This window comes from Theropithecus gelada, chromosome 18 (genome assembly GCF_003255815.1).
Source record: "Theropithecus gelada isolate Dixy chromosome 18, Tgel_1.0, whole genome shotgun sequence".
NCBI lineage: Eukaryota > Metazoa > Chordata > Mammalia > Primates > Cercopithecidae > Theropithecus > Theropithecus gelada.
The window spans coordinates 4,511,051-4,756,975 of record NC_037686.1 but is presented as its reverse complement, the minus strand read 5'-3'; the positions used below and the strand labels follow the sequence as shown (position 1 = coordinate 4,756,975).

The following is a 245,925-nucleotide window of genomic DNA, read 5'->3' as shown; positions in this document are numbered from 1 at the left end:
TTTTTTTTTTTTTTTTTTTTTTTTTTTTTTTTTTGAGATGGAGTCTAGCTCTGTCGCCCAGGCTGGAGTGCAGTGGCTGGATCTCAGCTCACTGCAAGCTCCGCCTCCCGGGTTTACGCCATTCTCCTGCCTCAGCCTCCCGAGTAGCTGGGACTACAGGCGCCCGCCACCTCGCCCGGCTAGTTTTTTGTATTTTTTAGTAGAGACAGGGTTTCACCGTGTTAGCCAGGATGGTCTCGATCTCTTGACCTCGTGATCCGCCCGTCTCGGCCTCCCAAAGTGCTGGGATTACAGGCTTGAGCCACCGCGCCCGGCCTCCTTCCCAGTTTTTTGAGACAGGGTTTCACTCCCATCACACAGGCTGTAGTGCAGTGGCGTGATCATGGCTCACTGCAACCTCCCCTCCTGGGCTTGAGGGAGCCTCCCACCTCAGCCTCCCAAGTAGCTGGGAGTACAGGTGTACGCCACCATGCCCAGCTTATTTTTGCTTTTTTTTTTTTTTGGTAGAGACAGGATTTTGCCATGTTGCCCAGGCTTATCTCAAACTCCTGAGCTCAAGTTCTCTGCCCACCTTGGCCTCCCAAGATGCTGGGATTACAGGCGTGAGCCACCACACCTGGGCTACTTTTTCTTTCTTTCTTTTTTCTTTTGAGTGACTTTAAAAACATCTATTATGCAAGCAGGTGTCTCTTTATACCTGTAACTCACTGAATACTGGAAAACAAAGAAAGCATTATTGGCTGGGCTGGGTGGTGCATGCCTGTAGTCCCAGCTACTTGGGAGGCTGAGGTGGGAGGATGGCTTAAGCCCAGGAAGTTTGACTTCAGTCTGGGCAACATAGCAAGACCTCATCTCTTAAAAAAAAAGGAAGAGAGAGAAAAAAAAGGGAAAGCATTGATTGAATACTTCCTTACAAAGGGCTAGTAGTCCCATTTGCCGGGCAAATAATAAGTAATACGGAGGATGAATTTTATCTGACTTATTACCTGAAAGAAAGAGAAGCTGGCTGCAAATCCTAGGGTCATCAAGCTACTGTCTTTGGAAGACTAACGTATTGAAACATTCTTGGGGGGCCCTTTCCTTGAGTGTATTTGGTATGAGAAGCTGGCAAGCTTGTGCTGAGAGTCCCAGCCATAATTCTTCGGAAATGTGAGGGTGTGGGAGGCTTCAGGGTCTCTGGAGGAAGTTCTAGGCAGAGGTCGGTTGTGCTCTGGCCGGACCGCGAGCCCCCTCCCGCGGAAGGGGAGCGCCAGAGCGCCCTCTGGGGACAGCCGGCCCGGCGCGCGCGGCGGCCGACACCTCTCAAGCCTTTCGGGCTGTGCGGTCATCCACGCCCACCGCGGAGCCCACAGTGTCCTTCTCCTAGCGCTGGAGAAACGGCTAGGGCATTGGCCTCAAAGGAGATTAAGGAATTGGATTTCGTAGAGATTGGGTTTCGTGCGTGCCGTCTCACATTCAGAGGCATTCCCAGAAAAACGACTCACAAAGACCACAACAGCAGCGGAGCAGGCGAGGTCTCAGTGTCCCCAGAGCTCAGCCAGGGCCAGGCAGGACGACTTCGGGGCAGGGCTTTCCTGACTTACAGGATTACAAAAAAAGGGTTCATCCTGCATTTTTTTGAACGAGATGGCTAAGTAGGATAAATCTGTGGTTAAGATCACAGACTTTGGAGTCGATTTTTTCCTCTTTATTTTTGTGAGTCGCCCCCCGCCCTTTTCTGTCCCTGCTCCCTCGGCCCCCTCACGGCGCATACTGCCACAGCCACTCGCAGCTCCCATGGCCCACCTCCCTCTCCTCCAGGCTGGTGCCCCCGGGGTCTTTCTGAGCACATCAGATCATCTTGCTCAGAATTGCCCTGGCTACCGCCTCTAGTTTAATGCCCAACGGCCTTGGTAGGATATTCGGTGCCACACACCCTCCAGTCTCCCCTCTAATCCCTAACCCACCTGCCTCCCCGCCTAGGGGCCCTGCTCTCTGCAGGCTCTACTGTGTCCTGGGCCCTCAGCTGCGAGACCAACCCGTCCTTCCAGGAAAATGCAAGCCTCCCCAGGCGGGGTTACGCTCCCGCCCTCCACCTTGTAATTATTACCTGACCCTCTGTCTCCTGCAACGCCAGGGCTAGAGGACAGGCTGGCCCTTATTCCTATGGACACTGGCCAACATCCAACGCCTGGGACATAAACTGCACCCAATGGGATGTGAACTGCACTTTACAGTTTGCACGGTGTGTTCTGGTATTTGCTCAATCTTCACACACACTCAGGTGGCAGTACGTTTTAATGATGCAGGCGAGGGAACTGGGGCTCTGAAAGGTCTAGTGCCTTCAAGAGGTAGAACCGGTGCCCGGGCTCCGGGCTGTCTAAGCGGAGAGCCTGCAGGACTCGGAATCCTGAGGACCTGGGTTTAAGCCCGCTCAGCCAGGGACTGGGTGAGGCATCGCAGGCAAGTGACTTCACCTCCCTGCGCCGGTGCCCTAGTCTTTACCGAAGACAGCAATTCCAATCCGGGACTGTGGTGAGGTTTAAATAAAACAATGCCCAGTAAGCGGCCAGCAGGCCTGGCTCGCAGCCGGAACTATAAATGCGAGTTCCCTTTCTGACCCCAGCTTGGCAAAGGCTTCTCCTGTTTGGGCAGCAGCTCCTCCTCTTCTGAACTCCCGAGGCCACAGGGGTGCCAACTGTGGAGCGCCCGCCGTGCCATTTTGACGCGAGAGCTGTGTCTGGTACCAGCGATCCTTAAAGGAGCTCGGGGACCAGGGACACAGCTTAGACAGGACGCGGGGGAGGGGACGGGCCTCGGGGAGGCGGGCGGCGGATGGAGGGGCACGAGGGGGGCGTTGTCAGCCGCGGCACATGCCTTCCCCAAGTGGCCGGTGCCGCCCCTTGCCCCCACTTCGCCTCCGCCTCTTCCCTTCCTCCCTAGCTCCTGGCAGCGCCTCTAGGGCCTCAAAAAGCAAGGAGGTCCCCGAGCGGCGAGGGCGCGTGGACCCAGCCTGCGCCTGCTCCCAAGGGCTCGCAGGCCCCGCCCCGTCCCTGCCGGGCGCCCCCCCCCCGGGAAGCGCAAGCCCCGCCCCTTCCCTCGCCCCTCCCCCGCGCGGCGCCGGCTGGCTGGAGGCGGGGCATGCGCACGGGCAGCGGGCGAGGGCGCGGGGTGGCGGGGCGCGCGCGTGCGGCTTCTCTCTGCCGGGAGCGGCGGGGGCGGGCGCGGGCCGTAGCGGGCCGGCGGTGGGCGGGGAGCGGGACGCGGGAGCCGGGCGCGCGCCGCCAGCGCCGCCGCGGCACCGGTGACCGCGAGCCCGGAGCGCGGGGTCCGGGGATGCGAGCGGCCAGGAGCCGCCGCGCTGCTGAGCCGGGAGAACTCGATCCACGGTGACCCCAGCGAGGGGCGAGCGCGGCGGCGGCGAACCCCGCGGGAATCCTTGGGGCCGGGGTGCGGGGGGCGGGGAACGGCGGGCGCGCGGGGCGCAGCCCGGGCGGGGCTGGGACAGTGATGAGCGAGTGCGCGGGGAGGCTGCACGCCGCCGCCGCCGTCGCCGCTCGGAGCGTCTGCCGCCTGAGCTGCTGCCCGCGGACCCCGCCATGGAGACGCTGAACGGCCCCGCGGGCGGAGGCGCCCCGGACGCGAAGCTGCAGCCGCCCGGCCAGCACCACCGCCACCACCACCTCCACCCGGTGGCCGAGAGGCGGCGGCTGCACCGAGCGCCCTCGCCCGCCAGACCCTTCCTTAAGGACCTGCACGCCCGGCCCGCCGCGCCCGGCCCGGCCGTCCCCTCCTCGGGCCGAGCCCCGGCGTCCGCCGCCCCGCGCTCGCCCAACCTCGCGGGCAAGGCGCCGCCCTCGCCGGGGTCCCTGGCCGCGCCCGGCCGCCTCTCCCGGCGCGGCGGCGGCGTCCCGGGCGCGAAGGACAAGCCCCCGCCGGGCGCCGGGGCCAGAGCGGCGGGCGGTGCCAAGGCTGCCCTGGGAAGCAGGAGGGCGGCGCGCGTGGCGCCCGCGGAGCCGCTGTCCCGGGCTGGGAAGCCTCCCGGAGCCGAGCCGCCGCCCGCCGCTGCCAAGGGCCGCAAAGCCAAGCGCGGCTCCCGGGCGCCACCCGCCCGCACCATCGTCCCCCCGACCCCCGCCGCTCGGATCCCTGCCGTGACCCTCGCGGTGACCTCGGTGGCCGGGTCTCCGGTCCGCTGCTCGCGCATCAGCCACACGGACAGCAGCTCCGACCTCTCCGACTGCCCCTCCGAACCCCTGTCCGACGAGCAGCGCCTGCTCCCTGCCGCCAGCAGCGACGCCGAATCTGGCACGGGCTCCAGCGACCGAGAACCCCCCCGAGGAGCGCCGACGCCGAGCCCCGCAGCCCGAGGAGCGCCGCCGGGCAGCCCCGAGCCCCCAGCGCTCCTCGCCGCGCCCCTCTGTCCCGGGGGCCGGAGCATCCCGGGCGGGGTTTCCGGGGGTTTCGCGGGGCCCGGCGCGGCGGAGGATGCCCGGGGTCGCGCGCCGCCGGAGCGACCAGTCCCCGGGACCCCCAAGGAGCCCAGCCTGGGCGAGCAGCCTCGGCTCGTGCCGGCGGCGGAGGAAGAGGAGCTGCTGCGGGAGATGGAGGAGCTGCGCTCGGAGAACGACTATCTCAAGGTGAGCCGCGCCTCGGCCGCAGGAGTCCCGGGGCGCCCCCAGAGGGCCTGGCTGCGGCCGGGACCCGCCAACCCCGCCTTCCTGGGCCTGTCCAGCGCCTTCTCCCTCCTGCCCTCCACGGTCCTGCCCCCGCATTGTCAGGCATTGGGAACTTAAGCCTAAACTTCTGGAAGGAGCAGCAAGACCTGGGGGTCTCCGCCAGTTCGCAACCCACTTCGCTGTTCTCGCGTCTAGAACTCTTGCCTCTCTTCGCTGACACTTTTACTTTTGTTGACCTGTTGGGGCCTAGGAGGCTGTAATCGTTTTGGGGACATCAGCCGACACCCCCGTCCCCGCTCAGAACGTGCCAGCCTCACTTGTGGGAACAGGTGATCCTTCGCCAGGGAGCTCTAGCCGGGCCACGTGCAGGCGTGGCGGTTCAGGACAATGCCACTGGGGGGCCCCGGCTGCGGACCCGCCCGCCCCTTCTGCAATAACAGAAAGAGCTGGGGGCCCTCGGGGTCTCCTGGGCTCCGACATCCCGGGTAGAGGGGGCCGCGCCGTTTTCGGTGACCAAGCTGAAGCTCAGTAGTGGTCCCTGGAGTGTGGCCCGGGTTGAGGAGCAACAGTGTTGCGCGGGCCAGTCCTTTGTAAGCATCCAGGAGCCGGCTTTCTGTGTCAGGAGAGGCCACGCCAGCACTTTCTAAGGAATCGCGGCGCCTGCTGCACTCTCTGAGTATTTTCCGGCAGGGCCTGCGGGCGGTGGCCTCTTAGTCGCCTTAGCACTGGGTGCTTAATCCGGCTCCATCTTTTCTCCACGGAGGGGGGCTGACGCTGCAGACGGGGTTCCCGGGGTCAGGACGATCCAGGTGACTTGAGAGAAAATAAGGGGAGTTGTACTGATAGCAACTGTTTTATTTATTGTAATCTTCAGGTTCGTAAACAACTCCAGTGGTATAAATCTGTGTATCTGTTAAGTCTTAGTGAGCAGCCTTCAAACCCAGGGGTGTGGCCCTGCGTCTTCAGGGGGTTATGTGATTTGAGCTGTTTTCTCAGCAAATGATGAGCCTAACCAATACGGGCCAGTTTTTGGCTAATGGGATTGAGGACTGGGTTTTAAGGTGAACGGTGGTGAAGTCTGCAGTTCACAATCAGAGCACGTTAACACTGCTGAGTGGTCCCAAGCCTAAATTTCTTATGGAGCTGCTCCAACCAGCTGAGCCTTGTAGTTATTTTACTTTGTGCAAGAAGTAACAGTGAGGCAGAGAAAGAGAGGTGACAAAATAAAGATTGGGACTTACAGCAAGATGTCTCAGATAGTATGTTTGCTTTTGTCACTTACTCTTAGGTAATAGACAACGGAGTGAAGTTCAAAGGCAACTATGTTGCGGGTGACTCCATCATGAAAGCAGCTGTTTTGTAAATCTCCAACAAATGTAAGCTCCCTGAGGGTGACAAAGATAATCTTGTTTCTGTATCCTGGGCTCTTAGCATAACCCCTGACTTACTTTCTGATTGAATGGTGTTTATCCAAGTGACTGGTATGCAAGGGAAAATTGTATTTCTTTAAAGAAGTGTCTCATTATACCTTTGATCTTAAGGTAGGCTATCCATCATTTTGAAGTTCATTCTTGGTTCAACTGGTTATTTGCTTTATTTTTTCGCAATGAATGAAATGTGTCTGAGCCTGGAGTCTCATATAGTATATTTGGTATTTCAGTGGATCTTCCCAATAACATAGTGTGGTGGTGGTGGTATCATGGTCATAACTACTATTTCACAGACGGAGATGCTGAGAACCTAAAACAGAAATGACGTGGCCAAGGTCATGCAACGAGTAAGTGGTGGCAGCTGTGTTTCCCCAGCGCCTCTGCCCATTTTACTGCACCGTGATGCAGCCCTATTTCCAGCGAGGCTGCTTTCCTCTGAGCACACTGCTTCTGAGTTGTTTTCATAGCTCAAAATGTTCCTTGTGGTGAGCTTTTCTAGGGGCCCTCTGTTTTCTTTTCAGGTGAGAGGGCCGTCATGCCCGTCTCTCCACTAGCCTGTGTACGAATGGTCACATAAATCCCACTGCCAGTGTTTCAGTTGTGAGGACTGTTCAGTTGCCATTTACTGGGGAGGAGGTGTCACTTGCATCCATTTACTCTGCCTGAGCCCACTTCCCCACCCTTCCTCTGGCAGCAGGGGAGAGAAGAGGGTTCTGAAGGAGGCTAGCAAACCAGATGATTACGTGTATGCATGTGAGGTGCTCACTTGGTCACTCAGAAGCTTAAATGACAATAGTTCAGTTCGGGAAAGAAACGCAAGGATCCGAATGGACTTTTTTTCTACAGGTCATGGAGCCTGCCCACATGTGCAAAATTGGATCCAGAGCTTCAGGGACCCCATGGGGCAGAGGCAGTAGTCATGCCTTTGCCTTTGCAGTGGTGGTTAGCGTGTGCCCCTTATAAATCAAAACTTCTCTTTTTGTTGTTTTCAGGGGTACTTTTTTCTGGTTTTTTTCTTTTCTTTTTTCTAAAGAGACAGAGTCTTGCTCTGTGGCCCAGGCTGGAGTGCAGTGGCATGATCATAGCTTATTGCAACCTTGAAACTATGGGCTCAAGTGATCCTCCTGCTTCATCCTGCTAAGTAGCTGGGACCACAGGTACACACCACCAAGCTGGGCTTTTTAAATTTTTTATAGAGACAGGGTCTGGCTATGTTGTCTAGGCTTGTCTTGAACTCCTGGCTTCAAGTGATCCTCCCTCCTTGCCGTCCTAAAGTGCTAGGATTACAAGTTTGAGCCTCTGTGCTCCGTAGGGGTACTTTTTAAAGAGGGTAGATAAAAGTACATCCTTGACCTGCTGCTTTGTTAGGGAGCTGCACAGAACTAACTCTCAGGATTAGATACAGCATCCATCTATTCCATTGTATCTGACAAGAGGCTTGGCCCACAGATTTTATGTTGCTGTATTCTGGAGGATTCCAAGTAAGTGCTGTCATCATTGTACAAGACTGTCGCAGTTTCTGAACTAGAATGACCAAAGCCCAATTCAGCAGAAAAATAAGTCCAGCAAAACCTTAGGAGGATGTCCTATGGATCAGGACATTTAAGTGGAATTATCTTGGCTTTTAGCCAGGCTGCTGTATTTTTTTATTTTATTTTATTTATTGTTTTTGAGACGGAGTCTTGCTGTGTCGCCCAGGCTGGAGTGCAATGGCGTGATCTCGGCTCACTGTACCCTCCGCCTCCGAGGTTTAAGCAGTTCTCCTGCCTCAGCCTCCTGACTAGCTAGGATTACAAGTGCCTGCCACCATGCTTGGCTAATTTTTGAATTTTTAGTAGAGACAGGGTTTCACCATGTTGGCCAGGCTGGTCTTGAACTCGTGACCTCAGGTGATCCGCCTGCTTTGGCTTCCCAAAGTGCTGGGATTGCAGGCATGAGCCACCGCGCCCGGCCTGGCCTGTATTTTTTAAAATAGCCAGTGTCAACAGAGAAGTGGACACCTTCTGTTGTGCTGTAACAGAGCACAATTTCATCATCTCTGACTCTGCTTTCTGTTCCTTCTCCACCTTCATCAAATGGTGCCTGGGTGACTAGGTGAAAAATGCAAAATCAATCCAGGTAGCTGGCTTTCTTGTGAAAACACAGACAGAAAAGCACTCTTGTTGTCCTTTGACCTCTGATAAACTCAAATACGTTTGGAAGTATTCTGAAATTCAAGTGAGCGCTTCAGTTGAGTTACCCAAAGGCCTGGGCTTCTCATAAAACCCAGGCACTTTCTTAATGTCGAGGACTTGGGTAGAGTGCTGGTGTGTTCCTTCCCTGCCAGGCTGCCAGGCCTCTGTTTTGCTCGAGTGCTCTGAGACAATCAGACAAGCCGGAATGCTCATTGTCAACATATTAATTATGTTCTCTGTTTCCGCAGGCTTTTCAGGAGGACTTAATCAGTTGGCATTTACTAGCCTATTTTGAAAATGCTTTTAGTGGCCATAACCTCACACCTCCCCCACCCCCAAAGAGTGTCCTCTTGCCATGCTAACCTCCACAGGGTGGGTGAGGATTGGGGTGGGAAGAGCTGTTTCTTTTTGCTTTGCTTTCTCAGTTATTTCATAGGAATTGTTTTTTGTTAAAAGAAAACAAGTTGGTGCTAGATATAAGGGCAGATAAAATTGGCTTCTTGGAGAGGAATGTGATTTCCTAAGGGAGAGGTTGAGCTTTAGTTTTATGGGTTGCAGTGTCTCACTGCTGATCCAAGCTTACCATCCTGCTTCTCATTGGAGTTAGCCTTTTGAGTTTCAAGCCCTGACCTGGTTAGTGACATTTGGCTGCCGGGCTGCCCAGGTGCCTGGGCTCAGTGTGGCCTGGGGATGGAGGGGCACTTGGAGAGGAGCGCAGGCGGTGCTCTGCTGCTGACGTGTCTCAGCGCCTCCTTGCTCCCTGCCTCCTACTCCTTTCTCTTTTGGAAGGGTTAACATGGACAGTATTCCCCATTCTTTCCCGATATTCGCTGTCCATACCCGCTGTGTATTCAGCCAGTGAAAGAGAGCGGCTGTGATCATTTTCAGTGGCAGCTAATGTAGGCGAGAGCTGTGGCCACCAGCTGCTGGCTGGACCATCACCTGGTAGACAGTGGGAGTGGCCCTGCACCTCCTTAGTTACAGCTGGAACTCTTGGAGGAGAACATTTCCCTTGTCCGGAGGGAAGTGAGGTGGATTATTCGTATGTTACAAAAGACAGTAGTTTCTGTCTGCCCAGAAGATAGAATTATTGCAGCGGTAGCCAGATGACTGCTTCTACCATCCAAACTGGGTCTATTTAAAGAGGAGGTGCTAAAATAGAGATAGTTACTGATTTTGGGTATTTAAAAGAGATTCAGATTTTCATATAGTTATTAACATGATTAAGAGTTTTCATCACTTTACTAAGAAACATGGATTTGGTTTTTATTATATATTTATGAATAACTATCCTGTTAGAGGTTTTCATCGAAACATGTAATTTTAATCTTGGTTTACTGTAGTGCACACGTGGTACCTCATTATTCCTCTAATTTGAGATACATGATAAGGCTTGATTTGTCAGCCACAGGCAAAGGGGAATAGTTGACCGGACTTCACAGTACTTCAAGATTTTGTTTTATATACAAAACTTAAAAAAGATACTTAATTAAAACTAGCTTTTCAATGAGATAATGATCTAACACTTAAGTATCCTCTAGACTTGGTGTTAATTCGGTAAAAAACTATTAAGGACAGTTTTTTTTTCTTATTTCCGTGTATAAAAAGACAATAGCAATTTTCCAATTTTATTTACTATCTTTTAAGTTACACCTGTCAGAAACATCATATGCTCTGCTAGATTTGGTGTACATAAACTTTTAGTAGGCAGATGTCGTTAAGGTTCTGCAATACAGTTTTCTACATTGGAGCATGCTGTAAGAAAATTAATGTAATGTTAGTTTGAAAATCGCTATCCATCATGACCCTAATTCCAATAATCATAGTTTTTGCTTTTCAGATGGCTGCTGCCAGCTTACATGGTTTATAATTTGCTTCTGTTTAACTGCTTTTCATTGAACCTGAAAATTACGTTTTTCTAGGCTCTCTGGGAAGAGTTGAAATACTGGCCCTGGTCCTATCTCTGCAACAGACCAGTTGCAGAAAGCCATTTATACTTATAGAATCTCAGTTTCCTCATTTTAAAGATGGGAGTATTAGCCAGGCATGGTGGCATGTGCTTGTAATCCCAGCTACTCAGGAGGCTGAGGCAGGAAGATCACTTGAGCCCAGGAGCTCAAGGTGGCTGGCAGTGAGCCATGGTTGCACCACTGTGCTCCAGGTTGGGTCACAGAGTAAGACCCTGTCTCTTTAAAAAAAGGAGGGAAGAGGCATGGATATCTTTGCCGCACATTGCAGTGTCTTCCTAAGAGCCAGTTGCTCTAATGGATATGCTTGTGTGTTATCACTTGTCGAGCTGTAAATGTTAGGCTGCTTTTATTGGTTTACACTGATGATTGGCTTTTAAAAGTACAATTGAAGGTCTGTTATTGTTTCATTCGTCCAGGTTGAAGCAAATAATTTATAGTATTTACTTGAAAGAGTGTGTGTTTGAAAACAGACAGGCCCGGGTTTGCAGTGTGGCTTCCGTTTACTAGATGTGAAGCTTTGGACACATGTAACTAGCCTCGGTTTTGTTTTTTTGTCTAGAAACTGTGTAATATGTTCCTGACAGGGTTGTTGTAGGGTTGGTAATGAGGGTGAGGTGCTTAATAAATGACGCCTGTTCTGTAAATTTAGGTAAAATATGAATTATAAGAGCAGTTATTTAAATACATGCAGTTATGGTGCATTAGTCCATTTTTATACTTCTGTGAAACACTAGACTGGGTAATTATTATAAAGATAAAAGGGTTTAATGGACTCACAGTTCCACATGGCTGGGGAGGCCTCACAATCATGGTGGAAGGCAAAGGAGGAGCATAGACACATATTACATGGAGGCCCGTAAGAACCGTGCAGGGGAACTGCCCTTTATAAAACCAGCAGATCTCTTTTGAGACTTACTCACTATCACGAGAACAGCACAGGAATAACCCGCCCCCATGGTTCAGTTACCCTCCCACTGGGCCCCTCCCATGACACGTGAGGATTATGGGAGCTGTAGCTCAAGATGAGATTTGAGTGGGGATCCATATGGTATGGGGAACCATATCATATGGTCTCTCCCTAATTTTCTTTTTTCTTTTCTTTATTTTTTTTGAGACAAAGTCTCACTCTGTCACCCAGGCTGGAGTGCAGTGGTGCCACCTCTGCTCACTGCAAGCTCTATCTCCTAGGTTCACGCAGTTCTCCTGCCTTAGCCTCCCGGGTAGCTGGGACTATAGGTGCCCCCCACCACGCCTGGCTAATTTTTTGTATTTTTAGTAGAGATGGGGTTTCACCGTGTTAGCCAGTATGGCCTCCATCTCCTGACCTCGTGATCCGCCTGCCTCGGCTTCCCAAAGTGCTGGGATTACAGGTGTGAGCCACCGCGCCCGGCCCCTAATTTTCTTTTCAGTACAACTAATGTTGGTGATATTTGTGCCAAAAAATATTGCTATTTACATCTGGCCTGCTCAATGATGTGGAGGCGTGGTTACATCTAGCCCTTGAACAGTTTTCATCACCTGTAACATATGTATGAAAATGTAGCATTTAACATTAGGGTGGATGTGGGTTCTCCTATTGCAAAGTCTGAAAGCTAGAGAGGTTTTATACCTGGAAGCTGTATCTTGCATCTTAGGGCTATATTGCATTTTAAAAACATTTGTCTGAGTTAAGATAATCCCAGGCATTAATGACTCTGGAAGGCTTTCTGGAAGGAAAAGCAACCACAAACCATTCTTCTCATGAACAGAATGGCCACAGTCACTGTATATTTGTATGTAGGGATATACATATACATATATTGACTTAGTGTTGAACATTTAGTGATTATTGCTTGTATTGAACTGATTTGTATTAATGATTCAGGAAAACAATTACCTCTTTACTCAGAAACAAGCATTGCTATTAGGTTCTTAAAGTCTGATCCATTAGTTTCATGGATGGGGTGTGAATCAAACTTGATGTTGATTTTTGAAGATTCAGAACTAACTTCCCACTCTATTGAAAGAGTGACAACCACAAGGCTCATTTTAAAGCGTTCAGTCTGCAGTTGACCTCCTCTAGGAGTGGGTAATGTAGGGGTACAGCTCCCGTAGGGCGTCATCAAAGCCTCAGTGATCAGGCGTCAGTAACAGCCTCCTCTTTGTGGAAGATTTCTGGAAGGTTGGCAAGCACTGTCCTGAAAGAGCTGTGTTCTCTGGTCCCCTGAAGAGCCCAGACCACCCATTCTGTTTATGTGTGTTCAGCTGATCAGCTCCTGTGCTCAGTTCAATAACTTCCAGTTCCAGCAGATCTTACCACAAGGACCAGGATTTACCAGGAGAGATTTCCACGGAGGAAAAAAGAAATTAAACTCGGTTAGAGTTCACAACATTTTCAGTGTTAAGATTGATCTTTCTTAAGACACATTAGGACATCTTATATTTTTAATATTTTCATCATTGGTATAGAAATTCTGTAGGAACATTTAGGAGCCAAGAAGAAGAACATTTTATGCATTTGACTACTGGGAAGTTGGTGAAGCTTTCTTCTTTAACATCTGTTCTCCTTGGTAGCCTATTGAAACAGGCTCCAGTTGAGTCCTGGTCAAGTGAGTAGCTCATTCTCTTGATGGGATAGTGTAGGCAGAGTGGAGAGAACCTACAGGCTGGATTGGGGGATGAGTTGCCATATCTGTGCCCTATCCAGTCGACCATTGTGTATAGCTAAGATTGACTGAAGCATCTTCGTCACCCCATTTTGTGCCGACTCTTATTTTTCCATAAGGATTCCCAATTTTATTTGTTGTGTTTCTTGTACTTAATCTTACCTAGGATAGACACATCTTCAGGAGATTTCTTTTTGTTCTTTTTTTTTTTTTTTGTCTGAGGCTCAGATGTTGGGCACGTTGTTTTATATTGTTAGTCAATTCCTGGTTTTAAGAATAAATACAGGATTAGCATGAGTGGTAAGAATCCAGGAACAAACTAAATAGCAGGGCAAGAATGGACAATTAGGGTGTCTAAGTGTAGGCGATACTTTTTTTTCTTGAACCTTAATATTAATTGAATAAAGTAAATGGGAATAACTGAGCGCATGCTATTCTGGAGGCATCTAAAACATCAATTATGAAACCAGTCAAGAAAACCCCTAGAGTGTTTTCTTAATCTTCCTCCTTCCAAAGTGTTCCTCCTTTAAATCTTGTGTAACACGTCAGTAGCGTGAGTATCTCATACCTGCAGCTACATCTGTAGGTTTGGGAAGAAGCTTTCATCATTGGGCTGCAAGACTGGAACAAAGCGAGCATGCAGTTGTGTCTGATGTTAGTTGGCTTTCTGACTTGGTGTTTGTAAGTGTTCACTGGCGCACCTGTGTGTTCATTCAGCAATATTTATTGAGGGCCTACCGTGTGCTCCATGCTGCTCTGGATGCAGAGAGAAGCAAGACAGACAAGCTTGCTCCCCTCTGAAGCTTACCTTGTTAGTGTAGGTGACAGACAGTAAGTAGGAAAAAATACCAATACTATTAGATGGCACTCAGAGGTGGGAAGGAAATAGAGCCAGCAAGAGACTAGAGACTTGGGGGCTGATGAGGGTGGTCAGGGGAGGCTTTGCATGACCTCAGGTTATATGATGGAATGAACTCTGCAGAGATCTGGAGTGGGGAGTGTTTTCAGAAGTGGGAATAGTAGGTAAGGTCTTGAGGCCTGAAGAAGCAAAGGTGCGAGCAGTCTCAGACCCTGCAAGGCTAGTCGTGGGCAGGGAGGGAGTGTGGCCAGGAGGCCCTAGGAGGCCTGGAAAGAAGGAAGCCCCTGGAGGGTTTGAGAAGGGAGTGAGGTGGTCTGATTTGCACTATAAAAGGATCACTCTGCTGGGTGGGGGACAGACTATAGGAGGATTAAAGGGCCAGCTGGGCAGTGGGCACCTGTGTGTCTCCACTTACATCTGTGTGTGGCTCCCCTCCCCCAGGGATGGAGGCCTGGACCAGGGTGATCCGTCCAGAAGGGGCACAGCTCTGGCTGAGGGCTTGGCTGCAAAATGGGAGGGAAGGGAGAGCCAGGAATGACTCCTTGGGTTCTCCTGTATTCACGGTACATTCCTGTGGACAGCAAAGAGTGGAGGTGTGGGAAATACAGGATGGGTGAATGGGAAAAAACATACCCAGTGTGTATTTAAAATAATGGAAAATGTCTCATTTGTGGATAGAGTCGCTTAGTCGATGCTGAGATGCGTCTTGTGGAACAGAATTTTTGGGACATTTGCAGGTATGTTACAGTTCCAGGGCAATTAGCAGTTGTTATCCTACTGAAGTGTATGTTCTTTGAAGGCAGGGTCCCTATGATTCATCTTAGTACCTAGATTATGCCTTAGAGATAAAGGCTTAGGTCAATGTTTGGTTTGAATCGAAAGGTTCGATTATCTGCAGAGTTGATTTGATTTGATTATGTAGGGAGATGTTGGGAGTGGGATAAGTTCTGAGAGGCCACAGTGAATAATCCAGTTTATTAGCTTCTGGTTACGTAAGATTTGAACAGATACTCAGTTCTATTATCTCGTGCAAATTTCCAGAGGTTCTGCTGCCTATCACACAGGCGTGGCCATGAGCTGATGGGTAAGCATGCAGGTTTTCGATATTTAGTATTGAGGAGCGGGGATGAAGGAAAGACACACCATCCTTTTTTGATGTACTTGGCTCATAAATCTTCTCTGTCTGGTTTGCATAGGATGAGTTAGATGAACTCCGTGCTGAGATGGAAGAGATGAGAGACAGTTATTTAGAGGAAGATGTTTACCAGCTGCAGGAACTTCGGCGAGAACTGGACCGTGCTAATAAAAACTGCCGAATCCTGCAGTACCGTCTTCGGAAAGCTGAGCAGAAAAGCCTGAAAGTGGCTGAGACAGGTCAGGTGGATGGCGAGCTTATTCGAAGCCTGGAGCAGGACTTGAAGGTGAGTGAGAGGGGTGGTGCGTGCACCCCCGAGGCTGCAGGACTGGCTGGCCACGTGCACATTGCCCTGGTGTTTTTTCCCTGCTTGTGTCTGTCTCTACAGATTGTAGCAGAAACAGTCTTGGTTTGCTTTATGGCTTATAGAGTGTGTGTAGTTGTGTGACTTTGACAGCCCAAGATTTAAATTTGTCATGATGTTAACTTTAAAAAAATGGGCCGGGCGCGGTGGCTCAAGCCTGTAATCCCAGCACTTTGGGAGGCCGAGACGGGTGGATCACGAGGTCAGGAGATCGAGACCATCCTGGCTAACACGGTGAAACCCCGTCTCCACTAAAAAATACAAAAAACTAGCTGGGCGAAGTGGCGGGCGCCTGTAGTCCCAGCTACTCGGGAGGCTGAGGCGGGAGAATGGCGTGAACCTGGGAGGCGGAGCTTGCAGTGAACTGAGATCCGGCCACTGCACTCTAGCCTGGGCAACAGAGCAAGACTCCGTCTCAAAAAAAAAAAAAAAAAAAAAAGAAAAAAAATGATAATAGTCTGTGATAACAAAGAATTAATACATGCCAATGGGTCTGACAATTGGATAGAAATTCTGCAGAAACTCTGAAAGATATGAAATTTAAAAAAAAAATCTATTTTAAAAAAACTCTATTATCAGTGTAGTCAAAGGCCACTCGTAAAAGTTGACCATATCACTTCACATTTTTTATTGTTATTTAGGTTTCTAGGATGCAGAAATCCTGACATTCCCATAACCCAAGCGAGACTTGTGTAGTGAGGATCTAACGCCAGGAGAAATCATCACAAATTGTCTAAGGTGTCTTTGAGAACCACTGGGAGAAGTGGGAATAATGGGAAGAAATCCCAGACTTTATGCCATTGTCTCCCCGTGGGCAGTGAGGCCCTCATGACCTGATTATCAAATCATTTATCTAGAGATGAATTATGCATACTGTTCTCTTTATTACCAGAGTACTTGTGAAATCTCATCTAGCCTTTCAGTGTGATAACAGGAAAAGAACCTCTGTAATTCTACCAAAGTTATAAACCACTAACAAAATGTCATTCAGTGTAATAAAGGGTGATTTATATTTCTCTTACAAGGCCTCTTTCCTCATTTGCTTTTAGAAAGTAAACATGTTTAACTGCTTTGCTCATTCAAATGGTTTACCATACCAGAGCCACAGTACAAAATTTAAAACTTGACTACATTGAACATCTTAAGCATGCAGCATTTTTTTTTATTATTTTAGACACAGGATCTTGCCCTGTCACTCAGGCTGGAGTGCAGAGGCACCATCATAGCTCACTGTTACCTCAAACTCCCTGGGCTCAAGCGACCCTCCCATCTTCACCTCCCGAGTAGCTGGGACTATAGGCACCACCATGCCTGGATTATTTTTTATTTTTATAATTTTTTTAGAGACAGGGTCTCACTGTGGTTCCCAGGCTGGGCTCAAACTCCTGACCTCAAGTGATCCTCCTTTCTTTGCCTCCCAAAGTGCTGGGATTACAGGCAACTTATTTGTTTTGTTAGCAGGTGGGTTCGGTATTACTTTAGTGAATAGAAATGTTTATTTGTTTACTATTATTTAAATTTCTCGCTTAAAGCCTGTGAGCCTGGGCAGAATTGGCATTCGTGGTGACCATCTATGGGGGAGGAGGGTTATCCAAAGTGGGCTTTAAAAACTATTTATTTTAAAGCCATTTAACTTTAGCAGTTGAGGGGGTTGTATACCAACTTTAGTGACAGTAATGTTAGCACGTTCTGATAATTCACCACTATCAGACCAGCCGGAGGGCCTTTTAGTCCAGATGTTGATTTCATTTTTAAACGAATCTCCTCCTCCTTTTAAAAATAGGTCGGTTATGTACTGCTAGGGTCTTTGCTATGTGGTGCAATATCATATTAATGATTTTGCCTCTGACGTTGTCTGATAGTACGCTTAGCACACACAAAGCCTCATATCCTGATAATGATCTCTGTGGGTCGATGCAGGTAGCCAAAGATGTATCTGTCCGATTGCACCACGAACTGAAGACGGTGGAGGAAAAGCGCGCTAAAGCTGAGGATGAAAACGAAACTCTCCGACAGCAGATGATTGAAGTGGAAATATCCAAACAGGCCCTCCAGAATGAGCTGGAGAGACTGAAAGAGGTAATCCAGAACCGTGGGGCTCCTGCCCCTTTGGATTTAATAAGGAGGAGCTTGGAACTCCACGTGCCCCCTTCTCGTTGTGGTCGAAAGCCGGGGTTGGCAAACTGTGGCCTGTTTGGCTCAGAAGTTAGGTTGTTTTTACATTTTTTTCCTAGCATGGTAAACAAACAAGCAAACAAGCAAAACTCGCAGGAAAGAAAGCCCCCAAAAGTAAAGAAGGCTATAGATTCAATACTGTGTGATGCTTGCAAAGCCTAAAGTATTTACTATCTGGCCCTTTATAGAAAAGGCTTATTGGGGCCTGGTCTAAAGCTAGTTTTTGTAATTACCACTCAGATGAGCTGACCATTAATTCCTTTGATGTGTCCAAGTGGAGGCTATTATTGCTAGAATACAGAATTAAGAAGGAGCTTTTTTCCCCAGAGTCTTCTCCAGTGAACTGGAAAGTATGTTATGGTTGTCTATGAAAGCTGTGTAAACAGACAATGTATGTATGCCACCTATGTAGCTAAAATGAGTTAAATATAGACATTTTTAAAGTTTAGGGAGTGATTTTTCTAGCAAAGTAGTCTGGAAAATGAATTTTTTTTTCTCATGTGCATACAGCAATGCGAATCCTGTTTTGTTATTGACTTCCATTATAAGATTAAAGCAGAGTGTTTTCTTGGAAAATGTCCTGCATGTGTTGAAATTAAAAGCCTTTGGCGAAGGCTTTAAGCTTACAGTGAATTCTGGCACGTTACCTGCACCTGCCAACAGCCTTGCTTAGTGGCTCATTTTTCCTTTGGAAAAGTTTCCTGATTCACACGGTTCTTCCCTATCCATGCTCCCTCCCATCCGCCGCACCTGGTTCTGGCCCGAAAGGCTCTGGGTGGAGGTGTGCGTGTGTGGTGCAAGTCCTGCTCTCAGGGCGCCTCCATTTCAATCAGGTGCATAGATAATAAACAAATCACAGCAAAGTAGCAGGCGTGCCCCTCTCTGCTTCTGCCCCCACCCCTCTGCTCACAGCTGCCTAGGCCTCCCTGCTCTTCGCACGCATATCCTCAGGGAAGGTTCTTTCTCCAGGCACTCACCTGTGGCTCATTCCCTTATCTCTTTCGGGTCCTGAGATTCACTCACCCCCTCCCCTCAACACTGGTGAAATTTGTCCCCATCTCCACCCTGGCCAGCCCTGTTCACCTTCCCATCTGACAGATGTATTCTGGGACATCATTTGTCTATTGTCACCGCTTATCTGACAATGCTGTGTTTTCTTTCTCTGTCTTTCATCCCTGCCCTCCTTTACTGGTGCCCCTTCGGATCACAAGCTCTGTGGGGCAGGGACAGGGGCTTTGTCTGTCTGGCTTACTGTGGGGCCCTCATGCCTGGAACATGCTGGGTGGAGGAATGAATGAGGGAGCAGAGCATAGAGCTGTGTGATCACAGCGTGCCTGGGAGATGAGGTGGCCTCCCAGAGGAAGAGGTTAGCTTCTGGGAGCTTGCTTTCATCACAGGTAACCCTCACCCCTTAACTTACACTTGTATCTGCCCCCAGGACTCCAGCAATTTGTCCTCTAACTGAGGAGCTCTGCCTCAATTAAAGTACCAGTTGCTGGTACTTTACTTCCCTCCCATTCCTTTGTTCTAAGTTTGCTGGAATAATTTCCTTTCTCAGTTTGAGCCTGACCTTAACAGTTAGAGGGTAGAGAAAATAGTTTACAGTTGACTCTGGAACAACGTGGGGTTGGGGGGCATGGGGGTCACCTCCTGTGCAGTTGAAAATCTGTGCATGTCTTGTAGTCCTAGAGACCAGGGAGGCAGAGGCGAGAGGATTGCTTGTGCCCAGGACTTTGAGGCCGGCTTGGGCAACACAGCAAGACCCTGTTTCTTAAAGAAAAAAAGAGAAAATAATGTATATAGCTTTTGACTGCCCCAAAACTTAACTAATAATAGCCTACTGTAGACTGGAAGCCTTACTGATATAAAATAGCCAATCAACACATACTGTGTATGTTGTATGTATTATGTACTGTATTCTTACAATAAAGCTAGAGAAAAGAAAACATTGTTAAAATCAGAAGGAAGAGAAAATATATTTATTGTTCATTAAGTGGAAATGGACCACCGTAGAAGTCTTCATGCTCATAGTCTTCACATTGAGTAGATAGAGGAGGAAGAGGAGGGTTTGGTCGTGCTGTCTCGCGTGGCATAGGTAGAAGATTTGAGTGTAAGTGGACCTTCACAGTTCAAACATACGTTGTTCAAGAGTCAACCATAGAAGTATATTTTATAAAATTTTATATGTGTATACATTTGTGTATAAATATATAAACATATAAATCTATATTTTAAGTAGATGAAGATTCTTTTGCATACATTTAAATGGATTTGTGTAGGACTTGGCATCTCTTTGGAGGAAGAAACGATTATTGTTGCTCTTGACATTCAAAAGCAAGGCCAGGGTGAGACAAAGATCTTCAGAGAGCCTGATGCTGGCTCAGGGTGGATGTGAGGAGAGAATGGAGAGGGATCATCCCTCCCTTTGTAGGTTAGAATTACTGAGAGGAATTGTTCAATTAGGATGAAATAAGTATTTTACTTCCAGAATTGCACTCAGCGTGGTGGGACCGTATATTTACACCAAACTTCTAAATGAATCATAAAACTGACAGGAGTCCCAGGAGGGTTAGATGCTGGTAGATTAAACTGGAAGCAGAGAACGATGGCATCTCGTGATACAAGGTTCAAAGGTGGTGGAGGAAATATTTATTGGAAAATGAGAATGGGTTCTTTTTGCAAAAGCCAGTACAAACAGGCTAAGCTTTGCTCTGGGGTGAGGGTAATATTTTTTCTATCCTGAGCCTCACTTTTTGTTGTTCACCCCTGGAGTTTTGTAAATGGATGTGTGACCTCCTGAAAACGGCAAGGACAGTTCATGGGTTGTGTGTCTGAGCAGCAGCAGTTGTCGCAGGTGTGTGTGTATCCCCTCGGCCTCAGGGGTCTGTGAGACAGCATCTCCGTGCTTTTTTTCCTCTGGAGCCACCACTCCCTTCTCTCTGAAGCTCTAGACTGTTTTCAGCTGCCTAGTGGACATCTCCAATATGAGTTTTTCCTAGCACTGTAGACTCTGTCCAGAAGAAACTCATCGCCCCTTGCGCCACCCTGCACCTTCTCTGTCTCCTATTTGTGTAACGGTCCCTGAGTCCTTTCAGTCCCCAAGGCTGACAATGGTGTTACCCTTAACCCTCTTCTCCCTTCTTCAGCTGCTTGCTCAGTGCTGTAGGTTCGGCTTTTGCAGGCTTTGGACATTTCTTTCTCACTGATACCTGATAGAACATGAATGAACCTTGAAAATCTGCTAAGTAACAGAAGTCAGACATACTGTTTGATTCCATTGATAAGAAATATCCAGAGTAGATGAATTCATATAGACGGAAAACAGATTCGTGGTTTCCAGGGGCTGGGCAGAGGGGAGAAGTGGAACCAACTGCGTAATGGGCAGGCGGTTTCCTTTTGGGGTGATGAAAATGTTTTAGAACGAGATAGATGTGGTGGCTGCACAACCCATGAATGTACTAAATGCCACTGAGTTGTGCCCTTGAAAATGGCTTGTTTTCTGTTACGTGAATTTTAACCTCAGCACTTTGGGAGGCTGAGGTGGGTGGATCACCTAAGGTCAGGAGTTCGAGACCAGCCTGGCTAACATGATGAAATCCTGTTTCTACTAAAAATACAAAAATTAACCAGGCGTGGTGGCACGCACCTGTAATCCCAGCTACTTGGGAGGCTGAGGCAGGAGAATCGCTTGAACCCAGCAGGCCGAGGTTGCAGTGAGCCGAGATCATGCCATTGCACTCCAACTTGGGCAACAAGAGCGAAACTCCATCTCAAAAAAAAAAAAAAAAAAAAGATTTTTCTTTCTCCAGCCTATCCATACTTTTACCAGTCCCCCACCTCAGACGAGTATTTGAGAGCTGACAGTGTGGGCTGACCACGCACGTTGAATGTATACACGATTTCTAGTCCTTTCCTTTTCTCGCTGCATGCCAAAATTCTGACCATCTCACTCTGCTTAGACAGACAGACCTGCCTTGGCTTGTCTAACTCTTCCGCATGACACAGCAGCCTATTACCCTTTGACCCATCCCTGGCGCGCTGTTGGGTTTGCCACTCCAGGGCTGTAGACGTTGGCCTGAAATGGAAGAGCGGTTTAGAAGGATGACGGGGACTGTGCACTCTGATTCTTTTTGAACTGCTAGAGGTGTGTCTTTGAAAAGTTACTTTCTCTATTGATGAAAAAGGGCTGATCTGGCTAGAATTGTCCCTTCCCACTAGCCAGCTTCTCGCTGGCATCCTGTGCCTGTTCACTCTTGGAGTCTGTGACCCCAGGCACCCACATGCCCTCAGCTTGTACCAAAGCTCAAACAATTTTCATCTTTTTTTTTTTTCCTGATATATTTCTTCTAGTATTCAACTCTACCTATAGCGGAGTCTCTCAAAAAGTAGAAAATGGTTAACCTTGGCTTAGTTTCCACTTCTTAGATTGCCCTAATTCTTTCACTGAACAATATTTCATTCTACCCCCAATTTTTAGAGTTCTATTACATGCTAGACACAAATAACAACTAGCCAGGTTAGCCAGCACTTATAGGGATGAGAGACATGTTCTAGATCATTCCGGTGAGCTCAGGTTATTGAAAAGAGTCCCAGGGAACCAACTAAGAGACGGCTTCTTGTGGCCGCCTTTTCTCAAGCTCAGAAAATGACATGGATTCCCTGGGTTTGGTTGAGACTTCTTTTGTGCATAGTAAATCATCAGATTTTGTAATAATTCCTGTGTACTTGAGAGGAACATGTTTTGGGGTGCAGACTTTGATTTAAATCTATTAGATTGAAGACTTTAATTGTAACCCACAGCAAAAAGGGCATCATCAGTCAATATACAACTATAAACAAAAGTTTAACAAAGTAATGCTTAACTTTGTCATTTGGGGTGCACTCCGTTATTTTCCATTCAGTTAAAAAATTTTTTAATGGTGGTTATAAGATTGATTTATAGTTCATTAGTGTATTGTTGCAATTTGGGAAAATGTGTTAACTCATTTGTTCACTGTATACAAATTTTCTATATCCTTTATAGCTTTTTGTCCCATTATAATTATGCATTTTAATTTTATTCTTGTAATTTGTCAAACTTTGCCTTATGTATTTTGATGCCAAATTTTTAAGTGAAAACAGATTTAGGACTCTTCCTCGTGATGAGTTATTCCCTTTATCAGTTGGTAATGACCTCTTTCTTCTAATGTATTGCTTTTTGCTCTAAAGTCTTTTTTATCTGCTTTCATCATCTATACCAAATTTCTTTTGGATAGTGTTGGCTTGGGATAGCTTTTGTTTCTGTTTGTTTTTTTTTTTTCCTTAAACAACAGACATTTATTTCTGCCAGTTCTAGAGGCTGGGAAGTCGAAAATCAAAATGCTAGTCAGTGTGGTTCTTGGTGAGAGCCCTATTCCTTGCTTACAGATAGCTGCCTTCGTGCTGTGTTTTCATATGGCAGAGAGCATAAGAGTGAGAATAAGAGAGGAGAGAGAGCGAGCGAGCGACAAGCACATGTTCTGGTGTTTCTTCCTCTTTTCATAAAGATATTAACCCCATCATGGGGCCAAGGCCCCACCTCTGTAGAACTGAGGGTCAGGGCTTCCACATATGAATTTGGGGGAGGGCATAAACATTCAGTCCATAAAAAGGGGAGACAAGAGGAGGCAAGTTAGGAGGCTTCTCCAGTAAATCCTTGAGAGAGATAGTGGTGATCTGAACCCCAGGGTTTTGGTAATTCTTTTAAAAATTCTTTTCAATTTTAGATTCGGAGGCATGTGTGCAGGTTTGCTACATGAGTATCTTGGACAATAGTGAGGTTTGGGCTTCTAGTGCACCCACCACCCAAACGGTGAACATTGTACTCGGTAGATAATTTGTTTAAACCCTCACCACCATCCCACCCATTCTCCCCGCCTAAGGACTACCCAGTGTCTGTTATTTACATCTTTGTATCTATGTTTACCCATTGTTTAGCCCTCACTTGTGAGAACATGCAGTATTTGATTTTCTGTGTCTGAGTTATTTGACTTAGGATAATGGCCTCCAGCTCCATCCGTGTTGCTGCGAAAGACAGGGTTTCATTCTTTTTTATTGCTGCATAGTAGTCCATAGTGTATGTATAACACACTTTCTTTATCTAATCGTCTATTGATGGATACTTAGGTTGATTCCATGATTTTGCTATTGTGAATATTGCTTTAATAAACATATGAGTGTAGGTGTCTTTTTTATATAATGATTTATTTTGGGTAGATGCACATTAGTGAGATTGCCGGGTCTATTTTTACTACTTTGAGAATTCCCCGTACTGTTTTCCATAGACTTGTACTAATCTGCATTCCCACTAACAGTGTATAAGAGTTCCTTTTCCTCCATATCCATGCCAACATCTGCTGTTTTTTGATGTTTTAATAACAGCCATTCTGACTGGTGTTTGATGATATCTTATGGTGGTTTTAATTTGCATTTCTCTGATGATTAGTGATGTGGAGCATTTCTTCATGTTTCTTGGCCACTTGTATGTCTTCAATTGAGAAATGTCTGTTCATGTCCTTTGCATAGCCTGGGATAGCTTTTCTATGGTTTCTTTAGTTTCTATTTTTCTATGTCATTATGTTTTCTGTGTATTTCTTGTGAACAGAATGTAGCTACATTTTTAAAAAATGCGATCCCAGACTCTTTTTTAAACTGATAAATTTAATCCATGTATATGCATTGTGGCTACTGATGGTTTGAGTTTATTTCTATCATTGTATTTTATTTCTTTATTTTCCCTGCTTGTTCTTTCTTTCTCTCTCTCTCTCTCTCCTTCCTTCCTTCCTTCCTTCCTTCCCTCCCTTCCTTCCTTCCCTCCCCTCCCTCCCTCCCTCTCCCCTTTCTTTCTTTCTTTGACTTCTGTTTGAGTTTTTAATTCTGTGTCTTAGTTGGGCAGTTATACATTCTATTTTTGTTATTTTAATGATTACTCACATATTTAATATGCATGTTTGAAGTTTAAAACTAATAATTAGCTGTATTCTCCTCCTGAAGAATACAACCATCTTAGAAAGCTTCAACTTTAATCAAATCTTGTCTTTCATATGTTTTATATCATTTTAGTTTCATCTTTTTAAAATGACCCTTTAAAAACTTATTTAATAGCTAATGCTTGTTTAGATTAATTTACAGTCAATTCAATTGCCAGTTTGTTTACTTATCATTGCTTCTTGAGTGTTACTCCTGAGTTCGGTTTCCTTCTTGCTGATCTTTTAATACATCCTTCAGGGGTTCTTTTCAGTAAGCAGTATTGCCTGAAATGCCTTCATTTCATAATGTCTTGAAATCTATTTAGTTGGGCATGGAATTCCAACACTTTGAAGATAATATTTTATTATCTTTTGGCTCATTTTGCTATAGAGAGGTCTGCTGTCAGCATAATTTTTATTTTTGTAGCTAATCTGTCTTTACTTCCTGATGACTCTTATGCTTTTCTTTTTGTGTTTGGTATTCTATAGTTTCTGTCCACTTTGTCTAGATTTATTCTTATTTTGCTCAGCATTCACCGTCAGTCTGATTAAATCTGTCATGAAATCTGGAGAGTTTTCACTCCAAATAGTGTTTGATAGTGAAATTTTGTCAAATCGTATTTCCTTTCATCACCTGTATTCTTTCTAAAACTTCTGCTAGTCTCATGTGGGGCCTTCTTATGTTGCCCATTCTTTTTTTTTTTTTTTTTTTTTTTTCCTCTGAGACAGGGTCTCGCTCTGTCGCCCAGGTTGGAGTGCAGTGGTGTGATCTCGGCTCACTGCAACCTCCACCTCCGGGGTTCAAGCGATTCTCCTGCCTCAGCCTCCCAAGTAGCTGGGCTTACAGGCACGTGCCACCATGCCCAGCTAATTTTTTTTTATTTTAGCAGAGACAAGGGTTTCACCATGTTGGACAGGCTGGTCTCAAACTCCTGACCTTAGGTGATCCACCCGCCTCGGCCTCCCAAAGTGCTGGGATTACAGGTGTGAGCCACCACACCCAGCTGGATGGCTTGCTTATTGTACTGTTTTTTGAGACAAGGTCTTGCTGTCGCCCAGGCTGGAGTCCAGTGATGTGATCACAGCTCACTGCAGCCTGGACCTCCTCGGGCTCAAGCAGTCCTCTCGCCTAAGCGCCTTTCACCCCCACCCCGGGCCCCGAGTAGCTGGGACTACAGGCTAGTGCCACCGTGCCCAGCTAATTTCCATATTTTTTGGAGAGACAGGGTTTTGCCATTTTGCTCAGTCTGGTCTCAAACTCCTGGCCTCAAAGGATCCTCCTGCCCTAGCCTCCCAAAGTGCTGGGATTACAGGCGTAAGGCCTGCCTGTTATATATTTTTTTCTCATTGTTGAGTTTTGAGAGTTCTTTGTACATTAAATTAATTAATTAAAAATTTTTTAGAGACAGGGTCTCCCTCTGTCACCCAGATTGGAGTACAGTGGTATAATCGTGGTGTACTGCCACCTTGAACTCCTGGGCTCAGGGGATCCTCTGCCTCAGCCGTCTGAGTAACTAGGACTACAGTTACACGCCACCGCACCCAGCTGACTGTAGAAAATCTTTTGTAGAGCTGGGGTCTCGCAGTGTTGCCCAGGCTGTCTCAAACTCCTGGACTCAAGTGATCCTCTTGCTTTGGCCTCCCCAAGTGTTGGGATTTTAGGTGTGAGCCACTGAGCTTGGTGTGTCTTAGATACAAGTCCTCCATTGGATATATGGTTTGCAAATATTTTCTCTTACTCTGTAGTTCGTCTTCTCATCCTCTTACAGGGTTTTCTCAGGGCAAAAGTTTTTAGTTTATGAAGCCCAATTTACGAATGATTCCTTTTATGGTATCAATTTTAAGAGCTCTGTGCCTAACCCTACGTCCTGAATATTTTCTCTTCTGTATTTTTCGGAAAGTTTTATTGTTTTACATTGCACATGTATGTCTGTGATCCATTTTGAATTAATTTTTGTATATGGTGTGAGACTTAGGTCAAGTTTCATTTTTTTGGCCTGTGAACGTCCGGTTACTCTGGCACCGTTTGTTGAAAAGACCACCTTTCCTCCATTGAATTACTTTTGCATTGTTGTCAAAAATCAGTTGGGCACATGTGTTTGGGTCTATTTCTGGGTTCTCTGCTGTGTTCCATTGATCTCTGCCAGAGCCACCCAGCCTTGATCTCTTAGCTATGTATGTCCTGAAAGTGCTTTCTTGGTACAGAGTCCATGCCAGTCTCATTTTGGTCCCTCAGTGGCATTTTGGCCTACTCACCTCTTTGCTTTCAGTATGTCTGTGTGTCTCTACACAGCCTCATCCTTATGAAACGCTGGATAAATATTTGTTCCATGGGTGAAGTTTTTATCATCTTTATTTTCCCTCGAGAAAGAGCCAAAACATCATTTAAAAATCTCTTGCTGAGGAATTTCTGATTCTTTATATCATTACCTCAGGATAGTTAATAAAAGCCAGTAATTCCACTGTAGGTCAAGCTTTTTGACAATGACTGTGAGTCATGAAATTGCCCTGTTTGGTTAGTGATAAGCGAAGCCGCTTCTGTTCATCAACTTCCTGAACGTCAGCCAGGCTCCTCGCTGGGCTTGGACAACACCGGCTTGTGCCCTGTGTGCCGTACAGCTGCCTTCTTTTTATTTCCTGTGCAGTCTCACCCACAGCACTGCAGGCTCGGGGGGACCTTTTAGGGCAGATTATGGTACCCTTGGGATGGCTGCATCGGACACAGCTATGCTATTTGAGCAACCTGTTACTGTGCAGACTTCCCAAGAGATTGAAGATCCATCTATTTCTGCCCTTCTCTAAGATAGCCTTTTTTGGAAAATGCGAATCTCTGATAATGTGCAGGGCGTTTCAACATTTTACCTTCATGTTAGAATGGAACCTCTGACTTGTTGTGAAACGGGCACTGTGCTTCAGTCGCTTTTCTTAAAAATAATTGGCCAGGCGCGGTGGCTCACGCCTGTAATCCCAGCACTTTGGGGAGGCCGAGGTGGGTGGATCATGAGGTCAGGAGATCAAAACCATCCTGGCTAACATGGTGAAACCCTGTCTGTACTAAAAATACAAAAAATTAGCCGGGCGTGGTGGCGGGTGCCTGTAGTCCCAGCTACAGGGAGGCTGAGGCAGGAGAATGGTGTTAACCCAGGAGGCGGAGCTTGCAGTGAGCCGAGATAGTGCTACTGCACTCCAGCCTGGGCGATAGAGTGATACTCCGTCTAAAAAAAAAATAAAAATAAATAATAATGATAATTAAAATAGGCTAGGTGCGATGGCTCACGCCTGTAATCCCAACACTTTAGGAGGCCGAGGCAGGCAGCTCACCTGAGGTCAGGAGTTTGAGACCAGCCTGGCCAACATGGTGAAACCCCGTCTCTACTAAAAATACAAAAATTAGCCGGGCATGGTAGCAGCTGTCTGTATTCCCAGCTACTCGGGAGGCTGAGGCAGGAGAATCACTTGAACCTGGGAGGCGGAGGTTGCAGTGAGCCAAGATTGCATTCTAGCACTCCAGCCTCGGGGGCAAGAGCGAGACTTCATCTCAAGAAAAAAAAAAAAATAAGAATTAAAATATAGACAGCACATATTTCTGAATAATTTAGACTTTCACTAGGCAGTCAACTACATCAAATTTGTAGCATTATCTGTTCTATGGGAAAAATAGAAACTACTGCTCTTCTCAAAAACACATTTTTTTTTTGAGACAGAGTCCCACCCTGTCACCCAGGCTGGCGTGCAGTGGTATGATCTCAACTCACTGCAACCTCTGCCACCCAGGTTCAAGTGATTCTCCTGCCTCAGTCTCCTGAGTAGCTGGGATTACAGGTGTGCACCACCACACCTGGCTAAATTTTTGTATTTTCAGTAGAGACGGGTTTTCATTATGTTGCCCAGGCTGGTCTTGAACTCCTGACCTCAAGTGATCTGCCTGCCTCAGCCACCCAAAGTGCTGGGATTACAGGCGTGAGCCAGTGTCCCGCCTCAAAATTTATATTTGGATCTCTTGGGGGTCTGTTGAATTTATATGCTACAAGTCATGTTATTGATGTAATATAATTTAGGTAACTTTATTCTTTTAATCTTCATTTTTTTGAGACAGGGTCTCGCTCTGTTGCCCAGGGATCATGGCTCACTGCAGTCTCGACCTCTTGGGCTCAAACAGTCTTCCTGCCTCACCCTCCCGAGTAGCTGAGACTACAGGCGTGTGCCACCACACCCGGCTGATTTTTTTGATTTTTTTTTTTTTTTTTTTTAGTAGAGACTGGGTCTCACCGTGTTGCCAGGCTAGTCTCAAACCCCTGAGCTCAAGCAATCCTCCCACCTCAGCTTCCCAAAGTTTTGGGATTACAGGTGTGAGCTACTGTGTTTGGCTAGTTTAGGTAACTTTTATCTTCAAGCGCAAAATCAAGAGTCAGAGAAATAGAAATGCTTAGAAAATACTCCGTAATATTCTCTGCGGCCTGAGTGCTCTTTCCTTTTTTTTTTTTTTTTTTTTTGTTGAGACGGAGTCTCGCTCTGTTGTCCAGGCTGGAGTGCAGTGGCCGGATCTCAGCTCACTGCAAGCTCCGCCTCCCGGATTTACGCCATTCTCCTGCCTCAGCCTCCCGAGTAGCTGGGACTACAGGCGCCCGCCACCTCGCCCAGCTAGTTTTTTGTATTTTTTTAGTAGAGATGGGGTTTCACCGTGTTAGCCAGGATAGTCTGGATCTCCTGACCTCGTGATCCGCCCGTCTTGGCCTCCCAAAGTGCTGGGATTACAGGCTTGAGCCACCGCGCCCGGCCAAGTGCTCTTTCTTGGTGTTGCTCAGACTCAGGTGAGCCGTCGTACACTGAAATGGTATGACTGTGAGCCAAATAAGCAGTTGTGTTGTTTTTTTCTCCCTAGTAATACAAAATCATTCAGCACTGAAAAGGCGCCGAGTTACCCGTACACAGTTACACAACCTAACTGAATGTCTGTCCCTGTTGGGCAGGTAATCAGGCGGCACTTGAATTCTGACCTGAGGATAAGCCCCAGAGAGAGGACGGACCCTAGGTGCTGGCAGGGCGCCGCTCCCCATGGCTGTTTGTACAGGGTGGTTATTCTCCCCTGAAAGAATGTTGGGGGTGGGAGCAGTTAGGTGCGTGTTTGTTCCTTGCGTCCTAGATATGCTTTCGTGTGACCTTCAGCAGTGTTCCTGGGACAAGGGAAGCAGGAAATGGGGAAGGCGTTCGTCAGGCAGTTGGCATTTGAATGTAGACACTGTTCATCTTTGGGTGCGGATGTGCTGTGGTCTCCCAGGCAAAGCCGTGTTCATTTAGCAGACATTTATCTGTGTACTGTTTAGCGCTGAACAGCTGCGGTAGACCTTTGCCAGTTGTTTTCCTATCACACGTGGCTCATCTCTCCTGGCAGGAGGGAGGAAGGTGAGAGCTGAGGACGCAGTGCCTGGGAGTCAGGGCATAGGGCAGCCCTCGGGAATGTCAGACCACCTGGTGGGCCGAGGTGAGATGAAGCTGGGGAGTGTTTGGTCCTCTGTGTTTATTCATAGGGATTAGTAAAGCTTTTTTTTCATAAATGAGAGAAACAAAATCACTGCTGAAAAATCTTCCATGTATTGTTTTTGTAAATTATAGGAAACATTAAAATTTAAAGATGATATAGTTTTTCACAACAAGTCCCTATTTCTGTTGGCCTCATTTTTTGTTTGTTTGTTTGTTTTTGAGACAGAGTCTCTCTGTCGCTCAGGCTGGAGTGAAGTGGCGTGATCTTGCCTCACTGCAACCTTTGCCTCCTAGGTTCAAACGATTCTCCTGCCTTGGCCTCCCCAGTAGCTGAGATTACAGATGCCCGCCACCACGCCTGGCTAATTTTTGTATTTTTAGTAGAGACAGGGTTTCACCACGTTAGCCAGGCTGGTCTCGCACTCCTGACTTCAAGTGATCCACCCACCTCGCCTCTCAAAGTGCTGGGATTAGAGGTGTGAGCCACTGTGCTTGGCCGTTAGCATCCTGTTAATAATTGAGAGCCTCAGCACTGGCACCGAGGAGGCTACAGGAGCGTCCTCGCGGGTGGGAGTGGGCCGGCCAGCCGGCTGGGTCAGAATGGCTGGGGCTTGGCCAGGCCCTTTTTACTTTTCAATTTTGAAGTAACACTCAGAGTTTCTTGTTTGTTTCCAAGGGTTCTCGTGTAGGAATCTTGGTTTGGGTTTGGATGTGTCATTTTTGTCTTCCCTTGAGAAAGAGCCATAAACATTATTTTGAACTTATTTGTAAACAAGGTTACTCACAGGGTCACCTAAGTAATAAGGCCCAGTTGTCATCTAACCCTCGTGGAAACATCACAGGTGAGGGTTGCTAGAGGAATCACTTGAGTAATCCGCTTGGAGCAGCGTTTCTCTGCTGCCGTTTTAGGCTGGGTCCTGCTTCGTTGTGGGGACTGTCCCATGGACTGCAGGATGCTTAACGGTGTTCCTAGCCTCTGCCCACTAGATGCTAGTAGCACCCCCCCCTCCCCAATTTGTGACAATCAAGAACTCTTTTCCCCTCCAACTCCCCTGAAGCTTTGGAGGGAAGAATCGTCGCTTGACCCTGAGTACTTGGTGTTGAAGAATTTCAGCTGTCTTGAAGGATGTGTTTGACAAGATTGTGGGTTGGCTGCACAAGGTTGGTTCTAGCACCTAGGAAAACTCTCTCGTCTCCCTTCTTACTGTCTCGGGTCACACCCTGCTCCAGAGCCATCGCCGTGAAGTCTCCAGCTTGGCTTGTTATGTATTTTCTGAAGGGTACCCTGCATTTTCTAGCTGATTGATGAGATGGGTAGAAGGTGACACCCATGTTCACCTTCGTTCTCAACCGCTTGCAAAACACCCTTTTAAGTGACTCCATAGATGTTTGGGCCCTTCTCTGTGGGAAGATTAGAGGGTGGCAGTGCCAGGGGCAGGTTTTGACAAGTGGTTTCTTGTGCCATTGCTTTTATTGAGGCAGTGAAAGATTGTAGAGTGCGTGCCCGGAATCAAGCCCTTCGGCCAGTGATGCCAGGCCCTGGCTGCACAGTAGCATCCCTGGGGAGCTTTTAAGAATCCTGCTGCCCAAGCTACACCCTGGCTCTTACATCAGACCCTGGGTTGGTGACCCCGGCATCTGTGATTGTTAGAACTTCCCCGGTGGTTTCAGGTCAGCAGCAGTGTGCCTACAGCATCTCCTTCACGGAAGCTAACAATTTTCCACCAGGAGAGGGGCTGGGAGTTGGTCAGATTAATGAAGGGTAAAAGTAGGAGTTTCCCAAACTGGCATTTTGTGAACATGAGGCTTCGGAGTCACTTGTTTGGACAAATGACCTCTTTCCATCAAAGCCAAGGCCCCAGACAATTTAGCTATTATATATAATTAATGAGTTAGTAAGTTCCCAATCATGAGTTTTATATTTCCAGGACTACAGAAGTTGTAAAGGACAATAACTATATGGTTTCCTGTTACAATTTTCCTAAAGCAAATCTGAGGTCAGATTCTAGCATATGCATGAAGGTGGCCTTTGTCTACGATGGATTTGAACCTGCCACTCATCAGTTCCACTCCACTCCTCCGCCACCTTCAGTTTCTTTTCTCCTCTGTCCTCTTCCCCTTTAGCTCAGCTGAAGAGCACACTGTTCTGGCTGTTGTGAAAGATGGCACTGAATCTGTGTGGCTCTGTTCTCTGGGTCAATGGCTGACGGAATCTAACAGGACGGGAACCCTTGCTGGAATGTGGGTGGTCTCTGACCTGTCCTTCCTGGCTGCCTTTTTCAAGTCATCCCCTTCAAAGGCCGGGTTTCGTTTGATCCCTGCTGCTCTAGGGGTGTTAGAACACATTTTCTGTAAAGGAGGAGGTTCAGGGGAGTTTGCCAGCCTGGGCAGGCTTACTCTGCATTACTTCTGGAAATTCCTCTAGTTGGGGGGTGGGCATGGAGGTAGGAGTGGGAGTTGAAGGAAAGTGGGAGATAAGAGCGTGTGAGCTGAATGAGTGAGGGCCCGCTCAGAGCCACGGGCTGAGTGTTTTCCAACGCTCAGAGCAACCCAGTGTCAGGGCACACTTCCCCTTGAGAAAAATCAAAGCTCAGGGAGAGTAAGTGGCATGCCCCAGGTCATACAGCTTGTGAATGGCAGACAGGACCTTGCGCCAGTAGGAGCCATGGACTGTAGGGGACAGAGCAAATACTTTATGTATTTATTTTTAACCAAAATCACTTTTCCTTTTCTGAAAAGAAATGGGGAAATGCAGCAGTATTTGTGTGAAATGTATAAATTTGTCTACTATCATATATTAAGGCTGTGTGTGTACAAAATAAAGAAGACAATTAAGTCCTTCTCCTCACTTTTTAATCCTGTGTCACATAAGCAGCCAGGGTATAGCTGCTTCCATGGACAAATCGTATTTCACCTGCTCTGCCATTGGTTGAAAGGTACGCCGTTAGGAGAAAGCAGAACATGCTGCCAGTTACATGATGGCGTGCCATAGATCATAACATGCAGCCTGATTTCAGAGATGTTAAAATGTGACACCGTGCGTCTTAAATTCAGTGAAATATGGTTTGTGTAGATGCTCCTTGACTTGTCATGGGGTTACATCCCGACAAGCCCATTCATTGTAAGTTGAAACTATAGTAAGTCAGAAATACATTTGATACACTTAGCCTACTGAATGTCATAGCTTAGCCTCACCTGCCTTAAACAAACTCAGCATACTTACATTAGCCTACAGTTGGGCAAAATCTTCTAACACAAAGCCTGTTTTATAATAAAGTGTTGAGTGTCTCATGTAATCGATTGCAATACTGTACTGAAAGTGAAAAACAGAATGACTGTACAATGATTTGTACAGTCAGGTTTCCACCAGTAACACTGAAAAGTTATACCTGGAACCATCATACACTGGGGGCTGTCTATATCCATGTATTTTTAAAGTTCCCTTGGATAAGCCCTGTTATGTCCTGTGCCCCAAATATTCCTACCTGAGTAGAAACCTCAGGAGGCATGAGGGGATTTGAAGAGCTGTTCGCCACTATGTCTGACTCCAGAGGACACCTTTCTGGAGGATTCCTGTGAGCTGCAATGGATATTGCCTGTAACTCTGCGTATTCCCTTGTGCAGTGAAGTTCTGGACGGGACATTCACACGCAGGATGCTGGCACCACCCTTCACTTTCATCTTCGCAGCAACGAACCAAACTAAGAGAGTCGCTGATGTTCATGATAAAGTTTTCTTGAGTTCTTGCACTAGGCTCTGTTTTGACATTTAGTAAATAGCTTAAACAGAGACAGGGAAGTTTAATGAGTTTTAAGGTTGGGTTTAGAGAAAGCATTAAGAAGCTTCCTGTAGTAATCTCACTTCGTACCTGTATTTAAAATTCACAGCTGGTTCCAACAGCTTCTTGTATCTTTAACAAACTCTGGGCTGGGCAGTGAGGGGCATGTCACGGCCGTGGGGTCTGGGCTGGCCATCAGGGTGCGTGTTGTTGAAACTCTTCTCAGAACGTGATTGACAGCAAGTGAAATGAGCAGAAACCATCTAAGATGCTAAGCAGGTGACCAACGTGAGGGCAGCCAGGTATCTGGGGTCTCCCTCAGTTTCCTCAGGGCTGAGACGATGATGGAGGGAATGCTGTATAAACAGTGCAGGCTGAGGATTGAGCAGTGGGTTCGAGTCCCATGATACACACACGGGGGAAGGTAGCCCCTCACTGCTTTCAGAACTGCTCAAGGACTGGGGTCGTGCAGGTCTCCGTTACCGACTGCAGGACAGAATCTGCTACTAAACCAAGGTCATGGCCCATCTGACCCATGACTCCAGTTGGCCGGTGGGCTGGCTTTCCTGTCTGTTGCTTTTTGGGGCCATGTCAGGAAGATGAGAAAAAGTGAGTTTGGTTTAGGCAGCCATCATGTCAGTCTTACTGGAGTGTGTTGGTCTCAAAGAATCAACAACATACTTTTTCATTTTTCTTATTTCTCCTTCAATAGTATTTAAGAAGCAACAGTTTAGTCAATAATTTCATAGCTAATATCATTTCCTTCCGAAAGTTTTGCCTGGTCTCGCATTTCCAAACCAGAAAGCCTCTCCTTTCTCTTGGGTGGCTACGCAGTGGGGTGGGCCTCCTCTCACCGCAAAGCTTAGGGGCCCGTTCCCACCTGGGCTCTGAGGTTGTTGGTGCAGTTTTTAAAAATAATTGTATGCATTAATCATTTGCTAGAAGACAATGTTTGTTGTTCTTGTTAAGTTACTCGATATACTAATATTCTTTGGATTTATGGATATGACACATGTGTTTACATAGAATTCCCAGTTTATGTGTGGTGGGAAACTCATGAGTAAGGAGGTGATTTCTGTCTTCTTTTGTAAAATCATTTTTATAGGTACTTTTAATGTGAAGCCCTGTGGATTTATAGCATGATTTTTTAGGTGGTGCTCTTTCATATTTTGAGACAGACATGTTGGCCAGTGGACACCAATAATTTAAAAACGACCTTGGGAGAGACTTGGAGGTCCAGTTGACCTCATATGATTAGCAGAGAACAATGGTGTGGCATTTCTTTTGCTTTCAGGATAGAAAATAGAGACACTTCTTTTGAGTTTCTCTTCCTTTTCCTCCGCACAACACAGTTTTGCTTTTTATAGGGAATAACTGCCTTTTAAAGTCAGGTTAGACCTACCTGGTGCATTGATAAGGAAGCGCTGCTTTGAGAATGGATAGGGAGGCTCACACAGTCCTTGGCTAACCTCCCCTCTGCAGCGTCTGTGACATCTGAAAACTAGGCTCAACAGAGTAAGAAACCCAAGTTAAAACCTTGGACAGCCAATACTATGTTGAAGTGAGAGTCCACTTAACTCATAGGTGACATCCCTGAAGTCTGGACTTAGTATATTTTGGTGCATGTCGCTTGTTCATCTAAAAAAAACATCCTGGCCAGGCGTGACGGAGCATGCCTGTAATCCCAGGCACTTGGGGAGGCCAAAGTGGGAGGGTTGCTTGAGGCCAGAAATTGAAGACAAGCCTGGGCAACACAGCAAGACCTTGCCTCTACAAAAATTAAAATGAAAACATTTAGCCAGGTGTGGTGGCATGTACCTACAGTCTCAGCTACTTGGGAGCCTGAGGCGGAAGGATCTCTTGAGCCCAGGAGTTCCAGGCTGCAGTGAGCTTTGATGATACTATTGCACTCCAGCCTGGGCAACAGAGTAAGGAAAAAAATTAAAAATTAAAGAACACCGTGAAATATGGGATGCTCAGGGGTGAGGATACTAGTCAGGAGCAGGCAGGGGACGCGGTGGAAGAGAAGCAACACAGAAAGGTTTTCTGCTAGAATATGAATGCGCTTCCCACAAAGAGTGCCTGTGCATATCTGTGGTGTTTATGAGATACCCTACACTGCCTAGGATTCTTTTTCTCATGTTAATAATGAGAATGCATCTTTCGGAGATCAACAACAACGTCTTTCATATTCAGGGAGGTCAGAGTAACTGAGAAACTGACAAGTTCAGGGAGAACACTGTGAAACAGCACTGTCTGGTCATACAGCCTTCTGCTCGGAGGGGAGGCCTGTGTGTGGGTTTAAGTGCTGATACCAGGAGGGCTGCCACAAGTATCTGATTAAGGAGATTGTTTTTGTATTTTTGTTTGTTTTGAGACGAAGGCTTGCTCTGTCGCCAGGCCAGAGTGCGGTGGCCTGATCTCGGCTCACTGCAGCCTCCACCTCCCAGGTTCAAGCAATCCTCCTGCCTCAGTCTCCCAAGTAACTGGGACTAAAGGCGCATGCCACCACGCCCGGCTAATTTTTTTGTATTTTTGGTAGAGATGGGATTTCACCATGTTGGATGCTCTCCATCTCTTGACCTCATGATCCGCCTGCCTCCGCCTCCCAAAGTGCTAGGATTACAGGCGTGAGCTACCGCGCCCGGCCAAGGAGATTGTAAAGAGGAAATGAGAGTAACATTTCTTTTCTGGCTGTAATTTATAACAATTGCTTTGTCCTTGTAAAAGATGTTAATGTCTCCTCCAGCCCATCCTGCTGAGTGAATTTGGAGGCAGGCATCATAGTAATTAGTTAGTCAAGAAACAGTTGTATATTGCTCTTTTTACTCACTTATCTTTAAGTTGTTTTTAAAGCAGGTTGTTTTCCCATTAATCAAAATCCGGTCTTTAGAGCTCTGTTACTCATATGTGTTTAGGGACGCAGGAACCAATCCTCTGAAGCATTTGGAAATCCATAAGAAGCAAGACAGTGGCCAAACTGTGTTACAGCCCTGTGAGGCAGGCGAATTATTTTGTCACCCTCATGGGACAAATACCATGAGGCCCAAGGAAATGAAATAACTCAATTTTTTATTTTAATTAATTAATTTTTTGAGACAGAGTCTCACTTTGTCACCCAGGCTGGAGTACAATGGCACAATCCCAGCTCACTGCAACCTCCACCTCCCAGGTTCAAGTGATTCTCCTGCCTCAGCCTCTCCAGTAGCTGGAATTAACAGGTGCCCGCCACCACACTTAGCTGATTTTTGTATTTTTAGTAGAGACAGGGTTTCACCATGTTGGCCAGACTGGTCTCTTAACTTCTAACTTCTGCCTGCCTCAGCCTCCCAAAGTGCTGGGATTACAGGGGTGAGCCACCGTGCCTGGCCGAAAGAACTCAATTTTAGATTACTCCTGTTATGAAGCTGTGGGACTCTAGGCTTCCCGAGGGCAGGGGTTGTGTGGTCTTGCTTGTTGAATCCACAGCCATAGCCTAAGGCAGCACCTGGGATGTCCTAGTTGCCCTTACATTTGTTGAGTTGAGTTGAAAAGTGAACACCAGACCAGATCTTTTGCCTGTTAGGTCTTCTCACCACAGACTCTGTTCTTTCCACAGAGCAACCCTAAATTGTCCCCTTCTACATAGGGCAGTACCAGAGCCCAGAATGGTTAAGGGACATGGCCAGGATTTTCTTGAGTCCCCATCGAATGTTCTTACTACAGACAGGTTCATGTATGTAGGTACTTGGGGATGGGGAGCACTTTGAAGGGGGATGGGTGGAAGGAGTTTGAAGGTTGTCTGCATGAAGTTAGATGTCTGGACTGCAGGACCCTGGTTCCCTGGTTGATTACAGTGACATTAATTACTCAGGAATAATTATGTCTGGCTGTCTGGCTGTCCTTTTCCCTGCCGTCCATGTGGAATTGATGAGAACACGCTTGTTTCCGTCATTCATCAGTGTTCTTTGTTCAGCTTCTGCTTTCCTAACTGCAAATAAATTGCTTTTAATAGCAAGTACCTTTTATTCTATTGTTAACACTTGAGAATGTTTAAAGGATGGGTTTCAATTGCATTCCTTAATAGAAGGAACTGGCTGCTTTTCCAGGGCAAAAATTACCTGAATGGCAAGAGCAAACTGTGCAGCTAAGTAAAAGATTATGGGATGGGAAACATAAAAGGGACATAACAGCTAAATGGAAAACTGCGACTGAGCACCAACTCATGCACACCCAACCCGGGAAGGACAGGAAGGAAAATAAGAAAACAAAAATGATTTACTTTTGTGCCAAGCAGCACAGACTCACAAATCAGTTAATGGGTACGGTAAATGATGATGTGCTTGCTGTTTGGGAGTTTTTTTCTCAGTGGACTTGGTGGCCATCCAGGAACTCATCAAATCAACTTAATGGAGAGTTAAATGGCTCTTGAAACAAGCTGGCTTGAGGCAGCTGGGAGCCAGGGCCTGTGTTCGCTTGGCTTAGCGTGGCTCAGCCCGCAGGGTGCGCATCCGCTGGTAGAAGAGCTTGTTTTTCGCAAAGAAGAGTGGGTCTGAGGGGAAGCTGCTGGAAAACAGTTGCCTGCGTCTCCAAGAAAACGCCTGCTTCCTTGATCCTATTCAGACCTGCCCTGGTGTCCTCAGGAGCTCTGATGCAGGGCAGAAAACAAAGCACTGTGCTGTGGAGCCAAGCCTAGTATCTTCAGACAGGCAGAAGCCAATTCTAGATAGGACAAGACAAATCCCAGTTTGGTGGGAGTATGTAGGCAGGTGGGACACATACCTGGTTAAGAACTTTTGTTTATTATGGAGAGTTTCAAACGTATACAGAGAATAATGTAAGGATGCGTGAGATACCTGTCTCCAACCTTTCCACAGACTGCTTTTATCTGTTCCCTCTCCTGCTCTCCCTCTCTCCCTCCGTCTTAGTGCGTCCTCATGCTGCTAATGAAGACGTACCTGAGACTGGGTAATTTATAAAGGAGAGAGGTTGAATTGACTCACAGTTCCACATGGCTGAGGAGGCCTCAGGAAACTTACAATCATGGCAGAAGGGGAGGCAAGTCCTTCTTCACATGGTGGCAGGAAGGAGAAGTGAGAGCCGAGCAAAGGGGGAAGCCCCTTATAAAACCATCAGCTCTCCTGAGAACTCACTCACTATCACAAGAACAGTATGGAGAAAACCACCCTGTGATTCTGTTGTCTCCACCTGGTCCCACCCTTGACACGTGGGGATTATTACAATTCAAGGTGAGGTTTGGATGAGGACACAGCCAAACCACATCGCCTTCCTTTCCTTTATGCTGACCATCTTTAAGCAAATCTCAAATACCTATACACACGTTATTTGGTACTTCTGAATTTCTTATTTTTCTATGGAAAATGTAAAGCGTATAACAAACGGAAGTCCATGGTTTATACAGTTTTCCCTTAACGAAGCTCACCTTTAGGGAGGAAGTGTGACACCAATAATATGACTACAGTAATACTGTGGACTTTGAAAACACGTGCACTACTCATGGACCTGTATGCCTTTGACTTTCACTTTGAGGTTGGCAATAGAAGTTATTACTGTTACTTTTCTACTCATCACAATTAAAACTGTATCACCTTATTAAAACTATTTAGAAAATTTGAATGAGTTACTTTAGGGAAAATTGAGTAAGTTACTTTAAACTGCTTTTGGTGGAGCCGTAGATGGAGAAGTCCCGTGTGGAGGAGCTAGAGAAGGTAGTCTAATTTTGATTCATTGATAGGTTCCAGTTCCTTAGTATAGAACATTGTTCTAGCAGGCTGGTAAGGCTAAACAGTTTTTAAATGACGTAAACACATGCAAATATATAACATACATAAATGAATTGATAAATGTAATCACATGTTACATATTGGCGTTTTATGTTTTCTTTTTTCTTTATTTTTCCTTTTACTTGCATGATTCTGTCTTTCCCAGCACGGTAGAGGTCCAGTCCTAAGCATAGAAGGTCTTAGTACTACAGATAAAGATATTAGTTTACTATTGATGCTGTAACAAATTACCACAAATGTAGTGGCTTAAAACAACACAAATTTATTGTCTCATACTACTGTCGTTCAGATGTCTGAAATCGGCATCACTGCACTGAAAGGAAGTTTTCTGCAAGACTGTGTTCCTTCTGGAGGCTCTAGGGAAGAACCCATTTTCTTGCTCATTCCAGCTTCCAGAGGCTATCCACATTTCTTGGCTCAGGCCCTCTTTCTTCATCTTCAAAGCCAGCAATGGCGGGCTGAGAGCTTTCCCTGCCATTTGTCTGATACTCTCTCCTGACTCCCTCTTTCATTTTTAAAAACCCTATGATGGCATTGGGTCCACCTACATAATCCAGGATAATCTCCCTATTTCAAGGTCAGCTGATTAGCAACCTCCACTCCCTTTGCCGTATAGCGTGATACAGTCACATATTCTGTGGATCAAGGACGTGGACATTTGAAGGGCATTATTCTGGCTACTGTAGTAGGAAAGCGAAACTTGAGAGCTGGTGAGGTTGGAGTTCATTTATTCTGTCTTATATTTGCATGGTGGGGAAACTGAGGCCCAGGGCATCACATTTATGGTGCATAACTGGATGCTGGCTGCTCCTAATCTTCATCTAATCTTAGGACAGCCCTTTGAAGTGGGCGTTTTTATATTCCATTTTTATATGTCTTGTAAGATAAGAAAACTGAGGCTTGGAGTAGCTAGCAAACCTGCCCTAGGTCCCATAGCTAGCAAGTGACAGAGAGCTGAGTCTCACAGCTGTGACTGGCAGCTGCCCGGGCCCACTGGCGCCCTTTCCGCTGCTTGCTAGGTGCATGCGGTTAGCTGCCAGGTCTCCGGTTTCCCATCTGGCATTCTTCTTCTGTTCTGCCATTCTGCTCGCTCACATTTTCCTCCAGTGACATGAGTAATAATACATTTTCCAGAACTTCTCTTTGAAAGATTGAAATATCATCGGTGTTATCAAACCTTTTAAATTGTTGTAGCTTCTGACTTCCTTCTTTAATGGACACTGTATTTTCTTCATCCTCTTGGAACATTAATTCTGTTGTAAGTTACTCAGTTCAAACACGTCAGATTTTTGTGGAAATTCTGAGATAAAAACTTCTCCTGGTTTTCGTTTCTCACCCTGCCTCCTGCTGCTTCTTGTGACTACGTCCCATATTTTTTTCTATTTTTATCTTCTTTCTGTTTTTAATTCTTTTCTTTTCACAGGTTTGGATACTTTTTTTTAGAGCGTATCAACCTGATTTGTAACTGTCCCATTTAAAGCATGGTATGTTTTTTTTTTTTGAGTAGCATCTGTTAGGTTTTTTGAGTAACCACCACCGCCCCCTTTGTTCAAGATGGGGGCGCTCACCTGGTGGTTTTCTTCTGTCCCTTCTGCTTGTTGCAAGGATGTGGGTTACACCAAACTTCTGTACAAGAGTCCTCCATCCCACCCGCCACCTCCCAGAAGTTCCCTGGCTCTGACGACTTGAGGCTTATGCAGGGAGTGTTTGGGAGGGGTGGCCCTGAGCAGGGCATCCAGCCCCCCTGAGCTGTCCAGCCGTGGCCTTCTGTGGTCTCCACAAATCCCGTGATCCGTAAAGACATTACAGCCGCCAATGGAGGGTCAGAGCGGTGAGTTCACCTCCCGCCTCCTGATTTTGAGAGGCTTTGGGAATTGGAGAGTCTCAGTTATAAGTAAAGTTCATGACCTAATTATTTTTATGATTAAAAAATAATCATTACATAGAAAAAGAATGTATATTTTGTGTAAACTATATAATTTAAAGAATCATAAAAAGAATACCCATCTTAGGAAATAAAGCATTATCAATTGGTTGCAAAATCCAGATACGTCTGTCCCCTATTAATGGTGTTAATTTTTTCCTTGCTCGCCTTTACGGTTTGCCAACATCGTGTGTATCCCTCGGATGCATATTGTTTAGTTTTCCTTATTTTTGAATAAGCCAAGAGACTGAGTCACACTGTAGCCGTCCGTCTGCGGCATCCTTCTATCACTTGGCAACATGTTTGTGACATTCTTACATGCTGATGCCTGCAGCTGGAGTTCATTCATTTTTACTGTTCTTTATCATTCCGTTGTCTGGATATACCACACATTATTAGTCTCTTCTCTTGTGTTTTGGGTTGTTCAGGAGCTTCCTGGTTTTTGTTATTACAAAACATGTGTCCGTGAACACGTGTCACTGTTCGTTTCCCGGTGCCCACGTGCAGTAAGTTCTCTAACGTGTGTTCCCAGGAGTAGATGTGCAGGGCCGTAGGGCGTGCACATGCTCAACTTTTATCTTTTTATTTTTAATTGTGGTAAAACATACACAACATAAAATGTATCCCTTTAACCAACTTTCAGTTGCAGTGCAGTGGCATTAAGTACACTCACGTTGGTGTGCAACCGCCATCCATCTCCAGAACTACTTTCATCTTGCAGAAGTAAAACTCTGTATCCATTAAACAACAATTCCCCATTCTTCCCCCCTCCCAGCCCCTGGCAACCCCCATTCTATTTTCTACCTCCATGAAATTGCTGTTCCGTGTTCCTCGTATAATGGGAACCAGACAGTATTTGTGTTTTTGTGTGTTTGGCTTATTTCACTTAGCATAAATGTCCTGAATCCATGCTCGATCTGCGTTGCAGCATGTGTCAGAATTTCCATCCCTTTTAAGGCTAAATAATATTCCATGGTACTCCACACTGATCTGTTTATCCATCAATAAACACTTAGGTTGCCTTTTGTCTGTTGTGAGTGACCCTGCTATGAACGTGAGCGTACACATGTCTGTTCACGTCTCCCAGTTCTTTTGGGTGTGTACTCGGAAGTGGGATTGCTGGATCAGATGATACCTCTACTTTGAATTTGTTAAGGAGCCGCCCCACTGTTTTCCACGTGGCAGCACCGTTTTGCACTCCCATCAGCATTGCACAAGGCTTCCAGTTTCTCCACATCCTTGCCAACTCTGGTTATTTTCTGGTTGGTCGTGAGGACTTGAGGTGAAATATCTAAAGTGCTGAGGCTACTTAAACAGGGGCTGTCACTCTTGTCAGCATTGTCATTCTTTGAAGTGTGGAGAGGGGGAATCCCATGGATTTGAATCTAGAAAACCCTGGATATGTTGAAGTGGGCACTTTCTTGTCCTATGTGGAGTAAAAATAAGATTGAGGATAAATTGGTTTTCCTTCTTGCACAGAAGCCTTCTCTCAAGCTGTATTGTGGGGTCTGCAGACCCTGCTAACAGGGGCCCCTGCGCTGCTCCCCATCTCCTGCCCACGTGGGCGCAGGAGACAGGGGAGTCCCCACAGTGTGCTGGATCCAGGCCTGGGCAGTGATGGATGTGGGTTATGGATGTGGGATTATTAAACAGATAATTATCTCATTATATCAAAGAGTCATGAATATATACCTGGGGAGCGTGTGTACCTACAATAAATACAAAAAGGGTGGCGGGAGAGGGGGCAGTTCTGTTCTCCGAGAAAGGAGACAAAAGTGGAATGGGCCAGGGAAGCCCATTTAAGATTTAGCTGGAGAACCTGGACTGCCAGTTCCGTTTCTCCACCCACGCTGAGCATTGTCACCTGGGCCGGGGTATCGCGACGATGCTCACCCTTCCGGTGTCCTGTGTTGGCCCGGCCCTTCCATGTGGACATCAGAGATGGTCAGCCTTTTGGAGAGACAGGTCCAGAGCCCACACCATGCCTCTTGTGGTCTGGACACCACTGGTCCTCACAGGCACTGACTCTGTCTTTCCTAGGATGGCTGCAACCAAGGGGCCCCCCACTGAACAGCTTCAGAACCTGAAGCTTATTCTTTCACAGCAGTGGGGACTGCGGTCCAAGATCAGGGTGCCTGCAGGGCACGCTATCTGGAAAGGCCCTAGGGGAGAGTCTGTTCCATGCCTTGTGCTTCGCTCCCTGGCTTGTGGCTGAGCCACCCAAATCTCTGCCTCTGCTTTTGTCATCACACAGCCACTTCCCTCTGTGTGTCTGAGTCTCAGCTGACTTCTCTCTGTGTGTCTCCCGTCCTCGGCTTATAAGGACACCAGTCATATTGGATCCGGCCCATGCAGTCTAGTGGGTCCTCCTCTTAATGTGCAAAGCCTCTATTTCTAAATAAGGCCATATTCCCCGGCACTGGGGGTAGCCGTTGAACATATCTTCTTGGGAAATAGTTCAGCCTACAACACAGAGGAAAGCACAGAAGCTGAGTGAGCCCTGAGGAAGTTTTGCAGGAATCTGACACTGCCCTGCCCTGCGAGGACAGGATCAATGGGCTCGCGTTTTCTATTTTTTGTTAGTATTATCTGCATTATGTTTTTTCTGAGTGGCTCCAGAGGATAGCCTCAGCAGCCCTGTGCAGGCTCCTGTCTTCACTGTGTCCTCCTTGTGTACCCCATGCTGGAGTTCACTGGCAGGTTGTGAGAAGAGCTGCCTGGATGTCACCTACACACCTAAGCTCTGTGTCCTCCTTCCAGGTCATGTTGGTGCCCCTGGTCTTCCGTCCCCAGACGATGCCCCTCAGAACTGCTTGTGGCCGCCTCTTTTGGGGCCCCACACCCCTGTCAGCTCTCTCCCTCACACAGTTTCCTGGTTCTGCCCTGTTGCTTTCCAGTCTCTCTGCCTCCCCTGAACCGAGGCGCCCAGACCTCACACCAAGCCGGACCCCTTCCTTCGTCTCTCCCCTGCAGTCAGTTTTGCACAAAGCTGCCAGGTAGGTTTTCTTGAAGAGGCCTCACAACACTAAATGTATTAATATATTAGTAGGTGCCAAGGCAGGAGGATTGCTTGAGCCCCTGGAAATTGGAGACCAGCCTGGACAACATAGTGAGACCCCATCTCTACAAAGTTTTAAAGATTAGCCAGGCATGGTGGCATACGCCTGTGGTCCCAGCTACTTGGGAGGCTGAGATGGGAGGATTGTTTGAGCCCAAGTGATCAAGGCTATAGTAAGTGATAATTGTGCCATTGCATTCTAGCCTGGGTGGGTGACAAAGCAAGACCCTGTCTCCAAAAAAATATACATACATACATAGATACACACACACACACACACACACACACACATATATTCTGAATGTGTATATTCTTGACTCCCCGAAATAAATTCAGCTTATATATATGTAAGTAAGTTCTGAAGACTCTACGTGTGTGTGTATATACATGTATATTTTTGTATTAACATTAATATTAATGTTAACATTAGTTCAGGATATCAGCCAGTCCTGTCTTTCGGGATGGAGTCACTGGATTGAGGCAAGACTTCAATGAAGGAAGCCACGTGGTTTGTAAAATGAAACTGCCAGGGGACCTTTGTATCTTACGGTCAGGTGGTCACAGCTCCTTCTTCAGGGTCATCACAATCACCTAAGAGATTGAGTTCCTTCAAAGCAGTTTCTTGTGCACAAGGACAGACGGGGTGTCCTCTGTTCACTCTGTTAGCACATGATGCTGCCGTCAAAATGGCACACATCATCTCTACTTTTAGTTCTGTTATAAATGGAGACCCTGGACTTGCCTCAGATGACCTTGCGAGATATTTTACTTGTTTGGCAGCATTAAAAGGTGGAGCCTTCGATCAGCCAGCAGCATTTTCCATTCCTGGGACATCCCTTCTTGTGCAGCATCTGCAAGCTCATTTCATAAAGGCATGGGAGAGCCAACTGGAGAATGACAGGTGTGCTGTGGCACCCCCGAATGCAGTTGCCGCTGCCTCAGGCCTTACCAGTAATGACACTGTATCAGGGTGGGGAGGACAGCCTGGGGCTGCAAGCCATGCTGTCACCATAGCAGAGGACAAAGTGTATGGAGAGGCCAGGCTGGCTGAGGAGGGACCACATGGATCTGGGGTCCTGGCTCAGGGTGTTTGATGCACTCTGAAGGCAGTGGGTGCCACAGGAGGTTTTTCAAGGAAGAATGACATGGGCAGTTGTATCTTTGGAAAGTAAGCGGAGGAAGAGTGAAGTGAGGAGACAGAGCCAATGAAGAGGCTGTTGCCGTGGCCTAAGTGAGAAGAAAGCAGAGCCTGAGCTTGGGCAGATGCAATCAATGGTGGGCCCGAGAGAGTGACAGGAGCACAGGGATGGGGTTTGGCCCCCTGTAAATACCTGTAAGCACAGCGCCTCCCACTGGCCCTGGCGCTGGACCCCAGCGAACAGGACTTGGGGCATGATCCTGGATTTTGCAGACCTGGGAGCCTGTTCTTTCCTTGGCAACTATGGGACTTTGGGCAGGTTGCGTAATGGCTTGAACTTCAGTGTCTGCACCTGTAAAATTGAGTTGTTGGGACCCGGCTGTAAGCTTGTTTCAATGTTTCAGTAAAACAAAGCTTTGCTCTAAGAGTAACTTTACTACTAAGACTAACATAAAACTGTATTTTCAGTTTGTTTCTGTTAACCCATAGGGAATATGAAAGTTGCTGTTAGCTGGACGGTAATGTCATTTTATTTTATTTATTTTTATGTTTATTTATATTATTTTGAGACAGAGTTTCATTCCATCACCCAGGCTGGAGTGCAATGGCCTGATCTCGGCTCACTGCAACCTTTACCTCCTGGGTTCAAGTGATCCTCCCACCTCAGCCTCCCGCTGAGTAGCTGGGATTACAGGCTCATGCCACCACACCAGCTAATTTTTGTATTTTTAGTAGAGACAGGGTTTTGCCATGTTGGCCAGGCTGGTCTCGAACTCCTGACCTCAAGTGATCTGCCTGCCTCAGCCTCCCAAAATGCTGGGATTACAGACGTGAGCCACTGAGCCCGGCCGGCAGTGTCATTTTATGACTTTCCCTGTTGTGACTGCCGAAGCCAAATACGCCTGGAGAGAGCCCAGTCCTGGAGGGTGTCCCTCCTCCCAGGTGGGGCCCCGCCTGCTGCTCTCTGTGCCCTGGGCACTGTGCAGGAAAGACTGGGCAGCTGGGGCCAGTGCAGCCTGCGCTTGTCTCCTGGCTGGCTGGAGGTGCGAAGGAAGGAAGGAAGTTTCTATCTTCTAATCAGATGGAGGGCAGGGAGGAGGTACTGAATGCTACCAGTTCTTCCTTGGGGTTACAAACCCGGACTCCAAATGCCTATATCCAGAGGACACTGCCCTGCAACCGTCTTGAGAACAGTTTTCTAGGCATGGGAAAAGTTGTAACAAGACTATGAACATGCTTTTTGAATGCATTGCAATTATAATCAGATTATGTGTCTGATTTAAGGGAGTCTTGGCTTTTAAGAGTGCTTTGTCTTCATTACAGGGAAATGACTTGCTGATAAAACTGAATTTATTTCCGGGAGTTCCAAGCTGGTCCCCCTTTGGCATGGCTGGGAATGAGACCTGTAGTTGCCTTCTGTGGATGCATTGATAAAGTTACTGGCAAGCCGGCCTGAGTGTTGGGTGGGGTGGACAGATGCACAGTGTGCACCGTGGCCAGGCCCTCTCGTGCTCCAAGGAGGAGGAGGATGGGGCGGACAGTGCCCTGGGCAGTGGGCCCCCAGAAGGACCAGTGGGTGTGGGCATCTGACTGCACGTGTGCATGACTCATGCACACATGTTACCCACACATGGACTGTCTGGATTCTGTTGAGAACAAAATATTTATGCAAAAAAGATCTGTAAGGCTCAGGCTGCTGATGACTTTGCACTTTCACTTGGATGTTTATGCAGAATTTTCGACATGTTTGGACATAGCTTGTGTGTGTTCTGTCAAAAGAAGGCTCCACAAGGATATTTCACCAGGCCCTCAGTTGTCTGTTTTAAGTTTTGCGTGTGCAGACATTAAACATGCCTCTTTTGGTGACCACCCAGGAGTGAAATGTGATGCTTGATCTATGCTTCTGAGGATGTAAGTGATGTTGCTGCTACTGTTACTGCTCAAAAGTGGGGACCTAAATCCTTCCAGAATAGCGTGGTGGTGTTTTGGGATGAGAAAACTGACATTTTGTGCCATAGTTTCTCCCTGGGTTGCTATTTTTGACACTCATGTCATCAACACTCTAAAAACAAATGCTTTTTGTTTTTGAGGGTTTTAGCTCCATTCCCTTTAACAGTCAAGGAAATCTGAGGTGGATTTTCTCATCGGTCTGAGTCACATGGGTCCAGTGCAGGACGGGGTACGTGCGAGGCAGATGTGAGGGGTGTAGTTGAAGGGAGGTTGGCTGCTGTTGCAGAAGAGGGAGACGTCACAATAAAAAAAAAAATCCTTTTTTGCTGTTATGAAGACTAGATGAGATTAGAAATGCTCTGAGTTGGGGCAGATGGAGCCCATGGGATTCACCTGTGAAAGCTGTTTCACTGACCTGTGCGTGAGGTGTTGAAGATTTAGGTTAGGGCAGCGGTGACGTGGAAAAGAGATTTGTAAGGCCAAGCTGCTGCAGACTGCACTTTCACTTGAATGTTTATTCAGAATTTTAGCATGTTTGGACATAGCTGGTGTGTGTTCTGTCAAAAGAAGGCCGCAGAAGGAGATTTGAAAGCAGGTTGTTGATAAATCTATAAGGCTGAAAGGTAAAGAAGGCATGGGATGGAAAGGACCCCTGAGCTTTGACTCTAGGACAGAAATAGAGAGGGCTGACGTGGGGAGAAGAGGACCAGGTCAGCACTGACTTGCTGAGTATGAGATAAAACTAAATATAATCCAGTGTTTTAAGTTAGAACATTAAAAAGTTTTATTCTGAGTAAGATGTGTAAATATTGTGACTGCTTATAAAAAGTCATCTGCCTATCCAAAGTACTGAGCAGTGGTTTTGAAAAATTTGTTAAAGTTTTATCTTTTACTATTTAAACCTCCATGTACTAGTTGAATAGGAACTGATAGTTATTAACATAACTTTTAAATAGATTTTTTTTTAAGTTTTATTGCTTTCTTTAGCGACTGTGCCTCTTTTTTTTCCATGTTTGATTTGAAGGAAAGTTTTACGAAGGCCTGGCCTGGCACTTGTCCCAGAGGAATGCTCGTGGCATAGCACGTTAAAGAGTGCAAATGTCTGCTGTCTTAGAGGGCTGAGTTTTTATGCCACAGACACACAGAGTATTTCCAAGGTTCTTGGGGGGTAACTGTTTAAAAATCTTACTTGTTACCATCCCAACTGTTAAACACAATAGAATGATATTGAAAAATACTGTCATAAAGACAGTCTAGAAGTGATGAAGAATCAATTCAGCCACGTATCAGATACTACTAGTTGCTCCTGGGGTTCAGGCACCCTATTGCTGGGTGCGTGGGCTATTTCTACAAACAGCATATCCCCTGCCTCCAAGAGGAATGACACAAGGTTGCTCTGGGCTTTGGACAGTGCACAGTGAGCCATAATGAGGCCTGAGTTCAGTGCCACAAAGAGCTGGACATGAGCAACCTCAGAAAATACGGTGGACAAACAGCCAAATGCATGAAGACGTCGCCCTATCGAACATGGCCATCCTGACCTGCTCCTGTATAAAGAGAGAGGATGGAACTGGCCAAAGCCAGGGATGATTTTTACTATAGACCCCTAGGCTGTAAGACCAGGTAGCCTCAAGCAGAGCCACAGCAGCCCACAGAAAGAGATGAGAGTAGAACAAATAAGCCCAAACTCCTGGTCAGGCAGTGGGGTTGCCGGCTGCATCTGTGCATGGCACAGACAGAAACCTTCATGCACATTCATACCTGGACCCAGGGAAGCCCAACATGGACAAGAATGTTTTCATAAAATGCTAAAATCATTGTTTAAAATAGCCAATGCTACATTCCATTGTTAGAGGCATGGCCTTCTAATCCAGTTGTTTACTTGTGAATCAACTATAATGTCAATTTTTTTAAAATGGGAGACATTTCTTATTTGAAATAAAGGTATTGACAGATCTGGGATTTGATTTTACTCTACTCACAAGCTAACAAGCTACCCTCCTACCATTCTGTGGATGCTGGCAGAAGACACGAGACTCCTGGGTCAGAGACAAAGGACTTCTACTCGGGGCACAGCAGGCAGCATCAGCACAGTTTTCCTTATCCCCACGTCCAGTGAGCATGACCCAATGGGCCAGATGGATGCTATGCAAACAGTCCAGCTCTGCCCTGACTCACTGGTCCTTTACCTGGTGGCGTCAGAGAGCCCCTGATGTGAGCTGTGGTGTCAAAGCTGAGGAACACAGCCTGGAGAACCCACCATGTTATAGCCATTTTATACCACGTTATAGTAAGCAAGCCTGCTCTTCATTGCAGAGGGAGACGTCACCTCAGCCGTAAGGTTTCTCACTGCAAACACAGTCCTGAGAAATGGTCCAGGTAGTGTATGATTCCAGCCTTACATTCACGACACACCCAGCAAGTTGTATAGGAGTGAAGAGCCCCATGAAGACTGTCTCCTAATGACATAAATCTATAAAAATAATGATACTGTAGGTAAAAATCTGAGGGGACTGTTACAGTTTGTGACTATTAATATGGGACCATTTCATACCATTTGGTGATGTACTTCAATTTTAAAATATATGTTAATTCTTATCACAAACTGAAAATTTTATTGCTTTTCATACAGACTTACATGACAAGCAACTGGTTGCAATTTTTCCCCTACTTCCTATTTATTTATTTTGAGACATAGTCTTCCTCTTTCGCCCAGGCTGGAGTGCAGTGGCACTGTCTTGGCTCACTGCAACCTTCACCTCCTGAGTTCAAGCAATTCTGGTGTCTCAGCCTCCTGCGTAACTGGGATCACAGGTGTGCACCACCACGCCTGGCTAATTTTTGTAATTTTAGTAGAGACAGGGTTTCACCGTGTTGCCCAGGCTGGTCTTGAACTCCTGGCCTCAAGCAATCTGCCCACCTTAGCCTCCCAAAGTGCTGGGATTACAGACGTGAGCCACCGCACCTGGCCTCTCCTTTATTTTTAAGCAAGCATCTATAAAATAACCCCATGTGTATAAGTGTATAATACTCTACCAGGAGCTTTTGGGAATATGGAAGAAGTAAATGGTTCAGTTCTTGCCCTTGGCTTTATAACATGTTAGAGTGATGAAACAGCATTACAGGAAACAAGCAAAGTAAATCCATCAAGTGCCTGGTAATGAGACACCAGTAATGTCAGAGGAAAAGGGAACCAAGTCATTTTGTAAGATTTTGATAGAATCTTATGATAGATGCAGAGTTTTGAATTTGTATTTTTGCAGCCATAGCCACCCAGGTTCCTAATAGCTTTAGTGTAGATGTGTGCAGTTCTGCAAAATGTCTGCTATCTAATGTTGCCTTTTTCTTCTCAATTCTGTTTTATATTCTCTATTGTTCTCCATTTCTTGGTCCCTGTCTCTCTGATGTGTAGAGTGTTAGCGGAAAGAGGACTTAGCTCTTCAAGCTTTTTGATGGGAAGAAAATAGCTTGCAGGTGGAGAACACCTGAGAGTCCTTTTTACCTAGCGGCATCAGAGAGCCCCTGATGTGAGCAGCCTGGTGTGTTTGGTCCTGCAGGGGTTATCTTGAATCACTGATAATGCTTTGGAGTCCCTCGGTCACTTTTTTGTGAAAATGGCTACATTGGCGACAGTGCATTTGAGTCACACCGCCTGTTGCACCAGATGCCCCCGCGCCACGGCTGCTGTCACTGCCACTCTGAGTTAGATGGTAACTTCTCAATGCATGGGACGACTGTGGCTCAGGGCCACCAAAGGACTTGCCCAAGGTCACACACGTGACAGGACAAGGTGCAAGACCCAGGCCTTCTCCTGCCGATGTCGCAGGTGCTATTGGGGGTGTCGTTTGTTACTTTTGTTGTTTTACCCTGGATTGGTTTGAGGTGAAAATGACCACATCAGCACCAAGCACCGTGTTTAGTCCTTGACTCTCTCCTCAGCAGGCTGGAGTTTAACAAGAGATTCGGTGGTGGCAAGGTCGTTCCTTGGCCCCAATCTTGCAGAGTGTGTGAGTGTCACTCTTTATGAAATGGTGATGAACCGAGCCAGCTGCCATTTCTCCCAGGAGCACTTCAGGGACATCTCACATGCTTCTCACTCTCTCTGGGACCGGGTCTGTCCCAGAAAACCTTCCTGAGGCCAGTGCAGCTTCTGAGTTCCAGGACATCTCTCAGGGGGGCCCCACGAGAACCTGACCTATTTTGTGGCAGATCATGACTATCTTTAGAGTCTAAGCCACCTTTAAAAGACAGACCATCATCCTCCTTCAGAGAATACAGTCCAATCAAGTCAACAGAATGTCTGTTCACAGGGAGTGGGGCAAGGAGGAGGATGTGGTTATGGAGGTTCTACAGTAAGTTATGAAGCATGACACACATGTGATTCTTTTCATTTATTTTGTTAGGTCTGTATTCAGAGTAGGAATTATTAGCCAGGCATGGTGGCTCACGCCTGTAATCCCTGCACTTTTGGAGGCCAAGGCAGGAAGATCACTTGAGCCCAGGAGTTCAAAACCAGCCTGGTCACCATAACGAGACCTTGTCTCTAGAAATAAAAAAGTAAGTCAGGTATGGTGATGCACACCTGTAATCCCAGCTACTCAGGAGGCTGAGGTGGGAGGATTTCTTGAGCCTAGGAGTTTGAGGCTACAGTGAGCCAAGATCACACCGCTGCACTCCAGCCTGGGAGACAGAGCAAGACCCTGTCTAAAAAATAAAATTAAAAAAAGAATAACCATGTAGAAGCTTTAGCACTTTCATACTGGGGTGTCTCTTGTAGGGTCAGGGCCTTTTTGGAGGTTGTCAGACCACCTGGTGACTTCTAACCCATGTCACATTTCCACTACAGAACAGTGTGAGATTTCAGCCTTAGCCATGAAAAAGAAGTGTGTATACATCAAAGGCAAGATATCCAAATTCTCACTTAGATGGAGTTTCAGGAATATTGAAGGGGAGAGGCAAACTTGTTGGAGAAAAGAAAAACTTAGAGCCTTTACAGGCGAGGAAGAAATAAAAAATAGGAGTGTTTGTATTTCTTTACGCAGTGATGTCCAGAGTCCAGGCATCATCAGTTCTGAGCATCTGGGATGTGGCCAAACCACAGGGTGCTTCAGAAAGCCTCTGAGTTCCCAAAGAAGTTGCAGGGAATCCCAAGCAATATATTTAGTGGGCAGGATCTCCTCTTAGAGCCCTTCCCTGTGAAGTTAGCTGGATTTCTATCATCTTCTAGTGGCTGTGGTTGTCTAAGGCCCCAGCCCCTAGTGGATTTGAAACTTGCAGAGCAAAGGGCACTGCTGACACCCCAGTGATGAGTGAGGGGAGCAGCATTAGCACCGTGGAATCGTCAGCCAGAGAGCTACAAGGTAGGGTCCCCAAAGACTGGTAAGGGGACCCCAGACACAAGGAAGATGTTGACCTGCATTCTGTGAAGTTCATATAAGAAGGCAGGAGATAGCCTGCGCCTTTTCGGAAAGAGTACCTGGGAATGAGAAATACTGGCTGTCCCACTGCTGAATGCCATGGGCAGCGGTGGTGTTTTCATCCCAGGTTCAGAATTTGGGAGTCTAGAACTTCACAGCCATCTATAATGCTTGACTCTGTGTGTTTAATTCTTGCTTTAAGTTTTAGCTTCTACAGGAGAAAGCTTCATTTCCCTGGAAACATAGGAAACCTGTTTTCCTGAGGTTGCCAGATCAGGAGCAGTCAATGTAGGGTAAAAGATGTGTGTCCCGGCAACCAAGGAGACCCACCAGACTTTGTAACAGGTGATTCAGTTCTTCCTTTAAGAAAGTTTCCATACAGTTTTTATAGAAAACAGGTTAAAAACAAAGATAGAAGGGGCTGGGGAGCAGGGAGACCTGTCGTACGTGTGAGCATATGCTGTCACTGGCAATCAGTCAGCAGTGACGAGACCAGGCAGGGATCTAGAACAGGAAGGGGGTGTGTGTGCAAAGGCCATGTCGCCTTGCAGAAGCACATCTGTGGCAAATGCCAGGGTTTGTTTGGAGATACATTTGCATTTTTTAGGGTTTTTTTCATGAATATTGTCTGAAAAAGGTGATCTGATCAAGTTTCACAGTTTTTTGAAAGCAATAGGTTCTTACTGTGAGTTAAATGCTCTCATTGTCTTTTATTGTTATTGCTATCAATAAAATGTATGGTTCTTATGACATAATTTTTCTTCCTTTGGTTTTAGAACCTTGGATTTGGCTGGAAAAGATTTTAAAGACTGACTTGTCAGCTTTTTTATCCAAGACAGATAAAAGGGAAAAGCACAATCTGCTCCTTTGTGAAGGGTTTTCATTAGTGACTCAAAGTTGATGGGTAGCACCCACTCTTTTTTTTTTTTTGAGACAGAGTTTCACTCTTGTTGCCCAGGCTGGAGTGCAATGGCGCGATCTTGGCTCACCGCAACTTCCGCCTCCCAGGTTCAAGCGATTCTTCTGCCTCAGCCTCTGAGTAGCTGGGATTACAGGCATGCACCACCACACCTGGCTAATTTTGTGTTTTTAGCAGAGACAGGGTTTCTCCATGTTGGTCAGGCTGGTCTCGAACTCCTGACCTTAGGTGATCTGCCTGCCTCAGCCTCCCAAAGTGCTGGGATTACAGGTGTGCGCCACCGTGCCCAGCTGCACCCACTCTTCTAATCCCACCGGAGTTATGCCAGATATACCACCAGGAGATCTTTCCACTCATCTAGTCATGGCTCACTCCTTGTTTCCTAGGTGGAAATAATTTCACACATTTTCTTCTATGGATTTCAGCAGTGTCCTTCACCTGGGGTTTCCTTCATCCATAGGATTTGGGGTAATTGAAGGCAAGGGATACATTTTTTCAGGCTGATTAATCTCGCCTGTGATTAGTGTCGTGCTTCTGCTTTAGGATTCTAGGTAGGCTCTAGGACTTGATAAATCTAACACAGCCTGGTCTTGCATAAGGTATATGACTGCGTTCCTTTGTGCTGAAGTTTTCCTGAGAAAAGTTTGTGTTTATCCCATATTCAGGCGCTTTCTCATCTCCCAAGGGCCTGGGGACTTCAGTCATTCTAACTCCTTGGTTATCACGAGTTTGCGATCACACAGTAATCAGTGGCACAAGGAAACAAAACTATTGTTGCAAATTCTGCTGATACCCAGGGAAACCAGATGACAAGAGTCCAAATAGAGATGAGAGGACCAAATACATCTATCTTGCAGATTTCTCTGAAAAATTCCTCCCTTTCCCCCTCCACTAATTGGAGCTAGTGAAATCCAGTTGAAACACCTCCTCCGAAGTTTCAGTCCAAGCTAGTGACAGCAGAGGGGCAGAAGGACAAGAGGACAGCAGGGGGTGTGGAGAGCATCCTGGAGGAAAACGGGGGTGTTGTTACTGTTTGTAATTCTGCATTTGTGATCACACTGTGAAGAAAATTGCCTGGGAGCAAAGTCTTCGTGTGGAAAGACTTAAGTAGCAGATCACATGCACGATGGTGCTGAATGCTTCCAAACTTACTGATGCCTTAATAGGCCACCGAGCATGTCCTCTGCAGAGATCATCTGTATGACTTCGGTCTGAAAGTAAATGCTGGTTCCTCTCAAAGCAGAAAAACATTGTGAAGTATTTTCAGCATCTTTCCTGGGGCTCAGTACTTTGTTCATTCTTGGTCACTAGCTGGTATCTGAGCTGAGTTCAGGAGGAATTTGGAAAGAATCCTGTTGATTTCAAAGACTGCTGGAACATTAACTGCTTGAGGGTGAAGAGTTGACTATGATTTCTTCCGTACAGCTAGGAATATGCAACCTGAATCCTTTCCCTGTGTGCTTAGTTCATTCTGAGGCTGCTTTTTCCCAAGGGCACTCCGAGACCCTTCTGGCAGGAGAGTTGGAGAGGTTCTCATTTGTCACAACCCAAAAACAATCTCGTGGGAAGAAACCTTTTCAAAGAGCAGGAGGCCACGACGAGGCTGTTATTACAAGGGAGTTGCCCTTCCAAGCCCAGGATTTTTAGAGAAGCACATAATTGGCATAAATTTCCAGAAAAAAGTGTGATGGCCACAAATGTCACCCTGTTATTATAATCGATTTTCTGTTTCTGCCAGTAATCTAGAAAATGCCAGGTCTGGGTCTGCGGGGGGTCCCAGAGCTTGAAGAGGGATAGAGGTGGCACCCGACAGGGAGAGGTGCACGTCCTGGCCGAGGGAGGGTGGCGTGGTTTGCGATTCCAGGTTTCTCCAAGGGGCCCCGGGGACTCATGCTCATGGGGCCTTGGTGTCCTGAGGGTGGGTCTGCTCCACCACGGCACGTCGGGCCGTGCTGTAAAGTAGGTCAGAAGCGACTCCAGCTGTATGAGAAGTGCTTGAACCCCTATTTGCCCCCTTTGGGAGTCACCAAAATCCACAAAGCCACAGCACCTTACTTGTCATATCTTCTTCTGAAACGTGGGCTCGCCTCATGTCCATCTGGAACGCGAGAGCGGTCAGCAGGAGGTGGACGGTCCTTCAGTGATTCCATCCTGCCTCCTTGTAAGTCCCTTCTCCGAGAGGCAGCGCCGGGCTGTGGAGGGTCGCAGGCTGTGGGGAAGGAGAACGGGTTCAAATCCTGGCCATGTGGTGGGCAAGTTACTTCCTCTGAGCCTGTTTCCTCATACAGGAAATGAGAACAAGAGTCCCCACCTCATACTGGTGGTATTAGGATTGGGGATCTCGAATATAAAGTGTTGGCCATCTAAAGTTAGACGCGATACAAGCGCCGTGTTTACTGACTCCCCTGGCGTTCTCTAGGACAGCTCTTTGGGGGATGCGTTGTCATCTCAGCAGGTGGCCCCACTGACCTGCTAGGAAGCAAATGTTAGGGTTTTGACTTCTCAGTCCATACAGAGGGTCAGCTACAGCTGTATCAGGAATAGAAAGTAATGCTTGCAATGTTTTCATTTTTTCTTTCCTTTTTTCCTTACCTCCGTTATTTCCAACCTTCTTTACTCCTTTCATTCTTTTTTCTTCCCGTGTTTCCATAAGAAACCGTGTGTGTGTGTGTGTCTGTGTGTATGTATATGTGCATTTACATAAAGCAAATATGGGCTTTTGTAGAAGGCATTCTTCCATTATTTCCGACCAATTTTAAGATTTTACAACTCTATTAGAAAATAAAATTTCTTCCTCTAGTATTTTCTGGTAAATTTTAGAAATATTTTTCCACAAATAAGGATTGAGAAATGGTGACTTCTTATGAAGAAACGATGCGTGTAATGGTTCATTAAAATATATTGCCTTGAAATGTCCAGAGAGAAGAAACTGCCTTTAGAGATGTAATAATATAAAAATTTTAAATGTGTGTCATCATTTTTTTAAAAAGTAAGGTCTTTGGAGAAAAAACTTGCTAAAGCTTTGGTCGCTGTTTAAAGGCTGCCCTCACAAAATTTATAAACAGTCTGGGTCTATCTGGATGTGTATTTTACAGATTAAAGGCAGTACTCGCCTGTCTTAGCTTCTTGGCCATAAAAGGAGAGAAAAGCGAACGTATAGGGCTGTTCACATGGAAGGTGCAATAAATCACAGATTGCACAGTGATGCCCAAAATGTAAGCCAGGTTGAGTCACATGTAGAGCTTTGTTTGGGGTGCTTCTGACTGAAAATAGACAATTTTTGGTGTAATTAGTATTTTTTATTGTGATAAATATACATAACATAAAAGTTACCATTTTAATCTTTTTTAAGCACCAATTTGGTGGCATTAAGTACATTCACAGTGTTGGACAACCATCACCATTATCTGTTTCAAGAACTTCTTCCTCATCTCAGACAGAAGCTTGTACCTATTAAACAATAATCCCTCACTCCCCTCCCTGCCCGTCATCCTGGTAACCTCTGTTCTTTCTCTCTCTATGAATGTGTCTATTCTGGGTATCTCATATGTATTAGTGTATTTTCGTGCTGCTGATAAAGACATACACAAGACTGGACAATTTACAAAAGAAACAGCTCTAATGGACCTACAGTTCCACATGGCCGGGGAGACCTTACAGTCATGGTGGAAGGTGAAAGGCACATCTTCTGTGGCGTCAGACAACAGAATAGAGCTTGTGCAGGGAAACTCCCCTTTATAAAACCATCACATCTCGTGAGACTTACTCATTATCACGAGAACAGCACAGGAAAGACCTGCCCCCATGATTCAATTACCTCCCTCCAGGTTCCTCCCACAACATGTGGGAATTCAAGATGAGATTTGGGTGGGGACACAGCCTAACCGTATTTTCATGTAAGTGGAGCCGTACAGTATTCGTTCATATTTTGTCTGGCTTATTTCACTTAGCATAACATTTTCAAGGTGTATTCATGTATCTGAATTTCATTCCTTTCTATGTCTGAATAGAATTCCATGGTACATACTGATTAGGTTTTGTTCATCCTTCCATGTGTTGATGAACACATGGGTAATTTCCACCTTTTGGTGATTGTGAATCGTGCTGCTGTGAGTATTGGTATAGGTTTGAATCCCTGATAATTAGTGCCTTAAAATATGTCTTTTTGTAAGTTTAGATTTTCCAAGAGAAGGTTCCAGGACACCTCGCTGAACGGCATCCTCTTGCCGTCATGAGGGCAGGTACCTGGCATGTTGCTGTGCAGTCTCCATGGTAAAGCTGCACCCCTGCCTGTGAATGCACAGTACAGAACCCATGCATCAGCCGAGAAGCAGCCACGCGGTGTGCGCTGGGACATTTCAACCAGGGTAGCTGCCACCACTGCTCCCAGCCCAACATTATTCAATGTTCAGGATTGATTAAGGAGAGCAACCCTGGGGGGATGCCCCCACTAAGGAAGCTCTCAAATGAATAGTCGGGATGACGGAGTCTTCCTTGGCCATGGAGAACAGAAGAACATAGAGAAAAGGTGCTGTCCCACAGGAGGCAGTTTCCTACATGGAGTGAGGAAGGACGGAAATCGATGATGACTTCCTGGCTTCCACCCTTGAGGACAGAGCCACTGCCAGAACCCCCACAGGGATGACAACAGGAGCGATCATGCTGACAGCTGAAAGGGAGGTACAAGAAGACAACAGCATGCGCAGCACGGGGTGTGCAGGAAGGAAGCAAGCGGGGAGCCCCTCTCGGTGAGGGGCAGGAAAAGCAGGAGGTCTGAGGCTCTGTGGGATAGGCGGGAAGGAGGAGATGAGCGTGAGAGCACAGGGAGAAGGGGGCTAGTGTGGTGCCCGCTCAGGCTTGGGAAGCAGCGTCTGCACCCATCTATTGTCACAGTGGCTGTTTCTGGGCTGAGTTACGTTTCCGTTTCCGTGTACTCTGTCTCCTCTTTGTTAATTTCATTCTTAATTATTGTTTGGTAGCTTCTATAAAGTCTTCTATGTAGTCTACAGGCTGAAATGACCTGCTAGCTGCACGAAGAAATTCTTCTCCCCCTGGAATGGTAGTTCACAACCAAGTCCGCTCAATACGTCCTCACTGATAACATGTCCCATGTCTGTCTGGAGGAAGGGGGCCTGTGACAAGATGTGCCGAGTTGTTCTGTCTGGCTTCAGTTATGTGCAAGAAAACAAAACTGAAACCAGGAATTACCAGGGGGTTAGAAATCAAGGAGGAGGAAAGCGATGTCCAAGAAAGGGACAGCTGTGAAGTGGCCATCCTGGGGTAGGAATGAGGCCGACAGACTGGGGCTTCCCTGACGGGCCCGCCCAGACCCCAGGGTCCAACCTGCTGTAAAGTCCCCACGGAACATAATCTAAGTCTGTCCTCATTTTTTCCAATTGGATGCCAGTTCACTTCCAGATGAGATGTCACGTGCCTGCGCATCTGGCTCACGTCGCCACCGAAGCAGAGAGTCTCCAGCCCAGCTCGTGCCACACTCTAAGCGTCTCACTTTCCATCTAAACCCAAAACTCTTGTATGGAAGAGGTTTCCTAACTTCTTTTCCTTTTATTTCCCTTTCCTTTGCTTCACACTTTCCTAACTTCTTTTCCTTTTATTTCCCTTTCATTTGCTTCATGCTTCTACATATCCTTTGGTTCAGTAGGTCTCTCTCAGCCTTATTGCTCATTTGATTTTAATATGTTGACAAAAAGTCTTGTCAGTTCCGAAGAGGAGTGTCTGTCCTTTGATAATGAGGCCCTAATAGCAGGGGAGAGAGCACACATCATCGGTTTTCTCCTGGTGGTTTGACTCATCCTATAAATTGTGTGTGAAATCACTTCTGCCATTGGCTCTTGGCATACTTAATTGCATTGTGGAAAATCTGACCCACTTATCTCCCTGAAATGATAGAAATAATGCCCTCTTACTGTGGGAGAGAATTTTGTTGTGAAAATTTTTCCTAGGAATTAACAGATTGGGATTTTTATTTCAGACTTTATATACTCGTGATGTGAAGTTAGGGTTCTAAATTAATTCTGTTCTATATGTAGAATAGATAGAAATCACACAGTTAAAAAAGTTCATACTTCAAACACACATTTTCCACGCAGAGTGAAAAAGCCTGTTTTCTAAACATTGATTTTTCTCCTAGAGAGAGAAGAAAGCCAAAGTGATTAATAGTGGGTCTTTTTCTCTACTTTGAAAAAAAGGAGGGGGTGATTAGCACTTGAAAAATATTAAGCAAGAAAAGAATCATAATTGGCAGGGTACTGTTGCTTTTTATGGTTATCACTTGTTAAGCATATTACTTCATTTGATCCTTAAAAGAATGCTTTATATAAGGAAGGTATTATTCTCACTTTTTTTTTTTTTTGAGACGGGGTTGCGTTCTTGTTGCCTAGGCTGAAGTGCAGTGGTGCGATTTCAGCTCACTGCAACCTCTGCCTCCAGGTTCAAGTGATTCTCCTGCCTCAGCCTCCCAAGTAGCTGGGATTACAGGTGCCTGCCACCATGCCCAGATAATTTTTTGTATTTTTAGTAGAGACAGGGTTTCACCGTGTTGGCCAGGCTGGTCTCGAACTCTTAACCTCAGGTGACCTGCCTGCCTCGGCCTCTCAAAGTGCTGGGATTACAGGCATGTAATTCCTGCTGGGATTACCAGGCCTGGCCCCCAACCCTGCACTTCTAAGTAAGGAAATTGAGACCACAGGCTGGCTCGATGTGCCTGAATTTGGACGTGAGCGTCCATGTCCTTAATTCATCTTTCCATTTTACCCGCGTAGCCTGGGCACTTTCACATGGTTGCTGGACAATTGAGACTTTGTAAGGATGTTGGGTCACCTTTGGAATAAAGTTCATTATCCAATGCAAAACAAACTATACTTTGAATTTTCAAAGTTTTTCTAAAGGCATTATCATGGAGGCTTTTAAAAACCAGTTAAAATTACACAGTCAGCACTGAGAGGCACTGACAGGTGCAATTACTCCCAATGATCAAAAGAGAGAAATAAAATGCCCAGAAGAGTCAAAACAAAATAGTGGCCTATGTGGCTATGTGACTAGGGCACCGTGGGGCTGCCTCAAAGCTTGAACTTGTGGCAAGAAGAACAAGGGAGTTGATACCCGGTGGGATGAAGGAAGGTTCTTCCCTTGGCCTTCACCTACCTGCAGGCCATTTGCTGCTTGATCTCCAAGAGGCTCCTTCTCTGAACACCGGTTAGTTTTTTGAAGCACATTTGCACCTCAGGATAGATGTCATGGTTGCAGGCCTGTGTGCCCTAGGAAGCTTGATGCAGCCGGTGAGCGGGGTGGAGGTAGAAGGAGGATGGAAAGTTGGGGCAACTGTGCCAGAGACACACCCACGCTCTTCCCCAGTGAACCCAAGGGGCAAGAAATGACTGGCTGAACAGACGACTGATTGAAAGAGCAGAAGTACCTCCACACCAAGTCTCTGCACTGTTGGTGGCCTGCTTGTGTGTGCGTCAGAGGCAGCTGTGATGTGGTCAAGCAGAGCACCCTCGAACGAGAGCCTCCTTCCCCCAACAAGTCCTTGGGCAAGTCACTTAACCTTCGCATGCCTCCATTTTCTTCTGGGGTAGTGATTCCCACTGCCCGTCCTCGGGAAGAAGTGGAACCAACCACACGAGGGATGGAAGTGCCAACAGGAGGGTGCTGTAGCTACTCGGGCAAGCCACTCCTCCCATGCTTCCTCAAGGAAGCTTCTCTCTTCTCTTTTGGGTGGGAGTGATTCTGTTGAATAATAAAATCAGAGAACCTAAGCATTAGAAGGACCCAGGACATGTACTTTCATCCTTGGAACAGTGATAGAAGAGAAGTAGTCATGCGGGCTCCTGGGAGATGTGAGGTCTGTCCCAGCAGGGAGCAGCCACATCAGAGAAGGAAGCAGGCAGAGCTTCCAGCAAACAGAGCTCCCTGACTGGGCCTCTTTCCTCCTGTCCACTCAGAAACCAGCCTGATTGCACAAATGGATCTAGACAGCCCCAGGAGGAGCCATCCTGACACAATGCTGCCACAAGTCTGAATAGTGCACGCACTCGCCCTTATGTACCCACAGGAGGTCTTCCGGATTTTTATAGCTTGCAAATAAAGATCCAACAACATCTGGATTTTCTCAGATGTGAGAAGCTGGTCATAGATTGGTGTCATTTAGAAGACAAAACATGAGATTCATGTGTTTTTAAAAGCATGCAGCAGATGCTGCACACAAGAAAGGCGTGGTTAATGAGCACTCCAGGCCTGCATTTCAGCAGGGGTGTGCCAAAGAATGATGCCTCCTGAGGCCTCCTCCCTCATCCTCCATGGAGCGTCTGTTCTGTGAGCTGATCCACCGAGCTCCCACCTAGGTGAAGCATGAGTTGTCCGAGCTCTGGGAGAAAGGAGCAGCTGCTCTCCTGTGGCTGCTGCAGAGACACTCTGTAGGCTCTGTGTCCTGGTCTGCATCAGAGGCTGGGGCCTGGAGGGTCCCAGTGGGGACTTGCAGACGATGGCTTTAGCTGTTGAAAGGCTGCAGTGAAAACACCAGCTCTGGCAACTGATCCTGCTTTTCAACACTGTCTGCAATGTTCTGTCTCATAAATATAATATACTAGCAGAGATATTCACAGTTGGGGGTGTTAACCTTCTTAGCCTGTGTGTTCATTCCAGACAGCACCAGAGATAATCAAACTGGCTTCTTTGGTTTTCATCACATGAAAGCATGGCTGTTTATTTTTCTGCCGAATGCCTGCTTCCAGCTGTAGCCCTGGCCCAGCCGCCTTCTTCGGAGAGGGCTCGGCAGGACAGAGCTGAGGGTGGGCAGGTGCAGCTGGGACATCCCTCCCTCTGTTCTGCTCTGTGCCCGTCCTGAGTCCCAGGGCTGGGTATTGTTCTTTGATGATTTTTTTCTGTTTCCAGGTTGCCTTTTAGGAGAAGCGTGTTCATTCCCAGCCCTCACTGGCTGACCCACCTCAAAGACCAGGGCTGGCCAGCCCCTACCGCAGCGTCAGAGCAGCTCTCTAGCCTCCAGGGGTTTGTCCTGTTGTAGGAGCAGGTTGCATCCTGTGCTTCTCCCTGCAGCTGTTACTGCTCTTGCCTAATTAAATCGTCTGTAGTTCCCAGGACAGTGGCAGAGGCTGATGGAGGAGGGAGGGTTTTTGCTCCTTAAGAATCATGAAATCATGGAGCAGAAAGTTACCCCCTCCTCTTAAATCACTTAAAGTATCGTGCCCTGGGGCTTAGAGCTAGGGATCCAAGCTGCCAGTGCTCGGAGATGAGAATTGCTGAGGATTTGCCCAAGGGGCATCCATAGCTTTTGTACAGTAATGCTAGCCAGTGATGCTTTTGATATTTCAGTACAGTTTAGTAGATGATTTATGGAACCAAGCAGTGGCTCCAGATAACAAGAATCCCAGGCAGATATGGGTCGGTAAGTTGGACAGGGTGTTATTAGGCCTCGCCTAGTGGGAGAGTCTCTTGGATACGAAGCCTTCAGCCTGGGAAGGCAATTAGGGTTTCAGAGTTTTATTTGCTGTCCTCAGATATACATTAAGCCCTTTGTCCTCTGTGCAAAGAGGTATTTGATGATCCACAATGGCACAGAGCTAATCCTGCCTGGGAGTTAATCCTGCAGTTTAATCTCCTGCTCATTTCTGTCTGGCTTGAGTACCCAGGGCCCATCAGTCTTGTCCATCATTTCCAGGTGAGACGGAGCAGAGGTTTAATGAAGGTATGGGATGTTTGCATTACACTAGGTCAATTCCGTTGTCCTTAAAAAATAAGAACCTTTCTGATTTGAAAAAAAAAATAATATTAATCTTGATTATTTGGGGGAATGAAAAAAAATCTATAAACAAAAACATAAAGTCATCCATAATTCTGTTCCCCATTGATAAGACCTGTTAGCATTTTAGTGTATTTGCTTCCAAACATTTCCAAGACAAAAATATTTAATCTTGTTGAGATTATATTAAGTATATATTTTTAATCCTATGTTTAAAAGGTGAATCTTTTATAAAAAATTTTGTCATTAAAATTTTTTAGTAATCACAATTTTTAATGGCTACACAATATTAACTGTTTTTAATGCAAATGAAAATTTATGTGCCTGATTTTGTTTTTCCCAATATTTTGTTGTGAAAATTTTCAAACAGATAGCAAAAATAATTTTGTAGTGAACACACCTGTTATCCCCACCATTCACACTGTGTGTTAACATTGTACTATACTCGGTTTATCACATGTCTGTCTACACATCTTTTTATTCATTCACCCATCTTATTTTTCGGTGCATTTGAAAATAAATTGTAGATGCCTATTCACTTTCTCCAAAATACACGTTGTTACCTAGAGCTAAATTTTTGTTTATATAGTTTTTGAGTAAACTCACGTGGACAGAAATGCACAGATCTTAGTTCACATTTACTGAGTTTTGACACCTGTATATACAAAGTTTTACTACTGTAATGGTGTACTCTATAATTAGAATGATACTTAAAGTCAAATCAGAGGGTCTGTAGGGACACTGGCAGATTAGTATAAAATAGTATCAGGAGTAGCTCAGAACTTTCTTATGTGCTCTTTGACAGTTAAATATTTTTTCACATTACATGCATCTGAAAAACTGATGATGGGTTTTCTCTGAAAAGAGGGCAACATTTTAATATGTCATTTATTTGTATGATTTTTCAGCTTTGTTTTGTTGTCAAAGTAGTTCTAACTCTCTTGCATTATTTCATCAAACTAGGAAATAATTTGCCTCTCTTGATGGACTGGTAGATTTCCTTCCACTAGACCAATGGCAGAGGTGGGAACAGATTATTTTCTTTTTTTTGAGATGGAGTCTCGCTCTGTCACCCAGGCTGGAGTGCAGTGGCACGATCTTGGCTCACTGCAACCTCCACATCCCAGGTTCAAGCAATTCTCCTGCTTCTGCCTCCCAGGTAGCTGGGATCACAGGTGTGCATTAGCACATGGGCCCGGCTAATTTTTGTATTTTAGTAGAGGTAGGGTTTCACCATGTTGGCCTGGTTGGTCTTGAGCTCCTGACCTCAGGTGATCCACCCGTCTTGGCCTCCCAAAGTGCGGGGAATACAGGCATAAGCCAGTACGCCAGGCCAGGAACAAATTATTTTCTAAAAGACACAGCCTTATATTCAGTCTGACAGGCAAATGTCATGTGTTTCTACAGACTTTCAACTTTTGTAAATGCCCAAGGGCTCATGTGTAGGGTTTTCTCAAATGTATGATTCTGCTTCCGTATTTCCTACCATGCTCCATGGTATTGCTGAGTGCCTGCATGGATGTGCACAGTTTGGATTCTTGCAATCTGGGGGAAGGATCCTTGTGTTTTGGGTGTAGTCATCATTATAGTTTTGTCATGGTCATCAGTTTCAATTTTACTTTGCACTGTAATTGTCATTTACAGTTTTACTTCATTAGCTTTGGTTTAGTTTATTTTGCAATGTTGGTTCAGAGTACTATGTGATAGTATGTTTTAGCCAAAACATACCTAGCTTTTTCCAAAAACTAGGCTTCAAGGTACATATCACAAAGGTTAAAATGAGCCAACCAACTCATACTGCAAAGCAAATGTATGTCGTGTTCCCGAGTTTGCATGTGCAGCGTTCTTCCTCCAGGAGAAAGTGGCATTTGCTGGGGGGTGTGCTGGGCACCTGTGTCCATCCCAGGTGGCCTGGTGACCCTGACCTTCCACTTGCTGGACAGGCTGTTGCCTTTGGGACCTTCCCAAACTCGTTGACTTGGCTGCTGGGAATCCTGAACCATGCTGTGGCTCATGGCTCCACTCTTCTTTAGCCAAAGCGTCTCAATGTAATTTTCCTCTTCTTTCTCTCATTTACTTACAACGTTTGTCCTCTAATAATAGTTTTGTGTCTTACTTTTCCAAATAAGGAATTCTGCTGTCTGCAGTCTCAGATCCTTTGAGAAGTCATCAGTGCCAACAATTATTATTTCATAGCCATCAGGCACCTGCGAATGTAGCAACTTGTAACCATTCCTAGAATAGTCCTTTGTGCTCTTTCGCTAAAGAAAGGCAAAGATTTTTTGGATGAGAAAAATTGGCAATTTGGGGCTAAGAAACCAGAAAACAGCCCAAATATGGGCGATTGGGCTATGAGAGCCCTGGAAGGTGGCTCTGAGGGTCTGAGGGCTGTGACCTTGAATGTAGGCTTAGGGTTGGGCCCAGGTTGGTAGCCCATCTCCAAGTTTAGGGGATCTTGAAACATTACCCCACTTTTGACTGTGTTTTAGTTTTCTCGTCTGTTACTCAGTGGTAATAACATAATGTGTCCCCAGGCTCTCGTCAGGATTGAATTAGATTAGATATTGTCTTAGTCAGCTTGGGCTGCTGTAACAAAATATCACAGGCTGGGGGCTTAAAGAACACATTTATTGCTCACAGTTTTGGAGGCCGCAGAGTCCAAGGTCGGGTTGGGTTCTGGTGAGGACCTTCTTTCTGGCTTGCAGAAAGCTGCCTTCTCGATGAATCCTCCCGTGGCAGAGAGAGGAAGCTCTGGTGCCTCTTCCTCGTCTTATAAGGACGCTAATCCCACTGTGGGGGTTCCACCTTCACGACCTCATTGGAACCTAGTTATCTCCCGAAGGCCTCACTTCCTAGTACCAGCACATTGAGAATTAGGGCATCCACATATGAATTTGGGGAGACACAAACATTTAGTCCATAACAGATGTGTAAAGAGAGTTTAGCATTGTGCCTGGCATGAGTGAGTGCCCAGCACATATGGTAGTTGTTAATATCATTATCATTACTGTGCTCTTAACGGGGCCAAGGAGAAAGGGTTTCCTTTGCATTATGGCTAAGGAGGGTTTCCACTGGGTCCGAGAAGGGGATTTGTGTTTATTGGGTCCTGCTGTGAAATTCCAGTGCGAGGTGAAGCAAGCAGCCCCATGGTGTGAAAGGAACCAGGCTCCCCGGAACTGTTAAAGGGATAGGTGAAAACATAAATAAATAATACCTCTTACGGCATAATATTTAGAATAGAAACAAATAAAGGCATGAGTGAAGAGGAGGAAGGGGGAGGGGGCGTCTTCCTGCTAGGATGTAGTGTTTCTGGCTGAACGCGAGGCCTATTAATTCACATCCTTCACATCCATCTTGTAGCACTTACATGACAACTTTAATATGGGTAAAATAATCTTTTTTATATCATAGAGATGGGGTCTTGCAATGTGGCTCAGGCAACATTGAACTCCTGGCCTCAAATGATCCCCCTACCTCAGCCTCCCAAAGTACTGGGATTACAGGTGTGAGCTCCCATGACCAATTTAATATGAGTAAAGGAATCTTGAAGACCTCTGTACCTTCATTTCGTTAATCTGATTTTATGCCTGTGTATGCTATAAACTACCCCCCAAAAACCTATAAACTTTCTAAATAATAAGAATCTGTAAGAATTCTGAAAATTATCAGTCTGCCTCTACATCCTCGTTCCCATACTGACTTATAATTTATAGCATCTTAATTTTTATTTGTCTCCTTTTATTACCAATCTAAATTTTTTAAAAAAATTAGACTTTCAAAGTCTGTCTCTGACACACTTTAGCCATTGAGAGCTTATGAATTTTTCTGAAATTATTTGGAAGAAATTGGCCAACTTAAAATAGGAAGCATTAAGAATTGACATGAAAGTCCAAATAATTGCCTAACTTTGTATTTTATTTAATCATTTTCAGTACTCAGCAAAGCATCCGCCTTAGATGGATTCAGTTTGGATTCACAAACTTAATTTTTTTTTCTTTTCAGTAGGAATATGCAATTGATTTGCTGGCAGTTGATCAGGCTAAAAGGAGGGAGTAGAATTAGTCACCAGGCAAAGCCCCCACTGGGGGGTTCATGTTATTTAATAGTCTGCATTTACCTCTTCCCTTCATTGTTCCTTGGAAGAGACTCTCCATTGGATCTCTGAGGCATCCAGAGGAATAAACTGGGCATGACTGATGTGCACACAAATTGTCCTACACCCGCGGTTACTTCACCCAGGGTCCGGTGGCATCTAGCACTCGACACTGGACAAGAGCCTGGCAGGTGGCCGTTGAGGAGCCTGCACGGCTCCGTGCTGGAGGCACAGTGCTTGTTCCTCATGACTGCTTGGCACTTGGCCAAGGGGACCATATGCCTGGAGATGTGTAATGCAGTGGGGTACCTGGCCAGTTTCCCCAACCCTCAGGGGGCTTCCTGGTCTTTTTAACCAACCACATATGCATAGGCTATACTCGAAGGACCAAGCTGATGAAAACAATATCAGCTTATGGGAAGAGACCCAAGAAACTGGTGAATAACTTCCATTGAATCGTTATTGCAATCCCACATAGGAAGATCTGTGATAGTCTCTTTTCTCTGACATCTTTAAAATACAAGTTTTATTTTCCTGACCTTTTTTTTTTTTCCATTTTAAAGGAAATAATACTTACTGTAGATCATTTATGAAAAGCCACCAAAAAAAAGCGAAAATCACTAGTAATTCTGTCATCTGAACATGATGACCATTAACATTTGGGGGTATCCTGCTCCAGGCCACTTTCCTAACATACATATATATATATATGATATATATATATATGTTATATATTAATATTTAATATATGATATATATAATACATGTTATATGTTAAATATAAATATATTTTAAGCATTTTGAGATCACTAAATATATGCTGTCTGTAACCTGTATTTTCTTTATAGTGTGTTGTAAGCATTTCCCGTGTCCTTAAATAGTCTTCAAAAGCATGACTGTATCTAGAAATCTAGTATACAACATGAGGACTATAGTGAGTCCTATTGTATTATGTACTAGTGATTTGTCAAGAGCATAGCTTTTAGGGATGCTAACCACAGAAAATAAGAAAGGAAGGTAACTGTATGAGATAATGGTTATGTTGATTTGCCTAACTGTAGCGATCATTTCACTGTGTGTATTCTGAGATGAGCATATCAAAACATCATGTTGTGTATCTTAAATATATACAATAAAATAAAAGGAAAAATTTTTAATACCTCCATAGTACTCATGATGGTAAAAGGTGCTGTGAAGAACATTCTCATTCATAAATCTTGGTGCGTGTCTCTTGTCCTTAGGGTATGTTCCCAGAGGTGGAATTACGCCTCTCAACCTATGCCTTTGTAAGGCCGAGCTGCACCACCATCCCCCACCCCAGATGCTGTGGGTTTCTCCCGCCCCTTCCTCTGCACAGAAGTGCACGTCTTCCTGGGTTCGTGCTAACACTGAGTGCCCTAATTTTTTGAATCTATAAATCTCTAAGTGAAAAAAAAACTTGTTTTAATTGTCAGTAATTGTGTTTATTGGCCGTCTGTTTATTTTATTAAGACGTGTTTTGTGTTGCTTGCAAGATACTACTCTTTTGTCTGTCATGTGTTAGAAACATCTTCTTTCCGGTTTGTCATTTGTCTTTTAATACTATAAGTGGTTTCTTTTGATGTATTTTTTTTTTAAAGTTAAAAATCTTACCAATCTATCAATCTTTTCTCCGGCTGTTTCTGCTTTTGTTTCTGTGTTTATAAAGGCCATACTCCAAGAACAAACATCAGTTCATCTTTTTTTTCTCATGCCTTTATGATTTTTTTTGCATCTAAAATGTTAATTCATCTAAGATTTATCTCGATATAGTATGTGTCTCATCTTTTTTGATCTCACGATGTGTATAGTTGTTTCACCAACACATACCAAGTAGTTCATCCTTTCCTCACTAGTTCAAAATATGACCTGTATCAATTGTTAAAATCTCATGTATTCTTTAATCTATTTGTGAGCCTTCTGTTTAGTTTCATTAATCTGTCTGTTCTTGTACCAGCACCGAACCATTGTATTTTTATATCTAATAGCACAAATACTGTCATTATTTTTCCTTTTCAAAGTGTTCTTGGCAATTTTTACCAATTTATTTTTCTAAATCGGGGTCAGTGAAGTAGTTTGAGGCTTTGCAGGCCCTAACAGTTTGTCGTTAGTGCTCTCCTCTGCCCTTGCAGTGCAGAGCAGGCATAGACAGTGAGAAATGAGGCTGTATTCTAATTAAACTTTGTTTACAAAACAGGCTGTGGGTTGATTTGTCCTGAGGGCTATGGTTTGCCAACTTCTGTTCTTGATGAGTTTTTGAATTATTTTGTCCATTCTTACCACCCTCACAAACACATAAAAAGTACGTATAAATACACATAAACACACACACTGTTTTCGAATGTGTGTGTGTGTGTGTGTTTTAAGGAATTTGGTTAAAATGACATACTTCCAAAATGGTTCAGAAGAAACATGGTCTCTTTATAACAAGGTCTTCCCATTAGGCAGCATTAAGCATTATTTTATGTTGATCTTCAGTGTTCTATGGTTTCCTTCATACAGGTTCTGCAAATTTCTGGTTAACTAAACTAACTAACTTACTTACTTTCTTTCTTTCTTTCTTTCCTTTCTTTCTTGTCTGTCTTCTCTTTCTTCTCTCTCTCTCTCTGTCTGTCTTTCTGTCTTTCTCTTTCTTTCTCTCTTTCTTGAGGGAGTCTCACTCTGTTGCCCAGGTTGGAGTGCAGTGGCACAATCTTGTCCCACTGCAACCTCCACCTCCTGGGCTCAAGCGATTCTCCTGCCTTTGTCTCCCGAGTAGCTGGGATTACAGGTGTAAGCCACGACGCCCAGCTAATTTTTGTATTTTTAGTAGAGACAGGGTTTCACCATGTTGGCCAGGCCAATCTCAAACTCCTGACCTCAAGTAATCTGCCCACTTCAGCCTCCCAAAGTGCTGCAATTGCAGGCATGAACCATCGCCCCTGGCCTCTGGTTAACTTTAAAACTTTAACCCTTGCAGTGTTTTTCATTCTAGTTGCCACTGTGAATGGAGGAGGAGCGTCCCATGACTCCCTGCCTGTTCTGTGAATTGCTAGAAGGATGGCAGGACTCAGAGCTACAGTTGACAGCCCATCAGCAAGGGAAGGGGAGACATGGGGTGGGTAGGGGTGGCTAAAAGAGTCCATCCAAGGGCTCCCACCCAGAATGTGCTCCAGCCTCCAGCCTGAAACGCAGCAGCCCATGATTCTGCATAGATTTTGTCTCCAGTTCTAGCTTTCATTTTACTTCTGTTTAGTTTTCTTTCAGTGTGTACATTGGGAGAATGTGATGAAAGCCAGGGACAGCAGGCTCTGCACTCACTGCGGGCCCTGATCGCTATTACAGCTCTGGAATTAAGTCCCTTAGGTTAAAGCTTGGGAGAGAGCCTGCTGAATCATCAGGATTTATCTCACTCAGCTCATTCAAATAAAGGAAACCTCTGGCCGCGGACGGTGGCTCATGCCTGTAATCCCAGCACTTTGGGAGGCCAAGGCAGGTGGATCACCTGAGATCAGGAGTTCGAGACCAGCCTGGCCAAAATGGTGAAACCTCATCTCTACTAAAAAAAATATATATATATATATGTATTAGGTGGGCATGGTGGTGTGCACCTGTAATCCCAGCTACTTGGGAGGCTGAGGCAGGAGAATCGCTTGAACCAGGGAGGTAGAGGTTGCAGTGAGCCGAGATCGTACCACTGCACCCCAGCCTGGGCGACAGAGTAAGATTCTGTCTCAAAACAAAACAAACAAAAGAAACCTCTTAACTGAAGCATGAAGGTGAAAATCTTGGCGAACTTCCTTATTAAGAGTGGAGAAATTCAAGCTGTCCTTAAGACAGGCTTACCTTTACCTGTTGGTGGAGACTGGTTCTCTTTGTAGTGTGACCCGCTTTACCAAAAAGGCTAAAGGAAATGAAGCCTTCTGCAGCTGGGGTTCCCTCCACCTTTGTTAGTCAGGGAGCCTGCCGCCCCTGCTTCACGGTGATTCGGTGATTCCGTGGCCCTCTTCAGCCCTCTGCCCTGAGGGCCTTCTCTCAATTATCTATTTTATATTTTCCGGGTCTCCAGCCTCCTAGAGGCCAAGGGTCAGCTAGAATTTTAACTGTTTCTTAACCTAGGATTCTTCCAATAAATGGCAAGGGCTGGCATTCTGAGAGTGAGACACTTGAAATGTGAACAGTACTGAGTTAATGAACTTAAGTTCTAACTGCGATGTAAGTGACTTGCATATAGCCTCCTTTGCAAACTCTTCTGATACAGGGTGGGCACCTGGGAGTAAAGCCGAGAGAGTCAGGGCTCTGAGCAGATCTCAGATGAGGTCCTGGACCCCGAGGTGGAGGTGCAGAGGGGAGGGAGGTGGGTGTCGGGGACAATCTCTTTCCTTTTGCAGACTTGCCATATAAGTCTGGGGCCAGCAGAGCTCTGCTTCCCCACCTGCTTCCTTCCAGCTTTCCTCAGGATTAACTTAATCTTTGCAGATTAAGAGGCTACAAATCCGTTCATATTCCTCTAGGAGGCTTCTCACTCCTCATTTCTTTCTGCCTTCACACTTTCCCTTTGCAGGAGCTGGCGTATCTCCCAGTTAGTCTGTTGCAGACACCCCTAGGCCCCTTTACTCATACTTCTGTTTGTATTTTCAGATGTATTTGCAATTTCTTGCCTGGAGTCTATAATGTAAAACTAGGCAGGGCTCCCAGGCACTGAAGGACATAGCCAAGGCCTTCATTTCACATAGGAATAAGTTATGAGCTTTGTAAGATCTTTAAGATGGAGGTTTAGCCATGAATTAGAGTGGGTTTTCTGAGAATTTCACAACCTAGTTAGGTTTTGTCTGTAAACAAGGGCCGCCCTTCTTCTTCCTTCACAGCACTTTTTATCTGGCCACTCAGGAAACACCAGTTATATGTTTGTTTGTTTGTTTGTTTATTTTTGAGGCAAGGTCTTGCTCTGTTGCCCAGGCTACAGTACAGGGGTATATAGGCCTGATCGTAGCTCATTGCAGCCTCGAACTCGTGAACTCAAAACAGTCTTCCCGCCTCAGTCGCCCTAGTAGCTGAGACTACAGGCACACGACTCCACACCCAGCTAAGTTTTTAAAAATTATTTTTTGTGTGGCCAGGTGCGGTGGCTCATGCCTGTAATCCTAGCACTTTGGGAGGCCAAGGTGGGCAGATCACGAGGTCCGGAGATCGAGACCATCCTGGCTAACACAGTGAAACCCTGTCTCTACTAAAAATACAAAAAATTAGCTGGACGTGGTGGTGGGCACCGGTAGTCCCAGCTACTTGGGAGTCTGAGGCAGGAGAATGGCGTGAACCCGGGAGGCGGAGCTTGCAATGAGCTGAGATCGCGCCGTTGCACTCCAGCCTGGGAGACAGAGCGACTCCATCTGAAAATAAAATAAAAAAATCTTTTTTGTGGCGACAAGGTCTTATTACTATGTTGTTCAGGCTGGTCTCAAACTCCTGGCCCCAAATGATCCTCCCACCTTGGCATCCCAAAGCATTGGGATTATAGGCATGAGCCACTGCACCTGGCCAGGAAACACCAATTAATTCTCATATTAGCCCAAACAAAACATGATTTGGAGAGTGAACCAGCTCCAGAAATATGAGTTATCTGTTCCCAAACTTCCTGCCTTTCTCCTCCTCTTCTTGCCTTCTCTGCACTGTTAAAATTATCCCAGCCACTCTCCTTTTTCATTAAACTGAATACTTAAGGAATACCCCAAATACAATAATCAGGATTTCAAGAATCTTAAGATTCAAAGACCTCCTGCAACTTCTCCAACTGCATTTACACATTGACTCTAAGTTGTTTCTTGATTTTGGTGGGAAACAGCCTCCATCCAGTGTGTGTCCCCACCTGTGGGGACGATGTTTGCTAATGCTGGCTGTCACATGTGAGCCCTTGGTCACAGAATGTCACTTGGATCTATTTCAGAGTTCCCTAAAAAGAAGAAGCACTCGGGAAATGTACAAGGAGAAGAAAACCTGTAACCAGGTAAGCAGAGGTTTTCATTCTAATGTTACATCTCCCGTAAGTGAAGTCACCTCATTTTGAATTTTTTTCAGTGTTAGTTTTGCCTTTAATACATTCAAAGAAACATTACCTGTCCAAACACGTGGACTCATTCCTAACCTCCACAGTGTGAACATTTTCTTTGCAAACCCACAGATCCTCCCTCTTGTTTCTCCCCGACGCTGACAAGCTGGTGATTTCTTCAGGAAAAAGAACTGGCTTTGTGTGAAACAGAATTAAGTGTAGTTTGGGGGCCTGAGGTACTTATAAATGGTAAAAAAGTGTTTTGACCTTCAAAGTCATCCACACAGTGAAATAAAACAGCCACTGTGGAGTCGAGTCATTCATATGACACTGTTTTGAATGTTGTTGTTGTTGTTGTTGTTTTTTAATGTGCGAGCTGAACAATATCTTAAATGGTCCTCATTGAAGGTAAACTATTCTCAGCCCTTTCTAGATGCACAGTATGCATTCTTTAAAACTTTCTTAGCTTTTCTGTAAAGCTGTTTTACTGGATTCTGTTTTTAAATTGCTGCTAGCATTAGGTGGTGGAGAGAACAAAGGTGTTATTGGGATATCAGCTCACTGCACTCTGAGAGCAAGTGGTAATTAGAGAGACACAATGAGTCGGGGTAACTAAGAGCTCAGCAACCTCCACCGACCTCCTGCCGCCCTGTCCCTGTGAACTCCCCTCTTAAGGATCCCCTGGGTTTCTCCATTCTCCAAACTCACTAATCCCCAGGGCATCATTCAAGGAGGGGCAGGCCCCTGCAGCAGCAGAACTCGGAAGCTCAACTGTTCGCTTCCACCCTCCCCAGCCTCCCAGCCTCACTTTGGAATCCATTAATAATAGGGAAATTAAAGTCTGCCGCCCACTGCTGGGTACTTACACTCTCCTGGGCTGAGAGTGTTTTCAATCGACTGGCTCTTGCCCAGGGAAGATCTTTTCCTTAAAAGGGGAAATTCTGCCCCATTGTGAAATGAACAGCATTCGCCCCATGGGTAAAACGGGCCAAGAACAGGAGCTGCTGCTCCTCGGGCGCGTGTCCGAAACCCTGGTACCTGGGATGCGTTGAACGCCCGCCCAGCCGGCGGGATGATTGAGGAAGGAGTTTCTGTTCAGCAGAATGGTGGAATGGAGCGCCCTGGGAACTGCAGGCCCGCAACCAAAACCCAAAGGAAGCTGGCGCCCCGGCGCAAGGTAGGCACGCGGGCAGTCACCCGCTCGGGGTGCTGGCTGGACGGCTGACTTGCAAGCCAAAGAATATATACAGAGAGCGATATATTTCTGTGGCTTGACAAGGCCTTTCCCGCTGGTGGTGATGGTGGTGGGCCCCTGGGTGTCTCCCTTCCTGGCCGTGCCTGCCTTCTGCCTGCAACAGGAATCGTGTGTCATATGGAAAGTTGGACTTGACCTGCTTTCATACCACATTCCTGGGGTTATCCAATGATCTCTTGAAACCAGAAATGATATCCTGCAGTTTAGACTGGGCCTTGCTCCCTGCCCCCCGCCCCGCGGGAGTCTTGGCAGAGTTTTAAGAAGTCTATGGTTACAACATAAGATGGACATCCAGCCTCCCACTGCCTGAGCTGAAGCTGTGATTCCCCATCTTATGAGGAGTGGCTTCCCCTGCTCAGAACAGGCCGAGCTCAGCTTCCCTCAGGCCGCCCCTCTCCTGCACACAACACCCCACAGGTGCAGCGGGCCCTGCCCTGGCTGCCTCGACCTCACCGAGGACGTGTGACTTCATTTCACACACACTCTCCCATGGCTTCCAGGACAGTCTTTCTCTCAACACGGCTTTAGTCTTGGTGGCAGGCCTCATAGTGCATGCATGGTTGTCAAGTCGAAATGACAGCATGCTGTCATACTGACAGCTTTTTTCTTTAAGGAACGAGAAGACGTTTTGGACATTTTATCAATCCTCAGGTAATCTACACACTGACACTCGTTAGAGTATGTCATAGGATCTTGCTGCTTTAACTGACCTGGGTTTAGGTTCAAGGAGACGGAAGAGAATTGTTCTATGATAGATTTGTAGTGGATGGTGGACAGAGGGGAATGGTGTGAAGTTGAAGGTTTCTGGAAATCAAGGTGATTTGAGGGCTCTATGGGGACATTCTGCCTGCATGAGGGGTGCAGATAAGCATGTATAACCTCCGGCGTGTTTCAGGACCCTTCTCAGAGATGATCCTCCTTCCTCAATGTTTCAGTTCAACTTGTTGGGGAAGACCCCAAGGAGCTGGTCGTAGCTATTTCCCTGAGCCTTTCTTGTCATATCATTTTTCCCCTTACACGGGGTTTGTGGTGAGCAAGGAGGGACCAGGCAGAGTGGGATTGCCTCAGTCCCTGGTCCACGCGCTTGTTTGAGCCAAAAGCTTCCCGTACCATGCAGGCAACAGTGCCCCTCGCCTGCCCCTCCTGGCCTGGCTCCACCACATCAAGGCCTCGCCAGCTGCAAGTTTCTGTGGACACTGGTCACAGCAGGCGGCCCTGCCCCCACCTTGTCCAGCCCAATCTTGAGTCCCAGGCTCAAGAAGGGTGGAGAGTGGGCCGAGTTTCCCTGTAGCTGGACAACGCTGCCCTCTGTGATCTCTGCTGCTGTGGATTTCTGTGCTTCAGAGGTGGAGATGGGATCATTTAGATGATTTTTGACAATGGACGGACACTGGCTCTCAAATTAACAATGGGGCTGAGGGCACTCCCCTGTTTTCTGGTCCCAAGCTTTTAAGTATTTACAATCCATCTCCGTTGATAGATATTTTAGCTTAAACTGCATTCCTTCATGGGAACAACAAAGACCTGTCTGTGTATTTGAATTTCTTACAAATCTGTGTTTAACAAAAATTGAAAAGGTGCTTTTTTGTTTGCTCTACTTTTGAAAGTTCTAAGAAGCTGGGGTTGTTTAAAAGTAACTTGCCAACTTCTCGTACGTAGTAGGTACTTAATAAATATTTCCTGAAAGAATGAATGAACAAGGCCAGGCTCGGTGGCCCACACCTGTAATCCCACACTTTGGGAGGCTGAGGTGCTGGATCACCTGAGGTCAGGAGTTCGAGACCAGCCTGGCCAACATAGCGAAACCTCATCTCTACTAAAAATACAAAAATTAGCTGGGCGCGGTGGCATGCTCCTGTAGTCCCAGCTACTCGGGAGGCAGAGGCAGGGGGCAGGAGAATTGCTTGAACCTGGGAGGCGGCAGTTACAGTGAGCCAGGACTGTGCCATTGCACTCCAGACTGGGTGACCAGAGCAAGATTCCATCTCAAAATAAAATAATAATAATAATAAAGAATGAATGAACAGATAAACAAGCATGCTTTTCCTCTAGTATTAGTATTAAACACAATGTATATCTTTTACAGCCCATGTATTCTGTGTAGGTTCTTTCAAAAAATATGTCATTACCCCAGTGGCGATGATAGCCCATTCGCCTCAGTAGTTGTGAGTAGGGCAGACAGCCTTACTTCAAGTTAGTCACAGGATTGATTTTTATGTCTGCCTAACCCAAACCCAACCAAATCCTTCATGTGATAAGTTCTCAGGACTCAAAGACCATGTGACATTTATATGTTATTCTCCTAATGTGCAAAGAAGGAAAAAACTCTTTACTGGCTCCTTTACCCAATACTAACTGTGTTTCAGACAAATAAGATATTAATTTCAGGGAGCTAGAGCATGGTGATTTATCATATACAAACCAGTTTATATATAAAAAATACACTTTTTAGGTTTATGATTTATCATATACAGACCATTATTTCATTTGACCCTCATCACAACCTTGCGGGTCTGTGATTAGCCCAGGCCCCTTGGACAATAGGAGGGGCAAAGCTAGGACTCCGGGCAGCGTGTTTGACCCCAAGTCCAGCAGGCCTGGTTTTGTCCTCAGCTAAGAGATGACAATGGGCATGTCATCCTCCCGAGGACGCACAGATAGCGCCAGGGCAAGCTTTCCCTGTGGCAGTGGCTGCACATTTGGTCGTAGGTGTGGGCCTGAGCCTTCCTGGTCATACCGTTTTCTCCCTTTCCATGGGGTTCGTGGTGAGCAAGGAGGGACCAGGCAGAGTGGAAGGAGGAAAGTTGGGAGGTGCCGAGGGAGGTTTTCTTTCTTCCAAATTGTGAGTGTGCGACCAGACTGCGGCAGAGAACGAGCCATGCTCTCTGAGTGTAGAAGCTGCATTGTGAGCACACGTGACGATCTGAAGGGGTTCATTCTCCCCCGGGGGCTGACTTGTTCCAGAGAAGGGCGACAGGCCTGGAGAGGAGTTTGATGCCTTTTCGTCTACGAGGGCTGTGGGATTTGACTCCCGTAGAGCCATTGTTGACAGTTTCTCTGTGTGATGGGGGAAACCTTTGCTGAAGCCTTTTGGAACTTTTGATGGCCGATCAAAGAGGAGTGATTTGTGAAATCGGTTATTTTTCCCATCTGCTGGATGTGAATAGTAAAACGTTTTTGCAAAACCAAAATGGGGAGTTCCTCTGGCTTCAAAACAAGGAGACCAGCCCTGCAAAGCAGAGTTGACTTCCCAGTGGATCCAAAAAGTGCCGTTCTGACCTCAGCCAAGCATCGCAGGCTGTGAACAGCAGAGTCAGCTTTGAGGATCCTCCAGAACCCTCTGGAAGGCCTATGAGGACACTTCTCAGGTTTTGATACACTTGACTATCCAACATTTAACTCCTTGCCTTGGGTCTCCGAGTTTAATTTCCTGCTGTGTCACAGCAACTAAAGGGAAAGGAACATAAGCAAAGGTTCTGAAGTTGCACTTGCACGGCGAGAGGCTGCAAGGAGCCCAGGTGACTGGGTGTGCAGTACCCAGTGTGTACCCAGAGCTCAGTACTGACTCAGTACGTGCCTGGACTTCCAAGCACCCTCATGCTCATGCCTCATTTTTTTTGTCATAACATTCTTGTGGGACCTTAGGGCTGGGGAGACCGGGATGGGGAGAAGCGAATTGCCCTGTCTCAGGTACCTTAGGAAACCAGGGGAAAGCTGAGCTCTTATTTGGGGTGGCCTGACTTCCCCATCCTGGTCAGACCTCGTGGATTGCCGGGCACTTTGAAAGAAGGAGGTCCGCACGTTGGAGGTGGGTGAGTGCAGCAGGGTGGAAGATGCTCTGAACCCTGTCTGCCTGCACCAGGCCTTGGTGAGGGGTCCTGCTGGCTCTCACTGGTGCCAGTGAGTAACCAGGTGGGATCCACAGAGCAATGAGGGGTTGCGCATTCCCGCTGGGTTTTGCGCCTCATTTCGTTTTCCCTACTTCGCTCATAACTGGTATGATGATTTCCATGTGCACTTTTTTTTCCAAACTAATTTTTTTTGTTTCTTTTGTTTCTGTGGCAAAGCAACAAACTGTAGGCCTTTCACAGGCCCCAGGCCCACCTCTGCTTTGTCTTGGCTCTTTCTCTGTGTAACTCAACGGCACCGAGGGGAAGATGGGTGTTTGATGTTTGTGTGCATTGGGGGCGAGGTGTGAGGGGAATCATGAAAAACACGAACATTTGGTATTTTCAAATAACCCTTCTCCCGGGCTGTTCTCTCCTGGCAGGATGACAGTGCCGATTTGAGGTGCCAGCTCCAGTTTGCCAAAGAGGAAGCCTTCCTGATGCGCAAAAAGATGGCCAAGCTAGGACGGGAGAAGGACGAGCTGGAGCAGGAGCTCCAGAAGTACAAGTCCCTGTATGGGGATGTGGACAGCCCCCTGCCCACGGGGGAAGCAGGCGGGCCCCCCAGCACCCGGGAGGCCGAGCTGAAGCTGCGGCTGAAGCTGGTGGAGGAGGAAGCCAACATCTTGGGCCGGAAGATCGTGGAGCTGGAGGTGGAGAACCGTGGCCTCAAGGCAGAGATGGAGGACATGCGGGGCCAGCAGGAGCGGGAGGGCCTGGGCCGGGACCACGCACCCAGCATTCCTACCTCACCCTTCGGCGACTCCCTGGAGTCCTCCACTGAGCTCCGCCGCCACCTGCAGTTCGTGGAAGAGGAAGCGGAGCTGCTCCGGAGATCCATCTCCGAGATCGAAGACCACAACCGGCAGCTGACCCACGAGCTCAGCAAGTTTAAGTTTGAGCCTCCCCGGGAGCCGGGCTGGCTCGGGGAGGGTGCGAGTCCTGGTGCCGGGGGTGGGGCCCCCCTGCAGGAGGAGCTGAAGTCAGCCAGGCTGCAGATCAGCGAGCTCAGCGGCAAGGTGCTCAAACTGCAGCACGAGAACCATGCGCTGCTGTCCAACATCCAGCGCTGCGACCTGGCAGCGCACCTGGGGCTGCGTGCCCCCAGTCCCCGGGACAGCGATGCCGAGAGCGATGCAGGCAAGAAGGAGAGTGAAGGGGAGGAGAGCCGCCTGCCCCAGCCCAAGCGGGAAGGCCCTGTTGGCGGGGAGAGTGACTCGGAGGAGATGTTCGAGAAGACGTCGGGCTTCGGGAGCGGGAAGCCATCGGAGGCCAGCGAGCCGTGCGCCACGGAGCTCCTGAAGGCCCGGGAGGACTCCGAGTGCCTAGTGACCCTAAAACACGAGGCCCAGCGGCTAGAGCGGACGGTGGAGCACCTCATCGCGGACACCGACAGCTTCCTCCGTGACGCGGGGCTGCAGGGTGGTGCACCCTCGCCGGGGCCTGGCCTCCAGGGTGAAGAGGAGCGGGGCGAGGGGGACCAGCAGGAGCCTCACCTGCTGGGGACCATCAACGCCAAGATGAAGTCTTTCAAGAAAGAGCTTCAGGCCTTCCTGGAGCAGGTGAACCGCATTGGGGATGGCCTATCCCCCTTGCCCCACCTCACAGAGTCCTCTAGCTTCCTCTCCACTGTGACTTCCGTGTCCCGGGACTCCCCCATCGGGAACCTGGGGAAGGAGCTGGGCCCAGACTTGCAGGTAAGGGGGCTCGTGGCTTCGCCTCCCTGCTCCGCCTTGCTCTTCCTCCTCCTCGCTGGCATTGCTGCACTCGGGCTCACGCTGCTCACGGCTGCTTGGTTATGATTTCAAACCTGCATTGTACTAAAGCCTCCGGGGCAACCGGATCCTCTCTCTTGGTTGGGCTCCGTTTTTTTTTTTTGTTTTTTGTTTTTTTTAAGTTTTCTTGTATTGCCTTGTTTCTTTTTCCTTTTTCCTGTCTTATTTTTAACTGCGCCACGGCTCATGGTTTAGAGGCCCTCCCAGACACGAGGCTAAGCCCAGTGGAAGCGATAGGGCTCGACGCAGGCCGGCCTTGCTCCTCTCTTGGTATCTCAACCAACCAGCCACACGCTGAAGAAGCCGTGAGGAGGCTAAGACAAACGCATGTCACAGTCAGGATAATTAGCAGACTCGCTACCAAGCACGTCCCTTCCTGGGTGTGTTTCAAGGGACACAGTGCAGTCCAAGGCCCTAGGCAGCCCAGGCCCCCATTCCCGCTGGAGGATCAGCCAAAGCGGGCGAGGAGCGCGGTGCTGAGAAGGATGGTTTTGGTGGAAAAGCGCTGCTGGCTCGTGCCGCCCTGCCGCCGCTGGGGAGGGCGCGGAGGGCCTCCGAGGACTGCTGTCCTAGCCTCGCCTGGGTGCATGGCCCAGCTGCCGCCCTGGACTGTGGCTTTGGCTGCTCGACCCACAAGTAAGGAAGGAAGAGCCTCGTTTTCCGTTTCCTTCACGGGTAGCGTGCTTGCGGTTGAGTTCTGGATTCACGCATCGCCATCGCATGTGCCCCGTAACCAGTGTTTCGCACCCCCACTTTCTCTTTTTGCTTTTCGGATGTGTCCACCCGCCCTTTTGCTCATTCTCATCTTGGGTCTGTTCTCTTCACTTTCGTCCACCGCTGTCTTTAAGCTGGTGTTTCTATTTGTGCTGTTCTTTGGTCGTTTTCTCAGTCGTCTCCCTTATCCATTTTTGTTTTCTTTATCCCCTCTCCCTGCCTCCACCTTCTTGTCCTTTGTTTTGTTTGTTTGTTTGTTTGTTTGTTTAAAATTTAAAAAAAAAACAAAAATCCCTCCCGTGCACCTAACAGTCCAGACTGAGAGAGCAGCTAGAGTGGCAGCTGGGGCCGGCCCGAGGGGACGAGCGGGAGAGCCTGCGCCTCCGAACTGCACGGGAGCTGCACCGCCGCGCAGACGGGGACGCCGGGAGCCATGGGCTGGGAGGCCAGACCTGCTTCAGTCTGGAGGTCAGCGTGGGCAAGCAATCCCCGCCCCCCTTCCTTTTTCTGTGTGGCTGGCTGCGTGACGTTTTCTGTCCCGGACAAGGCCCCGAGGGAACATGGCAGGAGGAGGTGGAACTAGGTGGAACTCACTTGGCAGCAAACCCATTGTGTGCACTGGGACAGGCAGGTGTGTGCAGGTGCATTCGGTGAACTGCTGTGCTTGTCAGACAGAGGGACAGCTCACCGCAGGCGCTGTCCACCTCCTGTTTCTTTAGACCGGGAGCCCCTGGAGGCAGGCCGATTGTTGAGCGCGCAGTGGCTTCTTGTGCAGTTGCAGAGAACAGGGATGAAAACTCAGCCCGGGCTTCCCTGCTCTGGAGGAAACTCCCCTTAGGGCTCCCCTTTTTCGGTTGTTGCCTGTGTCTCGTGTGACCATCCCACGGTCTCGAGTGATACTGCCAGCCGGTTGGTAGAATCAGGGAGGCTCACTCCTGACCTGTGGGCACCCTTAGCAGGCTCTTTCACCACAGTAACCCAGTGTACACAAGGCTGCAGCCACCACAGGGACCATGGTTGGAACTGTTGTCAGAAGCCTGGGAGAGTGAAAGCTCTTAGACACAGGCCACCCCACCCGGGAGAGAAAGAGGGGGTTCCCAAGGAGCTGTTGAATGAGGAAACACCTTTAAAAGTCCAGATGCTGTGTCAGTGTAAAGTATGATTAGTAACAGAGAGAGAATGCAATGTCCTGCCATTGGGGACTTACAAGGGGGAAGTGTGTCATAGCTCCCCTAGTCAGGGGCCAGTTTTCCCTTCCCACTGTAGCTCTTCCTTCTTTGCCATGGGCTGTTTCTGGAACCACAGCTCCGGCTACACAGGGCGGCCCCCTTCCCTTTGATGGTTGGTTTTACAGGAACTGCATCTCCCTTTCCAAGTGTTCTGCCCTTCAAGGTGTGTCACACATAGCTGTGTGCAGTTAGAGCCTGTGTCAGACAGCTCTCCTCCCGGATTCTTCCTAGGTCCTTATTGTGTAACCTGGAGCAGTGATAAGTGGTCACCGTCGTGAATGCGTAGCATAGCTGCAGAAACTGGGACTGATTGGGGAGAAGCATACTGAGTTGAAGCAAACCAAATACTGAGGGACAATAAAGCTTCACAAGAAGTAGATTAGCAGAGTGAGCTGGTGCCACGGGGCAGCACAGGATCTCCAAACGGTGCAGCTCGGAAGGGAACAGCAGGTCTACAGATGAAGGCTCTCATTCTGCAGATGAGAAAAAGGAAGCCCGAGAAGTGAAGCGGCTTGCCAGTAAACTCTCCTCCTGGTTGGTGGCAGAACTGGGTCTAGAACAGCCTTCAGCCAGCTGCAGCCCCCACTCCCCAGCACATCCCCGGAGGGGCCTGATCTGTAGCGGTGGGAGAGCCCTGCACTGACCCCTGGGTGCGTTTCTAAAGAGTCACTCTAACAACTAATTGTACGGCCGCAGTCTTGCCATGGAATGGCACCACATCCATCTAGCTTCCTTTAATTTTGTATATTTTAACAAGAAAGCTAAAAATCTCCATAGTGAAAGGCCAGATCTAGGGAGCGTCATTTCCTAGAAGGGGAAGCAGTATGAATCAGGAGTTCTAAACAAACATCCCTCGTTCTGATGTTTTTTATTCACAAAGACATTTCACACAGGAGAGAAAACTCAATTATGCTGCAAACACATCCTATTTTATTTTATTTTATTTTTTAATAAGGTATGTTCTGGAGCCACTTGGAATCTCCACAGTGTTTCCTTTTATTAGAGGAGCTGGATGTGGATCTGTCGCAGAGCCTGGGTCGGGAGAGGCAGCCCCGTCCCTGGTGTGAATGTCACTCTGACAGCCTTGTTAGTTTGGTCTTTGAATATGACATTGTGTTAAGGAATTGTACAATGGATAATTCTGGGGAGCAGAACTCTTAAAAGCCTTTTAATGAGAACATCCCTGAATTTGCTGCCAACAATTGCTTTCCCATGAGGCTCTAATGGAAACAGTACACAAAGCCCCCGTAAGTCAGCCCAGCCGCCCAGCCGGAGCTGGAGTAACTGAGGGAAACACAGCACCGACACCTTCACGCAGACTGAGGCAGGGCTGCAGCTGCAGGTCCCGCCGGTAGCTCTCTTTGCTCCCTTCTACGTTTCCCTTGAAATAACCACCAATTTTGCCCTCAGGCCAGCCACGACTGTACCTGTGTGGATCCCCTTTAGCTCTCTGTCCGTAGTTCCTCGGGGGTGTGGGAGGGGCCCAATAGCACACCTAGTATCAGGGCATCAAAGAAGAAACTTTCCATATTTGAGCAGAAGTTTTTAAAGAGGATTCATGTCTCAAGCTGCACTTCAAAACGCCTCTGTGTCTTTTGCCTTAAGGATTTTTGTATTTGGGGAAAGGGGAAAGAAGGTAAGTTATTATTTTGAAAGATTGAGGCATTTTGGCCAGACCAAAACTGTAACTGCTACTCATAGTTGTACCAGCCACAGCAGTTATAACATTAAAGAGGAGAAAGAGAAGTGCATTCTTACACATGACACATTTTAGCAGATTGCAAATCTGGGCAGTGGAGGAGCCCTGCTGCTCAAACGCCGTCATTCACTAAACCTGGGAAAGGGGCGGTTTCTCCAAGGCCAGCATTCTTACAGCCACAGCCAGAGCAAACTGAAGTCAGAACCCACGGACACCCACTAACACATCAATGCAACCACGCAAAAATGAACTGCTAAAAAAATAACAGACTTCAGGACAAGTGTTCCTGCTGCCTGCTCTTCTCAGGAGATATTAGCGAGATGCTCACACTGTGCACTGGACTCTTCCCTGACTTGGCTCCCTGGGGTTCCCATCAAACGTGAGACATTCGCATTTGTTAAGAGAGAGTGGTGTGTGGAATGGTTTGGAATGTGTGAGGCACCTTAAAAATAGTCCTGAATGAGAAGTAGCCATGCACGGACGCTGGTCGGATTTCAGATATAAAGGAGACCAGGCCTGTGACCAGAGGATTGAGTTTCTGGGTCAGAAATCTCAAAGAGCTCTTCTCCTCAGTGCCTGCTTTTATCCTTCAATCAAGGAAGCACACAAAGCACTCACGATCCCACGTGCCTCAGCTGTGAAATGCCAGCCACAAGGAAGTTACGTGGGGTTTTATGCCAAGTATTTGCACACATGTGTTGGCCTCATGTACTGCTTTTGAAATAAGTGGTTGCGAAACTGGCCAGGACAAAATGGAACCCTCCAGAAAATGACGCCGTGGTCTTGGTGATGGAATTGTCCTAATACAGGAGTAGTATTGCTAGGCACTCTAGTGACGGCCATGAGAAGCCTTGCTTTTCTGTTTGTGTTTGAGATTGTGAAGATAATCTTCGTAGGTGTGGGAAGTAATTTATAAGCTGCTTTCTCTGGAGTTGGGGAAGTTAGCCTTTGTCAGTCAGTGTGGGATGCAGCTCTACTGGGGATGACATGGGCGGGAGTTTCAGAACACTGATGTGGGGAGAATGGTTACGGTTGTCAAGACTAGTGTCTCAGCAGCCTCGGAAACAAGTGAGGGTGGTGTTGGTTTAGATGAGCTGCTTTAATAGGGAGATCAAAATGAATTTGATGTATAATCAGAATCCTAGGTAAGTGAACAAAGAACGGTTTTTTTTAGAATCAAACCTTTGGGGATTGGGTGGTAAAGGGAAATACTTATTTTTTTAGAAGATATTTATGTGTCATGTGAAACTTTTCTCCAGATGTATGTGGTCGTATGCAGTTGTGTGGCAGTAGAGTAATTCTAGGCTGAACCTGTTGCCATAGCATGTTTGTATGTTGTTTTTTGTAACATTGGAGTGACGCTGGCATCCCGGCTAGGAGCAGTTGTCCGTGGGAGTTTTAGTATTGCATTAGCAAAAATGGACAATAAAGGAAAATGAAACTTCTGATAGATCAGGAGGATCTAAGCGTGTCTGTTTGTGAGCAGGCAGCAGTCTACAGAGAACACTGGAGCCTTCGCAGGTGAATCCGACTTCCCCCGTGAACAGACTCGTAGGACCTCCTTTTCTGTAACTCTTCAAAGGTGTGGTTCAAACAGTCATGCAATCTATAGAAACTAAACTAATACATCTTTGCTTTTCTTAAACAATACACTTGATTAGGATGTCTGTTTTTACACCTCATAAAGCTTTTGGCTAGCACCTAATGCATTAAATAAGAAGGATTTTTACATTTTGAGTTTATAGAGTAATGTGTAGCTGGAAAGTAAAGCTGGCAGGAGAGCAGCCTAGGTGACCTGGAAACAGTCCTGCACAGAACACCTGAGACAGGAGGGAAGCCCCGAGGGCAGGTGTGGCCACCGTGTTAACGCTGTTATCTCCCCACGCTTTAGACGGTGCCTAGCACTGGAGGTGCTCAATAAATACTGAATAAAACACTGCATAAAATACGAAGTATCCTCTTAAATACATTGCTGAATTCCCAGGAAATTTAGGGGAATCTTCAAGAGTTGGAATTGATTTTAGAATTGGGACCCAGAAGGCCAGACACGGTGGCTCACGCCTGTAATCTCAGCACTTTGGGAGGCTGAGGCGGGCAGATCACTTGAGATCAGAAGTTCGAGACCAGCCTGACCAACATGGTGAAACCCTGCCTCTACCAAAAACACAAAAATTAGTCAGGTGTGGTGGCATGCACCTGTAATCCCAGCTGCTCGGGAGGCTGAGGCAGGAGAATCACTTGAGCCCGGGAGGTGGAGGTTGCAGTGAGCCCAGATCATGCCACTGCACTCTAGCCTGGGTGACAGAGCGAGACCCTGTCTCAAAACAAAAACAAACAAACAAACAATTGAGAACCAGAGCGGTCTCTGTGGCCCTTGGGTTTCAGCAGCTCCAAAGGAACAGAGGATGGGACCCGACATCACAGGGAAAGAAAGGAAATGAATGAACCAGAGAAGCATTTGCCTGCTGGCCCTGGGGCAAGGAGCGAGGAGGCAGTGCGGATACTTGTTTCCCCAGCAAGAGCTCTGCATCAGGAGTGGGAGCGTTAGAGCTGGCCTCACCCAGGGTCAGGCTTTGAATTGATGTTACCAGTTTGGTCCGGGAATCCCCAGAGAAAGGGATTTGTGTAATATTGCGAGCTCCAGCAAACAGGAAACCAATCTGGAGGCACATCCTCCACCCAGATCCATACCAGATCCATAGGTGAGTGCCCCTAGGAGATGAAGTCACACAAGCCAGTAACGTCCAGCAGGAACACGAGTTGGCAGACTCGGCAAATGGGATTCAGCCCTAAGACTGCAGATAATAGAATTTTCAGATGGACGCTATCAGATAAGTGCGTTCACAGTTATTAAAGGCAACCAAACAGGACAACAGTATGCCACCATCATAAAAGACCACATATATTTTTTAAGTAATAGAACTTTTAGAAATGAAAAATTAGTCATTGAGGTCAACACGTAGGGAAATGCATCTTTTCAGAGAACCCCAAACAATGCTTCATATGTATAAAAGACTATAATAGTCTCGAACAACTAGCAAATCAAAGAAGCATTTAATGCTCTCAGAAATTACTGAGTTTTCTGAAAATAGGATGTTTAAATCTCTAGTTTTCAAAATTTTATGCCAAACTTGGTGAATCCCCAGTGTCTGATTTTCTGTCTCCGTTCTTCTTTCCTTAATACCCCTTTCTCGTATCCCCAGTGCTAAGGAAAGTGCTCTGCTCTTTTATTTTTTGCATTTTCTGTTCTTAGGGTGTGATCTTCACTCTTGACTACCCAGGTACCATCAGATTAGGAGGAGCAAACAGTATCCTCAGGGAGAAGTAGTAGATGAGTTAAAGGGACTCAGAATGAACCAGTGAAACAGCACATATTTTATTGCAACAATATACTCGAATTCCCAGTTTTATAAATCACCTGTTTTCAAGTAGCATAATCCAGTGGGTAAACTATCATGCTTAAATTTTGATGATGCCTGAGATTTTTAGCATAACAGTGTTTCCATCTCTAAACACATTTTATTTCAAAAGTAGTGACACTGACTCCTCTATCATGGCATTAGAACATAAAAGGTATACTTTACCAATAAAAGTCATGATACGGATTCCACCACCTGTCTTTAAATGTAGTAAGTACATCTTTGTGCGATTCTCCTTAGGCAACATGTGCGATTGGGAGGCCTGAAGCCGTGCATCTCTGCTCATTGATGAACCCCCACCCTATTGCCCTGAGCATCGGGGTCAGATCACCTCGATAAAGACACCCTCGGCTGAGCAGGAAAAACTCTAATAAGAAAGCATATGAAAAACTTAATTATGCAACTCAGAAAGACCCATGACTTGGGGAGGGAATCCAAGAGGCTGATGTGTAATAGGTGGTCATGCTTGCCTCGGTCATAGTCAGCTCTGACCATCCCAGCGTCCAGAAGCCACTATGGGAGCAAGGTCACCTCTGGTGTACTTTGGCCTTCTTCTCTCAGTCTGGTTTGTGGTTATGGTGGCGGGTGAAGCTGCCCACCCCCCTCCTGGGTAAGAGATGCAGGGCAGGTGGAGCTGTCCCTCCCCAGGTAACTCAGGGAGCGGTGGGGTCTAGCGGGAAACCCCAGGGGAGCTGCCACAGTCACTCCACTGCTGCAGCGCCCACACATGCTGTGTCGCTCGGTGTGTGTCCCTGGCTTGTGCAGATGTCTGTCCTGCGTCATCACCTCAGGCAGAGTTCTCATTTCCACTAAACCCCTTCCTTTATCCCACCGATCAGCTCAGGGGCCCCTCTGTTTTACCTGAGCAGAGTGTATCCATAGAGGAGCTACAGGGTCAGCTCGTGCAGGCGGCCAGACTGCATCAAGAGGAGACAGAGACATTTACAAACAAGATCCATAAGGTAAATATTTAACACAGATTTTTCAGCACAACCGCTTCGTGAACTGCACAGCCCCAAAGGAGAAATGCCACGATGCATTTTCAAAGAAGGCTGTCTGTTGCGTACAGGCTGCTAGACTCCCGGGCACCTATGGGAAGGTCACCCAGTAGAGCTGTCCCCTCTCAGATGTCCCTAAAGATAACTCTGCTCTAGCACATGCTCTAGCACATGCTTTTCAGCATCTACACTGTGGTCTCAGCAAGGTCTTCCTCATACCTAATCTAAACTGTCCTGCAGCAGTACCAGCCTAACATCAAGTAAGAGCCTAAATGCAACTGGACAGAAAAGTGTGTCTGTCACCTCTGCTAATGTTGGGTGAATTTTCTGATAGAAAAATCAGCAACCTCACCCTAAGCCATTGCCTTCAGAAAACTGCCGCAACTTGAGCTGTGGCCTAATTAACCTCTGTTACTCTCGCTAATTACCTTTTATCTGCAAATCCTTCCCCAGAGTTCCCAGTAGAAGGGATTCACAGATGTAGGCACTCATCGCCCTGGACATCCATGAGAACGGCCCAATCCCTGCCACCCCAAACCTAATTAAGTTGTGGACAGAGATCTAGGTTCAGAATTGCTGCAGCTGCTCTTCCCCTCTGTATTTGTTCTTGAAAGATAGTTGTGTCTTTAAAACCAAACAAAGCAAAGCAGTTGATCTTGAATAGAGCACCTTGGTGTTTTAAAATAAATATCCTATGCAAATAAAGTCCTGGTGTATCTAAGAACTTACTTTGGCAAGGAATGTGTGCTACACATAAGCCCCCATGTTGACTGAGGCCATGTGATTTAAGTGGGTCACAAACTGATTAAAGGAGTGAGTGCCTTCTCTGTACCTTGCAGCTTAGGGAAGGCAGGGCCGAATGCCAAGATCTAAATACTTTCTGCCAACTTCTACCACTACATGCATGACTCAATTTTTAAGTGTTTCATTTAGGGGTCAAATTGCACATCTTATTATCAGAGGAAAATAATTCCATGTTACTTGAAAGATGGATTCCTAAGTAATTAAACAAAAAAAGTTTTGCATGGCACCAAAAATTGTTTGAAAAGTGAGTTTATCACTGAAGATGCTGCTAGCACAATGTCCGGGGCCCACGTGTTTCTAGTATGTGGGTTGATGATGGAGGAGTATTGCGGAAGAGCCTTCGAATGGTAGGAGATGTCCTTCAGGCTTGTTCAGAAGGGAAGGGAAAGTGTCCCCCAAGGTGCCCAGAGGGCAGAGGACTGAGCTCTGAGACTTGGGGAGTTCACAGAGTCGTGGAACAGAAGGAGCTGGAAAGGGCAGTGGAGACGTGAGGGAGAGAAAAGAAGCTCTCCAGGAGGGCCTGGGCGCAGTGCTGGAGGCCAGTCCGAGTGTCTCAGCGCCTCTCCACAGCCAGGCCCAGGGCCTCTCCACAGGCAGGCCCAGGGCCTCTCCACAGCCGGGCCCGGCGCCTCTCCACAGCCAGGCGGGGAAGGGGCTCACATTATCTTCACATGGCCCCTGAGGCCAGTGAAGCCTGCCTAGCAGCAGTCAGTTGGCTAAGACTTGTAAAAGAAAATAAAACTACAGGACTTTCTAAATGGATTATGTCAAGGGCAAAGTTAAGTCCTGGAGACTGAGTCATGAACATGTTTGCAGTTTTGTTTCTTAGATTATAGATGAACTCTCTTCCTCATTGTTCTTGTTCTGTGAATGACCAAGAGACCAGAGACCAGACCGCCCTTCTTTTTAATTACTGATCTTTGTTATAGATTAACTGCCTCTTCTATTGTCATGTACCTAACTCAAACCAGATGGTGCAAAAGATCCCATGACTGTTACATCTTCAGTGTGAAATGTTAAATACACTTCCCCCACCCAAAAAAATACCACGTTGACTTACCAGTAGGAAATTGCAGATGCTGGGTGTCTGGTGCACTAGGCTGCCCTTGTGTCCACAGGGGAGAACAGTGGTGGAATGCTGAGGGTTGCTGAGATGGTGAATAAAATCACCTATTTTCTGTTATTTCGGCCAAAACTACAATAAAGGTCAGGTATTAGGAGAACAGCCACCAGGTCGTTGTCTAGACCTGTGGACCTTTGCAGAGCTGCCTCTGACTCTTCACTGGCCTTCAGCGCGTTGGCCTCCGGCAGCTGTGGTTCTATTCCCATGGCCTCTGAGTACCTCCCATGGTACTTTAAAGAGAAAAATAAATCCCTTCCTTGGTTTTTGGCATAAGAAGGAGTGTTAAGAGAGGACAGCTGATAACCTTCAGGCTGGCATTCGAACCTTTTATTGGTCTATAGAACACAAAGCTTTGATCCCATAGTATCACTTTAGCTACTGTAAATATTATTTATAGATCCTATTCTTGTGCCCTTCTGTGCAAAGCGGTATTTTATTCACTCTTCTGCTTTTCAGTGTTGATACACAATTATCGTTTGTTGCTTAGAAGAGTGTCTATACCAGGGGTGTTTTAAAAACGGGAATTTAATGTGGAGATGCAAGATACTTTTTCAGTGACACTTTTCTTTTCCTAAGAGATATGCACATCTAATAGGAATGTCAAGTCTTTAAGCATGGAAATAGGCTGTCAGACCCACTTTTCTGTTTCCTCGCTGTTGTATGCAGTCGAGGCCTGTGTACTTGGAAGAATTCCTTCCACCCAGCCTGCTGTGCTCTCCACCAGCTGGGGTTCTCTTCTGTCAGGGCTGTGGGGAGTCAGGGGGCTCAGGAAGTAGAGGGGAAGGATTTCCACTTCTTTTCTTCTTTACAATTGAATGTGCGTTTGAGTGCCCAGCCCATGGACAGAGGGGAAATGGAATCTGCTTACATGGGATTTAAGTCAGTGGTAAGCCGCACTTCCGAGACATATAAAACACCATGAGAGACTTGGCAATGAAAAATTGTCACAATACCTTATTTTGAAATAGCACTTGTTTCTGAATCACAAGATTCATGGGGTTTTGTCAACAGGAAACGTCTGAAGCCCTTAATCAAACTAAACTTCTGGGGGCTCCTGTGTTTCATATCTTATATGCAGCATGACAGAGACTGAGTGGCAGTTTGCAAGGACTCTTGGTTTGGTTTGGGTGGCGGATTGGATTAGCCGCTTGTCACACTGTCTCTTGTTCTGTTCAAGATGGAGGAGGAGCACCTCTATGCCTTGAGGTGGAAAGAACTGGAAATGCACAGCCTGGCTTTGCAAAACAGCCTCCATGAGCGAACCTGGAGTGATGAGAAGAATCTGATGCAGCAGGAGCTCCGGTCCTTGAAGCAGAACATTTTCCTCTTCTATGTCAAACTCAGGTGGCTGCTGAAACACTGGCGGCAAGGGAAGCAGATGGAGGAGGAAGGAGAGGAGTTCACTGAGGTAACTCCACTGTCGAGTTCCTTTTATTTGCATCTGTTTTGTTCTTGACCCCAGACACTGCTATCTCCCCACGCACCCTACACACAGTCATGTTCTATTATTTTATTTCTCAATATTTGATTAACATCTAATATTGCTACAACAAACATTTAGAGCAATTCATACAGATGCTTAGATAAGAGAAAATTGAACACAGGTGACTGAAACATCCATCATTTTCCTATACACAAGCAAATATAACAGAAGTAACATTACAGTAGCAAGAACAGGTATGCAGTGCTAGGCATAAACTTACTGAGAATAGTGCAGGAACGACATGAAGAAAACCACAGACTTCCCTATGAAACCTGCGTGATGTTCGTGAGTGAGGGACTGGCAGAGGCAGGTGCTGTTGGTTGCCTGCTCAGTATCTACTCTCTCTTTTTTTATTTGTACATATTCATGGGATACAATTGCAGTTTTGCCACATGGATATTTTGCGTTGTGGTGAAGTCATTATTATTTTAAATTGTTTTGTCAATTTTGATCCAAGAAATGGAAATGCAGCAGCTTGTCCAGTTATATATGAAACTAAGAATTCTGTGCTATGCTCTGACCTAGTTTTAAGAGTGCCCTGGTCCATAACTCCACGCTGTAGCAAAGTTTCGCTCCTGTCTCCTTTGCTGCTCATTTATAAATTCATTGATGTTATCACCCTGAGGTCCTGCACCATCTCATTCAACCTGGCTGGTTTGTAAAAGCTAGTTTCTAAAACTTTTGCTCTTCTTTCTATTTGAGTTTTGTTCCTAGATGTGAAAAGCCGTCCTGCCCACACAGTTTTAAAAGGATCTTTTCTAAGCTTCAGATGACTCACTTTGCCACCTCTGGAATTTGTATATGTTCTTCCTGTTATGCCTCAATTCCTAGGTTTATAATAGAAACAGAACAGAGATCTTTGCCTTCTGATTGCTTTTGTATTGATTAAGTCAGAGTGACTGATTGCACTGCGGGCTCCTTCCTGGCCTTGCTTCCTGGTGCACCCGGGGCGGGAGCCACTGGTGTTCTGTGTATTCTGTACATCCACGACCCTGGCTTCTTGGCCAGCTGCTTCGAGGCATTGTGAATAGATGGTTTCTTTTTAGCTCCCAAAGACCTTTTGTCTGGTTTTCATTGTAGGGAACAGTGTATGTAACTCTAAGTTCTCATCCTAGGAATGGGAAAATACAGTGCTTCTCTTTCCTCAGGGTGAAGAAAGTCTTCAAAAACTAACTCCGCCAGCTTCCAACTGTCCGTGACATAGAAAACCATTATTAAGCAAAGCCTAGAAATCGTTTTAAAGTTTCCTGTTGATTAGTACTCTGGAGTTCCTCCTCCTTTAACTTACAAAACCATAGCTATTAGTAATACTAATTTAAAAAACAGTAGAATTAAAATTTCTCCTTAATGTCTTCTAATGTCTTCTCTTAATGTCTTCTAATAAGCTGAGCACCCACCCTGTGCTATTTAAATGCAGAAGGTGCCCATGAGTGAAATGGCCAAAATGAGCATTTTAGGGGTAAGGACTGAGAAGTATAGGCGTTGATAATCCATAACATGGATCATTATCCTCAAACAATGAAAATCAGGCTCTACAGCAAAAGGATTTGGCTGAAACTGTGATCGTCACCTCCTGCCTGTTTCAGGGTGAGCATCCAGAGACCCTCTCTGGGCTCGGGGAGCTTGGAGTCCAGGGGAGTCACCAGGCGGATGGCCCAGACCACGACGACAGTGACCGAGGCTGTGGCTTTCCAGTCGGGGAGCACTCCCCACACTCCCGGGTGCAGATAGGAGACCACAGCTTACGGCTGCAGACCACGGACAGGGGACAGTCCCACAAGCAGGTGGGTGCCTCAACCCGAGCCCGTCACCCTGCCCACACCAGGGAGAGGAGACTTCTAAGCCACATTTGTGTCATTTTGTTCCCAGTGTTGGTGTTCAGGTAGCAGAAAATTCCACTGCCTGACTGCGGTCACCTGTTGTCATTTGTGATGCTGGGTTTTTCCTAGAAATCACCTCATCAAGCCTTCATCTTAATGTCAGCCCACCCTTTCATTTGAGTTACCCATATAAATAAGGACTGTAGTAAGGCCAGATCAATGGTGGTGTCCCTGTTGGGGCCAGTGAATTTACCTCAGAGAGTCTGTCATTGGCAGCATCATTCATTTGGCAGCATAACATATAAGGAGCAAAGGACAAGTTTAAAAAAAAAAATCCCCCAATGTGGAAGAAATATTTCAAGTTCTCTTTGGCCCACTTGAAACATAATGCTCCCAGATAAAAGTATTTGATGACACCTTGAAAAAAAGTAAAGTATGTAGAATGAGAGGTGAGACTTCAGTGTTATTAAGTAGCTGTTATTGTTGCCAAACACCATAGAAATAGACTCTACTTAATAAACCAAAAGATACTACTCATAACATCCAAACTGCCTGCATTTTTCTACCAAAATGTCAGTGACGGAGGATTGGAGTAAGGAGCTCCTGAGTAGGACCCTGTGTTAACGCTCTGTCGCTCCCAGGCTTCTGAGTCCCCTCTAACCCAACTTTATTATGTATTAATTACAATAAAGCTGCTCAGGAGGCTCCTGGGGTGCAGCTGGACGCCCCTGCCCTAGGAGGCCTGCGTTCTGGGCTGAGTGCGCAGAGCCAGGTGGCCACGGGGGGCGGCAGTCATATGGGCGCGGCTCTAGCCTCTCAGCTGTAGACACTCTGGGGCACTCCCTCTGCACTGGACGCCGCAACTGCTGCTCCTCCCTGGCCCGGGCTCCCGGGGCCCAGAGCCGCTGCTTCTAATGGGAGCGGGCTGTCGCCAGAGCGCTGGCTCGGATCCAGATGACAGGCAGCGACCTTCTGAGTGTAGGCTGAGGGGAATTTGGGTTCCCCCTGCTCCCTCTCTATACAATCAGATTTTCACACCCAAACAGCTGTTTCCTATGTACACCCGTCCCCCCTTCATTCTCCCTGAATAACATGACTTAAGGAGATGATACTTTCAAAGGAACTTTTATTCACAGCCATCAGAAAGTATGCCGTTACGCCATTGTTCGTGGGAGAATTTAGGTCATGGAATGAGTTTTCCAGCAATAATCTAGTTAGAAATGAAAATGCTACTTTGCAAATAATGCTTTAAAATCTATTAATTTTACTTTTTTGAAAGAAATGTTGTCATTCAATCTCATAAAGCATGTGTGCTTGCCTCCCATAATATTGCCACTGATGGCCACTGTTCCCACCTCACCGCAAACCTGCTGCATCTAAGACAACGTGTTTCCCATGCACTCACGCAGACGCTCTGGACGAGGAGACACCTCGCACATCTGGTTTTCTAAACAACAGTCATGGAAAATGTTATTCTCAGGGTGGAAAATAATGTGAAGTCACTCAGCTGGAACCTTACATTCAGCATATTTTAATGTCGTTTCCCTTTGCTTCCTGCTTCTTCCAACACTAGTTTTTAGCAAGAGATGGACCCGTGAGCTTCCACTGCGGGCCGCGTGTTATAGAAGCACGTGGATAGGTGGCCGGGTGGGGTCCAGACACTGAGACCCAGGTCTGCCGAGTGGGCCAGTGTCCACAGTAGTGAGCAAGGAGCTCACTACTGCGTGCACAACACTCATCTGTCCAAGGACGGAAGATGGACGAGCTCTACTGTAACAACAGCTGGTTCTCTGGGAGGGAACATTCCCGGTTAGAGGATTTGCCTCTCTGTGACTGGCATGAGTATTAGCCAGGCAGCTGGGATGCAAGAGCCAGGGCACGTGTCTCGCAGAGCTGCACAGAGCCGGGCCGTTGCAGAAACGCGGAGCACCTCGCAAGGCGATTAGTAGCATGGGAAACCTAGCCAAGCCGTTTTCCCAAGGACAAGTTCTCAGTCACAGTGTTCCTCAGGCCTTGGTCTTTGCTTTGTGACATATGGAACATTCTCACAATTGAACTCAAGTAGATGGCAACATTTATCATGTCCACAGAGGTTTAAAAAACAACTGCATACACTGATCAACCTTGGGATGGCTCATAACAAATCATCAGGTTGGCAGACATTTGGCTCTGCAGACACTCCCTGTTTCCCAGTGTTCAGCTACATGAGTTCATGGTCATGACCTGGTAGCTCTAGAGCCACAGTGAATGCTTTTCAGAGGGAATCGTATAGTTCTCCTTGAGCTCCAAGACTCTTGCCACTGTGTTAAGCATTTGAGGTCAGCATTCCTAAGGCTGTTTATGCATTTCATACTGATTCGTAATTCCTGGAATCCAGCTTCTTCACACAAGGTGATGAATGGTGTGGGAATGATGGCCCTGGGGCGCCAGCATCTCGTTTTCCCTGCTTGGGTTAACTGATTTAAAAAGAAGTTACTTTCTCATTCAGGGATGTGACCTAATTCTCTTTATCATTTAATAAAACAACTAAGTAAAAAAAAGTGTGAAGAACCTAATATAAAATTCATAGCAAGAGCTGAAGGAATTGTATTTCATATTTCAGTCTTCTCCTGCTACAGGTCACTAACGAGCCTCACCCAGTCCAGCCTCGGAACTGAGTAGACTCCACTTCCCTGGACCTCTGCTCCTTGTCGGGGCTCCTGTGCTGCATTAGGGCCTTCAGGGGCTGCCTGAAAAGTCAGCCTTTCTCCTGCAGACAGAAAGCCCTTGGCTCCCTGGGCCTCCGGGGCTGTGGCTCTCCCAGGCCCCAGCAGTCTTCCTTTCTGGCCATGCAGGCTGCCCACCTTTGCTTGCCCAAGTTGCAGAAACTGCACGCTTGCCAGAGGAGGCCTCACATCAGAACTGTGATCTGCCTGACTTTTTTTTTTTTTAATAAGAAAGTTCTCTTGAGCCTAGATGGTGTTTACATTTCAATTTTGTACGTCATACTGTGGTTCATTCTTCAGTTTATCCTGCAGCTGGGAGGCCTCCCCTATAAGGCATGCTTCTCTTTCTGTAAAAGGAACCAGATCAGAGCTTGGGATCGTGAAGTGTTTTATCTTTGCCATGTACTTGTGGTGCCAGTTGTTCTGTCACTCCGAAAGTAGCCCCTGCGTGAGGTAAAAATTCACATGCACAGATGGGTCCTTGGTGGAAGGACTCTCCCCGCCCCGTCCTACTTCCCAGAGTCAAGCATGGCCAGCAGTTTGCCACAGGCCTTCCGAAGTGCCTAATTCAACCTGGGACCTCACAAATAAGTTTCTTCCCTAGTGACCACCTGATTTTCATCAGACTTGCCCTGGTTTCCTAAGCCTTTGGGTTGAAAACTGTGTTTACAGCTTATAAAATATGTGCCTCATCTATTCTTTCCCGGATCCACATTCGTTCTTGGGAAGCTCTCGGTGACATTTGTGGAGCGCGCAGCCCAGAGCCCTCCTGGACGGGATCACCGGGCAGACTCTTGGCCAGAGGGCAGAGGACTTCTATGTGTAAATGACTCTAATTCCCATGATATTAATCGATGATATTTTCAGGGTCTGTCTTCAGTGGCCCGTTCTCTGTAGGGGATAATGGTTTTTAGAAAAGAACTTTTCTGGATGTAACAGTGAAGGTTACATTGAGGAGAACAACAAATGGCTCATTTATAAAAATGTTGCCGGCTGTGTGAACGTATCAATTCTAGCTAATCTCACAGGAAAGAATTTCTCCAGGGACTCCTGCTGGTGGAGGAGTTGCCTGTGTTGAATGCTAAGCGAGGTCTCTAAAAGGAGCTATGCGTGCCTTGTGGGGGTCTGGGCAGCTACTGCATCATTCTGGAATTCCCCTGCCTCTGTCAAGGAGCCTAAATAAACGTGGATGCTGTCATCTCTATTTTGTGACTGTTGTTTTGTGGGTTAACCCATAGCAGCAAGTCAATGTGTGTTCCAGCTTCAGATTAAGCTTATAATCTGTTATAAAGTTAGTGGCTCTGATGCAAGCAACGTAGTTGGTGGTGGTTTAGCTCTTTTGTAGAGCTGTGATTTCACCTGATGAAATCCTAGAAATCTTAGGCAAGAACAATTTTGAAAAATAGCCAGCATTGCATCACAAATACCTTGATACATTACCTTATCTACAAACTTCCATTTCCCTTTCTATTAGTAATACTTATTAATAGACTTGGATATTAGACTTGGATAGATAGACTTGGATAGCAGTCTGATGGACCAAAGACCAATTCTGAACCCGTTAAAAAGTTTGACGTATTACAGCACATTGTAAGTCTCACTCAAGAGAGCTGAGCTAGGTGAGGCTGGAATGCCTATAGGCGGAGGAGAGGGAAATAGTTGGAAGCTGTTTATCCTGCTGCTTTGCTAGAAAATCAGCCAGCTGATATCTGAATGAAAAGCCCGATTTTTGAGCTGAAACTGACCTACACTCAACACATGTACAAGCTAAAAGGTTGCATCCTAGACCCCGACACAAAAGGTTCAGAAAGTCCCGCATCCAAGAAGACTTACATCATAAAGATGTCTTAATGGACCTGAGTCTTCATTTGATTCTTGACTTGATTTGGGTCATCTTTTTACCCAGAAGGTAGCCCAGCAAGGGGTGCCACCAGGGGAAAAAAAATAAGAGAAGTTAACTTTTAGGTATTCTCTCAGAATGACTCACTATCATTAATTTCCCTTGATATGGGAAATGGAATTAGCTTCATGGGGATTAGATGGCTTCTGCAAGGTGAAGTTAAAAAAAAAAAAAAAAGAAGAAGAAAAAGGCTTGGCAGGGTATAATGTCAGAATTCGAATATTCCTGGCTCCGTTTGTTGGCCTTGGAAGGGGACGACCTGGACTGCAGTCCAGGATCTCACTTCCTTGACAGTAGAACCTTGGCCCTCAGCCACTCCAAGCCGTAGTTCCTCCTCTGTAAAATGGGGAACATAGCATATGCACTCAAAATTGATGTGACATATAAATAAGGTCATGTTGGCGGTAATTTAGTACACCCCCTGGCCATAGGAAACACCTATAATATTAGTAATTATCGTTGCTTTTTTTTTTCATGTGTGTGAAAGTCATTAGAAAAATCATGCCCATCTACGGCTCATTCTGGGTCTTCAGAAATGTTGACATGGACGTCTACTTATGCTGTTGCGTGCTAATGGTAGGAGCTGGCCTGGCTTCCTGCTGTGCCACATGCTGCTCTTGGGGAATGATGATAACAGGTACCAACAGCATTGAGCTGGGCTCTTTTGCTCCCTTTGGCCACCTTCACCCCAAAGCAATTCTGGAACTCATTCCACGTTGATTAATGTTATCCTGGTTTAATAGAGCACTGTTTTGATTACTCTGATGCAAATGTGCATAAATCATTAAGGCTTAAATTTTATTGAATTCAGTATCTGTTAAAGCCAAAAAGTACTTGCTACCAGAGAAACCAGGTTTCCAATCTGCAAGAGGACTGTACAGTTCTGATTCTAATGTCGTGTAGTGTATGGGCCAAGAACAGCATAGTCTGATACCATATGTAACTTGGCATTCATAGGAAACTATTGATTACATATGACAATGTATTATATGGTTTTCTGCTTTCTTTTCAGTGAAAATTAAATGACTTCTCCAAAAACTGGATCAAAATTATTACCATTATTTTCTGCTTGAAATACTCTTGACTCAAAAAGCAGTGATTTTTAATTTAAAATCCAAAGATGAAACTCCCAAACAAATCTACCACAAAATATATGTGATTATTCAGCAAACAAATTCTATATGAAGATGTATATTTCTGAAAAGATTGTTGTGACACGTCTTATCACTCAACTGTACTTAGATAAGTTTTAGATTTTTTTTTTGAAACAGGGTTTTGCTCTGTCACCCACACTGGAGGGCAGTGGTGTGATCGTATCTCACTGTAACCTTGAACTCCTGGGCTCAAGCCATCCTCCCATCTCAGCCTCCTGAGTAGTTGGGACTACAGGCAAGAGCCATGACACCTGGCTAATTTTTAGGTACTTTTTGACGTGGAGTTTTAAGAACTGTTCTGTGTTTGTCACAGCTTCACATATTTGGCGAGCATGTCTTTGAGTATAGTGCTAATTTATTTCTATATATAAGACTCATAGATGGTTCCCTAGCTTCTGAGTTCTTCAAATGTTAACTGAACTGTACTCTTAATGCGTTTTGTCCCAGAGTTATTAAAGTAAAAATTGTTCCCTGTGAGAAAAAGAGCAATAAATATGAACAAACAGGCCTTTCTCCTCCATCAAAAGTCCATTGTAGCTGGGCACAGTGGCTCATGCCTACAATTCCAACATTTTCTGAGGCTGAGGCAGGTGGATCACTTGAGACCAGAGTTTGAGACTAGCCTGGGCAACATGATGAAACCTTGTTTCTACAAAAAATACAAAAATTAGCTGGGTGTGGCGGCACACGCCTATAGTCCCAGCTACTTGGGAGGCTGAGGTGGGAGGACTGCTTGAGCCCAGGAGGTTGAGGCTGCAGTGAGCCGTGATCCACTGCATTCTAGCCTGGGAGACAGAGCAAGACTTTGTCTCAAAAAAAAAAAAAAAAAAAAAAAAGTCTACTCGATTAAATACTGGCGACAACTATGGAGATCCCTATAATAAATCTGCTCATATTAAAGAATTTCTCTTTTTAATACAACTTTATTTTTGAATATATAAATTATATAAAATATATAATTATAAATGTATATAATATATATTTTAATATATATATAATTTTAGGTTCGGGGGTACATGTGCAGGTTTATTATATGGGTATATTGCATGATGCTGAGGTGTGGGCTTCTAATGACCCCGTCACCTAAGTAGTGAACGTAGTACCCGATAGGTAGTTTTTCAACCCTTGCCCCTCTCCTTGCATCCCCTTTTGGAATCCCCAGTGTCTGTTGTTCCCTTCTCTGTCCGAGTATACCCCGTGTTTGTCTCCCACATATAAGTGAGAACATGCGGTATTTGGTTTTCTGTTCCTGCGTTAACTTGCTTAGGATAATGGCCTCCAGCTGCATCCGTGTTGCTACAAAAGCCATGATTTCATTCTTTTTTGTGGCTGTACAATTTTATATAAATACAAACATCCATCCAAAGTATCTTAAATTCCTCCCATATATGTTTACCATTTTTGTGTATGTTTAGTGGATCAGCTAGATGGATTTAGAAGCATGACTGCGGAGTGAAGGCCGGTGTGTGTGCAGAACCGGAAGGGGGGGTCCCCAGTGTGCTTGCCGAACCAGGGAGGAGAGGTTTATCAAGTTTGGGGGATGAGGAATTCTGAGAGGGTGGGGCTCTGTTTTTCCATACTAGAGCTTGTCTATATCCAGTGGGACTTAGAGAGCTTTTATAACTCCTGCTTCATAAATGCACCAAAAAGAATGCCCTGAGACCGCCCAGAGAGCTTGTGATGTGCTTTCAGTGCTGATTGGAAGAGATGGGCTCACGAGGCTTTTATTGTCAAGGTACCATAATTGATTCAGCATGTTTCATTCATTTGGCCAAACCTTTCTGATATAATGCCCTTGCTGAAATGTACTAAGATAGAAATCATGGCTTTGAAATTTGACTTCAAAAGGCTGGGCAGGTTTTAGAACATATAAACCATTTTAAGTTAGATATAAGCACATTAGTAATAAAAATGCACTCTTCACTTACCAGACACATTTGCATGCTTAACATGAGCCAAGGATTGTGCCAAATACTGGAAATGTGAGGGTGGGTCTGGCTTGTCCCTTTCTGAGAGGCAGAAAAGTGAGGGCTAGTAGTTCCATCTCAAGGAACCACAATAAAGCCTTCATGAACAGGTTGCGCATTTCACCTTTGGCTTTAATTATTAAGCATCAAAATGTTTAATAATTAAACCCACCCACCAACAGTGGCCATGCGTGTCGTATCTGTATCCTTTTAGTAACCACAAGTCAGAGTCTGATCTGACTTGTGCATAGGAGTCCTTGGCCTTTGTTAATTTTCCTCTAGTACAACATCTGGCACTAGAATGGCAGCATATATATGAGTGGGTGTATCGGTCTTGTCATATCTGCACCCCCATGGTAGTCTTGTCAGCCCAACTCAGTGTTCTGGACACCTGAAGTCACACAGTGACTGGCAGCCCTGGCTTCGCGGTTCCCTGTGGCCTCCTAGAGTTTCCTTGCTCCTGCTCCTCAGGGCCCAGAGCACCTCTGTGGCAGGTTCCCACAGCGCCAGCCCAGGTTCCAGCCTCTGAACACAGCTGCCAGGCCACCAGGGCAGCCTTCCTTCTACCTTCCTGCTGATCAAACAGGTCCTCAGTCTCAGGCCCAGGAGACCGATGGCCAGCAACAGGGACCCCTTGCTCCCTGGCAAACTGCAGACTCCCCACCCGCCCTGCACCCACTGCCAACAGCACCTGGGAGACAACCCCCACCCTACCGTGATGGCCAGATCCTCTCCTCTTCTGACCTAAAAAGTACGCTTGCAGGAGGTGGTGGAGCCTGACTCAGTGTTCCCACAGGTGGTGGAAAACCAGCAGCTGTTCAGCGCCTTCAAGACCTTGCTGGAGGACTTCCGTGCGGAGCTGCGCGAGGACGAGCGTGCCCGACTGCGGCTGCAGCAGCAGTACGCCAGCGACAAGGCAGCCTGGGACGTGGAGTGGGCCGTGCTCAAGTGCCGTCTGGAACAGGTACCACCCTCCCAGGTCTCTCTTGATCCTGACTATGTGTCTCTGCTGTCCAGGATATGTGGAGGAGAGTGGGCACAGAGAGATTCAGAACCATGGGCTTCTTGTCCAGGAAAAAAGAGAGGAGTGACTGTGTCTCTTCTTAAAGTGCAGAGGCCTCATTTTCCCTGATGTCCCCTCTCCCACGTATGCAGTACGGCCTCCACCAAGCAGCATTTTCAGAGCAGCGTGTATTCTCCCATTCTGCATTAAACAAGCGTGTATTTAGCTCCATCAGAGGATGGCCAAGCTGAAGCTGTCATCACACTGAGCTGACATCGCTCTGGACAGCAGCAAAGCAAAAGCAGACTGTGGTTTAGTTGTCTTTGAAAAAGGTAAATGCATGCTTTCGTTGAGATTTTTCAAAATATCAGAAAGAACTTCGAGACCTCCCACTGCATGCCCAAGAATTCTAATCAATTTCAGTCTCCTTATTTATACCAAAGGAAACTGAGGCCCAGAAGAAACAGCTCAGCTCAGATAACAGAGCCATTTAGTGCTAGGGCAGGAAGATCGCCCAGGTTTCCTGCCTCCACCGCACACCAGAGGGAAGCCCCAGCATAGGAGTTAAGATCAGACATAGCAAGAAACATCCTTTCCTAAGTGTTTCTTCCTTGGAAACCATTGAATGTCATGTGACTTCCTACATGGCATCTGCTGCTGAGAGCAGCTCTCAAGGTTTCTTCCAGCCGCTTGATCATGAGGAGGGAGGGCAGATCTGTGTATCCTTGGTAATCTATTTCCTAGATTCTATTTTGAGGCAAACCATAAAGTAAGTAAAATTTTATAGGAATTGGTCTGGTCATGAAAGGAACAGAATTGCCTAGAAAGGAGACCCCCTGTCACATGGTCTTGATAAAAGATGAAAAAGGCTTGATGTGTCAAAAAAAAAAAAAAAAGAATAAAAAACAAAAAAATAAACTGTAGCTCTCCTGGTGCCCACAAGTTCCCCTGCATTTCCACCTGGCCGCAGCAAGCAGCGATGTTGGGCTGACAGCCGTGGGTGGGGCAGGGACACAGCCTTGCAGGCCTGAGCATCAAGCGAGAGAGCAGCTGGCCTGGTTGTGGCTCCTGCCTGCTGCCCGCGGGAGATTTGACCTAGATGCTCCGTTTATCTAAGTCCCCGCCTGCAGCGTCAGCAGCGAAGGAGAAATGACTAAGGACAGTCTCTGATGAACTGCCTTTAACCCTATTTAAAAAATATGTTTATAGAGGGAGCTAAATGTTTTCAAAGCCCGAACTGTGGCTAAAGAAGGGAGGTGTAATCTTCGATGCAAGCCAGTTTCAAAACATTTCATCTTTGTTTTATAGGAACGTAGTATCCACCCACAGGTTTGCTACAAATAAACCCTTAGGGAGAGTCCCTAAATACCAAAAAAATAAAGCTAGAACTTCAGACCCAGAAGCCAGCAGGTGGTCATAGGTAGAGAGTTTATCTTCTGCCCAAATCATTTAGGAAGTTTCTTAAACGTTTGCAACCCAGGAAGCAATGAATATAGGATGATGCTAGCCCATTTGTAATAATCCCATATTTACTCTCTTCTACTTAAATGCAAAACAGTTTAATTCTGCTACAAGTTACCTTCCTTCAGTGGAGCCCATGTTGATGACACTTCCCAGGTCCTCGATTCCTTCAGCAGACTCCTGAGTCAGGCCTTGCTCTAAATGTTGAAGATCCAGCAAGAAATCAGATGTTCCTTGAAGGGGTTCTCAGTGCAGTGGGGGACCCAAACAAGTGCTGTCCTTTATAAAAGCATGGAAAGTGCCCACCAGGCTTGCACATAGGGCTGTCAGGGAACAGGAACATGCAAGGTACATGCCTTGGCTTGAGAATTCGGGGAAGGCTGTGAAAGTCCTGCTGAGAAAAATCTCAAAGGATGGACAAGAACTGGAATGTGGAAAAGAAGAGAAAGGAAGTTTCAGGCAAAGAAAAAAAAAAAAAAGAGTACCGTGAAGAAAGGAGCATGGCTCATTTGATAAGCTTAGGTATGAGGGGAAAGAATAATATTTAAGGAATTGATCCTTTAATTCTGATTTTATCATGAAAGCTTAGATTCCCTTTTTCAAAAGATTATTCTGGCTTCAAGATAGAGAATGGATTAGGAGCCATTAGAATTGAATGGATTAACCTAGGGTTAGTGGTCTATAGACTGAAATCAGGGAATTGCCGAACTAGAATAGGAAAGAGATGCATCTTTACGATCACTGACTTTCCACCAAAATTGAGCGTGTCCTCCAGTTATAAATGTAGGCAACAAACCCAACAGAAATCACGGATCTTTTTGAAAGGAAATATGGAATGAAAGAATAAGAAGTAATCACACATCTCTCCATTTTCCTTTACAATTGTTGTGGATATCCCAGAATTAACAGTGAGGAGGAGACTTTTGGCTTCACCAGGCTGCCACCTGGGTCCACAGTAAAAATATTGAGGAGCCCTGGGTTGCAGAGATTGGAGGTGAGAGGGGTGACTCTGAAGTAAAGCAGCAGCAGTGGAGAAGGAGTGGAGGGAAAACACCTGAAAAAAATAGAGCAAGTAGAGAATGGCCGGGCCTGGTGGCCGGTTCATGAGACACCGTGGAGCAACAAGCACCTCGCACGGCTCTCAGGTTTCTAGTGTGGGTGCCTGGGCGATGGCGCCATCACCAAGACAGGAACGCAGAGAGAACCAGTTGGGATGGAAAGGGAACAGGTTGGATTTGAGTTGAGGTATGTGTCATCACAGGCACTGGGGGCTGGGCTGAAGATGTATATACCTGGGCGTGAATGAGGAGGTGGGAGGCAGGGCCATGGAGGACTCTCCAGGACTGCACAGAGTGAGAGGAACTCATAGAAGGAACCAAAATATTCATTTTCAAGAAATGAGTAGAGGGAGAAGAGACTGGAAAGGAGCAGCCAGAGAAATGTACGAACATCCAGAGCAAATGCCGTCCCAGAAGCCAAAAGGAGAGACACCATGGCGTTCCAAGTGGAGTTCAGCAATATCAGATGCTTTGAAGAGGACGGGACAGATGAGGGATAAAAAGCTTTGTTGAACTTGGCAGTGAGGAGGTCACTGGAAAACTTGACGAGCAGTTGCCGTCGGGGTGTGGGGCTGAAGCACTGTGCACTGTGCAGAGGGACAGAAGTTGAGTTGGGCGGGGAAGGGGAAAGAGGGAGCACAGACAGTGCAGTAACAGGAGCCGCGGGGTCACGGGGAGGCCTGTCCAGTGAGACCTGACAGTGTAGGGACACTGATGACACGAGGTCCCTCAGTAGGCGGGGGCATTGGGCTCTAAGCATTGAGGGGAGGGGGTGACCCTGACCATGAGAGACCTGAGAGGTGTGGACAGAGGAGTTTGTGGGCAGAAGGAATGTGCCTTCACTGTCTTCACAAAGCAGGTGAGCAGAGGCGATGTGGGGCCCAAGAAGGGGTACGCTGCATGAGGAGATTCTAAAGAGAGGACATGTTGGTGGCTGGAAGCATCTGCAGGTGAACAGACGTACCTGCGAGGGGCTCAGCGGCCTTTCATTCTGGGTTATGTGGGCTTCCAGCAGCTCTTTTAAAATGGGATTTTGTGGTGCTTGGTGCTTTTCTGGTAGTCTTCTGGTTAGCTAACACTGGAGGTTTCTCCCCTTTTGTTTCTGCATTCTTTCTACTTAAAAAAAGTTTTATTTTCCCCAGATTTGTGTTTTATAATTGATCAAGAAGTGTCACCACTAACCCGTGCCCGTGGCTGTCATCTGCTTCCTCAGGCCTTTCACTGCTTTCTCTCCAAGAAGGCCAGAGTCCCACTCAGATTCAGGGACAAAACAGTGTGCTCTCCCCACTTAATGAAGGGTTTGCCTTTATTACAGAGGCGAGATTCGATGTTAGCTCTCTCCCAGTGAGTCCCTGGTGGGCAAGAACTTTCAGTTTAACTGAGCACACACTCAGCAGCCTGTCTTAGTCCATTTACTGTCGCTGTAAAGGAATACCTGAGGCTGGCTAATTTATTTAACAACGAGGTGTATTTAGCTTACAGTTCTGCAAGCTGCACAAGAAACATGGTGCCAGCATCTGCTACTGGAGAGGTCCAGCTGCTTCCACTCAGCAAAAGGCAAAGGGGAGCCGATGTGTGCAGATCATAGGGCAAGAAAGGAAGTGCAGGTGGGAGGAGGTGCCAGGCTCTTTTAAACAACCAGCTCATAAAGAAATAATAGAGGGAGAAGTTACTCAGTCCCTGCCGCAGGGCATGAATCTATCCACTCCCATGACCTAGACACCTCCCACTAGGCCCCATCGCCGACATTGGGGATCAAATTTCAACGTGAAGTTTGGGGGACAGACATCCAAACTACAGCACTGATACAGACGTCTTTCTAAATGTAATAATACTGGCTGGTTTAAGTCATTAATCTTTATATTTTTATATACATATATATAGTCTTAGAAAAGTTAAAACAATCTGCTTAGACATGGATAATCAGCCATGAATTATTTTAGTGGGTCTTGAAGTAACTCATTATAAGAAAGTTAATTGAACTCTACATATGAATATTGGTTACTGACTTACCATGTCCCTTTGGCAAGTCCCTGAAGCACTGAGCTGCCATTTCTTCACAAATAAACTGGAAATAAGGATACCTATACGTAGAAGATTGCAGTAGAGACCAAGTGAGGCAATCTGTGTGAAAGGCCTTTCTTTGAAAAGTATACAATTTGTTAAAATTGTGCACTTAATAAAATATAAGAGATTGCTTGTGAGGATAAAAACAAGGCACTGAACAGCAAGCTGTTGTGCGGTTTTAGTGTTTGCCGTGCAGTTTTAGTGTTCGCCCTAGGGTTTATAATATACGTATTTAATTACTCAGCGTCTACCTTGAAATCCTATTAGGCTACTTTTCATGGTGCCTGAGGAAATTGCAACAGTATATTCCCAGTTCCTTCCCATCCTCTGTGCTATTGCTGTCATAGTTTACCTCTACATATTCTGCAAACACAACACATGGTAACAGTTTTTGCTTTAGATAATCAAATATTAAAAATAATTAAAAGAGAAATAATGAGTTTTATATTTACATAGATGTCATTTCCAGTGTTTATTTTCTGTAGAGATCAAAGTGTCTGTTAGTATATTCCTTCTGCCTAAAGAACTTCCTTTTTCATTTCCTGAAGTGCAGGTCTGTTGGCAATGTTTTTTTTGTTTTTGTTTTTGTTTTTTTTTTCAGTTTTCATTTGTTGAAAAGTGTTTTCCTTCTGTTTTGAAAGATACCATTTCTGCGTACAGAATTGAGTCTAGGTTGAGATCTTTTTTCTTGCAGCACTTTAGATGCCACTCCATCATCTTCTGACTTGCAAAGTTTCTGATGAGAAGTCTCCTGGAATTCTCGTCTTTCTGCCTCTATGGCATGTGTCATTTTTCCCTGTCTTTAAGGTCTTCTCTTTGGTTTTCACAAGTTTGAATACATAAGATGTAGAATCTTGTTTGGTTTTGATATTTAACCTCCTGGGTATTTGACAAATATTTATTGAAAACTGTCCCATCCCTAGGTTCCATATAGGAGCTAAGGATATAGGGACAGGTACCTTGTGGTACCTGCCCACAAGGAGTTACACAGAAGTACAGGCAAGAGACAGTGGTGACTTAGACTAGGAAAGTGGAGCAGGGAAGCTGGCCATGGGAAGCTCAGTTTACTCACCGCTTAACATTCTTCGTGACTGTCTGTGTCAAATGCTCTTAATTAGGACTTTAAAAATAAAATTTGTTTATACTATGGGATTGGTCAATCTCGGTTTAAACATGTTTCCAGGGATCACATGTAAATGTGCTGAGACTTCATCCTTGAATGCAAGACTTGTCAGAGAGGGAATTCCTAAGTCTTTTTTCCTTGACAGCTGGAAGAGAAGACTGAGAACAAGTTGGGAGAACTAGGCTCCTCCGCTGAGAGCAAGGGGGCCTTGAAGAAGGAGAGAGAGGTGCACCAGAAGCTCCTGGCCGACAGTCACAGCCTGGTCATGGACCTGCGCTGGCAGATCCATCACAGCGAGAAGAACTGGAACCGGGAGAAGGTGGAACTTCTCGACCGCCTGGACAGAGATCGGCAGGAGTGGGAGCGGCAGAAGAAGGAACTCCTGTGGAGGATAGAGCAGGTAAGGAGGCACCCCGGGCCCTAGAGCATAGGCACAGAGTGTAGACTACTCAATGGACCCAGAAAGCAAAAACATTAGGCTGTTTTGTGGTCCTTGCAGCATCAGGATGCATGGGCTTCCAAAGGACGAGAGAGAAATACTAGAATTGCTTGTGTTGGAGACCTAGGCTCATGCCTCTCCATGACACAGATCTTTTCATTGCAAAGTTCATAGGTAACTCTCCTGTGTGTACGTGTGGTAGTGGCAGCGCAGGGTGGGTGGGTGTTGTGGGAGGGGGGATAACTTTTTAAAGGAATTTAAAGACTAAACTGGAAAGAGGAGGTTATTTCAGGTCTTATCCAGTTGAAAACAAACTATAACTTTTAAGATTGCCACTAAAGATGTGGTCACAGTGACTGCTCCGACTTGAATGGAATTGTTGTCATTAGAAAAGAAATTGCTGAATTCAGTTGGAAGTCAGGCTGTTTGCTGGTGAGTGTGCCCGCTGTGGATATTGCTGAGCTGTGATTAGATGGACCATAGTCAAGAGAGGTAGCTGGTAGCTCATCATCTTAGCTAAACAAACAATTCAGGAACTCAGATGAATTTGGGGAGGACGGGGGTAGTCGTTTTTCTGCCAATATAACCGTTCTCTGCATTGCATCAGACTTAGAACAGTTTGTATAGTTGCAGTAGTTCCTGAGGGATACACAAATTAAATTGATGAAGATCTGGAATTCTTCCCTGGCTGGATTTTTACATAGTATACATTTTGTTTATTTCAGCCAGTCACACACTTACAAATTTATGCGGTCTCAAGGAAATGTATTAATCACTAAGAAATTGAGCTCAGGAAAAATAATCTCATTACTCTATTTTAAATACCCATAGAGCCTTTGAAAAAGGTGCTCTATTATCCATAGACATGGTGCCTGTGTTATGCAGGTACAATGACAAAGGTGAGCGTATGCATATGTTGGATAGGGAGGGAGGCAGAATGAACTAAATGGTAAAAAAGACCAAGAGCCTTTGGCTTAGAAACCACTGAGAAGAATAAAATCCCCGCAGGTGAGCTTTGATCACCACTGCATTCCAGCCTGGGTGACAGACCGAGACCCCATCTCCAAAAAACAAAAGAAGGAAAGTACACTGCAGATAGAAGAGCTGAAACTCTTCCCAGGTTTCACCACTTACACAAATGAGTCACCTTACTAATCTTTGATATTCCCCAAATCCTATCAAGAGGAATGCTGGCCACCCTTTCTGGCTTGGAAATGCAGCACTTGTGAAGAGTCTCCTTTATGAAATCTCCTGTGTGTCTGTGCTCTATGGTTAGGTGGAAATCTTAGGGATAGAAGTGGCACTAATTTATTATATCCAACTTTAGTTGACCGGTGTCACAGTAACTCCAGGCAACTTGTCGCCAGGGAGCTTCATTCTTGGCTCATGCTCTAGGGCCACTCACTTTTTACGTCCCTCCTGTACCCTGGTGAGGCCATCATGATCCCTGCCATGGCCCCTTTAGGGTGCCCTTCGCCTGTTAGCCATGGTGGCTTGTTGGACTAGTCACAGGCTTCATTTGTTTGGGAAGTCACACCTTGGATATAAATTAAGCAAGTCTTTTAGGTTTTTATTTTTACTTTTGGGAATGAAGAATTTCTGCTAAAGGAAAAATTAGACACTTGTGGTGATACTCAACTTTTGAAAAGTCAGTGACTTAAAGATGAGCCACAGCCTCATTTTGAGACTATATTTTGGAAAGGTAGTCGTCAGGAGCTGACCTCCAATTCCGAGTTGTCAGTATTGGAATAGTTCGGCCACACTCACCACCTCAGAACCCAGTCCTCAAGGTGGACATCTTTGAGCATTGTGGATCTGAAACACATGAGTTTCGGGCATGCATCTGTTCCTGAAATCTGTCTGATGGATCCCACAGTTTTTGTACAATGATGTCATTGCTGTTTTTAGAAGACGATTGGTTACAAATGAACTGACGCTTCAGACATGCAATTGTGGCTTTCAAAAATAAATCTGGCCTTTTCCCCAAAATAGTAAACATTTTTAAAGACGATTTCTTAAATCTCAGTGCCCCATCCTGATAATGAGGGAGAGCAATTATAGGCATTATCTCAACTTCCTGAAAAGAGGATATTGGTTCCAGTGTGTCTGGGCGTGTGTAGATTTGGTTCGTTTATTAGTCATTGGGTTGCTTGTTTATTTAACTTCTAGCTACATATGCCGTAGGTAAATGAGAAATGTAACTGAACATTCTTCACAATGTATCCTCTCAACATTTGACTGCTTGGTAAGCCATATAATATAACCTTGACTGTGATAACCTAATACAGATGGTGAAAGAAGTAACACTAAATCCATTTTCCACTTTCAGAACACATGCTTCATACTTGTCCGGTGTCATTAAATTCCTACATAATTTCTGCACCACATGAGGCATGTTATGTGATGTATGACTGTGGGAATGTGGCTAAGGTCATATAACACATTTTATCTATCTTATCAGCCTCTCTTATCTCAATCCCAGTTTGATTGCGGGGTGGGGGTAGGAGACTTTATGGAGTCACATTACATTTCTCCTTAGAATTGTTGAGTTCCCAGTTAACATACAGATGATGTAAAACTTGCTGTTATATTTGCTGTACTGATGGAGCTAAAAAGTGTCATCCATAGGATTTGCTGTTATATTTGCTGTACTTACCAAACTAAAAAGTGTCATCCATGCATTCTCCTTCCAGTAACTTTCTTAAATCAGCTGCCATTCTTTTAAAAAATCCATTCTTTTAAAACCTGTTTACAAAGTGGCCTTTTTTCTTTCTACCAGTCTGGGTAAGGTGACACTCTTGAGGTCACCTTTATTGTTTCCCATATTAAAATACAAATCTTTAACATTTTCGACTGGCATTAAAAGTTGTTTTACTCCAAGATTGCAAGTAGGTGCTGATGCTGGCTGAAATGACTCCTATAGGAACCCTTCCCGCTCTGAGGACCGTTCTATTACAACACCCCAGAGGCATCTTAGCAGCAGATATCTCCACCACAAGCACTCCAGTTCGTTTTTAGGAAACCTAACACTTAGCAGCTTGAGTACAAGTTGCTCCTAGCTGCCTGCGTTTATTTTTGAAATCCCACTTCACTGAGTTAGAAGGTGCTTGTTCATAGCTCTCCTCTTCAGTCATTCTTTTCCCCCTTCACTCCACACCCTCGGCGCACATTTGCAGCTTCAGATGGGATTCTTGCATTTTAATTTCTTGCCCAAAATAGCTTAGAGATGATCATGTGTTGAAACTAAATTGTGCCGACATGCATTAAATGAACATATAAAAAGCCTTCCTTTTTTTTTTTTTTTTTAAAGAAAGCAGTTAGCATCTTTAAGAAAACTGCAAAGAACTGTGTCATCATCAGGGAGGAGGAGGAGAGAGCAGAGGGGCAGAGCTAAAACGTAGAGTTTTTAGTATTTGCTGGGTCCTTCATTTGACTGTGAACTGCCTCAGATGCTAACATGTAAGCTTTGGCTGCATCAGACTCCATCTTTCTCAAAGATAAAGATAAATCTCTGTTCCGCCGCCTTAGAAATTACTAACAATGAGCCAACGTCCTTTTGTCTTTCCTGTCTTCCATGGCTTTCTCCTGACTATACAGAAAGCATGTTTGCATCCAACGTGTGGATGAATGCTCAGATTAGGACACAGAGATGAAGTTTGTAAGTGATGCTTAAAAAAAATGAATTGATCTGCATTCAAGGAGGTTTTAAAATTTCCTGGCACCGTCTCAGCACTTGAGGACTTTAAATCATTGTTTGGCCACTCCTTCAGGTCAAATTCAAATGTCACTTTCATCGTTCAGATACTTATTCAGAAGAGCAGTCAATCCTGTAGTGTGAGCTTGTCATCCAATAAAGGCTCCGTTAAAGACTCATAGGCGGAAATAGCTTCAGATCTCCGTTGTGCTTTCTGTGGCTGTTTTAGAAAGAGAAGCAATGAGGAGGGATCAGGAGAATGGAGTGGAAGCTGGTGAGGGCTCCTCTGGGGAGGGAGGCCGTGCGCCCTGCAAGCCATTTGCCTGCCTGCCTCAGCAGTTCCTTGTGATTTCATATGGGCCCCCTTCCTGAGCCACCTCCACAAGATCTCCACCTAGTGCCCCAAAACGGCCCAGAAAGGCATAATGCCTTTACATGGGCTGGACCCCCACTAGCCAGCCTGACTCCTGTGAGCCCACGTGCACAACCCATCTTACAGATAAGGAAGCTGAGCTCAGGACAGTCGGGAACTTGCACCTGCCTGCGAACCAGCAAGCCACACACTGATGGTTCCAACTCAGGTCTTCTAACTCCAGGTGGCCCTGTGCTCACCCACTGCCGCTTCTTGAATTCAATGGAGTCGGGCAAAAAAGTATGACTATAATGTAATGTGGCTTTTTAAACTTTTCTTCACTCAGTCATACCAGATCTTTACTTGCCTTTATAGCTAAGTTTTTATCATCTCAAATAAAGTGTAAGTTATGTTTAACACCAAATGGTTAACAGCCGTTTGAGTTTGTAACACCAAATGGTTACAAACTCAAGTTTGCTCACTTGAGTTATTGATAGGACCTGTTCCACATGCCCTGGGACTAGTTAGGAAAATCAGCTTCACACTTAGAAGTTTGATATCACTGACAGTATTCCACTGAGTGTGTCTTCAGTTCTGAAGGAAGTTCCAAAGAGCATTTTAAACATATTCTTTAACAGCATTAGATTTAAAAATAGTAATAAATGTAGAATTTCCCACGAGCACAACTCTCAGAGTTATGTACAGTAACACATATATTGGTGTCAGAAAGAGTTCACCGTATTTGTGTGTGGTTAATGCAGATTTTCTGGGCCAGATAAAATTGTGGGTTTTATAAAGCATCTGTAATGTTGTGTTACCTTTTGAAATTAAGATCAGAACGTTAAGAACATTTGCTTCTCACAATGTTTTTCAAACTGACCTATGAGTACTTCCAAATTGTGGAGAAACAATGGTCTTAGGGAGACCATCAGACAGAAAAGTGAGGCTAATTATTTTCATTTTTAAAATTCTCAAGTTGCAGAAAGAGAACAGTCCCCGGAGAGGTGGCAGTTTCCTCTGTGATCAAAAAGACGGCAACGTTCGCCCCTTTCCCCACCAGGGAAGCCACCGCGTGCCCCGTCCTGTGGCCATGTGGCCTTGTGCAGACGCCGACTCCATCCCATTTGAAGACCAGCCGCTGTCCAAGCTGAAGGAGTCGGACAGGTGCTCGGCCAGTGAGAATCTCTACCTGGATGCCTTGTCCCTGGATGACGAGCCAGAGGAGCCACCAGCCCACAGGCCCGAGAGGGAGTTCAGGAATCGCCTCCCTGAGGTCAGCCAGGTTTTCTCCATCCTAGTTGACTACTATGGAATAAGGGAGCCGTCATGAAGCCTAAGAGGCATCTGCCAGATTCCTCTCCTGGCGGGCTCCAGCACTTTTGCATACTGCAACCTCCAAACTGAGTAAAAATGAAATCTTCACAACACCAAGGGTTTTGCTTGACCCTCAATTAGCATGTCCTGCTGTCAGTTTAACTTTGCCCCTTGTTTCAGGTTTAGAAATACTGGACTAGTGTCCTATACAGAAGGCAGGTCTCACAAATGAGTGTGTCCCATAAAACACACAAGAGGAAGTAAGTAATTCTGGGACGTGTATATGCTCAACTTTTTCTTTTTCCTTGTTTCTTTTTTTCCTTTTTTTTTTTTTTTTTTTTTTTTTTTGGGCTTGGAGGTCTCACTGTTTTGCCCAGGGTGGAATGTAGTGGCTGATAACGGCTCACTGCAGCCTTGACCTCCCAGGTCCAATTGATCCTTCCCCATCAGCCTCCTAAGTAGCTGGGACCACAGGCACGTGCTACCATGCCTGGCTAATTTTTTTTAATTTTATTTTTTAAGTAGAGACAGGGTCTCCCTGTGTTGCCCAAGCTGGTCTCGAACTCCTGGGCTCAAGTGATCTGTCTGCCTTGCCTTCCCCAAGTGCTGGGATTACAGGTCTGAGCCACCACACCCAGCCTCAACTTTTCTTGAAATAATAGTACAGTCTTCTGATTCTAGAAAACTAATATAACCAAAAAAATTCTGTGCAAAGGGAAAACATCCAACACTTAGAAACCTTACATAAATTAGACCACCAAATGAGTGAGCTGAGCTGTAGACATTTCCATGGCACAGCGTCAGGTATGTTTTTCTGGCTTTAAGATTTTTAAAACCTTGTTTTAAAAGTTGATTCCAGGGCTGGGCGTGGTGGTTCATGCCTGTAATCCCAGCACTTTGGGAGGCTGAGGCAGGCGGATCACGAGATCATGAGATCGAGACCATCCTGGCTAACACAGTGAAACACCGTCTCTACTAAAAATACTAAAAAATTAGCCGGGTGTAGTGGTGGGCGCCTGTAGTCCCAGCTACTTGGCAGGCTGAGGCAGGAGAATGACGTGAACCTGGGAGGCGGAGCTTGCAGTGAGCTGAGATCGTACCACTGCACTCCAGCCTGGGTGACAGAGCGAGACTCCGTCTCAAAAAAAAAAAAAAGTTGATTCTAGGAATCATTACCTGTGAAGCAGTTCAACAGTTGCTGCACATATCATTTGGTCTCCTAAACACTTAAGACTTAGACGAGTTCATATCAAATAGTGTTGTTGAAATATGCGGAAATTATACTTCACTCACATCAGTAAGGTCAAATGCCTTATCCTCAGCAATGTGTATCAGGTTGACAGGACATTGCTGCAGTCCCACCCTGTCTGATCTATTGGCAATCTAGTACCGTCCAGTTACATAGCAGAGGTAACATGGGGTGGGGTCGGGAGCCTGTGGCTGGGTTCCAGCCCACTGGAACCTGCATGGCAGAGACAAGGGGCATGCTTACTAAGGGGAAGTGATAAATACCCCTTGCTATTTACTGTCTTGAAAAATACGCTTCCATTAAAGTTAGTCAGAGGCTTGCTGCTTCACAACCACGTCAGCACAAGAGTGTTTTCTCAGTAGACAACCTTGGGTTTCTGTTGTTCTCTACAAACACAGCATCATTCTTCTTAAAGGGGAAGGCACTGTACTTTGCCTCTGATTCTAAATGGGAATGTTTAAAATCAAGTGCCCGAGCCTAAGGATGTCACGTCAACTTCTACAGCAAGACTGGGACCAAGGGACACCAGTCTGCTAACGTTATTCTGTCACTTTCCATCTTCCTCTCTAACAGCACACACACACTCACACACACTCTCTCTCTCTCAGTCTCACTGTCACTCTTAGGTTGTTACAAAAGCTGGCTTTGAAATTCATGTAGTCGGTGAGGTCCTTTGAGGAAGCACAGAAGAGCCACTTCCTCCATGACAAAGTTTATAGCCAGTTGTTCTCACTCATGTGGGCTCCTCCCTGAACTGCAGAGGCTCCAACCCCTCATCACGCTGTGGCCTCGCTTTGATGATTGTACTTCAAAGGCCTCAGGGCCGTAGCACTCCTAACCAGAGCTTGGCCTCAGTGTACATTTTAAATGGTGTTTTCCTGGGGGTGCAGAGCAAACCAATCACTTAAGTACAATCAGGCCTAGTTCTAGGCAACCAAAATTAACCGATTCAGACGAAGTCATTTCTTCTTTATAGGAAGAAGAAAATCACAAGGGGAATCTTCAAAGGTAAGTAAGATTGATGAAAAAAATAGATTACTGGAATAAAAATGTCTTGGTCTTAAAATTCTGTTTTGTCAATGCAGTCTATTTTACCACTCTCTCCAAAATGACTTAAAATTATGCCACTTCTGAAGAAGTGGCTGCTTTACTATTCATTTCATAAACGTGGTATTTTTGATTATTAACAACAAAGAAGCTAGACATGCTGTGTCATGGGTGTATGAGTTTTATGGTAGACTTTCCAGTTGTAGTTGTGTTATGTATACAAAGGAATGCTTGTGTTTAGTGATTATTGAAAGGTCCATGGAAACCTCTCTTTTCTCTTTTAAAGTCTGGGAAATCTCTCTCTCGTATGCTGTGAGATGTTTTATACACTGTATTTAAAAGCTCCACTAAGAGAATTTATTAAAATATTTTCGGGCAGTAGTCCTAGAAGGAGATATATAGTGGTTGGTGTGGATGTTAGTTATATACCAGTTTTTTCCTCCCCAGTTTAATTTCCTCCAGTTTTACTTTTTCTTCATTCTCCAAATGAATACATACCATTTCTACTACATGAAATTTCTTCTCAGGCAATTCAACATTTCCAGATCGCCTCATCCTTGATTTTCCTCTGAACTTTGAGTCTGTGAATGACCATCCCTTTCCCATTTGCTCTCCGCAGTACCTAGCCGTGCCTGTGGCACACTTCAGTCCTTCACACTGTCTTCTCTGGTCCTTCTTGGGTGGTATAGGACAGTACTTGAGAGCTCAGGCTCTAGAGCCAAACTGCCTGGGTTGATTGGTTGGTTGATTTATTTATTTATTTTTGAAATGGAGTCTCACTCTTTCTCCCAGGCTGGAGTACAGTGGCACAATCTTGGCTCACTGCAACCTCTGCCCCCTGGGTTCAAGCAATTCTGTATCAGCCTCCCAAGTAGCTGGGATTATAAGGCAAACCCCACCACAACGGGCTAATGTTTATATTTTAATAGAGACAGAGTTTCGCCATGTTGGCCTGGCTGGTCTCGAATTCCTGACCTCAAGTGATCCACCCGCCTCAGCCTTCCAGAGTGCTGGGATTACAGGCGTGAGCCACTGCGCCCAGCCCAAACTGCCTGGGTATAAATCACTTCTGCCTCCTTGCGTAGGTTACTCAACTGCTTTGTGCCTCCGTTTCCTCATCTGTATACAGGAGGTATTTTGATTATCTTTTTTTTTTTTTTTTGCAGCTTATGTATGTTAATACACATAATGAAAGCAGCACATGGCACAAAACAAGCAGTAAACAGAGTTTAGTCATTACACCCTCCCACCTTCCCCATTCACAGAAGCAGCCACATCAGTGTTTCCGGGTAGGCTTTGGAGCAACTGTACTCCACCACTCAAGCCATCAGCCTTTATGCTTTCAAAAGTAACACATGCTTGTTATAAAATGGAAATATTGGCTGAGGCAGGAAAATTGCTTGAACCTGGGAGGCAGAGGTTGCAGTGAACTGAGATTGCGCCACTGCACTCCAGCCTGGGCGACAGAGTGAGACTCTGTCTCAACAAAAAAAAAAAAAAAAAAAAAAATATATATATATATATATATATATATATATATATATATATATATCTCGAAATGTCCAAAAGGAAAACTGGATGTGCCCTCCCCACCGGCCCCTTTTCCTCTGGCTTCCAGCTGCCTGGTATGTTTGCACCACTCTCTTCGATGCACCCAGAAGCGCCTACACGTGCTCCAGACGTGTCCTGCATTTTCTCATCACGGTTTTGTTTGCTTTGGCTACTGCTGAGGTTAATGGGCTTTGTTTGCTTTGGCTACTGCTGAGGTTAATGGGTTTTGTTTGCTTTGGCCACTGCTGAGGTTAATGCCTCTGCTCTCTCTGTCTTTTTATCATCTCTGTTCCACCATATCCATCCATGCCCCAGAGGCACTGAGTTCCCACCCAGGTAGGTGCCACTGATGTAACTCTGAGACAGTTCCTCTGTGGGCAGAAGTGGGAGTTCGATGAGCTATGTCCACAGAAACGTGGAAAGGACCAGGGTGTCGGCATGTGTTCGGCACTCACAGTCCCCAGCGAACAGTGTTCTGAAACTCGTTATTAATTCAGCAACTCCTTGAATTGAGAAGAAGGAAATTCATACTTGCTGGAAAGCTCATGACCTTGGGACAAATCAACCCATCCCTACCATTGCCCTTCCTTTCCGGCCCTGGATCTAGCCAGCACCACTGGACAGTTGGTAGATTATTTCTAACAACAACAAAAAGATAACAAGATGGAATGCCTAACGACGTCACTTTTAGCCTGCTGTTTTACCCCATGGGGCTGACCATATGGGTGGGTGCCTTGCCCCCACGGTGAAGCCAGCTGTCAGCAAAGCTGCCCAGAGCTTTGCTGGTTCTGTGTACCAGTGCACATGGTATGGGGACTTGCTCAGAGCAGACCCCAGTTCTGGCCTCATCATATTAATAGGTCCTGTGGAGGAGTGGTCCGTACACTCAATCTGGGACCCCTTCCACAGGGCCTGCACTAGTCTAGATCCCTAGGTTTAAGCCTGTGCTTTGTGGGGTGAAAGGAATATCAGTATGTCCTATCAGAATCTGGACAGTGAGTCTGCAGACACCTCACCTCCCCATCCCACCCCAGCTGGAGGGATTCCAGGCCAAAGAGGTTCTGTTGCCTGAGACACCGGGCACAGCCAGCCCCAGCCCCGTTCCTGACCACCACTTCTTTGCCCTGGTGGTAGTTGTGCCCGAGCACTCCGGCCACTTTCTGTCTTAGCCTGGAAGCATTGCTGGCACCCCTGCAGCACCTGCCGGGCGTGTGAGAGGCACTGAGCGAACTCATGGCAGATTGAAAGTGCTGACACATGGAAGAATCCACACCAAATCTGTGTCTGTCAGGTGGCAGCTTGCCAAAACCTGGCCATCGCCGTGACTCACCGTCTTCACCCTTCATTTGTGGTCCGAGCAAGTCTCCTGAGAATTCTCACTGAGGCACTGAGGCCTCAAGTGATTCTCCTGTCTTGGCCTCCCAAAGCGTTGGGATTACAGGTGTGAGCCAGAGTTGGTTATATTCAATTCCGACCAATGCAGGGCTTCGGGAACAATTCCAGAGCCACACAGAGTCCAATAGCTGCCCGCAGGATAAGCCCGTGAGTGCAGCACCTGAGCAGCTGAAAGTGTTCTCCTGGTGTGGGTGGAAGCAGGCGCCTTCCCTGACACTTCCCACGCAGGGCAGGACATGGGTGCTGTGGTGTGGCGGGGGCTGACACCCTCTTTTCTGCTTTTCCCAGGGCAGTGTCCGTGTCCTCCATGTCTGAGTTCCAGCGCCTCATGGACATCTCCCCGTTCCTGCCTGAGAAGGGCCTGCCGTCCACCAGCAGCAAGGAGGACATCACCCCACCCCTGTCTCCAGACGACCTCAAGTACATTGAGGAGTTCAACAAGAGCTGGGACTACACACCCACCAGGGGCCACAATGGTGGGGGGCCAGACCTCTGGGCCGACAGGACCGAGGTGGGGCGGGCAGGGCACGAGGACAGCACGGAGCCTTTCCCCGACTCCTCCTGGTACCTGACCACAAGTGTCACCATGACCACGGACACCATGACCAGCCCAGAGCACTGCCAGAAGCAGCCGCTGCGGAGCCACGTCCTCACCGAGCAGTCGGGGGTGCGCGTGTTACACAGCCCGCCTGCCGTGCGCAGGGTCGACAGCATCACGGTGGCAGGTGGCGAGAGTCCCTTTCCCACAAGCAGAGCCAGAGGGAGCCTGGGAGACACCAAGGGGGGCCCTCCAGAACCCATGCTCAGCAGGTGGCCTTGCACCTCCCCCAGGCACTCCCGGGACTACGTGGAGGGGGCACGGCGCCCCCTCGATAGCCCTCTCTGTACCTCCCTGGGGTTTGCCTCCCCACTGCACAGCCTGGAGATGTCCAAGAACTTGAGTGATGACATGAAGGAGGTGGCCTTCTCTGTCAGGAATGCCATCTGCTCTGGGCCTGGTGAGCCACAAGTCAAGGACATGGCCTGCCAGACCAATGGGTCCCGGACGATGGGGACCCAGACTGTTCAGACCATCAGTGTGGGCTTGCAGACTGAAGCCCTGCGTGGCAGCGGTGTCACCAGCAGCCCCCACAAGTGTCTCACGCCGAAGGCTGGGGGCGGTGCTACACCCGTGTCGTCTCCTTCCCGAAGCCTTAGGAGCAGACAGGTGGCCCCTGCCATCGAGAAGGTGCAGGCCAAGTTTGAACGCACATGCTGCTCCCCCAAGTATGGTTCTCCCAAGCTGCAGAGGAAGCCCCTCCCCAAAGCTGACCAGCCAAATAACAGGACGTCACCAGGGATGGCCCAGAAAGGGTACAGTGAGTCAGCCTGGGCCCGCTCCACCACCACAAGGGAGAGCCCCGTGCACACCACCATCAATGATGGCCTCTCCAGCCTCTTCAACATCATCGACCACAGCCCCGTGGTGCAGGACCCCTTCCAGAAGGGGCTGCGGGCCGGCAGTCGGTCTCGCTCAGCAGAACCCCCACCGGAGCTGGCCCCAGGCCAGGAAACAGGCACCAATTCCCGAGGAAGGTCACCTAGCCCCATTGGGGTGGGCTCAGAGATGTGCAGGGAGGAAGGGGGAGAGGGTACGCCAGTGAGGCAGGACTTATCTGCTCCCCCTGGCTACACACTCACTGAGAACGTGGCCCGGATCCTCAACAAGAAGCTGCTGGAGCATGCCTTAAAGGAGGAGAGGAGGCAGGCTGCCCACGGGTCCCCGGGTCTCCATGGTGACAGCCACTCGCTGGGGGACACAGCCGAGCCGGGGCCCATGGAGGTAATGAATGCCGAGTGCCCCACACCCTCCCCCGCCAGCTCTTCCCTTTAGCTGTGGGGCAGGTTGGGATTTGGGATTGTGCTCTGTCATTTGATCTCAGGAATCGTCCGTGATTGGTTATCGGGAGCTGGGGAGGTGTTGGGTTTATGGGAGAACAGAATAGGCAGAAAAAACCCTGAGGAACTTTTCTAAAGAAAATGTTCTTTTATTGTCCTCGGGAAATCATATAGTACACGATTTGATGCGGGTTCTGTTACCAGTCTAAGTGATTGGTCCTTGCTTATCAGGGCGTTTCATTTGGGGTCATAGCTTGCCTTCTTTCTGTGAATTTGTGCACGTGTACAAACTATGGGATGGTTGTGTCAGGCTTTCTGCATACTGCAGACCTTCATGTGGGACAGCATGAGGTGAGCTGCAGAGGGTCTGGACAGCGTGGGCACGAGCACATCTCATCAGGAGCCATAAGATCTCGATTCCTGGGCTGGCTTCCTTACAAAATAGCCATGTGGCAGCTCACAAATCACTTACCTTCTTTGTGGCCATGAGCCCCCCTAGCAGTAAAACCAAGTGAAACAAATAGACAAAATCAAAATCCTGCCCTAATACAATATGATTATCATTATTGCCCTTGACACTACTCACAAATCAATCCACTGTGAACTGGGTTCTGATACATATCCACATGTAGTGTTTTTGTACGAACAGGGAGCAAAATGAAAGCCTGATGATATGCTGGTGGTGACGGCTATGGGGATGCCACTTTGTGGTTTGTGCAGCACAGAGAGGACGTGTCTGTCTGGGGAGTGAGTCCAACTCGCCTGGAGTCTGGATGAACAGGCTCCACGCTGGGAACCCCTGGCCCCATGGGCACTCTCCCAGCCAGGCTGCTCCCGCAGATGGTAGGGGTCAGAGGAGGAGGACGGCAGCATGCTCCTGGGCTGCCCGCTGCTTTCTCGCCAGGACCCGAGCAGCCCCGGCTTCATGGGCAGGGAGAGGAAGAAGGTGTATTGCCTGTTTCACCCGGCCCATGTTTCCCACAAGAGGGTAAATGATGGCTGGCTTCCCAGTCCGGCCCACCAGTGAATGTTTAACTCAGAATGCAGGCTGGAAATCTGAATAGGTCAAACCTGTGGAACTGCCAATGACTTAGAGAAATGGCAATTCCGCATGGTTCACACCTAATATAAATATTGATGCTACATGGCCTACATGTTCCAAGATCTGAGTCTTTGTGATAAAGTTGTTTGCATGCTCTGAGGACAAACTGCTGGTTGAATGTTCTCAGGTGACAAATGGTGTCTTCTTTGGGCTACTGTCACCCCATCCTTCTGGGGTCCTCAGGTAAGTACTGCTGCCGCGGAAGGGTCTGTTTATATGGGAATGCCCTGCCTTCTTAGGGCTCCCGAGGGCTCTAATTTCAGTTGACAGTGAGGCTGTGTCACAAAGCATTAATCGCCTGTGCCTGTGTTGTCTATTTATATTACACACCAAATAGAAATTGTTTTTTAGGAACCAAAAAATGCTTTGAATTACTAATAGTGAATCCTGCAAGCAAAAATAGGTTCATGATGGGATCCCAGCATCATGGCATGAAAATGGTTTTATCAGTACAAAGTGGCCCAACCCCTTTTGTCCTCCGTATTCGTTTAGATTTTCTCTTCACTTGGTGTGTTTGCCACCAAAAGAGATGACGTGAAGGGAGCGCAGTTGCAGGGACTCAGAGCGGGCACGGAGCACTCATCGGCAGCATCTCAATGCCATGGGCTCTTTTTTCCATTTCTGTTGGAATTTTGCTTGTTCTGGATTCCAGTGGGATTATTCCTGAATTGATGTAATATATTAGGGCCACTGCAACCCCTTCCCATTGCTCCATAAATTATGCAGTAGTTCTAGGTATGCATTCCCAAATCCCCAGGACTGCTGCTGATTCCAAGCCCACCCCGTGCCCTGCTGCGGAATCTCTCCCTGAATGTTCACTCAGGCATCCAGACCCAGGAGTGACGCAGGTGACAGGCAATCTCCCTTTCTCACTGCACTCTTCTCCCGGAAACCACTCAGGCCTCTTTTTCTCGCGACACCATGGCACTAGTTCAGCAGTGCAGAGAGAAGCCGTGAGGAGGAGTTCTAGTGTGAAGAGAAGGAACAATCTGAAAATGGAATGCTATTCCTCCCTCCCCTAAGTGGAAAATATGAGGGGAACTTTTTAGAGTAAGTGGCAGTAGCTTGGTGGTTGTGACCAAAACAAACGCAGCCGAATAAAGGTCTCTGTTTTAGATAACAGTCATGCAATTTCCATACCTCCGTTTGCCAGAATGCTGTTGGAAATGTTAAATGCTAAAGGGTGGCTCGGCATAGAAACTAGAGGGAGGTCTGTGGCTCCTCCCTGGAGTTTCCGTCTCTCTGGGCAGATGGCAGAGGGCAGGCCTGTCTGCCCAGCGCCCGGCCGCTTCCCCACACCTGCCTTGGAGTGAATGTGCTAGATCTGAGAGCCCGCAAGTCTCTCCTGGTGGCTGTCCCTGAGTGAGAGGGACAGCCCTCTACCTCCGGGCTTGCTGACTTGAAACCTTTATTGTTCTCCTGTTTAAAAAACACTTTCCAACCTTCTTGCTTTTCTCTTCTTTCTCTGTCTGTTCTGTCCAGAACCAAACTGTCTTACTAACTGCCCCCTGGGGACTCTAGCCCTGCCTGCCTCACGCTGTAAGTGCTTTCTTCCTTGTTTCCCCACTGTCTGGAGAGCTCGTGTTGTGTAACTCGCAGTTGGCACCCGACACTCATCGCCTAAGGGAGTTCTGCCCAGTGGTGGCACCCTCGCTCACCCCGGGTTCCAGGAGGCTCCCCTAAACCCAGCAACAGATTGACAGGGCCAGAGACTCATCTGCCCTGCGAGAGGGTTGACCACTCAGTGCAAAGAAGGGTTTTTAGGTTATAGAGATTCTGCTGAGATTTCTGTACTTTTGTACATTTGCAGCCAATTTGCTTTCAGAGAACTGAGTAGATACTGGCCAGGAGGGGACATCCTAGGCACAGGGGTCTTGCCTGAGGGGGTCTTTGGGCCCAGCCACCCAGGACTGGTTACCAACATTTTGCTTACATATGTGCACTGGCATGTGCTGAAATGAGGTGGGACCCTAATGCGATAAGGCTTTTTTTTCATTTTTCAACAATCATACCACAAGGAATAAACCCAAATATATCTTGACCTTCCAAGTGAGCACCGTAAGTGACACAGTAGATGCTCAATAGATATTTGTTGAATGAATAAAGAACAAAGCCATCCCCACTCCAGATATCTTGAGAACGTCTCTCAGAATTGCTTTCAGAGTCTGAGTCAAAGCACATGAGAAAAGATATACTTTGTGTTTGATCAAGGATATAGTCATCCACTCACCTCATCCACTGGCCTTAACTCGAAGTGTTAAGTACAAAAGTATCTGTTGTCAAATACAACAGACGTGTCCCCGTGAAAAAAATGACAAGGAACACAGGGGGAGGGCCATTTCCCAGAAACGTGCTACAGGGGCGGCATCCCAGGACAAGATGCCATGCAGCGACCACAGTGGCTTCTCAGGAAAGCACAGCATCATTTGCTTGTACACGCTGGCGTGTTACTAAGGAAAAGGTTCATTCCCTTGAATGCAGACTCACAACGTTTCTTCCTTCACAAGCAGAGGCTGGCAAAGCGGGTACTGAATGGTCTCATATAAAGGCTGCTCTCCAGAACCAGCCAGGAGGAACGGGATACAGTGGTGTCAGATAGACCTATGACAGCAGCTTCACCGACACACAACACACACACTACTCTTACAACAAGGGGAGCACAGACACACAACAGATACAGATTTCCCAAACCGTGTGTCCCAGCCAAGCACTGTGGGCTGTGGTGAGATGACACAGGAGCACCTTGAGTTAGTCTGCATCTTGGTGGCTGGTGGAGTTTTAACTGGAGAGGTGTTTCTGGTTGTCACGGTACTGTTAGCATAATGCTTTGGGAACAGAACCTTCTCCCTGTGGCCATGTGAAGTGCCAGCCACAAAAGCAGCAAGGAGCATGAAGCATAGGCTCCAGGGCCACTGTTCCTTGTCTGCTGACCCCAGAGGGAGGCAGGGAAACCACTGGCCCCATTGCTCTTCTGGAAGCCTGTGGCTCCCACGCTCTCCTTGGGCCATGCTGTCTCTGCCATGTTCCATCTTCTCCTGAGTGACACTGCCCATTCCGTGCAGCCATCTGTCCCCCCACTGCTGCTCCCCTGCACCACTGGCTGGGCTGTCCTCATCCTGGTCTTTTCAGTTGCTTGTCACATCTTTTTACATCCTCCAACTCACTTCCTTTCTTTGAGAGTCCTTGTTCTCTGTCATCCTTCCTGTGCCTTCCATTCAGTTCACCTCAGCGTCCAATGTCTTGTCATTCCAGCCAGCGGGCTTCACGCTGGGCAGCTCAGTTTCCTCATGCCACAGCTTTTTACATTTCTGTGTATCAGCAAATTCCAAGTTTGGGTGTCCTGGTTTTGTAACATGTAGAGTAAGGACAAGGAACTCAACATTCTTTAAAAACAAAGTAGCTTGAGAATAAGGATTCTAGGTGATTTGCACATGGTTGAATGTGTCTTGTGTCACCTGTTCTCAGAACATTAGGATGCCTGAAACAAAACTACCAGTACATTCTGATTCTACTTTTTTAAAATGCTGCTGTAATTGAAGAGTCATTAAAGAAAACTAGACCCAAATTAAAATTTCTGCCTGCAGCATCTTTGCCATGTTGTGGGAGTTTGTTTAATCTACTGCCAGTCAATTTCAAATAAACAGTAGCAGAGTTCGTTTAAGACAACTGCCGTTGCTAACACAGCTGAATGAAATCAGAGGTCTCTTTGTGGGCTCCCAGTAGATCCAGGCCCTACAGGACCAGTTCATTTGTCCACTGTCACTAAATAGATCATTCTAAAGGACCAAAGGAAGAGATCTACCAGATGGGAATCTGCTGAAGTGGCCTGTGGAGACCACTGCCACAGTCACTCTGCCATGTCTTCTGTATACCCCAGCCCAATTCTAAAGGAGCTTTGCAAGCTGACTCATCTCACAATATTGCTGTGTTTAATCATAATTGGTCTCTTCCCATTCATGTCACTGATCATGTCACATGTGTTGAATTCTTTATTATTTTAAGTTATTCTGCATGAGCATAGAACGTCGTTAATATTCACGAGTTGCCTGTGGTGTGTACTTCATCTCACTTGAGTCTGTTGAGAAGTGTGTTTGGGGGAATCATCCGCTGGTGACACTGCCGGTCTGAGTAACCCTGTCTCCCTTTCTCGGCTCTGAAGGAACTACCTTGTTCTGCACTAGCTCCATCCCTAGAGCCCTGCTTCTCCAGGCCCGAGAGACCAGCAAACCGTCGCCCTCCGTCCCGGTGGGCCCCACATTCCCCCACTGCCTCACAGCCTCAGTCACCCGGAGACCCGACGTCCTTGGAGGAGCATGGTGGCGAGGAGCCGCCCGAGGAGCAGCCACACCGTGATGCAAGCTTGCATGGATTATCACAGTATAATTCACTGTAATTTGCATAACCACACCATCGCCATGAACAAAACTCTGCCCAAAAGGAGAGATCTAGTTTTCTCAAGGTCAAAGAATGTTTTTTAAAAACACACAGCTGCTGAATGTTCAACCTGTGAAACTGAGATGTTTCTAGAATGAAACAGTAAATGTGCCTGTAATAACTTAATTTTTTTCATAGCTCAGAAAACTATTTTTGTCTCCATCTTTTTTACACACAGTATATTAAATGAAAAGGTAAATAAGGTATAAATAGATTTAAAAAATAAAAGTTTTAAAAAATGTACATTTTAAGAGATTCTGAACACCCTTGCTGTCAATGCCTGACTGCCTCTCTGTTAAATTTGCCCTGTTACATTTTGGTTCAGTTTATTTCCATGTTGAATTAGAGTGGATTAAGTTAATTTTATTTTATCAGTGTTACTGTTTTTTAAGACTTTTTTAATGCTTCAGACTGTCTGATTCAGTGAACTTTTTGTAGCGAAAAAGCCATGAAGCCAGTAGACAAGACAGATATTCTGTATACTGGAGGGGATACAGGACGTTTTTGAAAAGGTACAAAGCCCTCAGTGGGCTTAGAAACTTCACTGTATGATCCTTGTATTATCCTACTTGGCTTGCACGTCTTCGGGTGCATGTATATACCGCTACTGTGTCCTCGCCATCACCTAAATGTGACTCAGTCTGTTCCACTGTAATACGTTGTGAATTTCCTTGTACTGTACTTTTATTGTTGGTCTTCTTGCATCGATGATCCAACAGCAACATTTTTAAATTATTGTGAAAAGATTAACTGGCAGTGTACAGAGTTTACTCCAAGTTTTCTTAAGGGAAAACACGACAAAAAGGCACGAGGATACCAAATGGAAACACGTGCTGGTGCCTCTGAGTCTGTATGAGACTGTGATGAAGTAGAAATAAAGCCCTTCCAAGATGGCAGCGTGTCTCGGGCTCTCATTTCACACACCCTCCATCTCTTCCTAAGGACTCCGATGGAAAGTTTTCCGTGGCTACAGGAATGAGGGAGAGAGATCATGGAAAGAGACAACAGCTGCTGATCTATCTTGCGGGGAATGCACGCTTTGGGTACCTAATCATGTTGCAGTTTTACTGTTCTCTGTAAGAGAGTCCTAGGATGGAGAGACGGCTTTATTGTTGAAAAGCCAAAACTGTGGTGTGGGCAGGGATGTGAGGAAACTGGTTACCTACAAGTCCGAGTGTGCCCGGCCTCTCCCGGCTCTGCTCGTTAGGAGAGAGGGAGTGACCAGTAACGCCAGGAGAGGCCTTTCCACCTCTGATCCTGAGATGTCGCCCGCCTCTCAGTGTTTGGTGGAGTAGAAGCCTACAAAGAAGTGATGCTACTGAAGAGCCCAAAAAGAATGATTTCAGGCTGAAGCTTCTGGCTTTAATATTTCATTGAACACTTCATTAACCCAACAGTTTTCTTCTTATCTAGATGAGCTAATGTAATAGGCTATCCTAGCATTACCACAGCTTCATCCTTAAACTGAAATATTTTCAAAAAATAAAAACCAATAGAGCAGCATTATTCATAATAGCCAAAAGGTGGAAACACTTCAGTTGTCCATTGACGGATGGATGGATCAACAAAATGTGGTATATGCATATAAAGGGATACTATTCAGTCCTAAAAAAAAGTAAATTCTGACATATTACAACATGGATGAACCTTGAGGACATTATTCTAAGTGAAATAAGCCGATCACAAAATGGCAATTATTGTATGGTTCCATGTATCTTGTTTATATATCAAGAGTAGTCATATTCAAAGAGAGAAAGTAAAACGGTGGTTACAAGGTTTGAGGAGGGAATGGGGAATGGTGTGTAATGGGTACGCAGTTTCAGTTTGGGGTGATGAAAAAGTCCTGGAAATGGGCAGTGGTGATGGTGCACAGTGAATATACTTGATGCCACTGAGTTGTACACTTAAAAATGGTTAAAATGATAAGGCATATAGATTTTACCACAACAAAAACTTTTTTTTTTTTTGAGACGGAGTCTCGCTCTGTCACCCAGGCTGGAGTGCAGTGCCATGATCTCAGCTCACTGCAAGCTCACACCATTCTCCTGCCTCAGCCTCCCGAGTAGCTGGGACTATAGGCACCCGCCACCATGCCTGGCTAATTTTTTGTATTTTTAGTAGAGACAGAGTTTCACCATGTCAGCTGGTTGGTCTTGATCTCCTGACCTCGTGATCCGCCCGCTTTGGCCTCCCAAAGTGCTGGGATTACAGGCATGAGCCACTGCACCTGGCCTAAAAACTTTTTTTTGAGATGGAGTTTCGCTCTTGTTGCCCCTACTGGAGTGCAATGCGTGATCTCAGCTCACCACAACCTCCGCCTCCCGAGTTCAAGAGATTCTCCTGCCTCAGTCCCTAGTAGCTGGGATTATAGGCACCCGCCACCAAGCCCAGCTAATTTTGTATTTTTAGTAGAGAGGGGGTTTCTCCATGTTGGTCAGGCTGGTCTCAAACTCCCGACCTCAGAGGATCCGTCTGCCTTGGCCTCCCAAAGTGCTGGGATTACAGGCATGAGCCATTGTGCCTGTAAAAACTTCCAGTAAATGCAAAATATAAATATTTCACTTTACCACTCTAGATATACCTGCAAACAATCAGTCAGTAAATATTCTTTGCCTATTCTGTGCAGATTGCAAATGCCGGGAGGTATACTGGTAGTCCTTCAATTGGAAGCAACCAGCCACCAACAAGATGGGAAGCTGTGGCTGTCATGCCTGAGAGCCTCAAACCATGCTATCAGGACTTTGCTCGGTCTCCACACTCTGTGTGGCTTTCTTCTCAGACAAGCATCACAAAAATTGGCAACGATGGTCCCCAGCTGCTCCTATTAGTTTAGCAACTCCTAGAGAAAGGGGATCTCTTACCAGGAGCTGCAGTGAAAGCCCAGGACCAATGATTCTCATTTGGTAGGGCTTAAGTCTCATGTCTGGCTCTGAGCCAATCGTGGTGACAGGAAGACCCAGCAAAGGAAAATCAGGGTGCAATTACAATAGAGGGTGTCAGGAAGGCAGTAAAGGCTATATACCACGGTGGGACACCCCAAAATTGCAAGGAAAAAGCTCTGACCACCAAAAAACTTGCCAGTTGGTTGGAAGAGGTAAAATTCCCAGGCACAAAAACAATAAAATGCAAAAATGGTGTGGTAGAAATTCTAAGTACAGTAGGGCTTGAGTTGGGCTTGGCAGTACGGGAAGCATTTCAATGTGCAGGAAGAGAAGCAATGGGAGATGGGAGGAGCAGAGGTGTGAGGGGCAGGAATAGACACAGGTCACACTGGGCAGTGATGCAGGAACTAGGCTGGGAGCAGAACTTTCATCAAAAAAGCCACATCTGGCAGCACCAGTGCCTTGAAAGCCATCTGGGAACTTCTCCTAGCATTCATTTTCTAAACGTTGGGTATATGTATTCTTAAGTCTAGGGTGGAAGCACTCCAACTGTTAAAGGCCAGGCAAGACAGTAGGATGAAATCATTTTCCACACCACTGTCCAGATGAATGCCAAGGCTGCTATGTGGGTCACACATGGCTGTGAAAGGGGAGCAGCTGCCTGAAGGGAATGGCTCCATGAGCTGCCATGAATGTGCCAGTTGCTTTTATGCCCTAAAGAAAGCAGCAAAAGATTCCTCAAACATAGCCACAGACCTCACACACCAGGCGTGCCCTGCCCCCTGGGTAACAGCCAGCACCAGCAGCCCAGAGACATTTCTGGTCCAACTGCAGCCAAATTGGGCAATAGTGGCCACATTTCACCCTCTCTTTTTATCAGGAGGTAACGTTAGCATTTTCAGTATTATGCATCTATGTTTTATATCTGTACATCATAATTCTATTTCTTAAACACATTTGCTTCAACCTTTTTTTCCTGTAGAATGGCTTGCAATTCTTATGTAATACGTTTGTTTCACCCTTTTTGTTCCTGTACAATGAATGTAAGGTTTACAAACTCCTTATTTTTTAAATTTAATTTAGTTTTAATTGTATATATTTAAGGTGTACATGATGTTTTGATATGCATATACAAAGTAAAATGACTAGGCAATTAACATATTAACATCTCACATAGTCATGGCAAGAGCACCTAAAATTTACTCTTTTAGCAAAAATCCCAAATACAATACAGTATTAGCTATAGTCCTTATGTTGTACGTTAGATCTCTGCATTTTATTAAGCATGATAGAGTTATGCTTATGTATTTCGTTTAAAAAGCAACTAATGGCCAGGCGCGGTGGCTCAAGCCTGTAATCCCAGCACTTTGGGAGGCCGAGACGGGTGGATCACGAGGTCAGCAGATCGAGACCATCCTGGCTATCACGGTGAAACCCCGTCTCTACTAAAAAATACAAAAAACTAGCCGGGCGAGGTGGCAGGCGCCTGTGGTCCCAGCTACTCAGGAGGCTGAGGCAGGAGAATGGTGTAAACCCGGGAGGCGGAGCTTGCAGTGAGCTGAGATTCGGCCACTGCACTCCAGCCTGGGCGACAGAGCGAGACTCCGTCTCAAAAATAAATAAATAAATAAAAAGCAACTAAGAAGTACAATATCATTTTCTATTTTCCAGTTCACGGTTTTAAACTGAGGTAAAATACCCATAATATTTATCATTCTTGCCATTTCAAAGTGTATAATTCAGTGGGATTTAGTACATTCACAATGTTGTACAATCACTACCACTATCTACTTACAGAATATTGTCATCACCTGAAAGGAAACCCCATATGCATTAAGCAGTCAGTGCACCCAGCCCCTGGCACCCACTCATCTAATTCTGTCTCCATGGATTTGCCTATTTGGGATAGTTCATATAAGTGGAATCATGTACCACGCAGCCTTTTGTGTCTGGCTTCTTTCAGTTAGCATAAAGTTATCAGGGTTCATCTGATGCAGGATTTTTCTCAGCCACTTTGCCAACCAGGGACCTCCATGGCCAGAGATGCCCTGCTGCTGCCCAGGCCTCATTCAGCCTGGGCCTGCCACTGGAGGTGCCCCGCCCACTCAGCCCGCCTGTGTTATAGCTTATACCCATGTTTGGCAGTTCCTGAACTCTTGTCCCATGTCCAAGAAGAATAAAGATATACTGACAATTTGAAGGGGAGGAGGGTGGATTAGAATTTTATTGAGTGATGGAATAGCTCTCAGCAGAGAGGGGACATGGGGGTGGTCCCCCACCTCCACGGTTAGGTGATTTCTCTCTCAGTGTAGCTGGGTCCGGGACTTTTATGGGCTCAGAATAGGGAATGTGTGCTGACTGGTTTGTGAGTTTGCAAAAAATGTCAAAACAAAGGCAGTGCTCAAAGGTGGGCATGACAGTGTAGAAAACCAATTAGGAAAGGGTAGGTATATGTAAAATAGGTGAAAGGTGGGGATCAATCAAAGGAAAGCATGCCAAATGGGAAGACAGGTTCTCAATCCGGTTCATGGATTTGACTTTTAGCTTGGCTTTCAGGCTTTAACTGTCTTTGATTTGGAGGTGGGATTTCACCAGGGACCTGCCCCATCTGCCTGGGCATTTGCCTGTCTCCTGCCACTATCACATCCATGTTGTAACATGTATCATTCTTTCCATAAGGCTGGATAATATTCCACTTTTATGTATCCATTCATCGGTGATGGTATGTGTGTATTTTTTTTTTTTTTTTTTTTTTTTTGAGACAGAGTCTTGCTCTGTCGCCCAGGCTGGAGTGCTGTGGCCGGATCTCAGCTCACTGCAAGCTCCGCCTCCCGGGTTCCCGCTATTCTCCTGCCTCAGCCTCCCAAGTAGCTGGGACTACAGGCGCCCGCCACCTCGCCCGGCTAGTTTTTTGTATTTTTTTTTTTTTTAGTAGAGACGGGGTTTCACCGTGTTAGTCAGGATGGTCTCGATCTCCTGACCTCGTGATCCGCCCGTCTCGGCCTCCCAAAGTGCTGGGATTACAGGCTTGAGCCACCGCGCCCGGCCGGTATGTGTGTATTTTTAAAACAAAACCTTTGATTACCTTATTTTATTTACTTATTTTTAGAGATAGTCTCACTTTGTCACCCAGGCTGGAGTCCAGTGGCACTATCACAGCTCTCAGGCTCAAGCGACACACTGCCACAACAAACTAACTTTAAAAAAAAATGTATTCTGTGGGCAGGGGTGGGAGGGGAGGAGGGTTGTTTCAGCAGGGGGAGGGTGTCGCACTATGTTGCCCAGGCTGGTCTCCTACCTTGGCCTCCCAAAGCAGTGGGATTACAGGTGTGACCCATTGCACCTGGCTGGTTACCTTAAACATCTTTAAGCATTCCCCCCAAAGGAGGTAATTCACAGTGAATCAACAATCAGTTTACATGATTAAGGCACTTTGGTGTCTTTAATCTTAAATCTTTCATCTTAGTTGTTTCAAGAGACCACCAGTAGATATTTTACACTTGTCATGCTCTTCTCTGATTGCATTTGGTCCTTTCAGCATCATTCTTTGGATGCAGTGTGTATCAGAATCCAGTACAGCAGGAAATTAGGCTCTGAATCATAAACAAACTCGTCACTTGAGTGAATTTGATGACTGTAGGTCTTTAGTACACTCTGGTTCACTAAAATCAAGTGGCACTGAGAGTGACAAATCTGGATTTGAACCCTGGTTCACACACTTAAAGTAATGCAACCTCAGGCCATCTCTTTAATACTTGTTTTTGTTTTTGTTTTGTTTGATACAGAGTTTTGCCCTTGTTGCTTAGGCTGGAGTGTGATGGCGCAATCTCAGTTCGCTGCAACCTCTGCCTCCAGGTTTAAGCAATGATTTTCCTGCCTCAGCCTCCCAAGCAGCTGGGATTATAGGCATGCACCATTATGCCCAGCTAATTTTTATATTTTTAGTAGAGACAGGGTTTCACCATATTGGCCAGGCTGGTCTTGAACTCCTGACCTCAGGTGATCCACTCGCCTCAGCCTCCCAAAGTGCTGGGATTACAGGCATGAGCCTGGGATTACATGCACCCAGCCAAGACTTATTTGAGAAACAGCAACAGTAATACTTCCCAGGGCTATTGTAAGGATTAAGGTTTGTTGTTTACAAACCTGTGTGCAAGATACCATTCTAAGAATTGCGAACACCAGAGATATATACAGAAAAGACAAGCTCCCTGCCTTGTGGAGCTTAATTATGAGAAACACACAGCAAACAAGGCTAAGTGGGATAGAGAACTAAGAGGCTTCTTGTTCAGACAGAACAAGAATCTGTCTGCCAGGTAGAGGGAAGAGCTGGTGCAAAGTGGAGATGGGTTGGGGGGCATGAACTTGGTGTGTTCCAGGAAGTGGACAAAGGCCACTGTGGTCACAGCAAGGTGGGCAAGGGCACCAGAGAGGGGCAGGAGGAGGGGCCAGGGGGCTTAGAAGAGGCCTAGTGGTCCACAGTAAAGGGTTTAGATTTTGTTCTAGGCAAGGGGAAAAAAAAACCCATTGGAAGATAAAAAGCAAGGAGTTACATAATGTGATCTGCACTTTTAGATTACAGTGTTGAGGATTAGAAGTGGATGAGATTGGAAGGCTTCCAGACACAAGGCTGTGGTGTTGACCCAGGGAAGCACCAATGATGGCTCGAACAGGTTTTCTGCTGCTGTTATCGGCCTCACCACCACCAGGCCAGCCGCATGCTGCTTGGCGGGAACCACGCTCTAGCAGGCCCCGCTAAGAGACTCCAGAATCTACCCCAGCTGTTCAGCCAGAAACTGAAGGAAGCCCTTGGTTATTCTGCTGCTGCCTCTCAGTCCAGGCCAGGCTTCCTGCAGATGGCCTTGGGCCAAGAAGAACCTTCTAAACCCCATTGTTTTCAGGGCACAGGATTACACAGCAAGGTTCACAGGCCTGTCTGCCTTGTTTCTTTTAAGGTGCGATCCCCTTCTCCAACTTTTAGGTTGGTGCTTCCAAACTACCGTCAGTCATTTATAATTTGGTAAAAATGAGTTCCTTCTCTTTAATTTTTTTTTCAGGAGGGGACAACTGAGGTCTCTGGGTGTGGGGCTGGTAGGGTAGGGGGTGGGGCTGGTAGGCACAGCTCTCGGTGCTACTGCACAATCTAATCGGAGAGAACAGAAAAGGAACACAAAGAAAGACTGCTGCTTTTTCCTAGGCCCAGTTCTGTCTATTAAACTGAAAGGCCCCAGTTCTGTCTATTAGATTGAAAGGCCCCAGTTCTGTGTATTAGATTGAAAAAAACCCACCCCATTTCAAAGACGGGGCCTTCTCTAATTTCCCAGTGAGCTAATAAACTTCAACAGGGGTCCGGGAATCCAAATAAAAGTTCATAATTCCCATGGTAATCCTAGAGTGAACTCATCAGTCATCAGTGGCCCCAGGTCTACAGGCCAATCCCAGCCCATGTGGTCCCCTATAAATATCATTTCAAATTGGTTAGAATAAGAACAAAGCACTGAGGACACAATGATAAAAGTACCTGAAAGTAGCTGTTGGAATGACAAATTCCAAATCTCGGGAGGGTGATGTAAGCAATTATCTATAAAACTGCTGCTTATATTTCTTGAGTCATTTCATTTAAGGGAATTTACCCCAAATAACCCCAATGAAATCAAACTAATTTATACAATATATTTGTAGCAGTACAATACCGTAAAATTTGGAAACAGGCTAATCAAGTTATGGTCCATCAACAGGTTTCACTACTGTGCTTGTTCACCTAATAAACACTCCTAATGGCCAAGTACTGAGCTAGCCTGGTGAGGAAACAAAGCTAACCATGACCTACCTGCTCCCCAGGGGCTCCTGGTCCAATTACCTGGGCTCCAATCCTGTTCCAGTGCTTTCTCACCCAATGGCCTTGTGGAAAGTACCTACTCCTGAGCCTGAATTATCTCATATGCAAAACGGAAGTAATAACAGTAATCACTGTTAGGCAGGTTATGAGGACTAAACAAGATAATACTGGTTAAGCACTTAGAATAGTACCTGGTACTAAATTTTGTTAAATGAAGTAATGGTATAAATGGCAAATTATAACACAATATAAGTGCTATAATAGTATATGTAAGGATACAGTGAGCACCTAAAGGGCTTCATTCTGTCTGGGAGGATGGTCTAGGAAGACCTTACACTGACCTGTTTGGTAAGAGTCCTTTGCTGAACGCATAAGATTTCTGCAGGTAGAAATGGGGAGGGAACAGAAAGAGTGAGAGAAAATTTCAAATGTACTACGTAGGGTATGCATTTTACTCCTTTGGGGGTTTTCAAGATAAATACAAAACCAGAGTGGGGAAAAGGAGCTCAGCCCTCCTGATACCCAGGACCCTGCCATCCATCCTCACATAGAAATCCCTTAGTAACAGCTGGCGGCGTGCAGTGCATGCCCTAGCAGAACACCAGTTCACTCCTTTCTAGGCACACCACCTTCTATGGCATTTTGTAGGAAGAGTCACCTTTCATCCTAGTCCCATAAAAAAACTCTCCCTCCTTGCTTCCCATCAGTTCATGTCAACTTCCCTCAGCATGTCCTACTGACATCGGCAGCAATATCCATACTGTCTTGTGGGTTTGTGGCTGTTTACTTGCAAGATACACTCTAGACAGGTGCCAAAGTTCTCAGGGTAGTGCTAACAAAAAGGAGATATATATATATAAATTTTGTTGTGTTACTCATTAGAGCGGCTCAAAATATTCTATTTGCTCCCTCTGAAGACATAATAAAATCACACTTTTCCACTGCCCTTTGAAGTGAGGTACAGTTCTTTGGTCAATAAAATGTGAACAGTAGCCACTGTCACTTCCTGCAGGAAGTTTTTAGAGCCAATGCCCACTTACCATGTTCCTTTTTCTGCTTCAGCAATTGTAGAAGCATCACATGAGGGGATCCCTCAGTGACTGGGATACGTGGACCCACTTTATGAAGCATGAGTGAAAAATGAGCTCTTACTGCGTTATACCACTGAGATTTGGGGAACTGTTCATTAATGCGGCATAACTTGGCCAATCCTGACTAAATAACTGTCTAAAAAAATGGAAATACATATGTAAGTAACATCAGGGAAATAAATCAAAGCAGAAGATAGAATTTCCACAGCATATAAAAATGCCACTTCAGATTAACAGAGGTAAAAGAATTTAAAGCTCTCCAAAGTTTTTTTCTCCCTTACTCAATTCTCTGACTTAATAATAAAAGAAACTTTCAGTTCCTTTGGCTAAGAAGGTAGATGAAAGTAGAATTGAGCTCACTAGTGAACTAACTACATGTATGAGGCACAAGAGACTGGGCTAAATATTCCCAGGATGCTGCTCCTACCCTTATTCCTTTTTCCTCCAAACACTTGTTGGAGAAGTACAGGTTGCCTTCCTCCCTTGAGCCAGAACACAGAGACAAAGGTGAACAGCAATTTTCCTAGGGAATTACAAATGCAGGTTGGAATGGACCTTAAGAACATCCTTACCAAATCTTCATTTTATACATACTTTCAATAACTGCCCACATTCTCTAGCTGCTTACTAGTGCCAGGTGCTTTCCCTATAATGTGGCACAGCAGTCTACCTGGCTGCATCTTAGAATCATCCGGAGTGACTTAAGGCTCCATCCCAGACCAAGCAAATCAGAATCTCTTGGCTGTGGCTTTTGGTAATATTTTAAATGTTTCCCCTGGTGACTCTAATGAGCAGCTAGGATCAACAGTAGAGGAGAATTTCTTAAGCACGTGGTTCCCAAACTATAATGCACGCTGGATCACCAGGGGAGCTTCAAAAACCCCTGATGCCAGGCCAGGCACAGTGGCTCATGCCTGTAATCCTAGTACTTTGGGAGGATCCCTTGAGGCCAGGAGTTTGAGACCAGCCTGGTCAATATAGTGAGACTCCATCTCTACAAAAAATAAAACAATTAGCCAGGTGTGGTGATGCATAGCTATAGTCCTAACTACTCCAGAGGCTGAGGCGGGAGGATCACTTGAGCCCAGGAGTTTGAGGCTGCAGTAAGCAATGATCACACTATCATGCTACCAGCCTAGGTGACAGACCAAGACCTTGTCAAAATAAATAAATAAATAAATAAATAAATAAATAAATAAATAAATAAGTGCCTGGCCCCACCCCAGACCTCCTGATGTAAGTGGTCTGGGGTGAGATCTGGGCATCAGAACTTTTTAAAGCTTCCCAGGTAATTCTACTTTGCAGCAACATTTGGGAGCCATGGTGGCAAGCAGATTTAAGAGTTTGAGGTCTGGTCAGACAAACATGGGTGCAAATTCTCCCTACCATACTGTGTGATCTTGGGCATGTTCCTTGCCCTCTCTGGAGTTCAGTTTTCTCATGTTGTCAAGTGGGAGAATGACAGCACCTTTCCAAGGTGGCTCTGAGGGACTAATGAGGCTGTGAGTCAGTGCAGGGCCTGTCACATGAGAACTGCTCAACAAGTGCAAGTTACTATTGTCTCATTGAATTCTCCCAGTCAACTGCCAATCAAGGTGACTGCCCTATTTTATAGCTACAGGAACTGAGAATCAGAAAGGTATCTGGCTGTCTCAAGATTACGCAGTAATAACTGGCAAAGCAGGCTTTCACACCAATGCTATACTGACCAGGTACTTGCAAACTGACCCAAACCCACTGCACTAACCACCCCTCTGGGAAAGCAAACGGAGCCAGGCTGCGCACTGTTGAACCAGCCTCACTAAAGGACACATGTAGGCTGTCATGGTGGACCTGGGCCCATCTCAGCTCACCTGCTTCTGCTCTGGAGCTCAGTAGACTAAATCATGTCTTGAATTTCATTGACTTAATTTCATCTCTTTTCAAGGTTGCAAAATAGCCCCAAATGACCTATTTGACCAGAATCCTTTCCTCAGTGTATTCTAGAAAAGCAATAGCTACTGATGACCGTTTCTTTTATTAATGTGGTACCATTTCTAAAGGGATCATGGCCTGTTAAATCCTCACATAACTCGTGACACAGAAGGATGAACTCAGACACTACTGACACATCATTATATTTGCTGAATGGCTTATGGAGAAGATAGGGAATTTGCCTAAAGCACTTCTACACCCTGAAGTATATATAATACTTTGACCCAATGTGTGAAAAAAAGTATACAACCACAGTACTAGATGGGGTACCCAGCACCCTTAGGACCACAGGTTTACTTTGTTTACTTAAAATGTGTGTTCATCACTAACAAGATGTCACCAGTGCATCGCCCCAGGTGCCCCACCAAGGCCCCACCCTGTGTGAGGGCTGAAACCTTAGGGCAAGGAAGACAAGTATTCAGCTCATCTTCTCTCATCTCCATCATCCTCTTACTCCTATAGCTGGACATGAACAGTTGACTTTTCCCCGCTACGTAGAGTGACACTACCATTTCCAGAAATTCCCTCGTCCTCATTCAATTAGAATGAAACCCCTAAGCTGCCCCTACCTAGGAACTCTGGAACAGCCACAAATGAGCTAAGGCAAAATTTCCCCTGCAGAGGCGAGGAGCTACAGGGTTGCAGGACTAACTGCCTGTGTTGGTAATTTTGATGCCCCCAAGAATGTAGAAGGGATTTCTGCACGTGGAAAGTCACCATTCTCTTGGCCATAGAAGAGACCTACCAGTCACTTCTTGCCTTGTTGGCTCCACCTTGAATGTGAACAAGGTCACCCCTAGACCATATTGGCTGCAAACACTCCAAATAACAAAGCAAAAGCATCATCCCCCTGAGAACGCTGTGTCCCTAAAAGTCAAATCTAAACTGAATTGAATTATCAGAGCCATGACAGATCTCATCTAAATTTACCCTGCCCCACTTAGGGGAGGAGCCAGAACCAAGCCGATGTTTTAAAAACGAAATTTGGGACACTGTATTCAAGGCACAAATGCCCCATAAAGCAGCCTCAAAACCAATAGTTTCAAGGTTCAATCCAATGATTAACTTGCCGTCTGTGAGATCAGGCAGAAAAGTGCATCCGTGGCAGTCAAAGCAAGGGCTGCAGTTAACACCTAAGCATGACAGCAGCACCCAGGGGGCTGCAGGCAGGGCAGTGACGCAAGTGGCCCAGTGAGGTGCAGGAGCCCGCCTTGTTGCCTAGCAATGTCGTGCAGACGTCACTTAGAAGCATCAGTAGCCACAACCGGTTAACACATTACTCTGGCATTTCAACAAAGCATAAAATGAGCTTTAAATCACTGCACCAGGTGGCAGATAAAATGCAGCGGATGGGGCATGTGCGTCAGAGGCCAGAACACCTACCTCTGCCTCTGCATTTAAGATGACAAGATCTCCTTCCCCAGGGCGGAAGCGCACCTTGTGTGCGTCCAGACAGGTGGTGCAGCCCAGCAGGCAGCTGCGCACTTGCCAGGGAAGGCTGGTTTCCGCTTCCGGCTTCCGCAGGCTGATGCCGCTCTGCCGCGTGCAGTGACAGGAAAGCTAAGGCAACTTACTGGCCTGGCTGGAACCATGAATTAACAAATTATGGCTTCATGGGCACACTGGCTTGTAGACACCATGGAAACAGGAGCAGCCTCTTCCTTGTGACCTCACAGTGCTCTGCATAAGTTTAGGAGACCTTCAATAAATGCTTGTTGGATCCAATACTCTCATTCCTAATTGTGGGGGAGTCAGTACATTACAATTTAAGGAATATGTGAAAAAGGACATCCTGTCATTTGAGACATGGATGAACCTGGTGCATTATTTTAAGTGAAATAAACCAGGCCCAGAAAGACAAATGCTACATGATCTCACTTATATGTGGAGTCTAAAAAAGTTGAACTCATAGAAGCAGAGAATAGAATAGAGGTTACCAGGGGCTGCAGAGGTGGTGGTGGGTTGAGGAGATGTTGATCAAACTATAACATCAGGAGGAATTAGGAGGAATATGTTAAGGACATCTACTATACAACATGGTGACTGTGGTTAGGAACAACGTACTGTATAATTGAAAATTGCTAAGATAATAGATTTTAAATGTTCTTATCACACCAAAAAAGATAAGTACGTGAGGTAAATGACAAGTTATTTAGGTTGATTTAGTCATTCCACAATATATACATATATCAAAATATCACTGGATGCGGCGGCTCACGCCTGTAATCCTAGCACTTTGGGAGGCTGACGCGGGCAGATCACTTGAGCTCGGGAGTTCAAGACCAACCTGGGCAACATGGTGAAGCTCTATCTCTAAAAAAAATAAATACAGAAAATTAGCCTGGCATGGTGTTGTATACCTGTAGTCTCAGCTACTTGGGAGGCTGAGGTGGGAGGATCACTTGAGCCTGGGAGGCAGGGATTGTAGTGAACTGAGATGGCACCACTGCACTCCAGCCTGGGTAGCAGAGCCAGACCCTGTCAAAAAAACAAAACAGAATAAAACAACAAAAAAAAACCCATCATGCTGTACAACATAAATATATGTAATTTTTACTTGTCAATTTAAAAAATAAAAAATAGGTTGGGCATAGTGGCTCATGCTTATAATCCCAGCACTTCAGGAGGCTGAGGTGGGAGAATTGCTTGAGCCCCAGTTGAAGACCAGCCTGGGCAACATAGCAAGAACCCATCTCTACAAAAAACATTTTAAAAATTAGCCAGGTGTGGTGTTGTGTGCCTGTAGTCCCAGCTACTCAGGAGGCTAAGGCAGGAGGATCGCTTGAGCCAAGGAGTTTGAGGCTGCAGTGAGCTATGATCACACACCACTGCGCTCCAGCCTGGGTGACAGAGAGACCCTGTCTCTAAAGAACAATTAAAGAAAGAAAGAACAATTAAAACATAAAATAAAAAAGTATAAAATGTAAAGAATATAGCCTAAGCCATATAACCTGAAAGACTCATTGCCTAGCATAAACACACACATGATAATAAGCATATTGTAATGCTAATAACTACAGTGCATATGCTAATTGATGGTTTCACAAAGTGCTTTTACACACATCATTCCTTGACTGTTCAGGACTTGGGGACCTGAATGAAGTACTTTTCACACTCAGTCACTTTCTCAACCCTGTCTACAACTCTCCCTTGCTCAGGCCTTCTCCCTGTCACTAAGGTGCTTGCGAAGCTACTAACTGCTCTCCCTGGGAGGCTCTCGGAGGGCCCCACTACCCTCAGATTCCCCTTGAGGGGCTTCCAGAAAACATCAAAACAGGTCCTGAGCTATTCCAGACTAAAGGGAAAGGGGAGACAGGAAAAGGAAGTGTCAGAAACCTCACCTCTCCCCTCTACCGCCAGTAAACCGCCTCCACTTAGTCCCCAGAATTATTGGCTGGGCCAAATACCTCTAAGTCTTTTAATCAATAATAAACATGATAACAATTATTTATTAAGCACTTGACCATGTGCCACAGATTATCTCATATAATACAACAATCCTAAGCATCTTTTTTTTTCCCCTAAGCATCTCGTAGATGAGGAAATGGAGACTTAGAGAGGTGAGGTCATTTATAGGGAGTAAGAGTGGAACCAGCAGTTCAGATCCTAGACCGTCAGACCCAAAACTCATGCTTGTAGTCAAGCCAGCTCATGCTCCTTCCGTGCGACTCGGCCTCTCTTCCCTGATTCCATACAGAAATCTCCCAGCAGCACTTCTGAATAACTCCAGAAATACATCATTACTACTATTGTTCCCTACCCATGCCCCACTTGGGGGCCATCGGTGAAAGGTGGCAGAGAGGTTTCATGTCCACGTATTCATTCACTCAGCAACATTTCAGGAGTACCCACCCTTACTGGCCACTCTTCTACACTCTGGGCACAAAGTCAAAGAAAACCTAGTTCCTGTACTCAAAAGAAGGAGACACATACCCAAGCAAATACATTCAGAAAAGCATGTTAGACAAGGCAGGGAGACACCCGAGAGGCTTGGGGAAAGGTGTGGCCACTCTACTGGTAGCTCAGTAATGACATCAGAGAGTAGATGAGACATTCAAATCCTGTCATCATCTTCAAGTAAGACCAATTAAGCCCCATGGGTGGTGTGTCAAGGGTTCATACCTAGAGACCTTATAAACAGACACCTCCCTTAGTCCTGAGAGACAAATCCTGTCCCAGTCCCTGCACAGTGGCCCCTTGTCTGCAATCATCTGGCAAGTATTTCAGCTCTACCTTGTGCTTGGTGCTCTGCAAGGGGCTGGACGTATGGCAGGAACTAGAGGAGACCAGGTTCCTAGCTTCATGAAGCTAATGGCTTTGTCACCAGACCTGTCACACACCAAAAACCTGCCCAGGCATTTGTTAAAGCAATGACTCCTAACAGGAATGTTTTGTGGTGCAATTTGAAAAGCGGGCGCATGCACGGTTGCAAACAAACTACTTTAAGTCAGAGCCCTTGCACCAGATGCTGTGGGTGACATAAGGACAGAGGCAGGGCCAGTATCTGCAGTGGCCCAGGGCCAAGAGCCATAACACGTTGATGTTTGCCAAGCAGTGTGCTTCTGTAAGGTGACATTTTGTTAAAAATAGGTGATCTGTGTGAATGAGCCCATTTCTCAAAACCTTCCAAGAAATACGATAGGCACATATTTCATTCCCATCCTCATCGCTACCCTGCGATATCCATTCTTCTATTAATTGTGCAGGTAAAGCTATCATGAAGAGCTTACAATAAGTGTATAATAAATGAGCAGGCTTGGAGTAGGGTATGCATAAAATCCCAACTGTATTTGTTTTTTTGTTTTTTGTTTTTTATTTTTTTTTTGAGACAGAGTCTCACTCTGTCGCCCAGGCTGGAGTGCAGTGGCCAGATCTCGGCTCACTGCAAGCTCCACCTCCCGGGTTCACGCCATTCTCCTGCCTCAGCCTCCTGAGTAGCTGGGACTACAGGTGCCCGCCACCATGCCCAGCTAATTTTTTGTATTTTTAGTAGAGACGGGGTTTCACCGTGGTCTCGATCACCTGACCTTGTGATCCGCCCGCCTTGGCCTCCCAAAGTGCTGGGATTACCGGCATGAGCCACCGTGCCCGGCCCCCAACTGTATTTGAAACTACTGTTGGACTCTGATAACTCTAGTGCCTATCCTGCCAGCCAAGCCAGATGATAGAGATGTTCAATGTCTCCGCCTCAATTCTCAGTTTCACTCTTATTATTACTATTTCTTCCTGTTTGTTCAGCCACCTTTCTGTCCAGCCCCAACCTCACCATCCATCCATCCATCCATCCATCCATCCATCCATCTTCCATTCACATCATTCTCTCGTTCATTCCAGGGCACTGCTTATTAAGAGATCCCCAGTGCATCCTCCCAACTCAGAATAAGAGATGATTCTGCAGAGAAAGAAAAAATTGGTGTCCTCCTGGGCTGTAGCTGCTGTGATGAGAGAAACTGGGCTTCCCTTTGAAATACGATCTGCAAAGGGACCCTCCATTGCATAGACACAAAGACACAAACAATTTCTGTGTAGCCCATGGAATGAGAGGTCACCATGTAACACTGAATCACTTCATGATGTATATTGCATGGGCTATGGAGGGTGGAAAGAAGTATGGATAAAGAAGGAAATTATACCATGATAGAATTTGGAAGAAGCAGGACTGAGGTCCCAAGGAGGTTGAAATACAAACAAAATGGAGAAAAGACAGTTCAACAGGAGATTGTGGCTGTAGACATTAGGACTGAAAATGGCTAGCAGGACAGAAAACTCAAAAGAAGAGTGCCTTAAACAAGATTGAGGCTTATTTCTTTCTCATAGAAACGTAGGCAACACAGGGCTGTTACAGAGTGCTATGATCATAAGGGAACCCAGGCTCCTTCTACATTGTAGCTCCATCACCCTCAACATGATAGCTTCCAACTCATGGTCCAAAATGGCTGCTCAAGACCCAGGCATCGGTCGGGAGCAAGATGGCCGAATAGGAACAGCTCCAGCCTCCAGCTCCCAGCACCAGCAACACAGAAGATGGGTGATTTCTGCATTTTCAACTGAGGTACCGGGTTCATCTCACTGGGGAGTGCCGGACAATCGGTGCTGGTCAGCTAGTGCAGCCCAACCAGCAAGAGCTGAAGCAGGGCAAGGCATCACCTCACCTGGGAAGCACAAGGGGGAAGGGAATCCCTTTTCCAAGCCAAGGGAAACTGAGACACACAACACCTGGAAAATCGGGTAACTCCCACCCTAATACTGCCTTTTACCAAGGGTCTTAGCAAACAGCACACCAGGAGATTATATCCCACACCTGGCCTGGAGGGTCCCACGCCCCTGGAGCCTCCCTCATTGCTAGCACAGCAGTCTGAGATCTAACTGCAAGGCGGCAGCAAGGCTGGGGAAGGGGCGCCCGCCATTGCTGAGGCTGAAGTAGGTAAACAAAGCCTCCGGAAGCTCGAACTGGGTGGAGTCCACCGCAGCTCAAGGAGGCCTGCCTGTCTCTGTAGACTCCACCTCTGGGTGGAGTCTGACAGCTGTCTGACAGCTTTGAAGAGAGCAGTGGATCTCCCAGCATGGAGGTTGAGATCTGAGAACGGACAGACTGCCTGCTCAAGTGGGTCCCTGACCGCTGAGTAGCCTAACTGGGAGACATGCCCCACTAGGTGCAGACCGACACCTCACACCTCACACGGCTGGGTACACCCCTGAGACGAAGCTTCCAGAGCAAGAATCAGACAGCAGCACTTGCTGTTCAGTAATATTCTATCTTCTGCAGCCTCTGCTGCTGATATCCAGGCAAACAGGTCTAGAGTGGACCTCAAGCAATCTCCAACAGACCTACAGCTGAGGGTCCTGACTGTTAGAAGGAAAACTAACAAACAGAAAAGACACCCACACCAAAACCCCATCAGTACGTCATCAGCATCAAAGACCAAAGGCAGATAAAACCACAAAGATGGGGAAAAAGCAGGGCAGAAAAGCTGGAAATTCAAAAAATCAGAGCGCATCTCCCCCTCCAAAGGAACACAGCTCATCGCCAGCAATGGATCAAAGCTGGACGGAGAATGACTTTGACAAGTTGAGAGGAGAAGGCGTCAGTTGATCAAACTTCTCAGAGCTAAAGGAGGAACTACATACCCAGCGCAAAGAAACTAAAAATCTTGAAAAAAGAATGGAAGAATGGATAACTAGAATAATCAATGCAGAGAAGGCCATAAACGAACTGACAGAGATAAAAACCATGACACGAGAAATACGTGACAAATGCACAAGCTTCAGTAACTGACTCAATCAACTGGAAGAAAGAGTATCAATGACTGAAGATCAAATGAATGAAATGAAGCAAGAACAGAAGTCTAGAGAAAAAAAAGGAAAAAGAAATGAACAAAGCCTCCAAGAAATATGGGATTATGTGAAAAGACCAAATCTACGTCTGATTGGTGTGCCTGAAAGTGAGGGGGAAAATGGAACCAAGTTGGAAAACACTCTGCAGGATATCATCCAGGAGAACTTCCCCAACCTAGTAAGGCAGGCCAACATTCAAATTCAGGAAATACAAAGAACACCACAAAGATACTCCTCGAGAAGAGCAACTCCAAGACACATAATTGTCAGATTCACCAAAGTTGAAATGAAGGAAAAAATGTTAAGGGCAGCCAGAGAGACAGGTCGGGTTACCCACAAAGGGAAGCCCATCAGACTAACAGCAGATCTCTCGGCAGAAACTCTACAAGCCAGAAGAGAGTGGGGGCCAATAGTCAACATTCTTAAAGAAAAGAATTTTCAACCCAGAATTTCATATCCAGCCAAACTAAGTTTCATCAGTGAAGGAGAAATAAAATCCTTTACAGACAAGCAAATGCTTAGAGATTTTGTCACCACCAGGCCTGCCCTACAAGAGATCCTGAAGGAAGCACTAAACATAGAAAGGAACAACCGGTACCAGCCATTGCAAAAACATGCCAAAGTATAAAGACCATCGATGCTAGGAAGAAACTGCATCAACTAACGAGCAAAATAACCAGCTAATATCACAATGACAGGATCAAATTCACACATAACAATATTAACCTTAAACGTTAATGGGCTAAATGCTGCAATTAAAAGACACAGACTGGCAAATTGGATAAAGAGTCAAGACCCATCAGTATGCTATATTCAGGAGACCCATCTCACATGCAGAGACACACACAGGCCCAAAATAAAGGGATGGAGGAAGATCTACCAAGGAAATGGAGAACAAAAAAAAGCAGGGGTTGCAATCCTAGTCTCTGATAAAACAGACTTTAAACCAACAAAGATCCAAAGAGACAAAGAAGGCCATTACATAATAGTAAAAGGATCAATTCAACAAAACGAACTAACTATCCTAAATATATATGCGCCCAATACAGGAGCACCCAGATTCATAAAGCAAGTCCTTAGAGATTTACAAAGAGACTTAGACTCCCATACAATAATAATGGGAGACTTCAACACCCCACTGTCAACATTAGACAGATCAACAAGACAGAAAGTTAACAAGGATATCCAGGAATTGAACTCAACTCTGCACCAAGCAGACCTAATAGACATCTACAGAACTCTTCACCCCAAATCAACAGAATATACATTCTTCTCAGCACCACATCGCACTTATTCCAAAATTGACCACATAGTTGGAAGTAAAGCACTCCTCAGCAAATGTACAAGAACAGAAATTATAACAAACTGTCTCTCAGACCACAGTGCAATCAAACTAGAACTCAGGACTAAGAAAATCAATCAAAACCGCTCAGCTACATGGAAACTGAACAACCTGTTCCTGAATGACTACTGGGTACAGAACGAAATGAAGGCAGAAATAAAGATGTTCTTTGAAACCAATGAGAACAAAGATACAACATACCAGAATCTCTGGGACACATTTAAAGCAGGATGTAGAGGGAAATTTATAGCACTAAATGCCCACAAGAGAAAGCTGGAAAGATCTAAAATTGATACCCTAACATCACAATTAAAAGAACTAGAGAAGCAAGAGCAAACACATTCAAAAGCTAGCAGAAGGCAAGAAATAACTAAGATCAGAGCAGAACGGAAGGAGATAGAGACATAAAAAACCTTCCAAAAAATCAATGAATCCAGGAGTTGGTTTTTTGAAAAGATCAACAAAATTGATAGACCGCTAGCGAGACTAATAAAGGAGAAAAGAGAGAAGAATCAAGTAGATGCAATAAAAAATGATAAAGGGGATATCACCACTGACCCCACAGAAATACAAACTACCATCAGAGAATACTATAAACACCTCTACGCAAATAAATTAGAAAACCTAGAAGAAATGGATAATTTCCTGGACACTTACAGTCTCCCAAGACTAAATCAGGAAGAAGTTGAATCCCTGAATAGACCAATAGCAGGCTCTGAAGTTGAGGCAATAATTAATAGCCTACCAACCAAAAAAAGTCCAGGACCAGATGGATTCACAGCCGAATTCTACCGGAGGTACAAGGAGGAGCTGGTACCATTCCTTCTGAAACTATTCCAATCAATAGAAAAAGAGGGAATACTCCCTAACTCATTTTATGAGGCCAACATCATCCTGATACCAAAGCCTGGCAGAGACACACACAAAAAAAGAGAATTTTAGACCAATATCCCTGATGAACATCGATGCAAAAATCCTCAATAAAATACTGGCAAACTGAATCCAGCAGCACATCAAAAAGCTTATCCACCATGATCAAGTGGACTTCATCCCTGGGATGCAAGGCTGGTTCAACATATGCAAATCAATAAACATAATCCAGCATATAAACAGAACCAAAGACAAAAACCACCTGATTATCTCAATAGATGCAGAAAAGGCCTTTAACGAAATTCAACAGCCCTTCATGCTAGAAACTCTCAATAAATTCGGTATTGATGGAACTTATCTCAAAATAATAAGAGCTATTTATAACAAACCCACAGCCAATATCATACTGAATGGGCAATAACTGTAAGCATTCCCTTTGAAAACTGGCACAAGACAGGGATGCCCTCTCTTACCACTCCTATTCAACATAGTGTTGGAAGTTTTGGCTAGGGCAATCAGGCAAGAGAAAGAAATAAAGGGTATTCAGTTAGGAAAAGAAGAAGTCAAATTGTCCCTGTTTGCAGATGACATGATTGTATATTTAGAAAACCTCATCATCTCAGCCCAAAATCTCCTTAAGCTGATAAGCAACTTCAGCAAACTCTCAGGATACAAAATTAATGTGCAAAAATCACAAGCATTCTTATACACAAGTAACAGACAAACAGAGAGCCAAATCATGAGTGAACTTCCATTCACAATTGCTTCAAAGAGAACAAAATACCTAGGAATCCAACTTACAAGGGATGTAAAGGACCTCTTCAAGGAGAACTACAAACCACTGCTCAGTGAAATAAAAGAGGACACAAACAAATGGAAGAACATACCATGCTCATGGATAGGAAGAATCGATATTGTGAAGATGGCCATACTGCCCAAAGTAATTTACAGATTCAATGTTATCCCCATCAAGCTACCACTGACTTTCTTCACAGAATTAGAAAAAACTATTTTAAATTGTATATGGAACCAAAAAAGAACCCGTTTAGGCAAGACAATCCTAAGCAAAAAGAACAAAGCTGGAGGCATCATGTTACCTGACTTCAAACTATACTACAAGGCTACAGTAACCAAAACAGCATGGTACTGGTACCAAAACAGAGATATAGACCAATGGAACAGAACAGAGGTCTCAGAAATAATACCACACATCTACAACCATCTGATCTTTGACAAACCTGACAAAAACAAGCAATGGGGAAAGGATTCCCTACTTAATAAATGGTGCTGGGAAAATTGGCTAGCCATAAGTAGAAAGCTGAAACTGGATCCTTTCCTTACTCCTTATACGAAAATTAATTCAAGATGGATTAGAGACTTAAATGTTAGACCTAAAACCATAAAAACCCTAGAAGAAAACCTAGGTAATACCATTCAGGACATAGGCATGGGCAAGGACTTCATGTCTAAAACACCAAAAGCAACGGCAACAAAAGCCAAAATTGACAAATGGGATCTAATTAAACTAAAGAGCTTCTGCACAGCCAAAGAAACTACCATCAGAGTGAACAGGCAACCTACAGAATGGGAGAACATTTTTGCAATCTACTCATCTGACAAAGGGCTAATATCCAGAACCTACAAAGAACTCAAACAAATTTACAAGAAAAAAACAAACAACCCCATCAAAAAGTGGGCAAAGGATATGAACAGACATTTCTCAAAAGAAGACATGCATACAGTCAACAGACACATGAAAAAATGCTCATCATCACTGGCCATCAGAGAAATGCAAATCAAAACCACAATGAGATACCATCTCACACCAGTTAGAATGGCGATCATTAAAAAGTCAGGAAACAACAGGTGCTGGAGAGGATGTGGAGAAATAGGAACACTTTTACACTGTTGGTGGGATTGTAAACTAGTTCAACCATTATGGAAAACAGTATGGCGATTCCTCAAGGATCTAGAACTAGATGTACCATATGACCCAGCCATCCCATTACTGGGTATATACCCAAAGGATTATAAATCATGCTGCTATAAAGACACATGCACACGTATGTTTATTGCGGCACTATTCACAATAGCAAAGACTTGGAATCAACCCAAATGTCCATCAGTGACAGACTGGATTAAGAAAATGTGGCACATATACACTATGGAATACTATGCAGCCATAAAAAAGGATGAGTTCGTGTCCTTTGTAGGGACATGGATGCAGCTGGAAACCATCATTCTTAGCAAACTATCACAAGAACAGAAAACCAAACACCGCATGTTCTCACTCATAGGTGGGAACTAATCAGTGAGATCACTTGGACTCTGGAAGGGGAACATCATACACCAGGGCCTATTATGGGGAGGGGGGAGCGGGGAGGGATGCCATTGGGAGTTATACCTGATGTAAATGACGAGTTGATGGGTGCTGACGAGTTGATGGGTGCAGCACACCAACATGGCACAAGTATACATATGTAACAAACCTGCACATTGTGCACATGTACCCTAGAACTTAAAGTATAAAAAAAATAAATAAATAAATAAAAATAAAATCCACAGGAAGAAAAAAAAAAAAAGACCCAGTCATCACATCCTTATTCCACCTCACAGGAAGAAAGAAGTAAAGAACAGATTGCCCCTTTTCTATGGAGACAGTTCTCAGAAGTTGCATACACCACTTTTGCTCACATCCCACTGAGCTAGAATTTAGTCAGATCACCACAGCCATCTAGTAGGGAGGCTGGAAAATACAGGCTTTATTCTGAACAACTTCGTACCCTTCAATGGCAAATGAAGGCTTTCTAGCAGTCTCTGCAAAAGGCCCGTGCAAACACTCAAGTTTAAGATCTCAGAGATGGAGCACTTCCAGGTAAAGACACAATGACGAATATGACCCCAGGAACAGGTGGTTGAAAGGCAGTCAAAGTGAAGGTCATTGACATATGAAAGTCAAGGGACAGTGAGGCTTACTTATGGAATGGATCATTAACAATGCAGAAGATGAAGCCACATAGGTTAACTGAAGAGTTAGGGTGAAGAGGAAGATTCGGAGGCCACTGATGATACTGTAGTTATATGGTAGACCTTGCAGCCGCATGAACCACTGACTTAAGTTTATTCTATAATTATTTCAACTTAAAGAATCAGGAACATTCTCTGATATTTTTGCCTTTGATTTCCCATAGTACTGGAGACATTGAACACGCTTAATAAATATAAGTTGTGCAAAGGAGTCACAAACCCTCACTAGACCCCAGAAAATAACCAAATATATTCTATCCCCCAAAAGCTCTTGCTGACTCAGGCATCAGGAAAATGACAAATATTCTTTCTGTTGTGCTGCAGCATTTTGGTAAACTGCCCAGTTTAACAAGCAGCATATTTGAAATATACTACCTGTTCTTTGAAGATTGAAAATACTGTAGGGAAAAAGATATATAAAACAAGAAAAAATAAGGAAGTTATATGTGTGCTGTGTTACTATATAGGAGACTGAGAATAGACTTAAGAGAGTGCAGCATCTGTTTCCAAAACAGCCAGACAGAAGGGAATTCTCTTCCTATTCTCATTACTAAATACTCAAAAGAATCACTGATTTGGGGAGTAAGGGACAGAGCAACTTCTTTCTCCTTCCTGTGAAGATGAAAAGCCAACCTGCTGGCTTCCATATGAAGTGTGCACTTAAAAGGCAACCATCTAAGCAGCTTGGAGGGACCGAGAGTCCTGTGTCTGACTGCTGCCCTCACCGGCAGCAGGGATGCTGAGCCACAAGCCACGTCTTGGCTGGTGCACAAGGGAGAGGCTCATTCGGTCTGCCTTCTCTTCTTCCCTCCAAAAGCTGGCTCCAAGGAACTTTTATCTACTCAGTGTTACAAAGAGGAAGACAAATGGGTGAAGTTCCGCCAGCTGAGACAGGGTCAGAATCCTGCAAGGACCTCATGCCAATCTAAACACAGATTCAAAAGCAAGTGAGATCCAAGTCTAATGAGACTATGCAGAGACTGCAAGGTTCATGCAGTACAGGAGATAACCACCTTAGCAATTTTCTTTCTTGAAACCCTTGATTAGAAATCCACTGCCCCCTCCTTTTTATTTATTTTGTTTTTTTGGTCAGAACTGTGAGTGTACCTATCTAGCTAATATCCATAGCAAGACAGAAAAAATGTTTAAGTTATCCTAAGCTTACATTCCAAAGCAAATGTTCTTTTCAAAAACCAAATATAGATAACAGAATAATTAACAATACCTATGTATCCACCATCAGAATGAATAGTTAAAATCTATTAACATTTATATATTATAAAAATTATAATTGGCTCGCATTACTTTTGGTATTTATGTCCCACAGAGTTACCACAAACACTGAATTCTCAAATACCAAACCATTGCTCCTAGAGGAAATATAAGATTAGCTTCCTGTGAGCCTCTGGCATATGTATCCATGAACAGAATGTGGTATGGTTGTGTAGGGTTTATAAAATGTTTTACATAAACATATCATACCGTTTCAATATTCTGCAACTTGCTTCCTCCACTTAACTGTATGTTTCCAAAATCTATTTATATTGAAACATATAGATTTAATTAATTGATTGAAACTTCAGGACAGTAATTCCAAGACTCAGCAATTAGATGATATCAATCACCAAGAATTTCAAGCACTTCCAGTGAAAACGTATTCTTCATCCTATACCTAAAAAGTTGTCTTAAACAAATGTGGTCACAATATTCTTTTGTTAAATCATATATGATGTAGAATATAATCAGAACCCCTCAGTACATCAATGTCATCTTCAATCAGGACCACTTCTCTGATGTCATCTCCCATCACTCAACCCCATGCAATTTATGCTGTGGTATACATGCTTTTCATGTCTTTGGCCCTTTCAAATACTATTAGCTCTGCCAGGTAAGTTATTTCTTTCCTTCTTTGTCTGGTAAACTCCTAGACAACCTTCCAAACTCAATGCAAATGCCATCTCCAGAGGAAGATTTACTTCAAAGCCAATGAAATTTAAGCTTCAGGCCTCTCAATTCCACAGGTCTCTACAAAGACCACGGGAGAGATTTAGCAAGGTATCCATGTGGACATTTGTATTTTTGTAAAATCATAGGATTAAGGTTTTTTTTGTTAAAGGGCCATCCAAATGATATAATCTTAAACTAAATAACAAACAGAGATGGAGACTCTCTAAAGAAAATTATATTTATCTGGGAATAGCATTGCAATGAGAATGTGAATGTCATAATAAACTATGTGCATATTCGAGAAGGGTGGAGCAAGGGGAAGTTTTTATTATTTATTTATTTATTTTGAGATGGAGTCTCACTCTGTCGCCCAGGTTGGAGTGCAGTGGTGCAATCTTGGCTCACTGCAACCTCCACCTCCCAGGTTCAAGCAATTCTCGTGCCTCAGTCTCCCGAGTAGCTGAGATTACAGATGCATGCCATCACACCCAGCTAATTTTTGTATTTTTAGCAGAGGCGGGGTTTCACCATGTTGGCCAGACTGGTCTCAAACTCCTGACCTCAAGTGATCCACTTGCCTCAGCCTCCCAAAGTGCTGGGATTACAAGCATGAGCCACCGCGCCCAACCAAAGGGGAAGTTTTTAAAGGCAAAATGAGAAGAAATACATCAAGTATTTTGAATCAAGTATGCTTGCCTACAAGGTTCAATAACAAGGGTGGCATCAGTCCAAGCTGAGACAGGCAGTTGCTGGATAGACGTCCATGCAGAGGTATTTTCTGTGTAAGGTTACTATGGCTTTTGTGCAAGGCTGCAGTTTTTGCCATCTTTTGTAACTGTTCTTGTTATGAGGCACACATGCGTGAGAACCCTCCCTTCATGGCCTTCTCTGCCCCCATTTGTCAAGATTTTAACTCAAGTGACTCCATTTTGATTCTGACAACCTTCAAAAGCTTCAGACCCCTCTAAACCTGGATCTGCCCTGATCATCACTTTTGTGAAGCTTTCCATGACCTCCTGAAAGGGAAGTCCTCTGAGGTTCCAGAGCACTTTATGTCTAATACTTAATATGTTTTAGTATAACTTATCAGCCCACATAATTGGACAACATATTAGAGAATTTTTGTTCATATGTCTGTCTCAATAGTAGGTATTCAACAAAAACTTGTTAAACGTGTATTACTGATGAAAATACTAACAGAGATTCGTGAGCTTATTTGCTGTCTGTTCCATTTTCAGACCCTGCCACCATCCATCTTCAGAAGGAGCCTTCCAACTGCATGCTCACTGCACACCGGCAGACAGGGAGGGGCCAGAGGAAGCCAGACGGCAGCAAGAGGGGAAAGAAGTTTTCAGGAGGGTAGTGAGAAAGAATGTGAAGTCAAATCACAAAAGGAATGGGAGTCAAACAGAAACGAGGCTGAGAGTTCAAACAGGGAAGGAGACAGTAACACAGACCCATCATCTGAGAAGAGTTCTTGTTTGAGGTGGTAGGGTAGTTTCATTTAAAAACAAAGGGAAAAGTTCAAAGTACATAAAAAGGAGATATGACGAAAATAGGTATTTAGTTACAATTGGTTAGATTAAACTAGAGAAACTAGCTAATCCTGCACCGTAGCACTCGCTGTTTCTTCCGCTGGACAGCCCTCCCCTGTCAGCTCTCACACACCCTTCAAGAACCAGCTTCACTGTGACTTATCTGAAGCCATTCCTAGGCTTTCCTGCCTGAATGCTCCAGATTTCATTTCTCCCTCAGCTCTGCAACCAAAACTATAAACATAACTATAAGTGTGTTTTTTACTTATTTTAAACATCTGAGTAAGTACTAAACCATGTGTAAATAAACTATTCTTTATATTTTCATTTGATAGTCTTAACTTTCCCACAATTAACTACTAAATAGAAAATTTTAGTGTTTTTTATTTCAAGTCATCCTTTTATCCCATATACCCAAGATAGTTATGTTCTAGCAAAATATGACATTGTTCTCCTGGTGAGAGACAAGAAGGCAGGCAAAAGCAAAAGGCAGAACCAAAACACATTTGAAAGCACTTCCCATGGGAAAGAATGTCACATTTGAAAACAGATTCCTCTGTTGTTTCCTTGGTTTAAGCGGAAGTTACTTGCTTTGTAAAATTACAGTTGAAACCATTGTTGCAGAGCAAGAGATTCTCTGTTCTCCTGTGGCAGTTATTACTGCGTCCGAGGCAGGCTCAAATAGAATCTGAGATCATTCAAAATTTAAACAGTGAATGCAGCAATCAAAATGTCACCGGGGTAGGGGAATGAATGAATAATTCAGCTCACTAAAAGTTAACATTTAGAAAAGACCAGACTTGCAAATTCCAGGAGGTAATGAGAGCCTGGAATAAGATGGTCCCTACCCTCTGCCACCTGCTTCAATTAAAAACAAACAAAATAACCATGAAATCTGTATGTTGACCTCCTAGACACCCTGCTTTTTAGGGGTGCATTCACATCTGAGGAACAGCAGCCAGAGAGTGATCCAAACACCCTGATGGGGCATTCAGGAACATTATTTGATTTCAGTTCATCCAACACTTCCTGAGCTTCTACCAAGCCAGCTACTGAACTGGGTGCAGGGAATGCAGAGATGTATAAAACCATCACCGCCTTTGAGGAGCTCATGGTCTAGGAGAGTGGCTGACAAAGACTCAGGGATCCTGCATCATGGGAGGGTATAATAAAGCTATGACAAGGACAACAGGATCCCTGAAAGGCCCACTTGCATAGGCTTGTGTTTGTGGTGGGGAGTTGTCTGGTATAAAATCTAGATGGCTGGTGACTGTCAGGGAGCTCCAGCAGCAAACTTGGGGTTCAGGACCAGGCCCTCATGAGGACAGCTTTGCTCTTTCATCCCACTGTGACTATAGGTGTGGTGTTTTCTCTGCCTAGGATGTCCTCACCTCCTTTGCCCACCTGGAAACCTCTATTTCTCTGCAAGACACTCACATGAGCTTTACTTTCCAGATGAAAGCTCTCTTGGCTGTCCCAGACAGCCTCGGGTGCCCAATTGACATAAACAAAGACAATGACCACATCCTGCGGTGACAGCTCCTCGTCTGATTCAGTAGATGGTCTGCGAACAGACAGAGAAGGCCATGTTTCATCCGTCTGCATGTGCAGAGCCTGAGAAGCAAGGCACTCAGTAAATGTTTGTTAAAATGAATGAGGCCGAGTTCCACTTCGCTTAGGAGGATGTGGCTTCCATTCTAACAACAAGAAAAAGCCTGACATTCTAAAACATCGTAACTTTTCTTGAGCCCATCTGAGGAGGTGAGGCTACGAGACAATGAAGTGAACACAATTCCAAAGACTGACAAGTGCCTCCGACCAAAGGGGACACACCTTTGTCAGAGATGGAGGAGGACATGGCTGCCCGAAAAAGCAGGTTGGAAGGAAACAGCTAAAATGGTAATAAATTCTTAAGTGTGGCCTAAGCGCAACAACGTTAGTCCCAGACACAAGGAGCGGGCATTCGTACTCACACGCGAGCTCTTTTCCAAGGTCTCCGTCGGGGCTCCTGAGGAGGCTGGGAGGCAGGACTGGAAGAGCAGAGAAGCCACCACGAGCCTAACACAGAGTAGCAACGAGCGCGGATGCAGAGTCAGCCCATGAAGGCCAAGGTGGGGAAGGGACACTGAGAAACCTCAGGGCAGCGCGGGCCCCACGAGAAGCACCGGGAACCCGCCCAGAAGGCCTCTGCCCCACCCCCGCGGCTGTGAGCGCCCACTTCCGGGTCACTTCCGGGTCCCGGGCGCTCGCTCCTCTGCGTCCGGCTGTGGCCTCCGGGGCCTCCATGCGGCCTCCTCAGCTGGGACACGACCAGGCTCTGCATGGGTCCCCCACCCAGCGCTGCAGCTCAAGAGACTCTCCAGTCAGCCAGCTGGGGCCGTCGCGGGCCGCCTCACTCGCCTCTCCTGTCACGGGGATGACTTTCTCATGCTGCCTGTTGCCCAGGGTAAGAGCCATCGGTTCATAGATTTTCCTTAAGGTTTTTAGTGTTTTAAGTCTCAGCGGTCCGTCTGGTACTTGTTACATCATCTTGGTCAGAAGCAAATGTTCAATTGATTTTCCACAAAGGTGCCAAAGCAATGCAATAAAGAAAAGAATGCCTTTTCAATAAATTATATAGAAACAACTAGATTCTCACATGCTAAAAAATAAACCTCAGCACCTACCTCCCATCAAACAGAAAATGTTACATGATGGGTGCATAACCTGAACGTAGCAGTTAACATAAACATAATACAGTTTTTAAGGGAAAGCATATCTCTAAAACTTAAGAGTAGGAAAACATTTCTTAGATAGGAAACAGCAAATAACAACAATGAAAGAAAAAAATGGTAGATTTTATCAAAATTGAAAATTTTTGCTCATCAAGTGACTGTTAAGAAAACAAATAGGCAAGCTGCTGACTTGGATAAAACATTCACACAACTAAAAACGATTATCTAGGATGAATAAAGAACTATAATCCAATGATAAAAAGACAACTAAAAAGTGGTCAATTAATATGATCAGATACTTTACAAGGAAGGTATACATATGGCCAATAAGGATGTAAAATATCGTTCAATGCCATTAGTCATCAGGGAGCAGCAAATAATTAAAACCTAAAGACATACCAACACATAACCACAAGAATGTCTAAAATTAAAAACACAGCCACAAATGTTGGTGAGGAAGTGGAGTGACTGGAACTCATATATTGTTGGTGGAGGTATAGTGGTATCTAGCAATTTCTTGCTAGGTAACATACACTTACCCTATGGCCCAAAAGTTCTATGCTAGGCATTTATCCAAGTGAAATGAAATATATAGTCATTTAAAAAGCTCAGATTTGTAATATCCAAAACTAGGAAACTCCCAGGTATCTATCAATAGGAAAACAGATACACAAACTGCAGTATATTCGTATAATGTGATGCTGCTCAGTAATAACAAGGAACAAATTATTAATACACAAAACAACATCAATGAATCTCAAAACCATGCTAAGTGAAAGAAACCAGATAAAAAAGAGTATGTACTACTGTCTATACATTATAATTACATTTATTTGAAATCTAGAATAAGCAAAAGGAATGTACAAAAAAAAAGAGAGCTATCCATCAAAACAATGATGATACCAAAAAAATCAGAGTGATGGTGCCTCTGGGGAGGAAGGAATGGTGGGAATTAGCTGGCATAAGGGACTTTCTGGGATTACAGTACCATTCTATGCCTTGATAGGGGTTTGGGTTATACAGATTTAGGCAACTACCAAAATTCAACAAATCATAACCTTAAATATTTGAGCATTGCACTGATTGTAAAATTTACCTCAAAAGAAAAAAGTTAAATGGATTGATGGATGAATAGAGGGATGGAAAAATAGATACATATGTGATAAAACAAAGACAGTAAAAAATAGTAAAGTCTAGGTGGTTGGTATATGGATGTTCACTTTAAAATTCCTTCAACTTTTCTTTATGCCTGAAAATTTCATAATATAAAGTGATGAGAAAAATTGTGTTAAATGAATAGGGCAAGATGCTAGTCTCAGACAGGCCAAAGTACTAGGATGGGGACTCAAGTACAAGGTTATAGGACAAGACCAGTTAAACAGGGGAATAATAGTAATAATGGCCATCATTTATTTATTGGATACTCACTGTAGGGGGCCCTGAACAGGGCACTTCTCAAAACTCAGCTTGCTTAAGCCTTCTAACATACCCATTTTACAGATAAGACACTAAAGGTTAGAGAACTTATGTAATTCATCCTAAGCCCCAACCCACAGTCAGAAAGTGGGTGAGCCAAGGTTGAGCCCTGGCCTAACAGATCCCAGGCAGCTTATCCATCATGCTGTTCCTCCTTTGCTAGACTTCAAAGGGAAGGCTGGAGCTACTTACTTGAACCAACAGCTTTTAAGATTAGAGCAGGGCTGATTTGATGAGTCACTGGAATATTAGAGTCCAGTCATGTGTTGCTTAACAATAGGGATACATTCCAAGACTGCATCCTTATGCAGTTTCATCATGTGAACTCATGGAGTTCATTTACACAAACCTAGATGGTGTAGCCTACTACACACTTAGATTATATGCTATAGTCTACTGCTCTTAGGACACAAACCTGTACAGCAAGTTACTGTACTGATTATTGTAGGCAACTGAAACATAATGGTAAATATTTTATGTATCTAAACATGGGAAAGGTACAGTAAGATTTGATATAAAGGTTAAAAAAAAAAGATACTCTTGTATAAAGCATTTGCCATGAATGAAGTTTGCAGGACTGGAGGTTGCTCTGAGTGAGTGAGTGGTGAGTGAATGTGAAGGCCTAGGTTGTTACTACAATAGACTACAAACTCTGTACACTCCAGCTATGCAAAACTTATGTTTAAAATACAGTAAGTGTGATATGACTTTACAACAGCTACAATGTCACTAGGCTATAGAAATTTTTGAGCTCCATTATAATCTTATGGGACTATATTTTAAATTCCTTCTGATTGGGCAAAGAATGAACTCCAGGGTCTAGGAGAGGGCTATCAGAACTGAGGTTCTGCAGTATACACTATGAGGCAGGGACCACATCCCTCTCGTGTTCCTGCTATAAACCTACAGGGTTATATAGGTTATATACCTATAGGCATTCCACAAATGTTTACTGGTGAATGAATAAATACATACAGAAATAGGAAACCAGACAGATCATTATAAATTCTCAAGCAGGAATGTGACTACGTGAATGGGAAAATCATCTTTCTAGATCAATCTTATTTCTCTCAAACTACTTCTGAGATTCTCCAAAAGAATGCAACTTCTTTTGAATGGCTTATTCCTGGAAAGGTTTTTTGTTGTTGTTTTTGTTTGGGTCTTTTGTTTGTTTGTTTTTTGCTGACACTGGAGGTATTCTTTGCACATTCTAATGTATGCCAAGAAGTCTGTAAGAGTTCTGAACGTCTCAGAATCTTGCTTTTGGAAGATCTTTAGAGGTTGTTCAGGCTAGCAACTTCCCAAATACAGGATAGCAAAAGAGTCTTGTAATCACTTTTCTCCCTCTTTGCAGGAGAAAGAGCAAAGATTCTAACCTGACAGCAATAGCACAAATGAGAACCACAAAAATCTCTTCTTGAAAGATTCTTAATCTGTGGGAGAGAGTTGCTTTATGAGAGGCCAGGGGCCAGAGCAGGCATCGTCCAGGTTCTGAGTGTTCCAGACAAGACAGGTCTGCCTGTGCTGTCTCTAGATTTGGTTTTCTTAAGTGCTCTGAAGACAGTTCTATATGGTAGGCCGGGTAATGGAAAAGAATGCCTCACCTAAAGACACACTCAAAATAATTTTCTATTTCTGGTTTCTTTAAAAAAGATGCTCCCAAACTACTCTTTCAATGAGATTAAAGCCTATTTGCTTCTTTGTTCAAAAGGAATGGGATTCCTTATGTATTTAATTGAGGGCTTTTTGGGCTACTTAGATTCTTTTACAGAACTGGAATTCATCAGTAGGTTCTGGTGTTAATGTGGCTGAACCGCTTCAGAACACTCAGTGATTCTCACAAAATCCCAGTGGTGCAATGCTGTTTTTGTTCACATTGTGCAAATGAGGAACTAAGACTCAAATAGATGAAATAACTCACAAAGTCATTCCGCTGGTACGAGGAAGAACAAGAGAAGGAGAACTGATCTTCATGCCCAGGTGAGGTCTCTTGACTGTCAGCTTGGTCTTTTCACAACAGAACTTGAGTGCCTGTTTTTCCCAGGTGCTAGCAATTAAAGCACTCCTGCTAATACTTGTCACAAGAATAGCCTGGGAGTCCGAACTCAGCATGTTTGGTTGTTGCTATTTAGATTCATGACTTATTTTGAAGCTGTCAGGCATTCCCTGAGACCTGATGCCAGATTTGTAGTTAAAGGAGAACCATGACCTATCTCCAGAACATTCCCTGTGAGTCTGAATAGGATAGAAGTTATAGATCCCTATGTCTTCACTAAGTTCTTAGTATATTCGGAATGGCTCATGGTTACATCCTTTCTGTCAATCTTCCATCACTCTCTGGAACGTGATGTAAGATCATCAACGAAGCAGAACCACTGGGAAGCAGCTAGAAGGGAGTCAGCCTTTGAGTGGGATGGGCCCATGGTTTCCTTGCCTCTTGCTTCTTCATCATTGACAAGTCAAGGTGCTGGCTAAGTGGAGACTCAAAACAGGAGAATTCACAGACGGTTCAGACAAAAGTAGCTTTTTTTTTTTTTTTTTTTTTTTTTTTCCTTAAGTGGAATTATCTTGACCAAGTCTGGCAAAGCATATGGAGACCTAACTAAAAATGGCAGCCAAGAAACTATCAGAAGGGTCTATAACCTTTGAAAGAACTCAATAGTACCTGGCCACATCTTCAATCTCTAATGCTGGGGGATGATAAATTATTCAGATAAAATAATCTTGGCTTCCACTCACCAGAGCCCAAGAGCATTGATCCACATCATCACTAATGATGATGAGCATCACTAATCCACAGAGGTCTTCATGATGAGATGCCAACATGAAATGGAGGAGTGACAGCATTTCTGCTTTAGACTGTTTACCCCTTCCTCACCCTGAGATTTCACATGTTCTTCTGCGGGCCTCCAGGAGTGAACTGTTCTTCCTGCTACGTCAAACAGCAACATGAAGATCAATTATCTACCTATATTCCCTGTTGGGCTCAGCGTTTGGTGTAGCAAAGGACTGATTCAGATCCCCCTGCTGGTATGGAAGACAAATCCATTATCTCACTTCCATACCAGTGCTTTTAACATCTAGATCAGTGCTTTTAAAACTTAGATTTGCCTAAGAATTATCCATGTATCTTGTTAAAATGCAGATTCTGATGCACTAGGTCTTATTGGTAGATACTCTGCCTTTCTAGCAAGCTCCCAGGTGATGCCAATGGTCCTGGTCTATGGATCACTCTTTGGAAGGCAAGGAACTACATGACTGTGAAAAGTAGGCCCACCCTCTAGACTCTCTCCACCCGGGTCTAACCTGTACATTATAGCAATATCACACCTCTGCTCAAATCCACTCTCTCTCTCTCTCTCTTTTTTTTTTCAGACGAGGTCTCGCTCTGTTGCCCAGACTGGAGTGCAGTGGCACGAACTGGGCTCACTGCAGCCTCTGCCTCCCCGGTTCAAGCGATTCTCATGCCTCAGCCTCTGGAGTAGCTGGGATTACAGGTGTGTGCCACCACACCTGGCTAATTTTTGTATATTTTAGTAAAGACAGGGTTTCGCCATGTTGGCCAAGCTAAATTCACTCTTTTGCCTGACATTCAAGGTCCTGTACAAACTGATCCTACTTGCTTTGTAACCTTTTCTGTCATTGCTCTCTTCTCATGATCTGCATCTCAAGCAGGTTGAACTATTGCCGCTTCCCAGCCATACTGCCACTCTGCCTTTATTTTGCTCTTTCTTCTACCTGGAATGTTCTTGCCCACCTCTTTCAAGGCCCAGCTCAAGTGCTGCCTCCTCTATGAAGCCAAATGAGTCCCTCCAGCCAGAGGCCTTCTTCCTTCCTCTGGCTACTGATATCACTTTATAGCTATTTCTCTTGGGGACTCTATCACTATCTGTCTTGAACTATGACTTGTGGACCATGTCTTTTATCTTGTCTCTACTATTATTCTTTGTAAACTTTCTTAGGGCAGGTTCTGTTTTGGTTTGCTTGTAACATATAGACACTTATCACAATGAATTATACATAGCAGGTACTTGGAAGTAAGTGCGTGTGTGTGTGTATATCAGTTAATTTTATCAGAGTACGATTTAAATCAATAAAATGCATAGATTTCAACTGTACTGTTCATTGAGTTTTGTACCCAAGCAACTACCACCCAATCAAGATAGAAAACTTTTCCATCACCTCAGAACACTCTATTTCCTGTTCCAGCCAATCCCCTGCAACAGCTCCCCTCCCTAGCTAGAAAATTACTGTTCCGATTTCTACCAGCATAAACTGGTTTTGTCTCTTCTTGAATTTTACATAAGTGGAATTATAGAAAACCTACTCCTTTATCTGGCTTCTTCCACTCAACATAATGTCCATGCTGCCACACTTTGGAAATAGCTTCTTAAATAATTCACTGATGGGGGCGATGGAAGCGTTGGTTTAGTGAAATCAGACTGGCCTGGGGACTTTCCTGAATTCAAGGACATTTTGGACTTTCTGTGCTTGCTTCCTGCCTGATGTCCACCTGTTCACTAAATTACTGAAGCTCCTTGAAGCCCTGTCGCTCTTTCTCTGCCAGCACTTCTGCCTCCTCCACAGTGCCCATGTGTCTTCCCACTATTGCCAGCAAAGGGCTGTCTCCCGACTGCCTTCCCTACCAGCTCCCTAAGACTCTGTTGCTGAGCTTCAAGGTTCTGTGTTCCCTCGGACTGGCTCTGTCTGTTGGAAAAGATGTGCTCTCCACTGTTGGTTTCTGTTTGTTTGTTTTTGTTTTTGCCAATCAGCTTTTCTTCTTTGAGGATGAGGGTGGGTCACCCTCTGAGGCTCAGCCAAAGTCACCCATCCAGTGTCCTCCATGCCCATGACCTGCTATGGCTCATATCAATTCTTTGGCAAGAGGCAAATGCAACTGGAGCCCCCAGTGGGTTGCTGGCCCTGGAGTCTCCTGCATGCTGCGACCTGGGAATTCTCACCAGACCTCACCTGAAGTCAGCTTGCTCCCCTCTGCCAGGCCACATGGCCCAGCAGTGGTGACAATGGCAGTAGGCCATTCCTGGCTAACAGACTCATGCTTGGTCTGGTTCTTAGTGTATGTTGGGCTGAAAAGAGCAAGCATTGCTTCCTTCCCATCATAGTAATCACAAAGGGCTTATTCTCATATCTTTTATTAACTTCGCTGTTGTCTAGGTCAGAGTTGCCTCTCCGGGTCTATGTGTGACTGATAGGGTGAGAATGAGGCCCAGACTGGACAAGTCCTAAATTGCGGCTCCAGAAAAGGAAGGCCAGGCCTGCACCTCCTGACACTGGGACGTATGGCTGAGATGTGAGCAAAACGCCAGGTGCCACCCACAGTGAATTATCTTAATCTGAGAATAAGGAAAGACAGCCATAGGGTCACTCTGCCATTTTGTACTTTTTTTGTTTTGAGACAGGGTCTCTGTTGCCCAGGCTGGAGTACAGTGGCACAATCATGGCCCACTGCAACCTTAAACTCCTGGGCTCAAGACAGCCTCTCACCTCAGCCTTCCAAGTCGCTAAGATTACATGTATACACCATCATGCCTGGCTAATTTTTAATTTTTTTCTGCAGAGACAGGGTCTTACTGTGTTGCTGGGGCTAGTTTTGAACTCCCCTGGCCTCAAGTGATCCTCCTGCCTGGACCTCCCGAAGCGCTGGGACTACAGGCGTGAGCCACCACACCCAGCCCATTTTGCACTTTATGGGATTTCATTTCCTGATTGCTCCTGAAGGACATGTGTTCCTGATAATGTGGAACGCCCACATAACCCTTGCAGCCCTATGAGGTCAGCATTGTTATTCCTGTCTTAGGAAACCACAGCCCAGAGAGGGTGCTGACCTGGTCCTGGTTGTGTAGCACAAATGGCAGATCCTGGATTTACACAGGCCTGGCTCCAAGCTGTTCCTACCACTCCATCACCCTGCCTTTCTGTCTGGCTCCTGGAAGGTGATTACGATGTCTCTGATCTCATATATCCCATCAAAGTGCTTAGATGTGCTGACCACAAAGCTCTTCTCGGCTCCTTACAGCACTTAGTGGTGGGAAGCCAAGAAGGAGCTAGTACCTTTCCCCTCCCCGCCAAGGGGTCGCTGGAGCTTGCGGTTCCCGCCCATATGCATTAGCCTCTGCTGCATGACTTGATATTTGCGGTATACTGACAAGACCTATTGTATTAGTTTGCTAGGGCTGTCGTAACAAAGGACTGCAGACTTGGCTTAAACAACAGAAACTTATATTTTCACAGTCCTGGAAGTTGGGAAGTCCAAGATCAACCCTGTCAGCAGCGTTGGTTTCTTCTGACACCTCTCCCTACCTAAGCTTGGAGATGGCCATTTTTGGAGTTGGCTTAGCAATGGCCATTTTTCCCCCTATGTCTTCATATCATCTTCCTTCTGTGCAAATTGTGTCGTAATATTCTCTTATAGGACACCAGTCATAGTGGATTAGTGCTTTAATTGTTTTAACTTAATTACCTCTTTAAATACAAATATAGCCACATTTTGAGGTACTGCGAATTAGGACCTCAACATACACATTTTGGGGGAACACAGTTCAGGCTGCAACACCTATCCAAAAGTATTTGCCATTCCAGGGTTACGACACATTTCAAATTCCTACCATTGGTCCTCTGAGCTAGAGTTTCGTTAAAGTGCAAACATTTTAACAGAAGGAAAGAGTATGGAAACACAGATTCCTACTAACATTGCAGTCATTTTTCCCTATAAATTACTCAGCCCAGTGCCAAGCCTGCTGAGATGGCCTCAGGGCAAATTATTTGAGAATGAAGGGAGAAATTAAGGAATAAACTGTAGGGTTCTGCCCAAGAGCCTGGGACAACATGTGGTACCGTATTGAGCTGTGGCTTCATGGATGGAGTGTAGAGGGATGAAAGATGCTGACAGAAACTAAGATAAGATTTACCCACTTTTAGGATTTTGCTGGGCACTGTGTGGTAGAGTGTTAAGGTATGAATTTTGGAATCAGGCAGAACAGGATTTGCTGGTCACCAGCTGTGAGCCTCTGGGCAAGTTGCTTGAGCTATCTGGATCTGTTTCCACTGAGCACAGTGGGGAGATATTAACGCCACGCTCCTGGAGTTGTGATCATGAGCCATCCTCCATTGGGCAGGGAAAGCATGGAGCATAGCAATAGCGCACAGAGATGTTCAGGAAATGAACCTCATGCACTGCTCCAACACTCCATCAGAGTACACACAACAACCTAGATCCCAGAAGATGTTTCCGAAGTGATGTGGAAAACTTCCTTCCTCACTCGAGTGGAACCAAGATATCCCAGAGAAAGAGCAACCCAGCCGCAGACCTGAAATTCAAAGCAATAACCAGGACCAAACTAGTAAGCAGATTCCAGAAGAACGAGAACTTTCCAGTGTCTGACCTGGCCCTCCGATGGAGAGGGCCCCTGCTAAGAGGTGGCCTGGAACACTCTGAGGTGGGGACAAGGCACTTCATTTTGAACTTGAACCCCAAAGTCCACGAGTCCAAGCTGAAAAGTTAACCCCAGAGCAAACCACGCCACAAAAGACCACAACGTAAGGGCTAAACAGCCCCGACAATCCAGAAGCCAAATCACTGGGAGCTGTTAATCCAGGAGGGGAACCAAGGCCAAAAGCCACACTGAGATCAGAAAGCAAAGGTGCTCCCAGCCAATGGGACCAAAGAGGAGCAAGGCAGTGATAGACTCTGGAACCAGCAGGAAAACCAGCTGCCACCAGCTGCCTGTGGCTGAGAGTGGAGCCACATTATATGCCCTTTAAGAGTGAATATGCAAATTAAACCCATTATGACCTGCAGAGAGTGAGAAAAGACCATGTCACAGCACGTGCCACCCACCTCCTGCACCCAGTGGGCCTGTGCCTTGGCATGAGCAGGGAGTGGAGCTAGGGCTCTGCTATCTTCGAGGACAGTCTCAGCATCTGGGGCAGTCCACCTGGTGAGCATCTTGCCATCCTGAAGGTGATTTTGTTGATAAAGATTCAAATTTTTCATATAAAATGGCCTCTAAACGCAAGTCAAACACTGCATCCGATGCTCAGCTCAAGGGGGCAATACTAAGTGTGCAATTTTTACCACATGTACTGGCCAGACAACCTGAATCCTATGAAAGTCGACTCTGTATTTGGTACCTATGAATGCAGGCGGGGGCAGATCCTGAACTGTGAAAAATAAGTATTTGTTGTTTAAGCTACCTAATCTATAGTATTTTTGTTATATAGCAGCCTGAACTGACTCAGACATATAAGTAGTCAAATTCCTAGAGACAGAAAGTAGATTGGTGATAATCAGGGGCTAGAGGAAGGAACACAAAGTTGGTGCTTAATAGATACAGTTTTACTTTGGGAAGATGAAGAAGTTCTGGAGATGAATAGTGGTGATGTTTGCACAAGAATGTGAATGTATTTATTGTCACTAAACTGTACACTTAAAATGACTAAACACTAAATTTTATGTCATATAAAATAACATATGTATTACCACAATTTTTTTTTTAAGAATTGGTACTGTGTAACTAATAGACATTCCCCTCACCAGGAAATCTCTGACCAAACAGCTCAATTAGGTTAAGAACTATGTGCTCAGCAAGTGTATCTACTGGTGTGTTTTATGGCCATTTTGGCTTTGCCTCCACTCCTGTTGGAATTGAAGATGCCCAGCCTGTCAGCTGAGCTGCGGGTGGGATGGTTTGTCCCAGCTTTGCAAGGTTAGCCAGAGAGGACTTCGTGTCTCTGAGGCTTCTCCCCTTTACCAATAGTGGCAGTCAGGGGAGATGCCTCTTTGCTCCTGGTATTTTCTTCCATGCAGAAACAATCTTAACAGCCGGGCCATTCTGGCCTCTGATCTTCCTCACTTCTGCTCAGCAAAAGTGGAGTGGCCTCTGCCGTGAGGGAGAGCCTCGTGTACCTAGCCCCTTGCTGTCTGCATCTGCTTGGGAGCAGTCCCACTGCAGGAAGCCCACCTTCTGCTCCACATTCCCCATGCCTGCTGCCTCGGCCTGGGCCTGCCTGGTTGCTGGACTGTTGTGATCGGAAGCCCCCATGCCTGTAGATCTAACCCGCCTCCTCATATACCATCCTCATCAGTAGGAAAGGTGCTAGGTTGGTCTCTGTCTGCCAACTCCTTTGTCTTTTCTCAATTTGTTCAGAACTTGGGTGGCAAGAGCAACATCGGCAGGAGGCTCGGAGATCTAAACATGATTTCTTATTGTGTTCCTGAAACCACCAGGGGATGAGTTGCTACATTCCTCTGAGGACATTGTCATGCTCTGGGTCTCATCTCAGCCCAAACAGACGGGAAGGCAGCCTGGGAAGCAGGGTCCTCCTTCTGAAGCGGAGCTCACCCACTGAGGTGCGCAAGTCCCGCCAGCCAGACTCCAGAGCAGCTGCTGGAAGGACACTCTGCCCTGGAAGGATAGAACATGACACTGGGGGGACCAGGTCACACACAAACAAGACAGCCTGGCCAGAGGAGGCAGCAGAAAGCTCGAACATGGTGGTTCTTTTTCTATTGCTGGGTAACAAATTATCAGATATTTACCAGCTTAAAATAACCTGTGTTATGATCTCACAGCGTCCATGGGTCTGGAGTCTATGGAAGGTGGGGCTCACCTGTCACCTTCAGATCCAGCCCGGGGCAGAGTTCCCACGTCAGTCCTTGCTGAGCAGACAGCATTTCAGCAACAATCTCAGTCTCTGACGTGGGGGGTTTAGAATTAAGTCAGTGATCTGGGATATAGAGGCCTGGTCACAGCAGGCTGGGTCCTCAGCTCAGGGTCTTGCAGGCTGCAATCTAGCTGCCCGTCAGGCAGGGGGGTAACAGTCAGCACACACCTCTTACCACCACAGGGCCCCCCAGGGATCCATGAATGCCTGGAGATGGGCAGCTGATGGGAGGCAGCAGGTTACAAACCCCCACAGGGTACGATTCAGAGGCCTTGGGTAACATAATCAGACAGAAGATAGAAAGAAGGCACAAAGTCATGTACAAGGCCAATCTGGCAGCACACAGCATACCTCTTCTGGGGCTCGGGCCAGCAGAGCAGCAAAAGAGAATCATACCTGAGAGAGAGGAGGGAGCCTGCCCACTGTGACCAGGCCTCTGTATCCCAGATCACTGACTTAATTCTAAATCCCCTGGGTCAGGGGCTGAGATTGCTGCTGAAATACTGTCTTGTCAGTGAGGACTGATGCAGGAACTCTGCAGGGCTGGATCTGAAAATGACAGGCAAGTTCCATCTGCAAGGAGTGGGAAGGCAGAGGCCACCAGATGCCTTTAAGCTTTTACTCTTGACCCTGACTTCTCCAGATGAGCTGCTCACCTAAACCTTTGCTCTCCTGATGGTCCTCACTCTACCAGCTTTGTGCTTCTAAACCTCCAGGCTGCTTTTTCTACCTATGCTGCCTTAGACTACCAACTGATGACAAATTGTCAGCCTCGACTTCTCTGCTTTTTTCTTCTTCACTTCTGAGGTCTTTGCTCCTGATGAAAGGCTGGTGTTGAAAGGATTCCAGCCACAGCCTGGACCACACCCCAGGAGCCAGTCTGTCGATGCTCTTGTCTCAGTACCTTTCTCATAAATCAGCCAGGGAGGGGTTCAGTCTGCATCCTGCCCAGGGATCGATGACGCTAATGGCGTCTGGTCCATTAGAGGTGGAAGAGTTACAGCCTGTGCAAGTCTGCAGCGAATTGCACCATCAGCTCTGCCAGGTACAGACTCTGGGAATATTCCTTGGTAGTTCTCTGGTCACTCAGAACAGGGCACAGTAGAAGGAAAAACCTTGTCACAGGGCCCTCTGACAGATGGTTCTGTCCTATGCCAGGTTCCTCGTCCTTCCTAGTCCTAGGGACACAACCCCTTGCAGTCATCCCATAAAGTAGTTTTCTTGATTATTACTATAATAGAACTGTCTGTAGACAGTCATCCTTCTCCCAAAGACTGTAGCCACTCTGCAAATTATCCTCACAGAGCACTTTAAGCTGGACCACTCCAAGGATGAGGACCTGGAGGAAGCATCTGGATAGATACAGCCTGTGCCGTGCTGCATTGGGAGGGGGTCATCCCAGTGTGGTTCCAGGATCATGGCTCTTGGAAATCCCAGTAAGGATGCCTTATTCTAGAAAATAAGCTTTATGGTTAGCAAAGATGACCATGTTCTCCTTATTAATGGGTACCATTGGAAGATAGCGCATCCCTGGACCTACTCCCTAGGTCACTTCCATGGTAAGGCTCCAGTCCCTCCACACAGGTTCACTCAGGAACATCTCTTATTATCCAGGCAACAAGATCCTATTTGCCATGTTGTATTCTCTTAGACCCATCTTTTAGCAGCTGTGACTTATGCACATCTTCATCTCTAGGGTATCAAAATCCAAGATCTCTAAATCAAATGTAGGCGATGGCTGGAATTTCCCCATCCTGTGGGCAGCAACTTTTGGGAACACTGACAGAATAGAAGAAAAAAAGAGGCTGGATTCTATTTGCATCTTAACACCAATGGCTGAATGAAGCCCTGACTCCCCGTTTTGATGTACTACCAAGTTTGAATCATGCTGACACATGCCCATCTGTCAGGTGGAATAATGGGGGTTTGAGTGGCTTGATTGTAGCCCAAGGATTAAAGTCCTGCTGAGTTACCTGGCGTTGAGTTAAGGCAGTAAAGAGAATGTTCTTCTCTGCCTAAACCAAAGCAAAGACAGAGCTTTTTCCGCTAATGGCAACTCCTAGCCACAGATCTGTTGCTAAAAGGAAAACAAGCCCATCTCCTGTTTGTTCTTTAATAGCCTCATCTCTGATGTAAGCGGCCTTCCCACTCCAGAAACTCAGCATTAAAGTGACATCATTGAAATTTGCCATAAATACTACAAGCACTTTTTTCAAAATGATCTGGTTTATGAGCAGGGTAGCATAGCCATAACAAGCACCCCTTTCAATACCAACGAATTCTATTTGAAATAGCCTGTTCATTATTCCATCCCAGGGTCTCTCACCCCTCCTACTTGAAATGCAAAGCAGAATTTTTAAGATTTTGAACTCTGAAGTCAGACATAACTAGATTCAATCCCAGCTCTGAAAATCACCATGGGGTGTGAAAGTTACAAAACATGTCATCAAAATTTTAACACTCCTTCCATCAAGAGCTGGGGTCCATTGTCCCCTATCCTTGAATCTAGGCTCTGTGACTGCTTTACCCAATAAAGTGCAACAGAAGTTATGGTACCAGTTTCTGGACCCAGACTTTAAGAAACCAGCAGCTTCTACTTGCTGTCTCCTGGGATGTTCCTCCTTCTCAGCGCCCAGTCATCCTGCTGGGAGGAAGCTCAACAGCTCATGGAGAGGTCCACGGAGAGGAGACCCAGGTCCTCAGGCCCATAGCCCCAGCTGGGCTCCCAGCCAACAGCCAGCACCAATGTGCCAGCCCTACAAGTGAGCCATCTTATAAGTAGTCAACTAGCCCCCAGGCTATGAATAATGCTACTGTGAACATTCATCTACAAGTTTTTATGTAGACATATGTCTTCACTTCTCTTGGGTATTTTCCTAGGAGTAGAATAGCTAGACCATATGGTAATTCTATATTTGACCATTTGAGGAACTGCCAATCTGTTTTCCACAGCGGCTGCACCATTTTATATTCCCACTAATGATATATGAAGGCTCCAGTTCTCTCTATTCTAGCCAACATATTTTATTATATGTATTTCTGCTTAGAGCTATCCTAGTGTGAGTGAAGTGGTATCTCATTGTGCTTTTGATTTGCATTTCTCTGATAGCTAATGATATTGAGCATCGTTTTATGCACTTATTGGTAATTTGCATATTTTCTTTGGTGCATGTCTATTAGATCCATTGCCCATTTTTTAATTGGGTTGTATGTCTTTTTATAATTATTTGTATATCCTAGATATTTAACAGTTATTTGTATATTCTAAATATCAATGTGCAAATATTTTCTCCCATTCTATGGGTTGTCTTTTTTTTTTTTTTTTCTGAGACAGGGCCTTGCTCTGTTGCCCAGGCTGGAGTGTAGTGGCATGACTGTAGCTCACTGCAGCCTCAAACTCCTGGACTCAAGTAATCCTTCTGCCTCAGCCTCCTGAGTAGTGTGGACCACAGGCATGAACCACTGTGCCCAGCCCTTTTTTTACTTTCTTGATGGTCTCCTTTGAACCACAAAAGTTTTTGATTTTTATGAAGTCCAATTTGTCTATATTTTCTTTGGCTACTTGTGCTTTAGGTGCCATATCTAAGAAACTATTGCCTAATCTAAGGTCACAAAGATTTACATCTATTGTTTTTAACAAATGTTATAGTTTTAGCTTTTACAGTTAGACTTTGATCCATTTTGAGTTAATTTTTGTATATGATGTGAGGTAAGGCATCCATTTAATTTTTTTACATGTGGATATCCAACTGTCCCAGAACCATTTATTAAAAAAACTATTCTTTTCCCCATTGAGTTATCTAGGCACCCTTGTTGAAAATCAATTGACTGAAAATTTGAAGGTTTATTTCTGGACTCTCAATTGTATTCCATTGGTGTATATATCATTCCTTATGCTACTAACACACTATCTTGATTACTATAGCTTTATGGTAAGTTTTGATATCAGGAAATTGAGTCTTCCAACTTTGTTCTTCTCTTTCAAGATTATTTTGGCGATTCTGAGTCTCTTGCATTTCCATATGAATTTTAGGATGATTTTATCAATGTCTGCAAAGAACCCAGCTGGAATTTTGATGCAGATTGCACTAAATAACTCTACAGATCATTATGGGGAGTGTTGCCATCTTAGCAATATTAGGTGTTCTGATTCTTGAACATGAGGTGTCTATTTATTTATTTAGGTCTTCTTTAACAATGTTTTGTAGTCTTCAGAGCATTTAAGTTTTGTACTTCTTTTGTTAAAAATATACCCAAGTATTCCATTCTTTTTGATGCTATTGTAAGGGACAGTTCTTGCTGTTTTTTCAGTACTAAGAAGGCCTTCCTTGCTAATGGTTCTATCTTAGAACACAGATATTTCAAACTACGTAGGAGTTTTAGGCTTCTGGTTAAACTTTAGCTATTTTACAGTTAATCAACTGGAAATAAACTACATAATAAAGACTTTTCCTTTGCCCTGCTCCAATAGGGTCTAACAAATTAAATTTATATTTTCAAGGAGCTTACTTTTCGTTTTATTTACTTTTGTTTCTCAGTTCAAATGCAATCAGCAGGAAAACAAAATGTGGCCCACTATGCTTTCCTCAGACCTATGTTAAATAACCTTACTTTAAAGAAACATAAGGCAGAAGTCCTTTCCCAGCTACTTTCCTTGAAAAGAATTCTATCTTTGGGTTATTTCTGTATGCCCTTTCGGCAATGCAATCTTTAGTCTCAACATATGCGGATATCAAGTTTCTTCTTTCTTGGGAATAATTAGAAAAAGCATAAAGTGGAGTTTGGAAATAGAAAAGAGATGATATAAAAGAAGAGTAGTGGGAATTTTGCAAATAAACCTTGACAGAAATGAAGGGAGCTGACGGCAGGGCCTTTTGTGCCTTGAATAGCTCCTGCTCGGTGAGGAGGGGCCTGCTGAGGGACTCTAGTGCCCAGCAGGGCATGGCCTGGCTGTGGCTTCAGGCATCGAAATCAGAAAGAAACCAAAATGGGCTTCTTTTTTTGTTAGCAAAAAGTTTCAAATATACCAAATTTTAAAAATACATATTTGTCATAATGAGCAAATACAATGTACCTCCAGGAACCCAGCACCCCAGGTTCAACAATCATCAACTCATGATCAATTCATCTATAAACCCACCAATCCCCCACCTCCACCTCTGATTATTTGGAAGAAAATCACAGACATTACATTCTTTCACCTACAAGCCTTTCGTTGTATATGTATATATCCATATCTGTATGTGTGTCTGTGTATGTGTGTATAATTTTAACATTATAAAATATTCAACCAGGTTCAAATTTCTCCATTACCTCATAATTTGTTTTCCTGATGGTTTTTTGGATCAGGATCCAAAAACTTATATGAAGCTTCATGTGTTGTAATTGGTAGATGTTTCCCTTTGAGTCTTTTAATCCGTGTTCCAATGAAGATCCAGGCACGAGGGGAAATGCACATGAGTCGTCTGCAACAAAGCAAAATAAATGTGTGTTGTCCCGTGGAAATTGTAGGCAAGGACAGTCTTAACCACTTTCAGCAACCAATAACAGTGAGTATAAATTTCACAGGTCATAGATTCAAAAGCATAAAAATGTAACTTCATTTTACCAATTTTTAACTTGAGCCCCCCCATTCTGTCTTTAGTTTGAAAACTCAACCTAGCCTCAGATAAATTTAATCAAATGCAGTGAAATTTCCATTTTAATCACATTCAGAACATACCTTCCCTGATTTCCTCCTGGAGCTGGTGTGATCCACTTAAATGCAGCTTGTGGTGGTGGGGAGGAGCTTATCTGAGCTCCTTCTATTTCATTTTCCCCCTCTGCATTAATTTTTGATTACTGTGTAACAAACTGCCACAAACTTAGTAGGCTAAAACAACACTCATTTGTTAGCACAGAGTTCTGTAGGTCAGAAGTTCTGCACAGCATGGCTGGCTTCACTGCTCAGGGAGCAAAGTCCTCTGGGGGCTCTGGGGGAAAATCCACTTCCAAGCTCATTCCTGTTGTTGGCAGAATCCGATTCTTTTTGGTTGTGAGACTGTAGTCCTGGTTTCCTTGCTGGCCTTCAACTAGGAGGTCACCCACGTCCTTACACATGAACCCCTCCATTTTCAAGCCAGCAAGGCTGCATCAAATCTTTTCTTCCGTGGGCTTCAAACTTGACTCCCTTATCTGTAGCCAGAGGGAGAAAACTGCTTTTAAAGAGATCATGTGACTAGGTTATTTCCCCCTCCACACAGATCGTCTCCCTGTCTTCACACCAACTGATGTGGTAACTTAATGGTATCGGCAAAATGCCATCACAGCAGCTTCTAGGTGCATATATACCAGGGACTTGGAACCAGGGTGGGGCGATGGGGTCTCAGAAGTTTGCCTACAATGGTCTCCATGAGACACAGCTGCATCCTTAACTGTCCACGCCATACCTTCTGATGGTGGGTCTCCTCATCCAGTCTTGAGTCCTGCTCTCTCTCTCTCTCTCTCTCTGTCTCTCTGTCTCTCTCTCTCTCTCTCTCTCTCACTCTCTCTCTCTCTCTCTCTGTAACCTCCAGCTAACCTCCAGAAGTGAGAAAGGCAGGACTGGGGGCTGAAAGAGAAGTTGTCCCCCAGTGTGTTGTAAACTGCAGTTCCAACTCTGATGGCCATTCAGAGTTGGCCCAAACTGAGACAAGGAGACTGGGCTTTTATATCCCCACATTGCCCAGTCATTGGCCACAAGCCACTTCTTGGAGGAAGGGGGTGAGGCCTTACCTTGCGGAAGGGGTTGATGCCTAATCAGTTCCCTGTGGCTGAGGGCAGTTTCTGATGACGGACCCAGCTGAGAGATACCTGCTGTTCGCAGTTGCTGGGAAATGGGTGCCTCTGTCCAGGAGAGGGGATACCAGTGAGCACTGCAACAATATCCACTCCACCCATCTGTTCTCCTTTCCACATCACAATTGGGCCTTTCCTTTTGAATATATAAGCCAAGAACGTTGGATTTTCAATGCATGAGCTAGCAAAAAAGACTTCATATTTTACAAACCATCCTGCCACAGGAAAGTGGATATTCAAATGCATAGTATCCATTATTATTAATTTAATGTATAATAGAATTTCGTTGATTTTTTAGTTGTGCATATACTACTTTACTGGGTGTTTTCATGTCAGTAAAACATTTAAGCCCCCTCACATCCTTTCTGGAACACAGTAAGAAATAAAAGCATGAAATATTCATGTGTTCTCATGGATTATTTTACACCTGGAGTCCTGCTGTTAGATATGAGTTCTAAATTTCTTTTCAAATAATCAATATGTCAGTATGTTCAATTTTTTGCCTTCTACTTTTAAACTTAACTTCCTCATAAAGCAATCTTTTTCGATTACCTGCTCCACCCTAACTCATTCCGATTACCTGCTCCACCCTGACTCATTCCAATTACCTACTCCACCCTGACTCATTCCGATTATCCGCTCTGTCATAACCATTTTTCCCACCAAAGCACTCACCCCGTCACTCTCTTTAAATTAGCCAGTTGGAATTAGTTGAGCCTGTGCGGTCTAACCCTAGCCAATAGGGGAACGACACAGCAGCAGGGACCACATACATCAGAGATGAGAACTCCTTTCCCTCCCTTGTCTAATTGTGCACTCACCATTGCTCCATCTGCAAGGGTGCACCCATCTATAGAAGTAACTTGCCTTGGCCGGGCGCGGTGGCTCAAGCCTGTAATCCCAGCACTTTGGGAGGCCGAGACGGGCAGATCACAAGGTCAGGAGATCGAGACCATCCTGGCGAACACAGTGAAACCCCGTCTCTACTAAAAATACATAAAAAACTAGCTGGGCGTGGTGGCGGGCGCCTGTAGTCCCAGCTACTCGGGAGGCTGAGGCAGGAGAATGGCATAAACACAGGAGGCAGAGCTTGCAGTGAGCTGAGATCTGGCCACTGCACTCCAGCCTGGGCGACAGAGCAAGACTCTGTCTCAAAAAAAAAAGAAGTAATTTGCCTTGCTGAGAATTAAAAAGAAGATTTTATATTTGAGCACAATTTCTTTTGTGGCACCAAAACTTTATTTATAACACTACCAACTCAGTTCTTCCCATAAAATACAATAGGGGTTGTTTTCTAAATGTCTAGTCCCCATTAATTTACCCAAATTGACCCAAGGTTTGGGAAGCCTGAATTCCCATCTGTCGTACTACCCCTCTATCTCCAACACATGGTGCTGACTTATAGTAGGTGTTTGGCAGTGAATGAATGTCTGATAAAAATAAATATATGCATACACAAATAAGATTAATGTTATATATAAAGTTTCAGTGCCACAAAATAAATAGCACTCAAATATAAAATTTTCTTTTACTTCTCAGCAAGGCAAGGTGCTTCTATATAAGGGTGCGCCTTACAGATGGAGCAGCAGCGAGTGCACACTTGGACAAGGGAGGGGAAGAAGTCCTCATCCCTGATGCACGTGGCCCCTGCTGCTGTATCATTCCCCTATTGGCTGGGGTTAGACCACACAGGCTAAACTAATTCCAATTGGCTAAAGAGAGTGACGGGGTGAGTGCTTTGGAGGGAAAAAAAATGGTTGTGCAGGGTGAAGAATGAGTCAGAGCAGGGCAGGTAGCAGATAATCAGAATGAGCCAGGGTGGAGTAGGTAATCGAAAAAGGTTGCTTTGTGAGGAAGTTAAGTTTAAAAGTAGGAGGCAAAGAATTAAACATACTGACATACTGAATCTTTGAAGAGAAATTTAGAACTTATATCTAACAATCCCTCCTCTTGCATTTCCTTACAGATTTTGCTGTTCAAACTTTTAAAACATGTCTTGGCTTATTTGTTCTACTGGATTTTCCAAAAGAAGAAGCTTCTTTGGATAAGGTGAAGGATAGTTAAGGGAAGTTTTAGTAAGTGCCATTTCTATGAGCCCCTTCACCAACTTACAGATGCATGGTATGACACAGCACCCGAAAAGAATAAGTAATCCTATTACACATGTGAGGGAAATGAGAATTGAGGCTATTATTCCTTTCCATTTACCGAACTACTTTTCTAGCCATCCTGTAAAGGGGTCATTTACCCCTGAGTTGCTAGCTAACTCATTGGATAGAGCAGTCAGACCTTGCAATGCCTTTGTTATACTTCCATTAGGGGCAGTGTTGTTTGGGATGAAAGTGCAACATTGAATTTGAATCATGATGCAAACTCCTCTTCTTTCTGCTAATACCATGTCTAAGGCTATCCTATTTTCCCAAGCCATCTGGCTAGTAGCCCCTAATTGTACAGCTATTTCTTTAACAGCGTCTCTAGTATAGTTAATAAATCACTGTTGGTTGTAGTAGATGTAGTTTATTCAATCTACATTTTTATTAACTGTCACCCACCAAACTATTGACTCAAATCCTGCAGCTATTTCGTTTCGAGCTTTAAATTGATCTGGTATTCCCTATGGGACTCTAATTGTGTCTAAATAGACATGAGAATTGAAAGACCCATAAGGGGCTTCTCTAGCTTTACGATGTCTTATTTTTCCTTCCGCTGGTTGATGAAATGCCAGGGTGAAAGGGATAGCCAATTGGACTAAAGCACAAGTGTCACTCTAGTTATTTGGCAGAGTGTCCAGTAAAGGTTCACCACAATACCACCACACATCCGCTCAGGGATGAACAAGGGCTGACTGACTGATAAGCTCTAGAAAATTCTTTATGCTCACTGCATCCCTTCAGGTCTCCAAGGAACGCTAAGTTTCCTCCCTGTCGTGAGAGAAACAGTGAACTTAGTGTTAGGAGACGGAAGCTGGATGGCCCTTGGGGGCTGAGCCACAAGGTGCCAGACTTTGGGATACAGCAGAGAGATATAACATGTTACACTGTTAACTTTTAGCAAACTTTACTTTTGTTGAAAACCTTGTAAGTTTGGGATTTCAATTATCATTTGCTGTTAATAAGACGTTAATAAGACCTTGTTTAATCCGAATTAACTTAGAATTGGTATAGATGGTTCCTTCCTGGTTCTGTAAGTACTTTAAGGCTTGGCCGAGTGGAAACAGCTCACACATTTGAGTAGACCAATTATTAGGCAATTTTCCTAATTCTGCTTTTACAAGAGTTTCCCTGTCAATTACTGAATACTTATTGTGTCTTTTTCCCTCAGTCACCCGGGAGAAACCATCTATCCTCCCGGGAACTGTCCTGAAGGGAGTTCCTCCTAGGTCTGGTCAGACCTTTGTGTGGTAATTAATTAAGATTTAGATCCCCTGTTAGGAAACCTGCTGGGTTAAGGGAATTATCAGTGGTTAATGTTAAATCATGTTTTTCTAACAGAAAATAGCCCCACACTTTAAGATTTTCGAGTTAGTAAGCTACATGTTTGCTTTTTTTTTTTTTTTTTTTTTTTTTTTTTTGACTTAGGATAGTTCTGAACTTGTGAGGTGTACTCACAATGAGGTTTCCTCTAAAAGCTATTTTTCTACTTTCTTCTGCTAGCAAAGCAGTTGCCACTACAGATTAAATGCATTTGGGCCATCTGCAGGTTACTGGGTTAAGGATTTTTGATAGGAAGGCCTCAGTGCTTTCGGGCTACACCCTTGTTTATACTGACAACAAGGTGGTATTGGAGTGTTATAGGATCACGCAGAAGACCTTCAATTATCAATTATAGGTTTCAAATTTACCCTGGCTTTTAAAGGAATAGGTTACACTGTTTTCTCTTTACTACTTCTATCTCTCTTTCTCTCTTTGACTTTCTGTCTCTCTTTTTCTCTCTCTTTGACTCCCTCTTTGTCTCTCTGTCTCTTCCTCTCCCTCTTTGCCTCTCTTTCTGTCTCTCTCTCTCTTTCTGCTCTCTCTCTTTCTCTTTCCCCTCTCTTTCTCTCTCTTTCCTCTCTGCTGTTCTTTCCCTGCCTCTGTCAGCCACTTATGCTGCTGTTCTTCCCTCTCCTTCCCTTTCCCCTAGGGGAAGGACAGGCAGAAGTGGAGCTACTCTTTCTTCCGCTGAAAAGAGGATGCCCAAGATGGACATTAACTTGACTCAAGTGTGCAACTGAGGTCCTAAGAATTGGTCAATTCAGTCTGCCAAATTGAGTGAGTTTCTTAATCCTGAGTTCTAGTTTGATTGCACTGTGGTCTGAGAGACAGTTTGTTATAATTTCTGTTCTTTTACATTTGCTTAGCTTAGGAGTGCTTTGCTTCCCACTATGTGGTCAATTTTGGAATAAGTGTGATGTGGTGCTGAGAAGAATGTATATTCTGTTGATTTGGTGGGGAGAGTTCTGTAGATTTCTATTAGGTCTGCTTGGTGCAGAGTTGAGTTCAATTCCTGGATATCCTTGTTAACTTTTGGTCTCGTTGATCTGGCTAATGTTGACACTGGGATGTTAAAGTCTCCCATTATTATTGTGTGGGAGTCTAAGTCTCTTTTTAGGTCTCTAAGGACTTGCTTTATGAATCTGGGTGCTCCTGTATTGGGTGCATATATACTTAGGATAGTTAGTTCTTTTTGTTGAATTGATCCTTTTACCATTATGTAATGGCCTTCTTTGTCTCTTTTGATCTTTGTTGATTTAAAGTCTGTTTTATCAGAGACTAGGATTGCAACCCCTGCTTTTTTGTGTTTTCCCTTTGCTTGGTAGATCTTCCTCCATCCCTTTATTTTGAGCCTATGTATGTCTCTGCTCATGAGATGGGTCTCCTGAATACACACTGATGGGTCTTGACTCTTTATCCAATTTGCCAGTCTGTGTCTTTTAATTGCAGCATTTAGCCCATTAACATTTAAGGTTAATATTGTTATGTGTGAATTTGATCCTGTCATTATGATGTTAGCTGGTTATTTTGCTCATTAGTTGACGCAGTTTCTTCCTAGCATCGATGGTCTTTACAATTTGGCATGTTTTTGCAGTGGCTGGTACTGGTTGTTCCTTTCCATGTTTAGTGCTTCCTTCAGGAGCTCTTGTAAGGCAGGCCTGGTGGTGACAAAATATGTCAGCATTTGTTTGTCTGTGAAGCATTTTGTTTCTCCTTCACTTATGAAGCTTAATTTGGCTGGATATGAAATTCTGGGTTGAAAATTCTTTTCTTTGAGAATGTTGAATATTGGCCCTCACTCTCTTCTGGCTTGGAGAGTTTCTGCTGAGAGATCCACTGTTATTCTGATGGGCCTCCTTTTGTGGGTAACTCGACCTTTCTCTCTGGTTGCCTTAACATTTTTTCCTTCATTTCAACCTTGGTGAATCTGACAATTATGTATCTTGGAGTTGCTCTTCTCAAGGAGTATCTTTGTGGCATTCTCGGTATTTCCTGAATTTGAATGTTGGCCTGCCTTGCTCCGGGAAGTTCTCCTGGACAATATCCTGAAAAGTGTTTTCCAATTTGGTTCCATTCTCCTCGTCACTTTCAGGTACACCAATCAGACGTAGATTTGGTCTTTTCACATAGTCCCATATTTCTTGGAGGCTTTGTTCATGTCTTTTTACTCTTTTTTCTCTAAACTTCTCTTCTCGCTTCATTTCATTCATTTGCTCTTCAATTACTGATACCCTTTCTTCCACTTGATGAAACTGGGTACTGAAGCTTGTACATGTGTCATGTAGTTCTCGTGCCGTGGTTTTCAGCTCCATCAGGTCATTTAAGGACTTCTCTACACTGGTTATTCTAGTTAGCCATCCATCTAATCTTCCTTTTTTCAAGGTTTTTAAGTTCTTTGCGATGGGTTCGAACATCCTCCTTTAGTTTGGAGAAGTTTGTTATTACTGATCATCTGAAGACTTCTTCTCTCAACTCGTCAAAGTCATTCTCCATCCAGCTTTGTTCCATTGCTGGTGAGGAGCTGCGTTCCTTTGGAGGAGAAGAGGCACTCTGATTTTTAGAATTTTCAGCTTTTCTGCTCTGGTTTCTCCCCATCTTTGTGATTTTATCTACCTTTGGTCTTTAACGGTGGTGACATACAGAAGGGGTTTTGATGTAGATGTCCTTTCCGTTTGTTAGTTTTCCTTCTAACGGTCAGGACCCTCAGCTGCTGGTCTGTTGTGGTTTGCTGGAGGTCCACTCCAGACCCTGTTTGCCTGGGTATCACCAGCGGAGGCTGCAGAACAGCAAATGTTGCAGAACAGCAGATGTTGCTGCCTAGTCGTTCCTCTGGAAGCTTCGTCTCAGAGGGGCACCCAGCTGTATGAGGTGTTAGTCAGCCCCTACTGGGAGGTGTCTCCCAGTTAGGCTACTCGGGGGTCAGGGACCCACTTGAAGAGGCAGTCTGTCCATTCTCAGATCTCAAAATCTGTGCTGGGAGAAGCACTACTCTCTTCAAAGCTGTCAGACAGGGACATTTTTTGCTGATGCGTAACTTCTAAATCTACCCAAGTTAGGCAGTGCAGCTGAGCCAGGATCAGACATTCATGCTGTTTTCAGGCAAGCTTACAAAGCTACATTTTTACCAGTGAGAGCCACAAATATGGTCTATTCCACAAATGTTCTTTGCCCAGACTGAAGGAAAAGACTAGTATGAAGATGATAATTCCTCCCAGCGTTGATGATCAAAGAACCAGATTCTGTCTACACTGGATCTGGTTGCACTGGCTGACTTGAACTCATCTTGGTCAAGAACAGAGTCAGGCCCAGTTAATTCTGCTAGGAGAAAGTGAGTAGCTTGGCTCCAGGTCAAGATGTACAGGAGGTGGTCATTGAGGAAAACACGTGCCCAACTCATCCAACAGCTGACCGTTGAGAAGACCAAACACCTAAACTGCTCCCGTGGAATTTGAGGAGCTGGCCAGACTATTTCCAATGCAGTGAAAATTTTCCATTTGATTCTGAATAACTGCTTATAAAACACAAATAAATGGAGCACAGTTTTGTAAGTTTTCTTCAATTCTGGCAATAAAGTAAGTGAATTCATTGGAACAATTCCTATGCTAAGCTGCTAACCAGCTGACAAACCAGATCAATAGGATGCTGTCTACTCCTCTGACAGCTACATTTGTGTCTTACCAACTCTAATTGGTATTTGATTTTAAATCTACTTCCAAAAATATGTTTTTTAGAAGTTTAAGAAATTTACTATTAATATTAATTTGAATAATAAATTATAAAATTATAATAATTAATGTGGTATAAACATTTAAAAATGCAATTGAACACATTATGAAGTTGAGAAATAGATCCATATACACACAGAAATTTACTAAAGGATAAGGTTAGCATTTCAATCAGTAGAAGAAAAACAGTTTATTCAACAAATGGTTAGGGGACAATTATCAAGAAAACAATTTGCAGCCTGGGCAATATAGGGAGACCCCATCTCTACAAAAAAAATTAAAAATTTGCCAGGCATGGTGGCACATGCCTATAGTTCCAGCTACTCAGGAGGCAGAGATGGGAGGATTGCTTGAGCCCAGGAGCTCAATGCTACAGTGAACTGTGATAACACCACTATATTCCATCCTGTGTAACAGAGCTAGACCCTGTCTTGAAAAAAAATAAAAAAGGAAAGAAAAAGAAAAAAAGAAAAAGAAAAATATTTGAATCTGTAATCACACTTTTGTGTTGGAAAAAAATGGAATCATTCAGGTACTAGAGGAAATCATGGGGTAATTTGTTTTTGTAATAATCTTAGAAAAGAAAGAGCTTTCTATGTGTGATACCAAATCCAGAGTCTGTATCGTGTGTAATAAAGAATAAAGAAGTTTAGAGAAAAAAATAATAAAGGGCTTTGTCCCTGGTTCCTGGTTCCGGGGAGTTAATATCTAACTTCTTGGAATTTCCTGGGTGATAGGAATGTCTTTGTTATTCATGGTATGCCCTGATAGTTTATTCTAATAAGGTGACTCATAGGAGGATCTTAGACAGTTTCTAAGAGATGACTCGAGACAGGGGCTGGCCGGTGACAGAAAGACCAATTATGTGATTAGAGGGTTAGAATTTGAGCCAAGTGATATCAGCCCTGACCTCCAGGGAGGGGAGAGGGTCGACTAAAGACTGAGTTCAGAAAGTGACCAGTGTTTCAATCAATCATGCACACATAATGAAACCCAACAAAAACTCTGAACTTGAGGCTCAAGTGTGTATCCTGATTGACAGTACTCTGCATATTGTACACACCAATGTGCTCAGAGGATGATGCATCCCAACTCTTCAGGGAGAGGACACCAGAAGCTTCCCAGCTAGGACCCTCCCAGACCTCTCCCTATCTGTCTCTTCTTTTGATTGATTCATATTCATAATCTTTTTATGATAATAAAACTAATTTTAAAAATTGTATAGGTCTTTCCTGAGTTCTATTTATCTTTCTAATGAATTATGAAACTTGAGAGGATTGTGGGAACCCTGAACTTGTAACCAGTTGGTCAAGAGTGAAGGTGGCCTGGGGACCCCTGGGCTGGACTTGCAGCTGATGTCTGACGTGAGCCTCATTTCAGGCATCAGCTGCAAGTCCAGGGGTCCCTAGGTCCCCAGGAAGTGTATCCTCACTCTGGATGCTTATTGTCAGAAGCCATTGCACTCTTTTAAAAAGGACTGATAAAGCTGATAATATTAAACTCAAAATTTTCTGCACAACCTCCTCAGAAGTAATGTAAAAAGACCAATACAAACTGGGGGAAATGTTTGCAACTAATATCACTGAAAATGACTAATTTTTCTAACAAATAAAGAACATCAGTACTTTGGGAGGCCAAGGCAGGAGGATCACTTGAGCCTAGGAGTTCAAGACTAATGTGGGCAACATTGTGAGACCTCATGCCTACAAAGAATTGTTTTAAAATTGGCCAGGCATGATGGTGTGCACCTGTAGTTCCAGCTACTCAGGAGGCTGAGGTGGGAGGATTGCTTGAGCCGGGGAGGTCAAGGCTGGAGTGAGCTGTGATTGCGCCACTGCACTCCAGGCTTGGTGACAGAGTGAGACCCTGTTTCAAAATAAAAAGGAAAAAAAAAGAACATCTACAATACAAAAAAGATGAAAAGCCCAGTGAAAAAAGAAGCTTAACCAAAAAATGAAATATAAATGTCTTTTAAATTTATGAAAAGATGTTCAACATCACCACAATGAAAAATTGCAAAATGATACTTCCTGAGATGTAAAATTTTTACCAGATAAGTAAAAATCAAAAAGTTTAATGCCAAACTGTGTGTGGAAGAAGTAGGAAGTAAGCACTCTGATTCTTTCTGGAGGAAGTATAAGTCTGTATGTCCTCCAGGAAGGGCAATTTGGCAATAACTATCAAAATATTACTGCAAGCCGGATGCAGTGGCTCATGCCTGCAATCCCAGCACTTTGGGAGGCTGAGGTGGGTGGATCACCAGAGGTCAGGAGTTCGAGACCAACCTGTCTAACATGGTGAAATCTCATCTCTACTAAAAATGCCAAAAAAATTAGCCAGGCATGGTGGCTGGCGCCTGTAATCCCAGCTACGCAGGAGGCTGAGGCAGGAGAATCACTTGAACCTGGGAGGCATAGGTTGCCATGAGCTGAGATCACAGCACTGCACTCCAGCCTGGGCAACAGTGCAGAATTCCATCTCAAAAAAAAAAAAAAATTTAAAAAATTTTAAACCCAAAATATTACTGCAAATGTCTTTATATGCAGTCGTGTTAGTTTTCAAAACTGATTCTATGGATATACTTGCTCGTGTGTAAAATTATTTATATACAAATTATTTATGACAGTATTGTTTCTAGTAGTAAAATATTGGAAATATTCTAAATATCCATCAATAGGAGAGTGGTCAGATAGTTACACGACAACCATACAATAAAAATAATTCCTATATCCATAGCAATAAATGAAGAGGGAAGCTTTTATGTACTTCGTGAAAAATATAGTAAGTGAAAAAGAGGGGTCCAGCAAAGTGGGTGTTGTATGCTACTAGTTTGTAAAAATTTAAAAAGAATAGCAGAGGTGTACTGGTCTGCTAGGGCTGCCTTAACAAATACCACAGACTGGGTGGCTTAAACAACATAAATTTTCTCTCAGTTCTGAAAGCTAGACATCCAAGATCAAGGTGTCAGCAAGTTTGGTTTTTCCTGGAGGCTCTCGTCTTGACTTGCAAATGGCCATCTTCTCCTTGTATCTTCACGTGGTTTCCCTCTGCGTGTGTTTGTCTTCATCTCCTCCTCTTATAAGGACATCATATTGGCATAGGGCCCGCCCACACGACTTCACTTTACCTTAATTATCTCTTTAAATGCCCTATCTCCAAATGCAGGACATAATGGGGATTAAAGCTTCAGCATAAGAATTTGGGGAATACAAATTCAGTTCATAACAGGGCGCAATAAGGAAGATAGATATACAGATCTATGTCTATATATGCATAAAATATCTTGGATATACACAAGAAACCATTAATATCATTTGCCTTCAAGGTGCGGCCCTGTGTGGCTGGAGGAGAGGAGGGAAGGGCAACATTTCATTATATGCCTTTTTGAAGTGTCTGAATTTTGGATCATTGTTTATATTTAAAAATATACAAATTAAAAATTGTTTAAATGAAGAAGTTGGATTGGAGTCCAGGACTTCAGACCATATATGGCATCTGGTGGGAAGACTGTGTATCTGCTGATGAAATAACAAGTCCTCACACCCTTCCAGGATAGTAATTGTCTGCCTGGCACTTATGTAATGGAGATAAACCTACTGGAAGCCAATACTATCACAAGATGAATGCTTCCTATTTTAAAGACAAGCACCTGAGCATTTATCTATTTTCACAATCCAATTTTCTGTGACAGCAGCATTTTTCCATCACTGACTTCAATGTGCAGGATAATGTATTTGTAGCTGACAACTATTTTACAAATAGTAAAGAATGTAGCATAATAATGTATGTTCACTTGGGCTAAGACATAAGTAATTGAACATTTTTATAAGGTAGCTATAGCTGAAATAATACATACTTTATTGCCACAAGATAGGGGAATAATAGCTATGCCTTAATAATCTCAGTGTTAAGAATAAATTTCCCAATACCTCTTAGAAAGGTGAAAGAAGTATAGACAATAGGACTAGAAATACTACATGTTTTGAGGAGTAGTAATAATAACTAGTGGTGCAGTTGTTTTGTGCTATATATGTTCAAAGTGCTTTTCACTTGCTCATTTATTCCAACTATTATTTGAAGATAAATTTTGACTCATATTTTATACATGAAAAAAATATGAGGCAGTATAGCACAAAAATGGCCAGCATCGATTCTGAGTGCTCATGAAATTCAAAGACTGTTTGTGTGGTATTTGTTATATCTAGAGATATTGCCAATTTAGAGAAATTGGACCATTCTTAAATTGGCTGATGGGTCCTCCTTATACCAAGAAAATGTGATTCAGGGACCAAACCTGAAGTTAAAAAACATGCAAGAGAAGACAAGAACTCCTACACAGTACATATTTGTTTATTTTTTGAGCAATAATTGCAGTATACTGAGAGTTTTTATTTCATTTTATCTTTACCATGAGAAATACACAGAAAAATTCTCATTTTTAAAAACTCTCAAAGACACATGATATTAATAATATAATGTATTTAATAATATAAAGACTGTGTTACTTTCTGCCTATGCTATTGAATATTTCAATACATATCTGCAGATGACCCTAAAAACCCACAAAGTCCAAAACTGAAGTATGTGATGGAATTCCAATGACAGACAGTAACTGAACATGAAAGAGTTCTTCTTTCCCCTCCAAAATTTACTATTCAGCCATCAGCTATGTAGAGCTGAATGGGACAGCCACTCTCCAAGGTTCTGAGGACCTGACAGGGTCCGGGTCTACTCTTCTCATCACAGCATAATGAATGCATTTGCAGATTGAGAATATTCACTCCCTGATATGGTTTGGATTTATCTCTCCTCCCAAATCTCATGTTGAATTGTAATCCCCAGTGTTGGAGGAGGGGCCTGGTGGGAGGTGATTGGATCATGGAGGTAGATTCCGCCCTTGCTGGTCTTGTAATAGCAAGTAAGTTCTCACAAGATCTGGTTGTTTAAAATTGTATAGCACCTCCCCGCTTTTCTCTCTTCCTCCTCCAGCCATGTAAGATGTGCCTACTTCACCTGTGCCTTCCACCGTGATTGTAAGTTTCCTGAGGCCTCTCCAGTCATGCTTCCTATGCAGCCTGTAGAACCGTGAGTCAATTAAACCTCTTTTCTTTATAAATTACCCAGTTTCAGGTATTTCTTTATAGCAGTGCAAGGACAGACTAATACACTCCCTCACTTTGGTTCCAAGTGAAAGATCTGTTTGTGATTATACTATCAGGAATTCACTTGAGTTGCCTATGGACTAGACAGAGATGAGGAGCCTGTTCAGGGAATACTTAAACTAATCAAAGCAACTTTACTAACAGGCTTATCCCAGACACAAGCTCTGAAATAGTTGGTGATGGATTCAAAGAATGAGGAGGCCAGGTGCAGTGACTCATGCCTGTAATCCCAGCACTTTGGGAGGGCCAAGGCAAGTGGATCACGAGGTCAAGAGATCGACATCATCCTGGCCAACATGGTGAAATCCCATCTCTACTAAAAATACAAAAAATAGCTGGGTGTGGTGGTGCGTGCCTGTAGTGCCAGTTTCTTGGGAGGCTGAGGCAGGAGAATCACTTGAACCCTGGAGGCGGAGGTTGCAGTGAGTCAAGATTGTACCACTACACTCCAACCTGGTGACAGAGCAAGATTCCATCTCAAAAAAATAATAAATAAATAAAAATTAAAAAAAGAATGAGGAGTACTATTTTCAAGTTTAGCTACATATAGCTACCCTACAAAGATGACCTCCAGGGAACCACACTTTCTGATATTCATGTCTTGGAGAGTCCTCTCCCACATTGAATCTCTGCTGGCCTGTGACTCACATCAACCAAGAGAATGTGGTAGAAATCTTACCATGCCAATTCCAGGCCCAGCCTTAAGAGGCTTGGCAGCATCTGCTTCTCATTTTTTGGATCACATGCCTTTAGGAACTTTTAACTACCATGTGAAAAGTCACATGAAAAGTTACCACGTGGAGAGAAGTCCCAAGACTGGAGGGAGAGAGGCAGTGTGTGTGTGTGGGGAGACAGAGAGAGAGAGAGAAGAGGCCCAGTGGAGCTCCAGCCATTCCCTCCAAGGCTGCATGTGGATGAATCATCTTGGACCTCTTCAGCCCAAGCAAGCCACTGGTCTCACATGGAACAGAAGAACCACACAGCTGAGCTCAGTCAGAATCACAAGAGATAATAAAACATTGTTTGCTTTAGACCACTGAGTTGTGAGGTGGTTTGTTACCCAGAAATAAACAACTGAGACACAGATCCAGACCAATTTCATCAGAAATGTGCTAGGCATGTCTGTCTTGTTGCCCACTAGCATCACAAATTCAGCTTGCCCACAATGGAACTAATCATTTCCCCCATGCCCTCTCCACTCCTGTGGCCCTCATAACAATGACTGTACCACCATCCACAGAGTTGCCCAGTGGCCCTCTGGAACGAAAGGGAGAAACTCATTAGGTTTAAAGCTGAGATGACTGGGATAATACATACCCAGGCCTAGCAATGATGGCCTTCTGATAAAACACTTGAATAAATGAACGAACAGATGCCATTCCACAAATTGTCCTGTACTCTCATATTTCCATTTCTCATGCTGCCTCTTTTACTCCCAACACTATCCCTCTCATAATTAATTAGCTTAACTCCTTACCTGTAAGACCAAGCTAGGGCAGGGTGTGGTGCTCAAACCTCCTGTAATCCCAGCATTTTGGGAGGCTGAACTGGAAAGATTGCTTGAGGCTAGGAGTTTAAGATCAATCCAGGCAGCACAATGAGACCCCCATCTCTAAAAAAAAAAAAAATTAATAAAATTTAAAAAATATTAATTAGCTGGGCACAGTGGCTCACACCTTTCTCAGCTACTGGGGAGGCTGAGGTGGGATTATCGCTGTGCCGGGAGTTTGAGGTTACAGTGAGTTATGACGGCACAGCTGCACTGCAGCCTGAGTGAGAGAGCGAGAGCCTGTCTCAAGAAAAGAAAAAGTCAGAGTTAGAAGTTCCCTTTTCCTGGTGTCTCCCTGATCTTCATCCCACTTCTCTGTGTTCCCAGAACAGCCACACACACTGTGAGGGCTATGGCATGGTGAACAGCACATGCACACGAACGGCACAGCAGCTTCTGCTGCATGCCATGGGGTAGCTGTGTCTTTGATGTGTCTCCTGATGTTTCTCTCCCTTATCACTCACCACTTTGCTTTATACCACTGAAGAAGCTCAGCCGTCAGGGATTTCACTCAAGTAAAAAGAATGAGCAGGTACTGCCTAGAACAGAAAAGTCCTTGATCTGCTTTGAACCAGAAAGTCAAGGCTGACTTTCTGGAGCCTGTCATGAGACAACAATCAAACAATTCAGACTTTTGGAGACAAAAAGGGATTTTTAGACTCCCCTTACAGGCTGACTTGAACTAGACAGTTTGGGGTCCAGACAGTGCTACTGACTTTCGGGGGAGCCTCACAGAGAGCTGGGGAGCCTGCCATGGGGCTCATGCATAAGGGTGAGCTGACCAGGAGCAAGGCAGTCGCTACCACTGGGGTCAGATGGAGGTCCAGGCTGAGGCTGGGAAGACCTGCAGCTCCCCAGAGCTGGGGTAGGGTCAGACAGGTGAGTTATAAAAGCCCCAGCCTCTGTGCTGAGACACCAGACCCCAAATTATTATAGATCAGCTTCAGATATATCAGTGCCCAGGGCCTGCACAGCTACCAAAAGAGTCACGTGGGGGCCAGGCACAATGACTCACACCTGTAATCCCAGCACTTTGGTAGGCCAAGGCAGGAAGATTGCTCGAGTCCAGGAGTTCAAGAACAGCCTGAGCAGCATATCAAGACCTTGTCTCTACAAAAAATATTAAGAAATTAGCCAGATGTTGTGGCATGCATCTACAGTCAGCTACTTAGGAGGCTGAGGCAAGGGAATTACTTGAGTCCTGAAATTCAAGGCTGCAGTCAGCAATGATTGTACCACTGCATAACAACCTGGGTGACAGAACAGGCTCTGTCTCAAAACAACAACAACACATTAAAAAAATCAGGTGAGGCCACCATATAAGAGCAGAGACCACAGGCCATCACTTCAATACCGGGGTCAGCTGGAGCCAACAGAGAAAAACATGTCAGGAGGAAGTGTAAGTTCTTCCTTAAACTCAGATGCACCTTTGGAAGGAGGAGAAAGATAGAGGAAAGAGGCTAGGTAGGGAGTGTCCTTCAAATTGACTGTTCTAAACTGCAAAGGGCTGGAAGAAGTACATTTAAAGGACACATTTAAGTTTGTCCCGTCAGCTAGAATCTCACCCAGATCCAGATGAGCTCAGACAGAAATAATAGAGGTATGTTGGTTTTGCACATCTAAGCGTACTGCATAAATTTCAACTCCCACTGTAATCATTCAGGCTGGGTGACCTTGATCAGGCCATTAATCCCCCCAGGTTGCAGATTCCCCATCCATAAAGTGAGGATATTGGTACCTACATCAGAGCCACTTGGTGAGGACTCAATGACCTAAGATCTTTCAAGAACAGTGCTAGAAGTAGGGTCAGCCCTAAATGTGGCAGGAGTGCCCATTCCTTCTATGATAATTGCATGAAATTTGTATTACTGACTGTCTTCACCATCTTGCTGTCTAGGCATCGAGTTCACTAGATTGTGAGCAACTCAAAGACAGACTATTGTTTTGGTTTTGTGTTTTTGGCGCTGAGCATAGGGCTGGGCATGTGGTAAGTGCTCAGATATGTTTGTTGAATCAATTTCTCTTGACAGGTAAAGATGAGACAGGCTCAAGGCTGGGAGGCCTCCAGAAGGAAGGCTGGCAGCATAGAGAATAAGACTCTCAGAAATTCGACTGGTCCTGCCACCGGGAGCCCTCTCCCTCCCCAGCAGGACCCGTCCATCATGCAGGAGCCGCCATGGAGCCCTGGGTTTGATGCTTTGGGCCTTACTAGTCAAGGCAGGCCTAGGCCGTTGTTGTTCACAAAGGCTGTCAGATGCTAATGACATGAGGACGCTGGCCATCTGCCACTGGAACCTGAACAGCTGCTTAGCAGGGAGAGGCGTGCCATCTCTCTACCAAGAGTCTGAAGGGGAAGCTTCAGGTCTAAGAAATCATGAGCAAAAGCCAGGCAGGAAGGAGCAATGAGGAATTTGCTTGATTAATGGGAATAACTAATCTACTGCGTATTTACTCCATACCAAGCAGTGTGCCCAGACTTTCTGTGTCACCTCATCGAATCTCCAAAACTCCAGAGAAGATTCAGGATTATGAATCCCAGTTTACAAGTGAAAAAATGAAATCCACAGAGAAGTCAAGTTATTTTCCCAGGGACACAGAGCTAGCAAGAGGTGCAATGGTGTCTTGGACCTAGGCGGTCTGACCCCATACTGGGGCAGACCAGCACATGCTGCCCCAAAGTATGAAGGATTGCTGAGCTGAAGGCAGTTAGGAAGAAGCAGACCCAGGAAAGCTTTCTGCTCTCCCTCTATTTGCCTAAAATCAACACATAGCTTTCCAAAGACAAAAGGTATCCTGGCCACCCACCACTTCTACTACAGAGAAAAAAGTTTAACCACTGAAGACAACTTTGGACTCTTATTGGCCTGGAGATGATACATGAAGAATGCTTTGCTAACCAACCTTTGGCTGCCATTTATTTGTCTTCTTCCAAGATCCTACCTCCAGAAAATCAAAGTCTTTTTCCTTGTCCTGTAACTTCTCTAAAAGTTTACTGTTCTTACGTTGGTTAAAGTTGAATGGGTATTATTTAGTTTTTACACAAATTGAACATTGAAATAAAAGCACAACAGGATTATCATAAAACACTAATCTGCTCTTTTTTACAGTTTACAGAATTTTCTGTAAATTTTCTGTAAATTTTACAATTTACAGAAAATTGTACAGGGTTATAAAAGGTTTATGAGAATCTTGCCTTATGGTCAAACTGATTAAAATCAGACAGATTTGTGGAACAGACAAAACAACATGTGGAGACTCACACTGTGGACTTTTGCTGCAATTTTGCTGCAAGAATCACTGCAGGAACATACTAGGAAAACCGAAAGAATTCATGGATCATTTGATGTAAATAGCATGCTGCTTCAAATTCTGAAAGACACGTACAATCTGTGAGTCCTCAAAGTGTAAGAGGGGGAAAACCTGCCTCTGAACACACATCCCCACTGGGGAATCTGAAAATCCAGATTACAGGAGAAAGATTTAACCTTACCTGGAGCTGAAACGGATTCAGTGTGAAACATAAATGTAGAAGCGGTGGCAGGAAGAGCCTTATAGGCACTCCCATTCTCCAGCTCAAGCCCAGGGAAGCCATCCCTGACTATCTCACAGGGGCCCTCGGGGAAGGCAGCCAGCAGAATTTGGGAGGGGTTACAGGATGAAAAAAGCTCCCAAATGAACTCTGTAATAATTTTGACAGGGGCAAACTCTCTTGAGCAGAATCCGGGGGGTGAACAGGAACTGCTACAGAAAGGAGTGCAGGAACCACAGCTGACAGTATGAGTAGACGGGGAGGAAAGAAAGCTGAAAGCAATGCTTGCTTTCCCAGAAGGGAAGCTGACAGCCTGGGGCAAGGTCTGAGTCCTGCATGCAGGCTGCCTAGAGATAAACTTGGTGCTGTTATTGGGGCATAGCAGGAGCAAGACTGACCTTGCCAGCTGTGTAGGAGCTGGGTGAGGCCTATTGCTACCAGCTTTCCCCCATTCCCTGGTGATACAGGCAGCCATAATCCCCCCTGGGAACATAACTGCATTGGCTCGATAACCACTCCCCATCCACCACAGTGGCCACAGCAAGCCCTGCCCAAGGAGAGTCTGAGCTCAGACCCCCACAACCTTGCCCCACCTGGTGGTATTTCTCTACCTGCCCCCATAGCCCAATCATAAAAAAAACATAAACTTTTGGGAGATTTATGGCCCCACCCATCACCTGGGAAACCAGAGTACTTCCTGTGGTCAACTCAGGGCAAGCTTATATTCCCTACTATAACTACAGCTGGTGCTCTCTTAAAAGTGCCACCTCCTGACTGGAGGCCAACCAACTCAGGCCATTACAGCAACTCATGACAGAATAACCCTGCTCCAAGGAAGGAGAAGACAACAGCTTATACTACTGCCTGCAACATCCTGGCTAACCAGGGGTCCTGAGTCTGTCCACATGCCAACTTCACCGCTAGCATACATTCAAGAAAGCCAGCACACTAAGCATATCTACAACCAAGGACTTTCACAGAGTCTGCTTCATTCCCCTGCCACCTCCACCAGAGCAGGTGCTGGTATCCATGGCGGGGAGACCTGAAGATGTATCACATCACAGGACTCTTTGCAGATATTCCTCAGCACCAGCCCAGAGCCTGGAGCCCCATTGGGTGGCTAGATGCAGAAGAGCAATACCAATCATTGCAGTCTGGCTCTCAGGAAGCCCCATCCCTAGGGGAAGGTGGTGTGGAATACCCTGTGGACAAACGAATCTGAACAGCAGCCCTTGGGTTCTAGATTTTTCCACTGAAGTAGTTTACCCAAATGAGAAGAAATCAGAAAAGTCATTCTGGTAATGTGACCAAAAAAAGGTTCTACAACATCCCCAAAAGACCACATTGGCTCCCAGCAAGGGATCCAAACCAAGAAGTCTCTGAATTGCTAGATAAAGAATTTGGAAGCTTGATCATTAAGCTACTGAGGGAGAGGCCAGAGAAAGGTGAAAACCAACTTAAGGAAATTTTAAAACATACAGTATAATGGATTAAAAATTCTCCAGAGAAACAGATATCATAAAGAAAAAACAATTACAGCTTCCAGAAATGAAAGATGCACTTAGAGAAATACAAAGTGCACTGGAAAGTGTCAATAACAGACTGGAACAAGTAAAAGAAAGAACTTCAGAGTTCGAAGACAAGACTTTTGAATTAACCCAATTAGACAAAGACAAAAAGTTTTTTTAATGAACAAAGCCTCCAAGAAATTTGGGATTATTTCAAGTGGCCAAATCTAAGAATAATTGGTAATCCTAAGGAAGAAGGGAAATCTAAAAGTTTGGAAAATTTATTTGAGGAAATAATCAAGGAAAACTTCCCTGGTCTCACTAGAGATCTAGACATCCAAATACAAGAAGCTCAAAGAACAACTGGGAAATCACCACAAAAAGATCATCACCTAAGCACATAGTCATCAGATTATCTAAAGTCAAGACAAAGAAAACAATCTTAAGAACTGTGAGGCAAAAGCATCAGGTAAACCATAAAGGAAAACTTATCAGATTAACAGCAGATTTCTCAGCAGAAACCCTACAAGCCAGAAGGGATGGGGTTCTATCTTTAGCCTCCTCCAACAAAACAATTGCCAGCCAGAATTTTGTATCCAGCAAAACTAAACTTCATAATGGAAGGAGAGATAAAGTCTTTTTCAGACAAACAAATGCTAAGAGAAATTGCCACTACCAAGCCAGCACTACAAGAAATGCTAAAGGAGTTCTAAATCTTGAAACAAAACCTCAAAACAGAACCTCTTTAAAGCATAAATCTCACAGGACCTACAAAACAATAATACAATGGAAAAAAATCAAGGTATTCAGGCAACAACTAGCATGACGAATAAAATGGTACCTCATATCTCAATACTAACATTGAATGTAAATGACCTAAATGCTCCACTTAAAAGATACAGCATGGCAGAATGGATAGAAATCCACCAATCAAGTATCTACTGTCTTCAAGAGACTCACCTAATGCATAAGGAGACACACAAACTTAAGGTAAAGGGGTGGAAAAAGATATTCCATGCAAATGGAAGCCAAAAGCGAGCAGGAGTAGCTATTCTTGTATCAGATAAAACAGACTTTAAAGCAATAACAGTTAAAAAGACAAAGAGGAACATTATGTAATGATAAAAGGATCAGACCAACAGGAAAATACCACAATCCTAAATATATATGCACCTAACACTGAAGCTCTCAAATTTATAAAACAATTGTTATTAGACCTAAGAAATGAGATAGATGACAACACAATAATAGTGGGGGACTTCAATACTCCACTGACAGCACTAGACAGGTCATCAAGACATAAAGTCAACAGAGAACAAATGGACTTAAGCTACACCCTAGAACAAACGAACTTAACAGATATTTACAGAACATTCTACCCAACAACTGCAGAATATACATGCCTTTCATCAGCACATGGAACATTCTCCAGGATAGCCGATATGATAAGCCACAAAACAAGTCTCAATAAATTTAAGAAAATTGAAATTATATCAAGTACCCTCTCAGACCCCAGTGGAATAAAACTTGAAATTAACTTCAAAGGAACCCTCAACACTATACAAATACATGAAAATTAAATAATCTGCCTCTAAATAATCTTTGGGTCAACAATAAAATCAAGATGGGAATTTTAAAATTCTTTGAAGTGAACAATAATAGTGACACAACTTATCAAAACTTCTGGGATACAGCAAAAGTGGTGCTAAGAGGAAAGTTCTCAGCATTAAATGCCTACATCAAAAAGTCTGAAAGAGCACAAATAGATAACCTAATGTCACACCTCAAGGAACTAGAGAAACAAGAACAAACCAAACCCAAACCCAACAGAAGGAAAGAAACAGCAAAGATCAGAGCAGAACTAAATGAAATTGAAACAAAAAAAATACAAAAGATAAATGAAACAAAAGCAGGTCATTTGAAAAGATAAACAAAATTGATAGACCATTAGTGAGATTAACCAAGAAAAGAAAAGAGAAGATCCAAATAAACTCAATTAAAAACAAAATGGGAGATATTACAACCGATACCACAGAAATACAAAAGATCATTCAAAGCTCTGAACACCTTTATACACAAACTAGAAAATCTAGAGGAGATGGATAAATTCTTGGTAATATACAACCCTCCTAGATTAAATCAGAAAGAAATAGAAACTCTGAACAGACCAATAACAAGTAACAAGATTGAAACAGTAATTTAAAAATTGCCAACAAAAAAAAAAAATCCAGGACACAGATGAATTCACAGCTGAACTCTATCAGACATTCAAAGAAGAATTCATACCAATCTTACTGAAACTATTCCAAAAGACAGAGAAAGAAGGAATCCTCCCTAAATCATTCTATGAAGCCAGTATCACCCTAATACCAAAACCAGGAAAGGACATAACAGAAAAAGAAAACTACAGACCAATACTCTTGGTGAACATAGATGCAAAAATCCTCAACAAAATACTAGCTAACAAAATGCAGTGGCATATCAACAAGCTAATATATCATGATCAAGTGGGTTTCACACCAGACATGCAGGGATGGTTTAACATATGCAAGTCAATAAATGAGATACTTCACATAAACAGAATTAAAAACAAAAATCATACGAATGTCTCAATAGATGCAGAGAAAGCATTTGACAAAATTCTAATATCCCTTTATGATTAAAGGAAAATCAGCAAAATCAGGAAAATTAAAGCAAAATCAGCATAAAGGGACATACCTCAAGGTAATTAAAGCCATCTATGACAAACCCACAACCAATATGAGACTGAACAGGGAAAAGTTGAAAGCATTCCCCGTGAGAACTGGAACAAGACAAAGATGTCCACTTTCATCCCTGCTATTCAGCATTGTTCGGAAAGTCCTAGCCGGAGAAATCCAACAAGAGAAAAAAATAAAGGGCATCCAAATCAGTAAAGAGGAAGTCAAACTGTCACTGTTTGCTGATGATATGATTGTATACCTAGAAAACCCTAAAGACTCATACAAACTGATAAATGAATTCAGCAAAGTCTCATGATACAAAATCAATGTACACAAATCAGTAACACTGTTTATACACTAACAATGACCAAGTTGAGAATCAAATCAAGAACTCAACCCCTTTTACAAGTGCAAAAAAACCAAAAAAAAACACTTAAAAATATACATAATCAAGGGGGTAAAAGATCTTTACAAGGAAAACTACAAAACACTGCTAGAAGAGGTCATAGGTGACACAAACAAATGGAAACACATCCCATGCTCATGGGATGGGTAGAATCAGTATTATGAAAATGACCATACTAACAAAAGCAATCTACAAATTCAATGCAATTCCCATCAAAATACCATCACCAGAACTAGAAAAAACAATTCTAAAATTTACAGGGAACCAAAAAAGAGCCCACATAGCCAAAGCAAGACGAGGCAAAAAGAACAAATCTGGAGGCATCACATTACCTGACTTCAAACAATACTCCAAGGCTATAGTAACTAAAACAGCATGGTACTGGTATAAAAAATGGAGACATTGACCTATAGAAGAGAATAGAGAACCCAGAAAGAAAGCCAAATATTTACAGCCAACTGATCTTCAACAAAGTAAACAAAAACATAAAGTAGGGAAAGGAACCCTATTCAACAAATGGTGCTGAAGTAATTGGCAAGCCACGTGTAGAAGAATGAAGCTGGATTCTCATCTCTCACCTTACACAAAAATCAATGTAAGATGGATCAAAGACTAAAATCTAAGACCTGAAACCATAAAAATTCTAGACAATAACACTAGAAAAAGTCTTCTAGACATTGGCTTAGGCAAAGAGCTCATGACCAAGAACTCAAAAACAAATGCAACAAAAACAAAGATAAATAGTTTGGGTCTAATTAAACTAAAAAGTTTCTTTACAGCAAAAGAAATAATTAGTAAACAGATAACCCACAGAGTGGGTTTCTGCTTGAAATATTGTCGATCCTTTCTGTTTTGTTTTTCAGAGCCAAGAAAACTTTTTGGGGGTTACTATATACAGCTTTTGGCAATTGAGTGGAGCATACACCTATGAGCAAAATTTGGAGCATAGTTCCTTCTACCTGATTTCTCTAGAATTTCAAAACTATTCATGAGTATTCTTAACTTATGGCAATATAGTTATTTGCATAAGTGCAATAAAAATCTGTTTTCTTTATAACAGGACACAGTTGGAGAAACTGGTTATTTTACCAGGGCCTTGGCCGGAATGGTATTCTTTTAAATATAAACAGACTGCTTTAAGGAATCAAAGTTGACTTATAGAGCCAATAAAAGCCCCTAGGGAAAGCTAGTCCCATTCCTTGTCTACACAGTCTTTGTACAAGGTTCCTGACCTGCGGTAGGTAAAGAATAAAGAATGTCACTTTCTGACAGGCCCAGGAGCTGCAAGTTATCTTGGGACCTCAAGAGGAGAGGAATTTACCCCTCAGGCAGTTATTTGCAAGTACAAACCCGTGGCTGGGCTCAAGACTTTGAGAGGTCCAATCTGAGATTCCTTGTGGAACAAAGTTCCACCAAAGCCAGTTTTAAAAGAGCCTGTATGGTGAATAATTATTCTTCATGCACTTTATACAAATAATCAGGCCAAGTGTAGTCAGGTTAAAACTTATCTTGCAAACAAATCAGTCTACCATGATTGGTTTTTAATAAAAGTGGGGGTTGGAGAGACAAAAAAACCCATGAATTGCCCTCCCTGTGTTTAGCATATAATAAAGAAAAACCATAAGTATATTCAGTCAGGCAGTTCATACTGCTGCTCTGTCTATTGAGGAGCCATTCTTCTGTTTCTTTACTTCTCTAATAAACTTGCTTTCACTTTTAAATGAATTTAGTGTTCTTTGTTGAGGATTCTATATAAGCTGAAAGCAAAGCCACTTCTTTGAGAACTACTCAATTTCTGAGTGATTCCATGTGTATGTGAAACAAACATGTGAATAAACTGTTGGGTTTTTTCTTGTTAATCTGTCTTTTATAACTGGAGTCTGTTCCAACTAAGAACCTATGGTTGTCACTATTTTTCTCCAGCACCATACGGGGGACCCACCAAGGAGAGGGTCACATGACACCACATGTGCTTCTCATCAGCCTTAGAACACTTTCCAGCTGGGACATACTCCTGTGTCTCCATCTTTCCTACTAGACCAGAATTTGCCACATCTATTCTCTTTTTAGTCCATCCGAAACACCCATCCTCCGCCCCACCACACACACACTATACACATGCAAACATCTCCAATTAAATTAGACTACAGAGGGCTTTGGGATGGAGGGAAGTGCTAGGACCCCAAGCCCTGCTCTGCCCGTAAGCAGCAGTTCACTGACCCATTTGCTTTTCTGAGAAATGTGACTAGATAACTCCTGAGAGCTTCCAGCTCTAACAGTCGATCATCTAGTAAATTGCTACCCAAAATGATTCTATTTCACAGGACTGTATCCAGCCTATGTGCAGATTATCAACCCCCAGGTAGGCTCTGGCAAAGAAAAAATGCTAGCCACCTACTTTGCAGACCCTGAGGCTGTGGTTTATATAAATAGGGACTGCTGTGGCTTGAAAGCCTGTATTCCTGAGGCCAGGCACAATGGCTCATGCTTGTAATCCCAGCAGTTTTGGAGGCCAAGGTGGGAAGATTGCTTGAGGCCAGGAGTTTGAGACCAGCCTGGACAACATAGCCAGACCCCATCTTTACAAAAATAAATTAAAATAAAGCATTAGCCAGGTGTGATGGTGCACACCTGTAATCCCAGCTATGTAGGAGGCTGAAGTAGGAGGAACACTTATGCCCTTGAGTTTGAGGCTTCGGTAAGCTGTAATTGCACCACTGCACTCCAGGCTAGGTGACAGGATGAGACCCTGTCTCGAGAAAAAAAAAAAAGAAAGTGTGTGTTTCCTATCAGTAGCCTTTACCCAGAAATGTCATGAGATCATCTCACTAGGCAGCAGACAAATTATATCAATTGTATCCATTACACAAATACTCCAGACAGTTTCCTCGATTTGCAGCCCCTGGGGACTCCAGAGACAGGGCATTGACAGCAGCATGTGATGTTGATATGCTCAAATCAATGTTTTAAACATTGACCTCCAAAACTAATAAGACTAAGGAAAATAAGCAGCCCAATTTCTATTTCTTCAATCTTTGAGCAGGAGCAAACCAGACTTTTTGGCCAAATTCTTAGATTTTTAGCAGAGCAACAAGAATGTTGACACTTAACAACTTCTGAAGGACCTACGGAAATTGCTCAACAAGAGGGTGCAGATGCGTGGGCCGTTCAGGTAACTGGAAGCCCTAGGGAGCACTTCCCCCTGCCGCACCGGCAGGTTAAGAACCTGTTGGCCACAGGCCAGGCCTCATTCATCATCACCCGGGTGCCGTCTCCTGACATCAGTGAATTTTCGGCCCCTTGGCAGCACCTGTCTGGCGGCCTGGGCGATCAGCTGCTCTCCTGTGGCTCTGGCTGAGCACAGGGGACAGCCTTGGCCCAGCCCTGTGGAATCTTCCAGTCCACGCCCTCCTCCTCTTGGCAGCCCAGCATACACACAACCCCGAGGGGACCAATGAGCAGTGAGTTTAGTTTCCCTGCATTCAATGGGAGGGCACCAGATGGAAGGCCGCAGAACGCACCAAGCCAGGGCCTTTGTGGGGAGGTGGGCTGTTGGGGGGCTGTCACCATAACAACGGGAAAAGCACCGCTGAAGTTTCTATTTTGGTGCTGCCACTAATTACTATGAACGTTTCATTCGGCCCTGTGATCAGCCATCCCCAGAGCCGCCTGTTGCCGGCAGATGGCTTGTTTTCTTTTCTCTAGAAAGTTAGCCAAAGACCACAGTTGTGTTTGGTTGTTTCATTCTTTTTTAAAACACCCAGTGGCCTAAGAATGCTTTGTTTTTGCATTTTGTTGTAAGAGTCAGATGCCTCTAGATTTTCTCCAAACAAACACTATTCTGGGAAATAAAAGGCAGGCCTAGTAGCATTGACTAATTTAGTGTTTAAATGTATGTATGAGTGAGAAAAAGGATAGTTATGCCCTTACAAGTAGAAATACTTAGCAGATCTGACAAGTAGATACATATGAGGTTATTTTTAGAAGTGCAACTTTCCCCATTTATTGTTTTATTTTTTAAGAGTTAAGGTCTCGTTCTGTTTCCCAGACTAGAGTGCAGTGCCACAATCGTAGCTCATTGCAGCCTTGAACTCCTGGGCTCAAGCGATCTTCCTTCCTTAGCCTCCCTAGTAGCTGGGACTACAGGTGTGAGCCACCATATCCAGCTAAATTTTTTTGTTGAGATAAGGTCCAGCTATTTTGTCCAGGGCAGTCTCAAACTCCTGGTTTCAAGTGATCCTCCAGCCTTGGTCTCCCCAAATGCTAGGATTACAGGCATGAGCCACCACACTCAGCCTTCCTATTTATACACTAAAAATTTTAAGTGAAACCCCATCTCTACTAAAAATGAAAAAATTAACTGGACATGGTGGTGGTGCATGCGTGTAATCCCAGCTACTCGGAATAAGGGAAGAGATCACCGCTCATATTGTCTTATGCCCAATTTCTGCCTCCAAAGAAAGAAGAAGTAAAAACTAAAAGGCAGAAATGAAATTCACAAGCAGACAGCCCAGAGCCACACCCTGGGTCTGGTAGTTAAAGATCGACCCCTGACCTAGTTGGCTGTGTTGTCTATAGATTACAGACATTGTATAGAAAAGCACTGTGAAAATCCCTATCCTGTTCTGTTCCGTTCTAATTACTGGTGCATGCAGTCCCCAGTCACGCACCCCCTGCTTGCTCAATCGATCAAGACCCCCTCACACGGACCCCCTCAGAGTTGTGAGCCCTTAAAAGGGACAAGTATTGCTCACTCAGGGAGCTTGATTGTTTGAGATGTGAGTCTTGCTGAAGCTCCCTGCTGAATAAAGCCCTTCCTTCTTTAACTCAGTGTCTGAGGGGTTTTGTCTGCGGCTTGTCCTGCTACATTTCTTGGTTCCCTGACTGGGAAACGAGGTGATTAACGGATGGTCGAGGCAACCCCTTAGGCTGCTTAGGCCTGCCCTATGGAGCATCCCTGCGAGGGACTGCAGCCAGCTTGAGCGAAGCAGATCCTGAGAGTGCTCCTGAGTAGACAATTGCCCCAGTGGACCGCCTCGCCAGAGCAGCGCATGGCAGGTCCCTGTGGAGGATCAGCGCAGTGGCTGAACACCGGGAAGGAACTGGTACTTGGAGTCCGGACATCTGAAACTCGGTAAGACTACTTTTTGGAACTTGCCCACTCCATTTGAGTGGAAGCGTGGCCTGATCACCCACAGTGTGCCTGTACCGGCACTTTGGTTTTTGTTTTTGACTTGACTTGGATTGCTTGATACTTTGGTTTTGGTTTTGACCTGGCTTGGATTTCTTGATACTCTGATTTTGGTTTTGATTCTGGTTTGGTATAAACTGTAAGAGTGTGTGTGTACCCTTTTTACCTGTTCTTTGTTTTGTGGTGTGCCTATGGTGTGAGCGTGGTGTTTTGTCTCAAAGAAGCATAAGTCAGGCACAAAGTAAGCCCACCCCACTAAGAACTATGCTGAAAAATTTCAAGAAAGGATTTAAGGGAGGCTATAGAGTACTATGACACCAGGAAAACTTAAAACTTTGTGTAAGATAGACTGGCCAGCATTAGAGATGTGTTGGCAATCAGAAGGAAGCCTGGACAGGTCCCTTGTTTCAAAGGTATGGCACAAGGTAACCTGTAAGCCAGGGTACCCAGACCAGTTTCCATACATAGACACTTGGTTACAGCTGGTTTTAGCCTCCCGCCAACAGTGGTTGAGAGAACAGCAGCATAAGGGGCTGGCAGAGGCAAGGAAAGACCAGCAGACAGAGAAACAGGAAGAGACAGAGAGACAAAGTGGAAGTCAAGGAAAGAGGGGGAGAGAGAGAGAGAGGCAGAGAGAGAGAGAGAAAGAGACAGAGGCAAAAGGAAAGTCAAAGAGAAGAAGAGACAGAAAACCAAAGAGAAAAAGAAAGAGAGAGATATACAAGTAGTAATGAAAAAAAAAAAAAAAAAACAGGCCAGGCATGGTGGCTCACTCCTCTAATTCCAGCACTTTGGGAGGCCGAGGCGGGCGGATCACTAGGTCAGGAGATCGAGACCATCCTGGCTAACATGGTGAAATCCCGTCTCTACTAAAAATAAAAAAAATTTAGCCGGGCGTGGTAGCAGGCACCTGTAGTCCCAGCTACCCGGGAGGCTGAGGCAGGAGAATGGCATGAACCTGGGGGGCGGAGCTTGCAGTGAGTGGATATCATGCCACTGTGCTCCAGCCTGGGCGACAGAGCAAGACTCTGTCTCAAAAAAAAAACAAAAAACAAAAAACAGTGTACCCTATTCCTTTAAAAGCCAAGTTAAATTTAAAACCTATAATTAATAATTGAAGGTATTCTCCATAACCCTATAACACTCCAATACCATTTTGCTGTCAGTGTAAACAAGGGCATATCCTGAAAGCACTGAGGCCTTCCTATCAAAAATCCTTAACCCGGTAACCCACAGGTGGCCCAAATGCATTCAGTCTGTAGCGGCAACTGCTTTGCTAACAGTAAAAAGTACAAAAAAAACTTTTAGAGGAAACCTCATTGTGAGTACACCTCACCCTCACCAGTTCAGAAGTATCCTAAGGTGCGGGGGGCGGCGGGGGGGTGGAAAAGGATGATTTAACATTAACCACTGAAAATTCCCTTAACCCAGCAGGTTTCCTAACAGGGAATCTAAATCTTAATTACCATACAAAGGTCTGACCAGACCTAGGAGGAACTCCCTTCAGGACAGGACGATCGATGGTTCCTCCCAGGTAATTGAGGGAAAAAAGAAAAGCCATCTATACCAAATCTAAGTTAATTTGGACAAAACGAGGTCTTATTAATAGCAAAAGATAATTAAAATCCCAAACTTACAAGGTTTTCAACAGAAGTAAAGTTTGCTAAAAGTTAACAGTGTAACATGTATTATAGTAACTTCTAATCTTGTGGCCTTAGACAGTCTAGTCCACAGACATAAAGGAAGTTTGCTTTAGAAAAGAATGGTTATCATCTTCGAAAAAAAAAAAAAGGAGGTGGGGAAAGAGGGGGAAGAATTTATGTAAAAAGAGTGTTATATGGTAAATTCTTGTCCTGAAATAAATTAACTGGTTGTTTAAAGAAAGAAATGTTTGCAATAAGTCAGAAAGTTGAGGCATGTCGAAGAATTGTCTATGAAAGTCGTTAAAGAGAAAAATGTTATAAAAAAAGAATTTATGCAAGAAATATTGTATAATTTAAAAGTAACTAGGCCTCCTGAATGTAAAACTATTGGGAAAAAAACAGTTTGTGTGCAAGGTGTATACAAAAAGTAAAATATACCTTTGGTAAAGGATTATAAGGAGGCATTGTAATACCTAACCTTGTTTTAACATGAATAGACTCTCCCTTAGAAACCACACCTTGTTAGATACCTCACGTTGTTTTAATGTAAAAAGACTCACCCTTAGCTGAGAAAACCTGAGGGACTCCATTTGGCTCCTTCATTTGCAAGACATCAAGGGCTGCTTACCCATCCCTTTCCTCAAAGACTTAACTTGTGCAAGCTGACTCTCAGCATATAAAAGAGTGCAATTAACTGATAAGGTACTGAGGCAAGTAATGCCTGCAGTTTCCAGGAATTTGCTCGGGAGATAGTACCATAAAGCCCCCGCATTTGTGTCCAGCAGATAACATCCAGAGCTCCCACACCTATCACCTTGTGATGAATTTAAAGCCCCTGCACCTGGAACTGTTTGTTTTCCTGTAACCATTTGTCTTTTTAACTTTTTTATCTGTTTTACTTCTGTAAGATTGCTACAGCTAAAATCCCCCTCCCCTCTCTAAACCAAAATATAAAAGAAAATCTAACCCCCTCTTCGGGGCCAAGAGAATTTCGAGCATTAGCTGTCTCTCGGTCACCGGCTAATAAAGGACTCCTGAATTCGTCTCAAAGTGTGGCATCTCTCTAACTCGCTTGGTTACAACAGCATAAGAACATAAATTTTTGCCTACATTAAAAGGTTAAAAAAATTGTTTTGAAAGTTTAAGCAAGCTTTAAAACATTAATTATAAAAAAAATTCTGTGTGTAAACATATTAGCTAAAGTTAAAGAGGTATCACCCAGTTTTTCTGTGGTGTGTGGTGGTATTGTGGTGGACCTTTACTGGGCACTCTGCCGAATAACTGGAGTGACACTTGTGCTTTAGTCCAGTTGGCTATCCCTTTCACCCTGGCATTTCATCAACCAGAGGGAGGAAAACTAAAGACATCATAAAGCAAGAGAAGCCCCTTATGGGTCTTTTGACTCTCACGTCCATTTAGACACAATTAGAGTCCCATGGGGAATACCAGATCAATTTAAAGCTTGAAATCAAATAGCTGCAGGATTTGAGTCAATATTTTGGTAGGTGAGAGTTAATAAAAATGTAAATTAGATAAACTACATCTATTACAACCAACAGCAACGAGCTTTTCATGAGTTAAAAGAAAAACTCATGTCGGCCCCAGCCCTGAGGCTACCTGACCTGACAAAACCCTTTACACTGTATGTGTCAGAAAGAGAAAAAATGGCAGTTGGAGTTTTAACCCAGACTGTGGGGCCCTGACCAATGCCAGTGGCCTATCTCTCAAAACGACTAGACAAGGTTTTCAAAGGCTGGCCCCCATGTTTAAAGGCCCTGGCAGCAACAGCCCTGGCAGCACAAGAAGCAGATAAACTAACCCTTGGGCAAAACCTGAATATAAAGGCCCCCCCATGCTGTGGTAACTTTAACGACTACCAAAGGACATCATTGGTTAACAAATGCTAGATTAACCAAGTACTAAAGCTTGCTATGTGAAAATCTCCACATAACCATTGAAGTTTGTAACACCCTAAACCCCGCCACCTTGCTCCCGGTATCAGAGAGCTCAGTTGAACATAACTGTGTAGAAGTGCTGGACTCAGTTTATTCTAGCAGGCCGAACCTCTGAAACCATCCTTGATCATCAGTAGACTGTGAGTGGTATGTGGACGGGAGCAGCTTTGCCAACCCCTGCAAAGTGACTCTGAGGAAGACGACAAGCCCTGCTCCAGTCACACTCGGAAGCTGACTGGTCCACGCACGGCTAAAGCATGAGAAAACTCATCGCAGGACTCATTTTCCTTAAAATTTAGACTTGTACAGTAAGGACTTTAACTGACCTTCCTCAGACTGAGGACCATTCCCAGTGTATACACCAAGTCATGGAGGTAGGACAAAAAGTTGCTGCAGTCCTATAATTTTACGATCATTATAAGTGTACCGGGACTCTAAAAAAAAACTTGTTTGTATAATGCTATTCTATGCAAGGTATGTAGCCCAGGAAATGACCAACCTGATGTGTGTTTTGACCCATCTTAGCCTCCCATGACCACAGTTTTTGAAATAAGAATAAGGACTGAGGACTTGTGGAGGCTCATAAATGATATGAGTAAAGTGTTAGCCAAAAGAAAAGAAAAAAGGGTGCCCAAACAAGTCACCTTGAAGTTTGATGCCTGTGCTGTCATTCATAGTAATAAGTTAGGAATAGAATACAGTTCTTTTAATTAGGAAAGAGGCTATACGGCAGAAAATAAGTACCTTTGTCAGAATTAGGACTGTGTGGAAATGAATGTGGATACTGGTCTTGTGTCATTTAGGCTACTTGGATAAAAAATAAAAAAGATCCTGTCCACCTTCAGAAAAGGAAAAGTGGCCCTTCCTGTACCAGTGGTCAGTGTAAGCCCTTAGAATTAGTAATAACCAATCCCTTTGATTGTTGCTGGAAAAAAGGGGAGTGTGTAACCCTAGGAATTGATAGGGCTGGACTAGATCCTCGAGTAAATATTGTGGTTTGAGGAGAAGTTTATAAACACTCTCCTGAGCCAGTATGTCAAACCTTCTATGATGAACTGAATGTGCCAGTACCAGAAATTCCAGGAAAAACAAAAAATTTGTTTTTGCAATTAGCTAAGCATGTAGCCCAGTCTCTCAATGTCACTTCATTTTATGTATGTAGAAGAACTATAATAGGAGATCAATGGCCATGGGAAGCCCAAGAATTTGTACCTACAGACTCAGTTCCTGATGAATTCCCAGCTCAAAAGAATCACCTGGTAACTTCTAGGTCCTAAAAGCCTCAATCATTAGACAATACTGTATATAGCAAGAGTAAGGAAGGACTTCACCCTTCCTGTAGGAAGATTCAGCTGCCTTAGGCAAAAACTGTACAATAATACTCCAAAAACAGCCACCTAATGGAGTTCAAACCACACTAAGAAAAATCCATTTAGTAAATTCCCGAAGTTGCAAACTGTGTGAACCCACCCGGAGTTCCACTGGGACTGGACAGCCCCCACTGGATTATACTGGACATGTGGGCATGGAGCTTACACCAAATTACCGACCAGTGGGCAAGTAGTTGTGTTATTGGCACTATTAAACCATCATTCTTCCTACTGCCCATAAAAACAGGTGAACTGCTGGGCTTCCCTGTCTGGGCTTCCTGCAAAAAGAGAAGCATAGTTACAAAAAATTAAAAAGATGATGAATGGCCCCCTGAGAGAATAATACAATATTACAGGCCTGGTACTTGGGCACAAGATAGCTCATGGGGATGCCAGACCCCCATTTACACGCTCAACCAAATCATACGGTTACAAACTGTCTTAGAAATAATCACTAATAAGACTGGCAGAGCCTTGACTATTCTGGCCTGGCAAGAAGCTCAGATGAGAAATGCTATCAGAATAGATTGGCTCTCAACTACTTGCTAACAGCTGAAGGAGAGGTCTGTAGAAAATTTAACCTTACTAATTGCTGTCTACACATAGATGATCAAGGGCAAGTAGTTGAAGACATAGTTAGAGATATGACAAAACTGGCACATGTGCCCGTGCAAGTGTGGCATGGATTTGATCCTGGGGCCATGTTTAGAAAATGGTTCCCAGGGCTAAAAAGATTTAAAACTCTTATAATAGGAGTTACAATAGGAATAGAAACCTGCTTATTGCTCCCTTGTTTGCTACCTGTATTTCTTCAAATGATAAAAAGCTTCACGCTACCTTAGTTCACCAAAATGACACCCCTATAGCAAAATACAGGCTAATAAGAGAAAAGGTAACAAATTTATTTAACAGAGTTTTACATGACATGGGAACCTTCAGAAAGGAAGACCCAAAGAACCAGAGAAAAGTGTATTTTTATGCTTGGATGTTATGAAGAATGGACAGTCATATAGAAATGTGATTGTACAAAAAGCAGGTATGACCTAATGGTACTAAACTGTAGGGAACTCAGCAAGGCTTGTCTGTTCAGGTACTTCTTGGCCTCTCTGTCTTTTCCTCCAGGTACAGGGCAAGCCACCTGCACATGAGGGTCTTAAGATCTCCTTCCAGGGAAGGTAGATCAGAGAATTCCTTTATGTCCAGCTGTCACACAGAAAGGCTGGGGTAACCTTCTTGCTTCTGAGATCCACCCCATCATCTTCAATTCAAAGAAGTTTGGGGTTGCATTTTCTGAGCCCTGATAATGATTTAGTAGAGAGAATTCAAAGCATCAAATGAGAGCTGAACTTCTGAATACTAGAAAGTACCCTAGGAATTACATCATTAAAACCAGTAGTAGCACTCATCCCCAAATTCATATGGAATCTCAGAGACACCGAGTAGCCAAAACAATCTTGAAAAAGCAGAACAAAGTTAGAGAAGTCACACTTCCTAATTTCAAAACTTACTAGAAAGCTACAGTAATCAAAACAATATGGTACTGTCAAGAAGACAGATACATATACTAACAGAAGAGAATAGATAACCCAGAAATAAACCAGGCACATATGGTCAATTGATTTTTGACAAGGGTGCCAGGATCATTAAATTGGGCAAAGGGCAGTGTGTTCAACAAATGATGCTGGAAAAGCTGGACACTAAAGGGCACTAGATTTTAGTGTGGCATTATGCCACCACAAATATGCCTTTTTGGCATGTGGATTGTCTCAAGCTAAGGCCAGTGAGAACACACAGACACAGGAAAAGCTCTAAAAACAGTGTGCAAGTTTTTCTTTTATTTTTTAAAGGAAATTTCCCCTTGCAGAGATGACTTCTGAGTCTCCTATACCAGAAAGAAAAGGACATTTACTCTAATCAATGGAGATGGCACCACCTTAAATCTGTATAACATACCTTACTAAACAATGATAATTTCACTGGTCTTGTTTCTATAACTTGCCTCCCCAACTCAGAAGCCCAAAGCCCCTTTCGTTTTAGCCTAAGAAGATACTTGAAACCATGACCTAACCTCTTTTTTGAGTAATTCATCTCCAGGCACTTCCATGTGTGCTTGTGCAACGAACACGTTAATGAACTTCTGTTTGGTCCTCTGTTAATCTGCCATTGTCCAGTCTTATTTGCAGAACCCCAGCTGGAGAACCTAAGATGGGTAGAGAAAAATACTTTTTTTCACACCTACAATATCCATATGCAAAAGAATGAACTTAGACCTTACAACATAAACAAAAATTAACTAAAAATGGGTTAAAGGTCTAAATGTAAGACCTAAAACTATAAAACTCAGAAAAAAACACTGGAGAAAACCTTCATGACATTAGGTTTGGCAATGATTTCATGGGTATGACACCAAAAGCATAGTCTATGAAAAATAAACAGGCCAAGTGCAGTGGCTCATGCCTGTAATCCCAGCATTTTGGGGGGCTGAGGTAGGCAGATCACTTGAGGTCAGGAGTTTGAGAGCAGCCTGGTCAACATGGTGAAACCCTGTCTCTAGTAAAAATACAAAAAAAAAAAAAAATTAGTGGGCATGGTGGCAGCCATCTGTAATCCCAGCTACTCAGGAGGCTGAGGCAGGAGAATCACTTGAAACTGGGAGGCGGAGGTTGCAGTGAGCCGAGATCACGCTACTGCACTCCAGCCTGGGCAACAAGAGTGAAACTTCTTCTCAATAAATAAATAAATAGGACTACATCAAAATTTAAAACTTTTGCATATCAAAGGATACTATCAAAAGAGTAAAAAACAAACTCCACAGAATGAGGAAAAATATTTGCAAGTCATCTGTCTGATAAGGGATTAATATCCAGAAAATATAAAGCACTCAACAACAACAAAAAATAAGCAACCCAATTAAAAAATAGGCAAAGGACTTGAATAGACATCAATAAGCAGATGAAAAGATATTCATCACTAGTCATTAGGGAAATGCAAATTGAAACTACGATGAGATATCAGTTCATACCCACAAGATTGGCTATTATTTTTAAAAATAGAAAATAGAAAATAAATATTGGACAGGATGTAAAGAAATTAGAATGCAGGTGCATTACTGGTGGAAATACAAAACAATACAGCTGCTGTGGAAAGCAGTTTGGTGGTTACTAAAAAAAAGATAAACATAGAATTAATATATAACCTAGAAATTCAACTCTTGGATATACACCCAAAGAACTGAAAGCAAGGATTTACACCGAGACTTGTGCATGAATGTTTATTGCAGCATTATTCACAATAGCACCCCATCCCACCACCACCAATTTTGAGTTATACGACTTACACATAAAATGGAAGAGGATAGGAAATAGACTCTTAAATGGCAAAAATCTGAAAGAGTGAAAGCCTAGTTTTATTTATTTATTATTTTTACTTTTTGTTTTCTTTTTTGAGACAGAGTCTCACTCTGTTTCCCAGGCTGGAGTACAGTGGCACCATCTCAGCTCACTGCAACCTCCGCCTCCCAGGTTCAAGCAACTCTCCTGCCTCAGCCTCCTGAGTAGCTGGGACTACAGACACGCCACCACACCCAGCTAATTTTTGTATTTTTAGTAGAAATGGGGTTTCACCATGTTGGCCAGACTAGTCTCAAACTCCTGAACTCAGGTGATCGGCCTGCATTGGCCTCCCAAAGTGCTGGGATTATAGGTATGAGCCACCATACCTGGCCTAAAGCCTAGTTTTAAATTCACAGTGCAGGGTCCTTGAGCCCATGAAGATGCCCCATAAATGTTTGATGAATGAGTACTCATGTTTCAAGGCCCAGTTCAAATGTCATCTCCTTCAAGAAGCTCTCCTCTCTTAGCCTGCATGCTCTGTGCTCTGGTGGAATGATTGTGTGTCTATTACAGAGGGTGGAGTGGGGGAGGGAGAGTGATTTAACAGAGTGGACCAAGCACAGCTTACATTCCAGTCCCTGCTCTGTCCTAAGCTGTGTGATTTTGGACAAGTTACTTAGCCTTCCTGAATTTCCTCATATGGAAAGCAGAGCAATCATTCCTACCTCTTAGAATTGCTCTGAGCATTATTAAAGGGCCATACACAATGAGCACAGAGCACTCAATAAACGCTATCATCATTGCTATGATGACCACATCCCTATTCTTATAGCAGTAGACTGAATCCTCCCTAGAAAGAACATATCTCTACCTCTGTACCCCTTTTGTAATCGCGTGATGGTTCTTCCTGACTGCTGCACAGACAAAACCAATTCACTGAGACTGTGGTATTGCAGTAAAGAAATAGTTAAATTAACGCAAGGCTGGCTACATGACAGAACTGGAGTTATCACTCAAATGAGTCTCCCTGAAGGCTCAAAGGGAAGAGTTTTTCAAGGATATAGTTGGTGGGCAGGGGACTAGGGAATGGGTGCTGCTGATTGGTTGGGGATGTAATCATCAGAGTGTGGAAACGGCCCTTATGTGCTGAGTCCACTCCTTCATGAGGCCACAGGACTAGTTGAGTCATGAGTCATGGGTCTCAGTGAGGTCATTCTGAAAAACATCCAAAAAAACCAATCTTAGGTTCTACAATAGTGATGTTATCTATAGGAGCAATTGGGGAAGTCACAAATCTTGTGATCCTTGGCACATGACTCTTGAGCAGTAAGGGATTCGGATTATAGAAACTATGCCTACAAGCCAGGTGTGGTGGCTCACCCCTGTAATCCCAAGCACTTTGGGAGGCCAAAGTGGGCAGATTGATTGAGCCCAGGAATTCCAGACCAGCCTGGGAAACATGGCAAAACCCCATCTCTACTGAAAATAGAAAAATTAACCAGGCATAGTGGCCCATGTGTGTAGTCCCAGCTACTCTGGAGGCTGAGGTGGGAGGATCACCTGAACCCGGGAGGCAGAGGTTTCAGTGAGCTGAGATCACACCACTGCACTCCAGCCTGGGCCACAGTGTGGCCCTGGTGTGGTGGCACATGCCTGTAATCCCAGCTACTCCAGTGGCTGAGGCCTGAGAATCATTTGAACCTGGGAGGCAAAGGTTGCAGTGAGCAGAGATAGTGCCACTGCACTCTAGCCTGGGTGATAGAGTGAGACTGAAAAAAAAAAAAAAAAAAAAAGAAAAAGAAAAAAGGAAAGAAAGAAAAAGAGAGAGAGGGAGGGAGGAAGGCAGGGAGGAAGGAAGAAACTATGCCTACAATTTAGCAGATTCAGGCCCCTTCCATAATCCTAATCTTGTGGCCTTCGCTGGTTTTACAAAGATGGTTTTAGTCCCCTGAACGAGGAGGTAGTTAGTTTCAGAGAGGGGCTATTATCATCCCCACTTCAAAGTTAAAATATAAACTAAATTTCTCCCATTGTTAGCTGGCCCACACCCAGGAATGAGCAAGGATAGACTGTGAGGCTAGCAGCAAGATGGAGTCAGCCCTGCTAGATTTCTGTCACTGTCATAACATTTGCAAAGGCGATTTCACTTTTTCCCTCACTCAGACACACAGCTCCTGGCCCCTGGTCAAGAGTCAGCTAATGAATGAGTGAGCAAATGAGTGAATGAATGAATGCATGTTGAATCAACCTATCGTCCAGGGGGGTCTCCTGGGGTAGGAACGGCTGGAGACAGGGAAGCTCAGGAATATCACCCACAGCACCAACCTCAGACATTCAACCTCTTTCATTCCATGTAAGCCCAAAGCAAGCACTTACCTTCATGTGGTAACCAATGGCCTCCCCCAGCCAGTTCCTCAGGACGTGAGGGTGCTACAGCCTCCAAATTGCCCTTATGCCAAGGACTTCTGCCAAAAGGTGGTATCACTTGGCTTGTGTTTTGGATTTCAGTATTATTTGTTTTTCCTCCTGCTCATGACCTTTCATAATGTGTGAAACATGATATTCCCAGCAGCTTGCTCATTCCTCTATTTTTAGGAAAATATTATAGGGGCAGAAGGAAAACTTCTTCTGAAGGTTTACTGAAAAATCAACTTACAAAAGTCAGATGAATTGGAGGAAAAGCATACAAAATATGGGGAGCATCACAGAGTGATTACCCAACCTACCAATGGGTTGCAGAAGCTTCTGTGTGAGCTCAGAGCATGGTCAAAACAAGGCTATGGTGATGAATCTGGTTATGGGAGGGGAGGGGAATGAGAGCTGGCTAGCAAAGAAAGTCTTGTTATGTAAATAAAACCACAGGCAGCAGCCCTCAGAAAGAATAGATGCTAAATGTTTCTTTCAGACCTTTAAAATTGACAGATTCTTAGTTCATCTTTCCTGGATTATGACAAGTGAGAGCCTGGCTTCCTCTATGCAGATTCTCTGTAGATGCAAATTTTCCCCACAAAAGACAGCTTTGCAGGGCTACTTCTGTATGCTGGCTCTCTGGCAGCCATCTCGAAATATGTCAAAGAAATGTATTTTAGGGTAAAATATTTTTATTTCCTTCATTATCAAAAAGTAATGTGCTATTTCTATAACTGCATTTTCTCTGTTAGTTCAATAGTGGTGACACGTGTTGTCGTGTTTATTAACGATAAACCAGTGGTTCTAACCTGGGGAGTGGGTGAGTAATTTTCCCCCTGAGGGGACATTTTACAATGTCTGAAGACATTTGGCGGGAGGCAGTGCTAGGAGCATCTAGTGGCTAGAGGCCAGGGAGACTGCTAACATCCTGCAATGCAGAGGACAGCCCTCACCACATAGAATTATCTGTCTCAAAACATCAGTGGTGTTGAGGTAGAAGCACTGCTCTGTAACCTAAGAGAAGAAAGGTAGTCATCACTGTTAAATGGTAGTTTTCAAAAAAGACAAAATCATGACTCCCATACAGATATTAAAAATGAACCCATGATAAAGATTCTATTTTACCCATGAGGGAAGCAGACAAATACTATAGCCAGTTTAAAAGAAACTCCAAAGAGCAAATTTATGGATCAGTTGTATGAAAATTGATATGCAAATTGAAGCACAATGGTTTTCCCACAGTGGGAGGGAAGTTAATTGAACCTCCAGCAGACGGGACATAATTTGCATCCTACACTGTGGAGTGGGCGGGTGATTTACAGTGATTTACAGAACTGTAAAATAGCTCCCATGGAACCGGAATCATACAGAAGGGTGTTCTGTGAACTACATCAGGGCAAAACACTGATGCTTGTCAGAATTAAATGTTTGTTCCATGAAGGTCAGTTTCAAGTCATTTGAGGATGAAGGACTAACTCAAAGAAAAGTTTCAACATCAGAGTATTATTTTTATTTTCTTAGTAGAGTCTCATTCTTTCACCCAGGCTGGAGTGGAGTGGCACAATTTTGGCTCACTGCAACATCCAGCTCCTAGGTTAAAGCGATTCTCCTGCCTCAGTCTCCCAAGTAGCTGGGATTACAGGCACCTGCCGCCATGCCCAGCTAACGTTTGTGTGGTTTTTTTGTGGCAATGGGGTTTCACCATGTTGGCCAGGGTGGTCTCAAACTCCTGACCTTGGGTGATCCACCCACCTCGGCCTCCCAAAGTGCTGTAATTACAGGCATGAGCCACCATCCCTGGCCTCATCTGGTTGTTTAGAACAGACTTTCTGAAGCTTCAATGTGCATATGATCACCTGGGATCTTCATGTCTAGGATGAAGTTTGAGTCTTGGTGTTTGTAACAAGCTCCCAGGTTAGGCCAGCCAATACTACCAGCTGATGGACACACTTTGAGTAGCAAAGGTTAGAGAAAAGAAATTTCTTTATTACAAAGTAAGGAAACCAAAGACACAAACACTACAAATAGGTGTGGTTATAGATCTCACTAGTCTCTTGAGCTGAGAAATAAGCCTTTGAAATCCTTAAAACACCCAAAGCATCAGAATTTGCAGGACACGGACCAGACCAGGATGCTGGGACTTCTCTTTGGTGTGGAAGACTAGTACATCCAAAAAAGATGTAGTCACCCAACAGGTTCTTCCTGCTACTGCACAGACAACGCCAGTTCACTGAGTCCATGGTATTGCAGTAAAGAAAGAGTTTAACTTGAGGCCAGCCACATGGGAGAACTCAAGTCACTCTCTCCACAGGCTCAGAAGCTAGAGTTTTTCAAAGATAGTTGGTGGGCACTGGACTAGAGAATGGGTGCTGCAGATTGGTTGGGGATGCAATCATAGGGAGGCAGGAGAACAGGATCTGGAGGCAGGGAACATAAGGCCAATTCACGCTGACTTCCTAGAACTAAATCAAATGGAAACGCTTCCATTATGGCAGGAAATATCCTCTCCATTTACATAGGGCATACACCAAGTAACCAAAAGGAACCTCTAGAAGGTATTTAAACCCAAGAAAATTCTGTAACCAGGCTCTTGAGCTCCTATGCTCAGGCCCACTCCCACCCTGTGGAGTGTATTTTTCATTTTCAATACATCTCTGCTTTTGTTGCTTCATTCTTTCCTTGCTTTGTTGGTGTGTTTTGTCCAATTCTTTGTTCAAGATGCCAAGAACCTGGACACCCTCCACCAGTAATAATAGAAGTATGGAAAACAGTCTTTGTGTGCTGAGTCCACCTCTGGGTAGGGGGCCACAGGACCGGTTGAATCAGGAGACCTGGGTCCAGGTGGGGTCAATCTGAAAAACACCTCAAAAGGCCATTCTTAGGTTCTACAATAGTGATGTTATCTATAGGAGCAATTGGGGAACTCACAAATCTTATGACCCCTGGCCACATGACTGCTGAGCAGTAAGGGATTATAGAAATTATGCTTAAATTTTAGCAGAATTCAGGCCCCGCCCATAATCTTAATCCTGTGGCCTTTCATTAGTTTTACAAAGGTGTTTTCAGTCCCTGAACAAGGAGGAAGTTAGTTTTAGGGAGAAGCTATTATCATCCTTGTTTCAAAGTTAGACTATAAACTAAATTACTCCCACGATTAGCTTGGCCTATGTCCAGGAATGAGCGAAGACAGCCAGCCTGTGGGGCTAGCAGCGAGATGGAGTCAGCTATGCCAGGCTTCTGTCAGTCATAACCTTTGCAAAGGTGGCTTTAAAGATGGGAGGGGTTGCCTTTGGGGAGTCCAGGATGAGGTAAAAATAATAAACAAAATAATAAAAAAAGCAAAGATGGGAGGGGTGAATGTTGGGTAAAAGATAAGGCTTTAAGTCAATTTTAAATAATAAGGTTCAGAAAATGTGACTAAGTATGGAGTTTATTCAAGCCCAAAAGTTGAAGATGGCCACCTGGGAGACATCAACTCCAAATGACGGGGGTTAGTGTTTCCAAGATGGAGAAGTTCAGGTTTCACTTATGTAGGCAGAGACAGAGAAGTTTTAGCAGGATTACAACATTTTCCATAGGAGACCAGTGCACATGTTGAAGTGGCCGCATTGTCTGGGGTAAATACCCCGGTTCGTCATTTCGTGCCAGGAAATTTTAGGACATGAACACAGATGAGGATTTTAGGAGCAGAGGTTTAATAGGCAAAAGAAAGAGAAAGAAAGAGAAAGGAAAATGGTTCTCTCTAGTAAGAGAGAGGGGCTCCTCAGAGGAAAAAGACTGGCTGGTGGCGGAGTCCGTTAGATTTTATAGGCAGGCTTGAGGAGGCAGTGTCTGATTTACGTAGGGCTCACAGGTTGGTTCCATCAGGTGTGATGTATACATAGCGCATGGGGAAGGCTGGCCACTCCACCCTAATCTTATTATGCAAATGGGCTTTCCAGTTGACCAGCACCATCTTGCCTGCTCCTTACTGTACAAGTGGCTGGTAAAGGGAGAAGGAAAGATGGAGCCACCATTTTGAACATGCCTAATCCCAAGTAGCTTTCTCTGCCAGCGTTCACCCGTGCAAGCTTCCAGCTTGGTTATCTATGTCTGCAGCTCAATTTTACAGGCTGCTCTTTGTTAGAAAAGGATTTGGGGGCTGCTTTTCATTAAAAAAAAAAAAAACCTTACTGAGGACTCCAGTAATGTCACTATCTGCCTAGATAATTTCCTCTTAACTCCTATATCAGTGTTACAGCAATTTGGTTACAGATTGCTACTATTAACAGAAAAGTCAAAGTCTGTAAGTTATTTTAAAGAGTTCCATTCTGAGCCTATATGAATGACTGAAGCCTAGGGAAACACAGTCTCATCAGGTCCTGAGAAAGTGCACCCAAGGAAGTTGGGCTACAGTTTTGTTTTGTACACTTTAGGGAGGCCGGAATTACAGGCAAACACATAAATCAGTGAATGGAAGGTACACGTTGGTCTGGCCTGAAAAGGTGGGATATCTTGAAGTGGGGACTTCGGGTTATAGGTAGATTCAGAGAGTCTTTATTTTGCAATTGGTTAAAGGCTCTGTCTAAAACTTGGAGTCAGCAGAAAGTAATGTTTTATGATGAGAATGCTATGTAGCAAGATTCATGGCTTACAGATATGACTTAACCCTTGCCTTGCATGGCCTTAGTCTTGTTTATGATTTGGTATCTTATTGCCACAAAGAGTCTGTTCTGTCAGTTGTGTAATCTCTATTTTAACGTTAATACTGATCAGTTACTATGCCTAAACTCCAGAAGGAGGGGGTATAAGAAAAGGTGTCCAACCTCCCTTCCCATTGTGACTGGGAATTCCGTTTTTAAGGTTTTTCTGGGGTCCCCTTTGTCAAGAGGGTGTCTGTTCAGTTGGTCGGGGACTTAGGATTTTATTTTTAGTTTACACTACGTTCCAAGGAAGATTACTTTATTACTCCACGAGGAGGGGCAGTGATCTAAGGGGTTCTTGTTTTTTATAGGAAAGAAAAGGGCAGATGTTGCAGCTGCATGCCACGTGACTCGGGCCACATAGCCACATTCCTCCCAAGGCTCAGAAGAATCTAAAGTTCCAACAGCTCTAAGTTTGAATTATTTCATTTCACAAAGGGCAAGGACTTCAGAGAGTAAGACAGGGGAAGGAGGATGAAGTGTTCTCCTGGAGAGAGGTGAGGTCTGCAGGTGTATCGGGGGAACCCACCCCCGATGGTTAATGTGGGTTCTTTTCTATTTCCTAGGTGTCTAGGCTGGTTTGAGAAATAAAGGGAAAGAGTACAAGAGAGAGAAATTTAAAGCTGGGTGTCCAGGGGAGACATCACATGTCAGCAGTTTCCGTGAGGTTCCCCCGGCCGTAACACCAGCAAGTTTTTATTAGTGATTTTCGAAAGGGGAGGGAGTACACGAATAGGGTGTGGGTCACAGAGATCACATGCTTCACAAGGTAATAAAATATCACAAAGCAAATGGAGGCAGGGTGAGATTACAGGACCACCGGATGGGGCGAAATTAAAATTGCTAATGAAGTTTCAGGCACGTATTGTCATTGATAACATCTTATCAGGAAACAGGGTTTGAGAGCAGACAACCTGTCTGACCAAAATTTATTAGGTGGGAATTTCCTCATCCTAATAAGCCTGGGAGCACTACAGGAGACCGGGGCTTATTTCACCCCTTCTTCAATTGTAAAAGGCGGTCGCCCTAAGGGAGCCATGTATAGACCTACCCTCGGGGTGCATTCTCTTTCTCAGGGATGTTCCTCGCTGAGAAAAAGAATTCGGCAATATTTCTCCTATTTGCCTTTGAAAGAAGAGAAATACGGCTCTGTTCCATCTGGCTCACTGGTGGCCAGAAGTCTTATCTCTCTTGTTCCCTGAACATTGCTGTTATCCTGTTCTTTTTTCAAGATGCCCAGATTTCATATTGTTCAAACACACATGCTCTACAAACAATTTGTGCAGTTAGCGCAATCATCACAGGGTCCTGGGGCAACATATATCCTCCTCAGTTTACAAAGAAGATGACAGGATTAAGAGATTAAAGTAAAGACAGGTGCAGGAAATCATCTGTACCTGTCTTTTGATTGGGGAAGTGATAAGTGTTCATGAAATCGTCACAATTTATGTTCAGAGATTTCAGTAAAGACAGGCATAAGAAATTATAAAAGTATTATTTTTGGGGAACTAATAAATGTCCATGAAATCTTCACAATTTATATTCTTCTGCCACGGCTTCCGCCAGTCCCTCCATTCAGAGTCCCTGACTTCCTGAAACACAGGCACAGCCTGGGAGCATGGGGACGTGGAGACAGGGTGTGGCTTTGGGACAATCACCTAGTGAAGGAAACCAAACTATGTCACCCCAAAATATATTTCCTTGACATATTTCAATATGACTCTTCAGAAGAGCTAGAAATGCAAGAATAGCTGAAAAGCTGTTTTTCGTGGGTGAGGTTTGCATCTGTAGAGAAAATCTGCTTTTATGCAGCCAGCCTTTCTCTTTTTCTGCCTTGTCCAGATCCAGGAAAGATTAACTGAGAGTCTGACACCTTTGAAAACCTGAGAGAAACATTTACCATCTATCCTTTCTGGGGTCTGCTACCTGTGAGGTTTCATCTACAAAACAAGACCCCCTTTACTAGCCAGGCCTCCTTTTCTCTCCCTCCCATAAACTTGTTTTACCACCATAACCTGTTTTGCCATGATCCAAGCCTCTGTTCTTTCTGTAACCTCAAGATGGTAGGAAAAGAAAAGAACTTATCTGAGGAATGCAAGTCCTTTTAATTATCACACCTGGAGAGACATTAAAATGAGACCTCAATCACACCCTACTCCCTGCCTGAGCTATGTAATCATCTCTTGAAACTGCTTGCTACTGCCACAAGTAGCTATAAATTAACCTAATAACATCGCACCAGACACTAAAACTCACACCCTATAGCTTAACCATTATAGCCCATCACTAATCAATGTTACTTCTATAAAACAATGAGAATTCCTGACAACAACTTGGCATTTGCCCACTGCCAGATCCCCTTTTTTTGGCCTATAAAAATCCACTTGTGGTCGGACGCAGTGGCTCACGCCTGTAATCCCAGCACTTTGGGAAGCCAAGGCAGGCAGATCACTTGAGGTCAGGAGTTCCAGACCAGCCTGGCCAACATAGTAAAACCTCATTTCTACTAAAAAATACAAAAATTAAACCGGGAGTGGTAGTGCATGCCTATAATCCCAACTGTTCAGGAGACCAAGGCAGGAGAATCACTGGAACCTGGGAGATGGAGGTTGCAGTGAGCTGAGATCGCACCACTGCACTCCAGCCTGGGCAACAGAGTGAGACTCTGTCTCAAAAATAAATAAATAAAATAAAATAAAATAAAAATCCACTTGTAACTGCTGCACTTCAGAGATTCTATTCAGGTCAACTTGAATCTATGCTTCCAGGTTGGAATCTTCAAACCTGGCCCCAATAAACTCTCTACTTATATTCATTTTACCTGAGCTTCTTCCATTTAGGTCACCGATGGTGTGAAAGCATCAACCATTTGGCCATTGCTTTGAGATCTTTGTAAGACTAAATCTGCCTTCTGTCAGTTGATTTTTCAGTGAACCTTCAGAGGGTGATACAGTTTAGATCTGTGTGCCACCAAATCTCATATCGAATTATAATCCCCATGGTTAGACGTGGGACCTGGTGGGAGGTGATTGGATCCTGGGGTTGGAGTTCTCAGGAATGGGTTAGCACCATCCCCTTGGTGCTATTCTCATGAGTGAGTTATCGTGAGATCTGGTTGTTTAAAAGTGTGTGTCATCTCCTCAGTCTCTCTTCGTCCTGTTCTGACCATGTAAGACACCTGCTTCCTCTTGGCCTTCCGCCAGGATTGTTAGCATCCTGAGGCCTCCCCAGAAGCAGAAGCTGCTATACTTCCTAAGCAACCTGCAGAACTGTGAGCCATTGAACCTCTTATAATTTATAAACTACCCAGTCTCAAGTATTTCCTTATAGCAGTGCAAGAATGTGCTTCTTAACTATCAGCAGCAATATCAGGAAATTCTTGCATCCACATCTTAATCAAAACCAAAAATAAGCCAGGTACAGTGGCTCACGCCTGTAATCCCAACACTTTGGGAGGTTGAGGCGGGCAGATCACCTGAGGTCCGGAGCTCGAGACCAGCCTGGCCAACATGGTGAAATCCCATCTCTACTAAAAATTCAAAAATTAGCCTGGCATGGTGGCATGCACCTGTGGTCCCAGCTACTCGGGAGACTGAGGCAGGAGAATCTCTTGAACCCAGGGGAGGGGGGTGGCAGGTAGGTTGCAGTGAGCCGAGATTGCGACACTGCACTCCAGCCTAGGTGACAGAGCAAGACTCTGTCTCAAAAAAAAAAAAAAAGAATAGACCAAGACATGAGATGGGGAGTTTGGAAGTGAAGTGTATTCCTAGATGTTTAATATGCAAAGCATGCCTGTAATTAGACTTTTTTTATAACTCACTTCACTCATTTACAGTTACTGTCTGACTCTCAGAGGTATTTGAGTTTCATCCTTGGTATCAACCTAATATAAGAAAATGTTTTTCTCAGATTTCTTTGGAAGCAAAGTGTATTCCTAGGTGTTTAATATGCAAAGCATGCATGTAATTAAAGACTATTTTTTAAAAACTAACTTCACTCATTTACAGTTACTGCCTGACTCTCAGAGGTATTTGAGTTTCATCCTCGGTGTCAACCTAATGTAAGAAAACGTTTCCCTTGACTCAAAAGGGCCTACTGACACAGTAGCGAAATGTAATACATGGATCTTGTTTGGTGCATAATTCAAACAAACTAACCCTGATAAAACAGTTTTGAGACAATCTGTAGAGTATAAACATTGCCTGAGATTTAGATGGTATTAAGAAATTACTGTTGGATTTTTTTTTAGTGTGACAATGGTATTTTTATTACTTTAAAAAGTATTCATCTGTTAAAAAGATATGCAGTGAAATATTTACAGGTGAAAAGACATGACTTATGGGATTCGCTCTAAAATATTCTGAGGAATGTGCACTTCTGAAAATTTTCCATAATAGATGGTTTAAGAAAAACAGTGTCTCCCCCGACGAGTCTAAACGTCTGGCCCATTCTCATGCAAAGCAGCATTTGGCTTCTTTTATCTTTTGTTCTCTTTGTTACTCCGACTAAAACTACACATCAACACTCCTGCCATATTGCTAACTTCTTTCCTTCCGCTGGAAAGCTTCCTTTTGATAGCATAATTCATTTAAATATATTTAGATGAGCTGATAGTGTTTTTGTTTAAAATATTTATTTTAAAATTTTATATTTGTATATTATGTGTTTATATTTATATATAATAAATTAAATTATAATTTAAAAGAATATTTAAAATAATATTTATTTTAAAATGAGAATATTAATAGTTCTGGAAATGTTTTGTCTCCATTGGGCCTTAGTGCCAGCCAGACAAGGTTGATGTTGCCACGTTGCCAGCAGAGGCCTGGCTGTGTCCTGGGCACACCGTTGAGGGTCCTGCAGGGCCTCTTCCCTCGATGCCTTCACTGCCCCCCACTGAGCTCCATAACACAGTCCGAGGATGGGCCACTGATGTGGTTCACACAGGGAGAGCCTACGCCACAGGGGCTACCGAGGAGACACTCGTACTCTGATGATAATCACAGGGACTCAGATTTCCAATACACTCGTCTTTCGGTCAGCCTACATTCCAGACAAGAGCTTCCTTGAGAAATTCCCTGAAGCTAAAAATGATCTTTCCCAGGTCTAAAAATTATAGTTCTCTATTCCCATGTCTGGCACAATTACCTTCCAAAGGGCATATGTGCCCAACAGGCCCTGAGCGTCAGCTAGCTTGAGTCTCACACGCTTAAAGAAAGGGAAGCAGTGCACTGAAATGAGTGGTCCACACCCTCTCACCAAACCAGGGAAAGCGGAAGCTAACTCACTTGTCAAGGGAACATGTGGAGCTTTTCGTAACACTAGGACCATATTATCAACCTTGAAGGTTCTTATTTGATAGTTTATCCACAATTTTTTTTTTTTTTTTTTTGAGATGGAGTTTCACTCTTGTTACCCAGGCTGGAGTACAATGGCACAAACTCAGCTCACTGCAACCTCCGCCTCCCAGGTTCAAGGGATTCTCCTTTCTCAGCCTCCCAAGTAGCTGGGATTACAGGCACCCACCATCACGCCCAGCTAATTTTTGTATTTTTAGTAGAGACGGGGTTTCACCATGTTGGTCAGTCTGGTCTTGAACTTATGACCTCAAGTGATCCACCCACCTCGGCCTCTCAAAGTTAATTATAGGCGTGAACCACTGTGCCCGGCCAATTTTAAGGGCACCATAAAAGACTCTCGGTCCTTGGTTCAGAGGTTACAGGACACAACTTGGTCATTTACATCCTAGGCACAGATTGCCTTTGGGTGAATGGGAAAAGGTGGCAGGATAAGGTGTACATTACTAGACACAGGTCCCAGACTCATTCTTAGCAAGCTGTGTGAACTTGGACAAGTCTGTTAACATCCTTGCTGTATCCTGTTTCCTGTATATGTGAGTGAGAGACTGAATAGAAACATGGACAACAGCCAGACCACATATAAACATAGAACTCTGACCCGCAATCTGCAGTGACCAGCCCAGGAAGCCAACCTACTATTTACGAGTCACCCTTAGAGAAAGTCAGATCACTCTCTCCAGCAAACAATCCAAACTGGACAATCACCCCCTGTAACAATTGGCCCCAAATGTTCAAGACTTAATAATTAACTGGCAGCTTCCCTACTTTTTGTCCCTGCTCCCAAATTAGGACCAATCAGAGAAAATAAAATACACACCCCTAACCAATCGCATGGGATGACCTACTCCTACTTAGCCACTCATACCTTCCCCGTGGTGACAGCTTCCAATCTGAAGCTGTCCTTTTTCATGTCGCCCAGGCTGGAGTGCAATTGTGCAGTCTCGGCTCACTGCAACCTCTGCCTCCCAGGTTCAAGCAATTCTTGTGTCTCAGCCTCTCAAGTAGCTGGGATTACAGGCACAAGCCAGCACACTTAGCTAATTTTTGTACTTTTAGTAGAGGCAGGGTTTTGCCATGTTGGCCAGGCTGGTCTGGAACTTCTGGCCTCAAGTGATCCACCTGTATCAGCCTCCCAAAGTGTTGGAATTATAGGCAGGTGCCACTGTGCCTGGCCAAGCCTTCCTTTTTCTGCTAGAAAGCTTTTCCACTTCTCTGCCTGCCTTTGTATCTCTGCCAAAATGCAAGTGATGGTGACCGACTCCCTTACAAGTTCTGACTAAACAGCCTTTGCTCATTCTCATTTGGGTGGTCTTCATTCATTTCCACATGAGACAGGGTAAACTAAATGATTGATCTAGTGTCCTAATGCTTTTGGATTCTACAGGAATTTACATTTGGTCAACAAGTATTTACTGTGAATCTAGTTAAATGCCAGTCAGTGTGCTAGAGGCTAGAGGTATTTGGTGAGTTTCCAGCCTAGTGAGGGAGACACTGGTACATTAAATAATTACACAAATGAATGTAAAACTGCAGCTGTGATGAGGCGCCATACACTGTGCATGAGTGCCTAAAGCAGTTGGCCTAGTCAGGGAGTCCAGGGAAGATTTCCCCGAGGAAGTGGTACTTACACTGAGATTTGAAGAGTCTCAAGAGTTTACCAGGTGAAGAAGAGGAAAGAGAAGGAAAATCCAGGCCGAGGTCATGGGGTGTACGAGGGTGTGGATGAAGGTGAGCCCAGATGGGGCACACAGAGCATGGGGGACAATGACAGGTGAAGTCTGAGGGAGAGGAAGGGACCAAGCCACACAGGGTCTCATAGGCACCCTTAAGGAGTTTTGTCTCTATCCAGACACTAGCAACAACTGCAACATAATGACACTGTCCCCACAGGTTCACAAGAATTGCACTCTGGGTTTTAGACAGAAATATAGTTGTAATGAAGCATTAATCAGGCTGCACTCTGGTCCACTTCCTTGCTGCTGAAAGTCACTCAGCACTAGATACTGAGCACTGGCATCCCCATTGCTCTCACAGACAGGATTGCTGACATTAAGGTCCTAAGACTGCCTAAGAATTGATTTGCATCCCTATTGCTCCTAGACAGAGGATCGCTGACATCAGAATCATAGTCTTTGTTTAAGGATTGCTTAAGATGTTTCTCAGACCCCAAATTCCAGTGAAACAACTGACGCCAACCAGTTTGAAGACCCCATGGAGGAATGGGATCAGCATGAGAACACAGCTTCTTCATCTCCCTGTCCCATGACTTCACCCTGCACTCTTCAACCAATCAGCAATCTCCACACTTTGGCCCACTCCAAACCCTTAAAAATCCTAGTCTAAAACTCTTCATGGAGATGGATTTAAGATTCCTTCCCATCTCCTTAGTAGGTGGCTCTATAATTAAACCTCTTCCTCTGCTGCAAACTGGTGTCTTGGCATATTGACTTGCTGTGTGCATTAGGCAACAAACCTATTATGGTTGCAATAATAGCTCATTATTGAATTATTGAACAACACTTACTGGAAACTATGTATCCTGAATATACGAAGAACTTTTGCAACTCAGAAATAAAAAGACAAAAACCCAATCAAAAATAGGGTGAAAGACTTGAATAGACATTTCTCCAAAGAAGCTATACGAATGGTCAGCAAGCACATGAAAAAGATGTTTATGTTATTACTCACTAGAGAAATGCACATTAAAACCACAGTGAGATACCACTTCAGTACTATGGTGAGATGCCACTAGGATGACTGTAATTTTTTTAAAGGAAAATAACAAATGTTGGCAAGAATGTGGAGAAATAGAATACATATTTCATACATTGCTGGGAAGAATGTAAAATGAGGTAACCACTGTTAAAAACAGTTTGGCAGTTCCTCAAAAAGTTGAACATGAAGTTACCATAGCACCCAGCAATTCAATTCCTAGTATATACTCAAAAGAATTGAAAATGTATGTTCACACAAAAATCTGCACATGAATGTTCACAGCCGCATTATTCGCAATAGCCAAAAATATAAACAACCCAGATAACCATCAACTGATGAATGAATAAACTGTGGTACATCCATACAATGGAATATTATTCAGTTATAAAAAGGAACGGAGTGCTGATTCATGCTGCAACAGAGATGAACCTTAAAAACATTATGCTAAGTGAAAGAGGCCCGACAGTAAAGGTCACGTAGCAAATTATTCCATTCATGTGAAATGTCCAAAATAGGCAAATTCAAAGAGATGGAAAATAGATCAGTGGTTGCCAGGGAACAGGCAGAGGGGAAAAGTGACTGCTTATGATTTCCATGGTTTCTTCTTGCAGTGATGGAAATGATTTGCAATTAGACAATGGTGATGGTTGCACAACATTGTGAATATACTAAAAAACCATGGGATTGTACACTTTAAAATGATGCGTTTTATGTTATGTGAATTTTTGTCTCAATAAAAAAACTGCCAAAAAAAAGGGAATTAAGAAAGCAAAAACAGGTGGGGCATGATGACTCACACCTGTAATCCCAGCACTTTGGGAGGCCAAGGCGGGAGGATCACTTGAAGCCAGGAGCTCGAGACCCGCCTGGCCAACAAAAAGATGGACAAAACCCCATCTCTACTAAAAATACAGAAATTAGCTGACCGTGGTACTGGGCGCCTATAATCCCAGCTACTCGGGAGGCTAAGGCACAAGAATCCCTTGAACCCAGGAGGCAGAGGTTGCAATGAGCCAAGATTGCATCACTGCACTCCAGCCTGGGTGACAGAGCGATACTCTCTCAAAAAAAGAGAGAGCAAAACACAGAAAAGCAGAGAACTTTCTCCAACTGCAGTCAGAAAAAAAGGCAGAAGGAAGCCGGGCGCGGTGGCTCACGCCTGTAATCCCAGCACTTTGGGAGGCCGAGGCAGGCAGATCATGAGGTCAAGAGATCGAGACCATCCTGGCTAACACAGTGAAACCCTGTCTCTATTAAAAATACAAAAAATTAGCCAGGCGTGGTGGCTGGCGCCTGTAGTCCCAGCTACTCAGGAGGCTGAGGCAGGAGAATGGTGTGAACCCAGGAGGCAGAGCTTGCTGTGAGCCGAGATCGTGCCACTGCACTCCAGCCTGGGAGACAGAGTGAGACTCCGTCTCAAAAAAGAAAAAGGAAAAAAAAAAAAAAAGGCAGAAGGAGAAGCCAGAGGGATTCACAGCAAGAGAAAGACTCAATACACCGTTGGTGGTTTGAAGAAGGAAAGGGCAAGGTAACAAGGAATGCAGGTGGCCATAAGGAGCTGTAAAAGGCCCTGGCTGACAGCCAGCAAAGAAACAGGGACGTCAGTCCTTCAGCCACAAGGAACCAAATTCTCCCAACAACCTGAGTGAGCTTGGCAGAGATTCACCCACAGAGCCTCGAATGGAATGCTCCCCTGCTGACAGCTTGACTTCAGCTTTGTGAGACTCTAGGCAGAGGACCCAGCTGAGCCCCACTGGACACACCCTTTGAACCTACAAAACTGTGAGATAATAATGGATATCGTTTTAAGCTACTAAATTAGTGGCAATTTGTTAGGTCAGCAATAGAAAACGAATACATTGGTTTCTTAGAAACTTAGTTTCTACCAATGTATTCATTTTCTATTGCTGCCTTAACAAATTGCCACAAATTGAGTGGCTTACAGAAAGGTGGTTTGGCTGGACGTCGCATCCCTGCATCATTTTATCTAGGTGCTGACTGCAGCATGAACGTGGATAGGAATGTTGAGCGTAGGAGAAAAGACAAGAAGAAGACAAGGAAGGAGGTGAGGATGGGGCCATGAGGATGCTTCATTACGTGGCCAGTCGGAAAGCCACCAACAGGAGGAGAAGCCATGAGGCTCAAGAAGAGGAAGGTAGTGCTGTGTTACGGCCGTTGCTTTGATCAATGCTGTCTCAGACAACAGAATACGCTCTAGCTAATTTAAATAAAATACATGTATTTAAAGTCATTAGCAATTCATAGAATTGTTAGGAAAAGCAAGGACACAGAGGCTAGGCTGAGCTTCCAGGAATAACTGTCAGAGGAGCTGCTGCCTCTGCCGTCATCGGGCAGTCATCGATCTGGAAGCTATGTCCCTGCTCTTGGCCAGAGAACCTTCCTGCCCTGCTGCAATGCACACCAGCAAAAAGCGATGCCTCCAGCCCTGCCTGCCTGCCCAGCATCTCAGTTTCAAATGACAGTCCCAGAGAGGGCGCCTGACGGATGGAATTGAAACCTCAACTGGAAAGAGTGGAGGGGGAATATGGAAAATGTCAATTTTAGCTTTCTCCCCACTGTCAAGAAGGTATGCACAGCAGGAATAGAATGAATGCTGAATGAGTCAGCCCACAGTATCTTCCTCAGAAGGCAAGGAAGGCCAGTGTTTCAAAGAGGGAGTGGTTAGGCTGGCAGTGTCAGACGAGGTTGAAAGAGACAATGAATCCGTCCGGAATTTAGTGATGGCAGGACACCTAAACAAAGCTGAACCATGCATCACAGAAGTGGAGCCTTGAAGAATGAATATAAAATAAGGAAACGAAGACAGCGCCTATCATCAAGTGTTTCCAGAAACTTGGCTGTGCAGAGGTGGAAAGAGAGAGGGCGGAGCTGCAGGGGTGAGGGGTGTGGAGGGACAACTCAGAGTCATTTTCCCTTCCTCTCCTTTGATTCAGATTGGTTTGGTTTCCAGATGTCTAAAAACAGATGAGAAAGTCCTTCGGGGGTCGGGGGGGCGGGGTTGGATATAAAGATAAAACAGAGCATTCGAAGGGCAAAAGGGTATTCCATACAGTGAGGCTTCTGAGAAGGCAGCAGGGGTGGGGGCAGGGAGGCCCAGAGCGCAGGTGGAGAGTGAGCCTGGTGTGGAGTTAGCCACTTCTCCCCAGAGGAAGACGAGGATGCGGAGGGTGAAAGGGGGGCTTGTAGACATGGTAGGAGAAAGACAGGCACAGCCATCTGGTAGCTTCTATTTTCTCTGTGAAGCGGGATGTTCAGTCAGTGGCTGAAAGGGAGGAGGAGGAGGGGGCAGGAGTGGGCAGCTGAGAGCCAGGAGAGGGACGGTGTGATGAGGGGGGGTGCTCTGCAGAGTGAGAGGGCGAGGGGGCCACAGACACAGCGAGGGGCGAGCATCACACCCCTGAGCATGGCGGGACCTGCTTGCTAGGGTGTGGCTCTCCTGGAGCAGAAAGTATGCACATGCACACACACACACACACACACACACAGATACAGACACACACTCCCAGAGACACACACACACACACACAGACACACACAGACACAGACACACTCCCAGAGACACAGACACACACAGACACAGACACACTCCCAGAGACACAGACACACACAGAAACAGACACACACCCACACATACACAGAAACACAGACACACATACACACAGAAACACAGGCACAGACCCCCACACGTGGACACACAGACACGCATATATATGATACTTCTTGTCTCATCTGGGATTGGGTTTCTGCCAGATGAGTACAACACTAAGAAAAAATGAGCTAGGGAGTTGGTTCTGTGAACGCCTAGCTGGTTTCAGAAGAAAACAGAAAGGTGAGGGCTGAGGGAGTGCGAGAAACAGAGGCTGCGACACCACTTCCAACCAGGTGGCACCAAGAGCCAGTGTGGCAGCGGAGGGGCGGGTGGGGGAAGCAAACGGCGGGAGAAGAGGTCGCACGGAGAGAGTGCCTCTACTGACTTAGGGATGTGCAGTATTTTGAATGATCGCTATTTTCCAGATCCTGTGATAGACTAAATGGTAAACCACCCCAAGGAAATTAGAATAATGGTGATGACGTGTCCCCAGGGGGCAGACTTACCAAGAAACCTAAGCTGTAAGGCCTGTCACCTGTAAGTCCTGGGAGGGGCACTAGCAATTTTTATATTTGTTATTTTGCGTATATGCACAAGCTTCAGGGACAAAACTTAGGCCCACCCACGGGCCCCTCCCCAGGCCTTGGAAGAGGACATGCACATAAGGACCACCACAGTCAAAGGTTCCTCAGCATCACGCCATCTCCATCCCGTCATGACATCTAACTACGCTGAAAGAAATGAGCATCTAGCTGAGGTTAAGTTTGTGCACTTGTGCGTATGTGTATGGCATAGACTTCAAGGTGGCCCCACGACCCCTGTGACTTGCTCCTAACCAACAAAATATGACCAACGTGATGCAGTGTGACTCTCAGGATTATGTAGTTGTATAAGGCTTGGTCTCCTTGAAAGATTTGAAGAAGCCAGCTACCATGAGGTCTACATCTTTCCACAACCTTGGTGAGTTTGGGAGGAGACCTTTACCTATGAGCATCTCGAGATGAGAACACAGCCCTGGTCAGGACCCTCATTGCAGTTTTGCTGAGGACCCAGACACCCGCCCCACAGAAACATAATAAATGTGTGTTGTTTTAAGCCACTGAGTTTACAGTAATTTGTTATGCAGCATAAAAAATGGATACAATAAGTAAACATAAGGATAATAGCCCTTGCTCTGCTGGGTTGGTGTGAGGATTACGTGGGATATGTGAAGGTGGTGTTATGGTGTGAATGTCTGTGTCCCTCCCTCCAAAACGCAGGTGTGGGAACCTAATCCCCAACGTGGTGGTATGTTTGCCACCTGAAGCAGACAATGGCCCTCACCAGATACCGAACCAGCTGGTGCCTTAACCTTGTACTTCCAGCCTCCAGAACTGTGAAATGTAAGTTTCTGTTCTTTACAAATGACCCAGCCTCAGGTATTTTGTTATAGCAGCAGGAACAGACTGAGATAGTGGCCAACACAATTCCAAGTGCCTGGTGAATGCTTCCCTTCTGCCCCTTCACGGACAGAAGGTCTAGTAAGAAGCAATAGTTCTAGTGAGAAGTAACTCATCCCAACTCTATTAGAATTGACTTAGAGGTCCAGGCCAATTTAGTTGGTGGGACAGTAAGTGTTTTAGAAGTAGACGTGGGTTCAGATCATGGCTCCATTACATCCCAGGTGTATGATTCTGGGGAAGTGTTGTGCCGGACCCCTGTTGGTTCCAACAAAGATGGCACCCTGTCCGAGAGCCTGAAGAAGAGACCCAGAGCTAGCAGACGAGAGAAAGAGTTGAGTGAGGACTCACATACAGGGCAGTCCAGGAACAGGGTGCTACACATGACAACTGCTATTGTTTGAAAAAGCATGCTGTTTATGTGGCAATTTTCACTTCGCATCCTCCGTCTATCAACCTCTGTTTAAATGAAAACAAAGGCTTCAATCCCCTGTACGCCTGTGTTCCAAGGAATGGACCAGGGGTTTGGATGTCCCTCATAGATAAGGAGTGAGTCTCTGGGTTGGCCACTCCCAGACACACATTCTTCTTAGACCACAGGGTCATTCTCAGGGTGTGCTTAAGTTACTGCTATCAGTTGCACCTGCCATACAGGAAGTCACTTAACCACCTTGACTGGTGCTGTCTTCACCTATAAAGGAAACATGTTCTTTAATTCCCAGGGGACAGAGGGAACTAAAGCAGGTAAAAATACATAGAAAACATTTTGCGTAGTTGCCGGCATGGAATAAGGGCTCAACAAAGGTCATTTCCCTCAGTCTCTTGCATTTCATGACCACAAACTCTCCACCTGGAAGCCCGTGTCCTATCCTGCTGCAACCCCTGCACTGCCCTGCTCATCTGTCCTTCTCCACTCTTCTCTGGAAAGCCCTCCTGCCTTGGGCCAGCTCCATTCTTCCAGGGCTCCTTCTTAGAGGATGTGCTTTGGGAAGGAGCTCGTTAGTGCCCTGAAGCCAAGGGGTTCACAGTCCATGATTTAACATGAGGGGCTCCCTGGGGCACTTGGCTTTTCACAGGGCTTAAGCTTTCAACCTGAGGATGAATCTTTAATGACAGCACTTCAGACACTTGGGACAGAACCCTACGGATGGTGACGAGCAGTCCATCTTCACTATGCACTTTGGACCCTGCACTGAGCCCCACGGCCTGCTCTTCTGGTGCTAAGCGTTGTGTTGGAGCAGACAGGACTATCAGCCTAAAACACCAAACGCACCCAGTCACCGGGCAGAAACTGAGAGGCGGCACGCACTTCCGACCCAGCTGCTGAAAGACGAAGCGGTATTTCAAGCCCGAAAGGTTCATCTCATAAAACTCTTAAAATATGCTAATTAATGGTAAACTGGGCAGATACTTTTCTGTTAAAGAACAGATTACAGCTCTAAGTGACCCAGGGAGATGACAAAAATGGATATTCCAGACTAAGATACACTGCCCTTTTGACCAGAATTTGCTGGGGCAGAAATAAACCATATCATTATACAGTTTGTGGTATGTGAAGGTGAAGTGCATTAGTTTCAACGAAACGTTGAGGCACGGGATCTCAAAATGAATTTTTGTATTGCTTCCTAGAGTGAAAAGTTGTCGGATAGATGTAGTTTGTATACTAAAATATTGAAATTTCTGGGGCATTTTGCTGTATTACAGAGACAAGTAAAATATTAGAAACTGGAATGGTTTCAGAAACACTAGAACATATGGTACCCATCCTAGCAAAATTCATTGCCAACGCAGAAACCAAAAATAATTGGAATTTTTGGTGAGGTGAATTTGGAGACACTGCCAAAAACTGGACTCTTCCCATTTCTATCCCTTCTGCTTGCAGTCTCTGGCCAAATGCTGTCCATGGGTGAAAAACAAGGTTTCCCAGGAGATTGCTAAAGTAGATGGCACCATGCAGTAGGACGGCCTTGCCCTGCTGAGGAGAAATGACAAGGCACATATGGTGCTCATTCCTGCAAATGTCAACTTATTTCAAAACCAAAAAATGAAATAAAATGCGTTTCAAACATTTATGCACAGATCCACCGAGAATGTGGTTCCAAGGATGTGAGTAGGATGCCATGAAGTGGTTGTCAGAGTGTCTTGCATATCCTCTTGATATCTGGCCTTCTTCTAGCCAGTGGTGCAGCCAGGGAACCGACTCACGATCACTGCAGGGCAGCATGCCTTTCAGCTCACACCAGGAAGACTCCGCAGATTGAGTAAACTTCTTCAAGGGGCTGTTAAACTTTAGATCCTTTGTGACTCACAGAGTGAAGCCTCACAATAATCAAAGTTTAGACAACGAAATATCCTCAAGAGCAGTTATGATTTTTACAAAATATGCAGCGTCTTTGCCTGTACCTTCAAGTGGCCATTGGCTGTATTAGTCAGGACAGGCTAGGTTATGCTGCAGAACAAACAGGCCCTGAAATCCTTCAACAAAGGTATAATTTTTGTTCATGATATTTCTCCAGCATAGGTGAGCAGGTAAGTGGGAGTAGTCTGCTCCACATAGCCACTCAGGAACCCAGGCTAAATGAGGCTTTGTTGTCTGTAATGTGGCCAGTGGCCTAGGCAAGAGAAAAGCCTGCACAGACAGCTCACATCTATAGTTCAGACCAACAGGGCCACATATCACTTCTTGCAGTCCATTGGCCAGGACTACTCAAATGACCCCATTTAATGGCAGGGAGGTTTGACATGTAGTCTTTCATGTGCCTGATGGAGAGGAGCACTAGTAATATCTATCAGATTTTAGTATTTCATTCACTTACTTGAGCCTGTACTAAATTCTAGACCTTGTGATGGATATAGATGCATATAAAGTACATTAATTGCCCTCAAAATCAGAAGACACCATATCTCAGGATGGAAAAGGTGAGGTTTGAGACCTTGACCACCCATACTCAAGCAATTACATCACTTGGAATATCTGTCTCCTAAAAGATGGAGAATGATTGCCCAGAGGAATGACTGCCCAGAGGAAAACAGACTGGACAGTCCCTGACATGCAAATCCAGGAATTACGTATGACCCCTGCCATCAAAGGGCTCAGCAAGCACCCTCTTACTATACCTGCCAGAGCCCTGGCAATCAAAGCAGGGTGGGTGATGCAGTGTTCAGAGAAGGATGAGAAGAAGAGGACTATATGAAAAGCAAGAATATTCTGATTGATGATATATTCTAGGCTCTGAGGCAGGACTGGATCTGCTGTCTGTCAGGCCTCTGAGCCCAAGCTAAGCCATCATATCCCCCATGACCTCCACGTGTACATCCAGATGGCCTGAAGTAACTGAAGAATCACAAAAGTGAAAATGGCCAGTCCCTGCCTTAACTGATGACATTATCTTGTGAAATTCCTTCTCCTGGCTCATCCTGGCTCAAAAGCTCCCCGACTAAGCACCTTGTGACCCCTGCCCCTGCCAGCCAGAGAACAACCCCCTTGACTGTAATTTTCCTTTACCTACCCAAATCCTATAAAACGGCCCTAACCCATCTCCCTTCACTGACTCTCTTTTCGGACTCAGCCCGTCTGCACCCAGGTGAAATGAACAGTCTTGTTGCTCACAGAAAGCCTCTTTGGCGGTCTCTTCACATGGACGCAAGTGAAACTGTCGTGATGGTTCCTCTGTTTTTGTGGGGTTTTTTCTTTTCTTTCTTTTTTTTTTTTTTTTTGTTTTTGTTTTTGTTTTTGTTTTGTTTTTTTTGAGATAGGGTTTGGCTCTGTTGCCCAGGCTGGAGTGATCATAGCTCCAGCCATGGCATGATCATAGCTCACTGCAGCCTCGAACTCTTGGGCTCAAGTGATCTTCCTGACTCAGACTCCTGGGTAGCTAGGATCACAGATGTGCACCATCATGCCTGACTAATTGTTTTTAAATTTCTAGATTTGTGTTTTGTTTTGTTTTGCGATGGAGTCTTGCTCTATCGCCCAGCCTGGAGTGCAGTGGCGCGATCTCGGCTCACTGCAAGCTCTGCCTCCCGGGTTCATGCCATTCTCCTGCCTCAGCCTCCCGAGTAGCTGGGACTACAGGCGCCCACCACCACACCCAGCTAATTTTTTTGTATTTTTAGTGCAGATGGGGTTTCACCGTATTAACCAGGATGGTCTCAATCTCCTGACCTCGTGATCTGCCTGGCTCAGCCTCTCCAAGTGCTAGGATTACAGGCACAAGCCACCATGCCCAAATTTTTAAATTTTTATAGAGATGGGGATCTCATTATGTTGCCCAGGCTGGTCTTGAACTCCTGGCCTTAAGTAGACCTCCCATGTAGACCTCCCAAAGTCCTAGAATTATAAGCATGAACCATCACTCCTGGCCCATCATGGCTTCTCAGAACACTCCCTTTTGAACTTTTTATCTTGTCTGAAATTCAACTGATTTGCGATTCATCTTGGTTATTGAGCTCCTTTTTTTCAAAACATGCATATTTCCCAGAGGACTCTGAAGCTAATAGCTATTGAGTGTGGACCCACTCAATCAGACATCTTTCTTTTCTAACACCTAAGTGAACTTGGGGATAGGGGTTTTACTGAGGACCAGGTGATGGCAAGGCTACTTGGGGTGCCCGAGTGAAGGGCTCAGGGTACCACTAGTAGACTAGGCGCCTAAGGAAATAACATCCAGGGATGGCCAGGAAGCAGCCCTCACCAGATTCCAGATATTCCAACCTCTTGATCTTGGGCTTTCCAGGCCACTTTTGGGTTTGTGGGTGATGCCTTCTCATTGCATTTTCACGTGGTGAAGAGCTGAAAGAGTGAGCAAGCTCTTGTATCTCTTCTTACAAGGGTGTTAATCTCATTTGTGAGGGCTCCACCTTCATGACCTACTTACCCCCAAATGCCTCTCCTAAGACCATCACGTTGGGGGTTAGAATTTCAACATATGAATTTCCAGGGGACACAAGCTTCCAGTTCATAACAGGGCTGGTAAGGGTTACAGTTGGAATTGAGGGTTCCATGCTCTTTCCCTAGTGATACCTTCCTTCTGGTCACTGACCTCACCCTCCCTCTTGCAGCTGTGGCCTCCAGGTGTCCAGAGCAGACTCAGGACAGGCCTATGAGGACCAGCATTCTCTCTCTGACCTTGTAGTCAAATGGATCTTGAGAGGTCCAGCTCAGAAATCTCGCTTCTACAGTTGTTACGTTTCCTGTGGCATCTGAAAGGAAAATAAAATCTCGGGACCCCAAACTTGCTAAGCCAAAGGGAAACATTAAGCTGGGAACTGGGTCAGGCCAACCTGCCTTCCACTTTGTTCCTAAATAGATAGCTACAAGATAAAAGGCTACGTTCTTCCCTCACAATTTCCTCACAAGGAAATCTCTTGTGAGCCCCAAGATTTTTACCCTAAGACAGTTCTGTTGAATTTCACCCTACAATGTGTTAATAAATTAACAGCTAGTCTTCTGCAGAGAGGGAACGAAAACCAAGAACTAAAAGTCATCATTTCTCTGCTCAACTGAGATGAATGCATATCTAACTGCTTCCTCTACTTCCTATGTTTATTTTACCTTATGTAAAAATGGAGATTCACTGAGCCCAAGACAAACGCATAATTGACTATTCCTCTCCTCCCTCCTTACATGAAAAAAGTGTCTTCACTGATCAAAAGACTCAAAGGAATGCAATTGTTTGCCTCTTTTATCTACCCTTTCCCTTTCTTTTCTTCCTTCCTTTTTCCCCTACTGCCTGCTCTTTTTCTCTTTGAATATTGAAGTCCCCAGACCCTCTTTGGGAAAAAATCACAGAACACAAATGTTTCCTGTGGTTTTTACCCTTTTTTTCCCTCAGGCATGTCTTCAACTTTGGCAAAATAAACCTCTAAAAATGATTGAGACTTGCCTCAGCTATTTATTTTAAAAAAATTTTTTTTTTTTTTGTTTACAGTCAAAAGGCTCACCAGACTCCAAGAAGCTTGCTCACAATGCATCCAGGGTAAAAATTCAGCTGCTCATGAAAGCCTGCTCATGTAGTTAATCTCTTAAAGATAGGCAAGGAGTGTTTGTTGTTGTTGTTTTCGTTTTTGTTTTTTTGGAGACAGGGTCTTGCTCTGTTGCCCAGGCTGGAGTGCAGCGGTGTGATCACTCCTCACTGCGGCCTCGACCTTCCAGGCTCAAATGATTGTCCCACCTCACCCTCCTGAGTAGCTGAGACTACAGGTGAACACCACCGTGCTTGGCTAATTTTTCAGTTTTTTTGTAGAGATGGAGTCTTGCTATGTTACCCAGGTTGGTCTCAAACTCCTGGGCTCAAGCAATCCTCCTGCCTCAGTCTCCCAAAGTGCTGGGATTACAGCCCTGAGCCTCCACATCCAGCCTGTGAGGAATCTGAAGGTGTTGCTGTAACAGACAGTTCTGGGATACATGACTATAAAACATGTGACTGTTCTCAACCAACCATTTGGGGAGAAAAATTTGGAGTCTGACCTAATGCATATTCAACACCCCCCTTTCTGTGTTTGACAAATACTATCTATTTTTCTGCAACAGATTTAGCTTGTTCCATGTTATCTGCTGAAATTGGCTAGGAGTGGGTCATCACTTCTGAAATAAAATGTCTCCATCCTAGGCTCTGAAATAACACAAAGCATATGAGTAGAGATCACTTGTTTGGTCACAGTTTGCAGGTAAAACACTGGATTCTCCTACTGGTTTCTTCTAGAACTGGATCTGCCACTGGGTATTAATTGCTAGAGACATCATCTAACCTGTTTGGATTTCTGAAAGATGAATGCAATGAGCTGCAGGATATCTGTTTGCTCAGCACTCTAGGATTCTATGCTCTCTGAAGAGTTGGCATAAGAAGACCATTCAGGAAAAATGTGAAGTTTTGGACCATTTAAATTCAGAGATGTAGTGTCCTGGCCAACTTTCTGCTGCCTGGGTTGACATCTAGCATGATATTTTCCATTTGGCACCTGTTTGGGTGTGTGATCAAATATTCTAAACAGAATAATTTCTCACAGCAGCAGAAAGGCAACCTTTGGTTTTCCAGTGCCTTGGAAGGCAACAAACATAGGTTCAGGAAGCAAATAAACCATTTAATGTTGTTCTGACCTGTTCTTCAGGAGGACCAGATTATCATGACGTAGCCTCCTAAAACATCCTTTCGAGGGCAAAGGAGACAGAAGAAAGTGACCTCCTAGCAACTGCCTGTGCAAAGAAGAGACTCAACGAAAGAAAAGACTCCTCTCATGAAGACCCAAGAGTTTTGGGGTCAGAATGAGGATAAGAATTTGGTGCTGCTGACGTTTCTACACCTACTTTTCTGTGCTTCTGCCTTGAAATCTTGGGAACTTCCTGCTCAAAGATGAAACCTCATACACTACATGAAATTTCTTTGTTTTTCTGTGAGTCTTTCTCTTTGGTCAGACTCAAGCTGTTTTGAGATACCCAAACCACTGTTTGCTGAAGTCAACTCATTAATTAAAAACAACAACAACAAGTGATATCAATTCTTTGACGCTTTACAGACAAAGCAACCTACTGCATGAATTACAGGCCACTTCTACCACTGCCCAGATGAAATGGGACCAAAGTGGACACCTGCCTTCTTCCATACTTAGGTAAAAATGGAGACAGGGTGAACAAACAGGAAAACATTTCGACCATCCATACATGTGGCTGTGTTTCAACAGTGTTTGCCATATACTACAGGCAGCTACAAGTGATGTTTCTCATTGTAAATATATTCTTCAGATTGCAAAAATATTTTGCTCTTTGGTTGCTTTTATTTGATGGGTTCAATGCCATGTACCACAGGCAAAGCCCTGTGCTAGGAGATGAAGAGGTACAGATGATTATAAAGCAGAATCCCAGCTCCCAAACAACAGGTGAGGGAGGAACCGAAATACTTAGAGAATATTTGCATGTGTGAAGGACCTCGTTATCATACCACTGGTTACAAAGGAAGTTCATGGGAATCCAGTGGGGGCAGGAGCTGGAAATGAGAAGGGTGAGCCATCCATGAGCAGAGACAAAGCAGGCTGAACACAGCAGGTGGTGCTGCAGTGAGAGGAGCAGGCACTGTCCCTGAGCACACCCCATCAGTTTTGAAGGTATGCTTACACAACCCTTGTGAAAATCATGATAAAAAGATGTTAACCAGGCTGGGCATGGTGGCTCACACCTGTAATCCTAGCACTTTGGGAGGCCAAGGTGGATGGATGGGTCGAGGCCAGGAGTTCAAGACTACCCTGGCCAACATGACGAAACCCCATCTCTACTTAAAATACAAAAATTAGCCGGGCTAATTTTTACAGGTGCTTGCCTGTAATCCCAACTACTCAGGAGGCTGAGGCACTAGGATAGCTTGAACCTGGGAGGTGGAGGTTACAGTGAGTTGAGATTGTGCCACTGCACTCCAGCCTGGGTGACAGAGTGAGACTGTCTCAATTTAAAAAAAAAAAAAAAAAAGCGATGTTAACTGAAAGTAAGAAAACAGGCAGGGCTTAGGGCCGGGCGCGGTGGCTCAAGCCTGTAATCCCAGCACTTTGGGAGGCCGAGACGGGCGGATCACGAGGTCAAGAGATTGAGACCATCCTGGCTAACATGGTGAAACCCCGTCTCTACTAAAAAATACAAAAACTAGCCAGGCGAGGTGGCGGGCGCCTGTAGTCCCAGCTACTCGGGAGGCTGAGGCAGGAGAATGGCGTGAACCCGGGAGGCGGAGCTTACAGTGAGCTGAGATCCGGCCACTGCACTCCAGCCCAGGCGACAGAGCGAGACTCCGTCTCAAAAAAAAAAAAAAAAAAGAAAACAGGAGCATGAGAGAAGTAGAGAAAGATCTTCAAGAGTGATGCATTTTTATGTTAATTATCCCATCACAACTGAAGCGCAGATCCACCCCCTTCCCTGTTCTCACCTTACCACAGGCTGGTTCTTCCTAAACATTTCACCTGACCGGGCCTCTCAGGGGAGGGAGGATGGCGCTGAAATATTGAAAGAGATAAGCAAGGGTTAGGCAGAGCAATGCCAGCACTGCAGGGAGTATTGAGTAGCTCTTTTTCATTGAAATTTCTGGAGTGCACAGGAGAATAGCAGAAGATAAGGTTGGAAAGGTAAATAGAGATCTGACTTTAGAAAGCTGGAAATTTCAGCTTGAGTGCTTTGGACTTTTCTCAGTAGTCAATGGAAAGTTTTGATCAGGGAATCAAGAGTACAATCAAAATAGTGCTTTAATAATAGGAACGCCTTGAGTATATTTAAGCATATGTTTACAGATTAGCTACTTGGCAGAAAGCCTTGGGTCATCAGGAAAGAGACAAATATTCAAAGCTCAAGGGTTAGCGATTAGCACTAAGACCCTTATCGACCGGCTACTCAGCCGGCACTAGTCACCTACTCTTTTGAACTACAATTTCCATCTCATGTGCAATGAGAACTAGGACCAGAGAACTGCATTACAGACTGTCTGGGATGGAGGCAGCAGATAATGAATGGCAAATGCTCAGGACACATTTCTTATTAGAAATGATGACAAGACTAGACACTGTTTCTCTTTTTTCTTTTTTTTGAGACAGAGTCTCACTCTGTCGCCCAAGCTGGAGTGCAATGACTTGACCTCGGCTCACTTCAACCTCTGCCTCCCAGGCTCAAGCAATTCTCATGCCTCAGTCACCCAAGCAGCTGGGATTACAGGTGCACACCACCACACCTCGCTAATTTTTGTATTTTTGCTAGATATGGGGTTTCATCATGTTGCCCGGGCTGGTCTCACACTCCTGGCCTAAAGTGATTCTCTTGCTTCAGCCTCCCAAAGTGCTGGGATTACAGGCATGAGCCACCGTGCCTGGCCTGAGACTAGAAATTATAAAGGAAACTAAGAGGAACAAAAACCAGATTTGTGAACCCTGGATCTGTACTCAATTTTCAAGGAGTATCTACAGAGCAGGGAGTAGAATTTGTGCATAATTTGCATATGTTTGTGCAGAATTTGTATTTGAGACAGGAGCAGTATGTGGGAAAAGTTATTATGTCTGTTTTCATACCTATTATAGTATGAACATATTTTAAAACCCATAGAAACACATTTTAAAATCATAAATAACAGCAACAAATAAATAAAGTCTTTTGATAGGTTTGTTTTCTTCATTTGTCAGAATAATTACAATAATTCCCAAATGACCAATTCGAACAATGAAGCCTCTTGTTAGTGGGGCCAAACTCTGGATCCATTAACAGGGGCATTCCTGTCAAAATCTGATCTTTGCTCTAAGTGCTCAAATAGCCTAGGTGTACTAGATACTGTTCTTTTTATCTCTAATATATGCAAACACAGACCTGACAACTGTTTCACAACCTAAAAAGGCCAGCCAGAAGTTAGTCATTAACTAAGCAAGATAAATCTTAATCAACTGAATAAATGCAAAGTATGTAACATTTTAAGTAAAACAAACAGGGTAGAGTTAACCAAGAACCCTTACAGGAGGAAAAAAATCATTATTTCCTGCTTCGGGTGAGGCAAATACTGTTTCTTTAAACCTGAAATGTGAAGAGCGTTCATTTATATATTTCAGGATTACATTCCGTTCTCAGACTGATACGCATTTCTGAAATGTGTGTTACCTTTTCCCTGTTGAGAAAGTGGGCGGATCAGAACTGACTCAGGCCAGACACACCATGGGTAGAATAGGTCAGCACTGTAGTGAGAATGGCTAGTATGTTACATTTGTTCTATATTACTATGATCTATGTATATTTTGTGTTCGTTATTGTTTTTCCAACGTGACCACCAGAAAAATCTGTTGATCAAGCAAATCTGAGTATATGAGACCTATAGCAGTAAGGGAGAATACTACAGTGTCAGTTTTAGAAGTATCTCAAAACAGAGAAATTAGGAAAGGGTGTTGGAGGGTGTTACGGCCCAGATTATGTGATTTTGAGACATGCTTGCAAGGCAAGAAATGAGATGAGATTGGGCAAAATTAAGATATAATAGGCTTGAAGAGGTGAACACAAGGCGGTGAGGGTCTTTTGTTTTGTTTTGAAACAGAGTCTCACTCTCTCACTTAGGCTGGAATACAGTGGTGCCATCAGAGCCCACTGCAGACTCAAACTTCTGGGCTTATGCTATCTTTCTGCCTCTGTCTATTGAGTGGCTAGGATTACGGGCGTGGCACCACATCCAGCTAATTTTTTAGTTTTTATTTTTGTAGAGAGGGGTTCTCACTAAGTTGCCCAGGCTGGTCTTGAACTCCTGGCCTCAAATAGTCCTCCCATCCCGGCCTCCCAAAGTGCTGATACTACAGGTGTGAGTCACTGTGCCCTGCTGAGATGAGGGTGTTGAAGTGAGCCTTTATGAGCAAGCTGTTAGTTTTCATAAGAAGCCACTTTAATTGCTTCACAGTGTTATCTTCCAAGAGCAAGGATTTAATGGAGCAGGTAGCGAAGGATTGCTCCCAGCATTGTCTAACGCAGGAGCAGGTCTAATGGCCAGACTCCATTCCTTCACCTTCTCTTCTGGCACTGAATGTCTTTGCTAATACACTTCCCTGAAGTCAGGAGGAGGGCAGGCATGGCTTCTCAGCGGGCACTTGCTGCCTTGGTGGGTGCGGGGAACCTGCCAGCATCTGCCAGCTTAGTGGGAAGGCTAGGCCTTCCTAGGGAGGGGTGGGCCACCTCCACAAGCCCAAGGGGTTGAGCAGAGTGCGGAGTCCAGATCTTCAGGGGCGATCTGGCAGCCAGCACCTACATAGCCCTGTCCCATATTGAGGATCCTAGCTTTTCCCCACAAGGGCCCTGACCTTTGCATAACAGACCTGCCTTGGCCGAGCATTTAAACCTCTCTGGAGCTCCATGACTCTAACAATCAGGTCCTCAGCCTGCCTCTCAGCTGTGCGTCTGTTCTTCCTCTGCAGGAGATGGAGGCCTCTTTGTCAGCTGTCACAGGCCCTGCATGAACAGGCCTTTGTCTCTCCTTCCTCTGTGTGCATCAAAACAGCTTAGTGAGATCCAGCCCACTCTGCCTTTTTTTGTAGGCATTTTTCCACCCGTATCCTTAAAATGCCTGCATCATGGCACGCGCCACATTGTCCCCTCCCAGAACATTTGCCAGGCCACTACTGGTCAAATCTGGAGCCTTAGGCCAGGGACTCCAAGTGACCCAGCTCCCAGCCAGGATGCAACCTCTCCACCTGCTAGGGTGGGTGGGCCAGTTCCACATCCCAGCTCCGTGCCTGCTTTCTCAACCCATTCCTGTCCCCACTGTGTATTCTGGGTCCTCCCAGAAGCAGATGCCACGACAGGATTGATTGTGCCAGAAATTCATTAGGGGAAAGGCCTGTGAGAGGCAGTGAGGAGGGAGCTGAGGAGACAGGAAGAGCCATCCGGCTGCAAGGCAAGCCTGGGCCATGAGTGAAGGAGAAGGGAGAGAGGAAGTTTAGACAGAAGCTCCAGGCTGCTCTGCAGTGCTTAGGAGCTCAACAAGGCTGTTGCCCAATCCTTGAGCCAAGCTTGCCCATCAGACTGCGAGGGAAGGCTGCCTTAGTGACCTGCAGCCCTCCGTCCAGGAAGAAGGGTCTTGGAGTGGATGTAGCAATGCATCTCAGAGCACAGCAGCCGGGCTGCCCCGTCACACTCCCTGCAGTTGGAGATCTGAGGGACACCTTCCCATAGCTGCCACACACACACACACAAACACTCACACACACGATACACCACACACAGGAATGTACAGACACCAAAGCCACACACAGCACACACACATCACATACACACACCCTTCAGAGACAGACACACAAATACCAGACACATACCCCACACCATACCACACACAGACACCACACACACACCACACACACAGATATTGAACACCCACCCACCACACACACACAGACACACACATTACATTATACCATACACACACACACAGACTACACACACATACACCACACCACACATGCAGACATGGACATCGGACACATGCACACTGCATGCCCCCCACAGATAGACACATACAGACACTGCACACACATACCACACACATACATACACACAGAGAGACTCACTGTGGATAGATGACTATGTAAGAAAGGTTTTTAAAAATTTCTTACTGTCATTTAAATATCATTTTTACCCAAGTAAAAAGCATCAGGCTTAAACTTTTATGACAATGCACTCTACAATTGTTAAATTGTATTTAAATATAAGTAAATCCCCTAACTTTCAATATAATTTGGAAATAAAAGGTGCAGATTATTAATTTAAAATATTAAGATTTCCTTAGCTTCAGGTTCAAAATTTTCCATGACATAGTCCCAAACCACCTTGTTGGTTTTCTCATGACATTGACCAGTGAAACCTACACTGGCCACACCATCTCACTTGTGGTTACCGGCAATGCTATTCACTTTTATGACTCTTTCCCTTTGCTTTGCTATTTCTTCTATGTGGAGTTCCTTTTTCCCTTACTCTCCACAAATCAACATCCCACTCATTATTCAAAATCTGCTTCTGTGATTCCTGAGTTGGGATAAGCCTGGGAGACAGAGTAAGACTCCGTTTCAAAAAAAAAAAAAAAAAAAAAAGAATTGAAAGCAGGAGTCTGACATGGTGGCATGCACCTGTAGTGTCTGCTACTTGGGAGGCTGAGGCGTGAGGGTCATTTGAGCCTAGGAGTTCAAGGCTACAGTCAGCTATGATCCCACCACTGCACTCCAGCCTGGGCAACAGAGTGAGATCCTGTCTCAAAAATAATAATAAATAAATAAGAAATTTTTTAAAAAAGAAAGAGAACAAAAACTCAAACAGATACTTGCACACCAATGTTCATAGTAGCATTATTCACAATAACCAAAAGGTAGGAACAACCCAAATGCCCACTGATGGATACATGGATAAACAAAATGTGATTTATCCATACAACAGAATATTGTTTGGCCTCAGGAAGGAATGAAATTGTGATACATGCTATGACATGGATGAACTTTGAAGACTTTATATTAAATGAATTAAGCCAGACACCAAAGGACAACTCTTATTTGATTTCACTTAGAAGAGGTCCATCGAGTAGTCAGATACATAGAGACAGACAGTAGAATGGTGGTTACCAGTGGGTAGGGGAAGAAAGGAATAGGAATTATTGTCTAATGAGTATAAAGTTTCGGTTTGGGATAAAGAAGTTCTAGAAATGGCTAGTGGTGATGGTCATGTGACAATGTAAATGTTCCTAATGCTGTTGAACTGTGCACTTAAAAATGATCAAAATAGTAAATTTTATGTGCTATATGTTTTATCACAATAACAATATTTTGATAATTAGGATCCCAGCTTCCTGTTAATGAACGTGATTGATATTCCAGCTCCCTCTGGCACCATCAGCAATTCCAGGCCTGTTTTCAGATGCAATCATGGAACTGCAGGCAGCACTCAGGGGTTCCACCTAGCACATGAGTGTGGGTTGCTAGGCAGGGGTTGCCCAGCCTATTTGGGTCTAACCCTTCCCAGAAACCTAGAAAAATCTACCTGACTGAGCAGCAGGGCATGTGCACACTACAAGTACCCTGAGTGTTATGTATTAGGGAGGCATTGAATTAAGAAAAGAAAACAAATCTGCAAATATTCACCCAGGAAGGGTAAGTTACAACCTATGGAAGAGAAGCTTTCTCTCCAGAGGGACGTGTACAGGCTGGGACACCACCGTCCTCTGACGGTGCAGCAAGACTGCCTGCTTGAACTCTCACCCCGAGACCCTCCCAAGCTCCACCCATCAATGCTCTTCCATGAAACTTCATG

General features: G+C 44.9%; 1 protein-coding gene across 3 annotated transcripts; it reads left to right on the top strand.

Annotated features, from left to right (window-relative positions):
* Positions 1-3,353: 3,353 nt before the first annotated feature.
* MTCL1 (microtubule crosslinking factor 1) lies at positions 3,354-127,753 on the top strand. Of its 3 annotated transcripts, XM_025365366.1 has the most exons (17): positions 13,874-13,929; positions 14,415-14,473; positions 14,933-15,157; positions 17,156-17,314; positions 73,657-73,716; positions 79,284-80,597; positions 81,702-81,857; positions 88,576-88,698; positions 91,839-92,069; positions 93,731-93,928; positions 102,487-102,654; positions 108,548-108,802; positions 113,864-114,160; positions 116,427-116,458; positions 119,732-121,265; positions 123,906-123,962; positions 126,583-127,753. In XM_025365366.1, the coding sequence occupies exons 3-16, from the start codon at positions 14,960-14,962 to the stop codon at positions 123,942-123,944; spliced, it is 4,764 nt and encodes a 1,587-aa protein (XP_025221151.1). In that variant the 5' UTR covers positions 13,874-13,929; positions 14,415-14,473; positions 14,933-14,959; the 3' UTR covers positions 123,945-123,962; positions 126,583-127,753. The 3 variants fall into 3 exon arrangements, with proteins under 3 accessions (XP_025221150.1, XP_025221152.1, XP_025221151.1); XM_025365367.1 differs by lacking the exons at positions 13,874-13,929; positions 14,415-14,473; positions 88,576-88,698 and adding an exon at positions 5,313-5,467; XM_025365365.1 differs by lacking the exons at positions 13,874-13,929; positions 14,415-14,473; positions 88,576-88,698 and adding an exon at positions 3,354-4,619 and having other exon boundaries at positions 123,906-127,753.
* The last annotated feature ends 118,172 nt before the right edge of the window (positions 127,754-245,925 follow it).

Coding starts and splice junctions, on each gene's coding strand:
- MTCL1 (XM_025365365.1), top strand. CDS start 3,579: ATGGAGACGCTGAACGGCCCCGCGGGCGGAGGCGCCCCGGACGCGAAG. Junction 15,158..17,155: donor GCCTGGAGCAGGACTTGAAG/GTGAGTGAGAGG, acceptor GGGTCGATGCAG/GTAGCCAAAGATGTATCTGT. Junction 114,161..116,426: donor TCAGGAATCGCCTCCCTGAG/GTCAGCCAGGTT, acceptor TCTTCTTTATAG/GAAGAAGAAAATCACAAGGG.